The sequence below is a fragment of the Rhyacophila brunnea genome, unplaced genomic scaffold (assembly GCF_057557595.1).
Source record: "Rhyacophila brunnea isolate RB1 unplaced genomic scaffold, BYU_Rbru_1.0 scaffold_13, whole genome shotgun sequence".
Lineage (NCBI taxonomy): Eukaryota > Metazoa > Arthropoda > Insecta > Trichoptera > Rhyacophilidae > Rhyacophila > Rhyacophila brunnea.
Window position 1 is genome coordinate 27,168,132 of NW_028232785.1, and position 288,358 is coordinate 27,456,489.

Below are 288,358 nucleotides of genomic sequence, written 5' to 3' on the forward strand. Positions count from 1 at the left end.
AGATTAACTAGACTATCATTCGCACCTTCCAAGACAGAAGCCATTGTCCTTAAAGGACCGAGACGACTTAGCTGTTCGAGACTACCCACAGTCCGATTCGGTGACACGAGAGTGAAAGTGTCGAAGATCGTCACCTATCTAGGCGTCAAAATGGACACAATGTTAAATTTCCTACACCATGCCGAAACCCAAGTCCACAAGGCTGGGGTGGCCTTCCAGAGGATCGGCCGCATGGCTGGTGAAGGATGGGGCTTAAAAATAAGGGCGCTCAAGATCGCCTACGGCGCCATTTTTATGGGAATCGCGGCTTATGCCGCCAGTGCTTGGTGCCCGCGCATTCCCAAAAGTGTCAAACTTAGAATCTCTCTTTTAAGAGGACAGCGCATCGCGCTTCTGTCCATTACCAAGGCCTACCGTACTACCTCAACTGACGCGCTCCCGGTCCTGGCCGGCATTCTCCCACTTGACCTGCATATTCAGGTCAGCGGCGCTTCAATATTGCTCCTCAAGGGCGAGGAGGCCGACGTTGGTGATTTTCACCTCGTCCCTCCCCCTCGGCTAGCTGGCGAAGGAGTAGCATTATTGAGGCGCAGAATTAGACTCATGTCGCTTAACGCGGCCATTACGACCTGGCAGCGAAAGTGGGACGAATCGACCAAGGGCCGGCACACATATACGTTTTTTCCAAACATACAGTGGCGAATGGAGATAACCAAATATCTGACTCCAGACCATTACACCAGTCAATTTGTGACTGGTCATGGTGGATTCGCTGGCAAGCTCTTCGAGCTTGGACTTGTAAGCCGTCCGACATGTCCATGCGGAGGGGAAATACAGGATGCCAACCACATCCTATGGGAGTGTCTGAGTATGTGCTCCGAACGGGAGGAAATGCTCAGGTCGGTCCAACCAGCTGTTGGACCCATCGGCCCGTCCGACCTGGTTGCTACTAAGGCCAATTATCTTGCTTTCAAAAAATTTGCGGCGTCTTACTACGGGCGTGAAGATCTCTTCACATAAATTTTGCTGCCTGTATGATTAGCTTCGTTCTTTAATTTAATAAACAAGTAGGTTCATTTTCTTTTTAGTAATTTCCATGTGCTTTTTCTCTCCCTGGCACTTTGCATTAGAGTAAACTCAGTAAACTCAGTCAGAGCTCACTTTGAGCGTAGCAATCTAAGTCTTGGGCATCTTCTCCCAGGACACTCCCAGGCCAATTCTTAGATGCTTCACATCACCAATTGATGGGTCCCGTGATACTCTCGATTAAGACCGAGGGTGGTACGGGGCGGGTTTGGTGGAGGGACTTTAACTTCAATATAGTCTTAATGCACATAACATGACAGATACTGGTGAAAAACCTTATAAATGTAATAGATGTTCATATAGATGCTCGCAACTAAGCAGTCTTAAGGCACATAAAATGACACATACTGGCGAAAAACCATATAATTGCAATGTATGTTCATATAGATGCGCGCAACTAAGCAGTCTTAAGGCACATAAGATGACACATACTGGCGAAAAACCATATAATTGCAATGTATGTTCATATATATGCACGTCACTTAGTAATCTTAAACGCCATAAAATTACACATTCTGGTGAAAAACCTTATAAATGTAACAGTTGTTCATATAAATGCTCGAATATTAGCAGTCTTAAAAGGCATATAATGACACATACTGGTGAAAAACCATATAAATGCAATATGTGCACACATAGATTCTCGGTACTAAGCAGTCTTAATGCACATAACATGACACATACTGGTGAAAAACCTTATAAATGTAATGAATGTTCATATAAATGCTCGCAACTAAGCAGTCATAAGGCACATAAAATGACACATACTGGCGAAAAACCATATAAATGCAATGTGTGTTCATATAGATGCTCGGCACTTGTCAATCTTAATAGACATAAAATGACACATACTGGTGAAAAACCTTATAAATGCAAGATATGTTCATACAGTTTCACCCGATTTGGTAGTCTTAAAAAACATGAAAATAATTGTGAATAACCTTCTAAATACAATATATATTCATATAATGCTGGTGATAGTTTCGCATTCCTGAATAGTATCATCAAAAGTAACTTCCTTTTGTGTCCTGAGCGTCAATTGTTTAACCCATGTGTGCTACTAATGCTCATATATGTATCTGAACAAGAACTCATAATGTTATTGTAAATATAAAATTTTGAAAACCACAACTTGGCATATCAACGTGCATGTTGTGCACAAGAGACAAGGAAGACATGAGTACGCGATGTGATTGAAGTTGCTAAGCAAATGAAATAGCAAAACGCTGGAAATATTTCTTAGTGAGTGGAAGACCGCTGGACGAATGCCGTCCAGTGGTACTCGAAGAGCACTTAATCCCCACAGGGATGCCCTGCTACACCCACTTGATAGATAACCTAATGTTTTGTGGATGCACGTGGCAGCAAAGAACTTGGGACTGAAAAAGTTGGAGGGAGCTTAACCGAGCTTCAAGAATAAATGTTTGCGTCGGATACTGGATGTGCGGCGGTATGAGTAACGAGGAGTTAAGAGTACCAACCGTGCCTGAAGAGTCTCGACCACGTGTTGTAGATGCTAGCAGTGAACTTCAACCATGCTTGCCTGTTCTTCAAGCCAAATGGATTCTCGCTTCGTGGAATGCCCCTTAATACTACCTATCTATAGACTATAAAGCAGACCTACGAGATGTTTTGTAATAACTTGGAATGATGCAAGAAAACATGCGAGCGACATGTATTCTTGAGGGCGCTGTATGTTGTCTGGCAAAGAAGGTAATACAAATCATTTTTTTTTTAAATGGAATTATGATATTAATTAAAAAATATAGGATTATTATATGTTTAAAAATATTATAAAGTAGATGGTACTCGGTGATTTTTTGATGTTGACGATGGACGGCTTCGAGCTGCTGAGTGGCGAATAGATGTGGTCTGTCGATCGTTGGTAGCAAAAGAGACCAGCAGCTTATTTATGTTATATCTTGTATATGGGAAGAATCCAATCTCTTTGTCAAAACCTGTTTGAAAAAATTAATAAACCGCCATTTCGACCATCTTTGCTTAAACAGAATATGACTGTACAACTATGTTCGTTAAAAATAATAATTTATTACAAATCAAAAGCAAAACATAGCCTATTTAATGGTTTGACTGAAAAGTGATATTGGCTTTTGTGGTGAAACACATTGATTAATTATTATTGTCTTCAATAATTATAAACCGCTAATAAATAAATTGACATGGGATATACGACAAATATTATCCTCAACTGTAAAAATATATATTTTTGTGTATGACGTTGACACTAGATGAAGGTATTCCTAGGGATACCACCGATAAACAGCTTATTTCGGTTCATCGGTTTTCCCAAAGAAAAACCACAGCCTGCCGCAGCCTATTTCCACTTATTCCAAGGTAACCACAACAGCCTACGACTATCCTTCGCTGCTCTCGCAACCTTCAGATAAGCCAAGCCTACCTCTACCCTAATCATAGCCTACTTCAGCCTTGCCATAATAACCATAAAGTAATAATCAATATCATTGAAATTTCATTTATAACACATTGCCAATTAAGTAAATGTAAATGCGTTCGCCTTGCCGTACTATCGTAGTCTCATTAGACATTTCGTAGTCGCCTCTTTATTCTGATTGAACTGGTTATTTCGAAAACTCCATAAAAACTGAAACGTAACTACCTCGCTAAATAGATATAAATAATTCGTTTAAACATCCGGATCTAGCTCAATACAAAACAATAAAGGCGGTACAACATGAGGATTCCATCCCTGTAGGATTACAATACCTACATAATAGTAGGTCGTGGATTTCCACGTGGTCTTTTGGTTATAGATCTTCCAGGTTCCAGCACTTCGGATTAAGAAAATAATAAATTAATTATAGTATAAGAGGGCGCCATCTTGCCTGACTCCTCTCCTGGCATATTTCTATATACGGGACAAACCAGGACAAGAAAAATAATAAGATCATTTAAGAATGTTCCAAAATGGACACTAAAGCAAGTTTATTGAAACCAGTAAAACAACAAGGGTACACGCGGACACAGCCGGAGTTACATTATGAAATTTACAAAATTAGTTTCAAACCAAATGCCAGAATACCTATCAACACAACCAGAGTAACCGGGGGGAGGTTATTACAAATGTTAAGATTAAGGAATCTAGTCCTTCAAACAAATGATACAATAAATACCGTGGATCAACGACGCCATCTTGCCTGGCCTGCCCGTTCAACGTCCTTCCTTGCCCGCGATCCACACTCGACTAACTTCACGGCAACGCGCACTTCTGTAGTCCAATCCGCAGGGAAGACGCCAACTTAAAAATTGTTTCCGCGCAATCCTGCCAATCCGACGATGTAACACAATCTTCAACGAAGTTGCCAGTGTTTGAAAACGTATATTATTCACAAGACCGGGAATAATAACGTTACAAAACCCCATGACACAAGATGGCGAAATGCTTTTATTGCAGATAATTGTTTATTGACGGTAGACCTATCATTCTCTTCGAAAACAACGCAATTGTTAATATGCAAAACGATTTTATTTCAAGTCAGTTCGAAAACAACATAAATGCGGTTGTTGTGTTGTTTTTGCACAGTGATTATCCTTAGTTACCATACATCAACTGTATGCAAAATCTTTCACTTCCGAATATTCCTGTGCATGATTTTTTTGTTTATCGCCAGCTATGGGTAAACTCTTTTTTTATACACAAACCTAAGTCAAATGAGGCAGGATTTTATTTACTACTTCGAAGGACTAGCAAAAAAGGCCCAATGCAGTGTGCACATTTTTGAAGGACTACATATATCGATTTTTACCCTCGCAATTTACAGAACTGTACGATTTTTTCTTACTTTGACTCACTCAAAAAGATTTCATAATATTGTTCATGTTGTACCAATGCGGGGTCACTTATTTCTTCCCTGTGATAGGGTTTTCGGTACTGCAAAACGCTTAATCCGGCGTCAAGATAGGATCAATACTCCATATGAGTATTCTTCTTTCATTGAAAGATCCAGTACAACAAAAATTAAATGACTTAAAAAAAACTTCGGCAGTATATTTCTGAAAATATATCCCTTTTTATGAAACAATTTCCCAAGGGCAAACACCACAAAAACTGAAAATGACGATTGATGATTTTTTTTTTGAAAACTTATTATCTGAAATACTAAATTTGCTGTAATTGTGTTGTTTTCGAAATAAACATGTGAAATACTGTTATAATTGATTAATTTCATTGCAATATAATTAAAAAAATATATGGATGAGGATTTAGGTATGTATAGTTGTATTATATATATATATATATATATATATATATATTCTAATGGATTCAAGCTCTGTACTATTCCATTTAAGTCGTTTTTTGCGACCCGGGTTTCGCCTTTTCGCCTTGAACGATCAACTTAGCTTTCCTAGTAGCCCTTTGTTATATCCTATATGATGTATTACATATGAGACTATATATTATGGTCAATTGTATTGACACAAAATTTATATATGATTGTATGAGAGTCTATCGATGAGAATTTAGGTATGTATATTTATATAATATATATATTATATTAGGTGAGTTATATATTATATTAAGCGAGTTTATATGTATAATTTTGTTTTTGTTAAAAAATAATGTTTTAAAAGTGGGTAGGTACCTTTTAAGAGTATTATTAAAGACTAATATCTCATTAGTTAACTCGATTAATTATTTTTTCTTAGAATTGACGATTTACACCTCCTGAGTGTAGTATTTTTATTTTTATAAAGAATTTTGACCTATTATTAGGTTTGACGATTTATTATAATAATATGCTGTCCAGTGTATTGTTATTAATAATAGAGGGTTTTTACTAATTAGGTTTTTTACTGACACTTCAACTATTCATAATTTGTTTATTGTATTTTTTGTTGTAACCTCTGACTAAATACGTAGGTAATGGAGTTTTTACCTACTTTATTGTATTGATTTACCATATAAGGTAGAGTTAAAGGTGTTCGTTGTCAGTGTGTATTTGCCTTTGGTGAGTGTACACGACGCCTGAAGATGCCGAAAGGCAAAACCCGGGTCGCAAAAAACGACTTAAATGGAATAGTACAGAGCTTGAATCCATTATAATTTAAATTCAAATTCCATCAAGTACCTTCGGTCGAAAGTATTAATATTATATTTATATATTAAATTAGGTGAGTTATATATTATATTATATTAAGCGAGTTTATATGTATAATTTTGTTTTTGTTAAAAAATATTGTTATAAAAGTAGGTACCTTGTAAGAGTATTATTAAAGACTAATATCTCATTATTTAACTCGATTAATTATTTTTCTTAGAATTGACAATTTACGCCTCTTGAGTGTAATATTTTTATTGTTATAAAGAATTGACCTATTATTAGGTTTGATGATTTATTACAATAATGTGCTGTCCAGTGTATTGTTATTAATAAGATAGGGTTTTTACTAATTAGGTTTTTTACTGACACTTCAACTATTCATAATTTGTTTATTGTATTTTTTGTTGTAACCTCTGACTAAATAGGTAGGTAATGGAGTTTTTACCTACTTTTTTGTATTGATTTACTATATAAGGTAGAGTTAAGGGTGTTCGTTGTCAGTGTGTGTTTGCCTTTGGTGTGTGTACACGACGCCTGAAGATGCCGAAAGGCAAAACCCGGGTCGCAAAAAACGACTTAAATGGAATAGTACAGAGCTTGAATCCATTATAATTTAAATTCAAATTCCATCAAGTACCTTCGGTCGAAAGTATTAATATTATATTTATATATATATATTAAATTAGGTGAGTTATATATTATATTATATTAAGCGATTTTATATGTATAATTTTGTATTTGTTAAAAAATATTGTTATAAAAGTAGGTACCTTGTAAGAGTATTATTAAAGACTAATATCTCATTATTTAACTCGTATAATTATTTTTCTTAGAATTGACAATTTACGCCTCTTGAGTGTAATATTTTTATTGTTATAAAGAATTGACCTATTATTAGGTTTGATGATTTATTACAATAATGTGCTGTCCAGTGTATTGTTATTAATAAGATAGGGTTTTTACTAATTAGGTTTTTTACTGACACTTCAACTATTCATAATTTGTTTATTGTATTTTTTGTTGTAACCTCTGACTAAATAGGTAGGTAATGGAGTTTTTACCTACTTTTTTGTATTGATTTACTATATAAGGTAGAGTTAAGGGTGTTCGTTGTCAGTGTGTGTTTGCCTTTGGTGTGTGTACACGACGCCTGAAGATGCCGAAAGGCGAAACCCGGGTCGCAAAAAACGACTTAAATGGAATAGTACAGAGCTTGAATTCATTAGAATTTAAAATCAAATTCCATCAAGTACATTCGGTTGAAAGAATTAATAATATTCATTCAATTACAGCTTAGCAGCATAAGAGAAAAAATTTTCATCCGAAATCGCAAAAAGGTTCAATCTATCCAATACAATAATTTCCAGAGTTATACACGAAACTTTTGGGCTGTCAAAGTCAAGCACAAGATGTTTGTCACGAATGCCACAGCAAAAAAGTTACTGTGTGGTATGTTCTAAGTAGTTTTTAAAGCAGATTGTAGAAGCCAAGAGGAAATTATCAACAAAATTGTTATAGGAGATGAAACGTGGGTTCACCATTATTATCATACAGTAGCATTAAAAGGGTGGTTCAGACCCCAAGAAGTTCAAGGTCGTACCATCGGCTGGGGAGGTGATGGCACCAGTGTTTTGGTATTCACAAGGAATCCTGTTAATAGATTATAAACCAAAATGCTCCAACATCATAACGTCTGTGTTCTGGCAGAACACCCTAACTGGAGAATACTAGTTTTGAGTAATTTGACTTTGAAGTTGTTAAAATGTTTGTAATGGTCTATCATGTGAGTTTATTAAGTAATCGTAAAAAGGATGACTTTAAAATAAAGACTGTTTATTAATTAAGAAGGTTTCCAGGCGGTAAAGTTTGAAATAAGAAACGTTTTGGTATAACTAACTCAATATGTCATTTTTTTCAAATTAGTGTCTTCTACCAGAACAGTGACGATAAGCAGTACTACCTACGCTAATATTCTAAGTCGCTTAAAAAATCTATTAAAGTAAAAAGGAGGGGAAAATTAACACAAATTCACAAGGCTCAAATTGCAATGGGTGTTATGAGAAAATGCAGCTTCCAGGAATTGCCTCACCCACCTTACAGTCCTGATCCAGACTGGCACCTAGTGATTATTATTTGTTTCCAAATTTGAGAAAAGACTTACATGGAAAACATTTCGATGATGATAAGTCTCTATAGTCAGCCGTAGACGAGCATTTTGAAGGCAAATCGTAAAATTATTTTTATGAAGGTTTAGAAAAATTAATCGATACATCTAAGAAGTGTATTCATCTCCAAGATTATATTGAAAAATAAAAATATAAAACATATAAATATTCTTTTCTTTCTGTCCCATTCTGCAAACTTATGGAAGCCCCCTCGTGTATGATCCATATGATTTGCAAATTTTGAATATTTTAGTTTTCGACAGTTTTTATTGAGAACGAAATAATTAATGTAAGCGAGTACAATTATATCGAATATATAATGACAGGCAGTGAATGCACAACGTGTAATCAGAACTGCAGCCCGATTTCCTAACTATCGTCTCGTGTGGCACCAGACGATAGTTAGGAAATCGGGCCCCTGTTTTTGATTCAGGTGGACGTTTCAACCATGGAGAAGAGTTAGAGCAACAGTAAGCGTTAGAGGTACCAAATAAAACTTTATTAAAATTTGAATCCATATTAATTTATAGGTTTACTCAACCAATCAAATTTAAATCGAGAAATCCTTTCAAATTTTCTTTCAACACAACTTCAAGCATGTTTTATAAATGGGGTGTCTTCAAAATTCTCTTGCTTTGGATTTTAAATCGTTACTATTGAGTAATGAAGTATTGGAATAGAGCAATAATTAATATAATTGAATGCTGGTCATTACGAGAGTACACATTGCTGGCATTCAAAGGTATTAATTGTTTACAAATAATGACGTATATTATGTCATTTCAGAAGGAAATACAAGGATAGTAGTTTTTTTTACATTTGATTCTATAAATCTTTCTTGAAACCTGGCATCAGGCATATTTCATAAAATGGGTGTCTGAAATAATTGTCTTGTATTCTCTGGATTTCCATTCGTTACTTGATAGCAATGAAATGATAGAAGCGGGCAATAAATATAATTAAATGATAGTCATTATGAGAGTATTTGTGCGTTTTTTCACACACAATGACGACTATATTATTTTATTTCAGAAGGAGGTAACGAGGATAATGGTAGAAGCACAGCGCACATGGGAGGCACGTAAGTTTTTTTTTTTTAAATTTAATTCTATAAATCATTTAAAACTTTTCCTGACTCATATTTATTAAATCAATGTCGCTTTAATCTTTCATACGTATATTATATCATTTCAGATGCAGGTTTGAGAATGCGGACCGGCAGTGTCAAGTTAATAGAGCTCGATATATGAGTATAATTATGTAGTATGATACGATAGAGTAGTATGTCACATAGGCTAATATACTTTTAGCCAATCAACGTCCGACGTGTGAAGTCAATGCGAAATAGCAAAACTCTGCATACCGACAGCCGATATTTTTTAAATTTAACCGTCATATATGGCATTTGTCACCCCTCCATCAGGAGGGACCGCCAAGGGTTGATAGTACACCGTATAAAATTGTCTTTATTGGTATACCGCCCTGACGTCGCACCTACGGTGACAACGTCTAAAGTGAGAGGGCGATCAACGATGGCGGACCCTGATATTCGACTAGCTCAATATCGTGAGGGATTCTATCCAGTGAGGGATTGGAGTAGGTGGTGGATGCACTCGTCAATGGTGCTCCACTATAGGCACTTTGTTGATAAAAAAAACTAGCTTTTAAAATATTTGTATTTTATTGTTTATAGCACAATCCTCTATCAGAGTCCAAGGTCAAAGAGAAATATTTATTGTATAAAATTAATAAAGTTTATATTTAAAGTATCTTTTTAAGAACTAACTTGTTTAAAATAAGTAATTGTTTTTTTTTGTAAATATAGTCTTTTGGTTGCGTATTCAGTTTACAGATTAAAATTAGGAACTTAGTATTTATTTATTTAATTATTTATTAAAAAATCTTAGATTAGGCACATAGTTATACTTTTATAAAATGGTTTTATATTTAGTTATTATTAAAATTAAAACTTAGTAACACTATTTTAATTCGAGAGGTAGGTATTTAATTAAGTTCGAAAGTTGTACTCGTATATATTGTACGTTCATATAGAACAGTTTATAAAATAAGTACAGGTTTCGCAATCCTGTAGCGTGATGTCACTTATGTGTGACGTCAGGTTAACGCGGCGGGAAGTCCGCTGAAGATTATTCGCGGCGTATCTGGCCGGTAACTATTTACGAAGAATGCGTAGTAGACCGAGAGGTCTTGCACGTGCTCCGGAGAATATCGCTGGGACGGAACTGATTTGTTCGAAGAGATTATCCTCTTTTATAATAGAGGTCCAGAGGGACATTCGAAGGGAGTTTCGCCAGAGAGGGAAAACCCTCCCGCCTCTTTTTACAAGAAAGAAAATACGTGGTTATCGGCAAATATGCAATGTTTTGCTCGAAAAAAATATGCATAAGATAGAATTGATTGATATATAGTAAATTGGATACTTTTGAGAAAGCTAGAATAATCGGAAATAGGATATTTTGACATTCTTAATTCTTCATACAACTTATCTAGTGAGGCGCGGACCAAACAGATCCGACTAGAAGGAGTGAAGAGATAAGTTGCATGGATTAACATCTTACCTCTCAAACTATTACAATTTGTTAGCAAAGTTTACAAGAAGACTTAATTATTATATTCTACCAATATATTCAATGTTCATTTTACATTTAAACTTATACAAATCAATAATCGCATGACAAAAGATTGACATGAAAAGATTTTTCTTTTGATTAATTCTGTATTTCTGAATTAAGAAACTGTCTCGCTCACACATACGAGATTTGACTATAGAGAATTTGTCTTAGAGTGTTCTCTTTCTCACTAAGTTTTATTTGCGCTGTCTTTTTCTTACACAAATGGTTATATAATATTTACTAGAGAACGAAGATGCGCGACATCATTCGTGTGAATTTACTTGCTAATAACAATTCTATGAAAGGTATGGCTTTTGCATGATTCTATATATTGGATATAGCATTTTAAATTTGATCTGCGATTTAAATTGATAACATTATAAAATAATTCAAATACATATTGACTCGCAGTGTATGCGAGTAAGATCTACAAAATTACAAAAATCACATTTACTTTTACTTTTATAAAACTTACTCATAATTTATTCTTGAGTTTTTAGATCGATTTCTATCATCCACAGCTCACTCTGAGTAGTCGGTGGACTGATCAGGGTGAACTGCGGGACTTAGTATGGGGATTTTGTATCGGTTTTGTTGTGGGAAGTTAACGTCATTTCAAACTACGAAAGGATTGCCTACAAGGCTGAAATATGCAGTTATGTCGTTACGATTCTACTTCTACAAACACCAACTAGAAATCAACGTATTTGTGTTGGTGTCACAGTCTATGTCTATAGATAGGTGGTATTTAGTGGTCTTCCACGAAACCGATATTCATTCGGCTTGAACTGGCGAAACACAATGCGTATTCTTGTCTGCTTCATTATCCATTAGTTTTTTTGTGATCTTTAACCGTTGTACCTAACATGCATTTTTCCATGTCATGTTGTGCAATTATGGTTTTTTTTACTTGCATTAAGAGTTCATGTTTCAGTTACATACGTCAGTGTTAGCAGCACACATGGGTGGATCACTTAATGCTTAGGACACAATGGGAGGTCACATTTGAATATTATTACACTATTCAGGAATGCGAAAAGTATGACTAGCACTGTACGAATATATATTGCATTTAAATAGTTATTTACGAACATCTATCATTTCATGTTTTTAAAGACTACTTAGTCGCGAAAATGTATATGAAAATTCATTACAATTATAAGGTTTTTAACCAGAATGTGTCATTTCATGTGCATTAAGACGGCTTATTTGCAAACATCTATATGGAAAATAATTGCATTTATAAGGTTTTACACAGAATGTGTCATTTGATGTATTTTAAGACTATCAAGTTGCGAACATCTATATGAACATTCAGTGCATTTATGAGGTTTTTCACCAGTATGCGTCATTTTATGTTTTATAAGATATCTTAGTTGCGAGCCTCTATATGAACACACATTGCATTTAAAGGGTTTTTCACTCGTATGTATCATTTTATGTGAATTAAGACTGCTTTTTTGCGAGAATCTACATGGACATTCATTGCATTTATATGGTTTTTCACCAGTATGTGTCATTTCATGTGCTTTAAAATAGCTTTTTCGCGAGCATCTATATGAACATTCAGTACATTTATAAGGCTTTTCACCAGTATGTGTCATTTTATGTGCTTTAAGATTGCTTCTTCGCGAGTATCTATATGAACATTCGTTACATTTATAAGGTTTTTCACCAGAATGTGCCATTTTATGTCTTTTAAGCGTACTAAATCGCGAGCATCTATATGAACACAGCTTGCATTTATAAGATTTTTCACCAGTATGTGTCAATGTATGTGATTTAAGATTGCTAATTTTTGAGCAACTATATGAACATTGAATGCATTTATAAGGTTTTTTACCAGTATGTGTCATTTTATGTGCTTTGAGATGACTAAGTTGCGATAGTACATTGTCTTGACTTTGAACAACTATCATTTCTGTGTGAACCATTTTATGACTTTTCAGAGCACTTCCGCAACTAAAAACTGCGTTGCAAATATTGCAAATCAAATAACGTGAGCAATGTATGACTCTTCTCAGAATAAGTCGTAGTTCCTTCGGAGAATCTCGTTCTAAGATTTCTTGTTTAATGTTTTTTTCGTATATCGTCACTTCTGAATACTGTATCATTCTATCCTGGATTCCATCATCTGAAGATTGTTCACTCTCATGATGTGTCGTGTCGTGATGCTTTGTGAAAAATCCTTCGGTAGAAACCTAGAAAAACCATAATAATCGAAATCAATATTATCAACTATGGGTTTATAATATTCCATTCGCTATTTTTTTCGGCGCTTTTGCTCTTCATCGTCTTTAGACTTTAATAAATAACGAAGTGAGAGTAAAATGACGTAAAAATGTTAGGCACTGTTGACTGTCAGATGAATAAAAGAAATAGTTAATTATATAAATTATATAAATGATAAACCGGATCTATTAATAGGAAACTGAAATCATCTTTCTTAGATTGCCAGGGGACTGTTATAGCATTGAGTAACTTCACCATTGCTCCTTCATCCTCCTATCATCTGGGTTAAATCATGTTGAGGAAATGAGTCATGTTTTTGGAGTATTTCAATTTTATCAAACCTATGTCTTTCTCATACCTGAGGCAGCGATTTTTCTCCAAGCAACATTTTTAGGAACTGTATTCATTTTTCGCTTTGCCAGTTGATTGGAAAGACGGCTTGAATAATTGTAAATCTCATCCAGAGACATACATGTCTTTAACAATAAAATATTGTATGCACTTTAGGCACTGTTCTTACAAACTGATAACAATAATGGGAAATATTAATTTTTATGTTTCATAGTAGTTTTCTTGGATTTTTCAATACGAGAATGATCAGAGGCACATTCAAGACGCGTAAGACATGGAAGCACATATTTATGAACCATAACCTGGACAGTAAAGTTCGTGATGTACTTGTAATGTAAAATAGAGCTGCAGTTATAATGTTATTTTGATTTTGTCCCGGACAAAGATTAGAGAATGCAATAACACTTTGAACAGTTGGAGTTAAGGTATTCAGATTATGGACTTATCACACAAGATGCTATTTCGTTAGCTACCCTTGCAGCTATTCCCTCGTACCAAATATAACATGAGGTTTAGTTCGATGCGCAATTTTTCACGATTAAATTAAATATGAATAATTGCCTTTTACAGTAAACTATACTTGAGTTAAGAGAAGGCGTTGGCAAACACGGCTGTTTTTTTTAAATCAATTATTCTCTTATCGTTTTTAGACGTTATACTTCTTTTGGCGCGTTTAGTAGGCAATCAAATTGAGAGCTAGAGAGTGCGCGATCATGAAGTTAGCTGCGTGATCGGGGTATCTGTCATCAGTCAGCTGTCACAACGGCCGACTACGCCGCCAACTTCACACCAGTCACGATGTAAAAACAACGCCGTTAGAAATGTCTTCCCACGTTCGTGTATTTAACTTAAACGAGGACAAAATTATTAAAACAATTAAATAAGGTTTATGTACTGGAAACTATTACACATACTCAAAATATATTTGTGATAAAATATGACATCCTTTACGTATGGCATTCTGCAGAAAAACCAACATTGTTTGTGCTATTTGTGATATACGACCACCAGGGCTCGAAAAAGTGTCCTAAAACCGGACGTCCAGAATGCGCCTCATCAAGAACTCCGCGGTGGCCATTTGCCACAAAACATTTTGAAATGTTAGGCACTTTCGACTGTGTGACAGTACATGCTACGTACCTATGTTCATTAGTTTTGAAACTCAAAAACTCTGCCAATCGCTATAACTGCAAGCGAGGATGTTATACATGATTAAAATTTCAAGTAATTTAGGATTATTAAGTCGCTGATCAGCAATCACGTCCGTGTGAATCATTTTGTGACTTCTTAGGGCACTTCCGCATTCAAAAAGCGCAAATGCTGCAAATGAAATATGTTAGAAATATATTACCCTTGTCAGAATAAGTCGAAACTCTTTCGGAGTATTTGATTTTAAGATTTCTTCTTTGATATTTTGTTCATCTATCGTCACTTCTGAATACTGCATCATTTGATCTTCGATTCCACCAGGCGAGGATTGTTGGCTCTTATCTCCATCGTGATGCTTTGTGAAAAATTCCTTAGTAGAAACCTAGAAAGCTAAAATTATCGTTATTATAAATTCTAAATTATGTTTTATACTATTCCGTTTAAGATAGTTTTTTCAAAAATTTTCCTTTCAGCATCTAGTAGACATTAAGTAAAGAAATAAGTGTAAACATGACGATAGGAAATGATAATAGTATGAGATGACTGACGCGCACTATAAAGCATTTGGCGAGCTAACCATGTACCCTGGTCTCATAGTCAAGTGGGACAACAACTTACTGTATGCGCCGATCTCTTAACTAGCTGAGATGAAAATTTCCAGATGAAAGTTCCACGGCTTACACTGGTAAATCTGTCAGGAAACCGTGGAAGAATAATGAAAGTAGGCGATAAGGGCTATGAAAGGATAGGTAATAATTAGCTATAAGATATAATATAATGTGTAAAATTGTAATATCAATATGTTAGAACGTATGAAATACATAAAATTATATAATTTTGTCCGGTAAATAACGGACTCTGTGCAATAAATTATTTTATACTTTTACAAATTATAGTGTGATAGCAAGTTTTATAGTAATAATTTTAATTTTGTTCGTAAGGAAAAGAGTCACCCTCAACGAGTCCCCGAATAGAAATTTTAATCCGGAACTTCAAATAACTGTCTCGATTCATGAGACGTATAAATGTGCAAGTTTTTTATAGATATATATATATATATTATATATACATGTGTAAAGTTTTTCTTAATTTTTTTATTATTATATTATACAACTCAGTCCCCGGATGGAATTTTTAACTGGTATCTTCATGGAACGTTACATTTTACAATGCGTATTGTTACCAGACAAAAAAAAGACCCCGGCGCGAGAAATTCAAATTCTAAATCCACAATTTAATCAAAGTCAGGTGGGCCCCGGCCAAAGATTTGAATTCTCTACTTCTAAGACTTCTAAGAAGGGCCTATTCACACCCAAAATTTACAGTTCAAAGCTGCGACAAACAACCCGCCCGCACCCCTCGGATATCGCGCCTTCAGGGCGTGAAAGCACCCCTCGCCATTAACATTTTTTAGATATTTTTTGAAAGTCAGCAACAGTTCCGATTCGGCAGTGAAGCTGACAAAAACATTCCCCCGTCCGCCCGCGGTGCGGCGGACACCCGTAAGACATGTTTCAGTTAGGATCCTCGCGTTAAAAATAATCAATCAAAAGTTATCATATCTTAGAAAAAGTGACACCCCTTGTCGTTGCCGTGTAAATAATAATCTATATAGTCACCCTAAAAGCAAACCGCGAACCCAATAAAGCGAGCCAGTGTTAGTGCGCGGGATGACAATAATAAATCGACTGCAAATATAACGCCAGTGTCGCGTTTAATTTAAGACCCTTGTTGTAGCCTATATTGTAAAATTATCGATGTTTGTCTATGTGTTAGCTTAAATAAATTGCTGTCCTGCGCAGGATTATAAATCTAGAATCCGTGTTATAATTTACCCTGTCCGTAATTATGTCACACATCCCTCAATCAAAGTAATGCTGAAGAAGGTTCTACCACCTACACACATGTGAGTTCATTCTTCTCGGTATTAGTATATATGTGTAACTAAAAATAGTCTGATCGCGGAAATATTTTGCAATTACTTCTTTCACCAGGTTTCACAAGTGTGATGAAGGACGATTTTTGCGTAACAAATGTTGCAATTCATATTACGTAAGAAATGTATTACCCTTGTGAGAATAAGTCGAAGCTCCTTCGGAGTATTTGGTGGTAAGATTTCTTCTTTGATATTTTGTTCATGAATCGCCACTTCTGAATGCTGCATCATTCGATCTTGGATTCCATCAGGCGAGGATTGTTGACAAATATCTGTATCGTGATGGTTTGTGATAAATCGCTCAGTAGAAACCTAGAAACCCAATGTTATCGTTATTATAGATTCTAAATTAGGTATGTTTTACACTATTTCGTTTAAGTTATTTTTTTTCAACGTTTTTGGTTTTCAGCATATTCAGACATTAGGTAAAGAAATGAGAGTAAAAATGACGACAAAAAATGTTAATAGTACCTACACTAACAAGGTAGATACGAAATCAATATTGTTACGGAATAATCCATAAAAAGTTAAAACAAAATATGGAACTCTACATGTAACATTCAAAGGGAAATACATAAAACAGAATATGATACAATTATTGTGGTACAATAATTATGTGTAATTTATTTTGTACAAAATTAATATAGTTTCGAATGCAAATTCAAACATTGGAAAAGTAATTGACTGATGTCAATCAAACAGAATCACTCTGCAACTGTGCTATGTTTATTCCATATATTTCTTGATAAAATATTTTATGATCACCACAATAACGTTACGATGGACGAGCAGCTTACGCATCGGCTTACAATGTCGTGGGTCCCGATGTCGAATCCTGGGTCTGACAAATACACATATTGACTTTCATTGTGTGTGTGTGTGCGTGTAGTCAGAATATGGACATAATAGGTTGTCTTGGCCTAGGATATTGTAAGTTACCGGACCACGAGCAATGATTTTTTTGGTATTGAAAATATGGACGACAATGATACAAACGAGAACAGGATGGCAGTACGTGCCGTAAACGACAACTATCAACTTATTGAAATCCAACTTTGAGAAACACTTCACTTGCGTGACTATTAGTTCATTTCAGCGTAATTAGGTAAGGTAGTTCAAGTGGAAAACCATATTGGCCAGAATCCTATGTTCGATTGGCGTCCGGCACCATACTTTTTAAAAGTTTTTTACCAATATGAATGTTTCTGATGTATTTTCTATAAAAATGTCAGTTTTTATTATTTTGGTACATAGCGCCTAAATTAATACACGTATTCATATTATTACAATACAATTATAAGTGATGTACCCACCTGTGAATCATCATTTATCAGCGACCCAGTCAAGCAAACTCCGAATTCGTCAAACGGATGACAGCTCTCACCGACGTCAGGTTTGATATCAACCTACAAACAAACCAACACGTATGTATAGGTACCATTTCAATAAAGCGTTTCGAAGACTGACAATGAGTGTTATAAGCATTGTCTAATGCTAATGCAATAGATAGAAATAAATTTTAAACATTATCAAAATTACATGAACTGTGTTGTCGTCAACAGGTTCTGGCGATGATCGATGACCTTCCGGACAAAGCGAATTCATATTTGGCATAATATTATATTCTATAACTGACTCAACGTCTACCGGTTCGTTTTTAATGTCCATTTTACAATATTATAAATTATACCACAAGAATGAGACACGTGTCAGAATAGGTTATAAAAAACTATCAATTGCTTTAATAGCTGTTTTTACGTTATCATTAACACAGCAATTAGCGATCACTATTATATTAAAATATAAATATTAACAATCATCAATGTGTTTTAATTAGAATTTTTCAGGACGAGAATACATCGTTATATTCTAGCACACGATGTAACAAAATGCGTCGCATAATTGAGACATAAAATGTTGCCAAGACATGAACTGTCATAGACTCAATATATTATTTGTTTACACATCGTCTGGATTAAAGTTACCCCTTCTTTCAAAAATTGCCAAGTAGGTTTTATTATACGGAAGGATGTATAGTTTAGGACTTAAATAATAATTATTATACAAAAGGGAATTTAAAATTTAAAAAAAAACATCATAGTTTGCAGAGTGCGAGATGCGTTTTATTAACCATCTACCTACCCATATTTATATCTACATCGACAGTATAATTTATTTTAGCTAAAATTTAGCGAGCACATCGTATCTTGCATATTGTATCGTAACAGAGATAGGACGTAATTGTAAATAATATGCCCTCTTCGTATTGTTGTTGTTTGTAAAGAAGTTTCTTTTGTAAAACGAAGATTTTTAAGTTTATTTTTCTACTGGATTGAATGCTATTAGGTTGCTCTATATATTATTATTATAAAAATACTATCTTTTAAATGTTTGTATTCATAACAAATTTACTCATTTTTGTCAAGAGGTGGAATTAGTTTATTTTATAAATACACCCTCTATTGAGCTATGAGATTCAATTTTCAAATTTAAGTACCTAGGTAGATAATAATATGTAGGTAGGTACCGTTGTTTAGTATATTTAATTATTGAAGGTCAATTTTGTTAGGTGAAAACAACTTTATTGTTGGGTCCCCCAGATTAGATGGCCTTTTCTTTAATCACAGCAAAGAGGCACCGACCAATCTTTTGGATCACAGTAATATTGTGAGTAGGTATTTCGCAAGTAAGCTATTGATAATATTATTATGTACTGCATTATAGCAGTGTTTATTTCGAGAGATAGATACTGCTTAATAATTCAATAGGTTTATGTCAATATTAACATTCTTCTTCCACGAAACATCGTTTAGTTGATATGAATGATATTTCTAGTGAAGTAAATAATAGAAAATCTCAAGTGAACATGAGGGGTACTAGATATCTATATTGCAGACCGAGTCAACTGGTTGGGTACGCAGACGACCTCAACATGATGAGCAGATCCACAGATTGTGAAGAAAGAATTTGACCACCTCCAAAGGGCCGTACTAGAGATTGGCTTAAGAGTAAATGAAAACAAAACTAAAGTCATGGTACAAAGCTGCCAAACTCAGAGTAGGTAGGCTTGTCGAAAGTCCAGTTTTGGAAACCATCAATTTGAGGTTGTCAACCGGTTCACATGCTTACCTTCGTTCCAATATTACAAAAGAGAACGAGGAACTGGAAGAAATAAAAGCCCGAATAACTGCTGCAAATAAATCGTTCTACTTCGCATTGTTGTCCATATTTAAATCCAGAATGTCCACAGAAAAACTAAGGCCCGGCTCTATAAAACCGTCATACGCACGCTCGTTACATACGGTTGCGAGTCATGGACACTACATTATGAAAGCAGCTGAAATGGTGGATTGCTTTGAGAGAAAGATTCTAAGGCTGACAGACGGACCCATGAATGATGGTGGGAAGTGGAGAATTAGGTACCTTAAACACTCTCAAAACTCTCCACCTTCATAAAACTTCAGAGGCTAAACTGGGCAGGCCATGTCCAGCGCATGCGTCACGGATACCGAAGAAGATCCTCGAAGGAAACCCAGGGGGGAAAAGTCCTGCGGAAAACCCACGCACATGATAGGGGGATTGTGATGTTACAAAAGATGCTAACCAGCTGCTAAAAATCAGGAACAGGAAAAGACGTGCGGAGGACCGTACCGGCTGGAGGACGGCGGTGGAGGAGGCCAGCGCTCGACTTGAGCTATAGCGCCATCGAAGAAGATGAAATTAGAAAATCTACTAGACAATTTTTATTACAGGTTTATGCAATTTCTATAGTCATATTTATGTTCTTTTTGTTAGTATTTTTTACCTACTATTTTTAAATGCAATACTAGAATGGTATAATTATTAAACAAACGAACTGTTTATCGAATAGGTAGTTAAAACTGCTTAAGAATATTGAATTTCAAATAATATTGTAAATAATAAAATTGTGGTTGATCTCCTGATGTCTATGGTAGATTGGTAGAAGCCATTTTAGTCTATGCCATTGTGTAAGATACAACGCACGCGGCCGTGAAGTTATTATTTACTGATTTTGATATCAAATACCGCATAAAATGGAAGTGAAAACCGAAACAATTGAAGAATTAATATTGGCGGACGAAACGGCGGAAGTTTTCAGTGACGGTGCATACCAATGTATTGAAATAAACCATTTTAAGAACGAGGTTCGATTTGACGTGGCTGTCAAGCAGGAAAATGTCGAGAACGACAGCAATAGTAGCGAGGTAAGATAATTCATAATATTTTGTTTTGTGAGAGGGTAGGTATTCATAATTGTGTTGACAAATGCGCAGTCAATTTCTAAGCGGAATTAAGCACAATTATTTTTCAAAATTAACTCAGTTGAGTAGGTTTTATTTTGTTCATCAACATAGAAATTGGTTTTTGGGACGCTGTCTGTATTTTTTTTTGTTATTTAGTTGTTATTAAGTTGCGATTGCAAGATATTTTACTGCCGCAGTATTCGGCGACGATCGTTGTGAGTTCGCTCTATTTTATGTATTCGAATCTGTGAGTATTCTCGTAAAACGCCAATGACAGATTGTGTAGGTAGTCACTCGAGCTAAGAGCTATTGTCATTGAGCACTTTTATGCCAATCTAGCTGTTTATCAGTAATGTCAAAAGCGTTACGGTGTCAATATATTTTCTTACATACCTACTGAGAACCCCTAACCTTTCCGTCATTTAAAAAAAACATGCATATCATTGTGATAAGTATAATATTCATTCGAAACTCCGCAGCGCATTGTGACGCACAAACCAGGTATGAGAATGATAATCGGCAAGTTGACTTCAACCGAGAGTTTGTTGATATACCATATTATGCCTAATGCGTCAATTACATTGGCTACTTTACGAGCTGTTTGTTGGCAAATTTAAAAGTGGGCAATTCAGCTACTGCGATTGTGATGATTACACACAAGACTTTCCACTCGTTGAGAAGCCACGAGCCAGCGACTATTTTGACAGAACGTAGTTCGTTTTTTTACCGGGAGGTTGCTACTGCGCAGACGCAGTAGGCCCACACGCCAGCGTGTAGCGTGTAAAGTTGGCCGGCTTTCAACTTTCTCGGTAGATTGTTTACAATCTGCTTGTTAGCTTGTCAATGATGACTGGGCACTTTACAGGCACATTGTAAATTCGCCAACAAACAGCTCGTAAAGTAGCTAAATGTAATTGACGCATAAGAAACGCTTTTAGCTAAATTTGGTTGAGTTTGGTGCGTACAAAATTTCAGCCAGTTTGTAAGGCATTCGCAGCCGTTCATTGGTCGGCATATTGGTAGTAGGCGGTAGGCAGCCAATTGGTGTTTGCTGATTCGTATGGAACGGTTTTCAGCCAACGAGATTTTATATCGTATGATGATGATTTTTGTTTGGAATAGCGTCTTTCTAATATATTTTGATTGATTTATGTTTGTGTTTTATTTCTTGGCAGACCCCGTTGGTATACCGCGACATGGATTCTACAACACCTCGTAATATCATTGAGAGACAATCGGCACAGTCATTTGGTGAAATTGAAGTTCACGGACAGGACATCCGTCCGATAATGAACAGAGCTTCATTATATCATAGAAGTTTTCTTTGTAACGTGTGTTATATGTCATTTTCAGCTGGGAACATTTTGAATTACCATAAAAGTATGCACGATGTCTCGTTGACTTTGGACGAAGTGGCTCTTCTACGCGCACAAGCCGTCGACGAAAGCCGTCACTTATTTGAAAAGTTCAGCGAATGTGACAGTGTGGCGTGCGACAGTGATTCACAGGTACCCACCCCATATAATCTTACATTATCATTATTTGATCGTTGCTGCTATTATAATATATCGTATATTGCCGTCTTCTGATATAAGTAGGTATATGACTTTGTTTGTAATTTACACTATCATTTTCATGGCTAGTACAGACACGAAGACCTAGTGTGCCTATGTGAATAGATTGAACATGTAGTGACCGCTCTAGGCAGAGTACCGCCTTTAGACACACTGAAATGACGTCTCAGATAGGTATTGCCGCAGATAAGTCTACACTAAATTATATTTTCTAAATCCCTGGTCTTTAAGCTTTCCTAAGTTTGTGAAAGGTTGTTGGACCAACGTAATAAATCACTTTTGCTAAACTGACCCGAGCTCCAGCCTCATTATTGAAGAAATAATGTCCGATGATGCCACCGGCGTGTAACTCGCACCAAACAGTGAATTTTTTGGTCTTCGGTCTCTCTATAATATATATGCGTTATTTTTGCTGACTAACAAACCTATTGAGTCAAGAATGACCTTAATCGCTGAACGCAATTTTGCGTTTATACAAAGGGTCAGTTTCCAAAGTTTTGAAGACTGATTTTCATAGTAAATTAGAATAGTTATGTAGCGTTCGAGCGTGGGAATGGGACAACTGGACGCCATTACAATTGGACGCTGCACTGTCGTAGACACGTACACAGAACGTAGACGAGGAATTTTAATCAGTTTCTATCTACTACTTAGTAGTTTTAATTCATTTTACTGTTAAGGCGATACATTAGTGAAACGGCAAATAATTTTCAACTATAGGCGCGACGAAATTCTGGACATGCTCATTACTCGATGGCATTTTGAGAGAGAATGTCGAGCTGGGCACACGTCAATTTGTTTTGTGCTGGCGACGGGCGTATTAATTCTTTCATCTTGTAAAGATGACTAAAAACGTTACCCATTTACTTTAAAAAGAAAACATGTCAATGAATATATTATTACTGTTACTAATAGAACAACAAAAAGAACATTAAATGGATGCATGTTGGATTTATATGACAAATTATATTTCGTTTGGCATGCGTCATTTACACCCGCGACCCGCAATCCGCGCATCGCCTAGCCACGATCTTTTTAGACCGCGCCTCAACTGAGGTATAGCCTTAACATAATGTTTTTTTTATTGCGGATTGAGAATTACCATGCCTAAGGTTTCAAATAAAATAAAAAACACTTTTTTCGTTGGAACTTAAACATATGCACGATGAAATCATTATTTAAGTGGTCATAAATGTCAAAAACTGCTTTTTTTAAAAAATTATTTTTAATTTAATTAAATTTCAAAACAGTGATCGCTATTTGCTTGTTCAATGAGTAAGTAATGTAAAAACTGCTATCAAATCAATACTTGAAGCGATTGACAGTCTTTTACGAGTATAACCTTCTGTGACACGACTTGTCTCACTATCGTATTATTTATTATTATTGTAAAAATTTACATTAAAAGTGAACTGTTGAGTCAGATAGCGCAATACTGCACAGTGTTATAGATTTTAATAGCCATTCGCTTTGTCTGGAAGGTCATCGATCATCACCAGAACTTGTTGACGATACCACAATTAAGGTTATTTTCGTAATGTTTAATTATTAATACCTATTACATTAGAAAATGTATTTTACACTATTATTCTGTCTTTGAAACGTTCTGTTGAAAATGTATACCCACTAATTATTGGTTTGTTTGTAGGTTGATGTCAAACCAGACGTCGATGAAAACTGTCATCCGTTTGAAGAATTCGGTGATTGCTCGACTGGGCCGCTGTTAAATGATGATTCACAGGTGGGTACCTCACTTTTTAATTATTATATTGTAATAATATTATAATGCGTGACATTTTTTTTTCTTTCGACCATGTCCGATCCTCCGGGCCTCCACAGAGTAGAGGTTTGTATTAACAGTTTTTTTTACGAGAAATGGATGTCAGCCACTTGCTTAACCTATTAGGTCCATACCCTGACTCTCACGCAAATTCAAAAACAGTATGTGTACTTGCCAGACCCAGGATGGGACCCACGGCGTGATAGTCCAACGCTTAAGCCGTGCTGCTACCGTGGGTGTCATAGGGGCGTCATTTTTAAGACACAATGAATCGCCGAATACAGTTTCGTTTAACTAATTTAGTTTACTGATGTCAATGATCCGTAGCCAAGGAAATGTTGAGATAATACCAAATCCTTAGATAACGGATATACAATAACGATTCATTTTTTTGCTCAGTAGCAATTACTATTCTGGTAAGCAACAGACTAAGAAAACAATGTATTACTGAATCACTGCTATAGAAAAGACTCAAAAATATTATTATTACCTTAATAATCATCATTTATCTAGTCTATCTAGTAAAAATAAATATAGCGGCCGATTTCGGCTTTTAACGATTGCTACTCATGCATCAATTACATTGAGCTACTTTACGAGCTGCTTGCTGGGAAATTTATAATCTGCCTGTAAAGTCACCGAGTGTCATCATTGAACAAGCTAACAAGCAGATTGTAAGCAATCTACCGAGAAAAGTTGAAAACTGGTCAACTTTTATTGGTAGAGTGTTTACAACCTGCTTATTAGCTTATTCGATGATTACACTGGGCGTCTTTACAGGCAGATTGTAAATTCGCCAATAAACAGCTCGTAAAGAACCTCAATGTAATTGAGGCTTTACTAACTTACGTAGGTAATCAGTCACCTTCATCTGCCATTTATTAAGGCTATACCTGAGTTGAGGCATGGTCTAAAAAAAAGATCGTGGCTAGACGATGTGCGGATTGTGCAAATGACGCATGCCGAACGAAATATAATTTGTCATATAAATCCAACATGCGTCCATTAAATGTTCTGTTTATTGTTCTATCAGTAACAATAATAATATATTCATTGACATGTTTTCTTTTTCAAGTAAATGGGTAACGCTTTTTATCGTCATCTTTATACGATGTAAGAATTAGTACCCCCCGTCGCCATCACGAAACAAATTCACGTGTTCACAGCTCATCGTTCGCTCTCCGAATGCCAGCGAGTCCAAAATTTCGTCGCACCTATAGTTGAAAATTATTGCCGTTTCACTGAAGTACTGTCTTAAACTATTGTTGTATAATCTAATAAAACGCATTTTTTTGTTGTACTTATTCCATTTTAAATCAATAAATTTGGACCGGTTTCGTCCGCATCAGAGAGACATTTTCAACTGAAAACATTTTTTTAATAAACAATATTTATCAAATAAAATCCAAAGCGACAAAAATACTATAACAATAGGTACATAAATTACCCGTCCAATAATACCTTCCCAATAGCAAATTAATTTTAAATTAATGATGAATGATAACATTAATATTTCATACTACATTAGAGGCACTAAACAAATTATTTAAAAATATTTACAAATGGGTAATGGCAATGTAAATAATTGGCAATGGGTAGTCCCGTATCACCTATTTTGGCAGATTTCTTCATGGATATAGTCGAATCTAAGATTAGTAATTTAAATTAATTTAGGAATAACATATCTAAATAATTGTATTCAGTTGAAAATGTCAATAAACATAAACAATATTATCAATTGAAATGAGATCGAATACAAAAACAAATACAACCAAAAAAATATGTGTCAAAATTAAATAAAAATTAAAATAATAAATAATGTACAATATATAAAGTTATGTTATAACAATCCCAAATATTAAATAGTAAAATATTAATTAGTTGAAAATGTCCCTCTGAGGCGGACGAAACCGGTCCCAATTTATTGTATAAAAGTGGAATATGTGCTTCAAAAAAATGCGTTTTATTAAATTAAACAACAATACAATGCAGTTCCACCATGAATTGACAGTTAACAAAATAAAAGTCTTGAAAAGTATGCAAAAGTAGGTGGTTTATGCTATACTTAGGTACTACATGGTGCTAGCACATAGAAAAATAGTATTCGAGGGTCCATACCAAATTGTTATCAGAGCAAAGGGGTTATATAATAATTTAATTTTCAATATAATAACAATCTCCGATAGTAACCACTAACCATGTGCTGCAGACTGCATTTCGCATCCTGTTTGTATGATACGCCTGCACTTGACTATTTGCTTTTAAGTTCAGAAAGTCAACCATTAGGCGGTGCCATTAACTTCCGGTTTTATCCCGCTAATGCTCTTCGTCGATTCCACCATGTCCTCTTTACTTTCTTGGGTACATTCCCTATGCGCGGACATTCCGTATTATATTTATTCCTAGTTTTACTGTGAATACCTACTTAACTAGGAGCTATAGCTACTGGCAGGATGCTTATCCATAGGTCACATACTGTGCAGGGCTCGAAATGGAGCGGAAAAAGATCGAGCGCTCCACTTCGTTGAATTTTGCATTTTGAGTGCAGTTTACAGTGACGTCCCATGGAAGAAGGCGGGTAACGCTTCGTTTAGGGTCGGCTAAAATACTGGCTGACAATTTTATTTCACATTATAATGTATAATAATATTATATGAATGCTTTGACTACAAATTACATATTAAGTAACACCAATATCCCATGTGAAATTAAGCTTTCGTTGATTTCAATTAAGTAATAAAAAGTAAATAAGTATTTAAATACTTATAGGTATTAATACCGCGAAGAAGGACTCACATGTATCTTGGTAGACCCTTCATCCAGCATCACTTCAAGTTGGGGGAAATGTGTGACATCATAGGACATAATTATAACACAGAAACTTTAGACTCAAAACCTCCGCGCGGAGATGTTTAATTATACTAAATTATACAAACATCGGTTTTAATTACATTAGGATAAACATTGATAATTTTACAATATAGGTTTCAACGAAGATCGTAGATTAGGCACATTTTTAATTAGATACATTGTGGTATTCACTTTTGGTTAAATTTCACGGGCACCTGTTATGTATTACAATATTTATTGATAATTAAAAATTGATTTAAAAATTGGCTAGGGGCACGATTGATTACGTGATTGTGCGGCTCGCGCCACGCGGGCGCGACACTTTTTTGTGTTATTTCTTCATCGTAGGTAGGTTTGAACTGTCCATAAAACTATTTTGCAAAGGGGGCTTCACCCCTCGCGCCGCGGCGTGGGAGGAAGTTACTTGACAAACTTTCGAACAAATTATGGTAATTTCTACGTCGGAGTGAGCGACCATAAATGCCCTTGGGTGCAGGCAGGTACTTTCCTTTGTCACCGTTAGTCAATGACATTAATATGGACGAATCATCTGGGAAAAAAATGACACTCACTTTATTGTCGGGTCTGCCGAATGGCATAATCTGTTCTAACGCCATTACAATAAAGGTGATATTGCTATAAATTCCTGATGCTTTTTGTTGGGTCTACGAATGGTTCGGTTCGAACGGGTTCGCTCAAATGAACATTGACATTTGAAACACTGCTCTAACGCCATTACAATAAAGGTCATATTGCTATAAATTCCCGATGCGTGATATCGCATAATGGAAATTGCGTAACGTTTTGTTTTACTAAATCAAAGTAGATACCTATTACTTCAATTTCTAACCGACGCTTAGACTTTCAACCTCATACATCCACCAGATCTTCATTATTGAAATCAATAGTGATTTGGAGGAGCGGCGGATGGTCTAACATCATACAAGTGCACCGCACTGCTTACATTGCTATAAACATCGTAAATCATATTTTTTCTTCTTCTTTCGTTTTTAATAATATCGCTCACCTAATGTAATGCAAACCATAAACCGATGTGCCCATATTGCCAATAGGCGATAATACAGGCACTGTGCAACGTATACGTCATCTTCACTCAAATCATTTGCGCCCCGGCAATATATTTAGTTTAGGTACTTAAAATGAACCCAAAGCTTAGTTTAGTAGGTATGAACTAATGCTTTAAAAATACCAGCGCTCCATTGGCGAGCCAAAAGTTTGAGGACAATAAGTCGTCCGATTTATCTATGCTCTGCTACTGATCAACGAACGAATAAAAAAGTCGACCTGTTAAAAGTCAAAATTTGCGATTATCGTAATGTCTTTTGATAATCCTATAATTTTGTGTTATTTAAATGTAGGCTTGCATAAAATAATATAGTAGTGAAAACAACACAAGTTTTACATTTTCTGTTATGAATTTCATAAATACAAATAAAAAAATAATTGATTAATCTCCCATTTTCTAATGTTTAATTGAACAAATTAATCAATGAAAATGTTTTAAACAATTGGGATTTTTTCGGTCTGAATGATAGCGTATTAATATCAAATCGAAATGGCATACTGATCGACGGACGAAGTCTGACAAATCGAAGTAAAATATCAAACATGTTTGAAATCCAACGAGCCTGGTCTGCAGATTAAAAAGTCCGCAGATCTGGGGTGCTCCTCGCAAAAAAAAAGTCCGAAGACCTGTAAATTGTCTGACTTGCGTGCCAATGGAGCGACGGCATAAAACAACTTTAACCGTGTTAATCGTTTTCACCATGCGTAAGTTCCAGAATATCGAAGGTACGACCGGGTAAAATGACATCATATTGGTTTGAGTAGAAAGCAATTACAGATTTCAATTATGGTTCGTTATTATAGACGCTGCAGCTTACTGTTCACTCCTTTAATTATATGTTTAGTATCATATTATTTAGAAATTTCGTATGTATGCCTGTAATTTTCTAAATTTAAAATGGGAATAAGAAATATAATACAATGTAGGTAAGATATTTTGATTTATGACGTGTACTCCAATTTAAGTCAGTGAGATAAAATAATTTTGCTACCTACCGCATTTCTGGAAAATTAATATTTCATTATCGTGGGTGTTGACTAAACGCGAAATGATATCGGTTATTTATAATATAGAAAATTATTAACTGATTTCTAGTGATAAGCTAATAAATCTTAATACTATTTGACAAAGTGCAGTTTCATAATAATCATTATTCATACAGCGTACAAATTGCTAAAGATAATGTCCTTTTATAGAATAAGATGGCTTCCGTTCATAGTAAGAGGTATTTATCTACTATAAGATATACAATAGTTTTTTTTTAAAACTAATACAATAAAGATTTAAGTAACTCGCAACATGTTTTATTGGTATTATATAATATACAGGTAATTTCCTAAATGTCAATAACGTTTTGCCGAATTGATTTTATTAGGTCGTATTCTTATTTGTCTAGTGGTTGTTTATCCGGTACAAATCTTACAATCGATTTTTTACTAACTTCCTGACTAGCTAGATATTTGAAACTTTTAGAATATATTATTAGAACACGATGTCAATGGATTTTTACTTAGTGACTTTGTAGATGATTCTAACATTTAAATTGTGTTTACTAGTGTTAATTAATTTTGTGTTTATGTTAAAATATGTGATTAAACCTAAAATATGTAATAATCGAAAAATATTGAAAAATAGGGCTTACATATTTCAAAATTGTCTGAAACAGATAGATATTTTTGATATTTTGTTGTGGGGCCACTCAATTTAATTTTTTTAAATAACTAAGAATCCTAAGCCTAATGATTACAATATGAAATACTTACAGTTATCGCTTGAACCTAAATTAAAATTTTTGAATATGTATTAAAATTATATCTAGTGACACTCTCCTCTAAAAGTATTCTAATATATAATTTACACACATGTGCATTGTCTTAATACAGGATGTTCGCCGGGAAGGTTTACTACTTTGTTTGGACGCCATTTTGGTGAACATGAATTTTGACAGTTCAAACTTAGGAGTTGTGAAGTATGGACGTACCTAGCAAATTTATTCAATACACCTGGGCCACAACGTACGAGAAGATCAGCTGAAAATATTTCAGCTATCATCGAAAGAGTTCAAACCAACATCACCCTCAATTCGACACCGTGTCCAAGGAATTGGACTTAAAACAACTTTGTGGGAAATTATGGATAAAACTTGGCATTTGTATTTATTTAAAATTCAGTTGACACAAGAGCTTCTTCCGTAAGACCGTTTTCTACGCCGTACATAAATGCCAATAAGTTGGTCCAGCTTGCTCATGATAACCCTGATATTCAAGAAAAAATCATTATGAGTGATGAAACCCGTTCCTGGGCATTACAAAATCCTCAAATTATTGATCAGTCACATTTACATCATACAGTTCCAACAAAATTGTGCAACGTAGCATAAAGCTAATGTTACAATGGCATTACTGAAAGATGTTTCCACAAGAAATTATATAACATGGTGATGGCGATTACCCTGGTCCCACGGTTGCCAGATTTAACAGCCCCTGACTTCTTTTTTTGGGGATATCTAAAGGCAAGGTGCCTAAGGTCCCAAAAAACCTGAAACATTTAAGCAACACAAAAACACATTTGTAACAAAATTATTGAAATACCGAATTAAAATGTTTGAAATATGTTGTAAAAAGAGACCGAAACTACAAGGCTAACAGAGGCGGACATTTAGCTGACGTTGTCTTCCATACGTAATCCCAATATTCAATAAAACATTTATTAGCATGAAACCATTTTGTTTTCATATTCCATAATTATACAAAAATTAAGCAAACCTTCCCGGCGTACATCCTGTATTATTTATTTAATTTTTTTATTTGGCCAATGCGCCATATTACAATTATACATTAATACAATTTATAAAAAATTATAAAAATGACTTAATTACAAAATGATAACCAGTATAACCAGAAAGTTGAAAATACAGTATATGCTTATGTAAATATTTGAGTAAAATGCTAAATACAATTATAAATCTAACCTATTTAACAAGTCCACAAACATGACATAGTTAAAAAAAATTAATCAACCTTAATGGTGCCATCAAATAAGTTAATCGCACGATACACAGCAACATGAAACATCACACCTGTTCTGCGACGAGGTATCATGAAGACCGTGGTGTTACGAGTAATATTGGTGGGAACATGAAAAGTAATATTTGCCAGTATATACGGATTGTAAATGAACCCACGAATAAATAAAAAGAAATGCTTTAAAAGAGCAATCACTCTTCGGGTGGACTGGGCCTACATTGATAGCATACCCAGAAGAACACGAGTCGGAAAATTTATTTTATTATCTTTATCATAAGGAAAGAATCCGAAAGATTATGTAAAGAATTGTCTTATAAAATTACTATTATAAAAATCTTATTCTAACATCGAGTATATTATTCTTCATATCGCCCTTTTGCATAGCACAGTCAATAAGTACATTTTTATTCTTCATTCTAACAAATTTTTAAAAACAATCTTTATACAATCCTATTTTCAATTATTTACATGTTATTTATAGTCTTCTGATCTTATTTATACAAATTTACACTCAATCAATCGCATTCATCATCTTTCATTCCACATTACTTGGTTTTTCATCCACGTCTTACACAAATAGTTTCGAAAGCATAAGTCGTGGGACTTATTCCCGAAAATAATTAATTTAACCAATGAAGGAATTTGGGCATACGGTTAGTTTATCAAGTGAGTAAAGGAATCAGATTGAGATCAGAGAGAGCCACCTCCCAAGGGGCACACTGGGAGGTAACTATTCAAGAATGCGAAAAGTATCACCAGCATATTATTATTATATATTGTATTTAAAAGGTTATTTACCAGCATGTCTCATTTCATGTATTTTAAGACTACTAGGTCGGGCGCATCTATATGAACACACCTTGCATTTATAAGGTTTTTCACCAGTGTGTGTCATTTTATGTCTCTTAAGATGAATAGTTTGCGTGCATTTATATGAGCATACATTGCATTTATAAGGTTTTTCACCAGTGTGTGTCATTTTATGTGCTTTGAGAGTACTCGACAGCGAGCATATATATGAACACAAATTGCATTTATAAGGTTTTTCACCAGTATGTGTCCTTTTATGCTTCTTAAGATAACTTGGCTGCAAGCATTTATATGAGCATTCATTTCATTTATGCAGTTTCTCACCAGTATGCGTCATTTTATGTTTTTTAAGATAACCAGACTCCGAGGCTCTATATGCGCAAATATTGCATTCATAAGGTTTTTCGCCAGTATGTGTCATTGTATGTCTTTTAAGATTAGCAAGTTGCGAGCATCTATATGTGCAAACCTTGCATTTATAAGGTTGTTCACGAGTATGTGTCATTTTATGAGTTTTAAGATGGCTAAGTCGCGAGCATCTATATGAACACACATCGCATTTAAAAGGTTTTTCACCAGTATGTGTCATCGTATGTCTTTTAAGATTACTAGTTTCCGAGCATCTATATGAACATACATTGCATTTATAAGGTTTTTCACCAGTGTGTGTCATTTTATGTTTATTAAGATCCCCAAGATACAAGGATTTATATGTACATTCAATGCATTTATAAGGTTTTTTACCGGTTTGTTTCAGTTTACGTGCTTTGAGATAACCAAGTCGCGAGAATACATTGTCTTGACTGTGATCAATCATTATTTCTGTATGAACCATTTTATGACTTTTCAGAGCACTTCCGCAGCCAAAAACTGCGTTACAAATACTGCAAATCCAATTACGTGACAAATGTTTTGTTCTTCTCAGAATAAGTCGAAGTTCCTTAGGAGTATTTAGTCCTAACATTTCTTGTTTAACGTTTTGCACATCTATCGTCACTTCTGAATACTGTATCGTTCCCTCATGGATTCCATCACGTGAAGATTGTTGACTTCTATCCGTAACGTTATGCTTCGTGAAAAGTTCCTTAGTAGAGACCTAGAAAAACCATTACAGCATCTTCAGACATTGTTGAATAATGAAGTAAGAGTGAATTGATATTAAGAAACGACAATGGAAGGAAAGGTATTAAATACATAAACAATAAGTAATCTTGTGATGGAGACGGGTATCTTTCCCGAATTGTGGAAGAAGTCAAAGGTTACTCCAATCCATAAGAGTGGTACCGAGTCATCAGTGGAGGACTACAGGCCGGTGGCTGTTCTCTCGGCACCCGCAAAAGTTCTTGAGATGATCATGCATAACATGATTTATCCAAAAATTGAGAATGAGCAGCATGGATTTAGAGTTGGCCGATTAACGGAAACTAACCTGATGGTGTTTGTAGATTATGTGTCGTCAGCACTAGATAGAGGCCATCAGGTTGACTGTTCCTACAATGACTTCTCAAAAGCGTGTGACAGAGTCGATCACGACATCCTGTTGGCAAAACTCCAACTAATTCGATTGTCCGATCGTTTTCTGAAGTTATTCGGGAGCTATTTTAGGAATCGTCAACAATACGTATCATATGGCATCTATCAGTCACAGACGTTAAATACATTTTCTGGTGTCCCTCAGGGCTCAAACTTGGGTCTAAAACTATTTACGATTTTTATAAATGACATAGCAATGGTCATTAAAAATGCTGTTTTTGTTGTTCGCTGATGAGCTGAAACTCTTCATGGAAGTTGTGACCTTGGACGATTGTCGTCAACTCCAACTTGATATAGATAATAGTATATTAGATTGGTGCAGGCGTAACACACTGGACTTTAATATTGAAAAATGCTTTATTTAATCATTTACCAGAGGCTCGCGAGTATTATTTTTTCAATATTCGATGCATGGCAAAGTTCTTTCGCGAATACCATCTGTAAGGGATCTTGGCATCACGTTCGACAGTAAGTTGTCATTTAGCTATCATTTCTAAAAAGGCGCTACAAATGTTGGGCTTCGTCTTGCGTACTTCCCGGGTCTTTTCAGATGTTACTGTATTAAAATTCTTTATAATTCCTTAGTGAGAAGCTGGCTTTAGAGTGGGTCGATTGTTTGGGCTCCGCATCAGTTGAAATATGACCTTATGGTGGAGCGAATTCAAAAGAAACTTTTGAGACTTCTTTATTTGAGGTTATATGAATATTATCCGTGGCTTTATCCAACTGACTTTCTCTTAGGTATGCTTACATACCAATATATTTCAATATTTGGCCAGGTATTTTTTTCGACTTATACGTGGTGTGAATGAGAACTCTGCCATTCTTAGTAGTATTGACTTGTTGTCCCCGATAATTATCTTAGAAATCGGGAGCATAAGATGTTTGTTCTCCCGAGGAGCAGAACTGTGATGCCAATTGGGAGTGCAATAACTCTGTTCAACCAAATCGCTTCGGATGTTGATATATTCCATCTACGTGAGGATGAGTATAGGTGGACGTTATTTTACAAATTCCTAAAATATGGTCTGCTTAACTCATCCGGTGTATATCCTTGTACCTATTGTTATCAAACGAAACCCCTAGCACGAAAAGGTTTCAAATTCCAAATCAGTAATGTAACCAAAAATATCGACACACCCCTAACGAAAGGTTTGAAAAGCCCTGCCTTACAAAATAATATTATCGCAAAACGCACTTCGTCAGCTGGATGACGCGTAGTCGAGAGCAGGGAATTATACCTGAAGCGGTTGATAGCGAGGCCATTTAAAAACCCTAAGTCAAAGTCCCGTTAGCTAGCCAAACCCTCCCTTTGCCTCGCATTGCATGTTTCGCCATCCATTAGAAGGGATGCATTTTTCAAAAATAAGATAATCGGACAGTACCAATTCTCCCGCAAAAGTAGAACGAGGGCCGGACCACGTGGCCGTCGCGGTTCGGCCGACTGTTCTCAACGCGAAATGCATAGCCTCGATTGTCTCAATATTATAGTAAATCAGTGGAGCCCTATATGTAATTGTGTTAATAATAATCCATATAACCACCCTAAAAGCGAACCGCAGATCTGACAAAGCGTTTCGGTGTTAATCCCGGTAATGTGCCCAAATAAATTAATTAACCCCCAGTGTCGGCGCCGAATAAATTAAAAGTGATACGACAATGGACACGTAATAATAATGTGTGTTCTCTGTTGTAATTAATGATGTTATATTATCAATGTTTGCCTATGCTTTAGTGTAAATAAATCTAGTTCCGCGCGGGCTGTCAAATCAAAAACCTGTGTTAATCCTCTTTATACTTTATATATATATATATATATATATTTTATATGTATTTACACATTTCTTCTGTAGAATAAGTCGATACTGATATATCTCTTTTTTATGTACTTAATACTGTTTTAATAATATTTCTTTGTTTCTAAATGTCATGCTGTGAACGTCTTGAAACTTATAATTTGTAATGTCCACAATATGTAAAATAAATAAATTGAAAATGTTACGGAATGATCCATAAGTAGGTAAAAAATGCACCTACAGACCTCCAAACTTATCTAAAGAATTAATAGAGGAGCCACAGTCGAAAATTACTCAATCAAGACTCGCTACTGGACAGAATCTGTCATTCGACGTTTTCAAAATGGCGTCCATATAGTAGTTCGTAGTACCATTTTTGACTGTTATTTAGATAAGCTTGGAGGACTGTGCATGTAGCATCCAAAAGTAAATGCACAAGACTATGATACAATTGTGGTAAAATACTAGGTACCTACATATATTATTATTGTTCCGAATGGTAAACTCGATATTGGGTAAAGTAATGGACTGTTTTGAACAGTATAGGTTTACTCTGCAACTGTGCTAACTTTATTTCTAATATATTTTCTTTATGGTAGGTACGGTGAAGCAGTTTTGCACAGTTTTCGAGGAAAAATTTGATTTTCATATAGTTACTAACTATATTCCGTTTTAATGTGTCGTTGAAGAGTGTGCGGAGCAGGCGCTAAAATGCTGAAGGGCGAAATCAAGGTCACAAAAACATAAAAGAATTTATATTCAAATTTATTTAAACAACCTCGATCAGTACCTAATATATATTAATATTTTTAATGTAGAATACTTCTGAATTTCACATGATTTAATAAAGTACTAACGACCCGGTAGAGTGTGGGTTGTTAGCACGTGTCCTTAAAATAAAATAAATACACGCTGCATGCTAGGAGAAGTGCACAAAGATCATCTTATTTTAAAGATAAAATTTTTACCACTGCACGTAACTACACTCGTTAAAAATGAAGAAGATATTTGCGACTGTATTTTATGGCAGGTGAAATATTATAAATAGGTAGAACATCAAATCGCTGATTTCGTAACATCTGACTCGATTCGCATAAAATACCATTACCTTTCTTAGGTACCTATATTGTTTGCTTAGATAAAACTTACGGAACGGTTAACTGTCAATCTAAACGGTGAAACTGCACATACTTTTTGATATTTATGATCAGTATTTAGACAGGAAATCACGAATAGAGTGACGATCGAACAGCGATTCAAAATTATCCAAATAATCTTTTACTCGTGCGAAGACTCTCATTTTGGGCTAAACGGGTTTGTTAATAAACAAAATTGGCGCACATGGAGTTAAATCTTGAAGAAACCCTACAGAGTCAATTACATCAAAAAAAATGAACTGGCTTGGGCGGTTTAGATGCTGATGCCATCATCGAAACTTATTTATTTAAAACATGAGGCCGGAGCTCGCGCTACGGTCAATGAAGATCATTAGGCGCTGGACAATGATCAATGATATTTGTTGCTGTTGCAAATATGGATGGCATTGATCCGGACAAGATGTGGTATCAACAGGATGAAACTACGTATCATACTACGACCGCAACCACCGAATTATTGAAATAGGTTTAATTCATGATATGAACCTGTTAATTTGCTTCTAAAGTCGAACGATCTGACAAATATGGAATATTTTCTGTGTAGCTAGGTAAAGTCGCTGGTATACGTTGATAAGCCATACATAATAATTGACGCCATTGAAACAAACACTGTTCGTGGTATTTGTGATAGGTATACGACCAGCAGAGCTCGAAAAAGTGGCCAAAACCGGACGTACAGAAGGGGCTTCATCAAGAACATCTGCGGTAGCTATTTGCCACAAATCATTTTGAATTGTTAGGCACTGTTGACTGTCTGACAGTACATGTTAGGTAGGTAGGTATTGTCACCAAATATACCCCCCCCCCCCCAAAGAATGTCTCAAATCACACATCAGAATTCTATATCAAATCATAAATGAACAGCCCTGCAAATGTTCGCAACCTCTGTAAATACTAAATAATATTATAAAATAAATTAACATCAAGCAAAACATTCCACGCTTCGACAGCGTCACCTCACACAAAGGATGTACCTGACCGCTTTAGCGGAAGGGTTTTCCGGCCTGGAATACACTTAACGAAATCTACAGTAAAGTAACTCGCCTCCTAAGCCTGCCCCCTCGAATCAAATGTAATAAAATCAATGTTTGTATAGTTTGAAAATCTACCCAGCTCTGCGCGGAGCGCCATCAAATTAAATTACTGTGTTGTAGTAATTGTGCCCGTTATGGCGTCCATCACTCCCCAAACATCAAAAATGCCCGAAGGAAGGACTCTACAACACACACGTGAGTTCCTAAAGGTATTAGTAACTACCTGTGTACATTAGTTTTAAAACTTAAAAACGCTGCCAATAGCTATAACTGCAAGCGAGGATGTTAAACATAATTAAAAATTCAAATAATTTAGGATTACTAAGTCCCTGATCAGCAATTGCGTCCGTGTGAATTATTTTGTGACTTTTTAGAGCACTTCTGCATCGAAAACTACGCTACAAATGCTGCAAATCAAATACGTGAGAAATGTATTACCCTTGTCAGAATCAGTCGAAGTTCCTTAGGAGTTTTTGGTTTTAAGATTTCTTCTTTAATGTTCGGTTTATCTATCGTCACTTCTGAGTACTGCATCGTCCTCTTTTGGATTTCATCAGGCGAAGATTGTTGACTCTCATCTGTCTCGAGATGCCTTGTAAAAAATCCCTTGGTAGAAACCTAGAAAACCAAAATTATCGTTGCTATAAATTATAAATTATGTGTAATACTATTCCGTTTGAGATATATTTTTTAACGTTTTTGATTTTCACCATCTTCAGACATTAAGTAAAGAAATGAGAGTAAAAATGACGATAGAAATGATAATGGTATCACACGACCCCAGGCGTCAGCCTTACGCTGACGCTCACTATAAAGCATTTGGCAGCCTAACCATATACCCTGGTCTCAGTCAACTAGGACAACAACTTTACTGTATGCACCGATCTCTTGACTAGCTGAGATGAAAATTTCAAATGTCACTGGCCATTGCCAACTGAAGAGGAAAGCCGATACATTTCACGACTGGTCCTACCTTTCCGCCCCTCCCGTTTTCTATGGATGACCTGACATTGTATATAGAGTGATCATACTGACTCGTCTGTCGTGTTCACTTGTCGGAGTATTCTTAGTTTCAGACTTCTTTCAGATTATTTTAATGTATCTTGGAAACCTTGGAATTCATCTGATTTAGTGGTTCTGTGTTATTTATAATTGGAAGTGACGATCAACGTAAGTAAACTTCATCTGTGTATGATCATATCATAATACACTAGGACGTTTGTCAATGTGACAGTCGATTCTAAACAAAAATAACTAATAACTTATTTATACTCTTCAGTCATTATAGAATATCAAACTCTGCTTGCTACTTTTTTTTATTCATACATAGTATGGAAGTGGACCACTTGTTCCTTGTGCAAAAAGTTATGATCAGGCGAATCGATCAGGAAACCGTGGACGAAACGAAAGTCGGCAATAAAGGCTATGAAAAGTATGGTAATAATAACCTATAAAATATCATATTATAATGTGTAAAATTGTAAAATCAATATGTTAGAACGTAAGAAATACATATAATTTTGTCCGGACACGAAAGTAAGCGAGAGAAAAGATGACAAGTATATGAGAGAGAAAAAGACAAAGAAAAAAACATATATATTTCAAATTTGTGCAATAAATTATTTAGGAAATTGAGGAATGGAGCCAACATGAAACGATGTGTACTGCCTCTAACGTTATTTTTACTAAACCAAATCTAATTATTAATAATATGCAGGTACCTAGATATTTTCTAGTCTGTTCGATTACAGTGATCCAGTAATATATTGTTTTTTAGTCTATTTATTGGAATAGTATTTAATACTGAGCAAAAAATGGACTCATAATTGAATAATTATGTAACATAATATAATTATTTGGGAATGTCTCTCAATATTCACTTTGGCAACAGGATCATTGACGACAGTAAACTGAATGTATAACATAAAAATGTATACAGCAATTCATTATTTCTTGAAAATGCCGCCCCTGTGCCACGCGTTATAATATGAACACGTGTATTAAATAAGGCTCTAAGTACCAAAAAGTAGTATTGCTTGTAGTTACAAAATACCGAGTCATTGCAGTAAAATTTCATGAAGCAGACCTTTTGAAAAAGGTAGTTTTACAGTGTGAAGCAATCACGGCAGCTTCTATAATTTTAGGTATTAAGAACTCATGTCAACACACCGTCATCAGCTATTTATATTGAATGCCGTTGTCCACTGCAGTGCTGCTTACACCATTATAAATAAAACACGCCAACGGACTTACAACGTCGACAGGTTTAATTATTTTGCTGTATTTTTTTGACTTGCTTGAGGCACTTAAGGCCATATTCCATTGGCAGACGCACAGACCCAACCCGATCCAACGATCGACGCCAACCGTCGTCGCTAGCTATTTGCAATTACACGCAACGATTCAATCTCGTTGGTCCTTGATTTGATTGGTAAAATAATACTAGTGTTGCTATTATTAAAAATATAGGTTGAGTGAAAACTAGATATTTCTTAGATTGGTGGCTACACTGAACGCATTCCCGCGCAATTTTACGTCAACAAAACTGAGCTGTCAGCTGTCAAACCTAGCGAGCATCAGATCTGTTAAAATTTATGCGGCCGTTTGACATTTATAGAAAGTTTGTATACTTATTGTTAATTTACATCATGAATAACTGGGCGAGCTTGAATCTCCAAACCAATTGAGTAATTCGAATATTGAAAGCGAATAATCCAAAGACTAATTTATTGTAGCGAGTATGGCTATATTTCAACTGGCTCAGGCGGTCAGGACTCGCCGTAAACGAAAACACTGGGTCAAAAGTTGGCTAACTGAAGAACAGCGTGATCGCCATTGAATATGGCGGATTTTTTTACGTTCCACACTATATCTTTGGCGTGTATTTATTCGGCGAGGACTGTGTCCTCGGTGATACTCCATATATATTTTTTAAGTTTTCGCCATCTTGTAGTTGTTCAGTTGAAATCGACCAGTAGAATGAAATGAACGACCGTTTGCATGACTCAGGCGCATATTCGGCTATTTTCGTACGCTTTCGGCAATCTTCGCTTGATAATGAAAGGATCGCACGACGGATAATAGAAAATTTTCCACTTTCGACCCGATCGCTCACGATCCTTGAAAACCATAGAGAATAGAGTTTGACAGTCGTGGCAGACGATCGGGCCAGACGCAATCTGCCAATGGAATATGGGCTTTAGACTATAGTTGAAGTTATTGGCGTTGGTATGTAGAACATTTTTCTATAAAAATGTCAGTTTTTATTATTTTGGTACATAGCGCCTAAATTAATACACGTATTCATATTATTACAATACAATTAATAAGTGAGGTACCCACCTGTGAATCATCATTTATCAGCGGCCCAGTCAAGCAAACTCCGAATTCGTCAAACGGATGACAGCTCTCACCGACGTCAGGTTTGATATCAACCTACAAACAAACCAATACGTATGTATAGGTACCATTTCAATAAAGCGTTTCGAAGACTGACAATGAGTGTTATAAGCATTGTCTAATGCTAATGCAATAGATAGAAATAAATTTTAAACATTATCAAAATTACATGAACTGTGTTGTCGTCAACAGGTTCTGGCGATGATCGATGACCTTCCGGACAAAGCGAATTCATATTTGGCATAATATTATATTCTATAACTGACTCAACGTCTACCGGTTCGTTTTTAATGTCCATTTTACAATATTATAAATTATACCACAAGAATGAGACACGTGTCAGAATAGGTTATAAAAAACTATCAATTGCTTTAATAGCTGTTTTTACGTTATCATTAACACAGCAATTAGCGATCACTATTATATTAAAATATAAATATTAACAATCATCAATGTGTTTTAATTAGACTTTTTCAGGACGAGAATACATCGTTATGTTGTAGCACACGATGTAACAAAATGCGTCGCATAATTGAGACATAAAATGTTGCCAAGACATGAACTGTCATAGACACAATAATATATTATTTGTTTACACATCGTCTGGATTAAAGTTACCCCTTCTTTCAAAAATTGCCAAGAAGGTTTTATTATACAGAAGGATGTATAGTTTAGGACTTAAATAATAATTATTATACAAAAGGGAATTTAAAAATTAAAAAAAAACATCATAGTTTGCAGAGTGCGAGATGCGTTTTATTAACCATCTACCTACCCATATTTATATCTACATCGACAGTATAATTTATTTTAGCTAAAATTTAGCGAGCACATCGTATCTTGAATTTTGTATCGTAACAGAGATAGGACGTAATTGTAAATAATATGCCCTCTTCGTATTGGTCATTCAATAAAAATCCCCGTTTTCAAAAATCAGTAAAGCATAAAAGAGTTTGCCAATGCATTTCATAAAATTAAAATAAATATAATGTTACCTTTGACACGAAGACACTCGTGCTTAATCCTTCGTAGAAATACGCTCTAAACCTGCTAAAATAAGGAACATTGTTCAAAATAATTCAAAATAATAATTATAGATAACAATAATTATAAGTTTATCCTCTTGCGTCCTGAGGTACACATGTGGACGTTATTTAAATATTTTTTAGTTATAATTTGAATGGATACTTGAACCGCATTTGACTACAGTGGTATAGATAGTATATATTTTTCTACCACTAGAGCAAAACACTAGCCTATGTAGTTTTAAAACAAATTGTTATTTTGACTTTGAAGTTATGGATATTTGCACAAGACAAAAATGACGGCTAAAAAGTCAACTCTGATAAGTAAGTACTTTTAATTAAATTGTTATGTGCCATTCAAATTTGTAAGAGTTAGTGAGTCAGCCAGTGGATTTGACTGGCTGAAACAATGAGTTCATTATTATTTTTACATGTTAAATCTTGTTCATTTCTTAAGTTTATTGCATCATCCTTATTGTTCCTTCTACTACGTATTCCAGTATATAAAACACTCTTCAGTCGGACTTCTAACAAGAAACACCTATTTTACTTAGTAATATTCAACCTTATAGCGCGGGGTCTCCGAATACTTTCTTGCTCGCACATCGGTCGTCACCTACAGTCAACGCGGGTGACCCCACCACAGCGCGTTCCCACTATCGGGCGTTCCCCACCGAAGCGCACCGGCCTTATAAGCTGGACGGCGAGGAAGGGGTCGCCTAGTTGGCAATTTAAGGCGATACACGACCTTGAACAAATCAGTTAACCTTGAGCCAGCTTGGCCTGACTCAGTTTAGCATAGTAGTCTTGCTTGGTCTGACAACGGTATACACGGCTTTCCGTGACTCTATTAGTGTACAGTGAGCTATTGTGGTGAGCCAGGCACGAGCTCAGGTTTTGCCATAGTTCCACTTTTAACAACACAACGAACCCTTAAGAATTTATTAAGGAAGTACCTACTTTTACTCTTATAACCTTATATTAGTATACCATTAATAATATGTTATGTGATTTTGTGTTATAACGTGGAAATAAAGGACAACATTAAATATAATTAATAATATCTTTTAATAAGTCCAACCCATAACAAAATATTAATATTTATTTATATTAAGAACCAATGGTGTATTTAGTTTCACAATTAATCACAGTAATATTCCGTATACTTTAAATTATTTTTACACTTTTGTTAAATGTTATAATCATAGTTTCAAAATAAATTCGGTACACACATGTGTAACTCTGGTCTAGAGTGATATATTTTGACATTAGTATACTTATCTGATTTATTGAGGTTATGTTTTTTGTTTACATTTAGACGAATCCTTGAATGGCCAGCATATTGGTGATATTTTGTATGATAATGATGTCGATATTGATGGAGGATATAACCCTGACGATAGTAATAATGTTCACATTCATCCTCTGGGGTCAGATGATGACTTTATCCTAGAAAACCAGTGAACTTCACTCACTGCTAGAAGCTGAGATAGATACATCCTCCAAAATCACAATCCAGGATCCTATCCTGGCTTATGAAACCATAAGGTATCAATGCTCATATTATATTACTTTATCAGTTAGTCATAAATATCAAACTTATCATTTTATTAGGCAAGTGCATGCACTGCTAAAAATCAATTAAGTACCATTTTAATTTATACAGTGATTTTAATAATATTTATTGAACAGAAAAATGCATAAATATTTTTTCTCATGACTGGTTCTATCTACTATCTCGAGTCTCAAGAAAATAAAATTTAGACGTGGTAACTAAACGATATTGTTATTTTTTCAGATAATTCCGACTCAAATTTAATCACAAAAATAAGAAATACGAGTGAAAATAGCTTGGATGGCTATTATTTACTCTTATAATAGTGTAAAAGATTTTTTCATTTTGTCCATATTATCTACGCTTATAATAGCTTATAAATATTTTGCCATATAATAGCGGTTTTTCCATGATTGTCTATGGTCAAAAAGTTTTGCTTAGATGCTTTCAAGTATTGAAGTAAGAAATCTGACGTTTAACCAGGGTAAGCTGTCTTAATATAGAGCCGACAAATGTATTCCGGCCTCGTGGAAGGCGTCTAAATATTATCTATTTATAGAGTATACAAGGTAGACCTACGGGATGTTGGGATGACTTGGAATGATGCAAGAAGACTTGCGGGAGACATTATATTCTTGAAGGCGCTGTGTGGTGTACAGCTAACAAGGTAATACAAAAAATAATATCAGTAGATGTATCAATCATTCTTCCTACACTGTATGATTGCAACATTATCTAAGAATAGATTCCAAAAATAATATACTGGTATAAATCATTAAATGCACAGAAAATGCGTTTTATTTACAAGTACTCACTGTGGATATTCGGGAATGTTTTAGCGCTATCTCAGAATAATGGATATTTGGGACAAATTTGGACGTTCGGGATTTAAGACCGTAGCGTATTGCGGCACGGCCCACAGATTACTGAGTGGTCAAAAAATATGCGCCTCAAGTTTTATATTTATTTATACGATAATTGTTAATAACTACCTCTACTATTTAAATACTTAATGATCGTAATTACCTAAGTTCGTATGTAATAATAACATGCGGCAATCGCTTTTTCGGTTTTTTTCGGATTAAGTAATAAAATAGTTTTTAAATAATTAACTTTTTTTTTATTGAACGAATAATTTACAAGATTTAAGAATGTACCATTCTAATAATTGAACATACTAACATAATTTTTTTAAATCACTCAATCAAAAATATATTATAACCAATAGAAAAAATCTTTTTGAAAAAAGAAAGACACCCGGCAAGAATCGACCCTGCATCTCCTGGGTTTACGCCCCAGTCCACTAATTATCCACTATGCTACGAGGTGACATACTTATGATGACAAACTTTAACTATTGGCCTTTTAATACCTGCTCATCAGCATTCTTCAAAATCAAGCGACTATCGGCGATCGGTTTTTGTTTATTAAATAAAAGTAGGTATCTACTACTTCAATTACTAACCGACGTCACGGATTTCTCCAATATTTTATGATGGTACTTACTCGTACTTGCTAACAATTTTATATTAATACTTTTTCCAAAAAAAAAAAAAATCTATTTATATATATCTGTAAGTATATTATTATATCTAAGTATATATTTCTATAATTAACAATTTAACTTATTACAAACCACCAAATAAATATTATATATTTACTATTGTAAGGAATAACAACACACAATAATAGCATGTGTACATTAATTACCATTGGCTGCTAATATTAGGTAGGTACCAATATCCTTAGTATTTAATATCCACCAAATAAATAGTTACTAACATACATATTAATTAAATTAACTATCAGCGCATTCAAAAATAAATAATAGCATCGCCTTTATTTTCATAGAAATACCTAGATTAAAAGTAAAATAAAGATAAACAATGTTTGATTAATAATAATTTGAAATATTAATTATTTTTTACGTCATAGTAGTTGCCGGGTCATAATGTAGAATTCATATAACCGTTGGGATTTTGTGTCATTTATCAAAACGAAATGCAGTTATTTTAGGTTAAAATACTCACTTCCACAACTCTAATGTAAGTTCAGGACGAACTGGTGATGTATCAGCTATGAATGATCTCTTCAAATTTGATGAATTCACTATTAAAACAATAGTAACGTTAAAAACAATATCAATAAGACGAAATTTGAAACAACACCCCGGACGGCCGAAAAATATGAAAGTGGGCGTGATTGTTTAAGAGCTAGACAGCGTAAATGTGGGAGCGAGATGCACGACGTGAGCGCAGTTTGATTGGCTAAAGTCATATTCGGGAAATAAACACTCAGCCAGAGATCTATTTCGACCGAAATTAACTTGGATATTAAGGTACGAAGAGTTGAATATTCGGGAGAATAACACGGAGTAATTGTAACTTAACATGGCGTATTCGGGTTTTTTTTAAAAAATGTCTCTGTTCCTAGATAAAAATATATTGTTTTTATAAATGATGTCGGTAGAGTTCGATAAAAGAAATTGAACTGCATAAAAATGTCGATTTCGACAAAAACGGATATTCGGGAAACAAATCTATAGCGACGATATGTTAGCCATATACACTAATTATTAAAGTGTAGTATCAAAAAAAATGTTTTAAGGCGTAAAACAATTATTGACATAACACTTTATTTCAAAAAAAAAAAACTTATATAGAGGTAACGTAGTCCCTCAAAGTTTTATTTTTACTACAATAACTTTAATACGAATAAAATATGATTATACATAATACTAGTGTAAAGTATTGCAGATTTATATGAATAATAATTTCACTTCTAAAACAATATATTGACTTTACCCGTAAAATCTGAATTACAGAAATGTAGAACCCTCTTTTTGAAATTCTCCTCGGCTCCTTGATGCTAAAAATGGTGTCATTCAATTCATGCATCATTTTATCCTTTTGGCTATGCTATTTCCCGCGCTTCAATGACTTCTACATTGCACTTTGTCCTTCGAATAGTCAGGATACTCTCGAGATCTTGGATTTCTTCTATTATTATCCTTCCATTTATTTATAAATACCCATTAATATAAAAATAATAACATAATTTCGTTGGTGCCCTTTCATTGATTTTAATATTAATTTATATTTAGTGTTGGATAAAGATTACGCACGTACATATCTAAACAAACTAATAATTAAATTAAATTGATCATTTTCTTTGCCATTTGCGCTCCGTAAGTTCATCATCACACAACACCGCATCTTGCAGCATCACGTGGCACCATGAAGACAACGAGCTCTGTAAACTGTAAGTTGATAACGATTTGTTTACTAATGAAGTCTGTTAGGGATGAAATCTTCCTCTTTCCTTTCCTCTTATTTTTAATCATAAGTGGTGGGTTGATCGAAGTGTAGAAGGTTGATTTTATCTTATTCAGTAACAGGATAATAATTTGATACTGATTTTAAATTTGATTTGATACCTTGTAACTCACATACGCTAAATTTAGTGGTAAATGATGCTGCAAAATGCAATTTAGATGCGATATCATTTTTTTGGGTTAATCCAAAAAAAATATGTTTTTTTCTCGGCATCTACTGATAGATGGAATATACTTTTAAAATTTTTACCGTCATTAACATTAAAGGCAGTTTCTGATACGCGATGGGAGCCCCGAATCGAAGCAATCAGGCCTATTAGATACCAATTGGTAGAAATTTACGAGAAACATGCCAATTCACACACTGAAAATAGTTTGCAGACTAAAAATGATGCCATCGCATTATCAAAAAATATATGCAACTTTAAATTTATAAATTGTCTCATAGTTTGGTATGATATTTTGAGTTCTATAAATCCAGACAGTAAACAGTTGCAAATGATAGAATTTAATATAACCAGCGCGCTTGATTCCATTGAAGCTGTTTTAAAGTTTTTGCGTAATTATAGAAAAAATGGCTTAGTACAAATGAAAATAATTGCACACAAATTAGCAGAAGCCCTTGAAATACCTGCAGAATTTCCCAAAGAAACAGATTGCAGAAGACGAAGAGTACCGACACATTTCGAGTATGAGAGCTGTGATGAAACGCCTCTACATAACCCTGAAAAAAAAATTTGAAGTCGAGTTCTTCAATCAGGTAGAAGATAAGGCTATAAATTCAACTGAAGATCGATTTGAGGAATTAAAATATCACGGAAGATTTTTCAAATGTATGTATAATATTAGCCTCTTAACAAACATGACTCCTGAAAAATTATTGGAAGATTGTCAAAATTTAGAAATTAAACTCACTGCAAACGGCACATCTGATGCCGATGCAGTGGAGATTTGTGAGGAGTTAAAATTACTGTGTAGACTTGTGACTGAAAAGTCTTCGCCACATGACGTATTAAAATTTATTTATGATAATAATTTGAAAGAAATCTATCCAAATACGGTCACTTCAATTAGGATAATATTGACAATGCCAATAACGGTGGCTAGCGCAGAGAGGAGTTTTTCAAAACTGAAAATTATTAAAAATTATCTCCGATCTAGGATGACCGAAGAAAGGCTAAATGGACTTGCAATATTGTCTATTGAAGCAGAGATAGCATATAAATTAGATTTGGATGACTTAGTTACGGACTTTGCTGCAAAAAAGGCCAGGAAAGTTTGTTTATTGTAACGGTTGAGTGTTGAGACAATTAATTAATAGCGTATTTGTGATTAAAAGTATGTTCATATTAAATGAATGATAAGGAAAATGATTTTGTTTACATGTTGTACAATAATAGCATAGAAAATAGTGTGAAAATAATACATCTGCGTGTTATTACTAAATGGTATCTGCAAACCAAATTTGTCAGACATATCAACAAATAGAATCTCAGACTCTGGTGATTTGGGTAAGTGTCTAACTAATATTATATTTATTCGCTTTTAATATCTAAATTTAATTTTGTATGTTTTAGTGGTATATATTTTGTTATTAATGCATCGATACAACACATTTCTTAGATATAAAAAAATGGGGCGGCATTTTGACGCTGCCTAGGGGCGGCATTTTGTCTAGGGACGTCTCTGTGTAATAGAGTTTATTAAAAGCCTTTAATGGAGATGGGCTGGATACATATCTCGTAGAACAGACAATCGTAGGACATATCGACTACCCCATGGAATAACACACCAATTTAAAATAGTGTTTTATATTTTTTGAGCTATTATAAATCTAGTCATCCAGTGGTATCCAAGAAGTACAAAACATCAGTAAGGTAGACCTAGAGGTCGCTAGATCGATGAAATGATAAAGTTCTGCGGAAATACGTGGCAACGCAATGCACAGAACCGAGAGAAGTGGTAGTAGCTTAAAGAGGACTTCATCCAGCAGTGGATAGATTCAGGCTGATGATTATGATCCGTTTTCAGAGTGAAAGTTAGACTACTGTAGTGGACTAGGTGAATTAGATCAGCTGCTATCAAACTGGTAGGTATTAAAATAAAATAAATTTTAAATATAGAATTCTGAATGGGTGACTTATTAGCAACTTTGATAAATACAAGAGTCGATTTGTAAACTAACGCAGCGGTCGCGAACCGAAATGCATTGGCGTACCACAAAAGAGGTAATTCACAGTACTGGACACTCGGCGTGCCACTAAAATAAAACGAAAATCTATTATTAGACATTTTTATTTTCCATTAAACACGCTACATAAAAATTACAATATTTAAACATTAGTGACTCCATTTTCGTTCAATTTTGGAAGTTAAGACCTCAATATTTGGATCATAGTTTGAAGTTTTTAATTTTATGCACATTTCCGAATTTTCTTCAGTTAAACGATTTCGATACAGCTTTATAATATATTTCATAATTGAGAACGTTTGCTCACAGTAGTACGTAGGTAGTACCGAAAACATTTAGAGCGAATGAGATTTTTTGTCATACAATGAAATCTGTCTGGGAGTTCATTTTACCTTTTGGTTATCATTCAAGATATTTGTCTTTGTTTTTCATAATTTTACCTTCGGCAGTTTTGAAATTTAAATCCCAAATTTCATAATTGCCAAATCGTCATTTTCGAGGCGTGCTATCAAAAATCCTATCGCGTCCTACTTTGTGGCACCCGTAGCACATGTTTCCAGGCGCTGTACTAGCGTATTCGTTTATATTATTCACTTCCCTCAGGCTACTTTGGCAATCGGTTTTTGTTTTATTAAATCAAAGTAGATACCTATTTCTTCAATAACTAACCGACGTTTAGACTTTAGAAGAATGCTAATGAGTAGGTATTAAAAAGGCCAACAGTTAAAATTTTTCGCAATTGGTACGTCGCCTTGTAGCATAGAGGTAAATGCAACGGACGGGGCGTAAACCCAGGAGAAAAATGTTGTATTGTTTAGGAATATTTTGCACTATATGTGTTGTACGTGACCTTTTTGCATTCCAAAAAAACGAGACATAAAGTAGGTAAACGAACGATCATACATTTTTTGAATCAAGGATCACGGAGGAATAATTATACTCGTGACAATGTCATTATTTAATAATATATTAAGACAAGTGTACACATCAATGACAAATAATTAAAATTGTGAATTTTGTAAAAATCGTGAATTAGGAATTTGGCAAAAAAAGAACCGCACGCAATACCCAAAGAGCCACATGTGGCTCGCGAGCCGCGGTTTGCCGACCTTTGGTCTATCCGAATGGCTCACACCTAAAATTTCAAATTCATTCGCTGGTACAATTAACCCCCCTTGACGCGTGTCATCTATTAGGGGAAATCGTAAAAATTAGTGCTCTGATTATTATAACAACCTCATACATCCACCAGATCTTCATTATTGAAATCAATAGTGATTTGGAGAAGCGGCGGCTGGTCTAAGATCATACAAGTGCACTGCACTGCTTACATTGCTATGAAACATCGTAAATCATATTTTTTCTTGATAGGTTTTAATATTATCGCTCAGCTATTGTAATGCAAACCATATACCGATGTGCTCATATTGCCAATACGCGATAATACAGGCACTATACAGTATACACCGTATACGTCATCTTCACTCAAATCATTTACAATATATTTAGTTTACTTAAAATGAACCCAAAGCTTATTTTAGTAGGTTTGAACTAAAGCCATTAAAATACCAGCGCTCCATTGGTTAGCCAAAAGTTTGAAGACAATAAATCGTCCGATTTGTCTATGCTCTGGTACTGATCAACGAACGAATAAAAAAGTCGACCTGTCAAAAGTCAAAATTTGCGATTGCGATGATAATCCTATAATTTTGTGTTATTGAAATGTAGGCTTGCATAAAATAATATAGTAGTGAAAACAACACAAGTTTTACGTTTTCTGTTATGAATTTCATAAATACAAATAAAAAGTAATTGATAAATCTCTCATTTTCTAATGTGTAATTTAACAATTTAATCAATGAAAATGTGTAAAATATGTAATTATCCAAAATCATTTGAAAATAGGGCTTAAATGTTTCAAAATTGTCTGAAACAGATAGATATTTTTTTGTGGGGCCAATCAATTTAATTTTTTTAAAAAACTAAGAATCCTAAGCATAATGATTACAATATGAATTACTTACAGTTAACGCTTGAACTTAAATTAAAAATCTTGAATAGGTATTAAAATTATATCTAGCGACGCTCTCCTCTAAATGTAATATTATATTATATCGAGTGCTTAAAGTCAGACAACGTTATCTACAAAAAAGGCTACATGATAGTCAAACAACATTATGTCAATCTTTTCTAGTTTCTTATTAAATCGTCAGTAAAGTTTAACGCTAACTACATAAGTTACCATTGTTTTCATATTGTTTACAAACTATCCCTATAAATTTTAACATCATCATAAGCAAGATAAATGTACAATACACAATAAATTATAAAATATTAACATTAGGTTTTAAATAAACATTTCCCTTGTTGAATTACAAGAATCTAAAATAACGATTTTTGGCTCTCCTGTAAAGTTGCACTTTTGTAGATAGTATTGTTTGACACTAAGATCTCGATATATAATACACACATGTGCATTGTTTTAATACAGGATGTTCGCCGGGAAGGTTTGTACTACTTTGGACGCCATTTTGGTGCACATGAATTTTGACAGTTCATACTTACAAGTTGTGATGTATAAACGTACCTAGCATATTTATTATGGTAAAATATTCAATACGAGAAGATAAGCTGAAAATATTTCAGCTATCATCGAAAGAGTTCAAACCAACATCACCCTCAATTCGACACCGTGTCCATTGGATTTAAGACAACTTTGTCGGAAACTATGGATAAAACTTGGCATTTGTATCTATTTAAAATTCAATTGACACAAGTGCTTCTTCCGTAAGACTTTCTTCGTCGCCGTACATAAATGCCAATAAGTTGGTACAGCTTGCTCATGATAACCCTGATTTTCAAGAAAAAATCATTATGAGTGATGAAACCCGTTTACATGTATACATTAATAAACAAAACATTTGGTTCTGGGTATTACAAAAGCCTCAAAGTATTGATCAGTCACATTAACATCCATTAAAAGTAACTGTGTGGTCTGGAAGAACCATTCGACTTACTTTTTGAAGATGAACGTGACGTTACGGTAACTGTCAATGGAAAACGTTTTATTAACACGATTGATATCTTATTAACACCAGAATTGGATGCTTAGGGCTTGGTTGACATATGCTTCCAACAAAATGGTGCAACTTTACATACAGCCAATTTTACAATGGCAATACTGAGAGATGTGTCCACAACAAATTATCTCATGAAATGGTGATGTCGATTAGCCTGGCCCCACGGTCGCCGGATTTAACAGCCCCTGACTTCTTTTTTTGGGTTATCTAAAGGCAAGGTTTATCCCAAAAAACCTGAAACACTTAAGCAACACAAAAACACATTTGTGACAAAATTAATGAAATACCGATTAAAATGTTGTAAAAAGAGCCCGAAACTAAGAGGCCAACAGAGGCGGACATTTAGCTGACGTTGTCTTCCATACGTAATCCCAATATTCAAAAAAACATGTATTAGCATTAAACTATTTTATTTATTTATTTATAAAAAGAGTATTACGGCATTACAGCTATTGGCCAATGCGCCATAATACATAATAAATACAAATATATAAAAATATCTTAATTACAAATAACAACTAATATAACAAGCATGTGTAAATATTAAAGAAATAAGATAATATATACAATATAAACTTAACCTATTTAATACGTCCACAAACATTATATAGTTAATAAAAAACAAATCAACTTTTATGGTGCAATCAAATAAGCTAATTGCACGATACACAGCATCGTGAAACATAACATCTGTCCTGCGACGAGGTATCTTGAAGACCGTGGAGCTACGAGTGATATTGGTGGGAACATGAAAATAATATTTGCCAGTATATACGGATTGTAAATGAACCCACGAAGAAGTAAAAATTTTGTTTTCATTTTCCATAGTAATACAAAACTAAGTAAACCTTCGCGGCGAAATTCCTGTATTACGTCTTATAAAAATCTTATTCTAACATCGAGTATATTATTATAATATTCTTCATCTCGCCCTTTTGCACAGCACAGTCAATCTTACATCTCATTCATACGCACTATAGAATAATTATACAATCTTAAGAAATAAGTACATTTTAATTCTTCATTCTAACACATTTTTAATTATATTCTTTTTACATTACTATTTACATATTATTTATAGACTTCTGTTCTAATTTATACAAATTTACACTAAGCTCAATTGCATTCATCATCTTTCATACCACATTACATGGTTTTTTTTATCCACGTCCTACACAAACAGCTTCGAAAGCATGAGACGTGAGACTTATTCCCAAAAAATAATTAATTTAACTTATCAAGGAATTTGGGCACACCGTTTTGTTTATCCAAGTGAGTAAAGGGGTAACGTTGGATGTTAAGGCTTTTCAAATGCTCCCAGATGGACGTCAGTAGAGGACCAACGTCCAAGGGGGCACACTGGGAGGTAACTATTCAAGAATGCGAAAAGTATCACCAGCATATAATTAATACATATTGTATTTAAAAGGTTATTCACCAACATGTCTCATTTCATGTATTTTAAGACTACTAGGTCGCGCGCATCTATATGAACACACCTTACATTTATAAGGTTTTTCACCAGTGTGTGTCATTTTATGTCTCTTAAGATGAATACTTTGCGTGCATTTATATGAGCATACATTGCATTTATAAGGTTTTTCACCAGTGTGTGTCATTTTATGTGCTTTGAGAGTACTCGACAGCGAGCATATATATGAACACAAATTGCATTTATAAGGTTTTTCACCAGTATGTGTCCTTTTATGCTTCTTAAGATAACTTGGCTGCAAGCATTTATATGAGCATTCATTGCATTTATGCAGTTTCTCACCAGTATGCGTCATTTTATGTTTTTTAAGATTACCAGACTCCGAAGCTCTATATGCGCAAATATTGCATTTATAAGGTTTTTCACCAGAATGTGTTTTTTTATGTTTTCTAAGATAACTACGGTGCGAGCATCTAAATGAACATATATTGCATGTGTAAGGTTTTTCACCAGTATGTGTCGATTTATGTCTTTTAAGACTATCAGATGCCGTGCATCTATATGAACACACATTGCATTTATAGGGTTTTTCACCAGTATGTATCATTTTATGAAATTTAAGATCGCTTCGTCGCAAACATCTATAGGAACATATATTGCATTGATAAGGTTTTTCACCACTATGTGTCATTTTATGTGATTTAAGATTACCAATTTTCGAGCACATATATGAACATTCAGTGCATTTATAAGGTTTTTCACCAGTATGTTTCATATTATGTTTGTTAAGATCACTGAGTTGCGAGCATTTATATGAGCACACATTGCATTCATAAGGTTTCTCACCAGTATGTGTCATTTTATGTCTTTTAAGATTAACAAGTTGCGAGCATCTATATGGGCAAACCTTGCATTTATGAGGTTGTTCACGAGTATGTGTCATCATATGATCTTTAAGATGGCTAAGTCGCGAGCATCTATGTGAACACACATTGCATTTAAAAGGTTTTTCACCAGTATGTGTCCTTTCATGCATTTTAAGATTAGCCAGTTTTGAGCATCGATATGAGCAAACATTGCATTTATGAGGTTTCTCACCAGTATGTGTCATTTTATGTTTTTTAAGATTACCAGGCTCCGAGGATCTATATGAGCATTCATTGCATTTGTAAGGTTTTTCACCAGTATGTGCCATTTTATGTTTTTTAAGACTACTAAGAGTCGAAGATCTAAATGAACAAACTTCGCATTTAAAAGGTTTTTCACCAGTATGTGTCCTTTCATGCATTTTAAGATTAGCCAGTTTTGAGCATCGATATGAGCAAACATTGCATTTATGAGGTTTCTCACCAGTATGTGTCATTTTATGTTTTTTAAGATTACCAGGCTCCGAGGATCTATATGAGCATTCATTGCATTTGTAAGGTTTTTCACCAGTATGTGTCATTTTATGTTTTTTAAGACTACTAAGAGTCGAAGATCTAAATGAACAAACTTCGCATTTAAAAGGTTTTTCACCAGTATGCGTCATGTTATGTCTTTTAAGATTACCAAGAAGCGAAGATCTATAAGAGCATTCATTGCATTTATAAGGTTTTTCACTACTACGCGTCATTTTATGTGCTTTTAGATCACTAAGTAGCGGGCATTCCCTGTGTTTATTAAATGCTTGACTTTGATTATCAATCACGTCAGTGTGAACCATTTTATGACTTCTTAAAGCACTTCCGCATCCGAACACTGCGTTACAAATGCAGCAAATCAAATTACGTGAGAAATGGATTACTCTTCTGAGAATTAGGCGAAGTTCCTTTGGAGTACCCCGTTCTAAGATTTCTTCCTGAATGTTTTTCTCATTTACCGTCACTTCTGAAGATTGTATCATACTGTTCTGGATTCCATCACCTGAGGATTGATGACTCTCATCTGTATCGGGATGCTTTGTGAAAAAACCTTCGGTAGATACCTAGAACAACCATAATAATCGAATTCAGTATTATCAAATAAATATAAAGGTATGGTTATAATTATCTATAAGATATCAGATAATATGTAAAATTGTGAAATCAATATGATAGAACGTTAGAAATACATATAATAATATATTTTGTGCGGACACGAAAGTAAGCGAGAAAAAAGATGACAAGTAATATGACAGAAAAAGACAAAGAAAAAAACATATAGATTTCGATTCTAATGGATTCAAGCTCTGTACTATTCCATTTAAGTCATTTTTTGCGACCCGGGTTTCGCCTTTCGGCATATTCAGGCGTCGTGTACACTCGTTATTGTACGAATAATGATGTAATATTAGGTTTTGACAATTTATTATAATATGCTATCGAGTGTATTGTTATTAATAAGATAGGGTTTTTACTAATTAGATTTTTTACTGACACTTCAACTATTCATAATTTGTTTATTGAATTTTTTTGTGACCTTTGACTTGCTAGGTAGGTAATGGAGTTTTTACCTACTTTATTGTATTGATTTATTATATAGGCTAGAGTTGAGAGTGTTCGCTGTCGGTGTGTGTGTACCCTTGGTGAGTGTACACGACGGCTGAAGATGCCGAAAGGCGAAATCCGGGTCGCAAAAAACGACTTAAATAAAATAGTACAGAGCTTGAATCCATTAGATTTTAATTTCAAATTCCATCAAGTACCTTCAGTCGATAGTATTAATATTAATAATAATATAGATTTCGAATTTGTGCAATAAATTATTTAATACTTTTACAAATTATAGTATGATACCCGTAGTAAGTTTTATTGTAATAATTTTAATATTGTTTGTGAGTAAAGGAGTCAACATGAAACGCTGTTTAAAAAAAATACTTTTTATTCTTAAATGCTATTGCCTGCTCCCAGAAAGGAATTTTTAATCGGGAACTTGAAATAACTGCTTCGATCCATAAGACGTAGGTATGTCACGTGTAAGTTTTTTCTAGATATATATGTTACGCCGAATGTGCGAAATTGACTATTACATGAAATGGGCAAAATTTTCCCTAAATCATGAAAAATGCAAGCCCGTTGCCTTATTCACGAATTAGGCAAAATATCTGCCAAGTGCGTGAATTCAGCAGTAATTATTCTGCCTAGTTCATGCATTGGGAAAATTAGATAGTAGCGCTACGGTGGTGTTTTTTGCAACTAAACCAAAAGTGTCAAATGCTCATGCATTGGTCAAAATAAATGGTCGCGCTCCGGTGGCGTTTTTTGCAACAAATCAAACTAACCAAATGTGTCAGACGTCATTTATTATATAAAAATATACCAATCAATAACTACAATGACGTTCATATCCATTTAATATGCCCAAAAAAAATCTAGAACTGTATGAACGATTTGATTCGTGCTTGGGTATCAATCGTGCAATGGTCGATGGTTTGTTGTGATAGTATGATTTGATAGTTTGTTGACACTTATTAGCTAACCTCAAAATGAACATTCAGATGAATTCAGAATTACAAAACCTAACCTAACCTAATAATATTGTATTATGTCCAATTATTATAACTAATAAAACCATCCGTATTAAATATACTTTTTCTACTGTCATGTTGACAGTTTAAGAATTCCATACCCTGGAGAATTCACGCACTCGGCATATAATTTACCTAATTCATGAATACGGCAACGGGCTTGACTATTACATGCATTAGGCAAAATTTAGCCCATTTCATGTAATAGTCAATTTCGCACATTCGGCGTAACATATATAATATAATATATACTTACATGTAAAGTTTTTTTTTACTTTTTTATTGTTATTCTATAACTCAGTCGCCGAATGGAATTTTTAACTGGGATCTTCATGGAAATGTTACATTATACACGGCATACTTGTAACTTTTCTACGATATATAAATATGTAATTTTGCTTAAAAATTGTCTGATCGTGGACATATTTTGCAATTACTTCCTTCACCACGTTTCACAACTGTGATGAAGGACGATTTCTGTGTAACAAATGCTGAAAATCTTATTACGTAAGAAATGTTTTACCTTTGTCAAAATAAGTCGAAGTTCCTTCGGAGGATTTGGTATTAAGATTAATTCTTCTTTAATGTTTTGTTTATCTATCGTTACTTCTGAATACCGCATCATTTGATCTTGGATTCCATTAGATGAGGATTGTTGACTTCTATCTGTATCGTGATACTTTGTGATAAATCCCTCAGTAGAAACCTAGAAAAACATGATTATCGTTATTATACATTCTAAATTATGTTTTATACTATTCTGTTTAAGTTATTTTTTCAACGTTTTTGATTTTCAGCATCTTTAGACATTAAGTCTCTCGGGGGAGTCTGTAACCCCTAGAGAGCGCGTCTCCAGGTGGCGGATAGGAGAATGCCCTAATCAAGGGTAGGAGAAAAATAAAATATCTCCCGCGGACCAACAGACCTGGCCCTCCAGGTTGGGGGTTGGGCAGAGGGTTAACCACTCTCTCCCGTGAAATCACCAAAGGTTACTAATACTACACAATGCCTCGGACATATGGCAACCGCTTCTAGACGACCCGGACCGAAAAATGGACTACGAATAGGATTTTGGAACGTACTCAGCCTATACCGAGCTGGCGCAGCTCAAAACCTAGTGGAAGAACTGTCAAAATATAAGGTCCAAATTACCGCCATCCAGGAAACCCGTTGGCCGGATAGCGGAGAACTTATAGTCGGACAGCATGTTATCTACTATAGCGGAAACACAGAGGGGAAACATGTTTTCGGAACAGGTTTTGTGGTCGCTAGAGAAGTAGCAGATGCTATACTTTCTTTTGAACCCGTAAACGAGCGCATATGTGTGCTCAGAATCAAAGGAAGATGGTTTAATATATCACTTGTGAATGTACATGCCCCGACAGAGACTTCAGAAGAGGCCGAAAAGGATAATTTCTATGATCTCCTTGAAGCGACTTTTGACAGGCTACCGGGACATGATATCAAATGTGTGCTAGGAGACTTCAATGCGAAAATAGGGAAGGAAGCTGTATTCAGACCCTTTATTGGAAAAGAGAGCCTACATGATCATTCTAACGAAAATGGTAAAAAAGTGGCTCTCTTCTGCAGCGCCAAAAACTTAATCGCCTGAAGTACCACTTTCCCTCGTAAAAATATACATAAAGTGACTTGGAATTCAAGGGACAGGAAGACCTTTAACCAGATTGACCATTTTCTAATTGATAGACGACACCATAAAGCTATTGAAAACATTCGAAGCTACAGAGGCGCTGACTGTGATACGGACCACAACTTATCGATAGCAACCTTTAGGGAAAAACTTAAAAAGACAGCCCACGCAAATGCGAAGACGAGAGTGAAGTACCATATAGAAAAGCTGACAACTCCAAACGGAAGAGATAGCTACAGAAAAGAGTTAAAAAACCAAATCGGAAAACTCACCGAAGGAGAAGCCTGGAGTATCGATGAGAGGTGGAAGAGACTAAAAGAAGGAATGGTAAAAGCTGCGGAAGTCTCGATAGGACTGGCACCCAAGAAAGTAAAGTGCCCTTGGTACGACGACACTTGCCGACAAATGGTGGAGGAGAGAAGAGCAGAAAGAGCGCTCTATCTGCAAAATACGCAGAGCGAAGAAGCACAGAAACGATATAGCGAGACGTGCAAAAATGTCCGAAAGCATCTGAGAAAGTGCAAACGAAGCTTCATCAAAAGTAATTTTGAGCAGATGGAAGAAGAAGCAAAACGAAATAAAACTCGATCATTCTTCTCGAAAGTGAGCTTTGAAAAAAGAGGCTTTCAACCTAGCACGCTACAAATCAAAGATCAACAGGGTCAGATAGTGGCAAACAAAGAGCAAGTGCTAAACATATGGAAGTCCCATTTTGAAAACTTACTTCAACGCTCTGTACCAGATGAACCTTTGGAATCGCCAGAAATCGCGACAGCAGAACCTCTTATACCGCCACCAAATAAGGCAGAGTTGATGGGAGCACTAAGTTATTTAAAGAATAACAAATCGGCAGGAAACGATAATATTCCATCGGAGCTTCTCAAGCATGGAGGAGAAACCTTTCTTAGTGCCATGCTTGAGCTACTGCAACAAATATGGGAGGAAGAAAAGATCCCTGAAGCATGGAAAGAATCACTGGTCTGTCCTATCTTCAAGAAAGGGGACAAACTCAACTGTGCAAACTACCGTGGCATCTCTCTTCTTCCTACTGCATACAAAGTTCTGTCGAACATTATTCTCGAAAGAATTCTACCATATGCCGAAAACATTCTTGGTGACTACCAATGCGGCTTTAGACGAAACCGCAGTACTACCGATCAAATCTTTACACTGCGCCAAATCTTTGAAAAGAAATGGGAATACGCCCAAGATGTACACTGTCTCTTTGTAGATTTTAAAACCGCATATGACTCTATTGATAGAGAAGCTCTCTGGAATATATTGAAAGAATTTGAAATACCGTCAAAACTTATAAATATAATAAAAGTATGCATGGACGGATCCAGAAGTAGAATTCATATGCAAGGTAGTATATCAGAATCTTTTAAGGTGACAGCAGGACTAAAACAAGGCGACTCCTTATCACCAATGCTGTTCAACTTAGCTTTAGAGAAAGCCGTTAGAGAAGCTCTGAAAGCAGAAGGTGGAGTTACCCTGAATGGGTCCCATAAAATATTGGGCTACGCAGATGATTTGGTGGTGCTCGGAGAATCTGAAGAAGAAGTCAGAGATATTTTCACTCCTCTGGAGGACACAGCGAAAAGGTTGAATCTACGAGTAAATGTGGGAAAGACCAAGTATTTGAAAATGACAAGAGGCATTGAACCCTCTGGAAACATTGGAATAAGAAACTCCTCGTTCGAGAGAACCTCTCTCTTCAAGTACTTGGGCTCCAACATTACCTCTAAAAATGAAATGTCCCTAGAGCTCTCTGACCGACTGAGAAGTGGAAATGCAGCGTACTTCGCGCTGAGTCGTCTGTTCAGGTCCAAAATGCTGTCCATCAAAACGAAATTCCGGGTGTATAACGTGGTCATCAAGCCAATCGTCATGTATGGATGTGAAACGTGGGGTTTAACAGAAAAACAAGAAAAGGCGCTCCAAGTGTTTGAAAACAGAATCCTCCGGAGAATACTTGGACCCGTCAATGAGAACCACCGGTGGCGCATCCGCACAAACGCTGAGCTCTTCGACCGATACCAACCTAGAATCACTAATATTCTGAGGTCAAGAAGGCTCAGATGGGCGGGCCACGTTGTACGATCTGAACGATCTAGAACTCTCTATAGGATTTACAAAGGCACACCAGCTGGCACTCGACCTCTTGGCCGCCCTCGACGGAGATGGGCGGACAACATTCAAAGGGATGCGGAAAGGCTGGGGATAGTCAACTGGGAAGAGAGAGCGCTGGACAGAGATACCTGGAAAAACGTTGTGCAGTCGGCCATGGACCTGAACGGCCCCTAGCGCCAGTTTAATAATTTAGACATTAAGTAAAGAAATCCGAGTTAAAATGATGACAAGAAATGATAATAGTATCTAGCCTAGTAGCTTACGCGACGGGTTACAATGTCTTAGGTCCCAGAGTCGAATCCTGGGTCTGGCAAATACACATAACTGATTTTCAATGCGTGTGTGTTTGTAGTCAAAGTATGGACCTAATCATTGCCGACTCAAGAGAAAGCCGAAACATTCACGACCGGTCCTACCTTTTCCGCCCCTCCCGTTGTCTATGGATGACCTGTCATTGTTCTATAGAGTGCTCATACTGACGCGTCTGTCGTGTTTACTTGTCGGAGTATTCTTAGTTTCAGATTTCTTTCAGATTATTTTAATGTATCTTGGAGACCTTGTAGTTCATCTGATTTAGTGGGTATGTGTTATTAAGGCTATACCTCAGGTAAGGCATGGTCTAAAAAGATCGTGGCTAGGCTATGCACGGATTGCGGGTCGCGGGTGCAAATGACGCATGCCTACCGAAATATAATTTGTCATATAAATACAACATGCGTCCATTTAATGTTCTGTTTATTGTTCTATTAGCTACTTCAGCAATAGGGAGATAACCTACGACTCCGGCCCCAACCTGATTCACAGGAGGACCACCACGGGGTGTCCCCAGGGCTCCGTCCTGGGTCCCCTTTTGTGGAACATACTGTTTGACGACGTTCTGTCCCTGCCACTGCCTCCGGGCTGCACGCTCGTTGCGTACGCCGACGACTTGCTCCTGCTTGTTGGGGCGACGAGCCGACCGGCACTTGAGCGTGCAGCCACGGACGCCTTGGGCAGAATCCTTAATTGGGGGTTGCTGAACAAGCTGACCTTTGCCCCGAGCAAGACGGAAGCTGTCCTCCTCAGGGGTAGTTCTCGGGTCAACATTACTCGACGGCCACCCACGGTTCGTTTTGGCCAGACCTCAGTGCGTTTCTCCGAAAGGGTTACGTATCTGGGAGTAATTCTTGATGACAAGCTGTCTTTCGTTCACCATGCCAAGACGGCCGTCTCTAAGGCCAATTCGGCCTATCAGAGAATGGCCCGAATGGCAGGCAGCAATTGGGGACTTAAGCCTAGAGCCCTTAAGGTTGCATACGGCGCAATTTTCATGGGAATTGCCGGTTACGCCTCCAGCATTTGGCATTCCCGAGTAAACTCCTTAACTTTCGTGAGACGCGCACTACTAAGCGGGCAGCGACTTGCGCTGATCTCGCTTACCAATGCCTACCGCACAACTTCTACTGACGCGCTTGCCGTACTCGCGGGGGTACTACCCCTCGATCTGCACGTCCAAGTCAGAGGATCGATCACCCGCCTCTTGAGGGGGATCAGCACAACACTCGCCGGTGTCCATCTGACACCACCGCAGAGATCCGAGGACGTTCCTTACAGGAAGACTGTAAGTGACATTGTGTACAAGACCGCATTTGCGGCATGGCAGGCGAGGTGGACCGCCTCCCCCAAGGGGCGGCACACTTACCGTTTTTTTCCAGACGTATTCTGCAGGCACCAAACTAGAAGACTCCAACCTTCGCACTGGATTAGCCAGTTCCTCACCGGCCATGGCAACTTCGCCGCCAGACTCCACGAGTTTGGCTTGATAGTAGATGGGCCGGGTTGTACCTGCGGGCATGACCACCAAGATGTTGAACACATCCTCTGGGATTGCCCGCTTATGGAATTCGAACGAGCGGAGCTGTTTGCCAGGGTCCGTCCTCACAAGGGCCCAATTGGTCATGGAGATCTGGTAGCAACCGAGGCCAACTTTGCGGCATTTAAGAAATTTGCAGTGTCGTATGGGGAGCGGGATAGTCCCGACTCTTCTGTAGACTCATCCAATTCAATTCGTGACACTCAGTATGCGGGTACACAAAGCGCTTAACGTCAGCGGACAGCAGAGCCAGTCCAAAAAACAAAAAAAATTTTCTTTCTTAACTTTCTTCTTTAAGCACTACGGTGCATGGTTGCAGCATCAGTCCCGTGCGGCTCCGTCTCGGGACGGAATGAGCACTTAAAATCACTTCTTTCAGACACGTTTAAAGCGTAATAGAAAGCGGCCGTGCATATCCACGGTTGTGCATATATGACGGGTGGTGGTGGGCACTTTAAACTGTTCTATTAGTAACAATAATAATATATTCATTGACATGTTTTCTTTTTAAAGTAAATGGGTAACGTTTTTAGTCATCTTTACACGATTTAAGAATTAATACTCCCGTCGCCATCACGAAACAAATTGACGTGTTCACACCTCGACGTTTGCTCTCAGACTGCTTGCGAGTCCAAAATCACGCCTATAGTTGAAAATTATTTGCCGTTTCACTGAACTATCGCCTTAATAATTCGAAGTGACGATCACTTAAGTAAACTTCTTCTTAATATCATAATACACTAGGACGCTTGTCAATGTGATAGTCGATTCAAAACGACAATAACTAATAACTTATTTATACTCTTTAGTCATTATAGATTACCAAACTCTGCTTGCAAGTACGTTATCAATAAATAGTATGTCAAACAGAATGGATAATATTGTTTACAAGTTAATATTTTGTTATACTTAAATACAAACAAATAAAAACAAAAATCAAAATGATAAACCATGTCACGCAGATTTGATTGTCAAACATTCGGACAACAAAATACGGACGACCAGTCACAAGCACCCAAAAATGTATTCGGCGATTCATTATTTCTTGAAAATGCCGCCCCTATGTCACGCAATATATTATTAATAAAATACAACTAATTGGTTAGGTACACACCTGCGAATTATCATTTAACAGCGGCCCAGTCGAGCAAACACCGAATTCTTCAAACGGTTGACAGCTTGCTCCGACGTTAGGTTTGATATCAACCTACAAACAAATCAATAAGTATGTAAGTATACAGTTTCAAAAGAACGTTTCGAAGACAGAGAATGTGTGTAAAAAATTGTCCAATGCAATGACATTAATATGGACGAAGCATCTAGAAAAAAAATGACACTCACTTTTTTGTCGGGTCTGCCGAATGGCATAATCTGTTCTAACGCAATTACAATAAAGGTGATATTGCTATAAATTCCCAATGCTTTTTGTCGGTCTGCCGAATGGTTCGGTTCGAACGGGTTAACTCAAATGAACATTGACACTAGAAACACTGTTCTAACGCCATTACAATAAAGGTAATATTGCTTTAAATTCCCGATGCGTGATACCGCATAATGGGAATTACGTGACGTCTACCTATGCATTGCGAATGTCGCTATGCGCGAATTTACTTGCTAGCTACTGTATTGAGTGCGTTGTCCGTTAATAATGTCAATGGTCCAATGCCATAGGTAGAAATAAAATGAAGCATTATCAAAATAACCTGAATTGTGTTGTCGTCAACAAGTTCTGGTGATGATCGATGACCTTCCGGACAAAGCGAATGGTAATTTGGTACAACATTATATTCTATAACTGGCTTAACGTCCAACGGTTCACTTGTAATGTCCATTTTAACAACAATCTAACACGAGTTAGAGACACGTGGCAGAAGAGGTTATAAAAGACTGGCAATAGATGCTAGAAGTACTGCTAGCGAACAGTGATCACTCGTATATTAAAATATAATGATTAACACTGATCAAAACACCATTTTAACAAAACAAGGATACACTATATGTGGCGAATGGGTCTATCAAACGGTAACAAATGAAAAACACAACACACTATTGAAAATAAGAAACCAAATGGCGTCGCATCTTTTGCAGTGCTGCCAATACGTTGACGGTCATAGACACAATAATAATGTTTTTTTCACAAATATTAAAAAATACCTATAGAAATATAATATAATATATATTTTTAAATAAATATATAGATAGGTAGGAGCGTTTCAAGATACAAATTATTGTTTTACCAATTCGCTATTTTTACCATGTGAAATAAAAATAATAGACTCTATGACGAACGGTCATTTTTTAAATGCCGAAAAAGCCATTTGTTATGTTAGCGTCCTGTGTCACAGGGTGTCACAGAGTGTAAATACAATGTCATAGCTGTCATATGTATGTATAATAATATGTTGGAATGGCATAGATTGAAGCGCCTAGTTTCAAAAGCCCCTAAAACGGTTTTTAAAATTTTTTGAGCTAGATACCTATGTATTTAGTCCGTTTTAAAAAAAAATCGGTTAGCTACATGTTCAAACACGCGCGTTAACATCATTTTACTCTCTACTTCAATAATTAAAGTTTGTCAATTTATGGCTACGGCCGTATGTTGTAGCTTAACCACTGGTGAATCCCAAAAGAATTGGCGAATTAAAAAAAAAACTACCTTATTCTTACTTCAATAATTATTATAAAGCAATCATTATTCGTAGGATGTTTAAATCACACTTGAAGGGTCAAAAACAAAGCTTATAATTAGTGTTTTTAGAGTTATCTTAAAATGTGTTAATCTTGCCCATTTTTTTTGAATATTAAAATGCCTACTTCTTGTCAAATTTGGGATCACAGAGATTATCAATATAATTTTTATCGTAAATATTTCACTATAATAATGTCGATATAAATTATACTGATGGTTTTATAAATGCGTTTAAAAATTAATAAATGTAAAAAATCTTAACACCACTACACATTTATGTACTGAAATATGACTATATTCTAAAACATTAGAGCGAGAGGTTTAAAAGAATATTAATTTATGTAATAAAAATACTTTATGCAGTTATTAAATGTTTAAAATTATGTAACGGATAATATGGCTTCAAAATTATATAAATGGATTATCTACAACGTTTAAGGAATGTCCAGGATCATGCTTTGAAAATAGAAAAAAGCTCTATTTTGACCCACGCTGAGCACGTCCGCCATTAAGCGTCCATCTACAAGAGTACTTACTTTTCAAACCTACAAACAGGTGCAATTCCATACCTGCAGAAAGTTAATGTGTAGAACTTGCTTCAATAATAATAATAATATTGCTATATCACTAATGATTATCAAAAAAAGTTTTTGAGCCATAGGTGGTGGAGCCACTTGCACCACCTTGTACCATCCTGCCGGCGCCCATGTAGCCGATAATAGGTAGGTACTGGATTATTTGTTAGATCAGGTAAGGTTTCATTCTTGAACTATTAATTATCCATGAATTTTGCCAAAATCGGCTATATAAATTGAATTAATATTCATAATAAATCTAATAAAATTAAGACCGTACAGTAAACGGTCATTTTTTCCGATAGAAAGTTCACGGCGAACTGTGCTACGGTGAATTAATGTTTTACATGCAATCTACATGTAACCCGAAACGAGTACATATTAATTATTACGCATTTTTCGATAAAAATAAAAAAAAATGATACCGGACACGGACATTGACCTCATAAAAGACGACTTGTCCGGGTAAGAGGACCCTGGGAATTCTAGTCTGTGGTGATTTGTGATAAACCACCATTGCAATATTATGACGTGTTACAATGGGAATATTATGTATTACAATACCTACAATAGTTACGATGTCAGGGTGTTCATGCTTTGATTATTTTTTTTAAACTAAAATGTCAATTCTTTCTAATGAAGCGACTGCGTCGTCTATTTCCCTGAATACCGCAAATGCTGCCAAAAGTTATAATGTTAATTATATTCACTCCTTCATTCTACACACTTTATAATAACTACTATGCAACGCATGGTATTCCTAGCCCCACGTGGCGTCACCGGCACAGTTGCCTGATATAATATAATAATTTTATACAAATTCAATTTATCTGTTGCGTAATGATTATAATATAATATATGGCAATACTATCAGGATGTTTTGTCTATAGTAATGCGCGTCAAAGTGTGCCATTGTCAGAACTGTCAAAAGGACACCCTGCATGTTTTTAGTCTGCTACAATAATCCAACGTACGCGTTCGAATCGAAAGATGGACGTGAAACGCGAATTCGAATTTGATGCAGAATGGCAGGTGCCCTTAAACCATCGAATTCACCCTGTGACCAATAATTATATAAAGCAAGAGTTCGGTTCCAGCATTGCTTTTGAGGTTAGTTTTATAAAGTTTACGTCTTTTATAGCGTCTGTACATGTCCATGGATGTACTTGCAGCAATAGTGGGTATTTTAAATGCTGACTGTCTCCCCAATCTCATTTTTTAAGTATAAGCGAGACGCGATGTTGTCATTGTATGGTACTATTAGTCATAAAAATCGGTTGTCATTAAAATGAGGAGTCGCTGCGTGGTGTATTCTGTTTTTTTGCCGGCAGGTTCGCAACTATCGTTTTACTGCGCAGACGCAGATATCGAACAAATCCAAATGTCGCGTGAACATTCAGAAGCTTCCGAATATTTTTAATTCATGCATGCAATCTTGCAACTGCATTATAGTACAACATGTTTACACGTACATTTTATTGTTATGGCCGCGATAATACGTTAGCAGTAAATCCATACTCGTGTGAACGGGATAGGTAGGTATTCATTGGTGTTTGCGGATGGGCCTTATGTTATAACTTGTGACATGAAGTCACCCGACGACATGACGTAATTGTGACGTAACCTTAATATACGCATCGAGGCGAGCCGCCCAAGCACACGGCTCACCATAGATATTATTATGCTGAAACACCTATTTGTGTATGGGGACAATGAATAACGCCAGTATTTGAGTAGCGTTAATTTCTCGAATGCTATTATCACTCCAGTAGTACATCACAATGATGTCATATGACGTCATGTCGACCGGGCGACTTCAACTCGCAAGTTACAACATAGGCCCATTGTCAATAATTTCGTAGACGTATTTATTTCTTTGTAAGCATTGGAAAATTACGCACACCTAAGTTATCTATATTAAACGTATCCAAATCCGTAAATAAATCCACTGTGTACCTCATGGAATTACAAATAATTGGCTTGTGAATTTTTTTTTTCTATATAAGAAGCTCCAATCGTTAATAATACTATTTTGACATTGATTGAAATATTTTTTTATCCTAATATTTCAGTTCTTATTATTTGAATTTTTATAATAGCCGATATAGGTACTGGGTTATTTACTGGTTACTGGTTTACTGGTTAGGTATATGTAAAGCGTCAATTACATTGAGCTTATTTACGAGCTGTTTGTTGGCGAATTATAAAGCGGGCGATTCAGCTACTGCGATTTGATGATTACACACAAAACTTTCCATTTGCTCAGAAGCCACAAGCCAGCGACTATTTTGACAGAACGTAGTTCGTTTTTTTACCGGGAGGTTGCTCTACTGTGCAGACGCAGTAGGCCCACACGCCGGCGTGTAGCGTGTAAAGTTGACCGGCTTTCAACTTTTCTCGGTAGAGTGTATACAACCTGCTTGTTAGCTTGTTCAATGATTACACTGGGCGACTGTACAGGCAGATTGTTAATTCGCCAACAAAAAGCTCGTAAAGAAGCTCAATGTAATTGACGCTTAAATGATAATATATATATATCGATCGCGCGAAGACAGAGATACTGCACTGATCCAATTCATCTGAATGCAGTAACCGATTTAATTGACAGTTTCCAATCATTTGCTCAAGGCGGCTCTTGTCGCTGGTCTTCCATTCGGGAGCTCTGGGTTCGATCGCGGTGAGGACACTATATATTTTTGTGATTTTCTCAAAGCCTGGATGTTTGTGATTGTTCAAAATTACTTACAACTACCTTGTACGAAAAAGCAAGAACATTGTTAAATTACAAAAAAACCATTCGGTCAGCATTATTTGGAGTTTTAAGATAACAGGGTCCGAAATAACATAGTTTTGAGATCAACGCAAATATTGATTTTACTACCATGTAACTTATTAAATAAAGCACACTTTTCTCGACTTTATCTTGTAAACAGATCTACCTATGTACAGTATCGAGCTTTATTTATAATAACGGCATTATCGAAACCGGGTCTAAATCAAAACATGCATTTTTGTAGTTAGTCGCCTGTGATTAGGTTCATGGGTCAATGAGAATTGGGACCAGTCTCAGGAAATAAAAACTAGAATTGAGATCGTAAAGAGCGCCTTTCTCAAAATGAGACGCCTCCTTAGCAATCGAGATCTTAACCTAAGTCTGAGACTGCGTATGGTACGTTGTTATGTGCTCTCAATTCTTTTCTATGGTATGGAAGTATGGACGCTAAACCAAGAGATGTCACGGAGACTTGAAGCTTTCGAGATGTGGCTGTATAGACGCATCCTCAAAACTCCTTGGACTGACCAAGTGACAAATGTTGAAGTTCTCAATCGAATAAGGAAGGACCGAAAAGTTCTACGTAGTATCAAAACCAGGAAACTACAATCCCTCGGCCACATTATGAGAGGACAAAAATACAGCATTCCCCAACTTGTCATTCAAGGAAAGATCAATTCAATGGGAAGCGTAGCAGAGAACGGCGCCACATTTAAGAACGCTTAAGAACCTTCGTGATTGGTACGAGTGCAGTTCCACTGAACTGTTCTGGGTAGCAGACGACAAAGATAAGATCGCCTTGATGGTGGGGATGGTACAATAAGAAGAAGAAGATCACAAGAAACCGTATTGCAGCTGGGAAATAATGCTTCCCCGATGAATATACTAATTATTATAAATCATATAAAAGTGAGTGATATTCCATAAAGTAAGCTTGATTTAATGAAATAATAATAAGTATATTGTTTTTTTCAGAACCTTCAAACAAGAGACATGGTAAATATAAAATCGGAACCCGAATTTCAGCGAGTGGACTTAAAGAAAGAGTTTATTGAAGTTACAATGCCCCCATTTAATTATAAAGATCCTCAACCAAGTTGTTCCTATTCGGAATATAGCCCAGTAAAACAGGTACTACTTTTATTCGAACTGTGTATGTACTTTACAATATAGGTATTAACACGAAGATATTGTGTTTCTTTCTCGTATCTAGTCTATAAAAATGATCATGACAATAAAACAAATAAATAGTGGATGATATTATGTAGTGACATGATAATATTATTATGCATGCAGGGGCAGCTCTACCTTAAGGGTTCATAGGAACCATCCCTACATCGTTATCATATTGTGTAGAATGCGTAAAAAATATGTCATAATATACCTACTTAATTAAATGAATTATTTAATTTATTTCATCTATCTAAACCCTTCGCGAATTTAGAGAGATATTTATTATTATTATACTAGTAAATAAAGCAATAATTGTAAATTATGTAATAACATAATGATTACGCCGTATTAAAATATGCATGTTGGGTAAATACACAGATACAAGTTTAGGTACCTACCCACTTACCTACTTAACTGTTCCTACCCATGTAGGGTCGTATGCATGAGATACGTTTGTATGCATGAGTACAAACGTAATTCGTTGCCTAATGTGACGTCATCATGTGTCATGGTGTCCGTATAATGGCAATCTTATAAAATTTTATTCCCCGATCAATAATTCAAAATTTTGAAATTGTAAATGTGTCTGAAAGTGTGCAAACGGTACCATATAAACTTAATAATTATAAATGAATAATTATTATGAACTTTAAATAATTTATCAGTTATTTTATCACATTTATTTTATAATTCTACTGTACGAAAAGATAAAGTATTGCCAGTAAATATTTCCATTTGGTGGCAATACTGAATACATACATATTGTTATGACTAACTTAACTTCAATTATGAGATGTCAAAACAGAATAAGAATAAATGACAGAAAAGCAAATGGATTTATATAATATGTAATGATCTCTGTATAATATTATCATTTATAACAATCACCGTATGACACTATTGATGTTTCCAGTGTATTTGTGAGTTGTGTCTTGTTTATTACAGTTATCTTGCAATAATTAACTAGGTAGGTAGGTACCATAATATTTTGAAGAATGCAGAATGCTTCCAATTGCATATTTTAATGCCAGATACAGCAGTAGGTACAAATTTTTGCGCTGATTTAGCGGAGATATTTTATCGTAATCTTACGTAAGTCCATCTTATCTCTCCGTGAGAAATATTGCAAGCGAAATAGGTACGAGGCATTGTATCAGTTACCTACTATCTAGATTATAGACTAGGGATCAAAATTATACGTATTTTGTAAACGGCACGACTAGGAACTGTTTTTAAAGTTCGCAAATATTTTATAGAGTCTACAAAATGAACAAGGATCTCAAGCAAACGTTTGTTATAATGAATGCATTATTAAAATGACATTTGGAAGTGACCGATGAAGCAGCCATTTTGAATGGCGTGTGATGTCAGATTGCTTACGTCACAAACAGTGCTATACGCTATATGATGGAAAATCGGTTAAATAGCTTATAAAGAATTTGTCAATCTCATACATACGGCCCTTAGTGCAGTCAAAGTTAACCGATATTATTTGACAGTTTCAAATCATTTTGTCAGTAATTGCAGCTGGGAAGGAATGGTTCCGCGGTGAAAAGTATAATATGTGTGTGGCAATTAATAGCCCATGCGCCCATAATATGAGGCACCAAGGGCAAATGGCATTTTATCCTAGCCTTTGTAGTATTCGCGTGTTTATACCTATTAAGGAAGAGCTCGTAGACTTTTGTCAAGTTTCTGAGAGAAGAAAGAAAGAAAATCAGGGTTATACAGTGATTTTTCCTACGAATTGACGGAATCAGCACAACAAAATATTTTATTTTTTTATATCTATGCAGACGGAGAGATAACTAAATGGCCTATCTTTCATCTCTTACTCATTATTTTTGTTAGGCACCGTGCTTCTCTCTCCCATGAGCAAATCGTTGTGACCTCAGTCTTAGGTATCGGATCCTGAGACATTCCCAGGCTTAAAAAATACTGATACTTCATATCCAGACGTAGAGCCCCTTGATACGCTCGATTATGACAGTGTGTGACATAATTTGACAATAATAAAGACATAATTTTACTTTATTTGTCCGCTGTTGGCGTTTCAGTTAACAATCTGCAGAGTTGTTGGCGGTGAGGTGTTGTGAGAGATAAGGTGAATATTGTTCACTGTAAGACATTTTGAATTGATTGCTAAAATGTGTGTTGTTACTAGTGAATAATTCAATGCTTTGGGCAGGGGTAGCTCTGAGTTTCTCAATGAGGCCTCACGGGGTTAAAACTTTTGGAGTAATTGGGAGAGGTTGCCTTATTGGTGAAGTGAATTGGCGAATTGGGTAAATATGGCCGCTGTATTAGTGTTCTGCGATTAGTGGCGATGACTCTTTATAAAGGTTTATAGCAAGTTGAGGCGTTTTCGGACAACCTTTGTAATTCGCAGGATGTGGACGCTCACAGTTGGTCCAACGGCTGATTCCATATCTGGGGACTTTTTGCAAACTAAGGTAATTGAGCGTAGTTATACACAAAGCAGTCAAGCCACAATTTTGAAAAAAATTAGTTATTGTGATTTCCATAATCTCACACGTTTGTTTTACGTTCTGCACAAATCAGCCAAGCTGCTGTCATACAAACATCTCATATAAATACGTATTAATGATTTTGCAAATCGCAGAATATAACATTTTCGATTTGCATAAAGCAAACAAGCTGCTGCCATACAAAAATGTCATATAAATGCGTTCTAAAATATGCCATATTCGTTCTGCAAAAAGCAGCCACGTGGTAATATTATGTACTTACCTAATTATTAAAATCCTGACTGTAAGGTGTGTTTTTCTACATTCGATTAATAAACATTATTTTTTCGTCTACATTATATGTTTAAAATTTTATTATATATAATATAATATAAGTACAGATTTTTCATATAAAAATTAGTGCCAGACAGCTAAATATTAATGTATAATTGCATACTACTTGAATAACTTAGAAGGTTTTTTAAGAAAATAGATGCAAAAATAACGATTTTTCTTACAAAAATAAGAGTTGGCTGCATTCAAGAATGAATATTCTAAATAACCCGTTTTGCACAAAACAGCCTGGACTGCTAAAACACCAAAATTTCATAAATTTTATGCTTTTATCTCTTTAAAAGTTACACAAAATCATATATATATATAATATCTATCATTCAAAAGGTATAAACAGTATACAGAGGTTTTGTGGATTTAAAGAAACATACTTTACATAAAAGTGCTTCTATCTCTGTTTGAGGTTTGTGTGGTTTGGGTGCTTTGCGTATAACTACGCTCAATTAGGAATGTATCATCAAGTACATAAAAACTCGATCTTAATAAGCATTTTCCGTGTCCCAAAATTAACGTGCGCTTCGGTTCATAGACTTTTCTATACCGAACACTGCCTCCGTGCGTTTTAGCCGGGAACTCATCAAAATGAATATATTTATTTTTCTGTTATAAATACGATCTATCTTCTTTTTTTTGTAGGTTAACACCACTAGCACTGTTATGGCTAAATCGAACTTGCGTTTGTCACAAGCAGATGAAATGTACTCCGGCATACACATCGATGAAATTGACATTAAAAAAGAACTCGAAGAATACACCGATGGGTTTAAAAAAACACGTGGCACTATTAAACGAAATGTCTCTAAATCATTCCCCGAATTAGTGGCTGTTATAGAGTTGGAAAAAAAATATTTTCATGTTAATAATTTTGTGTGCGGTATATGTTATAATTTTTTTTCATCGTTAGACTTGCTCGAGTTTCACAAAGTGTTGCATAAAAATATATTCCACAAAATCACTAATATGGATGTGAAACAATGTAAACGTAGTAAAAGCAATTGTCAAACGCCATTTAAAAGCGATGAATCTAATTATTCTAGTGACGCGAAAAAACTTAAACTGACACATACCGGAGAAAAGCTATTTAAATGTTTCCAATGTGATTATTCTTGTAAAAGATCTGGTCTATTGAAATTACATATAATGACACATACTGGTATAAAGCCATGTAAATGTGATCAATGTGATTACTCATGCATCAGCTCTGGTAACATGAAACGACACAAAATGACACATTCTGGTATAAAGCCATTTAAATGTGATCAGTGTAATTACTCATGTATAACATCAGGTAACATGAAATCACACAAGATGAGACATTCCGATGTAAAGCCATTTAAATGTGATCATTGTGATTACTCGTGTACAACACCTGGTAACATAAAAGTACACAAAATGACTCATTCTCCTGAAAAACCTTTTAAATGTCATAATTGTGATTATTCTTGTAAAACATCTAGTTACATGAAATTACATATAATGACGCATACTGGTATAAAGCCATTTAAATGTCATCAATGTGAATACTCTTCTATAACATCCCGTGATCTGAAAGTACACAAAATGACACATTCTGGTGAAAAGCCATTTAAATGTGGTCAATGTAATTACTCTTGTAAAACATCTGGTAACATGAAATTACATATAATCACACACACTGGTTCGAAGTCGATTAAATGTCATCAGTGTGATTACTCTTGTATAACATCCCACGATCTAAAAGTACACAAAATGAAACATTCTGGTGAAAACCCGTTTAAATGTGGTCAATGTAATTACTCTTGTAAAACATCTGGTAACATGAAAGTACATATAATGACACACACTGGTTTGAAGCCATTTAAATGTGATCTATGTGATTATTCTTGTAAAACATCTGGTTATTTTAAATTACATATAATGACACATACTGGTATAAAGCCATTTAAATGTAATCACTGTGATTACTCGTGTATAACAGCTGGTAACATGAAAAAACACAAAATGACTCATTCTCGAGAAAAGCCCTTTAAATGTGAGCAATGTGATTATAATTGTAAATTATCTGGTCAGATGAAGTTACACAAAATGACTCATTCTCCAGAATAACCGTTTAAATGTCGTCATTGTAATTATTCTTGTAAAACATCTAGTCATATGAAATTACATATAGTGACGCATACATGTATAAAGCCTTTTAAATGTGATCATTGTGATTACTCTTGTATAACATCCCGTGATTTGAAAGTACACAAAGTGATACATTCCGATGAAAAGCCATTTAAATCTGATCAATGTAATTACTCTTGTAAAAGATCTGGTGACATGAAATTACATATAATGACACACACTGGTATGGAGGCATTTAAATGTGATCTATGTGATTATTCATGTAAAAATCTAGTCATTTGAAACGACATAAACTTACACAAACTGGTATAGAGCCATTTAAATGTCATCAATGTGATTATTCGTGCATAACATCTGGAAGAATGAACCTATTCTGAACCCTTGCTGAACCTATGTCCATGTCCATGCTCTGGATCCAAACACATATTGAAAAAAGATCATGTAACACGTTACCACTTACCACTCATGCGGGTACATAATATAAATAATTTTATTAATATTAATTTTATTGTTGTAGACCTAAATATAATATTGTTAAGACATAATAAAGTTTTGAATGATTTGAAGTGAGTATTATTTTGACATTTGATATTGATAGCATTTTTGTGCCTAAAACTTCTAAATGGGTGGAACTCTAATAATAATTTAGACAATAATTTGACAGTGATTGCCCAAAAGAAGACCATTTTCATGATGGGATGATAAAATACACGATGTGTTGCAGAAGTTACAGAATGACAAAGGTGAGTGTGGTAGCTCACTGCATTCTGATACTAGATCGGTGTTGCCATATTTTTCTATGCTGATTATAGTACAAAGGCGTAAAAATTATAGTATTTCTAAAAAAATATATAGTACAGGAACATTTTTCGTCTTGAATCCTTTAAAATTATAGTATTTTGGTATATTTGGCGTAAAATTATAGTATTTTACATTTTTCGCGAAATCAAAATTATAGTATTGTACTATAATTGAACGTAGTTATGCAGAATGCAGCCAGTCCACAATAATGTCGAGCTGAGATAATGGCACTTGAGTAACAACATGATTGTTAAAAATGTACTGTGTAAAATGTCATATTTTAAATTGTATCTTATTTCAAGAACATTTTTTTTGCAGCTCTGCTATTTTCAGCAGAATGTAAAGAAAACCTTCTCGCATCTGATCTATATCAAATCTCATTTTTTATTTTTTGTCGACTGGCTACTTTCTGCATAACTATGTCCAATTATAGTACGGTTATCCTCACTGTACTAGATAGTGGATAGTTGATCACAGCCTACTTCAAATTGGACATGCCTGGTATATGGTAAATTAGGTCGTTTTAAACAATGCCTACTAATTTTTGTTCATCTTTTTAAATTGTTTGGCATTTTAATAATCAATAATTCACAGTAAGTCAGCAATTAATACTTGAAACAATAAATTAATTATTAACAAGCGGCTCTCGTGCGTAAGACGCTTGCCTTTCACCCGAGAGTTCTGGGTTCGATACCTGGCCAGGACACAATATTAAATTGTGTTTTTCTCAAAGCATAAGCGTTTGTGATTGTTTAAAATTACTAACAACCACCTTGTACGAAAAAGAAAAAAACATGGTTATTAATAATTTAAAAAAAAGGGTAAGTAGGTACTTACTATGACTTTAGTCATTATTGTCAAGTTTGTACCTGTCATTTTTAATACCTATGATAATAATTTTGTACTTTCTTGATAGATACAAAACATATTTTTTTTTATTTTATTTTATTTATTAGGGAAAACAAACAGTTACATATTGATTAATAATAAAAATAATAAAATTAAAATATAAAAAGTTATTGTAACCAGCAAAGTTTCAAAGAAATTACTTAAGAAAAATGAGGAAGAATAATGAATAATTAAATGATATACAAAAGAAGAATAAAAAAAGTAAGATAAAATAAATAATAAAAGAATGTAATATATATGTACTTATAAGTAAATACATTATATATCTATTTATACAAAATTTTGGAGATAACATGTTTAAATGAAACAGGTGAATTATTAAAAGGATCAACGGTGGAGAAATACATATTATAATTTTAACAAGAGCGCCGAATAAAGAAGTTTTGTACATAATTAGAACCGCTACGACTGATATGGTAGAAAGTTGATTAGTAGGTAATGATTTTAATTTTTTTAAACACTTGTAGGTATACTAGGTACCACAGAACAGACAATAAATTGAATACCGATTGGCTATATTCAATACACCGCTCATTGAAGCAGGGTTTTTGAATGTGTGAGTGTCCTACGAAAATGAAACACGCATTATGCACGTGCAATAGTGTGTCTAATATACCAACATTAAATGAGCGTACATGCATAAACCGAGAGCATTTTTCAGTATTAGACGTACAACGTATTGTTGACACGTGTGTAAGTTTAATTCGGATTCTTCCTTACTCGAGACGGTAACCTGCCATCGCCTTACCCGTTGGGTATTTCAGTTCCCATTATTTCTGAGTTCCCTGATAGGTACCTACTAATTTGTTTAAAAACATATTATCACTTAAATATAAAGTGGTTAATAATTTAACCAGTTAACCGCGTGAAATTATCCGGTAATCGGTTAGATTAGAAACACGCGGTTACCTTGGAAGCTCTAGTCAAGACACTTCAAGCACGGCCGCTTAAAATTTTAATCAGAACTAGGGCTGAAAAACTCTACGAAGATATTCTTTAGCAAAATCCAGAAAACATCTACTGGAATATCGGCGAAGTTTAATTTTAGCGTCCTGTTGTTCCTCAATCCAAAAAATTCCTCTCAAGTTTGTAGGGAAAGTGCTTTTATAGGATTTTCGGCATTGGTTGCAAAAGGATTTCGAATCTAATCGTATTACTTCGAATTGATTGTCTGAAAGTCGTGATCAAATTTCTTTTGCACCAAAGTTATATATATTTTTGTGCCAGATTAGTGGGTGTACCATGGAATCTCACCATAGTGTATAATAGTTATGATAATCTATTTGGTACCGAATAACGTATGCTACTTTGTAAATTAGTTGATAAGAAAGGCGTGTTAGGTAGGTACATCATTCATACAATCTAGTTTGACAGCACGTACCAGATGTCAGTCAACCTGACTCAGCTATTTGCCTGTCACCAATTGCATAATAACACAATGCTTTCTTGATAAAAAAAGTTCTTCGTAATACTCGCTCAGCAACTTTGTATTGAGGAATGTCTTGATTAATTATTTTATATTATTGTAAAAGGCAATCAGGAAATGCTGATGGATCACATTTGCGTGAACTCAGTGCAGGTCATGCAGTAAACAGTGACATGTAACCTCAGGTCATCGCTCCCGAGCTGTTGCGGATTTCCTTTGTTACAAATGCATATAAAAGCTCGGGGCGTGACAAATCTGTTATTATACTTCGTAAAATCTTTCCAACCTACGGTCGAATCTCTGATCGTCGAATCAGTAAACTTTTCTCATAAACACGCCATCGTAATTTAAATTGTCAAATAATATTCAATCATAAATATACCTACTGTCTGTAATAATTTGTATCAAATATTGTTGAAGGGAATATATTTTATAATTACTCAAAAACGCATCCATCTTCGATTCATTGAAGTCCACCTACCTACCATATCCATCAACCTCCTCTTCCCCTCACAATAGATCCAAATTAATTGCTTCTTTTCAATCGTGATACGGTAGATCATTTGGTACATTTGTTGAGATCATTGTCTTAACTCTTCCTGCCAAAGTTCGAGTTTATTTTTGAATCCTTATACGAATTTTATCGGAGCATATCAATATATTTTCATTCCTACCGTGCATTTTTTATTAGGTAAGTACCTAAGTTCATTCATGTGCTCAAACATATCAGCCTTATACACAACTTTGGTCACCTCGGTGGCGAAACAAACTAGCTAAAACTTTGCCTCAGGATAGCCAACGTACTAGCGTAAAACAATAAGGATTCATATTCCGATCCCATTTCTGCTCAGACAAATTTAGATGTCTTGGTTGATTACAGTGGCGCACCCAGGGAGGGGGGGGCAAGGGGCCATGGCACCCCCAAAAATGAAAATTATCAAAATGATTTTAAACATTGAAATTGCCTTTGGGCTTAGAGAAATAAAGACACGGCAAAAAATGATTTGTAATAATTCTCCAGCACCCTTTTTAGAAAAAATTCTTAGATTTTAATTTCTAAGACAAAAATTTCGAAACACTAATGTCAGGTTTTTTTAGAAACCCAATCCCTAATGGAACTGTCAAAAAAATCTCGGTGTCCACCCGAATTCCGGAGTAATGTAGGTCATGGCTGGGGAGGGCTGACAGGGCTCTAGCCTGGGGGCCCGGGCTGTCGGGTTGACCAAATAAGTGAGATAAACACACATCATAAATTAGCTTTAATAGTAAAAAAAGTCGCCTGCGGCGCTAGAAGTAAAATCGCCAATAATTCACAGTATAAGTACCCTTAATTTGAACTAAAACACAATTTGAAAAACGTTAATGTAGTATTTCACACTGCCTTTAATCTTAGTGGTAGGTAGGGGGCCCGCCAAATATCGTAGCCTGAGGGCCCGTTTCAGGATGTGGGGGGCATGGTATAGTTACACCGAGTGCAATAGACAGAAGACCGATAAACGAGAAATTAGGCTGTGAAGAAGAAAAAGATCCTATGGGACTAATTTACATTCTCGTCCTTGCCCCCCCCCATATTAAATCCTGGGTGCGCCATTGGTTGATTATAAATATTACCTATAATGATTATGATGGTGATGCATTCGCTCATCGTTTGTAATAGCTGTTCCTCTTGCAAGTTTTTGACTGTCAATACTTCGCGATGTAGGTACCTATGCCGTAATGTGTAATTTTTATTGTCGGATTTGCTTCTTTAACATAAGAGACAAAACCTTTTTTATTGCCCATCATTGCTGCAACGCCATCTGTGCAAACACTTACTAGTGCATTTACTGCATTGAATATCATAACTTTAGAAGAATTCATCCATGTAGTTCGCTCTGGAAGCTCCTTGCATAAGAAATATCTAATGTTCTTTTTTGGAGTCCTCGCCAACAAAACGTATAGGTAGGTATTTTATAAATAGATTATCTACAAAGTTTAAGGATTGTCCAGGATCATGCTCTTAAATTACCATAAAACCTCATTTTGACCTACGCGGCGCACGTGGCCTTTAAAATAAGATAATAATATGCACCCTATCATTGCTAATAAAATGCACATTGTGATAAGTCTGATGTCTGGTCAAATATGAGATCATTTTATTAAATACCTACCTTATTTGATATAACATCCATGTTCCACACATCCTGAAGCGGGCCCCCTGGCTAGGATCTTTAGCGGTCCCCACTACCTATCGCTAAGGATAAAGGCAGTGTGACGTTCTACAGTAGCGTTATCCAAATGGTGTACGCGATAAAATTAATGTGTATATTTAGTGTTTTATTTTTATATTTTTAATACATTCATTTGAATTATGAAGTTGTCGAGTATTGATACACAATTCAAAATTGTATCGTACAACCATGTAATTTTAAATAAAAATATTATTGAAGAAAATAGCAACTTTTTTTTACTATTGAAGCAAATTATTTGTGATGTGTGTTTATCTCACTTATCTAGTCGACTCGCTTCGCCGGGCCCCTAGGCTAGAACCCTGTCAGCCCCTCCCCCTTATGGGGGCCATGATAACATCTACCTACAATAATATGTTTACTTGGATAGTGTTATGTTCAAAATGAACATAACTAACTTTCATACCGCTGGCAACCCCAACGATTATCTATGGTCACGTAGATGGAGCGTACGCGATTTGACAGATGTCGCTGATGGAATTTCCGGCCGCAACGGACGTCGCGAGGTGTGGAACAAGCAACTTGGTTTTTTGATTCTGACTGTCGTCTAGTATAGTCGTGCTCCGCTTGAGTTTTACCCAACATTTATAATGGACGGCACTTAACGGAGCACGATTGCAGCCGCAGTGTTTGAAGCCTCTGATCGTTCCAGTTTGGTATTTTAAATCTATTATTTGATTCACTATTCTTCCAATGTTTCTTTTCAACCTTAGCTGCTTGCATTTATTTTAGTATTTCCAAATTTCAATATCGAGCCGCTTATTAATAACCTTTTAATGTTTTTCTAATTTCTTGCTTTTGCTATAATATAGTTTCTGTCAAGTATATAAATTGCTCTTTTATTTCCTAGCTTCCTAGCTGATTGTTGTCTCCGGATCAGTGGTGGCCGGTGGTTTTCAAAATTGCTTTCATAGGGAGTGCACTAAAAACTTTCTTACCTTATTTAAAAAGAAGATCAATTCGGCGTTGTTTCTACTTAGTGAACAACTCAATCACTTTCTCATTAAAGTCTGGATTTGATTGTACAAGATTTTTCTCGATGCTTAACACAGACAGATAATTATTAGGTCTGTCATGGTTCATTCTTAAAATCGATTTAATTCTTTTAAGGGTTGAAAAACACCTTTCACTTTCCACAGATGTCATCGGAATGTACAAATGATTTTTAAAAATTAAGTACATTGAGAAAATGATGTCATTAAATCATTATCACAAATCGATGAAATCATCACACTTTTTTAAAACGGTGACCCTCTAAGCTGCGACAATTACTGAGGCATTACGCTACTCAGTGTTCCGGGAAAGATTTTGGCAAACATCATTTTGATGAGAATAAGAGACCCAATAATGCACGTCCTCAGGAAAAACCAAGCCTGGTTTCTACTTGGTTGAGCGTGTGCAGACCAAATCCACAACCTTCGATGTCTTCTCCAGCAGAGCCACGAGCTGAACAGTCCGATGGCTTGCTGCTTTGTGGATTATGAGAAGGCTTTCGACAGTCCGCACCGCCCCTCCCTCTGAATGATACTGGGAGCATACGGGATCCCTCCCAAGATCATTGCCATAATCAAAAGCCTGCACGAGAATAGCGAATGCTGTGTCAGAATTGGAGACACTGTCACGGAATGGTTCGGGGTCACACATGGAGTCAGACAGGGTTGTGTCCTTGCACCGTTTCTCTTTATCATTATCTTTGACTTAATACTACGGAAATCAATACCACCCGACAGAGGCATACCTGTTACCCCTACGGTGAAGCTATGCGACCTGGAATACGCCGATGGCGCTGTCCAATTCGACAACTCAATCGAGGGCATTCAAGAGATAATCGACAGGTTGCATAACAACCCTCTCGCGTTGGTTTGAAAATCAACGCGAAGAAAACCAAACGTCTTGTGCAATAACACCTGTCCTGATCCAGATTTCCCTCTGATTAACGATGGACAAAACATCGCGAGCGTCGACAGCTTCGAGTACCTGGGGGTACACATCACGGGAGATGGCATTTTGTAGAAAGAGCTCGCTATCCGAATGGGAATGGCTGGAGCAACATTCAACTCGATGCGAAATGTCTGGGACTCACGATTGTACTTGGTCAAAACCAAATGCCGCCTATTTGACGCTTGCATTCTGACAGTGCTGCTTTACGGTAGCGAATCATGGCACCTTACGAAGGCTCAGAGCAACCGTATACTGAGCTTCGAAAACAGATGTTTGCGACGAATACTGGGTGTGCGATGGTATGACTTTAGGAGCAACGAGGAGATAAGAGAACGCACAAAGCAGCCTTTCATCACGACCTGGCTCGGCCACGTGCTGCGGATGCCAGAAGAGAACTTTAACCTGGCTTGCCTGTTCTTCAAGCTGACCGGATTCCGGCGACCTGGAAGGCCGCTAAATACAATCTACAGAGTGTATACGGCGGAGCTACGGGATGCTGGTTTGACCTGGAACGAAGCAAGAAGACTGGCGAGCGACAGGGATTCTTGGAGGCGCAGCGTGGTGTCCATATGCTCCAGCTAAGGGGCGGATATGGCCAAAGAAAAGAAGAAATCATTATTATAAAACAATTTTAAAATAGCTATAAATAGCACAATCGCGTTTTTAAAATCGTCCCTATTGTAAATAACTGATAGTTCGTATTTATGTTTAATTTATCCAAAAAGTCATGTAATTCCAGGATCATTTTAAAATCATTCTCAGGAAAATTAGTCCTTTATTCAAATAAAAAAAAGATCGTTTTTAATCAATCTTGTTAAATCTCAGTTAAGGGGGGACATGCTCAGCGTAGGTCAAAATGGAGCTTTTGTTCTATTTTCAAAGCATGATCCTTTTAAAATTCGGTTAGGTACATGTTTAAACACGCGCGTTAACTTAATTTTATTCCCTACTTCAATTATAGTTTGTCAAATTATGGCTACGGCCGTATGTTGTAGCTTAACTACTGGGGAATGCCAAAAGAAATGGCGTATTTCAAAAAAACACTACCTTATTCATAGTACAATAATTATTATAAATCAATCATTATTCGTAGGATGTTTATCACACTTAAATGGTCAAAGACATTGCTTATAATAAGTATCTTCAGAATTATCTTAAAATGTGTGAATCTTGCCCATTTTTTGAAAAATATAATACCTAATTCTTGTCAAATTTGGGATCACAGAGATTATCAATATAATTTTTTATCCTAAATATTTCACTATAATAATGTCAATATAAATTATACTGATGGTTTTATAAATGAGTTTAAAAATTAATAAACGTAAAAAATCTTAACACCACTGCACATTTATGTACTGAAATATAACTATATTCTAAAACATTAGAGCGAGAGGTTTAAAAGAATACTATTTTATGTAATAAAAACACTTTATGCAGTCATTAAATGTTTAAAATAAATATAACGGATAATAAGGCTTCACAATTATATAAATAGATTATCTAGAACGTTTAAGGTATGTCCAGAATCATGCTTTGAAAATAGAAAAAAGCTCAATTTCGACCCACGCTGAGCACGTCCGCCATTAAGTACTACATTTTTCCGCGTATACTGTTTTTATGTCGAATTTTGTGAACGCTAAAAGAGTTCGTGCTGCGTCCCAAATGTCCACAAATTTTTGTGTGTTGCCTACGTTGTACCTTGTTTATGCGTTTCACGATTTGGCTTGAGCTGTTATTACACAATGTATATTATTATCGATATTAGGGCACTGACCAAGAGCGCCCGTTGTTGATGACTGTTCAGTGGGTTAATGCTTTAGGTACAAATTTACATGGATTAAATTGCGATAAACGAGTGACGACTTATGAATAGCAATGATGCACGTTGAGTGATGTTTAGGAAAATGGAAAGAGTGCAGCACCCATGCATGGTGTTAGACATAATAATAAAACCTAATAATATTAATTTATTATAAACTTTGATGATTTAAGTGGGTACAATAGCGCTTTCGAATATAGTTACAATGCTTTATTTGTCAATTTAGAAGGTCACACATAAAAAAGGCATGTTTAAATAATTTCAAGTTTATTATTAAAATAATTACAAATGTAAACACAAAAATATCACTAGATTTCTTGAAGTTCAAAAATAAAATCAAAATTTAATTAGGTATACAAAAACATCAGTAAATAGATTTACTGAAATCTAATGCCATAGTTAAATGTCGCCAGAGCAAAAATTGATTTCAAGAAAGATCCAAAGACAATTGGATCTTTTATACAAAAATGTTTTATATCGGACTCAAGACCAACTAATACTGGACGCTTTCTGCAAAATAAAAAAAAATATGTTTTGCATTACGGCATTATTGTAGAAATGAATTGACGTGAAAGGATTAATTTTATGGGCTGTATCTTTTTCGCACATATATAATAATATATCTACACAGTTTTTCATAGCACTTAGTGACACATTTGGTTTAAATGATTAAAATGTACGTAAAACGGGAACAATCTGAATTCGTTGCAGCAATGGTGTGATGTGCCAATATTGCAACCAAACAGTCCGGGTACCAATATTTCTAGTAAGCAAAAGAATGCTGACGATGCCACTTTTGAGTTTTAATGAGTCATTTTGTGTATTATCATTCTACTAGATCAGGGATGGCGAACATTTTTACATACGCGTGCCAAAGTTTCCCAAATATTATTTTTCGACTGTCTGAAACGTGCCGAGCAGTTTTTCATAGTTTGAAAGTTGGAAAATTACAATTAAATTCTTGAGATTCTATCTTTCGCCGTGTTTCTAGCCTTTTTATATCTTTCATTCTTTGAATAATTTTTTCCACGTTCAAAGAGATCGTGTAAGCATTTAAGCATGCTTCCTTCATATTATATTCTTCCATTTTTAGCGATAATCTTTGAGTCAAAATAGCAATCAGCTGTTTGTATTTGAACGAATGTCGATAAATTTCATCAGGTTTGTTGAGTGAATATTTTCATTTTTAATTGCCTAATTGGTCTCAAGCATTGCACATCGATCAAAATCAGAAATTCACGAGACGGCTTCTTCCTCCGCCTGATGAGGTCAGTGCGATAATATTATGTGTGACGCCTAAGGACCAACCTATAAAATTATATATTTACATTAATTTTACAAACGTAATGCTTATTCTTGAAATTTGTAGTATTTGCATGATATTTTTTATACAATGCGATCTGTCATTTACGCATTTCGTTGTTTCCGTTTGCACATCGATAGGTACTTATTATTCGTAAATATAATATTAAAAATGGAAGAAATACGCATGGCTATGTCGTCATTATTTTTAAATTTATTTGTAAAACTCTTTTGTATTTTTTTAATAGGTCATTTTTTTCTCTTCAAAATAAAACATTGACGTGCCATGCAAAATCATGTCGCGTGCCACTGGTGGCGAGTGTGCCATAGGTTCGCCATCCCTGTACTAGATGTTATACAAGAGTAATTACACTGGTCGCATTTAAATGGCTTTTCACCAGATGAGTCATTTTGTGCGTTTTTATCGTACAAGATTTAATACAGGAATAATCACATAGATCACATTTATATTGCTTTACACCAGAATAAGTCATTTTGTGTATTTTCATATCACTAGATGATTTAGATGACTAATTGCACTGGTCACATTACAATGGTTTTTCACCAGAATGTCTCATTTTATGTATTTTCAACTTAGTACATGATTTACAAGAAAATTTACATTGATCACATTTAAATGGCTTTTCAGCAGAGTGAGTCATTTTATGAGTTTTCATATTACCAGATCTTATACATGAGTAATTACATTGGTTACATTTAAATGGCTTTTCACCAGAATGAGTCATTTTGTGTATTTTTATATTATATAATGTTGTACTTGAAAAACCACATTGATCACATTTAAATGGCTTTTCACCTGAATGAGATAATTTGTGTGATTTCATCGCACCGAATTGAATACAAGAGTAATCACACTGGTCACATTTAAACGGCTTTTCACCAGAATGGGTCATTTTGTGCGTTTTCATCGTGCTGGATTTAATACAGGAGTAATCACATTGATCACATTTATATTGCTTTTCACCAGAATGAGTCATTTTGTGTAATTTCAACGAATGATTTGATTGAAAGGAGTAATTGCACTGTTCACATTTAAATGGCTTTTGACCAGAATCATTCTTCATGTTTAGATTTTTGAAATCAGAACGAATGCTTTTGAAGTTTTTTGTTTTATCCGCGATTATTTTTTTATGACACGCTTTGTGAAGTTTCAACAGAGATAACGATGCAAAAAAATCTAAACAAAAACTGCACGCAAAATTTTTTTTGTTAAACTTTTTTTTTTCTAACTTTATTACGGCTACTAATAATTTTGGATCTGTGACGTAAGATTGTGTTTGCTTACGTTTAGCAGTGTGACTGACTATATTAGTATTGGTTTCATATAGCCTCAATTCTTTTTTATTGTCTTGATAGTCAATCTGTATTTCATCGTATGGCTCCTGTACTTCTGAGACCCTCTCCGGCAATCCAAGACTTTTGGAATATGTCATGGCAGTGGTTGCAGGAATCAACTGAAAGGATGTGGTGTATATTGCATTAACAAGAATACAAACAGGTATCCGAAATAATAATATTAAAAAACTTAAACACCTTAAATAAATGTAATAATCATGACATGTAGGGAGTTATAGAAAGAAATGGTGTGTTGGTAAGTGTGTTTATTTAGAATAAATACGCATGGATTCTGGATATATAATTTCAGACGAATACTTATGTTCCCTATACGACATATTATCTGCTTCGTATTTCTAAGTTATACGTAAGACGTAAAGATATCACTTATACGGAATCTAGCTACATGTATTTACTTGACTTGTAGCAGATGTAGCAGCAGACTAGCATTTCTTCCTGAGTGCAAGTCGTACTAACTATATTGTAGGTCCATTTACCTGGATCGCCCAATTTTAAAACTCAAATTTTTTAGGGTGCGTTTGTTTGTGCATCGTTAGTGCACGTTTGTGCACGATTTCTTTTCGTTTGTGCACCGATAATAACAAAAAAAAACCAATTTCAAATTCTGTGTTCCAGCTAAACGTTGGGTCACCCAATGTTGAAATTTAAAGTTTTTTGAGTGCGTTCGTTTGTGCACGCACATTAAGGGGTTATTCGAATTTCAATTTGGGTGACCCAGCTAAATGCTGGATACTTGTGTCACTAAAGTTGGGTTTTTTCTTAAATTTAAATTGTGAACACTTGTGCGTTGGTAGTAAATTTAAGAAAAAAATAAAGTTCAGTGACACAAGTATCCAGCATTTAGCTAACGATACACAAACAAACGCACCCAAAAAAAGTTGTAGTTTTAACATTGGGTGATCCAGCTAAATGGATTTCTATATTGTTTAGAATTTAAAGAATATTGTGTAATTAATTGCTTTAATGGTAGACATTATAAATAAGTGCAACCGGATTGAGGATTCTAATGTTTGCTTCGGGATTAGAATACGATTTAATATTGAAAGTCTTGTGGGAATAACAATGAGTTATATAGGTATATAGCTTTAAAATATATATGTTAAATATGTATATATTAGGTCGTCCAACGATTGTCTGTTCTTCTAGCAATGTGTCCAGCCCATCTCCATTTGAGGCTCTTATTGAATTCTATCACATCACAAATGCTTGTCTGCTTCCTTCCACTCATTTTTCTTTTTGTCCTTTCGCGTTATGCCCAGGATGCACCTCTTTATACCGCGTTGTGCTACTCTAAGTTTTTGGATCTCTCTTTTAAAAGGTCCATGTTTCATACGCATATGTGATTACGGGAAGCACACATTTGTTGAACACTTTGCGCTTTAGGCACAGTGGAAGGTCACTTTTGAAGACATTATTCAGGCGGCAAAAGCACTTCAGCCTAGCTTTACTCTACGAACAAATTAATCAAATATACATCTATTTATAGACATTCGTCCCAGATAAATGTAGTTTTTTATCTGTTCGAGCTGTGCCATTGATGAGGATCTCTTTTTGGCCCGCAAAGCATCATGTGCAAGCCTTTATTTCGCCTGCAGCCACCGCATGAAGACACATACGTTAAGTGAAAGTGGGTACTGAATGTTGCATGGAAAGGGTATCAACTGAGCGGTGGGTACTTCCAGTGTACATGGGATTCAGAATGGCCAGAACCATGGCGGTTAAAAAACATAGCAAACAAAATATTTACGTACTGAGACATTCAGTGGTGGCCAAGCTGTTCGTTTTGTTTTTATTAATAAAACATCGGCTCTCTTTTATCCACAGTGTAGAATCAAGACAGTAAAGTTGATAAATCAATGCGATATACAACGGGTGGACTTGAGCAGTTTATCTACTATTTAAACTCAGTGACGTCCCGTGGGGTAGGCAGATTGAGCGTTACTTGGGGGCGGCAGTTACTCGAAGGGCGTCAAATCGAGGAGTAGCATTTGGTATATATAGAAATAGCTACCTAAACTTAGTAATAAAGAAAATATCTTTCCATGAAAACAATCAGTTTTCGGTAAGCATTGTGCCATCGCATTCAACTGTTGCAAGTTTTCAATGGGAGGGAACGAGATAGATGCTGAAGCGGGGGGGGGGACCGGCACGCCAGCTTATAGAAGACAGACTCTTCTAGTCTGTGTATCGAAGCGTCGCTCCATGATTGTATCGTTTATCGATTTAATAATGCTTAAACCTTAAAGCTTTGCGGTCGCAGGCTAAAAATATTATTACAAAAATGTTGCCACATTTGAGGTAAAATTTAATTTTAGTGGTACTATTTCACATTACATATTTCTTATCAATTTGCAGTCTTGAAAAGATAATAAAAATACTGTATAAAACATAGGTCGGCATTTCGGCGCTGCCTAGGGGTGGCATTTTGTCTAGGGACGTCACTGCTTAAACTGAGGCACATCATGATCCTATTAGGACCAGACATGGTCGAAAAAAAGAAATTAGAATTCTAAGATTTTGTCGTCACTGGCAGTACTGATTATTCATGTACCTATTCGAGTGTTGTCAGTTCATTCCATCTCTCTCTTACAGTTTTTACGCAATCACTATTTCTGTCAATATTTAAAATAAAAGTACCTACCAGATTCACTCGCTCCGAATACGAACAACCCTGTTGCTGATCATCATAATTTAATGGGGATTTTACGTCTTTAACAGGCTCAGTCTTAATGTCAATTAGCTGAGTATCTCTTTTCAATGTTATTGATGTTGGTTCTGAAACAATATTCTGAAAAACAAAATATTTTGTTATAAAATCAAGAATATTTTTAAGATCGACAAACCACACACTTGAGGGATTTCAGCTCTTATACTCTGTAATGAGGACATTGTGTCTGTCGATATTTAATTAGAATGAGTATTTTTAAATATAATGACAACAAGCATATTGCAAACAATAGGTACAAATCTACGACAATACTTGAATTGTCAACGTCAATTATTCATAACTAGTATAAATTAGTTTGAAATAAAACAAAATAATGTGATTAATATAATAGGAGGAAACTTCGACTTTGACAATTCAATTGCTATTAAACGTGGTGGCCAAACCGTGGCGCATTGGATGATTAGAAGTGGCGCATTGCATCTTTGCGCTACTAATTCTTTTGAAGTTGACGCCATGAATGAAACCATCTTCAAGATATTATTAAAATCAAGATATTGCAACGGTCATTTGAAAGTTGTTTTCATGATTTTGCTAAAGAAGAAAACTGCATGCTCGCATTTATAAACTGATTTTCACTTAGTGAATAAAATTTAATGCAGATGCCTAGTAACATACAGATAAAACTGATTGATTTAAAAACAAATTCATTATTGAAAATTAAATTTGATGAGCTGTTTCCAAATCAAAGTGCTTCTGACATAATGAATTTCTGGCGTTCATTACCCTCTGAACATTTTTCAGAGCTAAGAAATTTTCTAAAAAGTTATAGAATATGTCACTTTGGATCGAAATACAAATGTGAACAAGCATTTTTATCCATGAAATTGATTAAAAGCAAAACAAGGTCACGAAACACCGATTCAAATTTGAAGAATTCTGTGCTGCTCTCAGTAACAAATTTCACATCAAACATTGAAAGACTAGCGAAATCCAAACGCTCAAAAGCTCTGAGTGCTCCATCCCGCTCAGAGCTCTTTCTCTCTCTCATCACATCCAACAACTGTGGTCCAAAGTTATTTCACCAAACGATCACCCTCGTCCAAGAGATCATTTCTGACTCTTGTAGAGTGGTGCTCCAATAAACGTGTGTTTTCTGAAATGGCATAAATAAATTGATTTAATTGCGTGATTGAGTTATTCCTTTTCCTCTCCTAAGCAAAGCAGATCCTACCCCTATCGCTATTTTCCAACCCCAACGGTGAACGTAAGAAGGTAGAAAAGGTGCTTGAGTTGAATGGCGCACTTGAACTCGTCTGTGAGAAGTCTAGAATCTACTCAATGTTAATTCAAGAAGAAATGATCGGACGATTTATTTCGTCGTTTGTATTATTAGTGTTTGTGACAACGGACCCTCAATAAAGAAATGAATCCAGTTTCAAAATCGCCGCCAATAATAAAGCTTTTATTATCATTTGCTGCACTGCCGAGAACAGGAATGTATTTGTTTTAGTTTCGTTTATCGGAGTCCCATGTGAGTAAATGCCCTGTTTGTGGGCAAGTTATACCTTTTTAAGCGCGTTTGGAAAATCTAGATCAGAGTGTATTTTTGGCGTGTGACACAATATAATTTACTTTTTCACACAGAAATAAACGCATTCGATTAGATTCGAACCACCGATTGTTCGGTTATAAGCCGAACGCACTACCATTACCCCACGGTATGATACTACTATCGTGACGATTATACAGTATAATATTATAGTTTAAAATAAATTGTTCTGTTGCCTAGGCAGCGAATTTATTATTGTCGGCCATCTGCAATTTCTTTCGTAAACAAACTATTTAACGTCATAGTGGCAGTTGTTACTTAAAAAAAACAACGATACATAATTATATAATTAAGCAATATAAGTTTAAGTGTATCTAAATAAAACAACGGCGTTCCAATAAGCGGTCCTTTTTCTTGAGTGTGTAATTTAACAACATAATTAAGAGCTAGTCGAAGAATCTAGGTTATCACAAGTTTTGTTTTTGTTTTGTTACACCAAAGAAGTATAACTCTAACGCGCGTACATAGGTAAACACACCGATTTGTAAGAAAACTCATAGTTAAAAGTACAGTACAGAGACAGAGTTAGCAGCAAAATTAACTGGGTTTATTAACTGGGAACTGTGTTGCATTTGCACGGGGTTTTTATTACACAAAATACATACACTTTTAATTAGGCCTGACGACACAGGTCTTAAAACAAACAATACTACGACGTACAACAATCCCGTTATGAAAAACTAACCTCAAAACTGTATCCGGCCTCGTCGGTGTCTTCTTGCTTTATGTAGGTAAGCAGCTGGCTTTTTGGATCATGATTCTCAGGAACCTCAAACCATTGCTTCCCTTCTGCAACAGGTTCGGAGTTTTCTTGTTCGCGCTTAATATCCATTTTATGCGTACAAATATTGGTCATCGAGTTCGTGGCACACAAAACGTAACAGTCGCGACGTGCGTTGACATTTAGCCATAGACAAAAATAGTGTTGCCACTTTTGAATATTATAAAAATAATACAAAACTAAACTTCCTTAGGTACATCTCTACATGCACCATCCCGTTATAATCTTCTTGGTCCACTAATGTGCAAACCAAAGCATTTTGTAGTGATGCGATTCGATCATCTCAAGTTGTACCCACGCTAAATTTGATCATTGACACAGGCTCGGTGTCAGTGAAATTCATACGGATTTGGACATTTTACACGAGTTTTTTGCTCGTTGATTGATTTATGTACCTACCTACCTACCTAGTGAATTAATACTTATTCATCTGTTCACCTAGTGAGCAGCTGAACGCAATCATATTATCCAATAGTTGACGTTTGATCATTCTGATTAACAATAAATTAAGTAGGTACCTACCAACCTAAATATGACTAAAGTTATTCACAACATAGTAAACCAAGTCCATTCTGGTTATTTTTGAGTAAGCTAGGTTCAAATAAGTAATAAAGTGTTTGAGTAAGTGCTTATTTCTAATTGTAAGGGAAGGGTATGATTGAAATTATTCTAGTGATATTTTGAATACATTTAACACATTGTCTGCTGACTAGATAATTAATTTTTAATAATCACATTTAAATTGCATGCTAAATTCACCGGTTTGATTAGGTTGGGTTGGGTTAGGTTAGGTGGAAATAATTGAATTCGCTGATTAGCATTTTTCGGTCGTAAGAGGTGTTTAAATAAAGCATGGCATCGAAATTGTTCGAATTCACCGTTATGTTTATGTAATAAACAAAAAACTTACATTTTCAACACGTCCTATAATTTTTGCCATATTATAACACTATCATTTCTTCGACCGCACAGGTAGGTACTATAATTCGATGACAAAAAGATAGCAGCTGGCTTCCAAAATGGCGACTGACAGCTAAAGACGGCGGAGGACCAGTCACAACCACCAAAAAGTATCTTGAAAGATAATGAAAGGAGTTTTACCTACCATTAAAACTCTTATTATTCTTGTTGACTCTGAAGTCCCTTGAGATGTTGATCGTATTTTTGCCTTGTGTTCTTCTGCGCTGGCCCCTTTTTACCCCCTTTTCTTCTCGATTATTTACCTCTCTGGTTGTTCATCTTGTTTTTTACCGGCTGGCAGGACTGACGCTTGTATAGCGGCGTGCTTTGTCTTTGGTATTCAATTTGATATGTCTCAAGGAAACCAGGTAGGTGTTCTCTGGACTTCAGAGTCAACAAGAATAATAAGAGTTTTAATGGTAGGTAAAACTCCTTTCATTATTCGCTATTGACTCTGAAGTCCCTTGAGATATCTGTTTGTTATCACCTGGTAAAGCAAGATAGATCCTGCAAGATAAGGTGGATGAACCTAACATGAGAATTAGGTATAACATCTCCTTGCTTTTAGGCTCAGTGTACCGGGCTGAATAGAGAGGTCAACATATTTTGTTCCCCCGCTGTAGAAGTCTGTGTGTCTATCGGTCTCTGGTAAAATGTCTTAAAAGTAGCTTCTTGGCGCCAATTACCTCTCTGCAGGATGTCATCTATGGGGTAGTTCTCTAACCAATTTAGAGAGGCGACTGCTGATCGAGTACTGCCTGGTGATTCCTGTACCCCTGCATCAGCGAGTACTGACTTCACCCAATTTCCAATGACTGCTCGAGTCGCAGGTGTTGGGGGGCCTCTTGACGAGATAAATAATGCCGGAATATTACCACCCTCTTCTCTTCTCTCATTGGAAACGCAGATAAGTTTTCGTAGCCAAAAAATTGGATCGATGTTTTGGCAACTGGAAGCGCTTAATTTCCATCCAGATTGGCGGTGCCTTGATGTGTCCGTCTTGGAACCAAACACTGGCCATAGAATTATATGGTCGCCATTATCGACTAGGCCATTATCCGCTATACTGAGTAGGGTAAGGTCATGAACCCGTCGTCCCGATGCGAGTAATAATAGTATAGCTGTTCTGCGTGAAACCTCATATAGGTTGTATACTAGTGGTGTTGTTTTCTTGAGGTAGTCCACGATTATTCTAGGATCCCAAATCGGTGGTTTTGTAGGTCTAGTCTTGCGGGTGGATATGGCTTTTAACATATGACGCACTACTATGTTACTGCTGATGTCTTTACTGATCATAGGTTTGCAAAAGGTAGCTATGGCTGACTTATGTACAAGAATAGTGTTATATGAAAGACCTTCCTTATTGTATAAGTGACCCAGGTATCTAGCCACTTCAATCGGCTCGGGGGTATTATAGCTTATCGTGTTGGCCATGCACCATGTCTTCCATTTGTCCCATGCCGGTCTATAAGTCTTCAAAGTGGATGGTCGCCAGCCAGAAGTGAGAAGTGATCTGTCCTCTACCGACCAGCTAGAAACTAACTCTGCCCACCCAAAATTATCCATAACTGGAGTGATAGGTCCCGGACTTGTGGAGGTGGATGGTTTGTCACCGTATCCACTAGAAATGACTCCAAGTGCGGGATCGGGTAGGGGGGTTCCAGTGATCTCTGCTGTAGGTCTGCGCTCCAAAAACACTTCTTCCACCATGGGGCCACTAGTAAATATTTTCCCCTTGCCATGTTCAGGTGTGCCAATACTTGTGGAATTAGATTCGGTGGCGGGAATATCCAGGCTAGTTTGAAGTCCCACTGTCGACTGAAGGCATCGTGGAACAGTGCAAGAGCATCGTTCGGATTTCGTGAGACATAGGTTGCGACAACATGGGCTGTGTTGGATGCGAACAGGTCTACGTCTGGGAGTCCCCATCTTTGAAATAGGGGAGCTGTAGCCGCCATAACTAGGTGCCATTCTGGGATAATTTTGCTGCGTGAGAGATGGTCTGCCACGCAGTTGTATTTTCCTGGAAGGTATTGTGCAGTCAATGATATACTGGCCTGGTTGGCGATTTCCAGGATCTGTCGGCAAAGACTTAGTAGGCTTGCGGACTTTGTGCCCCCTTCGTTGTTGATGTAGGCCACCACTGTTTTGTTGTCGGTTTGTAGGAGTAAATTTGATCCCCTGAGCGTTTGTTCCCGGAGTTGTATGGCTGAAAGAACCGCAAACAGCTCTTTTCGGCTGGAGTGCCACGTGGATTGGCGTTTTGTCCATGTACCTGATAGGTGGTACTCGTCTAACTGCGCTCCCCAGCCTGAATCGGCTGCGTCTGTGGTGAGGAAGTGATTGTAGGCTGCCCTGTGAATCTTTCCTGAGGAGCCCACCGCTCGAATCCACCACATGATGTCCTCTCGAGCTTGTGGAGGAATCGATGTTGATTTGTGAGGGTGGCTCCTCGATAATTGAGCGCTCGTACATTGTAGACGTCGGCAATGCAACCTCCCCTGTGGAGTGACGAAGGTTGCAAAGTTGAGTCGCCCGAGGAGGCGTTGGGCCTGCCTGAGCGACCAACTGCCTTTTTGGATCTGCAATTGCAGGTGGTGACGAAGTGATGTGCACTTCTCTGTTGATAGATATTTCCGATTGTTGTGAGTATCCCACGTGATACCCAAGAACTCCCGCTGTTGGCTTGGAATCAGACAAGATTTTTTCTTGTTGATTATCCAGCCTAGAGCTTGCATGAAATCTATCATATAAGTCAGTTGCGACAGGAGAATCTCTCTGGACTGATTTGCTATCAGAAAGTCGTCTAAGTAAGTGACGATTCTCATACCCTTTCCCCGGAGGTGTTCGGCCACAGTCCGAATGGAAGGCACGTGAATTGAAGGAGTTCTCCTTGGTAAACTAGCCGAAGAAATCGGCGATGTTGTATAGCTATAGGTACATGTAGGTACGCTTGGCTTAGGTCTATTTTTACTAACCAGTCTTCCCTTTGCAGGAATGTTGGGACCTTGAAGTGGTGGAACAGTTTGAACGGCCTTGGTTGTAGGAAACCGTTTAGGCGTTTTAGGTTGAAGACGGGTCGTTGACTGCCGTCTTGCTTCCTTACTAGGAACAGGGTTGAGAGGAAGCTTGGAGATGGTTCTGCCAATTCCAATACTCCCGATTCCTTCAGTTCCGCGATTTGTGAAGTGATCTCCGGCGATTGTCGCGTTTGGAAATCCTTCTGGAATTGCACGGAAGGCATTATTAGAGGGGGTTTCTTTATAAACGGAATACGGGTTCCCGTTATTATTTTTAATAATGGTGGTGGTGCACCCTTGGCCTGCCAGATTTCCTGGAAATGCTGGAGGCGTCCCCCTTTGAACGTGGTGAGGGAGACCCGGTCACCTGCGTCTTGGGTAAGTGCCCCTTGCACCACCTCGGTTATCTCTGGGAAAACCTCGGTTGGATGGGCGTGGGCCTCTCGGCAGGCCACCCCTAACCTGGTCTGGTATCCTCCTCGTATATCCCTGCCTCCGAAAGGTGTCCTTGCGTCCACCTGACGAAGTGCTAGGTTGACTCTCCCTGACCTGGTCAACCACTTTGGTGGTCTGATCGAAGACCTTCTCCCGACCCCCACCTCTCTCTAGGAATACCGCCAGTTTATCTTTATTGAAGATGTGTTCGGCGCTAGGTGGGATCTTGTTAAGAGCCTCTCGGGTGAAGGTGTCTCTTATACCGGAGAGGATTTTCTTCCGTCTCGTCTGAACTAACTCTGCCCGCTTTCCACAAAGGATTCGGGTGACGTCCTCAGACACTTTGTTGAGTGCTGAAGAGGGCCCGAACTCCTTTACGACCATCTCAAAAAGAGCCGTACCGATGGTGTGGTCGCTGACAGAGTCGACCACTCGCTGCAACGCGTCCCGAATACACTCTTTTTGAGCGAGCATTGCATTTTGGAGGCCGGCAATCGTACGCTCCATTAAATGTATTGTTTGCGATGAATGGTCGTAGGGGCGTAACTCATCGTTGAGTCCCAACTCAACGAAAGACGGGGCCGCCAAATATTGTTTTTGGGTTTCAGCGTAGCGAACCCCCGCCCAATTATCTGTGTCGAACAGTTGGAGCCTGGTAAGTTCCGCTACCTGGGGCTCTATGTTAGAACTTGCGAGTGCAAGCTTCCCGGTCGAGATGACGTCATATGACATCATTATGACGTACTACCGGAGTGATAATAGCATTCGAGAAAATAGCGAGTGGTCAGACAGCGGCGCTATTCATTGTCACCATACACATATAGGTGTATCATAATAAAATTTTCTATGGTTATTCTGTGCGCGGTCGGCATGCCTCGAGCGTGACGTCACAATTACGTCATCTCGTCTGGTGCCACACGAGACGAGAGTTAGGAAATCGCGGTGCTGAGCTTTGTCTGGCGTCGGAAAAGCAGGCTCCTGAACTATGACGCTAAATACAGGCAACGGAATCCTGTTGGGTTTTTCCGCTGTCTCAGGCCTTGCGGGCGGCCGTAAAAAACTTACCGGAGAGTCGATGTTTACCATCGGCTTCTGCGGAGTAGGCACCACTGCAGGGAGACCCTGTTGGGTCAAGATTGAAAAAATTTGTGATACCTTGTTGTCCAGGGATCTAACTGTTTCCCTTAGCTCACCCACTGGATCTTCCAACAGCAATTCCGATTCATTCGAGTCGGTCTCCATCGCTAGTCCCTCCGCGACGTTACTGGCTTCATTACGCTCCATTATTGCACAATTTTCACAATTTAACTGCACTGACAAAAATTTTTCGCTTTCGAACAAAGCAATACAATCAAACAATTGAATACCAAAGACAAAGCACGCCGCTATACAAGCGTCAGTCCTGCCAGCCGGTAAAAAACAAGATGAACAACCAGAGAGGTAAATAATCGAGAAGAAAAGGGGTTAAAAAGAGGCCAGCGCAGAAGAACACAAATACGATCAACATCTCAAGGGACTTCAGAGTCAATAGCGAATAATAAATTATTATCACCTCATGATATTCATCTTTTTTATTAAGTAGTTATTCAAAACAAAATTACCATGAGAATTTTATTATTATTTGTATTAAATGTAGTCAGCGCTTTGTGAAAACAGTACCTATATTGAATTGTGCGAATATAATAAATATTACCTACTGATTATTGGTATTTAAAAAGATTATATTGTTGGCTAAATAAATACTATCATTATGGCAATAAAATTAGGTACGTTGTCTATGGCCGAAGCAATCTCCGTCTATCACGGCTGTCAAATACTGGTCGGTCAAGATGCTAATTAATGTGACACGATAATCTTTTAAAACGAACGCTTTCAATGCATAAAATGGACGTAAAACGCGATTCGGGTCACTTCGAGCCTGATGCAGACGAGCAACATTGGTTCGATGTGTCCTTAGAAGGAAAAAATCCAGACTTAAATACTTGCATCAAACAAGAGTATGCTGAAGATCCCAGCCACGCTGTCGAGGTTAGTTTTTTATAGGTTATTTATTACTTTCTTAGGATAAACATTCTCTATGGAGTCAACAAATAATGATGCCGACGATATAAATAAACGGGAATAAAGTATATTTCCTAAAGAATTATATAGGTAGATATTTTGGAAATCGAATTGGAAATGTTTCAATGACCCTGGAATGAAACTGTTTAACACTTTCAACCATTATAATTACTTTAAATGAGACGCCAGCGATGGTTAAGCCGATTGATTTAGATACCTAATGTCAATTACATTGCGCTACTTTACGAGCTGCTTGTTGGTGAATTTACAATCTGCCTGTAAAGTCGCCCAGTGTCATCATCGAACAAGCTAACAAGCAGATTGTAAACAATCTACCGATAAAAGTTGAAAGCCGGTCAACTTGACACGCTACACGCCGGCGTGTGGGCCTACTGCGTCTGCGCAGTAACAACGTCCCGGTAAAAAAACGAACTACGTTCTGTCAAAATAGTCGCTGGCTTGTGGCTTCTCAGTGAATGGAAAGTTTTCTGTGTCATCATCACAATCGCAGTAGCTGTATCGCCCGCTATTAAATTCGCCAACAAACAGCTGGTAAAGTAGCTCAATGTAATTGACGCTTAAGGTAACGTTGGTACGTTCGCTTTTAATTAACATTACATATTCTTATTATAGGGCTAATCATTGCCGACTCAAGTAGAAAGCCGATACATTCACAATGACTGGTCCTACTTTTTCCGCCCCTTCCGTTGTTGTCTAAGGATGACCTGTTATTGCCTGTGATTTTTTTATAGATTGCTCATACTGACGCGTCTGTCGTGTTCACATAGGGAATGGTTTGATTTGAATAGATAAGTTACAATATGATAAATAATACACTAGCATTAACATACCGTCTACAAATTTAATGTAATGCATGGATCAATGCAACCTATTTTTTGAAAATCGATATTACCACCGGTTTTTGTGTTAAGGACTATTCTGACATTGACAGCTGATGAATAACAGGAATGTATACTATTTATAAATAATACTTATAGTTAATATATTTGATTTGAAATTTTTTTATAATTCAATTTGAAACGAGATAGGGCGAATCAATATGTCAAGCAATCTGGGATCTGATTTTGACAGCTGAACAGTGGACTACTCGTTGGTTGTGCAAAAACATATGTTCGGGATTTATTAATATAAAGATGGTGCTGGGCTACAATATCGCAATTGAATTGGACGAAATTATCGAGTATCGGGTAGTTTTCCCTACTTAAGGGGTGACATGCTCAGCGTACATCAAAATGAAGATTTATGCTATTTTCAGAGCACAATCCTGGACATTCCTTAAGCGTTGTAGATAATCTATTTATATAACTTTGAAGCCTTATTATCCTTTATATATATTTTAAACATTTGATGACTGCATAAAGTATTTCTTATAATCAGTATCTTTAGAATTATTTTCAAATGTGTAAATTTTGCCCATTTATTGAATAAAAAAATGCCTAATTCTTGTCAAATTTGGGATCACAGAGATTATCAATATAATTTTTTATCGTAAATATTTCACTATAATAATGTCGACATAAATTTTACTAATGGTTTTATAAATGCTTTTAAAAGTTAATAGATATAAAAAATCTTAACACCACTTCACACGGACGTACTGAAATATGACTATATTCTAAAACATTAGAGCGAGAGGTTTAAAAAAATACTACTTATGTTTTGTAATAAAATTACTTTATGCAGTCATCAAATGTATAAAATATATATAAAGGATAATAAGGCTTCAAAATTATATAAATAGATTATCTACATCGTTTAAGGAATGTCCAGGGTTGTGCTCTGAAAATAGCGTAACATTTTCATTTTGACGTACGCTGAGCATGTGGGCAGTTAAAGGACGTCCTTATAACGCCAGTATCTGCTTAATTATATTATTCATAATATTATTTGGTTTTATATTAAATTAATTTATAATACGCATGAACTGACATTGACATTTCAATTAATTTCGTAGATTAGTACCTATTGTTTGCAATATGCTTGTTGTCATTATATTTTAAAATAGGTAGATACTCTATTATTAGATAACGACAGACACCATGTAAGGCCCGTTTCAGATGGGACACCGGTGTCGCGCTCGATATAATATAGGAGGTCTTTGTATTATGTTTATGAACGCCCCAGAGCTAATAAGTCAACGCGTGTCCTGTACACTTTTCCGTTGGCCGCTACATTCTCAAGCCGCAGATAGACTTGTTTTTATTACCGCAGCCAGTTTTATGTTCTAATTTATTACGCGAAATTATGCGTTGAGTCATTAGCTCTGAAGCGTTCATAAACATAATACAAAGGCCCCTTTATTCGAATACAAAGGCCTCATATATTATATCGAGCGCGATACCAGTGTACCGTCTGAAACGGCTCTTATGTTCTAATTTATAACGCGAAATTATGTGTTGACTCATTTGCTCTGGAGCGTTTATAAACATAATACATAGGCCCCTTTATTCAAATACAAAGCCTTCTATATTATATCGAGCGCGACACCGGTATCCCGTCTGAAACGGGCCTAAGAGCTGAGACCCTTCAAGTGTGCGGTCGAGCTTCACACGTATTATCGTTATTTTTTTTTTTTTAAATAATCTTGATTTTCTCACAGCTTATTTTGTTTTTCAGAATATTGTTTCAGACCCGACAGTAAAATTGAAGACAGATGCTCAGCTAATTGACATAAAGACTGAACTTATTGAAGACACAATTCCCTCATTCAATTATGAAGATCAGCAACAGAGTTGTTCCTATTCGGAACAAGTGAATGGGGTAATTACTTTTATTTTAATTAAGAGCATACATCATTGAAACGGCAAATAATTTTCAACAGAAGGTGCGACGAAATTTCGCACACGTCGCCAATCGGAGACCAACAGTCGAGGTGGTGAGCACGTCAATTTGTCATGGCGTCGGAGGAATATATTTATTTATTTATTTATTTAGAAAAGGAGTATTATGGCATTACAGCGATTGGCCAATGCGCCATAATACATAATAAATACAAAATTATAAAAACTATCTTTCTTACAAATAACAACTAATATAACAAGAATGTAGAAAAGACAGCATGTGTTTATGTAAATATTAAAGAAACATGTTAATATATACAATTATAAATTTAACCTATTTAACACTTCCACAAACATTGTATAGTTAATAAAAAATAAATCAACCTTTATGGTGCCACCAAATAAGTTAAACGCACGATATACAGCATCATGAAACATAACATCTGTCCTGCGACGAGGTATCTTGAAGAACGTAGAGTTACGAGTGATATTGGTGGGAACATGAAAATTAATATTTACCAGTATATACGGATTGTAAATGAACCCACGAAGAAGTAGAAAGAAATGCTTTAAAAGAGCATCACTCTTCGGGTGATCAGGGATTGCATTGATAGCATACCCAGAAGAAAACGATATTCTTAAATCATGTAAAGATGACTAAAAAATTTTACTAATGTAGGTACTCGAAAATGAAAACATGTCAATTAATATACTAATATAATAATAAACATAACATTAAGTAGACGCATGTTGAATTATTATGACAAATTATATTTTTTGGGCACGCGTCATTTTCACAATCCGCGCATCGCCTAGCCACGATCTTTTTATGCGTCAATGACATTATACTACTTTATAAACTGTTTGTTGGCTAATATAAAAGCGGGCGTTTCAGCTACTGCGATTGTGATGATGACTCACAAAACTTTCCATTCGCTGAGAAGCCAACAAGCTAGCAACTATTTTGACAGAACGTAGTTAGTTTTTTTACCGGGAGGTCGCTACTACGCTCTACTGAGCAGACTCAGTAGGCCCACACGCCGGCGTGTAGCGTGTAAAGTTGACCGGCTCTCAACTTTTCTCGGTAGATTGTTTACAGTCTATTTGTTAGCTTGTTCGATGATGACATTGAGCGACTTTACAGGTAGATTGTAAATTCGCCAACAAGCAGCTCGTAAAGTAGCTCAATGTCGTTCTCAACGCTCTCAACGCTCAACTCAACGCTTTCGACCATGCCTCAACTGAAGTATAGGTAGTCTTAATAGAACAATCTCCTATCAGATTTGCCAATACCGATAGTATGGTGCACCCTTATCAAATACCTAACCGATTTGTTTTATTTAAAATATATTTATTAATTATTTGTTTTTTCAGATGCCTTCAATACAACTGCCCAGTATAAAATCGGATACCAATTTTCAGCGAGTTGATTTTAAAGTGGAGTACGTTGAAGACACATCAAGTCAAAGCATTCATGAGGAACAAAAACCCGGTTGCTCTTACTCGGAATGGAAACCAGCATATTATGAAGTAAGTTCACAATATTCTATGAAACTTGAACAGTGTATGTACGTACCGATATGGTGAGGTCTGTTTTGATTTAAACACCCAATGACATTATTAATAGACAACGCACTGAGTACAGTACCTAGCAAGTAAATTCGCGCATAGGGACATTCGCACATGCATGGCCCCCACATCTTAAAGCAGGTCCCCAGGCTAGAATCTTCGGCGGGCCAACCTACCTATCGCTAAGGTTAAAGTCAGTCTAACGATCTACAATTGTGTATTACAAATAATAGTGTTCAAGGTAAAATTTAGGGTATTTTATAGTGATTTTTTGTATTTTTAATACACCCACTTGAATTGTGGAGTTGTCGAATATCGACAAACAATAATCGAACATTGCATTGCACAACTATATATTTTGAAATGTTAGTGTGCTTGAAGTGAAATAGCACCATTTTCCCACAGGCGCCATTTTTTGACTGTTAGCGCAAATGTGTGTGTTATCTTACTTGGCTGGTCAACCCGCCATGCCGGCCCCCCAGGCTAGAGCCCTGTCAGCCCACCTCCCTTGTGGGGGCCATGCGTACATGTATAGGTACTCGTCACGTGACAAAATTTCGCAATTTCCATTATGCGATATCACGCATCGGGAATTTATAGCAATATCACCTTTATTGTAATGGCGTTAGAACAGTGTTTCTATTATCAATGTTCATTTGGGCGTTATGATATTAAAATATGAATCATGCCATTCGGTAGACCCGACAAAAAGCATCGGGAATTTATAGCAATATCACCTTTATTGTAATGGCCTTAGAACAGTGTTTCTAGTGTCAATGTTCATTTGAGCCAAGGATATTGATATTAAAATATGAATTATGCCATTAGGCGGACCCGACAAGAAGCACCGGGAATGTATAGCAATATCACCTTTATTGTAATGGCGTTAGAACAGTGTTTCTAGTGTCAATGTTCATTTGAGCTAACGATATTTATATTAAAATATTAATTATGCCATTCGGCAGACCCGTCAAGAAGCATCGGGAATTTATAGCAATATCACCTTTATTGTAATGGCGTTAGAACAGTGTTTCTAGTGTCAATGTTCATTTGAGCGAACGATATTGATATTAAAATATGAATTATGCCATTCGGCAGACCCGACAAAAAAGTGAGTGACAGTTTTTCGTCCATATTAATGTCATTGTAAACACCACACATTCGGGGCACGTGAAGTAAAGATATTTTTTTTCCATTTTCACATGAAAGTATCAAAACATTATCTGAAAGTTTATATAATATGTTTATTGTCGTAATGTCACTAATTCTTTGACATTACCAGGGATTAAACACTGCTTCTTTTAAATTCTAATGCATTTAAGTTTTGTACTATTCCATTTAAATCATTTTTCGCGACCCGGGTTTCGCCTTTCGGCATCTTCAGGCACTTTGTATACTCACTGAAAGGCAAACACCCTCTGACTACGAACACTCTTAACTCTAAAGTATATAATAAATCGACAAAGGGATCCCAATAAATGGAGAATACCTGAGTCATCTGCGCTTTGCCGGTGACATATTAGTAATTTTCTCGCAGGACCCAGAAGACCTCCAAAGCAGACTGCAGGAACTCGCTGAAGTAAGCAACAAAGACGAAAGTCATGTTTTGTTACTTAATACAAATTTTAATATTCCCTCTACGCGTTTATCTCTCCCATGGGCACCTTAACTTAAAGTCAAGTAAATTCAGTCAAAGCACATTTGAGTGCATCGCGACCTTAGTCTTGTGTAACTGCTCTTGAAAAATTCCCAGTCTTAAAAAAAATTATGCTTCCCACCAAGCGTAGAATCCCGTGACATCCCCGACGAAGACCGGGTGTGGTACGGGGCGGGTGGGGTTTCGTGGGGCAATTATCTTCAATGTGTAAAAAAATAAATAATTGCTCGTTCCCGCACATCGAGTCTTTATTAAGTAACATCATTTTTATAGGAAGAAATAGAACGTACTATTACATATTTACAAGTAAAAAACATCAATATTGGCTTGAATGAGATTCTATTCAACCGGTTTGTATATCTAAAATATTATTTAGAGAACAATAACATCAATCAAAACTGTGAAGCATCTATGACATTATAGTCTATGACACACTTCAAACAACTCATCACTACGAGGTCACGTAAACGGGTGAAATCTAGGGGCGGTAGGTTATATGAAAGTATGGTGAAAAAGTATGGTGTGGCGGGCTGGTAATCAATTTGCGGCAACATTTCCATGTTAACATTATATTATATGGGTACGTTATAATGACCGAAGTAAATCTTCCATGATGCTCTGCATTTTTTTTTCATCGCTTCGCTATATCTCATAAGTTGTCGGCTATTGTTGGCCTGCTTCATTCAGTTGTATGGGAAAGCCTTGCCCCTCTCGGCTTAGGGCGTAAACCTGGGAGATACGGGGCTCGATTCCCCGTCGGGTTGGCTTACTTTTTTTTCAAAAAAGATTTTTTCTATTGGTTATAATATATTCTCTCAGAAAGTGTTTTTCAAAATTATATATGTTCAAAAATCAGAATGATATATTCTTAAATCTTGTGAATTATTCGTTGAATAAAAGAAATAAAATAATACAACTTATCGACATAACTACCCCTTTTCCTCTAAATTCTATCCTCCCTGCATGTCGAGATTCCTAAAAATCTTTAAGATGTTAGATTTTTTAAAATATTATTCTCTCATATTGATACCTAAGTATGTCGTTTGCTCACATGTTAATGTAATACTTCACACCTTATTTTAGTTGATTCCTGCAACCACTAATCTCGGATTTTCACAGACAATCATGGAAGTAAAAGAGCCATATAATGAAATCGAAGATCAATGCATCAAAAAAGAATTGGGGGTATATGAATCCATTACAAATATAGCCAACCATACTGCTAAACGTAAGCATATACAATCTAAAGTCACTGATCCCGAATCATTAGTAGCCGTTATAAAGTTAGAAAAAAAATCGTTTACTAACGAAAATTTTGTGTGCAATTTTTGTTTTGATATTTTTGCATCGCTATCTCTATTACAGCTTCACAAAGCTTGCCATAAAACAATAATGGCGGAAGAGACAGTTGATTACTTTCGCAGTCGATCTAATTCATTGAAACTACCTAAAAAGAATCATTCTGGTGAAAGGCAATTTCAATGTGATCAATGTAATTATTCATCCATTAGATTTGATTTGATGAAACACCATAAAATGATTCACTCTAATGAAAAGCCATTTATATGTGATCAATGTGATTACTCATGTATTACATCCTCTACGATGAAGTTGCACAAAATGACTCATTCTGGTGAAAAGCCATTTAAATGTGACCAATGTAATTACTGTTCTATAACATCTAGTAAGTTAAAATCACATAAATTGTCTCATTCTGGTGAAAAACCATTTAAATGTGACCAATGTAATTACTGTTGCATAACATCTACTAAGTTGAAAACACATAAAATGTCTCATTCTGGTGATAGGCCATTTAAATGTGACCAATGTAATTACTCATGTATGCAATCTTGTATTTTGAAAAAACACAAAATTATTCACTCTGGTGAAAAGCCGTTTAAATGTGACCAATGTGATTACTCTTGTATACAGTCTGGTGATTTGAAAATACACAAAAGGAGACATTCTGGTGAAAAACCTTTCAAATGTGATCATTGTAATTACTCATGTATTAGATCTGATACGATGAAATTGCATAAAATGATACATTCTGGTGAAAAGCCATATAAATGTGACGAATGTGATTACTATTCTACAACATCTGCTAGAATTAAATTACATAAAATGTCTCATTCTGGTGAATATCCATTTAAATGTGACGAATGTAATTACACTTGTATACGGTCTGGTGGTATGAAAATACACAAAATGATTCATTCTGGTGAAAAGCCATTTAAATGTAATCAATGTGATTATTCTTGTATACAATCTGGTGATATGAAAACACACAAAATGATTCATTCTGGTGAAAAACCTTTTAAATGTGATCAATGTAATTACTCTTGTGTTAGATCTGATACGATGAAATTGCACAAAATGGTACACTCTGGCGAAAAGCCATTTACATGTGACCAATGTGATTACTGTTCTACAACATCTGGTAAGATTAAATTACATAAAATGTCTCATTCTGGGAAAAAGCCATTTAAATGTGATTTATGTAATTACTCTTGTATACGGGCGAGTTATATGATAAAACACAAAATGTCTCATTCAGCTGAAAATCATGTAAGTGTTGCCAGTGTAATAAAACATCTATAAAATCTGATTCGAAGAAAAAACACAGAATAACTAATTCTGGTGTAAAAGTTATATTTCGATGTTGTCAAAGTGTTATTCATATTGTGCACGTTCGAAATACATGACACTATACAAAATGACTCGTTCTGGTGAAAAGCTATTTAAGTGTGTTCATAGCGAACTGAAAAAATATAGAATTATCAAAATTTACATTTAATATCAGTCGTCGATTCGTGCAATTGCGAGTACGCGATATCACTTTTTAGAAAAATCGTGTAATGCGATTGCTCTCATTTTCACGTAAAGGGTTTGCCAATTGCCGCATTTGGAGTTAGAACAATCCAAAAGAGACCCTATCAACTATTGTGTCAACTATTTTTTACATAAGATCTTTTTTGGAGATGAAAAATTTTCTGCGATCTCCTTTTAAGAAACTAAAGACATATAATAATGTTTTGTTTTAACCCATTCGTTTTCAAAAGATTTGAGAATGTAATATTCCATATGAGGCGTCTAATTACAAAAAGCGACAAGTCCACAATTCAATATTTGCGGGAAAAAACGTTTTTATGTTTCAAGCTTCAATTATTTATTTTAACGTGAGATAATTTTTCCGTTGTATTCTATGTCGAAATAAGAACCAAATGGCAATTTTGTTTCAGCCGATAAACTCTTAAATGTAATAAATATTGGCAAAATAAAATTGGACATAGCGCTATTTGTAGCTCACTTTTTAATTTACTCCAGATAAGGCACATATTTCCGTGGCACTGTCATGAGTTTACCAGTTGCTATAGCATGGGAGACGCCCTTTTCAATATTAAACGTTCCCTTATTCGCTGACTTAAACACGCGCAAAATTAACCAAGCTTTTAATAATATGTAACACGGACATGGCGCTTTTTGTAATAAATCGAGACTTAACATATTTTTTTTTCGTAGGATTATGTCGCGTTTCGAAATTTATAGATCAATACATATTGTGTAAAATTATACAAAGAATACGTGTGTATTTTTTCTCGATTTTGACCAAATGTGGACATTTGACGCCTCATATAATATGTATTGTTTTAAACCATTTGTTTTCAAAAGATTTGAGAACGTAATATTCCATATATTGAATATACAAACTTCGAAAACACCTTTCAAATGACAAATATGTAGGTTGTAGATTTATAATTAAGTGTAAACCACTATGTACGTACTGTGCGAAATAATATATACACGCTTCATTAAGATATTAAAACAATGTAAATAATAGCAAAAATGTATTTCATATAAAATACACCAATTCAAGTACGCAATTTTAGTTTTTTGCGTATTTTACAACGTTTTTCTTAGGTCGTATCCTTATTTGTCCAGTGGTTGTTTGTAGGGTACAAATCTTGCAATCGATTTTTAACTAACTTGCCGACTAGCTAGACATTTGAAACTTTTAGAATATATCAGAACACAATGCCAGTGCATTTTTTTAATACTTATAGCCATCTTTAAGTAGAATTGAATTCATTTTTAGTTAATTCTGTTTTGTATGAAAAGTTATTTCGGAAGAGATCCGTAATCCAATCCACTATTATTGGTTGCTAAGTGGGTGGTCCTAGCAACTAAATTAATAATATATACGTGCGTTACTATGGAAATCAAAATGACATTTCAGTATTCTATATTTGTTTGTTTGTTTATTATTTACTTCATATCAAGTATAAGTTTGAGCATATTGAGCATAATAATTGAACAGGAAACTTAAAAACGTTGTATATAAAAAGTTATTTTTATCTTGTAATTATTTTAATTTTAATACTATTGGATTGGAATAAGAAAGTGAATAAAAGACGTTGTAATGACAAGACTCAGATAGAATAGGGTGTGATTTAGAAATACCCTTTTATTTATAAATTCTATTTACAAATATTATGACACTATAATAAGTAATAATCGAATAGATCTGATAAAAAAAAAACTAAATATGATCTCAGTTATATAAGATAAGGTGTGGGGAGCAATGTTCCCTGTAAGGTGTGCGCGCGCACACGTACCAGAATGTGTCCGCACAAATGTTTTCATCCCCTGCACAGTTCTCACAAAATATTGTAAAAGAAAGTTTCCTTTGCAAAATTTCAGTTTTGCTCACATGCACAATTCTTCGATCCATTTCTCGGAAGGCGAAGGTCGAGTGCGAGTAACGAGAACACGCAAGTGAAATGTTACGTCTTGCAGGATCACTATATCTATCTCGTTCTATCGTGTGCCAAAGTATACGAAAAGCAGACACGTATTTTAGTGTTTATCAATGACCACCAATGTGTTAGTGATATATTTGTTTATCCGCAGCAAATATCCAAGGAGAATTCACGTCTGGAATTAAGTGGATAGTGGATTGATTGAAAAATTGTATGTATGTGGGGGGGGGGGGGGGTTGTAAATTTACCGCGCCGGGTGACGGCGATCGGCACACACAATAGAAATATTAGAGGGAACGTTGGTGGGGATTTTATCTATGCTTCTCTCAAGAGTTGCTGTTTTTGATAGAATATCTACTTCGTTCTCTATCGTTCTCCAGAAGTCCAATATGTAAAGAAAATAGGTAGCTAAAAAAATAAGGACTGACAAAAGAAAAAATGTACTTTCTAATAGATTACAGTTCTGAAACCAAATCATGTTGTACTATTACAATGCTCAATAAGGAAACAATTATAACAATCAATCCCTGTAGCGGTTAGGTTAGAATTTAATTCTGAGGGGAAGAAATTATTTGAAGTTGTCATACATGTTAAAAATTGAAAGTACACTTGTCATTGTTTTTTTTTTTATATATAGATATAGAATAGATGCACCCGTTTCGACAACTTTGGCACACCGTAAACCCTATCTCCCTAAAGCAACAGGTTCGAGAGAAAGATTCAATTTAAAGTACAACCTAAGCACTGAAAGATACTCGCCCTAGATGCCCGAAAACCATCTGACGATGGTAATTCAAATATTTTGTACTTAGCCAATAAGGTGCCCTCTTTGCCCTCGGCCAAAGAGTATAAAGGCAGTTATTCTCTGACTCGCGGAATGTGGGTGGCGCTTAGTAGTCCAATCAAATAGCGCTTCTTTGCGGCCATCTTGAATTCAAACGTAAACCAACCACAGCTGCCACCTGTCAAACTGACAATAGTAATAGTATACTTATAATACTATAAGAATAGTTTAATATTAATTAAGTTAATAAATATTAGTGAACATTATAATACACCAGCGGCTCTCAACATACGCACTTATATAAAAATTTTAAAATAAGTAAACATAAAAAATAAGAAATTAATATTAAGTGTTCTTCAATATGAAAATAAATAAATAGAATACAATAATTAAAATATACTTAACAAACCAGTGGCTCTCAACAAAGGCCCTATTGTGAAGTAGGTAATTAATATTAAGTGTTCTTCAATGTTAAAATAAATATAGAAAATACAATAAGAAATTATAATAAACCAGTGGCTTTCGAATGAGTTCCGATTGTTTATGACGATACTAAGTGTAATAATTATTTTGAAAGATAATAAAGAAAAAGTTTACCTTTCAATGAAGTTTATTCATTAAATATTTGGACCCGACCTATCACACCAACTACTAAGTAATTAATTTTAATTTTTGTTCTATCTGTGTTCTGAACAATACCACCCAAGCTAGCCTAGAACACCGAGATGTCACTTACTACTTTGATTTAAAATACAAAAGGCGATTGCCAATAGTAACTCAATTTAGAAAGCCCTTCAGAGTATTTGTAAGTGCCATTAGTTAAAATTCGTCGCAATTAGATAAGATGCCCATAGCAATGTACCTACGCGGGCGCGCAAATCCCGAGAGACTCTGGTTTGATTTCTGCTGGGTGTCGTATTTTTTTTTTTTTAAAAGATTTCTTTTATTGGTTATTATTATATTTTTTAGAAGTGTTTTTAAATTATGTACGAAATATAATTAATTCGAAGACTGTTTGGGTTGTGAATTTACACATTCAACAACATACATCAGCATTTTAAACAAGGAGAGTAGCAGTCTTCATTATTTAAAAAAATACAATCAATATAATATAGACTCGTGCTACGATTTAAAGGACTAAGGAATATGGGCATTACAATAAAAACAATAGTATATTACTAAAGAAATACAATTTATTTAAATAATTAAAAACTGGCATGATGGATATTGTTATTCATTTCTTTATCTTTGTTGTCACAATAAGAACTGGAAGGTGACGCCCCTGATAACTGTCCTGAACTGAAGGATCGCAGGTTTACTGCCAATGATGGTACATGTGGATACTCACATATTTCTCAAATATCGGAGCCGAATCTGACTGAATGTCAAGTTCTCACCGCAGTCACCGCTGAGCTATGCCATAATATGGCTTTGGCTATCAAAATTTTATCTTACTCTATAAATACTATGGACAAGAGTTTATATCTTTGAATAATTATTTTATTTAACAGTACAGCTCGTGATACGCTCGATTAAGACCGAGTGTGGTGCGGGGCGGGTTGGTTTGGAGGGAACTATTAGGATGCAGACACACGGAACTGCAGTCAAGATGTGTCGACGCAGGGTCGTATTTGATCCCAAGGGCATCCGATTAGAAACACCAATTAGATTTGTTTTAGCAAATAGTATCGGATGCAATAATTGGAATCAAATAAGACCTGTGTTGACGCACGTATACGAACGTTATTTTCAATGTCGTGTCTCTGCGCCTTTATGTAGCCCATATCTCAATGTTTAAGCGCTACAGAGCATACCATTCTATTTTTGACCTATTCAGTTGGGGTTGTGGTATTTTGGAGTTTAAAAATAACACATATTTAACAATCACAAATAACTTCGAAATATTATTAAAATCACGTTTCTTTTCATACTTATTCACATTTACAATACTTAACTGATTGGAAAGCAGAAATATTAATAAAATTTGTACGTAAAATTACATTATTTAAATTATCTGTAACCATTGCCGACTCAAGTTGAAAGCCGATACATTCACAATGACTGGTCCTACTTTTTCCGCCCCTCCCGTTGTTGTCTATGGATGACCTGTCATTGTTCTATAGAGTGCTCATACTTACGCGCCTGTCGTGTTCACACAGGGAATGGTTTGATTTGGATAGATGAGTTACATGATAAATAATACACTAGCATTAACACATCTTCTACAAATGTAATCATAGATCAATGCTACATATTTTTTGGAAATCGACATTACCACCGGTTTTTGTGTGAAGGACTAGTCTGACTTTGACAGCTGATTAATAACAGGAGTATAATATATTATTTATAATTTATTAATATATTTGATTTGAGAATTTTTATAAATCAATTTGAAGCGAGAAAGGGCGAATCAATATGTCAAGCAATCTGGGATCTGATTTTTTGACAGCTGATCAGTAGACCACTCGTTGCTTGTGCAAAAAGATATGCTCAGGTTTTATAAATCTAAAGATGGCGCTGCTGTAACACATGATAGAAAACATGAAAATGTGTGGGAGGGCGAGACAAGAGAATACATCGTCACTGTTCTGGCAGAAGACACTAATTCGAACAAATGACATATTATTTGTTAGTTATACCAAAATGTTCCTTATTTCAAACTTACCGTCTGGAAACCTTCTTAATAAATAAACAGCCTTTATTTTAAAGTCATCCTTTTTAAGATTTCTTAATAAACTCACATGATAGACCATTTTAAACATTTTAAAAACTTCAAAGTCAAATTACTCAAAACTAGTATACTCCAGTTAGTGTGTTCTGACAGAACAGAGACGAAATTATATTAAGCGCACACGTAGAAACGTCAATTCAAAATTTGGAAAACCGACTGCAGCTTACAGACAAATGACCGACAAAGCTAAGCGGCAATACGTGGGGAGGTCAATCACATATAGGTACACAGGGGCACAGCACTTGCACTATGCAACTCGGTGGCCGAGTAAGCCTGTCCAGTATGGCACAAGTCTGCGCACACGAGACACGTGGACACTGCGCTTAACAAAACCTACCGGATCATGACGGGGTGCTTGAAATCCACGCCTGTCACCAAAGTTCGCGTGCTTTTAGGAATTACCCCCTCCCCCCCAATCCGAAAGTTGAAAAGACAGCACAAGATAGGGTCCCGCGACACGTCATGCATGGGTATTAAAGGTGCAAAACAAGGCTAAAATCCAGAAGAAGCTTTATGGCAACAACCCAATGACATTATTAATGGACAACGCACTCAATACAGTAGCTAGCAAGTAAATGTGCGCATAGCGACATTTGCTCATGTATAGGTAGACGTTACGCAATTTCCATTAAGCGATATCACGCATCGGGAATTTATAGCAATATTACCTTTATTGTAATGGCGTTACGTGAGCGAACCGAATCATTCGGCAGACCCGACAAAAAGCATTGGGAATTTATAGCAATATCACCTTTATTGTAATGGCGATAGAATAGATTATGCCATTCGGCAGACCCGACAAAAAAGTGTCATTTTGTTGTCCAGATGCTTCGTCCATATTAATGTCATTGCAACAACCATACCTTTGACCGTCCCTCCCGAAGAAGATAGACTATCCGCATAGGAGGCGAACCTAGCTTCTGAGGCTCTCGAAGATTAGGTAAAGCCAGCAGAGCATCTCCCACCCAGAACCAGTCTCGGGTACCGTACACAGAAAGCCCTAAACAGACTGTGAACCATGGTAGGGCGCACTCGAGACAGCATGGTAAAGTGGTAGTTCTCCGATGACCGTGCCGTGAAATGCAAAGCATGGAGCACCTTTTATCACGTTAGGCTTGCCCAGTAAGTTGCAATTTCGACGAGATCTTACAAGCCGAGGAAAATGGTGTTGCCTTCGCCAACTTCCGGAACGACACAATGTAGCTATTGAAGACCCGACACGACAAAGAAGACAAATGACCGAGTCTGAAACACCAGAACACCGACAGTAAAACATAACATACAACACGTAAACGTGCGAGAGAGAAACAGGGACATGATGATTGTATACGAAGTTATATTGTAAGTATTAATTAAACATACGTTTAATTGACAGAACACCATTATATTGGTTTTAAAAAAGAATAAACAAAAATAACTTGGTGTTTTCAAAACGTTGAACTTTTTACTTCCAGTAAATGTAAGCTTATGTAAAAGAAATGAAAATATAATTAATATTAAATTCTACAGGTTTTTTAAAATGGTTTGTCGATAGCTATTTCGGTTGTAACACCATTATTAAGACTATTCAGATAGGCAGTTTGCCTTTGCTTAAATACTATACGCATAGATAGAGACAGAATACATTTTCTTATTCGTTCAAACAATATTATGACTTTGTATACTTATTGTTAATTGTAATATTATTAACGGCCCACGTGCTCGTCGTAGGTCAAAATTGAGTTTTTATTGTATTTTCAAACCATGATCCTGGACACTCCTTAAACGTTGTAGATAATCTATTTATATAATTTTGAAGCCTTATTATCCTTTATAGTTATTTTAAACATTTGATGACTGCATAAAGTATTTTTGTTACATAAAATAGAATTCTTAAATTAATAAATGTAAAAAATCTTAACACCACTGCACAGTTATGTACCGAAATATGACTATATTCTAAAACATTAGAGCGAGAGGTTTAAAAGAATACTATTTTATGTAACAAAAATACTTTATGCAGTCGTCAAAAGTTTAAAATAACTATAAAGGATAATAAGGTTTCAAAATTATATAAATCAATTATCTACAACGTTTAAGGAGTGTCCAGGATCATGGTTTGAAAATACAATAAAAACTCAATTTTGACCTTCGACGAGCATGTCCCCCCTTAAGGGTTTTTTAATGGATATCAAAATTTACCAAATTTATCGAAAGTACAGTGTTCGAGAGCTTTGGTTATTTCTTGGCATTATTAATCAATTAAAATATTATTAGTATAATTTTGTTAATCATGTGCTTAAATTATATTTAATAGTGGCGACGATTAACAATAAGTATACAAAGTCATAATATTGTTTGAACAAAAAAGAAAATGTATTCTGTCTCTATATATGCGTATAGTATTTAAGCAAAGGCAAACGGCCTATCTGAATAGTCTTGATAATGGTGTTACAACCGAAATAGCTATCGACAAACCTTTTTAAAAAACCTGTAGAATTTAATATCAATTATATTTTCATTTCTTTTAAAATGGAATCCTACCAAGTAAATGCTAACTCAATTAGTAAGCTTATGTGTTGATCATTTACTCATATGGCGGTGTATTGTTGTTGATACGATAGATATTCGAATAAAACCACTGCCAGTCCGTCATAATTACACAATTAAATTGCAATGACATCAATATAGAGGTACGCATATAGAGGAGGCAAAGCAACCGCTGCGTCAACGCATACGGCGCTGCATTAATGTGAACAAAGTTTTTCTCGGATTTGCCATGTGTATATTTCGGCGATCTAACCCGCGTTTTTATCAGTATGTTGTGTAATTCACAGTTTAGTAGAACGATCGTATTTACGCAGTTGAAAGTATAGTTGTGGCACAGCGCGGACGTCTGAAACGAATTAATTAGCGCCTTAAGCATTATAAAACTTATTAAGGCTACACCTCAGGGGCCTTATGTAGTAACTTGCGAGTTTAAGTCACCCGGTCGACATGACGTCATATGACATCATTGTGACGTACTACCGGAGTGAGTCAATACCATTCGAGAAATTAACGCTACTATAATACAGGCGTTATCCATTGTCCCCATACACAAATAGGTGTTTCAGCATAATAATATCTATGGTGAGCCGTGCGCATTGTCGATGCGTGTATTGAACTTACGTCACAATTACGTCATGTCGTCGGGTGACTTCATGTCACAAGTTATAACATAGGGCACCAGCTGAGGCATGGTCTAAAAAGATTGTAACTATGCGATGCGCGGATTGTGCTAATGACGCGTGCCGAACGGAACATAATTTGTCATAAAAAATCAACATGCGTCCATTTAGTATTGTGTTTATTGTTAAATTAGTAATATTTATAATATATTCATTGACATGTTTTCTTTTTTGAGTACAGGCATAATGTTTTTTAATCATCTTTATATGATATAAGAATATATTCTTACGACGCCATCACAAAAAAAAAATCGACGTGCTTCCACCTCGAATGCCGCTCGGCGATTGGCGACTAATGCGAAATTTCGTCCCTCCTATTATAGTTGAAAATTATTTGCCGTTTCACTTATGTATGCTCTTAAGTGACACGAAATTGGCAATCAAAATGGAGCCGGAGATATTAAGTAGTGGGTGACCCTGCAGGTCTATAAATAGTCAATCAAATTTTAAAATCATTAATAGTCGCAAATTTTAGATAAATAATTTCCTATCAACTGCTACTAATTACTCGTACATTATTTTCCTAATTATTTAAAATTCATATATACACATAAACATAATGTTGATTTCACTGAATCTACTTTAAAAGTTATATGATTTGTATTTCATTTAGAATTTGCTGTCTTCATGCAACGCTTGATCTCCTAGGGTCACGTGACATCACTGCAGTTTTATCCCAGTTTACATCAGCTGATGTTTATATAATCTTTCTGAACTTATTTTTGAAACCAGTTGCAAAGATAAGGTAATTGCTCTTCAAAAACTTTTTTATATTATGAGAAAGTATTGGTAATTTAAGTTATGTGCCCTCCACCAACCCCGCCCCGTACCACCTTCGGTCTTAATCGAGAGTATCACGAGACCCATCAATTGGTGATGTGAATCATCTAAAAATTGGCCTGGGAGTGTCCTGGGAGAAAATGCCCAAGACTAAGGTCGCTACGCTCAAAGTGAGCTCTGACTGAGTTTACTCTAATGCAATGTGCTAGGGAGAGAAAAGCACTTGGAAATTACTAAAAAGAAAATGAAGTTACTTGTTTATTAAATCAAAAGAACGAAGCTAATCATACAGGCAGCAAAATTTATGTGAAGAGATCTTCACGCCCGTAGTAAGACGCCGCAAATTTTTTGAAAGCAAGATAATTGGCCTTAGTAGCAACCAGTCGGATGGGTCCAACAGCTGGTTGGACCGACCTGAGCAATTTCTCCCGTTCAAAGTACATACTCAGACACTCCCACAGGATGTGATTGGCATCCTGTACTTCCCCTCCGCATGGACATGTCGGACGGCTTGCAAGTCCAAGCTCAAAGAGCCTGCCAGCGAAGCCACCATGACCAGTCACAAATTGACTGGTGCAATGGTCTGGAGTCAGGTACTTGGTTATCTCCATTCGCCACTGTATGTCTGGAAAAAACGTATATGTGTGCCGGCCCTTGGTCGATTCGTCATTGGTAAGTCACACATCTATGTATCCATTATCTTGATTTTTTAACAGCTTGGGTATCCGTGGATAATATTCGTGCCACACAGTTTAAATACTGCTAATGTATTATAATGAATCATTATATTTTTGTGCTTTTACGATTTTTCAGCAGTGTGTGTCATACGATGTCTTTTAAGATTATTTAACTGCGAGCATGTATATGGGCAATCGTCACATTTATAAGGCTTTTCACCAGTATGTATCATCATATGCCTCTTTAAGTTTTGAGGTGTTTTGCATGTAAATAAACAGGCTTCGCATTGAAATGGTTCTTCACCAGTATGTGACATTATGTGCAGTTTCAGGCTTTTCAAACGCGTGCTTGTATATGAGCACTCATTGCATTTATGTGGTTTTTCACCTGTGTGCGTCATCTTGTGTATTTTCAGGCTATAGACGTGTGAAAACAATAATGAACAATCATCGCATTTATACGGTTTTTCACCCGTATGTGTCTGTTGATGTATTTTTAGGCTATGAGCGTACGAACATGTATATGAGCAATCATTACATTTAAATGGTTTTTCGCCAGTATGTGTCATCATATGTCTATTCAAATATCTAACATGCGAGCATGTGTATGAGCATTCATTACATTGAAAAGGCTTTTCACCAGTATGCATCATTTTATGTACTTTAAGGTTAACCAAACGCGCGCTTGTATAAGAACACATATCGCATTTAAATGGTTTTTCACCAGTATGTGTCATTTCATGTCGTTTTAAATTGTGTTGCATTTTGGTTGTATAAGAACATACATTGCAACTGTATGTTTTTTTAACAGTAAGGGACTTTTTTAATAGTAATTTCGGATTCGTTGGATTTTTTTGATCAATATTTAGAAACGTTTTTTTTTTACCAGGAATTTCATCATCGTGGCCAAGTTTGTGCCTCTTTAAAGAACTCAAGGATCCAAAGTCATCGTCGCAAATATTGCAGATAAAATTTCGTGGGGCTGCGTTCTTACCAACCGGTGACTTATCTTCCATATTACGACGTCTAGTGGAATATCGCCGCGTTGAAATCTACAAAAAGATTATAATCACTGGATATATTATTCATGGATATACTTACATATTATTTTTAATTAAAATGAAGATTAATTACCATATAAACTAGAGTTAATTTAATAAATATTATGTTTTTTTTAAGGCTTTTCAATACTAAATCACACCAAAAGGCCCAGTTACACGATAAAGGTTGATTTATTTTTTACAACGTATTCTTATTTGTCCGGTACAAATCTTACAATCGATTTTTACCTAACTTCCCGACTAACTAGACATTTGAAACTTTTAGAATATATCAGAGCCACTGCATTTTTTTTAAATACTTTTAGCCATCTTTAAGTAGAATTGAATTCAGTTTCAGTTAATTCTGTTTTGTATGAAAAGTTATTTCGACACCATTATTGGTTGCTAGAGGTCTGGGGTCCTAGCAACTAAATTATTAACATACACGTGCATTACTATGGAAATCAATATGACATTTCAGTATTATTTCTATCATGTACAATTTTTTTTGATCGTTTAAGCTAGTCAAGTCAAGTTTATATGATTCAACAGAAAATTTAAAAACGTTGTATATAAAAAGTTATTTTTATATTGTAATTATTATTAATTATATCATGTTTGTGGACGTGTTAAATTTATATTTTTTTATCATTTTACTTTAATATCTACATAAGCACATACTTTCTTTTCTACTTTCTTGTTATTTGAAATTAAGCCATTTCTATAATTTGTATTTATTATATATTATGGCGCCTAGGCCAAACACTGTAATGCCATACTACCCTTTTTCTAAATAAATAAATAAAACGTGCCAAAGCATGTGGATAAATTCTCGCAAGGCATCCATAACTAAACAAGGCGAAATGGAGTTTGTATATACTACCTTCTTACCTACCATCTACCGGTGCTCTAGTTTGTCAAGTGATCTCAGTAGAAATTAGCTTAAGCTGACAATGCTATCAAGATGAGGTTACACTATGGTCGAAAGACATTGTGGCGCAGTCAAAGCCTTAGAAAGAGCCGAGCCACACCGGGCGACTCTGGTCTCCTCGGGCGATTTACTCGGGCGACTTGACGGCGACCAGAGAGGCAGCCAATAATAAAAATAATAATGAATGTACACGCAAGTATGCAAAAAATACGTTCTGCCGGCGAGAGGCAGTCAATAAATAATAATAATGAATGTACGTATCTACGCAATTATGCAAAAAAAAAACGTTCCCTCCGCGGCGTGGTTCTCGCGACTGATCGCCTAGTGTGGCAGCACTCAATACATAGCTATATGTTTTCATACATCGCTACCGGTCGCCCGACCAGAGAGACCGCGAGACCAGACCAAGCGCAAGAACGAGATTTTACTGATCGCCCGACTTTATTGCTTGCGCGACTACTGGGCGACCAGGTGTGGTATGGTCCATATAACTGCATGCATCGGTCTGGTTTCGAGACCAGAGTCACCCGGTGTGGCTCGGCTCTATCGAGGAAATCGGGGTATTTTGGACTGTAAAGTGAAAATAGGTTCTTCACATAAGGTTACTTGCCTGACATTAATATTTTTCAAAATTGATTTAATTGCAATATATATTTAAAAAAAAAAAAAAAAAAAGTATTATTTTTATTAGACGAATAACACACACGGTGGCCGCGCGGTTTAAGCGTTGGACTATTAAGCTGCAGGTACCAGTTTCGAATCCTGGGTCTGGCAAGTACACGTATTGTTTTTCAATTTGTGTCTGTCAGGGTATGGACCTTATAGGTTGAGCAAGTGGCTGACATCTATTTCTCGTAAAAAACAAAATCTGTTAATATAAACCTCTACTCCGTGGAGGCCCATATGATCCTATTAGGATAGGACATGGTCGAAAGAAAAGAAGAATTATTTTTATTCAACGAATTAATTGAACATAGATAATTAAAAAAAACACATCTGAGAAAATATATTATAAACAATAAAAAAAATCTTTTTGAAAAAAGTAAGACAGGTTATAAGAGAAGAAAGTAAGAAGGTTTTAATATATTTTTTCAGAAGGGTATTTAAAAGTATGTATGTTCAATAATTAGAATGTTACATTCTTAAATCTTGTGAATTATTCGTTGAATAAAAAAATGATTAATTATAAATTATTAACAAGTAACAACAAAAAATCTTGGGGTGAGCCGTGACGTCGGTTAGTAATTAAAGTATAACCTACTTTGATTTAAAATACAAAAGCCGATCGCCAATAATACCTCAATTTGGAAAGCGCTACAGTTTGTATTAAAAACCATTAGGTAAAATTTGTCGCAATTCAATATGACTCCTTTAGAAAAGCGGTCTATGTCCGTGGGCGCGATACCTGAGAGATGCAGGTTCGATTCCTGCGTTTTTAGTTTTTTCAAAAAGATTTTTTCTATTGGTTGTAAATATATTTTCTCAGAAGTGTTTTCAAAACTATGTATCTTATGTTTTTGATAATTTTAAAAATTTTAAGTTTCCTATCCTACTAAGACCATCCAGACAGAGTTGTGGTTTGTATTAACAGATCTTGTTTTTACGAGAAATGGATTTCAGCCACTTGCTCAACTTATTAGGTCCATACTCTGACTCATACACAAATTTAAAAACAATATGTGTACTTGCCAGACGAAAGATTCGAACCAGGGACCAACGACGTTATGGATTGACGCTCAAACCGCGCGACCATCGTCGGTGTATAGTTTAGAATGTAATTATTAAATCAATTACCTCTGAATCATTCTCAAAAACCAGGGCAGTCGAGCATTCGCCAACTGAGCGACCACTTTCATCGACGGCTTGCGTGCAAAGAGGATCGACTTCTGATACTACTTCCACGTCAGGTTTGATGTCAACCTATTCAAAAAAAGATTCAATACTAAACAATATGTATAAATATAGTAAAATAGTATTTCTAGCATGACGGCATTTTCCCAAGCGTTCAAATGTGGGACCAAGCTTATTTGTATTCAGTGGAAAACAAGGAAAAAATAGTCAAAAAAACCTTTGTCCTTAGATATTTCGAGGTCACCTGGCGATTCTGGCTACAATCGCCAATAATGAGAAATGTTTTATTGGCATAATTTCAGATATTTCATAGATAAATGTGTATTATTTTTTTACTATTATCTGCTATGTGTTGAATTACGCAAGGTTTAATTATTGATTTTTAAAAACTTATAAATATTATCTACATATTGTAATTTTGGTTCACTGAAAACAAATACGTTTGACTGATAAAGTTTAGTGTGCACTATTTATGACGGATCTAAACAACCTAACTCCACCCATCACCACTGCTAGACTTCGTCATCGGGATGAAATCGCATCTGCTTTAAATATTTAATCACAAGTAAAATAATGATTTTGGGATGTCATATCTTCTACAAGTAAATGCAGAAATATCACACTTGTATGGTGTTTACCAGATTGCGTGTTTATAATAAGCAATGTACATTAGTCGCCATTTTTCAAAATTCATCTTGTCCAGGTTTGACCAAATATTAACTTAATATGCAGTTATTCAAAGGGGCACATACATATTCTATAAAAATTTCCAATAGTAGTCTTTTGCAGCCAGTATAAAGGTTGAAATAGACTATATGACGATCGGGCACATTTATGCTAAGAGCGATTTAGTGTCTATGATCATATCTATGCCATTCCGACATATTATTATACATACATATTGTATGACAGCTATGACATCGTATTTACACTCTGTGACACCCTGTGACACAGGACGCCAACATAAGAAACGGGTTTTTCGGCATTTATATGACCGATAGTCATATAGTAGGTATATTTGAGCCATAACTGTTGAAAAACAGCTTCCAATTTCAAAATGCGTCATGTCCATAAAACTGTGTCAAAAGTCATCTTGTCCATGACAAATTTTTAAATATTTCAAAAACTGTGTATGATATTTTAGAAAACGATGTGTTTTTATATATATTTATTTCAATTTGATTAAAAAAAGAGAAATCTATTTTATTCATGTAAAGGTTCCATACACGATTTTCGTGAATATATTCTCTAAACCAAACAAAATGGACAATGGAAATGGTCGCCTCACGTGTACATGGACATTTATCACGTTTAAAATATTTTTAAATAATAAATGTTTTATCTGGCCAAATTAAATTCTGATTATATTAGCATAAAATAGTTATTGTATTTTAACATGTTTTATGTTTTGATCGACTTTTTAAGAACGGGGTGGGGTCTGTGCATTAATAAAATATACTTGAATGTAAATTTAATTGTAGATTTACAATGATACAATGATACACCAATACAGTGACGTCCCGTGGGGGTAGGCAGATTGAGCGTCGCCTGGGTGCGGCAGTTACTTGAAGGGCGACAAATCGAGAAGTATTATTTGATATATATATATATATATATAGAAATAGCTACCTAAAGTTAGTATTAATGAAAATATTTTTACAATAAAAATTTAGCTTACTGGTTGGGAACGAAATGTATTAATAATTAATATAAAAGGTTTAACAGGGCAGTAGTTTTTTTTGTCGGGTTCGCGATGTCTAGTTTACTTCCGTTGACCTTCGATGCCCATGGTGACCAGAAACGACACGTGCACGGATGATAAAAAATACTGTATACAAAAAATGGGGCGGCATATTGCCACAGAGGGCAACTCATAAAACCTTGTTCCAAGATAATGGATAATTTTTTGAAGTAATTCTCATTTTAATTTTAAAGCCTTGATTTCGATGAAAGTGTATGTTTTTTTATATTTAATTTAGTGGAATTCATCAATGCACAATGAAATTGTATATTTTAATAAGGAATTAACCAATAAATTAGATTATAATATAATGGAATTACTGATTAATCTCAGAAAGGGTTATTCGATTTTATGACACATTGAAGAAATTTTTGACTATTTTTTTTTGCTGAATTATATAGAGAAGACCTATCTACATCGAATGGCATTCTTAACTCAAAACTTTTAATTTTGAGTTGTTCCCCTATTGAACTGTGGTATCGATGTATATTATACTGCTGTTCTTAATTTATGTTTTCTATAATATGCATTTATATTTTTCCCAAGTTTTTAGGTACGGACGTATGCATAGGTTCGCCACAGCTGATCTAAGATATGAAACTAATGGACCACGATACCTGATCTACTGCTGTCGGATTAACATATGAACATCCAGCTATAGGGACTTCATATTTAAACTGACTCATTCGATCTTCGTCGGTGTCATCTTTGTTGTCGTCCAGCTGCCAATGAGGTTCTGACTTTATTTTAATGACATCTGTTGTTAAATGCTGGAAAAAGAAAGACCTCATCAATATTTCACTTGAAAGTTGGTCAATAAAAACATGTATCAGTTTGATGTAAGTGTCAATAAGTCAGTCTAATCTTATCCTCGCGGTTTTTTTGTTGTTGTCTCGTTTTAATAATATGTTCAAGCTCTATTTCTAAGTAGAAAAGTTTTATTCAATACATCTTTGATGGAAACAAATAGGTAATATTGATGTCGACTGAGTTTTATATAACGAGAATACTGACCATCATAATTTCAAAATAATTTTGCGATCAATATTGAATTAAGTATAAGAATTTACACAAATTGTATTCATTGCTTATTTTAGATAAACTCTCACTTTCTTCGCGTTATATAAATTCTTTAGTTCAAGAAAAAAAATATAATACTACTTTTTAAAACAAAAAAAAAACGGTGTGTGTGTACTTATATACGCGCGTTAGAAGTTATACTTCTTTGGCGTAATAAAACAAAAACAAAACTTGTGATAAACTAGATTCTTTGACTAGCTCTTAATTATCTTGTTAAATTACATACTCAAGAAAAAGGACCGCTTATTGGAACGCCGTTGGTTTATTTCTATACACTTTAACTTATATTACAAAATTATATAATGATTTATCGTTGTTTTTATTTAAGTACCAACTGTCACTCTGACGTTTAATCGTTTGTTGACGTAAGGAATTGCAAATGGCCGACAATAATAAATTCGCTGTCTAGGCAACGGAACAATTCTAAACTATAATAATAGTATACTGTATAATAATCACGATTGGAGTACCTATCATACTATGGCGTAATGGCAGTGCGTTCGGCTGGTAACCGAAAAATCGGTGGTTCGAATCCAATCGAGTGCGTTTATTTTTGTGTGAAAAAATAAATTATGTGTTACATGACGTCACACGCCAAAAATACACTCTGATCTGATTTTCCAAACGCACCAAAAGAAGTATAACTTCGATACAAACGATCACCTCCACTGAACAACCGATACTTATTATATTATAATATAGGCACTTCTAACATAACGCCATTCCTGTATAATTTTGTAATATCCTATAAATGATCATATAAATTATGCAATAATTCAAAGCAGATTGACTTAAATGTGTTGTGACTTAGTAGGTAATGTTATACAAAACGAACGTAGTGACATAGTAACAGCGGAACAATTCTAAACTATAATATTATACTGTATAATCGTCACGATTGCAGTATCATACTGTGGCGTAAAGGTAGTGCGTTCGGCTGACAACCGAATAATCGATGGTTCGAATCCAATCGAGTGTGTTTTTTCGTGGAAAAATAAATTATGTGTTACATGTCACACGCCAAAAATACAGTCTGATCTGATTTCCCAAACGCACCAAAAGAAGTATAACTTCGATACAAACGATCACCTCCACTGAACAACCGATACTTATTATATTATAATATAGGCACTTCTAACATAATGCCATTCCTGTATAATTTTGTAATATCCTATTAATAATCATATAAATTATGCAATAATTCTAAGCAGATTGACTTAAATGTGTTGTGACTTAATAGGTAATGTTATACAAAACGAACGTAGTGCAATAGCAAGCGGTCTTAAAACAAAACTAACCTCAAAATTGTGTACACGTTCATTTTTATGGTTGTCCGGGCTGTTTGACGACTTAATTGGAACATCGAACCTTTTCCCGTCGTTGTCCTCATGTGCTCGATCAAATTCGTCCATATCCGGTTTCCGTGTCGTGTCCATTTTACGCGTAACGTCGATTTATATAAACCAGTATTGGACAAACACTCTTTCTTCAGTGCTGCCATCAATTCAGTATTGCCATATTTTCAAAGTGGAATTATAGTTAGTAGGTATCGAGCCTCCAAAAATATAGTATTTCGGCAAAAAAATATACCTAGTACGCGTTGAATGACCTATAGTTTTCTGCATTTTCCAAAAATTACGCGTAAAATAATTAACGTGTCATTTTTTTAGGCAATAATTCAAATTGAAAGTGATTAACGTCCCGTTTTTTAAAACAAAAGTTCAAAACTTAGGTAGGTTCCTATGTATTTTAGTTGTCCCGAAAAGCTTTAGCGCTATTTTTTATCCATTTCATACCTTTTTTTTGGATTTTCAAAATTAAAGTATTTTGGGTGTACTATATCTGTTATATCGTACATAGTACGCAGACAAAAATTATAGTACATGTAATACGGCTGGCAACACTGCGTCAATTTGTCACAATGATACACAGTGCCGGAAAATTATAAAGTTATTTTAACATAAATTAATAGGTAAGTACGTTATTGTCTTCGTTGGCGGTCTTACTGCGGAACGATTGGCAGGTCCTAAACAAAAAAATGGAAATTGTCATCTCTACCATTATTCTCGTGACAAGACACAACGGAAATACTATCAAGGCCAGCGAGCACCTGACCGATTAAAAAAAAAAATGATTTTACCGAGGTTTTGACTGCGACTCGCTGTCATATCGCCTCTTCTCTTCTGGAGGGATACACCGATCAGATCCTCACTGCAATATTCTGTTAAAGAACTTTACAATTTTGCCAAACTCTGCCATATTACCCACTGCCAGGGCACCTTTCAATTCGTCGATATTCTCAAAGATATCCGCAATTCGCATCACTTTCATCGCAGAGCTGCGAATCGTTTCTTCCCATGAGGACATCAAATCTTTTACCCATTGTGTGCCTTATTTTTAGCCTCAGTAGGTACCTATCACCTTAAGTGAGCGATTTTACAAATTAAGGGATGATACAAACCGAATGCCGATGAATAGAAAAGCCAATAAAACGGCCATAAACATTAGAATTTTTAAAAGGCGTGATTTTCCCCCGCGAATAGCGATGAGCCACAAATCGTCACTGTTCTGGTAGAAGACACTAATTATTCGAAAAAATTACATATTGAGTTAGTTATACCAAAATGTTCCTTATTTCAAACTTTACCGTCTGGAAACCTTCTTAATAAATAAACAGCCTTTATTTTAAAGTCATCCTTTTTACGATTACTTAATAAACTCACATGATAGACCATTTCAAACATTTTAACAACTTCTAAGTCAAATAACTCAAAACTAGTATTCTCCAGTTAGTGTGTTCTGCCAGAACAGAGACGAAATAATGGTTCACACTGGCCCCACACAGCATCCAAACGGGAGAACCCCGCCCGGGCCCCGGAATCTGTAATGACGACCGACCTCGATGAACTCAAGCGTGTGAGCCGAATCGATCAGGAAATCAACTCTGAAACCCAAGAAATCCTGATTGCACCAACAGTGACGTCCCTAGACAAAATGCCGCCGCTGGCGCTGGGCAGCACCATAATGCCGCCCCATTTTATTTCATAAAAAAATATATATCATCCGTTCTGGTGTCGTTTCTGGTCACCAATGACGTCGAAGGGCAACGGAAATAAACTAGACATCGTGAAACCGACAAAAAATTACAATACCTACTGTTAAACCTTTTATGTTAATTAATACATTTTGTTTTTAACCACTGAGCTGATTTTTTAAAGGAAAGATATTTTCGTTATTAGGTACGCAGTTTAGGTAGCTATTTCAAAAAGATTCTCCTCGATTTGCCGCCCTTCTAGTAACTGCCGCCCCTAAGCGACGCTCAATCTGCCTACCCCCACGGGACGTCACTGTGCACCAATAATTATGAGGGTATTCGGGAAGCCACCGTCCAGCCAGCTCACATTGCCCTCTATCGTCAAAAACACAACACCATGTACCTACCACCTACTTTTGTTTTAGTTTCAATAATAATACATTTTACATTAAAACTTTTCACTAAATAGGTACCTACTTTATTTTTATAAGAGATTGTTTTGATTAATTGAGTTAGGTAGGTATTCTTTTTTTTCCTAGATGCCTTTAAGGATACCTTGCATTTACTAGGTATCGAGGTTTCATTCTGGACTTTGGCACGCAAACTACGCCACTTGATGCTAGTCAAATGAAAATTGTGCCGGCTGAGAAATAATATGCCTTATTGGAAACTTTACTATTCTTCTACCCGGATTGGGTATTGCTAATTTGAATTCGGCCAGGGCCTATGAAAAACTCTCTTTGTAGCGCAAGGCGGTGGTGATTCTGATGAACATTTTGTCGTATTCATTGGGAACTGAGAACTGCAATTTATAGAAGAGTTTTTCCCGTTGTAAAAGAAAAGTCGCATAGGACTGATATTCTGAGCATATACATCCTATCTTATATGACTGCAATCACTGGTCTGAAAGGCATGGCATTGAATAATCATTCCGTGTCCCAACATTTATTGAGAATAACATTTATGTTAAAAGTATGACTTTCGTATGATTCTATACATTGGAAATAACATCTTAAATTTGATCAGCCATTTAAATTGATAACATTACGAAATAATTCAAATACAATATATTGACTCGCAGTATGCGAGTGACACCTACGAAGCTACATAAATCACACTTATGTGATACCTTTTATATTACTTACTTATAATTTGTTCTTGACCTTTTCGGGTCGACTTTTATCATCCACAGCTCACTCTGAGTAGTCGATAGACTGATCAGCGTGAACTGTGGGACTTAGTATGGGGATTTTGTATCGGTTTTGTTGTGGGAAGTTAACGCCATTTCAAACTATGAAAGGATTGACTACAAGGCTAAAATATGCAGTTGTGTCGTTACGATTCTACTACTACAAACTTCTTCTTCTTCCACGGCGCTACATCTCGGGATGGGATTTGGCCTCCTCCACAACCGCTCTCCACTCACTCCGGCCTCTCGCCAGACTTCTCCAGTTACCGGGTCTTCCTATATGAAGCCAGTCCACTTCTACGGCGTCAGCCCATCTCCTTTTTGGACGGCCTCTGGGTCTCTTCCGTTGGGGTAGCCACTTTGTCATGATCCATGGCGCTCTAACTTCAGGCATTATCTCCACATGTCCCCTACATCGTAGTCTTTGGGACTTACAGTACTTTATGATTGTTTGCTGTTCAATCATCTCTTCCAATTCGTGGTTCATTTTTATTCTGTAGTTCCCATTTTCCAAAGTGGGTCCAAAGATTTTGCGGAGTATTTTGCGCTCGAAGACAGCCAATTTGTTTTCCTCGTTTTAATTAAAGCACCAAGTCTCACAGCCGTAAGTGACCACTGGCCTTATAATTGTTTTATAAATTAGAAGTTTACTTCTTCGGCCTAGAATTTTCGACCCCACCAGTCGCTTGCAAGCATGCCAGCATTTATACCCGGAGATAAGGCGGATTTTTATCTCCTCTGCTGTTTTATTTTGGGTATTTAGGCAGGATCCGAGATACGTGAACTACTAGGTACTACAAACACCAACTAGAAATAGTATTTGTGTTGGTGTTAACGTCCTGGGGCCTTATGTTAGAACTTGCGAGTTGTAGTCACCCGGTCGACATGACGTCATATGACATCATTGTGACGTACTACCGGAGTGATAATAGCATTCGAGAAAATAACGCTAGTCAAATACTGGCGTTATTCATTGTCCCCATACACAAATAGATGTTTCAGTATAATAATATCTACGGTGAGCAGTGTGAGTTGGGCGTCTTGCCTCAAGCGTGTATTGGCTTACGTCACAATTACGTCATGTCGTCGGGTGACTTTATATCACCAGTTATAACATAGGCCTGCTGGTCGCTTCCGTCGTCGCATGGGCATTTTCCGTCAGAAGGTATTCCAAAAATAGAGTATTACTTAAAAAATCTACTATATACCTATTAAAACCACCAGAGCACTATTTTTTAATAATTAGCTTAGGTAGGTAGAAGAGATTGGACGGTGACTGCGACAATAGGTACTATAAGAAAATATCGATAATTATTATGATTAGGTGCTGATTTATCTTGTTTTTATACGTTTCGGGAATGATAGCTAAATTTTATTTTGAATGTAGGTACCTACCTACCTACCTAGCACAAAAGTAAATACTTAATTGAGACCTGACACTTCAAAGAATAGGTAGGTACCTAACTGAAACTAAATGGCCACTGCGAACAACGATGTTGCCGTCGACATTCTTGGGAATACGAACTGAGTTCCTTGCTTTCTTAGCAAACTAAGATAAAACCAGAATAGTGTTGCAAGTACAACTAAGCATACCTACCTTTGGCATAGTAATTTTTCTACACAATATAAATAGGTAGGTAAGTACCTAATAATTGTTTCATAATTTATTTGATAGATTGCTTAGGTACTTAAACAATGCTGCGACAGTACCTACTACTTTTACAGTACCTTTGTCATGTTCTGTTTTGTCATGGAACATGTTTAAAACATACCTATTCATCATGGACCAGGTTGAAATTCATGTCATTGAATTCTATGTCACACTTACCCCAACCAACCTTATCTGTTTGTGATCACGTGGTGCAGCAGAGTAGATTAACATGTATTCCTACTGGAGTTAGGTATAATAAGGTTGAATTTGAATAAACGGGTAGAAAAAAATCTGGTAACACTTTGTCTATTATAGAACATAACAATAAATTTATCTATTATGAAACATTCAATTTAAAAAACACGTGACGAACACGTTTCTATACTTTCCATGACAATATGGTTCTTCTCTTCTAGTCTTGTTGGTATTTGATTGTGTCTCTGATGATTATCGAATCGAAGGCAGCCATTGTTTGTTCACCCAAGGTGCAAAACTAACCTACCATTGGTAATGCCAATTGGGAGGCCAATAACTCTTTTCAACCAAATTACTTTATATATTGATATATTCCACCTGCGTGAGCACGAGTATAGGTGGGCATTGTTATATATATTATTGAAATAGGGTCTGCTTAGCTCATTCGGTGTACTTCCTTGTATTTATTTATTTTTTGTACTTACACTTTTCTACTGTTTAATGCTGATATATTTGTTTTTTTTTTACACAATTTTGTTTTATTAAAATTTTTTTGCTTTTAAATGTCATTTTGTGAATGTCTTAAATTATAAATTTAATGTTCACTATATGTAAAAAAAGGAAATAAAATTTTAATGATTCTTCTTTTGAGAAGATTTCTTTTGTACGTACGTAATTTGCATCATCATCATCATCAGGGGCACGACAACCCGGTGTGAGTCTTGACCTCCTCCAACAGCTCCCTCCACCTGTCCACCACCAATTCGGTACCCCCAGAATACGGCAGTCACTGGCAGCTCCATCCAACCAGCGAATCTTTGGCCTCCCTCTTCTTCTACGTCCTATTGGATTACTGGACATCACACTCTTTGCCGGTTCATTGTCATTCATACGGTGCACATGACCTAGCCATCGCAGTCCCTCAATCTTAAATGATTGAACTGCGCTGCCATCTAATTTGCATTGACAATGTATTTCCGAAGATAGTTCAGTCAAATAAATAATTATTTGTTGTTTTTTTTTATTAAATTACTTATTATAACACAGCCATCATAACAGAAGCTTAAAATTAAATCTATATTAAATTGTTTTAAATTTTTTAGTAGTAATAAAATAATATACATAATATTTCAATAATTATTATGAATAAATAATTAAACGAACCAAGTCACACAGCTTAAGTTTTAACTCTTATTAAAATAATATTTACACAGTTTTTACTATCAAACAAGGCCTGAACAAAAACAAACCATAAAGAAGCATTCGGCACGCTTATATTCTCCGCAACATGCGTTAGAGTACGATAGAATTTATATAGCTGAAATAAATATCGTTTGTACAAGCGGACGATAAATGTTTTTAAATAAATTAGGTTGGATCAAAACTTTAAATACCAAAAAAATTAATAAAGAAAAAACAAATTATGATAATATTTCGGGAATACTAATTAATAATATTATTACATACAGGATTAAGGCGATGCCTTTACCTACAAGGGGCCCTAAGCGGAAAAATACGAAGCTTGCAATTTGAGACTATTTTTTGATAATTTACAATTTCAACTGCATTAATTAATAAATACATATCTGAAAACATTGTAAGGAAAAATATTTTTTATTTTAAGTCAAAGATAAACTTACAATTATTGTAAAATAATGTTATAAAACGTGAATTTGTCACAGGACGCTATCTCATTTTATTTTATATTTTATGATCATAGTTATTATTAAAATTTAGTTTATTAAGTTTTCTATGCTGGCCCCAAGAGAATTTTTTACTAATTCATAGTGTATAACCTGAAATGCTTTTTATTTAAATGAAATCTTATTTGGGTATAGTCCCAATATTGAAGATCGAGTTTATCTTTGACTTAATATAAAAAATATTTTTCTTTTTAATGTTTTCAGGTACATATTATTTATTAATACAGTAAATTATCAAAAACATGACTCAAATTGCAAGCTTCGTATTTCGTCTCTGTTCTGGCAAAACACACTAACTGGAGAATACTAGTTTTGAGTAATTTGACTTTGAAGTTGTTAAAATGTTTGAAATGGTCTATCATTTGAGTTTATTATGAATCGTAAAAAGGATGACTTTAAAATAAAGACTGTTTATTTATTAAGGTTTCCAGACGGTAAAGTTTGAAATAAGGAACATTTTGGTATAACTAACTCTATATTTCATTTTTTCGAATTAGTGTCTTCTGCCAGAACAGTGATGTCTTCTCTGGTAGGTAAAGACCCTTAACGCTTTGTTATAAATAGCTAGTAGTTGCATTAGGATAATTATAAAAAAATCGAAGAATATTTTGAAAAAGCAAGAGTGACCTAGTTGTTTCTAGTTGCGATCGTCTTTTCTCGCCACTCTTCTACGCTTAATGTGAGATTTTACGTATTTCTATGACGTAAAACTACGTATTAGAATTGATATCAACCAACACGTGTCATGATTATCCACTCGAATTTTTCGATTTAAGCGTATTAAGATAACAGAGCTGCATACAACACTTACAAAACCATTCGTCGCAATGGTATTTAATTTCACAGAATGTGTCATTTAATGTTATAGAAATAACATCATATTCAAAAGAATCTTATCACGAGTATGTGTCATTTTAGAATACAATATAAATGTGGTTCATCACCAGTAAGTGTCATTCTGTGTGATTTGAGATTACTATTTCGCAGAAAATTTTGAAACCACACCTCGCATTGATGTAGTTCTTTGACCAGAGTGTGTCATTTTATGTATTTTAAGACTGCCAATTCGCAGAAACTATATAAACCAAGTCACGTTGATGTGGTATTTCACCAGTATGTATCATTTTATGTACTTTGAATGAACCGATATGCTAAAATTCTTTAAAACAAACATCGCCGCATTTATGTGGGTTTTCACTAGTATGTGTCTTCTTATGTCTTTTAAGATGGCTAATATCTAGAAATTTTCTAAATCAGACGTCGCATTGATGTGGTCTTTCACCAGTATGTGTCTTTTTGTTTTTTCAGATTACTAATTTCCATAAATTTTATAAACCGATTCACATTGATGTGGTATTTCACCAGTATGTGTCATTTTGTGACTTTTGAGATGATGGATTAGCAGAAATTTTTTAAAACATACATCGCATTGATGTCGCTTTTCACCAGTATGTATCATTTTATGTGTTTTGAAATTACTGATATGCTGAAATTTTTTATAACACACATCGCATTGATATAGGTTTTCACCAGTATGTCTCATTTTATGTACTTTAAATGAACCGATATGCTTAAATTTTTTTAAACACACGTCGCATTTATGTGGTTTTTCACTATAATGTGTCTCTTTATGTCTTTTAAGATGGCTAATATCCACAAATTTTCTAAAACAAACGTTGCATTGATGTGGTCGTTCACCTGTATGTGTATTTTTATGCTTTTTCAGATTACCAATTTCCCGAAAGTTTTTAAAACACACATTACATTGATGTGGTTTTTCACCAGTATGTATCTTTTTATGACTTTTGAGATGATGGATTAGCAGAAATTTTTTAAAACACACATCGCATTGATGTCGCTTTTCACCAGTATGTGTCATTATATGTGTTTTGAAATTACTGATATGCAGGAATTTTTTAAAACACATATCGCATTGATATAGTTTTTCACCAGTATGCGTCGTGTATGACTTAAGATGCTGAGATCTCGTGCATGAAATGTAGTGACTATTTAGATGATTTACAGATTCAAACACTCCACAACAATCATTGCAAATAAAGTTACGTGGAAAATATGTAACTCTTCTCAAATTAATTCGAACCACCTTTGGCAAGTATAAATTCTGAACTTCTTTTTTTAAGATCTGTTCGTCGATAATTATTTCCGAATGCTGTGCCATACTATTGTTTTTATTGGTTGCATGTGCTATTTTGTTGTTGGCCATATTATTGTCATATGATTCTTTTCTAACGTTGTCCAGTGGTTTACTTTGATGTACTGCGAAGCATTGCTGGGTAGAAATCTACAAAAAAAATAGGGTTCATATTATATGAAATTCTATACCTAATATTAAAATAAAAGGAATGTGATTATTTTGACCGTTAATTATTATAAAATATTTAAATTGAAGCAGTATGTACGTTTTTGCTGAATGTAATAGTAACAATAATTATTGAACAACACTGCTAGTAAATAGTGTTTTAAAACTATATTTACATTATATTAGTATAGAATGTAGGTTATTACATCCTCATCATCACAATCATAAAATGTCATCAAAATAATGATAAAATATGGCTACAATTTTAGGATTCTTCTTAATTTTTGTGCTTTGAATGCTACTCTACCACCTTTTGTCAATAAACTACAGCAATTTTCAATTAACAAGCCATGAACTAAACGTAAATGAATTTATTTGTTAATCTAAATACTGAATGTAAAAAATGATATTTACGTAAGTTAAAGGCCAAGTTAAAATATGTACTTAGATAAAAAATAAAGTCATATTATCATATCATTATGAGAAAGTAACGGAGACCTGCGTATATCAGTGGCGAATAGGGATACCAATCCCGGGATCCCGAGCTATTTTCGATACCTATGAATCCCGGGATTGATAAACATGATCCAGAAACTTTCGGGATTGATTTTTTTATCAATTTTTATGGAAAATAAAATAAAAACGAAAATATAACAGAAAAAATACTTTTAATAATAATTAACATTAGAAATGAACTGAGTTTGAATGAAATTTGATTTATACCCATGTTTAAGTTGCCGATTCATTTTATTTTTTCACATAACTTGATTGTGAAGATTGGAAAAAAACAATGCTTTGCACTATTAACAAAGAAATTCCACCTTGATCTCATACGTTTTACGGCAGTTTCATATTTGGCTGACTAATTAGATTTATTAAGCGGAAAGGCTATAAGTAACCATAATTGCCTTTACTATTTTAAATCTAGCTAACCCGTTCATAAAGTCTTTACTATCAGAAACAGCAATCTCATATTAAATTCACATTATTTATACCTATAACAATATTATTTACTCCATTAAACTTATGTATTTCTAAGATTGAACGTATACAATATTAACAATTAATGTCTAAAATAGTATAAATTATACTAGATTTATTTTTGACCGATTTTATCAATGTTATTTGTAAATATAAAAAATTTATATTAAGAATGGAAAAAAATGCCTATCGCGGGATTGTCAAATTGTTAGCCCGAAATCCCGGGATCAGAATTTTTGCTCGGGATTGGATTCCCTAGTGGCGAACGATGGAAGAAGGCTGTTAAGATCTGACATAAATAGTGCACACTAAGGTGTGTCAGTTAAACAAACACAATGTTAATTATTACGTCCAGCAGTAAGACATAATATGTCTTACTGCATACATATCAAAAAAAACTAGCCAACACAACCTATTATATCGACACCTCCTACGTAAAGTATTGTAACTTCAAAATCGCAACTTTACAGGAGAGCGGTTTAAAGATACAAAAGCTTGGTGTAAGTCGACCTTTTGAATGTTTTGGACCAAATTTGGGATGTCAATTGTAAATTATAAATAATTTTGTTTTGCATTACAGGATATCTAATATTTTCTGTGGTTAATCAGAAAATGCAGTTACAACATTATAGTGCGGAAAAAATTTTGTTCAAAATATTGTATAAACCACATACAATAGTTTACGGCGGAACCTCTTACATGCATTTAGTTGTATGTGATACTTATCATAATTTACGTCGTCATGGTTTTGGTGAAATATATTGTATATGTTAGATACAATCCTTCACCCAGGATTTTTTGCATATTTGAAATCATAATTCGGTAGTAACAATAATTAAAAGTTATTGTATGGGTCGTTAGATAGGTAGGTTGGAAAAAATACTCTATATAAAATTGCTTTTATTGTCATTTAATAAAACATTACATACATTTAAGACTTTCATGACATGATAAAAATTAAACATACAGAAAAAAACAGAGAAGAAATAATTTCAATCAAAAATCCAATTCAAGAAAGTATGTAAATATTGAAATAAAATTAAAAGCAAAAAAAAAAAATACAATCACTTTAAACCAACGTTTTTGGTTAAATAATATATCAAATATCAAAGGAAAATCAGACAAGAGAATAACAATGGGTGATTAAGTGGAAGGGTGCACTTCAGGTTAAAATATAAGTGAAACTGAAAAAGAAATCATTCTGCAACTATTTGGAATTAATTTTCAATTATATGATGCGAAAAAAGAAGCATGCACAATTTAAAACATACAACCGAAAAGAGATTTTTTACACTGACATATTAATTATTAAGCTGATTCCTTAGAAACTGCTGGTGGAATTTCAGTGGTAGGTATTAACAGGTATAAAATTACTGAAAAACTCAAGATAACGCTCAGGAATGATTCCATTGCTGCACATATGCAGTAAATCATCTGTTTAAGCTTTTGGAATTGGCAATATTTGTGAATAAAGAACCTTTACCGAAAATGAAGTTTCTCGTTGAGTGTGCTATGTGTTACTTTTCACGACCATGGTCGAGTAGACAGTGCTGGACAAGTCGCACTTGTAATTAATCTTAAACGGATCATTGTGATTTATATTAATTTGTATTAGTCCATATATGATAATTTAATAGAGCTCTGAAATCAAACATGCTATGTGATTGATTTCTACCACATCCTCAGGTTTTCCTTCTTGTTTTTTCCATCCAACTAAACAGTACCATTCTGGAGGTGCAAAAATTTGTTTGTTTGTCGAATATCTTTCAATCAGGGCTTGAACGCAGTCCTCTTCATTTTGCATACGTCCCCTTTCCAAAAATGTGTGCTTTACATTAACATTGTATTTATGGACCAAATACAGTCATGTTAAAGTCATAAACAATGCGATTTCTGTTCTGGCCTATATTGTTAGAGCAAAACCTGAATTCTTTTGCTTATAGACCACAATAAGTAAGCAACTTGAGTCCTCATTTGCACCTCGTTTGCCTTCAGCTTCCTGCTATATGTATCATGTAGCTACCTTTTGTGTAAATTGAAAAACTGTGAAATTTCAAACTGATAATTTACGTTTATAATAAAATGTACTTACTCAAATTTCTGTGAAGGGCATTCAAAATTTTTTGGAAGTCAAAATTCGCAGATACAATTTTGCCGTGTAATGATTGAACATCATGTTTATCAAATAATCTTAACTGACGACCAAGGTTCTTGCCATAAACTGGGAGTTGCTCGTGGATGCTACTCGGACTTATAAGTTTTTGAAAATGTGACATTGGTCACACTGGTCCTTTTTAGGGACATAGTGACACAACACATTTTAAAATTTTCATTGATTATAAATAATAATTGATACTGCCTTTCTGTTTGAGCTTTATGTGTGTATATTATGGGTTCATACCATTCATTATATAGTTTAAATAAATGAATAAAATCCAGGTCGCTATCTAAGTAAAGTTTGCTTGATCGCTGTCGAACATAATCTGATTCGACCGGTTGGATGGACTTAACATGGTCGGAAACACTGGTATTCATATCATCAGTTAATACAACATTGCAATTTTTGTGTCGACTTCGTTGATCAGGTGTTAAAACGGCAGTTTCATTATCCACCTTGTCCAAAGCTGTGAATACGAATTGGTCACAAATAGAGAATGTAGCTAGAAACTTTTTTTGCAGACCTTAACCAGCTCCATGTTATTTTCATTTTGATATTTCGTCAGATGATATTTGATGGTAAAATTTCGCCACGACTGAGTTTCAGTAAAAACTCTGCGTTGCTTTTCATTTATCGCTAATTTTGCAACATATTACCACTTTTATTTCGATCACCCGAAACCTTAGCCATTATAATTGAGGTTTTAAAAAAAATTGATTATATAGCATTATAAATCTCATAGTTTGTGATAACAGTACCTCTTGAGGTGATTTTTCACAAAACTAGCTCTATATTTTATAATATATATCCAATTACTTTTACTGTTAATCTTTTCGAGAGAATGTAGTCTGTTTGTATCAGCAACGCTGGCACTAGTCTCATCATCATCACAAATAATGTCTAAAAGTTCCATTATCATATTTTAATCAGCACTTGAAGGCAGTGATGACTCTGTAAAAAGCAAAACAACTAAATAAAAATGAATTTATAAAAGTTATCACGCGTATAATGTTGCAACTAAAATTGTATGTCGCCGTATAATACTACATACAATATATTTTACTAAAATAAGCACGACGTAAATTATTATAAGTGATAGATACAATATTTTCTTTCAGTTTTTTCCGACGTAAAATATGGTAAATATTACATACAATAATAGTTACACGCAAAGAAACGACGTAGACAATGGTAAGTATAACTTACGATACTTTTTGTTGTCGTTCGAGAAAAAGATTACAAATAATAACTTACCTTGAATCCTAAAGTCACAGTTTCCCTGGGTAGAATTTATTTCATCCATTGTTGTTTTACTATTATTACCGTTTCCATAATATTATACGCTGTACTATTAATTGTCCCATCTGGCCTAATCACACATTTTTGTGCACGCATAGATTTTCTATCAATTTTTGTATTCTTGACATTAAAGTCCTGTAGGGGCGGATATATTGCGTAATATTTGTTGACATTGTCTAGATCTCTTCATTATGGTATTTAATATTTACCAAACCATACAAAAATACAATATAACCGAAAGTTCACAGTGGTAGCGGTGTGTCACCTCCCGTCCGAAGTGAAGTATTGTAATTAGCACTAACAATACACCCGCGCGGCAAGATCTCCGCGCGTTTCCCGCTATTGCTAAATTGCTAAATACGTTACCATACTTCACGTCGGAAAAATTTCAAGAAATTTGAGATACAATAATATGCAATGCTTGAAAATCGCACTTATAATACGAATTATGAAATTCTGTAAATGGCATCATATGTAATACATACTATGGATACGAGAAATGAAAAAAAGTGAAAAACGTCATTTTGTTAGTTACAATATTATACGTAGGAGGTGTCGATATGTAGCATACCTAAACTATTATGGTTTAGTTTAGGCAGGGTTTGATTAAATTTTAAAAACTAACCAGCACAATTTGCAAATTGTATCATTTGTTCAATGAAAATAAATACCGAAGTATGACTCACAAAAGTTAGTGTGCGTTACTTATGTCGAATCTTAACAACTAACCTCCACCCTTCGTCACTGAGAAGAAGATTCATAATGTATATAATTTAAAATACCTACCTCATGTACGGGCCTGTCACCTGAATACGAGCATCTAGGTTTAGATTCTTCATCACAGAATGGGTGGACTGTGTCTTCAAAAAATTCGACCTTGACGTCAACCAGCTGAAGGTTAGGCTCAGATTTTATATCAATGACGCCCCTTGCAGGATGCTGAAAGAAACATTATAAGTAGTAATACCAAATACAACCCCTTGCAAAGAGACGTCTCCAGTTCCATATCAGAAACCTAATCTAAAATCACAACATGCGACCCCGCTAATTTACAAGCTTTGCCATACAAATAAATTCTTTGCAAATATCATCACAAAAAGCATTTCACATGAGGCGCATTTTGAGTGAGCGACAAAAAACTACCTGCTAACAAGGTCGAGCCGCCCCAGCCCCGAGTACTCGTCTGCAGTTTATATTTTTGTCTATATAAGGATGTATCCAAAATTTTATTTTGTCTCCTGTATCTGTAATAGTGGTATAGAACCAAAGCTTCGTCATCACTTGACCCGCTCGAAGACATTATTTATTAAATATTCGATGGACAGGATAATAAACTAAAGAGAGTGATGTATTCTAGTAATTGCGTCAGCGTGCGTGTTGTCGGATTTTTGGTACGATTTGCAACACCGGCATCGTGTACAAAACAGCTGATGGCCTAGTTTGAGGTTATGGTAAGTCTGTATCATTCAACGTGAATCAAACAAACGAAATTGAACCGTTTGGTCTGTGACCGTTTGGTAAATGTCCACGGAAACGCTTTTCTGACGACTAATTAGTGTTGCCAGTACTTAAAAATAATTCATAACATATTAAATCTCTAAAACAGAAACATATTTATTGAAACGTCATCTTGTTATGAAATTCTAACCTGCTATCGTTGACTACAATAATACAAATTCGTATTCATTCATTTTAAATGTACAAAATAATATAAAGAATGCTTCGTGAATAGGTAGCCATTTCGTTAATTTATAAGATTTATAGGTATGACAAGTTTTTAAAAATTACTTTTGATAAGAGCTTTTTATAATTGACCACTTGTTCATGTCGACAGTATGATTTTGTGACTTAGACGACAATCGAACATATTAAATTGATAAAATTCGTTAGGTAGGTAATATAAAGATCATTCCGGGTTGATTTAACACAGATTGTAGTTTAGAATCTCCGTTACAAAATAAAATGAAAATAAATTCTGGTTCTGACATAATAATTATAGTAATGATATTAAATCGAACTCTTTGCATAGAAAATATGGTTGGATATTGAGATAATAAGACCAAAAGCGGCCTCTTGTTCGCGTATGGTTACTTATGAATAGTAGGTATTGATTATTAATCTATAATATACATAATTCAAGTAAACTTATATGGTATAAATGTCTAACATATTAATATGAACACCTCACGATATATAAATGCCGAATAATGCTTATCAACACTTTGACAGATTGCCATTAGTCTATGGATCGTCCGAATCGGTTTGACGTTTCATGTCAAACCATTTCTGATGGTCCGAGAATGGTTTGATTTTCAATGATACACTGAACCAAACGTCAAATCTCAAACCATTTCCGGTCAACTTTCTACTCATACAATTTGTATGTATATGGTCTATGGTTTAATTTGATTTGTTTCGTTCAGGTTGAAAGAAACGAACCTATTAGAGTTTCAGTAGCGCTGTGTACGAAGCACCAGTCACAGGCCAGTTTATGAGTTCCATCACAAGCCAGTTTGCAGGATTTCAGTTGCTGCGTCGGCGGAGGGCCTTACATCCGTTCACAAATTGATTGCGCATTTGCCAACATTATAAATTAATACACTCGACGTAATAAACAAGGTATACAATTATTCTACTTACTTCTTTTGGGGGTATACTATTCCTGTTGTCCTCGATATTTTCGTGTTTGACTGACACGTCAAATCGATCCTTGCTCTTGAAGTGATTTACGGCAATCCATTGGTATGCACCATTGCCGATTACCCCCACCGTTTCGTCAGGCACTATTTCATCCTTAATTTCATTTTTCATTTCCATTTTATACGGTATTGATGTCAAAATCTGTCGGCTTTACGACCTCAAGCGTCATATTTGATCGGCTACTAAAATGGCTTCTACCATAGACATTTTAAGAGTTCTACAGTGTTCACATCTTTTTGTCATCGAATAGTAAGCGGTCGAAATTATAGTATTCATTCCTCAAAAATTATCGTACGCGTTGTGATCTTCTGTAGAAAATATACAGGTTCTTTGTTTCTCAACAAAAAATAACAGAGAATTTGAGATCTCAATTTTTTACCAGCGAATTCAACAAATTTCATTTGAAATTACAGTCAAGTGTTATTTCTTATCTTTTTCGAATAACTTTTATTCTCGGCTTGCCAAAATATTTCCTATTACGAAATTACTTATGGTACTTTCAACTTATATAATAATTATAGAAACGTCGAAAGTTGGTAGGTACTTTTAGCATATTTTTTTAATATTGGAATTAAATCTTTAAGATAAAAATACAATTTTACCGATATTCTAAATATTCTAAATTACAGTACCTAGGTATTTAGTGCTTACTACCTACCTATAGCTTTTATTTTACCTATAGCGTATATAACATACGTAATAATTATCCCTTTATAGGGCAAGACCTTTTATTGTTCATGTTTAATGAAAACTTGATCAAATTCAATTAATATTGGTCTATTGAGGTAGGATAAAATATTTAAAAAATCTTTATTTCTTGGAATGGGTCCCAAAGGCCACATATTGCTTAAGAAAAGAGTGAAATACCTATATTATGATTGCACGGTGGCAAATATATTGACCAATTCATTTTATTTTTCAAATAAATATTACATTAGGTATAATAATATAAAACTGTTTTTTTTTTCAATTTTTAAAAAAGAAATAAATACATAATATTATAAAATATAAATCATTTTGGATGAAAATAAGTAAGTATATAAAATGACATTTTTGTTTGAATTGGTATTTATATTTGCCACTAACCTATAAAGGGTTTTAAAGTACTTACATACGGTTATAATTTCAGCAAATTTTGTGATTGCTGTCAGCTGTATGCTTATCAATATTCCTGGTGTTAACTAAGCTACCTATTCTAAACCAATATTTTTTTATCCATGAATGGAAACTTGATTATGTTGCACATATTATTTTTTGCCAATCCAAAACATTCGTTTTTTATTACACCTACCATTCCAGTTTGGCATCAAACTGGAATAAAATATTTTGTAATAACAAAAATAACATAAACTTGATAATAATAAAAATAGTATAAGTAGGTATGTATGTATTGACTAATATACTTTCAGCTATCTCTTGCGGCCGGGAAGTATAAGTCAGCGGTAGGTGGCGAGCCTTTTTATTTTAGCGCGCCAACATTTCTCCTGTATTTTTTTTCTCAACTGTCAAAATTTTTTTAGAGAATATGGGATCAAAATCTCGAAAAAGGAAAAAAGTTCTTGATTTCAAATTTGTCGGTAAGCGTTTTTGGACGGAAAAGGTAGATAAATCTAGGATTAGATTTAGGTCTAGGATTTCTCAAATTGTTCGTTATTGCACTCCAGCATTAACAGATAAGAAATGCACGTTTAAATCTGCATACTTAAAAAAAAACGCTAAAATGTGACTTCCGTACTTTGAGCGCTAAGGTACACATATTATTTTCAACACATGTAACGCGGACTGACAGTCCTACAAACTTGTCTAATGAACGGTCAAAAATGGAGCTACGAACTACCATATGGACGCCGCTTAGAAACCGTCATTCGAATATCAGATTCTTTGCAGTTGCGAGTTGGGTAGTTCTCGATAGTGGTTTCCCTATCCATTATTTAGATAAGTTTGTAGGTCTGTTCTGAGAATTCGGTGACATAAAGATGGCAGCAATGCGCAGCGAGCCAGTCATGATCGCAGCGGGCAGCGTTTGTGCTAGAACACAGTGCTCGAGCTGGCGACGTACTCAACTCAAAACCATAACCGTGTGAAATGTTCTTAATGTCTTTTTTTAAGCATTCAGTGTCCTCGGTTTCAGTTGTGGAGATTTTGAAACTGAGAGTTTCCGGTCTCGTCGTCAGCGAGCCGCCATTGAAATACATTAGCTAGATACTGGAGTTTCAGTCTCGTCTTTTTTGTGTATTCACGCGGGAGGAGGGCCTTATACGATTGAGTTTCACGCGACGCTGCCTCCGCGTTCACTCTGGCCAAGCACTTGCGAATGTACAAATCGATATACACACCTATGGGTCTATTCTATGCTTATCGACCGCTAAAGTGATAAAGTGAAAAATATTATCAAACTTAGGGTAGGTTTGTATCAAAATATTAGCACTTATTGTAACAATTACACGAAGCCGGTTTTTATTGTTGCAATAAGTGCTATATTTTAACAGCACCTATCTTGCTGCTGTTAAAATATCGCACTTATAGCAACAATAAAAACCGGCTTCGTGCAATTGTTACAATAAGTGCTAATATTTTGATACAAACCTACCCTAAGTTTGATACTATTTATCAATTTAGTGTTCGATAAGTATAGAATAGACCCACTAGAGTTATTTATGTGAAGTGTAACAAAACGTGAGCGAGCATGTTTATTTGTACGACATTTTCCACGAATTATATAAACATGTGATGAAAAAGGCGGAAATCTGGAAAAAATGAATATTACAAATACCAAAGTACCGTTTTTATTTCTTTATACTTCACAAATTATTCCAAGTAGGTATATTTTTTTATATAGGTACTTAAATAAGTTATATCATATTCCTATATTGTAGTGACATTGCTTTATTTACAAAGTGTAAGTAGAGTTATGCTTTATAACTTTGCACTTTTTGTAAAGAAAAATAATTATAGAATATAATATTACCTATATCATTTTCATCCTAGAGCCGGTGTGCAAAGTTATGAAGTGGTAACTCTACTTACTCACAATTTTATTTTCAAATTGCTAATCTATTTATTTAAGTCAGAAATAGTTTCAAAGTACCTATGGCAGTAGGTAGGCAGAATGTTTCGTAGTTATCTACTGTTGAAATAACCATCAAACTTTTCACGGACTCGAATTGGACATAGTTATGCAGAAAGTAGCCAGTCCACAAAAAATAACAAAATGAATTGATATAGATCAGATGCGAGAAGGTTTTCTCTACTTTCTGCTGAAAATAGCCAAGCCGCAAATAAATTAGTCTTGAAATAAAATACTATTTATAATTTTACATAAATTTTTAATATCATGTTGTTGCTAAAGTGCCATTATCTCAGCTCGACATTATTGTGGACTGGCTACATTCTGCATAGCTACGTTCAATTATAGTACAATACTATAACTTTGATTTCGCGAAAAATGTAAAATACTATAATTTTACGCCAAATATACCAAAATACTATAATTTTAAAGGATTCAAGACGAAAAATGTTCTGTTGTGAGCCTTCGATTGGTCAAACATATTGCTGGCAATGCATTACCTAATTGGATCTATGCTTCTTCACTTTCATCGGCTGTACGTTCGCCGGCACTGTTTTTCATTAAAATGTTATTGTGTAAATAGCAAGCTGTCTTTACTATACAATCTGCAGTCTCAACATCTGTTTCTATAACTCTCAAGAATACACACCATTTCATCAGTACCTACATGACGTGCTCGTCTAAGCTGTGCATTGAATTTTTTTCTGGCACCGATAATTATTTCAATTTTTGGGTACGACCTTAAGCCTCGATGATATTGAGATACTTTACATGTTGCTCGTTGGCGAATTTAAAAGCGGGCGAGTCAGCTAGTGCGATTGTGATAATTACACACAAAACTTCCCACTCGCTCGGAAGCCAGAACCTAGCGACTATTTTGACAGGACGTAGTTTGTTTTTTTACTGGGTGGTCGCCACTATCGCTCTATTGCACAGAATATCTGCCCACACGCCAGCGTGTAGCGTATAAAATATACCGGCTTTCAAGTTCTCTTGGTAGATTGTTTACAATCTGCTTGTTCGATGATGATTTGGGTGAGTTTACAAGCAGATTGTAAATTCGCCAACACGCAGCTTGTAAAGTAACTCAATGTCATCGACCCATTATTGGATAAGTTTGAAGGACAAAGCCTTCATACCCTACGAAAACATGAGGGACAAGGGTTCGCGGTATAGCACTGCCACTGTAATGTCCATAATTTCCCATATCAACTACGACCATAAAGTTGTAGTGTGGGTCAACTATCGTTAGAGGTTTACCTCCTATTAGGGCACTTTAGTTTGACGTGAAACCCCCAAAGTTCTGAAAATCCTTCCTTAGCTTTCTTCCACACCTGTTTCGTGGGAAAGGGCAAATAATTTGAATGCAAAACATTCCAAATTTCTTGACGGACATGTTTTACAATTTTCAAGTGTCGCATTTTAAACTTAAAATTTTAAACGTAATGTTTAAATTAGTTTGGATTAAAACTTTATATATCAAAAAATCGAATATAGTAAAAACAAATTTGGATAATATTTCAGGCATACTAATTAATAATATTACTACATATAGAACTAAGGCGATGCCTTTACCTACCAGTACTTAGCGGGAAAATACGAAGCTTGCAATATGAGATAGTCTTCGATAATTTACAATTCCAACTGTATTCATTTATAAATATAATATATCTGGAAACATTAAAAAGAAAATTATTTTTTATTTAACTTACAATTATTGTAAAAAAAAATGTTATATATGAATATGTCACAGGACTCCATATTATTATTACGTTACATTTTATGATATGACATTTATTATTAAAATTTAGTTTATTAAGTTTTCTATGCTGAACATAGAAATTTTGACTTTTGAAAATACACCTCGCATTGACGAAGTTTTTTGACGAGAGTGTGTTATTTTATGTATTTTAAGACTGCGAATTAACTGAATTTTTATAAACCACGTCACTTTAATGTGGTATTTCACCAGTATTTGTCATTTTATGACTTTTGAGGTGGTAATGAATTAGCAGAATTAATGAAAATCACATCGCATTGTTGTGCTTTTTCACCAGTATGTGTCACTTTATGTATTTTGAATGAACCAATATGCTTAAATTTTTTTAAACACACGTCGCATTGATGTGGTTTTTCACTAGTATGTGTGTTTTTATGTCTTCTAAGATGACTAATTTCTAGAAATTTTCTAAAACAGACGTCGCATTGATGTGGCTTTTCACCAGTATGTGTCTTTTTATGTTTTTTAAGATTACTAATTTCCAGAAAGTTTTTAAAACACACATCGCATTGATGTGGTTTTTCACCAGTGTGTATCTTTTTATGTGATTTGAGATGAGTAATTCTAATAAATGTTTTAAAACATACATCGCACTGATGTGGTTTTTCACCAGTATGTGTCATTATATGATTTTTGAGAGAATTAATTTGCTGAAATCTTTTAAAACACACGTCGCACTGATATGGTTCTTCACCAGTATGTGTCGTTTTATGTGCTTTGAGGCTACCAATTCGCAGAAAATTTTGAAAACACACATCGCATTGATGTGGTTTTTCACCAATATGTGTCATTTTATGACTTTTAAGATGATGAAGTAGCAGAAATTTTTTTAAACACACATCGCATTGATGTCGCTTTTCACCAGAATGTATCATTTTATGTGTATTGAGATTACTGATATGCAGAAATTTTTTAAAACACACATCGCATTGATTTGAGTTTTCACCAATATGTGTCTTTTTATGTGTTTTGAGATTATCAATATGCAGAAATTTTTCAAAACACACATCGCACTGATGTGGGTTTTCATTATTCTCGTGCCTACCACGCTGCGAGATTTTATATGAGCTGACATTGCATTCATATAGTATTTCACCAGTATGAGTCTTATGCTGAGACCTCATGCATGAAATTGAGTGACTATTTAGATGATTTACAGATGCAAACACTCCACAACAAACATTGCAAATAAAGTTACGTGGAAAATATGTAACTCTTCTCAACTTAATTTGAACCTCTTTTGGCAAGTATAATGATTGATATTCTTGTTTGACATTCTGCTTATCGATAATTATTTGCGAATGCTGTGCCATACTATTGTTTTTATTAGTTGCATGTGTTATTTTGTTGTTGGCCAAATTATTGTCATATGTATCTTTTCTAACGTTGTCCAGTGGTTTACTTTGATGTACTGCGAAGCATTGCTGGGTAGAAATCTACAAAAAGAATAGGGTTCTTATATTCAATTTAATACCGAATATGAAAATAAAAAAAAATATGATTGTTTTGACAGTTAATTATTATAAATAAGGAGCAATTGGCATGTATAATTATACCTACGTTTTTTGCTGAATGTTCCAGTAACTGTAATATAACAATACTGCTAGAAAATAGTCTATTAAAACTATATTTACATTATATTAGTATAGAATCTAGGTTGATATAGTCTCATCATCACAATCATACAATGTCATCGAAATAATGATAAAATATCGCTACAATAAAATTTTAAGATTCTTCTTAATTTTTGTGCCTTGAATGCAATGACATTAATACGAACAAAGCATCTGGCAAAAAATGACACTCACTTTTTGTCGGGTCTGCCGAACGGCATAATTTGTTCTAACGCCATTACAATAAAGGTGATATTGTTATAAATTCCCCATGCTTTTTGTCGGGTCTGCCGAATGGCATAATTCATATTTTAAAATCAATATCGTTTGCTCAAATGAACATTGACACTAGAAACACTGTTCTAACGCCGTTAAAATAAAGGTGATATTGCTATAAATTCCCGATGCGTGATATCGCATTATACATGTGCGAATGTCGCTATGCGCATATTTACTTGCTAGCTACTGTACCGAGTGAGTTGTCCATTAATAATGTCATTGGTTGAATGCTATTCCACCACCTTTTGACAATAAAATTACAGCTATTATCAATTAATATGGCATAAACTAAACGTATATGAGTTTATTGGATAAGCAAAATAACGAATGTAAAAAATGATACGTAATATAATGGTCAAGTTAAAATATATAGATAAGAATAAAGTCATATTATCATATCACTATGGAAAAAGTATCGGAGAACTGGTTATATCAGTGGCGAAGGATGGAGGTAGGCTATTGATCCAACATAAATAGTGCACACTAAAGTGTGTCAGTCAAATGTATTTGTTTTCGTTGAATTAAGACAACAATGTGTAGATAGTGTTTGTTAGTTTTTAAAATACTATTAACTATGCCCAATCTAAGCCACTGCATCATACAGAATTTAAGATATTCAATAGATAGAAGAATAATTTTCGTATACATATTATGGTTTGGTTCAGGCAGGGCTTAAGGAGTTTTAACAGTATCTGTAATATGTATTGCTCATTTAACGAAAACAAAAAAGTATGATTGAAAAAGTGTTCACTATTATTGTCGGATCGCCCATATCATACGATGTTATGATATGTTATATATTACGCCCATATGTTACGATGCACACGACGACATTACTGGTAAGTTTAGGTGGGGGTTAATTAAATTTTAAAAACTATACCAGCACAATTTGCAAATTTTATTCTTTGTTCAATGAAAACAAATAAGTATGACTGACAAAAGTTAAAGTGCACTATTTATGTAGAATCCTAATAGTCCACCCTTTGCCACAGAAAAGAAGATACATAATGTATAGAATTTAAAGTACCTACCTCATGTACTGGCCTATCTTCTGAATATGAGCATCCAGGAATAGTATCTTCGTCAGAGGTATGGTGCACTGTGTCTTCAACGAACTCGACCTTGACGTCAACCAGCTGAAACTTAGGCTCAGATTTTATATCAATGATGCCCCTTGCAGGATGCTGAAAGAAACATCATCAATAGGTAGGCACTATGCAATCCGATGATAAATGCCGGAGTTCAAATGTAAATATAATACCTACAGTCATTTGATTATCTAGCTTTCATGCTGCTGTCCATGCTTTCGTATACCGACTAAAGACATATCTACTTACATAAATGTGTTAAGGTGAAGCCTTTACTGAGCCGTTTTTAAAGAGGCACCTAGCGGGAAAATACGAAGCTTTCAATTTGAGATTTTTTTTTGATAATTTACAATTTCAACTGTATTGTAAATAACATTAAATTTTAATGTTTTCAGATACATATTTATTAATTAATACAGTTGAAATTGTAAATTATCAAAAAAAAATCGCAATTTGCAAGCTTCGTATTTTCCCGCTAGGTGCCTCTTTAAAAACGGCTCAGTAGTATCAAAAGTAGAACTGTCGCAAATATATCGAAAATTAACTAAGTATGCCAAATTATTCCTCTGACCATAATGTACGACTAGCAATATAATATTCAAATCAAAATCATATTTATGTCGTATAAAATTGTGATGGAAAATAGGGCTTGGTATCAGAATTATAACTGTTCAATACTTTGGAAACAAAAGTAGAACTGTTGAATTTGAATTGAATTTTTAATTTCTAAATGTAGAAACATATTTCATGTTATTATAATACTAAATTACCCAACCAAACGTTTTTCGTCATTTTCTAGAGATAGGTATTTCTTTTAAATTTGCTCTCCGTTGAATTAGTTGGCCATTTTAATTTCTCAATTTTTACAAACTGAATATTTATTTATAAACTATTTTGTAAATAATTCACGGTTTGAAGAAGTCTGACCGCATAGAATCGCAAATAGGTTTATGTTTACTGTATTGCACAACACACACAAGAACCATTTTATGGTTGAGTTTTTAAGTGGACTGTAATTATTTTTAGGGAAGATGAGGAGGTCGGATCTGGGGGTGGGGGCGATAGAACAGAATGCTAGACACCGACCTTTGTGATGATTTTTGATGGCTCCGTGGTCTGGTTTCAACTTTCGCTCGTGCGGTGTTGTTGTTTTGGGTCACCTGGTTCGTACACTCACGCACTTTGTGTCACAGTTGAGGGTGTATGAATGATGATGATAGATTCTGAATGAGTCTGTATCTATTGAGTCAATCACTTAAGCGACGGAAAGCTATTAGAAGCCCGCTCACTTCGCTATCGAGATGCAACTGAATGTTCTTTGTATCACCGTCTCTCATGACCCGTAATTGCGTATTGATTGTCTGGTGACAATAACACTGGGGATTTGGAGGTGGGTGAGAAGATAAGGAGTGGAATGGGAATATAAATAGCCCAATCACTTATAAAGGAATAAAAAACCCGTTATCCATATTATTCTTTGCTATATTCTTTATCCTTTTAATTTTTTTTTTTTTTATTTTGATTTGTAATTGTGTTTGGATGCAATTATAATAAGTAACAGTACTTACCTCATGTACTGGCCTATCACCTGAATATGAGCATCCAGGTTTAGGATCTTCATTACAGAATGGGTGCCCTGTATCTTCAGCGAACTCGACCTTGACGTCAACCAGTTGAAGGTTAGGCTCAGATTTTATATCAATGACGCCCGGTGCACGATGCTGAAAGAAACATCATTACAGGTACTACCTACATAAATGTGTTAAGGGCTGCAAGTTTATAAAATGTATTAATATTAGGTAATGGTTTAAGCAAAGTTTAATGAATTTAAATAAAAAAACCCAAGAATACCTATAATAATAATATGTATTATAAATTTAACGAAAACAAAAAAATATGACTGAAAAGATGTACACTATGATAATTGTCGGTCGCACATAGCATACATAAACTATTATGGTTTATAATATTAACACTATCGACCGATGGTACTTGATGGAAATCTAATTTTAATTCTAATGGATTTAAATTTGGTACTATTCCATTTGAGTCGTTTTTAGCGACCCTGGTTTCGCCTTTCGGCATCATCAGGCATTGTGTACCTCACCAAAAGGCAAATAAACACTAACCACTAATACTATTAACTCTAACTTATATAACCAATCAATACAATAGAGTAGGTAAAAACTCCATTACCTAAGTCAAGGGTCAAAAATAAAATAACATCAAATTATGAATAGTTGAAGTGTTGATAAATCGTCAAAACCCAATAATAGATCATTAGTACTTATAAACAATAAAAATATTCCACTCAAGAGGTGTAAAATCGTCTATTCCAGGAACAATGGTAACGTATTGGAAATTAATGGAGTTAACTAATGAAACATTATATCTATGATTATCTCAACTTATTAATTCAACAATTAATATTTTTACAAGATATCTACTTTTACTTTTTATAATATTATTTTTTTAAATGTAACAAACCCATAAATAAACGCATCTGATATATATAAATAAAAACTAACCAACACCATCTGTAAATTGTTGTAGCTTAAAAAACAAATATTTATGACTAACAAAGTTTAATGTGCACTATTAATGTCAGATCGTAACAGCCTACCTCCACCCTTCGCCACTTATACCTATTCTAAATATATTTTTTTAGATATATTATCTATTTAATTTTATCTCCCTACAATTAGTGCAAGTGAATATCATTTTGATCTAATTTAAGCGAGGTAATCAGGCAAAAAGACGTTTCAGTGTAGTAAAAAGTGCAAAGTTATAAAATATAAAATAGGTACACTACGAGAATACTAGCAGTTTCAAATACATACGAAGCGAACTCGCAACGCATTTTATTAACGATGGGTATATTTTAATACGACAATGAGATATATTTATGTAACATCCGTAGATGAAGTTCCAAATTTGTATTTTTTATGGTTGTCCACAATATACTGTTTTTTTTGGCTTAGAACCAATGAAAGATATAAAAATGTAATAACCCAATACAACCCGAAAACTTTTAAAGGTCATTCAACAACTGGTGATAATATTATAATAAACATACTTATTTAAATCATCATCATCAACAGCCTAAATAAATCTATTGCTAAATAAGACTCCTTACACTGATAAATGCCTCCCCCATTTAACTCTTTCTGGACTTATTGTTATATATTTTTAACAGTAATAATAATAATAATATTAATAACGCCCACGATGGCCGCGCGGCTTAAGCGTTGGACTATCACGACGCGGGTCTCAGGTTCGAATCCTGGGTCTGGCAAGTACTTATATTGTTTTCAATTTGTGTGTGAGTCAGGGTATGGACCTAATAGGTTGGGCAAGTGGCTGACATCCTTTCTCGTAAAAAACAAAATCTGTTAATACAAACCTCTACTCTGTTGAGGCCCATAATGATCCTATTAAGATCGGACATGGTCGAAAAAAAATAATAATAATTAATAAATATTTGTTTATATCATCATTAACATCATCAGCGTGAAATTGTCTACTGCTGGATCAAGGCCTCGCTAATCTTAATTTCGTTAGTAATTATTAATAGCAATTATTGCGGGAACCCACCGAAGAAAATTTTTGAATATATATTGTAGTGAATTCAGTTTCGCACCTTTGACAACAATTTTCTTTCCCCAATTGAGAAATGTTGTGATACTACTTACGAAACTACCTATTTATGAATATATAAAGTGAACACAAGATGATTTATTCAGTGGGTGCATGATGGTGCCGCAGATGACCGCATGACCTTTTATAAGTTTCTTTTTAGACCAAACTTAACCTAACATTAGTGTGTGATAATGATGCATCGAAATGTATGAATATATCAACATTTAAATTAACAATTAATTATTGGATCGAAAAGCATCTCCGCAGACTGAAAAATGTATTTAATATATTTGCCTACATGGGAAAGACTGTTTCCGCCAAAAAAACTAAATGAAAATGGCTTAATATTCGTATAAATATATAATATTGTATACCTAGTTAAATTCATTCATGAGATGACCGTTATGCAAATATGCTAGTGAATCCACCAAAGCAATTAGTTTAAAATAAACTAAATTACTATTTCATCCAAACAGAGCATTTCAAAGCACACAGGAAAGTTTTCATATAATCTTTTAAGATAAAAAAATAGCAAGCTATTTGTCAAACTGTCAAGTGGAAACAAATATAAATGTACGGCGCGGTCAACGCATATAAATATTATTAGGTTTACTTCACAATTTTAATAAAATCCATCACCATGTCATTAGGATGCCAAGCTGTCTGCAAGACCTAGCGAGACAGCTGGCTATGCTAGGTACTGATAATAAAACGTTATTTTTTTAAGTTATACTTCTTTAGGCACGATTGGAAAATCAGAACAGAGTTTATTTTTGGCGTGTGACATATAACACGTAAATTATATTTTCACACGAAAAAAATCGCACTCGATTGGATTCGAGCCACGATTGTTCGGTTATCAGCCGAACGCACTACCTTTACGCCACAGTATGATAATTCAATCGTGACGATTATACAGTCAAATATTATAGTATAGAATTGTTCCGTTGCCTAGGCAGCGAATTTATTATTGTCGGCCATTTGCAATTACTTACGTAAACAAACTATTAAACGTCATATTTGCAGTTGTTACTTTAAAAATAAAAACAACGATACATAATTATATAATTTAGTAATATAAGTTAAAGTGTATAGAAATAAACCAACGGCGTTCCAATAAGCGGTATTCTTTCTTGAGTGTGTAATTTAACAAGATAATTAAGAGCTAGTCGAAGAATCCAGGTTATCACAAGTTTTGTTACGCCAAAGTAATATAACTTCTAACGCGCGTACATAAGTACACACACCGATTTTTTATGAAAAGACATGCCTACATCCGTTCATAAATTGAATGCGCATTTATCAACATAATTATAAATACTCTTGCCATAATAAATAAGGTATAATATTCTACTTACTTCTTTCAAAAGGATACTTTTGCAGTCGTCCTTGATATTTTCCTGTTTGACTGACACGTCATGACATGACATGTCAAATTGGCCATTGCTCTTGAAGTCGTTTATGTCAATCCATTGGTATTCACCGTCGCCCATTAATTCTTCCGTTTTTTCATGCAATATTTCATCGTCTATTTCGGTTTTTACTTCCATTTTATGCGGATTTTATATAAAAATCTGTGAATAACTTCACGACCGTCGTGATTGATCGGCTAATAATTATAAGGCTTGTACCATAGATATTTTAGGAGTTCGACCACAAATTCTAATTGTCTATGCTCTCTGTATGCTCCGAAATAAATAATATTTCTAGACTATTTTTACTACAATACCTAGGTACCCTATTTTAAATAATATTATTTGAATCATGAATGGAAACATGGTTAGGAATATTGTACATATTAGACAAACTAAAACTTTCGTTTTTCATACTGAAACCATTCCAGTGTGACATCAAGTAGATAGGATTGAGCGTCGCTTGCGGGCGGTAGTTACTCGAAGGGCGGCAAATCGAGGAGAATCATTTAGTATATAGAAATAGCTCCCTAAGCTGAATAGGTACTTACCTCATAACGAAGATATCATTCCTTTAAAAAAATCAACTCACTGATTGGATTTTTTTAATTACTTAACACAAACGGTTTAACAGGACTGTACTTTTTGTCGGGTTCGTAATGTCTAGTTTACTTCCGTTGCAATTCGACGTCCTTGATGACCAGAAACGACACGAGCACGGATGATACAAAATATTGTATAAAAAATTGGGCGGCATTTCGTCTAGGGACGTTACGGTAACAAGCTTGATAAACTTGAGAACATAAACTTGATTATAATAACAATAGTATTTTAGGTACCTATGTATGTATGGAAGACGTGTTTACTTTCAGCTACTTATCTCTTGTGACAGGGAAATGAAAGTATACGCCAGTTATATTATGGCAAGGCTTTTTATTTTCCCTTCCCAACATTTCCCGATAAATTCATGTTCGATTGTCTGAGGTGCTGAGCAGTTTTCCATGGGGGGAAAATGAAAACAATAGTTAGGTAGGTACCTAATAAGTTCTTGAGATTCTATCTGTCATGATGTTTTTAACCGAAAGCACATCATTTGAAGCGTCTAGTTTCAAAAACCCCTAAAACGGATTTTGAACAGTAATGTATTTAGATGGATATTTTTGTTACCTATATGATGGCCAAAGATTGAACTTTAAAAAACGTCAAAAACCGTCAATACATATGATCAAAAATTAGGATAAATTTCAAAACCTGCTAAAATGGTTGGGTGTGCTTTTCAAATACCCCCAAAATGGAAAGCAAAAATAATCATTAGAATGTAACGAATTAAAAAATAAATAAGTACATAAAAGTTTAATGTAAATATAATTGCATAGGTCGGTTCTTAGGCTTCATGCGTCACATATAATATTATCGCACTAACCTCATCTAATTTTGATCGATTTACAAGCATGTCAATTTGTGCGTAAAGAATTTACAGAACAAAAAATTTGATGTCTACCCACAAAAAATGGCTGCACCAAATAAGAAACAAAAACTCGGTGTATCTAGTAGTAGTAATTCTGGCTGACAGTTTCAAAATTGGTGGACCGAAATGTATGACGTAATTAAAAACAGTTACAAAGCTATATATATATATATATATATATATATATAATATGTGCTATCTTCTGAAATCCGTCAATGAGATTGAGCTACTTTACACGCTGCTTGTTGGCGAATTTAAAATCTCCTCGTAAGCTCGCCCAGTGTCATCATCGAACAAGCTAACAAGCAGATTATAAACAATTTACCGATAAAAGTTAAAAGCCGGTAAACTTTACGCGCTACACGCTGGCGTGTGGGCCTACTGCGTCTGCCCAGTAGAGCGATGGTAGCGACCTCCCGGTAAAAAAACGAACTACTCAATACGTCCTGTCAAATTAGTACCAACGATGACGGTTTCAACTCGCTAGCTTGTTGGCTTCTGAGCGAGTGGAAAGTTTTGTGTGTCATCATCACAATCGCTATAGCTGACTCGCCCGCTTTTAAATTCTCCAACAAGCAGCTTGTGAAGTAGCTCAATGAAATTGACGCTTAAGTGGTGGTATTTAGAACATCATCATTTAAAAAAAAAACTATTTTTTTCCTCAAACATAAAAAACCGTCACAGTCGAAAAATAATATTTTGGAAATTTTGGCACGCGTAGGTACGTAAAAAGGTTCGCCACCCGCAGTAACGTCCCTAGACAAAATGCCGTCCCATTTTTCATACAGTTTTTTTTATCATCCTTTCATGACTCTAATATCTAAGAAATATGATCTACTGTAACGATATGTATAGTTTGAGATCGCAAAGTCTTAACATTATTAAATCGATAATCGATGACGGCGTGACACTTCGATACAGACTAAAATCGTGGACCCGGAGTGGTAGGTGGGACGCTCTGTAAGAGGAGGCTGCGTCTTTAATATCGACGACCAACGCAACTTCCATGCGTACTGGTTAATAACTCAGACTGTGATTATTCGCAAATTTGCACGTGTCGTTTCTGATCACCAAGGACGTCGAAGGGCAACGGAAGTATACTAGACATCGCGAAACCGACAAAACCAGGGAGCTGATTAAAAAAAATATTAATAGTTATTTATATAATATATTCCAAAGGATTCTCTTTGATTTGCCGCCTCCCAAGCGACACTCAATCTGTCTACCCCCACGGGATGTCACTGGCCACCCGTGAACTGTTCCCAGTGTTCCATTTAGACACTTTTTGCGGTGTAAGGTAATTAGAAAAAAGTAAATAGGTACTCATAAAATATTTCTGTATCTAAGTCACAAGTTTCTTTCTCTTCGAAAACGGGACATTTTGGCGTCCCGAAGCTGTGCTTGGGGACAACGGGACAAGGCTACCTAAAAACGGAAAGTATGGTCACTTTAGTCATACATGAAATGCTTATCAAATTATAGCGTTATTATTGACTGTCAGTTTTTGTGTATTAAATCAAGGAATGTTGATTATTACCTTAATTACTAACCGACGCCCGGCTCTCGCCAAATATTTTAGTTTATATAGGTAATATTATAACGTCTACTTGAACTTAGTAACAATTTTTAATAAACCATTTCTTTTATTTAAAAAATTACAAGATTTTAAGGATGTAACATAGGTACCATATTATATTGAACATACATAACTTGAAAACCGATAGTCAATAATAACGCAATTTGATAAGCATTCAAATTTCATGTAAGTATGACCAACTAGTTTAAATTGTCGTAATTAGATCGGAGGCTCGTAGCATAATTGGTTAATGCACAGTTTGACGCGACACCATATGGGGTCAAATCCCGCCGAGTTACGTATTTTTTTCAAATGTGATTTTCTCTAGTGGCTATATAATATCTGGATTGTTTTCAAGTTATGTATGTTTAATATAATGGAATGTTACATTCTCAAAAGCTTGTGAATTATTCATTGACTAAAAGAAAGGGTTTATTAATATTATAGACGCTCTAGGAATTCTTACCTATTTCAAATAATAGCTCACCTGTATTTTGCGTTTTTGTATATGTCCGAGTTTATGTAGTGACCGTCAATATATTAAGCCATAGTTAGGTACCTATTTTGATTATCGACAAAGTTCACATACTAATTAGTGCCGACAGGCCAACCAGAGTAAACTATGTTAATCCTTTTTTACAATTCGGAACAACACGAATGTACCTAATTATTTTTCAGTTTGTGGACAATGGAGGCCCAGGATAGAGGTGAAGGAGGAAGGTCTTGCAGGCATCTAGGACAATAGAGGGTTGCCATGAGTACTAGTGGCTATACTTGTCCTTGTCTCTTGTAAGAGAAATGTAAAAAATTCCGTGTATTCATAAGATTCTTTTAATACTACTTTTAGCGATCAACATAATATCGTCTTTGTTCTGGCAGAACACACTAACTGGAGAATACTAGTTTTGAGTAATTTGACTTTGAAGTTGTTAAAATGTTTGAAATGATGGTCTATCATTGTGAGTTTATTAAATAATCGTAAAAAGGATGACTTTAAAATAAAGACTGTTTATTTATTAAGAAGGCTTCCAGACGGTAAAGTTTGAAATATGGAACATTTTGTTACCAACTCAATATGCCATTTTTTCGAATTAGTGTCTTCTGCCAGAACAGTGACGATATTATATTTGCTATGGCATACTTTATACAAACCAAAATTCTTATCGTAAAATAGTAATATATGGATGAAGTAGTAATGGATAAATCAGAAATTAATTTAAATGTATAGACACATATAATATGTAAAAATAATTACAAGATAAAAAGAACTTTTTATATAAGTACAACGTTTTAAAATTTTCTGTTGAATCATATAAACTTGACTTGACTAGCTTAAACGATCAAAAAAATTTGTAGGTACTTGATAGAAATAATACTGAAATGTCATTTTGACATGTCATATTGATTTCCATAGTAACGCACGTATATATTAATAATTTAGTTGCTAGGACCCCAGACCCTTAGCAACCAATAATGGTGTCGAAATAACCTTTCATACAAAACAGAATTAACTGAAAATGAATTCAATTCTATTTAAAGATGGCTTAAAAAATTGCATTGGTATCGTGTTCTGATATATTTTAAAAGTTTCAAATGTCTAGCTAGTCGGGAAGTTAGCTAAAAATCAATTGGACGATTTGTACCGGACAAATAAGAATACGAGCTAAGAAAAATGTAATAATAAAACAAATTTGAAAAATATGAAATTATATTACAAAATAAAACATCATTAATAATGACTGGTTAGGCTAATTGTGGTCGCCTTCATCCCAATATTTTTCTTCTACCTCTAATCGACATTATTGTTGTGATCCAGCCGACCAACAGTAGTTACGAGTCATCTTTCGACAGTGATTGATAAACAGTAAGTTACATCAAGCCCAGAATCGCGCCAGGACTTCTTACAGTGTTACCGTTGTCATTAGTACCGTTGTGAAAAGTAATTCAATTCACGGGTCGCATCACATGAACTCTATACAGGGCGACTCAGAAGTGACGGTTTAACTGTGTGGAATAAAGACCACCACGCGTCAATATAAATTCATTACCCACTAAGTGTCTTCAACCATATAAAGAATGTTCCGATTGATTCATGTGAAAGTGATAGAGCTATACATAACCATCAGCAAGAAGAGCGCCACAAGAGCCAGCAGGCCGGAGCAGCTCAACATCAATGGTGACCTGGATCATGGCCCTCACATCCAGAAGCGGGTCCTCAGGCCAGGATCATTGGCAGACCCCCCTACCTATCGCTAAGGTTAAAGGAAGTCTGACGCTCTACAGTGGCATTTTCCAAATGGTGTTCTCAGGGCTCGTAATGGACCGGAGCGCCGTTCCTGTTCATAAAATCCCCATAACTATCGCTCCGTCTCGTGGAACAATTTATTCAACCGTCTGAGCTAGATAGGCTATATAACAGAAAATCGAGCAAACTTATTTTTATAAAAAACATATAAAATTAATAACTATGTTCAACATGCAACGACCAACTATTGTATCGCACAACCATATATTTTAAAATGGTAAGAACCCCGAATTGAAATAGCGTCGCAGGCAACTTTTTTATTATTAGAGAAAATTTAAGATGTGTGTTTATCCTGGGTCCCTGGGCTAGAGCCCTGTGAACCCCCCTGTGTGGGGGCCATGGCCTGGATACACCCCTGCTTTTGTTGTCCCTCACCAACATCCAATTTCTGAACCCACAAAAGCGCATTAACAAAAAAAAATCTTATTGCATAATCGTTGTACGGTTTAATTTTATGTTACAACTACGGGTATCAACCGCTATCAAAACTAACAAGACGTTGTTGAGCAAACAGACATGAATAATTTCTCACCAGAATCTGTCGTGATGTGTTCTTCATATTATAAGGGTGTACACTTATTATAAGGGGATGATCTGTCGTTCAAATTATTACGAAAAAGAAGGATTATCATTCTTACTAAATAACCGATGATTTAAATTATAAAATAAGTTTGTTATATATCGCACCCCCAGACCTAGACTGACGTAAAAAGAGTAAAAAAGAGCCATTTTCCAGGAAAGCCGAAACAAACTTTTTGAACCATGTTTATGGTATTTGATTTAATGTCCATTTTTTTTTTAAAGAATTGGAAAAAATATATCTTTCTAGTGGCATTCATTTGTATGAATTACTGGAGTGTTCTTCTCGATATTTCACTTAATTTATTTAAAATAACACTGGAGTTAGGAGTATATCTCGTTAAATATTTTTTTACAGATACGCTAGTGTTCTCCTGAGATAGAGAAACATAAATATAATTGAACTGCTAACTCAAAGCAGCAAAAATTCAGACTTACGTCAGTGTAGGTCTGAGGGTGCGAGATGTATAAGCACCTACATAAAAATACAGTGGCGTAATAATGATTAATGTCTTTGCATATGCACACAATAGAACTAATAATGAGTTAAGGTTTCATTCAATGCGGTTTAACAGTCGTGTATATTTTAACCTCATCACTATATAGAGATGAATCACTGCTGTATCTAGGACTCCACTAGCTCAATAACTCTTTCCGGTCGCTAATTCAGCGTTATGAACATCCGTCGAAATCGGTGAGTAAGTCGATCCAGAAGGTTTTAAGGCAGCCGTTTAATGTTTCTTGAGTAGCAAATTATGAATGCAACTAGCAGTTATCCAATCGTGTACTCTTGTCTTGTCATGTTTATATAGCACTCATTGTTTTAATTCCAGACTTTTATGTGTCAGGTAGTGTCTTTTTAAGTGTTGAAATTGTCTGCTGGAATATGGACAATTGGTACATTTATATGGTTTTTCACCAGTGTGGGTCATTTTATGTGTTTTTAGGCTACTTAACTTTGAGCATGAATATTCACATTCACTGCAAATGTACGGTTTTTCGCCAGTATGGATCATGTTATGCGTTTTAAGATCATTTATTCGTCTGCATTTATATGAGCATACATTGCATGCATATGTTATTTCGCCAGTGTGTGTAATTTTGTGATTTTTTAGTTTACCGAGCTGGGTGCATTTAAACGGGCAAAGATCGCATTGAAATGCGTCTTCACCAGTATGAACCATTTTATGTGTTTTTAGATCACTGACTCGCGCGCATCTATATGAGCATACATCGCACTGATGTGGTTTTTCACCAGTATGCGTCATTTTATGTGCCTTAAGATGATTAGATTGCGAAAACTTAGATGAACACACGTCGCAATGATATGGCTTTTCACCAGTGTGTGTCATTTTATGTCTTTTGAGATTTCTAGGCTGAGAACTTTTGAAATCACATACATCGCATCGATATGGTTTTTCACCAGTATGTGTAATTTTATGTTTCTGTAGATTACTGTGGTGCGAACATTTAAATGAACACACATCGCAATGGTATGGTTTTTCCCCTGTATGTTTTCTTTTATGTATTTTAAGACTGCCAATCTTCTTGCATTTAAAGGAGCATATATCACATTGATATTGTTTTGTAATAGTATGTTTAATTTGATGTATTTTGAGATTACCAAGTCTCAAAAATTTACGAGGGCATATATCACATTGATATGATTTTTCAGCAGTATGTATCATTTTATGCTTCTTGAGTACACCGAGTCGAGAGAATTTAGAAGCGCATATATCGCATTGAAACGGTTTTTCACCTGAATGTATCATTTTATGTGTTTTGAGGTGACTGCGTCTTAAAAATTTAGATGAACAAACGTCACATTGGTATGGTCTTTCAACAATATCTGTCACTTTCTGTATTTCAAATAGTTTTGTATCAATATTAATATTTTGTATTTTTTGATTCGGAGACGTAACGCATGAAATTTTGTGAATGTTTAAATCATTCAGGCAACAAAATATTCCGGAACAAACAAGGCAAATAAAATTACGTGGAAAATGTAGAATTCTTCTCAATACAATTCGAACAACTTTTGGTAAATACGTAATCTGCATCTCTTGTTTGATGCTTTCTTCGTGGATACTAATTATCGAGGATTGTTGTATATTTTGGATTTCTCTAGGTGGAGATTCTACGGGTAGCATGATATTATTTTCCTCTTTAATACAATTATTGAACGTAATGGCGGATGGTGGACCCTCATTCTGACACTCTTTGCGTTCCGTCCATCGCTGGGTTTCCTAAAAAAATTAAGGTAATTGTATTAGAATCAACCAGACAGTGACTTCCCTAGATAAAATGCCGCCCCTAGGCTACGCCAAAATGCCGCTCATTTTTTTATCATCCTTGCATGAGTCCAATATCTAAGAAATGTGTTGTAAGGACTAAGGATACATTACCAACAGAATATTCGCAACTAACGACTAATTATTCGCAAATCTGAACGTGTCGTTTCTGGTCACCAAGGACGTCGGAGGGGAACGGAAGTGAACTAGATATCGCGAACTTGATAAAACCAGTGAGCTAATTTTTAAATGGAAAGATAATTATTTTCATTATTACTAAGTTTAGGTAGCTATTTCTATATATTCCGAAAGATTTTCTTCGATTTGCCGCCCTTCAAGTAACTGCCGCCCCCAAGCGACGCTCAATCTGCCTACCCCCACGGGACATCACTGCAACCAGCAAAGGAGCTCTACTACTATCAGACAATTAAACTTTGACTGACAATAATAATTTATTACTGCGGTATTCAGGTAACCAACTCAAGGGTGGGAGGGATAATTTTGGATCCTAACCCCCCCTCCAGAAATAGAAAGAATACAAAATATTAATTTAATTTATTAAAACGAAAATTTTATTATTACTTTTTTTACTTTTTATAATTAAATCAGGACCGGTTTCGCCTCTCTTGTGATATCGAGCAAAACCGACTCTTAATAGAAAACCACAACAGCCTTCAAAAGTTGCAATGATAGTATTTATTGCTAAATTTATCGCCCGTAAGCAATTCATGGCCCACCTTTCCCCACAAGATAGATGGATTTACTGGAATTCGGTCGCCAATCTTTGATAGCAGAAGGCACCACGAAATGAAAATACGTATTACATAATGTATTATTAGATGTACCTGATCTACTGGTCTGTAATCTGAATATGAGCATCCAGGTTGAGGATCTGCATCATATAATGGATGGTTTGCCTCTTCGACAAACTCACACTTGACATTCCCTAGGTGATAGTCAGTCTCAGGTTTTATGTCAGGGATACCTGTTGCAGGATGCTGAAAGAAACATCATCTAACACGTTAGCCGGCTCTCACATCAAAACTCGTCCGTGTGCCGCATAGCCATAAAGCAAACCTTTCGAGAACTGAGATCCAGTGTTCCTTGTGAAGAACACGCACACCTACTTAGCGACAGTCGCGCATAGCCTTCGAAACGTATATATATTTGAATGCGGTGATCGGTGAGCCGGAATAGGAATGACCAATAATTCGTAGGTGTTTGTATATTGTGACTTCGACTCTTCGACTTGGAGCCCGAGAAGCATGCAATTTGTCGATTGCAATAGCAGATGTTTTTTTCAAACGAAACAGTCGCATTCGACCAATCTGCGGAGCTCCATTTGGCAACGTGTGTTTTGGGAATAACGATGACGTCACATCAACGTATTCGACACGTTTTAGGCGGACGAGTTTTGATGCGAGATCCAGCTTAAAGTATTGTATTTATGCATACAGACTGACAATATCAAATACACAGAACAGATAAAAAAATATAATTCCAACAGGCTATACACCAATACACTACATTTTGAAGCAAGGTTTTGAATGCGAGACCTACAAAAATGAACCACATATTATAGATGCCACGCAATCCACTAATATTAAATGAACGTCAGTGCATAAACTGAGAGCAGTTGTCAGAACATAGGACAAGCATATTTTTGATACGTGTTTAAGTTTATCTCATATTATTATACACTCGAGATCGGCTGCCTTTTACTCCACACCCGTTAGGTACCTATTTTAGTTGCCATTATTTGCCTCATAATAATTACTTTTATTTTGTTAACAGTCAAATGCATTCTTTGTACTGCGGAAATGCATTGTATTCAGCATCATCATCAGCCTAAATCTATCCACTGCTGGATAAAGGCCTCTTCAAGCTGCTGCCACTTCTCTCGGTCCTGTGCGTTGCGTTGCCTTCATTAATTGTTATTGACAAAGTATTATTGGATGAATAATGCAAAGTATTCCCAGATTATTTTGTTTTAATTTATTTATTTACTTTTGAATTTGTTTTGATAAAGATTATACAGTTTAAAATGTGAAAAAGTAAAAAAGTGGAAAAGGTACTAAAAACAATTTGAGGTTAATTAAATTAAATTAATAATCAAAATAATTAAATCATAGATAATTTGACAATAGCAAACAAGATCTATGCTTTTATAATGTTTCTTAAGCGTCAATTACATTGAGCTACTTTACGAACTGTTTGTTGGCGAATTTAAAAGCGGGCGATTCAACTACTGCGATTGTGATGATGACACACAAAACTTTCCATTCGCTGAGAAGCCACAAGCCAGCTACTATTTTGACAGAACGTGGTTCGTTTTTGTACCGTGAGGTCTCTACTGCGCAGACGCAGTAGGCCACACGCCGGCGTGTAGCGTGTAAAGTTGACCGGCTTTCAACTTTTCTCAGTAGAGTGGTTACAATCTGCTTGTTAGCTTGTTCGATAATGACACTGGGCGACATTACAGGCAGATTGTAAATTCGCAGACAAGCAACTCGTAAAGTAGCTCAATGCAATTGACGCTTTACTGTCGGTGAAATTTGTTCATTTTGACATAACTTAGAAGCGGATTATGATACCAGCGGGTCTATTCTATACACGAGGCCACTAAAGTGATAAAGTGATAGTATTTATTACATACATTATGTATTGAGGTATTATAATAATTGATACAATTAGTAAGCCGCCTCATCACAGTCAAAACTGTATCTCTCTCGCTCTAAATTTTATCGGAGCCAAGAGACGAACTGTTAAAATATAGCACTTATTGCAACAATACCAACCAACTTATTGTAATTGTTACAATAAGACGTACTAATAACTGCATACAAACCTACCCTAGTTAGCCATAAATAGTATCCCTTTATCACTTTAGCGGCCTTGCATATTGAATAGATCCCCAGAAGAAGGAATCAAAACACGGCGACACTAAGCACTGGTACAAAATCAATGGGAGAAACATGCAATGACATTATTAATGGACAACGCACTCAGTACAGTAGCTAGCAAGTAAATTCGCACATAGCGACATTCGCATATGTATAGGTAGACGTCACATGACAAAATTTCTCAATTTCCATTATGCGATATCACGCATCGGGAATTTATAGCAAAATAACCTTTATTGTAATGGCGTTAGAACAGTGTTTCTAGTGTCGATGTTCATTTGAGCGAACGATATTGATATTAAAATATGAATTATGCCATTCGGCAGCCCGACAAAAAGCATCGGGAATTTATAGCAATATCGCCTTTATTGTAATGGCGTTAGAACAGATTATGCCATTCGGCAGACCCGACACAAAAGTGATTGTCATTTTTTTCCAGATGCTTCGTCCATATTAATGTCACTGGAAACATGCTATTAATACAGTAGGGCAATTTGAGGCAATTTACTTTTTTAACAATGGTAACATTAGCACAGTGGCCAAACTTTTAAAACAAAATTTACGTCAAATCTGTTGAAATTTAGTTACTAGCAAGTTCCAAAACTAAATAAAGGCATTGATTAAACGCATCGTAAACATTACACATAAACAAGTTATGAAAACTAACCTCAAAATCACTGGAGTCGTCAATATACTCTTGCTTTACATAAGTGAGGGCTTCCAAGGTTTCTGGATGCTTAATTATCGGTACATTAAACCAATTCTGGTCTTCTTCATTCAATTTATCTGCGTTGGGTTCGCGTTTCACATCCATGTTAACGTATTTATAAGGCAAGGCTGTCAGGTGAAGGAGAATCCATGCAGGCTTTCTTTCGTATTGACAAGTGTTGCCGCAATATGGAAAATATTATACCGTGAATCCGTGGTGAAAAATTAAAATTGAGTAATGTTTGAAATTCAATAAACATTTTGTCACTGTCAGTTCTGTTGTGAAAGTTATTCATGGGAAAATAATAAATACCGACTTGTAGAAAATGGTGTACTTACCTCCCTTTTGACATTATAATATTATGCAACATTTGTCGGGAATGGGACAACTGGATGCCAGGACAATTGGACGCCCCACTGTCGTAGACACGAAACAGAACGTAGACAATGAATTTTAATCATTTTCTATCTACCACTTAGTAATTATAATTCATTTTACTCGTAAGCTAATGTTTTTTTATTGCGGATTGAGAATTACCATGCCTAAGTCTATAAAAATAAAAAAAACTATTTTTTCGTTGAAACTTAAACATAATAATTATGCACAATCATTATATACGTGTGCATATTTAAATTCCCACGAGCTATTAAATCTTAATATAGGTACCTACCTAATAATTTATAATTTATATATAAATAATAATTGGTATTTTTTTTAAAAAGTACGTCTATTTAATTTTGAATTGCGTGGCGTCCAGTTGTCCCGGTGCCAAATCGTCCTAGATCCCATTTTTCACTGACGTTTTAAATTTAAATTGAGTTTTAAGTGAACTTTTTTACCGGAAAAAAGAATGATAACCGTATGCTATACGTTCTCCAATTTTATTAGATTCAACATGAACATTTTCAACTTTCTTAAGTTAATTTTGCTAATTTAGCTAATTTTGGGAAAATTCATGAATTTCAAGAATGAATACCTACCTAACATAACCTAACAAGTAATCCGGTATATTGGCTATTTTCAAAATTTGTTTGCTGCTGGCTTCCTGTATAGCATCGATGGGCACATAGCCCCATTTTGTGGACGTCATCGAGTATAATAGTGGAGGGATTTTCCAATATGCTGTCTTCAAATTATTATTATACCTACCTACCAACAATTTGTTTAAAAAATAAGGGGTCAATCGGGTGACCCAAAAATATACTCATTACCTAAGCAAAAATGATTCATTGATATACCTACTAGAAATTAGATAATACTCGCACTATGTCATTTATGCGGCTTGAGGGGGCGGGGTTAACATACTTGAATACCGTTGAGTTGAAAGGTGCAAAGTACCAAAAATACAAAAAAAACATATTTTACGTGGAATGGATGCCAAGTACAATCATACGTTAAATTGCAAAAGAGCTGTGGCTCCAGAATTATATAGACAACATTTTTTGATCGATCAACAAAAATGGCAGTGCACCATTTTTAATTTCATTTTTCGTTATTTTTTTTTTATATCTATGATTATTATATTGATATGTTAAGTATTGTAACCTATGAAAGGTAATATCGGAGCTGCATTGTAAGTTTACTGAAAAAAATGAATAAATGTTTTCCTTCATTTCCCACACTTTTGATTTTTGGCACATAGCACCTTTCTACTCAACCGTATTTAATTTGGCAAATACCACTCACATCCACCTTACCTTGCTCACTCATATAAGTACGTTCTTGTTAGTTACACCACGCACCCGTTATTTTTTAGTTACATTTCCCATACCCAAGCGCCACGTACCGAGTCCAGCGATAAACAACTCGCCTGGAAATCTAAAGACAATTACTTGAGAGTAATAATTTTATTGTGAGCCATAATATTATATTAAGAGCATACGTAATTTTCAACAGTAGGTGGGACGAAATTTTAAACTCGTCGCCAATCGGAGACGGACAGTCCAGGTGTAAGCATGTCAATTTATTTTGTGATGGCGTCGGAGGAATATATTCATAAATCGTGTAAAGATGACTAAAAAACGTTACCCATTTACTTGAAAAAAAAAAACATGTCAATCAATATACTATTATTATTACTAATATAACAATAACATAACATTAAATGGACGCATGTTGAATTTTTATGACAAATTATATTTCGTTCGGCTCGCGTCATTTACGCAATCAGCGCATCGCCTAGTCACGATCTTTTTAGACCAACCTCAATTGAAGTAGTATAGCCTTAAACTTTGGAATCACAGGTCTTCCAGTGGCTATATGCCTTGCGTGATGTATGATACTGAGTGGAATGGGACTAACTTGTCTTGTTGATTAGGCTGCTCGAAGTCATCTGGGTCACGATCCTTAGGCATGAGGCACTGACTTAAAGTTACATTTCATTCAGATTTCATTAATTTGGGTAATTTGTATTGTTTTCGTCTCTGGGGATATTCATGTAAGAAATTCAGAGACTATTCTTATTACAGTTATCCATAAAACTGTATGTAGGTATCTATATTATAAGAAATAAATCGAACACCTTTATTTTTGATTTTTCGCAGTGGCCCTTCAATGTTAGGGTTCTATTATCGGTAGGTTAAAAGGAAAAGGCCTACTTTCTACCACTTACACATTGAAATATACTATTGCCGACTCAAGTAGAGAGCCGATACATTTACAACGACTGGTCCTACCTACCTTTTCCGCCCCTCCCGTTGTTGTCCATGGATGACCTGTCATTGTTCTATAGAGTGCTCATACTGACACGTCTGTCGTGTTCACACAGGGGATGGTTTGATTTGGATAGAGGAGTTACATGATAAATAATACAGTAGCATTAACACAACTACAAATGTAATGCATAGATCAATGCTACATATTTTTTTTGAAATCGATATTACTACCGGTTTTTGTGTGAAAGACTAGTGTGACGTTGACAGCTGATGAATAATAGGAATGTATATTATTTATAAATAACACTGATAGTTAATATTTATTTCATTTTAGATTTTTTTTATAATTCAATTTGAAACGAGAAAAGGCGAATCAATATATCAAGCAATCTGGGATCTGATTTTGACAGCTGAACAGTGGACCACTTGGTGCTTGTCCAAAAAGATATGCCCAGGCTTTATTAATCTAAAGATTGCGCTGGATATACGCATAAAAATAATGACCACAGTTTTGAGGGGTTCTAGGAACATTAGGTATATATTTTTATTACATTACCTATATTAATAGTGTAAGAAAACATTTGAAGTCCTATTGTACTATTGATTATTAATAATATCAAATTACCTCCAACTCACCTACCCTTTTGCTACCACACGGTGGTGTAGAGCACGAGACTTGCTTTCTCAGGTAATGAGTAGGTACGTGCTCTGGTCAGTGCAGTGGAACACTCACCTGGAACTAATCTCCATGGTGTGGGCTCCCAGACTCTATATGAGTCCGGAATGAGCACTTGCATGAATTATTGACTCCTGTGGCTACCAGTGAGTTTTTCATTAACGTGGAAACAACTGCAAAAGCCCGACAACAGAAATTGGAATATTTTACGGGATGAATAAAAAGATTTAGATTAAATGAACTCACTGTATTGAAGAACAAAGAAAGCATAAATTAAATACAGTGATATCACATTATGCTAACACAGGGGAAATATTGTAAGACTAACCTTAGCACATTATAATGCTACAATCCTAACAATAATGACACTTAGCCATAGACATCATTCTCTTGTTCACGCATTTCGTGACAATAGATTCTACTAACCACTGATTAAATTAAAAATATTATAATTATCTTGTCGGATGTGAACATTGCAAAGAGTGTTGTCATGTCAAAATATAACACTTAAAAGAACCTACGTACCTAAGCCGGCTCGCACATCACAACTCGCCTCGTGTGCCTTACCGCCATAAATCAAATTTTCCGAGAACAGGCGGCCAGTGTTGCATGACACAACCTCGCACATCTAGCTAGCGAGTCGCGCGTAGCCTTCGAAACGTATTGATATTTCAATGCGGCGATCGGCGAGCCGGTATAGGAATGACCAATTCGTATGTGTTTCTTTGTGACTTCGACCCTCAGACTCGGAGCCCGAGAAGGATGCAACATGTCGAATGCAACAGCCAGATGTTTTTTTCAGACGAAACAGTTGCATTCGGTCGATCTGCGAAGCTCCATTTGGCAACACGTGTCATGTTGTTTCGTTAAATAACGATGACGTCACATCGACGTATTCGACACGTTTTTAGGCGAGACGAGTTCCAATGTGCGAGCCGACTTATAAAACTTTCGTAATACAAGCGACAGAGGAAAATAGGTAGGTAGGTAGATTATACATGCAATCATAAAGAATTTCTTTATATATGTACCTAGTTTCAACATTAAAATCGGTATTTATAACAAATAAAGACATCTCATAAGATTAATATAATATAATAATAATAAATAAATAATATATATAAAATATACTCAAAGGTGAAATGTTCAACGAACAACTCGTCTTTTGATTAAATGCTATAATACCAGTGGTCTCCAAACTCAATAAGGATGTGAGCTACTTTCAGAATTGAAATTAATTGTTTGGTGAGCTACTTATACATATTCTTTTATATTTTTTTATCATCGTCCTATATCGTACCATACATAATATTAGGTATAATATTACTTAAAATAAATTAGGACATCGGATTTCTAATAAAACATAAAATACGTTTTTTAACTGTTTATTTATAAACAAAACATTAATTGAAAAATATCTAGCAATAAGTGTGAGTAACTGTAAAAATAATTATTTAGTGAAAAGAATGGCATTTACATTCCTCCACAATTTAGTTCTCGGTGAGTACCTTGTCTCTGCCATTTGCGTGCAATTATCAAGATGTTTTTATGTGAGTCTGTTTCTATATTTACTTTTAACCACCTTCATAGTGGAAAACGTTGATTCACATAAGTAGGTAGAACAAAACAATGCCTTTATTTTGAGTGCAATTATAACTAAAATTTATAATTGCATTTCGGAGTCCAATAATAAAATTTGAGATTTATTAATATAACAATGTGATAAAGGAACGGCTCTCGACAATTTCTGAGAATTCTGCAGTATTTTGGACATATTGTCAGGCGTGGACCGGAAAACCTGTAGACTGGTAGTTTTGGGTGGCGTCCAAGGAAGGCGAAGCAGAGGAAGAGCGCCTGCGTGCTGGAGCGACCAAGTGAAAGAGCTGACTGGGCATCATCTATTCTGCCCTGAGTGAAGCGGAAGATCGAGAAGGATGGGAAGTCTCGGTCGCTCAAAGGATGGCGAAATTCAAATGTGGTCACGATCCTCAGCCATGAGTGCGCGACTAAGAAATATGATAAAAAATATCCTACGCGATTGACCGAAAATACCGCCGCGAGCGACCGCTTGGAGATCACTGTACTATACGAATACATGTTCCAAGGACTACAGCTCACGAAGAAGTATCCTACGACCAATTGTATACGTGCAAATTACCAGACATGGCTCCTTCCCAGCAGGCTGTTGATGTTGAAGCAAGATGCTAACTACGGTATTGGTGGATTGGACCACAACTTATTGGAGATAATAATATAAGTATTCAGCAATGTACCTAGCGTACTTTTTCTCGACCTCAGCGAAGGGTTATTGCCAGATCAACTGTAAACAGGAGATGACTGGCTTACTCGGATATCGACTGGTCATTTGTATACTAACAATAACGTGCTATATAACATAGCTACACTTAAAAATATATTTTTTTTTAGAAACCAAAATAAACCTTCTTATACTGTTGTACCAAACCGTCTTTCAATTTTAGTATTCTCCGCAAACCTGTGGGAATACTTGCGAATATCAAAGATTCCACAAGACACAATATAATATTAAGAGTCCCTATATATAATTTTAACATGGAACATGTTGTCATGTTCGACGCAAAAGCGTTCCGAAAAATAGACGTAAAATAACTAAAGACGCGCAGCCCGCCCGCGGCCCACGCCCCGATTATTTTCATTGTACGTTCAGTAGCCTACATCCTGTGCGACGTATTGTTCGTCAGTTATTATTACTACTTTAGTTTTATTATTGTACCAAATTACATAATTTCAGAAAAGTAAAATTGTTTGAATCCTTTCGATTCTGTTATTTTGACAAATAAATTTTCTTTCGAACTTGGACAACCAGAATCATAGAATCAGTAGGCAAAGCATGTTCCATGCTTAATATTTTTAGCCGCCAGGGCTTAACTAACTATCATCTGAGGGGCCCAGGGGGGCGGTTTTTTTCCCTACAATATTGGTCCAAATTATTTTTGATTTTCGGTTTACAACGTACTACTTATCTGTAATATAGCAAATATTCCATTTTATATTAAATTTGGTCGTCAACATTACTGGAAAATTTATTTGAGAAAATATTGCACTACTACTATTTTAATTACACCCTAGATGACCGCCCGGCTTATAGCATCGTGGGCCTCAGGTTCGAATCCTGGATATGGCGTATACACATATTGTTTTTTTCGAATGAGTCCTTCCCTTCGGACCCCCATTCCTTCTTCTTCAGCAACCGCAATCGGGACCCATTGAGTCACACGGATATCGAACTTCCCTCGAGTATAAACTAAATAACAAAAGATGGTGGCCAGTCTGACTCTTTGACTCAGTTCGAGCCTTAGACCCACCCACTATAGGTATTAAAAAATAATAAATACCAAACCATTTAGATCAAGGGTTTTGCAAGAAAGATGAATTGCTACTCGAGGGAACTGCATCAATCATCGAAGCGCCGAGATCCTAAAAACCGCAAGAAGACAACATATGCTGCACAAACCCTCAAACAGACCTCCCACGACTCAGAAGTAAACATCACTAATCCTGATGACTACCGCTGGGAAAAGAAAAACTAAGAAGACGATGACCTGGACGAGGAGGCAGATGAAGACTGCAGAGCCGGAAGCCTAGAGGAAGTACAAGAGCACGACGTGACCTGAACCGACGGACACCCTTGTTTTAGACGCAAGAAAAAACTTACTAGAGATAAATACATACAGACCTCCAAACTGGCCTCGGTCGGTCGCGAAACCACCGAGGCCAGCTTTCACTCAAATGACATAAAAAATCATGCAACTCTCCAGATAGTAACTACATAATTATGAAGGGGATACAGGCCTATGCTTGCCTAGGCGCCCCATAAATGTACATATCCTAAGTAAGTTCGAATGAGTCTGAGTATGGACCTAATAGGTTGAGCTAAGTAGCTGATATCCATTTTTAGTAAAAACAAAAACTCTTAATACAAACCTCCGGTCTGTTGATGCCTATATGATATTATTAGGATCGGACACGGTCGAAAGAATTATTTTAAACTAGTATGTTTATTGCTATGTGCCGTTAAGTCAGCTTTCTTAATGCACGTATAAGAACAAATACTGCACTTATAAGGTTTTTCACCAGTATGTTTCATTTTGTGTTGTTTAAGATTGCTGCTTTTAGAAGTTTCGTATGAGCAAACATCGCATTTATGCTGTTTATTACCAGTATGTTGGTTTTTTATGTGTACGTTCAACCAAACCAAATACGAACTTGTATAAGGGCATTGAGTGCACTTAAAAGGTTTATCTGCAGAATGTTTAAACATATGAGTTTTTAGGTATTCAGCCGTCTTGCTTGCATACGAACAAGCATTGCAGTGAAATGTTTTTTCATCAGTATGTGACATTTTATGTACTTTTAAGGCTCGACACGTCTTTGTTGTATAAGAACATACGTTGCATTTGTATGGTTTTTCCTCAATATGCATCTCCTTTTTATGTAACATAAAGTTATTGTATGATAAACTTGTAAACGGACAAATATTGCAAGGATATGATTTACCACCAACATGCGTTATTTTATGTCGGTTAAGCTTAACCAATTCGGAGCTTTCATATGAGCAAACATCGCATTTATATGGCTTTTGACCATTATGTGTCATTATATGTAAATTAAATTTCTTTTTTTCTGAACTTATATAAGAACATAACTTGCATTTATACGGTTTATCAAGAGCATGCATTCGCATGTAATGTCTTTTTAAATAATAAGACGTTCTACCTGCATAAGAACACACTTCGCATTTGAATGATTTTTCATCAGAATGACGTCTCTTTTTATGTTCTTTTAACATTTGATGGGCTCTAGTTTTAAAAGGACATATATTGCATTTATATGGCTTTTCACCAGTATGTGTCATAATATGTGTTTTTAAACGACGACTCTCCCAGGTTGTATAGGAACAATCATTGCACTTATAAGGTTTTTCATCGGAATGAATCCACTTATGCATGCTCAGGGTTCGAGCTGTTTTGGCTGCATAAGAGCACACATCGCACTTGAATGGTCTCTCAAAACTCTCAGTATTCTTTTCGGTTAACTCCTCCTGATTAATTGGGCTTGTTTTGTCACTTAATATTTTACATTTATCAACAATCACGTCAATGTGAATAGTTTTGTGTTTATTTAAAGCACTTAAAGACCCAAACACTGTATTACATATAACGCAAATAAAATTTCGTGCGAAATATGTTACTTTTTTTAATTCAATTCGAACCTCCTTTGGCAAATAAACTGATAAAACTTCCCTTTTGATATTTTGTTCATCTATAACTATTCCAGAATACTGCATCCCCTCATCTCCAACAGAGGTTTTGGATTGTGAGTGTCTCGTAACTGCATTTCGATTATTATTTTTATTTAAACTCACACGATCCAGTGGCTTATTTTGTTTGTCATCCGTATCTTGAGGCCCAGTGTAACATGTCTGCGGAGAAACCTACAAAAACAATACAACTATTACAATTATATAATATTCATTCGCATAGTAAAGCTGGGCTGGAGTGCTTTTGACCGCCTGAATAATTTCTTAAAAATGACCTCCCACTGTGCCTAAGCGCAAAGTTTTCTCCAGTGTATGCTTCCTGTAATTAAATATGCGTGTGAAAGCAGAGTGTCAAAGCGTCGAATGGAGAGGTGCATGCTGGGCATAACGTGAAATGACAAAACGCGGAATGATGGGATAAGAAAATAGACAAGGGTATTGACCAAAAAAAGTGGAGGGAACTAGGGGAGGCTTTCATCCAGCAGTGGATCGAGCCCAGCCTATGATGATATATATTATGTATATATAAGAATACATCTATGTATTGTGTACTAGTATGTACCTACCAGTGGCGAAGGGTAGAGGTAGGCTCTTAAGATCCTCTATAAATAGTGCACACTAAACTATGTCTGTATGCACTGCTATGGACGTAAGTATATACAAGGAAAATATATAATTATAAAAAAAACTTAAATAAGATAGAGGAAGACGACGTTGACAGTTCCGAAGAAGGGTTTATAGCCCGAAAGAGCTGCCTTCGTAACTGCCGCAAAGAAATAGAATAAACAAAAATAACTTTGTTTAAAAACCATTATAATGGATTTCTACTACATAAACGCAAGTTTATTTAATAAAACAATTAAAAATTGTCTTCTGTATACGTTTACTTTGAGCGCCGTTGGACAAAGGAGGTCAAAATTGTATGAGTCAGATGCAAGGGAGGCTAGTAAAATATTGTAACAGATACCTGTGAATTACGATGAACTATTGACTCCTTCGAGCATTCGCCAAATTCTTGAAACGTGTGATAGCTTTCGTCAACATCTTTCGTCCGTAGTGGGTCGACTTCGCATATTTCTTTCACGACAGGTTTGATGTCAACCTACAAAAAAAACAACTTAGGTAGGTTCATTACATTACTTATCACTGAACACTAACGGTAGGTAGTTCAGACTAAACGCGCTATGCAGCTGAGCCTCACGTTTAATGTGTCGGTCTCTAGCAGGCTAACGCAAACATGGACCCATCCATCCATACCAAACCATCCCTCACCATACTCGGTCTAAATCGAGCGTATGACGATAGCATACGTTTGTAAGTGTAGCATGTCAAGCAATACGGAGACACAAAACTATGTGAAGAGGGTTACTTGTAAGTTGTACGTAAAACATTTCACCGTGGCATAGTTCACCGTGAGCTTTCTTAACGGAAAGAGATGACTGTAATACAATACGGTCGCCAATTTTATTACAGCCAACATGAACAATAATTCAATTTTCATAGCTAATTTTGTCAATGAAAACCTAACCTAACGGTCTTTAATATACGGCCTTATATTTCCGATACAACATTCACGGTGAAGTGTAATACGGCGAACTGCATACGTACAAGTTTCCGGGCAAGAGACTCTAGACATAAAAAAAACTCGAAGTCGGTTATGGGGAAGCCAGCGGCAAACACATTTTGAAAATAGCAGATATAATGGATTAATTGTCAGGTTTTCATTCTTGAATTCATGAATTTTGCCCACAATCGGCTATGACAATTAGCGCGGTCCCGCCTGGCTTCACCATAACCGACTTGTACCTACCAAAAACTCTTGATACTTAAGAAACATTATCACAGTTGTCACATAATATATAATTTTGTAATAAATATTCTAAAACCCAGTGTCACGTATGTTTTAAAATCAAATAAAAGTTTAAATTGTACGTACCTATAGTCAATATTACACGGAATCTGGTGAAAACTAACCTTAACATCACTGCAATCGTCGATATTATACTCTTGTTTTATATTAATGTCGGCTCCCGGAATATCTGGATCCTTAATTATAGGCACATCAAACCAATGATGACCTTCTTCATCCAATTGATCAGCTTCAGGTTCACGTTTTACATCCATGCTGTGATTTATTAAAAGGCAAGTGTGAAGTATGACAATATGAGTGACAGATGATTTTCTTTTGTTTTGGTGAAGTGTTGCCAATATATAGAAAATAATGTTCCGAATAAAGAGCAATCCATTTTATTTTATTGTCAGTGTCATTATTGCGGTTTGGAAATAAACTGGGAGCCAGTGACGTAACGTGGGGGTAGGCAGATTGAGCGTCGCTTGGGGGCGGCAGTTATTTGAAGGGTCGCAAATCGAGGAGAATTATTAGGTATATGTAGAAATAGCCACCTAAACTTAATAACAACGGAAATGTCTTTCCATTAAAAAATTTAGCTCACTGGTTGGAAACAAATAATTAACATAAAAGGTTTAACAGGACTGTATTTTTTTGTCGGATTCGCGATGTCTAGTTTACTTCCGCTGTCTTTGGACGTCAAGTTCTCGATGACCAATACTGACACGTGCAGATATACTAATTATATGTAGGTACATACTTATCTAATTTAAAATTTATCCAAAATTATTTTTGCATGTCACTCGTGAGTTTTGGAAGTTGTCATGTGTATTTTTAAATATATCTGAAACCGTGGACTCGCAGTATTGCCGATTCATTGAAGTAGATAATATAGCATTTAAATATAATTAGATTTAGTGGTAATTATATTTTGTTGGTAATGTATCCATACATCACAGTTCTTAAATATTGGAGTAATGGAAGAATGATAAAAATACCTGATCTTTAAAAAAAATGGGACGGCATTTTGTTTAGGGACGTCACTGCAGGGAGAGCAGATTTAATGGGAACTGAAATACTTAACGGGTGTGGAGTAACAGGAAGAAGGCAGAAGAATGGCTATGAAAATAATTGCTGCTGTTTCCGCTAGGTAAGTATATTGTATAGAAAGATTTTGATTTTATAAGATGGAATTGTAAATTATTGAAAAAGACGAGAAATAATTACAATGAAAAACCAACGAAATAATGCGGTGTGCAGGTTGGACTTTAACCTCAAGCCGATTATTATATCACTCTAGGTTTTGTACCTTTATGATTTATCATTGCCTACTCAAGTAGAACGTTCACTTCACAACGATTGGTCCTACCTTTTCCGCCTCTCCCGTTGTTGCCTATGGATGACCTGTCATTGTTCTATATAGTGCTCATACGGACGCGTCTGTCGTGTTCACACAGGGAATGATTTGATTTAGATAGAGGAGTAGCATTAACACACCTTCTACAAATGTAATAGGTATATAGATCAATGCTACATATTTTTTGGAAATCGATATTACCACCGGTTTTTGTGTGAAGGACTAGTCGGAGTTTGACAGCTGATGAATAACAGGAATGTATAGTATTTATAAATAACACTGTTAGTTGTTAATATATTTGATTTGAGATTTTTTTATAATTCAATTTGAAACGAGAAAGGGCGAATCAATATATCAAGCAATCAGGGATCTGATTTTGACAGCTGAAAAGTGGACCACTCGTTGCTTGTGCAAAAATATATGCTCAGGCTTTATTAATCTAAAGATGGCACTGGATTCATCGAAAGAAAAACCACTGATTAGCCCCTATTCTCCCCCTTTTTGTAAAGTTATATCCTGCGGAAGTGTGTGGCAATACAATGCACAACACCGATTGAACTGGAATCAACTCTGTAGTGCCCTTCATTTTTGGCAGTAGATAGAATCAGGAGAATGATTTCATATGAGTAGTACAAGGGAGAAATCATTTTTTTTTAAGTTTGGATAATCAGTGATTGGAGATATTTAGGGATCAACATATTTCCAAAATAATATTGTGAACATGGAACACAAAATTAATATTGTTGTTTGATTTACAAAACGCATTTTTTTGTAGTACTTATTCCACTTTTAATCAGTAAATTAGGACCGGTTTCGTACGCCTCAGAGGGACATTTTTAACTGAGGCCGACGATACCGGTACTAATTTATTGATTAAAAGTGGAAAAAGTACTACAAAAAAATTGCGTTTTATTAAATTAAACAAAAATACGATGCAGTTCCACCATGAATTGACAGTTAACAAAATAAATAAAAAAACAAAATTAATAGCTATCGAGTGTGGAAAAATAAGGGATAGACTGAAACACGTGTTAAATAATGTTATTTTTAATATTGACCTCTGTATGGTAATAATAAACATAATATCGTCTCTGTTCTGGCAAAACACACTAACTGGAGAATACTAGTTTTGAGTAATTTGACTTTGAAGTTGTTAAAATGTTTGAAATGGTCTATCTTGTGAGTTTATTAAGTAATCGTAAAAAGGATGACTTTAAAATAAAGACTGTTTATTTATTAAGAAGGTTTCCAGACGGTAATGTTTGAAATGAGAAACATTTTGGTATAACTAACTTAATATGTCATTTTTTCGAATTAGTGTCTTCTGCCAGAACAGTGACGATATGCATTAAATATTGCTATGTAAATGTAACATGCGTTCAATATTGATGGCCGCTGGTACCCACCAATGCTTTGTTATTCTTGTGTTTTGTGACCTGACTGTCATAAAAGTACCCTGCTCCATAGCCTCGGTTCATGGCGATAGCTTTTATATATATTTATTAATCCGTTTTGATTGTGAAATTGACGTCTTCTAAGGAAAGTTTTTCTCATGTTACTTCATAATGGAGATGGAAAAAGTAGTAAACATTCGTCGCCTGGCCTGCGATTTCCTAACTATCGACTCGTGTGTCACTCGACAACATGACGTAATTGTGACGTAAGCCAATACACGCTCGAGGCAAGCCGCCCAACGCACACGGCTCACCATATATATTATTATGCTGAAACACCTATTTGTGTATGGGGACAATGGATAACGCCAGTATTTGAGTAGCGTTAATTTCTCGAATGCTATTATCACTCCGGTAGTACATCACAATGATGTCATGTGACGTCATGTCGACCGGGCGACTTCAACTCGCAAGTTATAACTTAAGACCCTGGGATCTAATGAATGCAATTAAGAGAAGAATTATATTACGGACCATAATTAATTTGTACTGAATACCAGTTCAAATTCCCTAAACAAGCCTTGAACAAAACATCGTTAAATGCCTCTTCGACAAAAATAACATTTGCTGAGTACCTATCTAGAGTCATGAGTTTTTCTCCCCAAACTTTCCCTAAGGTTGGTCCATCATTTTGTGGCTCCATAGATTTTTCCGAATATTTACAGGCCTGTGATATAATGTCATTTTCGTTGGCAAGCGGATCGCATACTCGTTGTTTCTTTACAGGGGGTGGTAGTGAATTAATGGAATATCGAGTTCGTGCTGGATGCTGTGGCTTGGGAGATTGATCATCAAAATCAGGTCCTCCATCAAGTGCGATCTGGAAAAAAAATCACAAATTAAGGACGCATCCTTGACGCATCAGAATGTCAGATTTGGAATTGAAGTAGAATTTCTTCATCCGCTAAGCAGACTGTATAGATGCCATATTATAATAGATGCTATAATTATAATAGATCATAGTAAAAAAATACTAGTCTATCTATAAAATAGGTATCTAAAATTAAGCAATTAAATCATACATAATTTTATAGATGGAATAATATTTTTTATATACCTATTATAGTTCGGTTTAGACAAGGCTTAATGAATTAAATAAAATGAACAAAGAACGTGTGTAATAATTAATATGCATTCTTAATCTAACGAAGACAAATAAGTGCGAATGAAAAAGTGTGCATAATTTTCTCGTATCGATCATAGCATACATAAACTATTATGGTTTGGTTTAGGTGGGGTTTAATTGATTTTTAAAAACTACCGACACAATCCGTAAATTGTAGTCCTAGTTCAATAAAAACAAATACATATGTATGACTGACAAAATTGATTGAGTCCTATTATTTATGGTGGATCTTAACAGCTTTCCTCCACTCTTCGCTACTGCTGTATACGTATACCTAGCAGCGCTCGAAATATTTGCTAATACAAAATCAGTCCTTTGCTTTCTTAAGAATTTTACAGTACATTGGGACAGGTCCCAAGACTCCCAACATAACACCAGAATACCTTTGACAAAGTAAATTTTCTAAGCAAAATATATAGATGTTTTTAACAAATTATTGGATAGATTACTTACTTAAACAATGCTGCGACAGTAGGTACTACATACGAAAATATCGATAAGAATTATGCTTACCTTGTTATACGAACCAACGTTTTGGAAATGATGGCTTAACCTTTACTTATGAAGCACAACAGTTAATAATTGAGACTTGACGATTCAAAGATTAACCGAAACTAAAATGGCTTGGTGAACAAAGAACATAAATGCTAACATAATGTGTAATTTCTACTGTCGCAGTATAATGTGTGATGTTCTAGAGGAAGTGTCCCAATGTAAAACTGTCCTAAGGTAGAACCCTTTCCCCATACGTATTTTTAAGTGGGTATTTAATTTAGACACGCATTTGAGATTTAAGAAATCTTATAATTTTGTGTAGGTAACTAATATTATTAACTAATACCAACCTCATTAAATTGTGCGTTTTCGTTATCTGATTGCTCACTGTTGTGAAGGAAATTCAATGCTTCGAGTACCCATGACGTTGGCTGGTAAACTTCACTCCCTGACCTCTTCGAGGATATTATTTTTCTCAACTCTTTTTCGATAGTTTGATCTGAGAGTATTTTCTTTTTCTTACATCATCATAATTGGCTCCTGGTTTAATTTTACTAAAAATGTCCAACAGCTTATCCAGAGCTAAGTTTCTTTTTGATTTATTCTTGTTAAAAGGGTGTGAAGAATTCCACAGTTCCGGCAGAAGACTTTCGTAGGTTCAGAAGAACTTCATTGTTTGTGATATAGAGTGATCGTCGTTCAAGCGATACTTCTGAATATCTGCCAAGCCGTGATACCGCCTCTCTTCATATCACCAATCATCATCATTCATCTACCTCATATATCATTCATAAACAGTGTACCGTCAAGTGCTACGCACCGGGTAACCCAAACAAACAATACCGCGCGAGTGACAGTGCAACCAGACCATGGAGTCATCATAAATCATCATAAACGTCAGTATCTGGCATTCTGTTAAATCCCCCCCAACCCTAGATCCGGAGTCCACACCATCCTTAAAATTATCGTCCACTTGCGAAAAGTACCACCAGTATGTTTAGACCCATAACATGGATTATAGAATAAGTTGATACGATTTATTATCATTGATATCACTCCTTCACTCCTTCAAAAACTATTTCCACGCTGAACGATCGTAAGGCTGTCCTGGTCTTCATTTACTGTTATGGGATGTGTATATAGCCTGCCTTGCTAGTACTTCTTCTGGGATTCTATACGCATGTCCGATCTTGCCCCAAGTTCCAATTCTCCATTTAATACGCCGGTTAAAATCCACACTGTCTATATTTTAAATATAACATTAATTCTAGCTTGTATTATTAAGTTGGGAGAAATATATTTACGGTTTTTCACTGGTATGCGTGGTTTTATGTCTTTTAAGATTATGCCACTGCGCACATGCATAAGAGCAAACATCGCATTTATAAGGTTTTTCACCAGTGTGTGTCATTTTATGTTTTTTTAAGTTCTGAGGCGTCCTGCACGTAAAAGAACACTCATTGCATTCAAACGGTTTCCCACCAGAATGCGTCATTAGATGTCGTTTCAGATTAGATATTTGGGCACATGAAAATGAGCATTCATTACATTTATGTGGCTTTTCGCCAGTGTGCGTCATCTGATGTGTCTTAAGGCAATTGATATGCGAGCATGTATATGAGCATACATTGCATTTATATCGCTTCTCGTCAGTATGTGAGATTTTATGATTTTTCAAGTTTTGAGCTGTTTTGCATTTAAACTTACATATATCGCATTTAAATGGTTTTTCCTGAGAATGTGTAATTTGATGTGTTTTAAGACCACCAATCTGTGCACATGAATATGAGCAAATACTGCATTTATAAGGTTTTTCACCAGTATGTGTCATATTGTGCTGTTTTAAATTTTGAAATGTCTTACACGTGAAAGGACATGTATCACATTTAAACGGTCTTTCATCGGTATGTATCATTTGATGTCTTTTAAGATTATTGAACTGCGAGGTTGTATATGAACAATCATTGCATTTAAATGGTTTTTCTACAGCATGTGTAATCAGATGTATTTTAAGACCACCGATTTGCGCGCTTGCATATGGGCAAACATTGCATTTATAAGGTTTTTCACCAGTATGGGTCCTTATATGCTTTTTTAAATTTTGTGCAAGTCTGCATGTAAAATGACATATGATACATTTAAATGGTTTTTCATCTGAATGTGTCTTTCGATGGTTTTGAAGATTAATTAGCTGCTTGGCTCTATACGAACAATCATTGCATTTAAATGGTTTTGCCAATACGACGTCTTGTTTGACAGTGCGTTCATCTATGGTTATCTCAGAATACGGCATCATCCCATCTTGGACATTATCAGCTGTTGACTGTAGACTTTCATCTAAATTTTGATCTTCTGTGAAATATGGGTTTGTGGAAACCTATAAATAAATATACACAAAACTTCTTATTTCATACCTGAGTATTTTAATAAATTAAACATTTGTAAAGTACTTTTTACTGTGAACTAATGATTTATATATAATTTTAAAATAGACGGCAGGAACTCAAGAGTTGATATATCATTACAAGGATGGTATGCGGTAAAAATATGATTTTTTTTTTTTAAATAACTTTTAAGATTTACTAAAATTAGCATAATACTTTTATTTACATCACAAAAAACCTTAATGCTTTGCAATACAATAAAACTGTCGGTGTTAAAATTTATCAATATTTGTCCCGCAGACGAAAGAGTGAAAAATGCATTTAGAAAGATGTCTTAGGTATATGGTCAATGGCAATGACATTAGTATGGACGAATCAATTGGGAATAAAAATGACACTTATAAGGGTATAAGTAGGTACTTCCTTAATAAATAAATTCGTAAGGGTTCGTTGTGTTGATGAAGGCGAAACTATGGCGAAACCTGAGCTCGTACCTACCTCACCACAATAGCTCACTATACACTGATAGAGTCACGGAAAGCCGTGTGTACCGTTGTCAGTATAAGCAAGACTATTATGTTGAGATGAGTTTGCAAGAGTAGCTCACTGTACACTGATAGAGTCACGGAAAGCCGTGTGTACCGTTGTCAGTGTAAGCAAGTCTACTATGCTAAGTCAGGGCCAAGCCGTCCCAAGGTTAACTGATTTGTTTGGGACTGCGTAGCGCCTTATATTCTCATCCGGGCGACCCTCTCCTTGCTGTTCAGCCGAGACGCCGGCGCGCGCAGGTAGGGAACGCCTCGATGGGAGGCGCCCGCGTGGACTGTAGGCGACGGCCGCGGTGAGAGGGAGAAAGTATTCGGTGCGAGTGAGTGGTCCCGCGCTACACACTCACTTTTTTGTCAGGTCGGCCGAATGGCATAATCTGTTCTAACGCCATTACAATAAAGGTGATATTGCTATAAATTCCCGATGCGTGATATCGCATTATGGAAATTGCGTGACGTCTACCTATACATGTGCGAATGTCGCTATGCGTGAATTAATTTACTAGCTACTGTATTGAGTGCGTTGTCCATTAATAATGTCATTGGTAAATGGTCATAGGGTGCTTGTCGTCGCAGGCCAATCCATCCCTGCGCGGCATTGTCAAACCCGATTTTAACTTTACAAGTTAGTGGTAATATGGTTATGGTTAACTATTTTGTGTTTAAATTTGATAGCCATGCTGAAAAGCAACACGATGGTATAACGTTTCATAGTTAAGTTAAGAATAATAAAATTGAGAATCTGTACGTTATGCGCAAGAAACACGGCATCATTTTGCCGAACACTACCGAATCTCTTTAAATTATTACTCCGAGATATTACCTGATTTTCTGGCTTGTATTCAGAATATGAACATCCAGCTACAGGAGAATCATAATTATATTGACGCATTGCATCTTCGACTGAATCTCCAATGCGGTTGTCCGAATGACTAATTGTTTCAGAATTTATATTGGCATCGAGAATTGTGTTATTCTGAAAAAAAAAACACTACATTAATTAATATTACCACACATTAAAATGAATACAATCATAAATTTCCTGTTTTTTTAAAAACGATAGACATTGCTAATATTCTCGTGGTACACTTAAGGCATCAAACATACTGAAAATTATGTAGAATGTAGTCTTATAATAATTGAGTTGTCTAGAGTCACGTGGTATCATTTTCAATCCCGATATTCTAGAAAATTTAAATTTTTACGCACCCGTCAATTACATGCGTGGTCGCAGCCATGACCTATTTTAGGTGAAAGCTGTTTCCTTATGTCAGGCTCACCAGGCACCAATAGCGAGGGCTGTGCAGTTGGTCAATGCACTCCCTAAAGATGTAGATATTTTTGGCGATTCATTATATATTCTGTTTTTTAAATTCTATTTTATTGTTAAATTTGTACTTTTTGAATCATTGTAGTTTTTTGAATTTTATTTCTTTTGTATAAAACTATTTTTGCTCTCTTTTTTTCCTCCACTTTGTTTTTTCTGAATTTCCGAACTGATTACTTGTAATTTTTATTCTAAATGTCATGTTGTGAACATCCTGAATTAAAATTTGTTATGTACTCAACGTGTCTTTCAAATAAATAAATAAATAATTCACAAAGGTATTCCAAAAATCGGATTTTGAGATAATCGCAAAAAACCATCAGCACTTTTTGTAATTAGAAAAAAATAATTTAACTCCCTAGAACAGTGGTGAACAAACCGAGGCGCATGGGCCAAATGTGGCGCATTTGATGATTACATTATGTACGCATTGCATCTTTGCGCCTATTTATTATTTTGAAGTATGCGCCATAACCGAATTTATCTTTATATTTTCAACACCTGAGTGCTCTTAGTTAAAGTCATACAGCCAGAAAATTTGCAAAAAGTTATATATGACGCTTTGGATCGACATACAGATGTGAACAAGCATTTTCATCCATGAAATTGATTAAAAGCAAAACAAGGTTGCGAATAACTGATACAAATTTAAAGAATTCTCTGCTGCTTTCAGTAACAAATTTAACACCAAACATTGAAAAACTAGCGAAATCAAAACGCTCAAAAGCTTTCAGTACTATATCCCGCACAAAGCTCTCTCTCTCTCTCTCTGTCATCACATCCAACAATAAATTGTGGTCCAGACTTATCTTCACCAAACGAGACTCTCCGGCAGCGATCACCCTCTTGTCCAAGAGATCATTTCCGACTATTGTAGATTGGTGCTCCACTAAATGTTTGTTTTGTTGATCTGGCATAAATTAATTAATTTAATTGCGTGATTGAGTTATTACTTTACATAAGTGATCACCAATTATTATTTTTTGTATAGATTATTGCATTTAGAATTACTTGGTATATTTAACTAAAATAATACAAAATTGCAAAATGTGGGTTATGACTCTACGAGACTCAATTGTTTGAAGAATATTTCTTAACCTGAAATTGTATTCTTTTATGATCGCTGCGATAAATTATCATTTTATCGTTATCAGACGCTGACAGACATATACAAGAAACATATACATAAGACAAGTTAAGTAGGTATTATTACCAAATACTCAGTCTCGAATACCGCATCAGGCATTTAGCATCGATATTAAAATGCCCCTGAAAAAGTTAAACAGCCCTGCACTACAAACACAAAATTTAAACATTTTTTGCAAAACAAAGGCGACCCCTCGGCATCCCTTCCGAACCGAGACCAGGGTACCTGCGCGTCCCAAGATAACAAATAACGTTCAAACTTGAGATGGCCCCAAACGCATCGCTTTAAAAACCCCTCGAGTAACCCGCACCCCTCGGCGATTAACATTTTTGAGATAGTTTTTAAAGTGAGTAGTCAGTTCCGATCTGGCAGTGAAGCTGGCAAAAACATTCCCCCGCCCGTTCGCGGCGCGGCGGATACCTTTAACACGTGTTTCAGTTAGGATCCTCGCGTTAAAAATAATCAATCAAAAGCTATCATATCTTAGAAAGAGTGACACCCCTTATCGTTGTCGTGTGAATAATAATCTATATAGTTGCCATTAAAGCAAACCAGTGTTCGAGTGTTCGTGCGCGGAATGACAATAATAAACCAACCCCAAATATAACGCCAGTGTCGTGTTTAATGTAAGACCCTTGTTGTAGCCTATATAGTAAAATTATCGATGTTTGCCTATGTTTTAACTTAAATAAATTGCTGTCCTGCGCAGGATTATATATCTAGAATCCGTGTTATGATTTACCCTGTCCGTAATGATGTCACACATTATCTACGACCCGAAGCGATACCGGATCAGGACATCTACCCCGAAGACATGTGAGTCCATCTTCCCCCCCGGTATTAGTATGTACATGTATTTGTAAATTCCATCAAATTCGAAGTATTGCAGTCGGACGAGTTTGGATGTGTGACCCGGCTAATGGTACGCAGTAATTCCCAACCAGGGTTCCGTAAGCATTGCGCTAACATCTTCATATTGTGCCATCCTCTATCGGAGGTCGGGTACCATCAAGGCGATCTTATCTTTGTCGTCTGCTACCCGGAACAGTTCAGTGAAGCTGGACTTGTACCAATCACGGAGGTTCTTAAGCCACGAAATGCGGTCATCTGCTACGCTTACCGTTGATCTTTCTTTGAATGATAAGTTGGGGAACGCTGTACTTTTGTCCCCTCATAATGTGGCTGTAGTTGCCTGGTTTTGATACTACATAAAACTTCTCGGTCCTTCCCCATTCGATTGAAAACTTCAACATTTGTCGACAAGGAATTTTGAGGATGCGTCTATACAGCCACATCTCGAAAGCTTCAAGTCTCCATGACATCTCTTGGTTTAGCGTCCATATTTTCATACCATAGAAAACAATTGAGAGAACATAACAACGTACCATACGCAGTCTCAGACCTAGGTTAAGGTCTCGATTGCTAAGGAGGCGTCTCATTTTGAGAAAGGCGCTCCTTGCGATCTCAATAAACCGACAGCCATAACATAAAAGCATTATTAATTTACCTTTAGATCGTCATGGGATAAAGACGCTTGGCAGCTTTCGTCAACAATACCTAAATGATTGTTTTCAGGTGTCATTAATATTTCTGGTTTGATATCAATCTATAAACAAAAAAAACCAGATTAAAGTACTTACCAATGCGGTGATATAATTATTTTGAAAACAGACAAAAAAATAAAACCATCATGGATAATCCAAAAGTTGATTAAAATACAATTATTAAAAAAAAACAGAGAAATACAGTTGATTTTTCGTATAATTATGTCGTCATCGTCGCAGTACTCGAAATGGAAAATTTTACAAACCGGAGCGCTTGTTAATTTTATGAAAATATTAACATAGTTATATAATTTTATAAAAATTAACGTGTTAAAATATTTTGGTACATGGCCATTCAAGCTCAAACGGTAAACATATTTTTTCCACGAGACGGAACGAAAATGTTGCAGATTTTACAAACCGGAACGGCGCTCCAGAGCGCTCCGGTCCATTTCGAGCCCTGCATCGGGGTCGCTGGATGGACGAACTCATACAGTTCGGTAGATGTACGTGGTAGCGAAGAGCTAAGACTGGAGAAGTGTGGAGAGAGTGGTCTAGGTAGGTTTCAATTGAATTTAAAAAAAATAACCAACACTATCTCCAATTTGTATTCAAAATTTTGTAAAACAAATACGTATCGTATGACGGTGTACACAGTGACGTCCTGTGGGGGTAGGCAGATTGATCGTCGCTTGGGGGCGGCAGTTACTCGAAGGTCGGCAAATCGAGGAGAATCATTTGGAATATATAGAAATAGCTACATTAACTCATTTAGTGCTGACAACGCCACTGGCGCGTTTGCATTAGTTGGCTATTAGATATAATTAACATGACATTTTAAATGTGGTATATAATTAGTAATTATCTTGTCAGCAGTAAATGTGTTTTAACTTAGTAATAACAAAAATTTCTTTTCAATAACAAATTCAGCTCTGGTTTTTCGGGTTCACGATATCTAGTTTACTGCCGTTGCCCTTCGACGTCCTTGATGACCAGAAACGACACTGGCAGATTTGCGAATAATTAGTCTGATATTTTGTTAGTAATGGATCCATACAGCACATATCTTATATACTGCACTCATGAAAGGATGATAAAAATACTGTATAAAAAATGGGGTGGTATTTTCGCGCTGCCTAGGGGCGGCATTTTTCTAGGGACGTCACTGGGTGTACACTCCAACACTCTACCTTTCACCACTGGTCTGCTGTTTTGTATCGCGCTGCGTTACAGACAGATAAATTAAGACAACTATATAAATTACTGTATCATTACAAAAGGAATGTTAATTTACCTTTGAACCGCTATGGGACAATTCCGAATGGCAGATTTCGTTGTCGGAGTGATAAATTGGAAAATCGACTTCGGATTTGATTATAACTTCAGATGTGATGCCAACCTAATGAATAAGATTACAAGTTAAAAAGAACTTTTTATACACAACGTTTTTAAATTTTCTGTTGAATCATATAAACTGGACTTGACTAGCACGATCAAAAAAATGTACTTGATAGAAATAATACTGAAATGTCATTTTGACATTTAATATTTTTTTTTTTTTTTGAAATATTAATAACCATGTCCTTGCTTTTTCGTACAAGGTGGTTGTTAGTAATTTTGAACAATCACAAACACCCAGGCTTTGAGACAAACACATAAATATTGTGTGTCCTGACCGGGAATCGAACCCAGGAACTCTCGGGTGGAAGGCAAGCGCCTTACGCACTGCACCACGAGAGCCGCCTTGATAGTAATGCATGTATATATTAATAATTTAGTTGCTAGGACCCCAGACCCCTAGCAACCAATAATAATGGATTGGATTACGGATTTCTTCCGAAATAACTTTTCATACAAAACAGAATTAACTGAAAGTGAATTCAATTCTACTTAAAGATGGCTAAAAGTATTAAAAAATGCATTGGCGTCGTGTTTTGATATATTCTTAAAGTTTAAAATGTCTAGCTAGTCGGGAAGTTAGTTAAAAATCGATTGCAAGATTTGTACCGGATAAACAACCACCGGACAAATAAGAATACGACCTACTAAAAAGGTTGTAAAATACGTAAGTTACCAAGAAAAACTGGATATAAGCCCATACTAACCGCAGTGCATCACTGGCTTAAGTCTTTTAATAAAACTCGACACTATCCTTCAACTAGGTTTTCATTATACATGGCCCAAGTATAGAACAACACGTTCTTATTATATTGTTCGATTTTTTTTTTAATATGTATGGAATGGTTAAGTAACTAGGTACGTAAGGTTAGGTGTTGCTTACAGCCACTTAAAAATGACAATGAAATATTTGACTTAACAAACTATTTCTTTTATTCAACGATTTTCAGAATGTAACATTCTATATACATAATTTGAAAACATCTAATGCATGTAATATACACTAGAATAATTAATAATTTTGTAGAAAAAAATACGACACCCGACAGGACTTGAGCCTGTATTTGCCTGTTTTGTATGCCAGTATGCATTTCCAATTATGCTACGGGAATCTTATTGAATCACGTCAATTTAAACTAGTACTAATTGTTACATGAAATGCTTATCGAATTGCATTATAATCTTGGTTATCGGTTTTAGTAAGTAAGTATATTAAATTGAAGTAGGTATCAATTAATTTCTTAGTCACTAACCGACGTCGCGAATCACTCCATTTATTTAGTTTTTAATATATATTATTTTGTTTATATTTTTTTATATATAATATTACTACATTATATTATATTAGGGTTCCAATATTTACCGATGATAAAAAGAGAACATATTTCATAACCAGCAGCCCCCTATAATCCAATGCCTCGTGGGGTCTGCGGGTTCGATGCCTATGGATCTCACTCTCACACACATTGTGATTTTCTCAATTATGACATGTGTTCTGTGATATATTATTTTGCCACTTTAATTGTACTCGTGACATGCCAATGATTGCTAGATCTATCGATAGATTACAATCATCTAAAATTCAATTCATTCAAAAGAGCAAAATGATGTATTCATTTACTATATCAAACAAGATATTTTCAAACACAAATACTTCACAGTAATAATTTTACAAAATAGGAGCATAAAATTTTCAAAACGGAAAAGAGCATATTACGCATTGTTCGATAAAAATGAAAAAAGATAACGAACAAGGACATTACCCTAAAAAATAGAGGACTTATCCGGATAAAAAAGGACGTCTAAACACTAACTATAGTGGAATATCATAGTAGAAGTGTTAAGGCTATACTTCAGCTGGGGCACGGTCTAAAACGATCGTGACTACGCGACGTGAAGATTGTGCAAAAGACGCATGCAGAACAAAACATAACTTGTCATAAGAAGTCAACATACGTCCATTTAATGTTATGTTTATTGTTCAATTACTAATAATAATAATATATTCATTGACATGTTTTCTTTTTCAAGTAAATGGGTAACGTTTTTAGTCATCTTTACAGGATTTAAGAATTAATTCCCCCGTCGCCGTCACAAAACAAATCGACGTGTTCACAGCTCGACTTTCGCTCTCCGATTGCCAGTCAGTTCAAAATTTCGTCGCACCTATAGTTGAAAATTATTTGGCGTTTCACTGAAGTACCGTCTTAAGTTTTCTTTAAATGAACCTGCATTGCTAACTCACATGTACCTAGCTAACTCAATCAGTAGATCGGAGGTAAATTTTTTGGTTCAGTTTAATGCAATTAGACTCCATTTCTACAGAAGGTTTTTCAACAATTGACGAATGATTAACACAATCACTGCTAACCTGTTAATTAATATTTAATTACCACATTTAAATATCATGTTAATAATTATATCTAATGGCCGACAAATGCAATCGCGCCAGTCGCGGTGTGAGTTAAAATACGCTTTTTGTACCTAATATCATTGCCGATTCAAATAGAAAACCGATACATTCACAACGACTGGTCCTACTTTTTCGGCCCCTCCCATTGTTGTCTAAGGATGACCTGTCATTGCCTGTAATTTTTCTACAGCGTGCTCATACTAACGCGTCTGTCGTGTTCACACAGGGAATGGTTTGATTTGAATAAATAATACACTAGCATTAACACACCTTCTACAATAATGTAATGCATAGATCAATGCTACATATTTTTTGGAAATCGATATTACCACCGGTTTTTGTGTGAAGGACTAGTCTGACTTTGACAGCTGATGTGTATCAGGAACGTATATTATTTACAATTTTTATTAATATATTTGATTTGAGATTTTTTTATAATTCAATTTGAAACGAGAAAGGGCGAATCTATATGTCAAGCAATCTGGGATCTTTAATTTGACAGTTGAACAGTGGACCACTCGTTGCTTGTGCAAAAAGATATGCTCAGGCTTTATTAATCTATAGATGGCGCCGCTAATATACAATATTCATATCATATTTATTATACCTACCTATGTTAACAGGCAAACATAATATTCATATTGAAACTGCATTGTCTGACGTGTGACATTATTAAAATCAAATTGTTGTTACCTATCATAAACTAACCTCAAAGCAAAAATGGTCGTCGTTTGCATGTTGATTTTGACAGCTTTCTTGGTTGCTTGTCCGCATCATCGGAACATCAACCCAAGTATCTTCGCATGCGCCATCTTTCAGATCGAATTCCTTTTCCTCCGGTTCACGTTTAATATCCATGTTACGTGTTATATCGATTCACATCACATGATATCATTGACACAAGACATAGTTTGACACATCGACGTCTGCATTGGCAATGTTGACGTTTTGCTGTTACAGATAGTGTTGCTATGTTTACCATAAGTGACATGCATACAAGGAGATTTTATGAGAAACCGGATTATTTACTTAATATCAAAAGAAAATTATTTAAAAATCACTAAAAAACAGTTGAATTTTGAACTAAGTTATGGCATTATATTGATTCGTGTGGTAAAAATAATTATATTGTCATAATCAAATCAAATTTATTTATTTTATATTGAACATAAATTATAAATTCAAAGCGTTCACGACATGACATAAAATAAGTGTTAATAATTTTTAAAAATAAAAATACAGAGAAGTGTGAGTTAATAATACAATAAGTAATAAAATAAGAAATAAAATAAAATAACAAACATATCAAAATAATAAAATAAAAGTAGATGGAATGGAAGCACACAGAGTGAAATTTGATAGACCCTATCTTAAAAAATTATAAAACAACGTCCACCTAAATTCACCTCACGTAAGTGGAATATATCAATATCCGAAGCGATTTCATTAAATATGGTTATTGCCCTCCCAATTGGCAATTCTAATAGCAGGTTAGTTCTGCACCGTGGGAGAACAAACCACGGATGCCCTCGATCCCTAAGGTACTAATTATCAGAGACACACAAGCCAACACTACCAAGAATGGTAGAGTTCACATTTACACCGCGTATAAGTCTGAAAGAATATGTGGCTAAATAAAGATCCCTTATAAATTTTAAGTTACAGTAATTATGTAAGCATCCCTAAAAGAAAATCAGTCGGATAGAGCCACGGATAATATCCATACAGCCGAAAGTAAAGGGGTCTCAAAAATTTCTATTGGACTCTCTCCACCATAAGGCCGTACTTCAACTGATGTGGAGCCCAAACGATAGACCCACTCTCAAATCTGCTTCTAACTAAGGAGTTATAGAGAATTTTTAGTACTGTAACATCCGAAAAGACCCGAGAAGTACGCAAAACAAAGCCCAACATCTAATCATCAGATCATCATAATCATTGCCCGGAATCGATCCTTAGTTGGATGAACACCTCGCTAGGTTAATCATCTACTGAGGCGCCTAGAGTCATAACATAAATATATAGGTACCTACTTACCAAGTAAGAGTGATTCTATAATGCCATATAAAAAATTGGTTAAAGTTATACTTCTTTGGCGTAACAAAACAAAAACAAAACTTGTGATAAAAATACTAGTTTCTTTGACTAGCTCTTAATTATCTTGTTAAACTACACACTCAAGAAAAAGGACCGCTTATTGGAACGCCGTTGGTTTATTTCTATACACTTTAACGTATGGTACTAAATAATTATATAAGTACTTTATGGTTTCTCCATGTTCTTAATTTTAAAGTAACAACTGTCACTGTGCGTGTAATAGTTTGTTTACGTAAGGAAATGCAAATGGCCGACAATGATAAATTCACTGCCTAGGCAACGGAAAAATTCTAAACTATAATATTATACAGAATAATCGTAACGATATTATCACAGCCAAGAGAGGTGCTGTTATTATAATAGCACTTATTGCAACAATAACATCCAACTTATTGTAATTTTATTGTTGCAATAAGTGCCAATACTTTGATACAAAACTACTCTAAGTTTGATAATATTTATCACTTTAACACTTTAGCGGGCGATAAGTCAGTATAGAATAGACCCACAGATCCGGAAGAGGTAAAAAATGGCACGGAAAATATTCCTCAAATTTCCCAGTCAGTTTTTTGTTATAAACAAAATACTTATAACTCCATTTTCATGCAGGTACGATAATTTTTGAGAAATTCTTTGTGACAAAAGATGACAAAACTAGACAGTCTTATAAAATGGCAACATTGCTGGTTAAACAAGCCAGCAGTGTTGCCAACCGTTCTATAATTATAGTATTTGTACTATAATTTTGGTCCGCGTACTATGTACGATGTAAAACAGGTATAGTACGCCCAAAATACCTACTATAATTTTGAATATCGGAAAAAATATGTAAAAAGTACTAAAATTTCGATAGTTTCATTCGATAAATTGGTGGAAAGTACTATAATTCCGCAATATAAGAAGATTTGGAGAACTTAGAAAAAAAATGCTCGAAAAACGTAAAAAAATACCCTTGACTTTGGTTTAAAATGAAATTTCTTGAATTCTTCGGTAAGCATTTCTGGTCGGAAGAGGTACCTAAATAAAAAGGGGTCTCGGAGTTTCTCAAATTCTCCGCTATTTTTTTTTCTCAGAAACAAAAATCCTATGCATTTTCAACAGATGACAACGCGTACTATACTTTTACCCTAAATACTATAATTTTGGAGGCTCTGTACTATAATTCCACTTTTAAAAGATGGCAACACTGCAAGCCAGGCACTAGTAGTTGAAGTATCAAATAAATGGTGTCGAATGTAAGGCTGCATCAAACACGTAAAATGGATATCAAACGTGAACCACTCGATGACGAATTCGAAAATAAAGAAGCAGTTTACAAGGAAGATTGGTTTGCAGCGGATACCGCAGTGAAACAGGCTGACAGCCCGGACGACAATCAAAAACTTGACAGCGATGACCACTTTCGTTTTGAGGTTAGTTTTTCTATAGGTATCAATTATTAACGGTCATAATTTGTGTTGGTTTGTTAAGATTAAACGAATACAAGTGGCATATAATTTTAAAATGATTATAGTTTTCACATAACCATATTGTATTTGTGCATATTTGTAATTTTAATAATATAAAACTAGAAGTAGTGACCTAACTTTTTAATTGTGCACTGCATAGCAAGATTTCATTCATAAATAATTTTAATTGATTGTATTCGTGTGTGAGTAGAGACAGACTGCTTCTCTCTGGACTGAGTAAAGGCGTGTCCGGAAACTTGTACGTACGCAGTTCGCCGTACCACACCTCACCATGAAATGTTGTATCGGAAATATAAATGACCGTATATTAAAGACCGTCCAACCTCTTTGGTTCGTATATTAACTGACATAAAATTATTCATGTCAAATAAAACATGGTCCGCGGATGTAAAAAGGTTAAGAAACATCCGTATAGAATACGTTCATCTCTTTCAGATAAGAAAGCTCACGGCAAACTGTGCTACGGTGAAATGTTTTACGTTCAATTTACATGTAACCGAGTAAATGATACCCCCCTGTAAGCTCCTTCACACGGTCACTCCAGCGCGCTGATTCTCTTCCTCTGCGTCGCCTTCCCTGGAAGCTGCTGAAAATCACCAGTCTCTCCCAGTTATCTAGACCTCGCCGAACCATATCTTCAGAACAACTTCAGAATGTGCCTCAACAGCTCCATCTTTAGATTAATTAAGCATCAGCATATCTTTTTGCACAAGCAACGAGTGTTCCACTGTTCAGCTGTTAAAATCAGATCACAGATTGCTTGACATATTGATTCGTCCTTTCTCGTTTCAAGTTAAATTATAAAAAAATCTCAAATCAAATATATTAACTATCAGTATTATTGTACATTCCTGTTATTCATCAGCTGTCAAATTCAGACTAGCCCATCACATAAAAACCGGTGGTAATATCGATTTCCAAAAAATATCAAATCAAATTCAAATCAAATTTATTTATTTTCATATAATGAACATAACAAATTATAAATTTAATGCGTTCACGACATGACATAAAATAAGTGTCAAAATAAAAGTAGATGGAAGCACACAGAGTGAACTTTGCCCTATCTTAAAAACTTATAAAACAACGTCCACCTAAATTCACCCTCACGTAAGTGGAATATATAAATATCATTTAACTTCATTAAACATGGTTACTGCCCTCCCAATTGGCATTACTAATGGCAGGTTAGTTCTGCACCGTGGGAGAACAAAGAACGGATGCCCTCGATTCCTAAGGTAATTATCAGAGACACACAAGCCAACACCACCAAGAATGGCAGAGTTTTAGCATTGATCTATGCATTACATTATTGTAGAAGGTGTGTTAAGGCTACTGTATTATTTATCATGTAACTCATCTATCTAAATCAAACCTTCTCCTGTGTGAACACGACAGACGCGTCAGTATGAGCACTCTATAGAACAATGACACTCTATAGAACAAGGAAAAAGTAGGACCAGTCGTTGTGAATATATCGGCTTTCTACTTGAATCGGCAATGGTCTCAAACATATTGTCGAGAGCCGTTTATTTATCTGTAGTCTCTGGATGGTTAACTCATTTATCGTGTACTCTGCCCAAGTAATACGAAGAATTTGGTGCCAACACCACATTACAAACATAAATTTTAGCTGATTTCTTCACAGATTCTATAAAGATTTTATTTCGAATTGACTAACGTCACCAAAAAAAATTAACATATTCTGTTTTATTTGCAGGTAAACATCGTACCTGAAGTGGTAATTAAATCTGAAGTCGATCCTCTCTATAGCCAACCCCACAACGAAAGCTGCCATGCGTCACAGGTACTGTAACCATCCATTATGAATGCTACTTTCATCGTCCATTATGTACGTATAACTTTATCTTCGTCGTCATATTATGACTGAGGATCGTGACTCAGTGTTTTGGCTATCTGTCAACCTTTCGACGGTTTTGCTTTATCCCTTTCGGCATTTCAGCACCATGCAGGACTTTTGTCAATGTAAAACGTGTGGCACTCTTGATTTGGTCTATACATGTTGAGGAAACTCTTTCTCGTCGTCTCCGACCTTCAACCTTACCCAATATTAGAAGCTTTTTCATGTTCTTTAAATTTGGCGAAGAAAGTCGATGAAAGTATATTCCGAATTTGAATTTTGCTGACTATGGGGTCGTTGGCACGTTTGGCCATCCTCGAGATTCTCGGCATCCACTTCCAGCATCACATTCAAAAGAGTCCAGCTTCTGCAATTCCCTTACCAATACCGTCCAATTCTCAGACCCTAGATAAATATATTCGCTGACCATCCTAATATCTTTCAGCAGCAGACTGTTTTGGATGGTTGTTTCTGAGGTTTTCCAAAGCAATGTATTTTATATAATAAAGAATCAACTATTATTAAATCTTCTTCTTCTTCTGTATTCAAAATACTATAAAAAATAGCTTATTAATACGAACATAACTTTTCCACTAACATATTAATATTATAATGGTTCATTAGGTAGAAAATCACTGACCGATTGATTGATATCCCACTTAAACATGAACTGACACCAATTTTATCCTTATGTTTATTTTTCAGGATAGCACGACAAATATCACCAACATCAAAGGTGAAACAATTTGCAAGTCTGATAATTATGATGGAGATTTCGGCGAAGTTCCAAAGCGTCCATATAAGTACGATGATCAAGGAGCCGGGTGTTCATATGCCCAGTATAAGCCAATAAATCAGGTATTATTGTAATATGTTTTATTTTTACGTTGTTAAATCTATAATCTGTTGAAAGAAGTTTTTCTCTATTCAATTTAGAATAGATACAAATTATTATCTATTACTAGAAGTACATTGAAATGATGAATTATTAAATCCAACAGTACAGGCTACAAGCCGTGTAGGTTTCATCAATATAAGTGATCAAAAGCAGGGCCGGATATACCATGGGGCTAAAAAGGCCAAGTCCCCCATTCCGTAGGGTTCCCAGATCCCAAAAAATAATTTAAGGACCTCAATAATTTTAACTACAATAACGCTCAAAATAGTTTAAGAATTTCTTTTAGTCTACGTTCAACTAATTGTGAATTGCCAAGGTTGTTAAAAATTATTTGCGCTTCACTATTAATTACCAAAATGGACTGAACTAACTGGTTTTAATATGAACATAGCCCGAATTACTAAATATAATAGATGTTAGTGCTGCGAACATATTTATTCTAATGAGTAGTTTATCGAAACTTAAGAGAAAGAAAATGTGGTGAGTGCAGAACTACTTAAAAAGAACTACTTAAGAAATTTTTAAGACACCTTTACTTTCGGCTGTATGGATATTATCCGTGGTTCTATCCGACTGATTTTCTCTTAGGGATGCTAACATACTGTAGCTTAAAATTTAGAAGGGATCTTTATTTAGCTACATATTTTTTCAGACTTATACGCGGCGTAAATGTGAACTCTGCCATTCTTGGTGATGTTGGCTTGTGTGTCTCTGATAATTACCTTAGGAATCGAGGGCATCCGTTGTTTGTTCTCCCATGGTGCAGAACTAACCTGCCATTAGTAATGCCAATTGGGAGGACAGTAACCATGTTTAATAAAATCGCCGCGGCTATTGATATATTCCACTTACGTGAGGTGAATTTAGGTGGACGTTGTTTTATAAGTTTTTAAGATAGGGTCTATCAAAGTTCACTCTGTGTGCTTCCATCTACTTTTATTTTATTACTTATTCTCTGTATTTTTATTTTTAAAAAATATTAACATTTATTTTATGTCATGTCGTGAACGCTTTGAATTTATAATTTGTTATGTTCATTATATGTAAAATAAATAAATTTGTTTTGATTTGATTTAAGCCGCGTTGACACGGTCCAAGTACGATCCAAGTACGCTTGGACCGAGTGCCGTCCAAGCGCACTCGTATGAGATAGCTTCATACAAATTACTCCTATCCAAGCTAACTTGGATGAGTAGGACGCGGTCCGAGTGGCTTGGATAGGAATAATTAGTATGAAGCTGTATCATACGAGTGCCCTTGGATGGCACTCGGTCCAAGTGTACTTGGATTGTGTCAACGCGGCTTTACTACAAAGAGAAATAAAAGTAGATATTTGAGTCACATCTTTCACACCCGACTACACTCGCCAACATCTGACGCGAGACACACGCGCGGCCTATGTGCTCGCTTGCGAAGCGACAACATGGCCCGCGTCACGTAGAAATGCCGCACTATGTTGCGTGCAACTTAGAGAGACAGCGCGCAACGTTGCATCGTCACGTAAACTATATGATGCGCGTCATGTTGAGAGAAATTTTGTCTCCCAATGAATACTGGGCTTTGGCATTTTTTATATTCGTAAGATATATGATAGCTTGTTGATATTTCAAACAAATCCGAAGTAACATTCTATCTTTTTCATGAAAAGATTTAAGCTGTTAGCTGCTGTATCAAAAACACTAGATTTAACGTCGTACGTGTAAGGAATGGCGGAAGAGATACTATCAACGTGGGTCATGTATAGAACTCCCAATAACAAGAGAAGTCCCGGACATCCAAAACTGAGATGGCTGGACTGCGCCACAGGAGACTTAAAGATGCTTAGTCAAAGCAACTGGAGAGTGTTGACGTTGAATCGTCTGGGATTGAGAAAGTTTTTGAAAGAGGCTAAAACCTGCCAAGGTTGTATTGCCATAAACAATGATTATGATTACCTATAAGTTCAAGTAAAATATATTAAAATGTTTAGTATGTACTAATTTATTAGTTTTGTTATTCTATTATTCTAGATGTCTTCATTGCGATGTTTAACTGGACATCAGACCATTGGTAATAGTCCACCGGATGACGTGAAATCAGATGAATCTGGTAATCTGAACCGTTTAACGAAACCTTTACAATCCACAACCACTGAAGTCAAAGGCAAGATGATGTGTTATTCAGAAATAAGCATAGACAAACAAAACATCAAACGTGAAGTCTTGTATAATTCTACAAAGGAGGTTCTTATTAAATTAAAAAGGGTGACATATTTTCCACGTAATTATGTTTGCAATGTGTGTTATGCTGTCTTTGAGTATAGAAGTGCTTTAGTAATTCACAGAATTGTGCATAAAAATGTGATTGCTGATAAAAATCAAAAAACATACCAAATTACTAAAAAAATCGAAAAACCATTTAAATGTAACGTGTGTTCTTATGCAGGCAGAACGTTTAGAAACTTAAAGAAACACAAATTGACACATTCCGAATCTAAACCTTTTAAATGTGATGATTGCTCTTACACCTGCTTGCATTTCAGTAGCTTGACTAGGCACCGAATGAAACATACTGGCGAAAAACCATTCACATGTGATTTATGTTCGTATACAAGCACGCGTATCGATAACCTAAAACAACATAGAATGACGCATACTGGTGAAAAACCATATAAATGCAATGAATGCTCATATACGTGCACATCGCCTCACATTCTTCAAAGACATAACGCAATACACACTGCTAAAAAACCATATAATTGCAATATTTGTTCTTATGCGTGTTGCAGACGTCAAAACCTAAAATTACACATTATGACACACACTGGAGAAAAACCATTTAGTTGCGATGTTTGTCCTTATACAACTAAAACGTCTGCAACTCTAAAAATACACATGATGACGCATGCAGTTGATAGACCGTATAAATGCGATATATGTGCATTTTCAAGCAGAAGGCCTCAAAACTTAAGAGTACACAAAATGACGCATACACGCGAGAAAACTCTTAAGTGCGATGAATGTTCATATACAACCAGGCTGCGTCACCACCTAAAAATACATAAATTGACACATACTACTGAAAAAACTTTTAAATGCAGTGATTGTTCTTTTACGTGCGTACAATATTCTGACTTCAAAATGCATAATATGATTCATAAACAGGAAAAAATGTTTAATTGTGATTTTTGTTCGTATAAATGCACGCCACTCAGTCGTCTTAAAATACATAAAATGACACATACCGGTGAAAAACCATATAAATGTAATGTATGCTCGTATACATGCACGCAGCATGGTAATATGAAAAGGCATAAAAAAAGTCATTCTTCTTCTACTCAGGCGCTACAGCCCGAGGTGAACGTTGACTGCCTTAAGCCGAATCCTCCTGTCTCCCCAGATCTACCCTCACATTCTCCAGTTAACCATTCCTAGAACTATCAAATCTTTTTATTGGATATAAAGCCACCAAGTTGTGATCTATCCACGTTTTTCTTTAATCAGATCAACCAAACGCGAGACGCTTGGTCAGTAGGTATGTCACAATGAAATGCTTAAAAGCATTGTTCAAAAATAAATACTTATGACACTACCATCGCCATTGTTATAATACATGTTCTATTATTATGTTTTGTATATTATATGTACTAATACCGGGAGGAATGAAGAACTAACGTGTAGGTAGATGTGTGGATCCGATATTAATTCAGGTTGCAGGTTATGTGTGACGTCGGGACAAACAGGATAAATCATAACACAGAAACTTTTGATTTGACAGATTCTCCGTACGGAGACATTTAATTTCACTAAATTATACGGACATCGGTTGGTATTACATTATTGGTTACATTGTAGGTTACAACAGAGAAGAAACATTAATATTACGGGCCATTGTCGTAACACTTTTAATTTATTCGGCGCTGACACTAGGGCGAATTAATTTATTTGGGCACATTGCCGGGATTAACAGCGAAACACTCTGTCGGACACGCGATTCGTTTTAAGGGTAGTTATATGAATTATTATTAACACGGTAAAAGGGATTCACTGATTTGTAATCTAGAAACAAGCGCGGCCTTGCATTTTTGCGTTGAGAAACGCCGCGTGGCCTCGCCGACCGCGTGGTACGAGGTACCTTCCACTTTCGCCAGAGAATTTACACTGTCCGGCAATTATCTACAACGAATCTATGGGTGATGAGACAGCCGAGAGGACCAAAGGGATGGTTTTTGGCTGACTGTCCTTTTATGCTCAAGGTCGGATGCAGGTACCTGCAGTGTGCGCTTGAAAGGAACGTTGTGTAGAAATGCGTTCGTAATAAAAACGTTTGAAACATTCCGTTTGTACTGCAGTGCCGTTTAACTTTTTCAGGGGCATTTTAAAATTGGTGTTAAATTCCTGATACGGCATTCGAGAACTTTTTATGGAGAAGGGTTGTATTTGGTAATAGTATTATATTATCACATTATGACGTGTGATACCTTACGGTTAACAGCATTAAACTCTTTATGATTTCAATTCGAGAAAGGGGTATGCAATCGATAATAGTTACTTTATTTATAGTTAGAACCGATCAAACACATATCGTCGTTGCGCCTGCAAAATCCGACAAACATTTTTGTTGCGTTTTTACATTTTTACGCTATGTGATAGAACGAGACGCGACGGACGGGCCTGTAAAACCCGTTTTCTAATATCAACGCTAGTTTAGAAAAATGCAAAATAAGCTATGTATTTTCACTTAAAAATGGCTTGCAAAATACGCTATAAATATTCCGGTCACATATCGCATTTTAAAGTTTAAAAAAGTTACTATTAATTGCGCCTGTTAATGACACATGACGGAGTTTGCACTGACCTTTGCCTCAGAATGCGCCTTTTACTACCAGCGCTAGTGCACATAGCGGATTATTTACATTTGTCGACAAATAATATTTAAGCAATAAAAAAGTGTAAAACTACATTACATTGCACAATCATTTGTGTTTACTTAAAGAAGTTATACAACTGTTTATTATAATCTAATGTAACTTTCTTGATGTGCTATAATAAAATTGTTTAATTATTTATCCATCCTACTCTGGATATTTTTATTTCCCCTTCACTCGATAATTATTACTTATTTATGTTTCAAATTTTGGCTGGGAAGATAAGGGTTTGATGGATACAGACTATTGGCTTGGTTGAAGATGTTTTACGCATATAATTAATATCATTAAATTATGCAATTATCATTTTTTACCCGGGGCAAAATCCGCTATGTCTAAAATACGCGTTAATTTAAATCCGCTATGTGCTGCCTCGAGTATCTCTTCCCTCTCTGAGCACATTCTCGAACATTCCTAGAGGATGTGATGTGCATCATGTAGTTCTCCCCCACTTCGACATGTTGGCTGAGTAACTAGTTCAACCTCGCAGAGCTTGGCAGCGAATCCATGTCCGTGTCATTCGAAAAAAATGGAGTGGTAAATTTAATGACAAACAATAAAATTCATATTATACTGAAGGTTAAACATGAACATAAAATCTCATAAAACAATAATATTAGTAGGTATAGGGACAAACCAAAAGGATGTGATCGGTATCCTGGATTTCAACACAATTAATAGTATATCAGTCAGAGAATCTATTATGCCAAGTAGACAGAGCTCCTAAAACGTGGTTATTATTTTAATTTGATTGACAGGAGGTACTCTGCCTGATTTCCAAGTTGTTCTATGTCAGTTTCAGTAAAATTCTCAGGAGAGCAATACTTTGATAGATCGCGTCATTGAAATAATTGCCATTGACGTCCCGTGGTGGTAGGCAGATTGAGCGTCGCTTGGGGGCGGCAAATCGAGGAGAATCATTAGATACATATATATAGGAGAATGTACCTAAACTTAATAATAACGGAAATATCTTTACATTAAAAAAATCAGCTCACTTGTTGGAAACAAATTGTATTAATTCACATGAAAGGTTTAACAGGACTGGAATTTTTGTCCGGTTGACGATGTCTAGTTTACTTCTGTTGTCCATGGACGTCATGTCGTTGATGACCAGCCATGACACGTGCAGATTTGCGAATTATAATTATATATAGGTACCTACATAAGTACTTACAATAATTAATTTATACAAATATTTTTGCCAGTATGTTTTCAAATGTAAGTATCTGAAACTGAGGATTCGCTATATTTTCTATTGCAGTAGAGATAGCATTTAATTTTTTTTTTTTGTATTTATTTTGTTAGTAATTTTTCCATAAAACACAATTCTTGGATATTGGAGTCATGAAAGAATGATAAAAAAATACTGTTTAAAAATAAGGTGGCATTTTGGCGCTGCCTAGGGGCGGCATTTTGTTTAGAGACGTTGCTGTTGCACAACCAACATTATAATAATATTAAAAACTGTGTTTTTCATATGAAAGAATTATTATTACCCATTGTCGACATTATCGACAAATTCGTTCATATTTTTTTGTATTCTGACTAAAAGGTTAAACAGAAGGTTCTGGAAATAAATTGAAATGGCATTTAAAAAGTCATATTGTTAAAAAAAATGTAATATAACGTCTTTGTTCTGGCAGAACACACTAACTGGAGATTACTAGTATTGACTAATTTGACTTTGAAGTTGTTAAAATGTTTGAAATGGTCTGTCATGTGAGTTTTTGGTATAAGTAACTCAACATGTCATTTTTTCGAATTAGTGTCTTCTGCCAGAACAGTGACGAAAGTAGAACAACTTGGAAATCAGACAGCGAGTACCTACCTGTAAAGAGTCTCTGTGGATGTATTCAATACACAAGTCGGCCATATTGTATCGTAGTTATGTATCGAGACAGTTAAAAATAATAATTGTTACAATAAGTTACCTAACCGTTTAAACAAACTGTTAAAAGATAGGTACCTACTATGTTTTAACACCCCCTCCATGACTGTGTAATTTTTAAAGCATGATAGACAGTTTAGACGGCTAACTTATTGTAAGTAACAATAATAATTATTATTCGCTATTGACTCTGAAATCTCTTGAGATGTTGATCGTATTTTTTGCCTTGTGTTCTTCTGCTCCGGCCATTTTTATCCTATTTACTTCTTGATTATTAATTTATCTCTCTAGTTGCTCATCTTGTTTAGCAGGCTGGCAAGACTGATGCTTCCGTTGGTGGCGTCCTTTTTGTCTCTGCTATTCATAGTTGATAAATTTTTTCCTTTGTTCGCAAGCGGAAAAATTGAGTCTTTCGAAATTACAGTAAAATTTCAAAATTATGCATTAAAATGAAGTGTAATGAAGACAGCAACGTCGCGGAAGGATTAGCGATGGAAACTGAAATGAAAACTCGAATGAGTCGGAATTACTGATGGAGGACCTCGTGAGTGAACTGAGGGCGTCTGTAATGTTGCTGGACAATTAGGTATCGCAGATCTTTTCAATATTGACCCAACAGGGTCTGCCTGCAGTGGTACCTACTCCGCAGAAGCATCAGTCCTACCAGCCTGATAAACAAGATGAGCAACCAGAGAGATAAAGAATCAAGGAGAAAATGGGGTAAAAAGGGCCAGCACAGAATAACACAATGCAAAAAAAACGATCAACATCTCAAGGGACTTTAGAGTCAACAAGAATTATAAGAGTTTTAATGGTATGTAAAACTCCTTTCATTTTAATGCTTAATTACATAAAATATGTATAACTACCGTCAATAACCGCATTGTGTATGGAATATACCCACTGATGGGCTATAAAAAAATTAAATTTGACAGATCTTATACCGGTCTAAGTATCAAATATCATTATTTGTTATCTATGGTGCGTCCTCCCGGATTTCGTCTCCGTCACATGGCAGCACTTGCTTTGTAAGCGTTTCGACATTAATGTCAAGTGGTTGGTAAATTGTCTAAAATGACACAAAATAAACCTAAAAAGTTGATAATAAACGGCCAGTGTCGTGAATTTATTATAAAACTACGTGATTACTTTGAAAGGGAGAGAGATAATGGAGGGCCTATTCTTTCCGTCGCCAATGTGTGTGATAGGGTGGCTGATGCCCTAGGGGTGAGCGTAAGAACCGTTGTGCGAATTTCAAAGGAGAAATATGGAAGTAAATCTTCAGGAAATAGCGAATTAACAACACCAGGACTGACAAGGAAACGGCGCAAGAATATAACAGCTGATGAAGATAACTGTGAGTCCGATGCTATCGGTTCACCGAGCCCGGAAAGCCAACTGTCACAGTCGGCCGAACAAACCCAAATTGACGTTCCTACTTTGAAGGTCAGTTTTTAATTGTTTGTAATACCTATTCAAAATAAATGGCTATAGACAAGGCGTATTCACGTTTCTACTTTGGAGGTTAGTTTAAATACTTTATTTTGATTGTATTACATGAATGAAACGTGTGAAACTGCTATAACATCATATTACGTACTGTCTTTTTTATATTAACCATCATCATCAGCCAGGGTCCGTCCACTGTTAGATGAAGGCCTCCCCTAGCTCCCCCAATTATTTTCGGTATTTAGTTCCATGCCGTTACGTCCATCCAGCAGGTTTTAGGGCCCCTAGGGCAGTGATCCCCGACCCCTGGTCCGTGGATCGAATGGTACCTGACCGGAAGGAAGAAGATTGCCACCGCAGCACTTAAATCTTATTAAATCAAAACAATCTAAAATATAAACAATCAACGTCCCTCCCTCAGTGGGTCGCGGTAAAATTATCAAACGTTGACCGGTTCACGGCGATAAAAAGGTTGGGGACCACTGCCCTAGGGTACCACTGTATGACGGCATTTATCCAGCGGATTCCACTCGCCGAGCGACGTGTCAAGCCCATTGCCATTTAACTTAGCGACCTATTATATCACGCTGCATACTCTGGTATACTTCCTTATCCACTGGTTTCTTTTGTGATCTTTCCGTATTATACCAACATGCACCTTTCCATGCCACGTTGCGCTACTTTTTTGATTTCTATTACATTAAGAGTCCGTGTTTTTCACGCATACGTGAGTGTTGGTAGCACACATTGGTTGAACACTTCACGCTTAAGACCCAATGAGAGGTCACTTTTGGAGAGACTGTCCATGTGCCCAAATGCACTCAATGTCAGTTTGGTTCTGCGAGGAATTTCTTCATACATACCACCTTTAATAGACAGTTGTTATTAAGGCTATACCTTAGCTGAAGTATGGTCTAAAAAGATCGTGACTAGGCGATGCGCGGATTGTGCAAATGACGCGAGCCGAAGGAAATATAATTTGTCATAAAAATCCGTCCACAACATGCGTCCATTTAATGTTATGTTTATGGTTATATTACTAATAATATTAGCATATTCATTGACATGTTTTCTTTGTCAAGTACATGCGGAACGTTTTTTAGTCATCTTTACACGATTTAAGAATATATTCCTCCGACGCCATCACAAAACAAATTGACGTGCTCACAAGTCGACTATCGCTCTCCGACTAGAAAAAATTGATGACAATACGTCCGTGAGATGAGATTTTAAGTTGTCAGTTATCTAGTAAAGAGATGGTGCGGGGGAACTGCTAATGCTGCAGCTTTTGCACTTCCATTTTCTTCCACGTCTTTACCCGGATCTATCTGTTTTCCTTCTTGCATTTCGCTGGTTAACCTGTGCATCTGACCGGACTATAACATATTATTTAGTCCCCTTTTTAATTTGTAGACTAAGTTAAATATTTTTTTTAGGTTAACATCCCAACTGACGCAGAAGTGAATCCTCGAGTCAATTCTCAAAGCCAACCGGTACAGTCGTATATAAAAGAAGAGCATATTGACACCTCTACCCCGGTGGTTAGTTTTATTTGATTATTATATTTTAATTAACTATTTTTTATGCAACTAATAATTCACAGGATTTAAGAATGTAACATTGGATATAGGTAGTGTTACACCCATGATTAGTGGGCCTCTCCCGATAGTCTAAATTACGTAGTTATTAAGTGTAACCTTGTCACCTGACCTCCTAGTCAACAATGAGCGCATGTACATCCAAAATTCCTTGATTAACTGTCAAAATGTTCAACATGTACTTAGCACGTAAGAATTGTATCTCATTATAATAATAGTATGTCAGAGAAGAATGTGATTTGCCGAATAAAAGAGACGAAAGCCAAAGGAATAATGAGGAGTATGTAAGGGAAGGATAGCAACACTGCTCAATATAAAAAAGTCAGTCTAGGGTCGCCGTTTAAAGAGTGAACATCGGCCCCACAACTCGGGAGTAAAAAAAATAGTAATCGAGCATGGAAGTGAAAAATGGGATACGGAGTGAAAGGCCATAGATTAAAAGTTATTAACGATAATAATTATTAATAACGAAACTAAAATTAAGAGCATAAAACATTTGGAAGTGTAAATAATATGAGAAATCTAAGAATATAAATCGACCAAAATAAAACGGGTTTAGTTATTTAATCCTACCAGAAACAGATTCCAATTTAGTTTATTTTTTGTGAATCCCGGGTTCCACCAACACCCTGAGCTAGCACAGAACCCGAGATATCTCAGTAGGTCCATAATTTTGAAAACACTTCAGAGAAAATATATTATAACCAATAGAAAAAATATTTTTGAAAAAAGTGGTGGGACGCACGTCGTGTTTTATCGGTGTCAATGAAGATTGAGATTGAGAGAGATTGGATGAGTCAACGACATACTACTATATATTATTAGATAATAAAAATGATTTGATGTTTTTTTTATTAATTGTTACGTTATCATAATATATATTATATTAATTTGTTTGTAATCCCATGTTGTTAAAAATATCAAGTTTATTGCTACCGGCTCTTGAAGCTTTCGAGATGTAGCTGTATGGACGCATTCTCAAAATTCTTTGGACTGACTGGGTAACAAATTTAATGTTGAAGTTCTCAATCGAATGGGGAAGGACCGAGAAGTTCTACGTAGTATCAAAACCAGGAAACTACAGTACCTTGGCCACATTATGAGAGGACAAAAATACAGCATTCCCCAACTTGTCATTCAAGGAAATATCAACGGTACCTGAACGTAGCAGAGGACGGCGTCGCATTTCGTGGCGTAAGAACCTCCGTGATTGGTACGAGTGCAGCTCCACTGAACTGTTTCGGGTAGCAGACGACAAAGATAAAATCGCCTTGATGGTGGCCGACCTCCGCTAGGGGATGGCACAATAAGAAGAAGATCATCCCTTGAACCACCGCCATCTTTAGATTATCAAAGCCTGAGCATAACTTTTTGCAGAAGCAATGAGTGGTCCACTTTTCAGCTGTCAAAATCAGATCCTAGATTGCTTGACATATTGATTCCCCCTTTCTCGTTTCAAATTGAATTATAAAAAATTTTCAGATCAAATTTATTAACTATCGGTGTTATTTATAAATAATATACATTCCTGTTTATTCATCAGCACTGTCAAAGTCAGACGACTAGTCATTCACACAAAAACCGGTGGTTATATCGATTTCCAAAAAATATGTAGGATTGATCTCTGCATTACATTTGTCGAAGGTGTGTTAATGCTAGTGTATTATTTATCATGTAACTTATCTATCCAAATCAAACCATTCCCTGTGTGAATTTGACAGACGCTTCAGTATGAGCACTCTATAGAATAATGACATGTCATCCATAGACAACAACGAGAGGGGTGGAAAAAGTAAGACCAGTCGTTGTGAATGCATCGGCTTTCTACTTGAGTCGACAATGCTTGAACCCATATCGAAGGTAAAACCGTCACTGGTTGCAATAAAATTTAGTCGATAACCCGGAAGAGTTCAAGATGGAACTTAATACTGCATTAAATAACAATGAATAATATTTTTTTTAGGATCAGGAAGTGCCAATCAATGAAGGCAATGCTGTAATCAAAATGGAACAAAGACCACTTAAGACAGAGCAATGTGACAATACTGCAGAGAGGGTTGTCAATTTTTCTGTAGCGGTCAAAGGAAATTATTTGACAATTTCGCCAATTATAAGGAATAAAAATGTCCTGCCTTCAATGACACAACCAGTTGATCGAGCTAATGACGTAAGTTTATAATATATATGCCCAAATATATATGATAATTACGATATCCTACATGAAATAATTCTCTAAAAACGAATGAATCTATTTCGATGATTGGTAACTGGAATAAATGAGACCCTAAATTTCAAGACGACTACAAAAATAATTACAAGATAAAAAGAACTTTTTAAATATTCTGTTGAATCATATAAACTTGACTTAACAAGAATAAACGAATAAACGAAAAAGAATACTGAAATGTCATTTTGACATTTCATATTGATTTCCATAGTAACGCACATATATACGAGGGTGGGTCAATAATTCCTTTGAAAAAAGCATTAAAACAGTTTTTATTTTTGTATTTTTTTTATTTCTCAACATAATCTCCTTGGAGCTCAATACACTTGGTTAGACGTTTCTCAATTTTTTTTAAACCGTCAGAAAAATAAGTTTTCGGATGGTCCTCAAAATAAGCATTTGTCCGATCGATGACTTCTTCATTTGAAAAAAAACGTTGTCCACTTAGCCATTTTTGTATGTTTGGGAAAAGGAAAAAGTCACTGGGGGCTAAATCTGGCGAATACGGTGGGTGGTCGACCAATTCGAACTTCAATTCTTCAATTTTAGCCATTGATCGTAAACATGTGTGAACACGGGCATTGTCCTGATGAAAGAGGATTTTTTTCCTGTTTAAATGAGGCCGTTTTTCTTCAATTTTGTTTTTTAGCTGGTCCAATAAAGATGCATAATAATCCCCTGTTATTGTTTTTCCTTTTTCCAAATAGTCAACGAAAATAATTCCACGTGCATCCCAAAATACAGTAGCCATAACCTTACCAGCTGATTTTACGGTTTTCGCCTTCTTTGGACATGGTTCGCCTTTCACAATCCACTGCTTTGACTGTTCTTTCGTCTCGGGAGTATAGTGGTGTATCCATATTTCATCTACAGTCACAAAGCGACGAAACAATTCATCCGGATTGCGTTGCATGAGCGACAACAGGGCTTTAGAGGCCACCACCCTATTGCGTTTATTGTCGACTGTGAGCAAACGCGGCACCCATCTTGCAGAAATTTTTTTCATGCCCAATTTGTCATGTAAAATAGAAATGACGCTACCTTTTGAGATCCCTGTAACCTCAATTATCTCACTCAACTTTAATCTTCGGTCACTTAACACCATATCGTGGATTTTATTGATCATTTCTGGTGTAGTCACCTCTACAGGACGTCCTGAGCGTGGTTCATCCTTTGTTGATGTACGACCACGTTTAAATTCATTTAACCAGTTATAAATAGTTGCAAGTGAAGGAGCAGATGTGCCGTGAACTAAATCCAACTCATTTTTTATTTCCTTTGCTGTGAACCCTTTTATATTAAAATGTTTAATAACAGCTCTAAACTCAATTTTCTCCATTTTTGTAAACAAGCAAATTTTTTTTTAAATGTACGAGAAACACACAACAACCCGACCAATCTGATTGAAACTTCGCAGCATACTGAATCGGTAGTGCCGCTGCATGAAAACAAACCGCTTACAGTACTAGTCGCGCCACCTGTCGGCTTTTCTAAGGACTTATTGACCCACCCTCGTATTAATACTTTTGTTGCTAGGACCCCAGACCCCTAGCAACCAATAATAGTGGATTGGATGACGGATTTCTTCCGAAATAGCTTTTAAAACAAAACAGAATTAAATGAAAATGAATTCAATTCTGATAATGATGGCTAAAAGTATTAAAAGAATGCATTGTCATCGTGTTCTGATATATTCTAAAAATTTCAAATGTCTAGCTAGTCGGGAAGTTAGTTAAAAATCGATTGCAAGATTTGTACTCGACAAACAACCACCGGACAAACAAGAATGCGAGCTAATAAAAACTTAATAAAATTAATTTATTACCTACAATTAGTTTAAAATAGGGTGAATTTTGTTTAAGGTAAATGCTTCACCTTATTATTACTATTCGATCATGTCTAATCCTAATAAAATCATATATGCTTCCATAGAGTGGAGTTTTGTATTGACAGATTTTTGTTTTTACGAGAAATGGAAGACAGCCACTTGCTCAATGTATTAGGTTCACACTCTGACTCATACACAAATTGAAAAACAATATGTGTACTTGGTAGATCCAGGATTCGAATCTGGGACCCATGACGTCATAAGTCGATGCTTAAGCCGTGCGGCCATCATGCAACAACAATGTTGGCGGTAAAGCATTTTGAGACAGATTTTTATACTAAAGCGTTTTAATTAATTAAATATAATGTGTCGATCTTTATTCAATTTAGGGGTTCACCAATTTGTAGTTGTTAGGTTATAAGTTTACGTTTTTGAGATATGTACAAAATTACTGTTTTCAATGTTTGTTGATTGACGTCTGCGACACGACTGAATTAGAATGTGATCTCATTAAGTATTTTCTGAAGAGTGCTGCATAATCGATTACATTTCATTCATAAGTTTTGATTATATTCAGATACACGTCGCGTACTATAATGTGACGTCACAGTAAGCTGACGCTAAAAAAGTGTGTAATGTCGATTTCTTGGTCTCAAAAATGTTATCTGACTGATGCTCCGATCCCGCAGCACATTTTGAACCTTTATATTACATTATATATATACACATTGTCAGTTAGCAAAATCTTCCGAAATCACCAGAACAATAATGAGGTCACCTCATGTTGTACCGCAGTGCATCGACACTTGCATGACTCAATGAACGTTTTTTTATCATTTTCTACATGACTACACATTTTCGACTTATGTCATAATCGCGTGTTTTTTGTCTTTAGCCTTTGGAGTATGTATTTTCTATTATATATGGTCTGCAGGTCTGGTTCTGTTCAAAATATTATCTATGGATATAATATCGCAAGTAATTTGAACGTATGCCCACGTAGAAACTGTTAAAATTAATTGAAATTAGCCTGAATAATGATAATTATAATACATTAGAGTTGGCGCTCTCTGTCATTGAATTTACAGAGGTGGTGATCGTTCAAAATATTCTGCAAACTGACGAAACCATAGAATAAATTGGTCGCCGTGACAGCGTGACAGTACGCGACGTGCATCTCAAATATAATCACAACTTTAAGAAGTTTTTAAAGAATTCTATATAATACTTTTTTTTTCAGAACAACAGAAGTTTGAAGAAATATCGAAACGCAGGTAGCAACTGCCCGACCGGGAACAGTTCAAATACGGTTGACAATAAAATAAGTTCTAGTGATGAAATTAAGGTTGAGTTGTGTGAACATTCACATTCAAAGGCTTCTGACACCGGTCAACTTGAAACGGAGGAATATTCAGAGATCACCATTGATGAACAGACTGTCAAACAAGAAGTGTACGACATTAACATTGAAGACTCCGCCGGCCCAAGCAGTGACATATCCGTAAGGAAGCCAGCAGAAGGATTCAATTGCGACATTTGTCACCTTAAATGTACTTCTTTGGATAATCTCACAGAACATAACAAGATACATATTGATGAAAAACCTCATAAATGTGATGTATTTGAACTTGCTAATGAAAATGCCTGTGAACAATCATTAATTTGCAATGATTGTTCTTACAAATGCAAGTCAGATCTCCACTTGCTATATCATAAAAAGAATTATCATTCTGGGGTAAAATCTTTTGAATGTAACAAATGCCAACTTAAATTTACAGATTATAGTAAATTTAGATTACACAAAATAACTCATAATGCTAAAAAACCATTTGAGTGTGACGTGTGTCATATAATATTTACGGATTATCTTAAATTGCGATCACACAAACCAATACATAATGCTAAGAAGACTTATGAATGTGACGTATGTCATCTTAAATTTACAGACTATAATAATTATCGATCACATAAACCGACGCATTATGATAAAAATCGTTTCAAATGCGATATATGTAGTTGTGAATGTCAAACTAGCTATAAGCTCGCGAGACATATGCAGTGTCATACTGGTAAAAAATCATATCAATGCGAGTTTTGCTCTGATAAATTCAAATCATCCAATAATCTCACCATGCACTTGAGAAAACACACAGGGGATAAACCATATAAATGCAATGTGTGTTCTTTTAAATGTAGCAGACCTGGATCTATCAAGGCCCACAAAATGACACACACAGGTGAGACACCGTTTGAGTGTGATGCTTGTTCTTTTAAGTGCGCCTCGAAGGGCGGCATAAGAAAACATGTAATGACACATACTGGACAAAAACCATTCAAATGTGATATATGTTCATACGTGTGTGCGCGGAATGACAATCTTAAAAAGCACAAATTGATCCATCGCACGAAATGAAATTCAGCAAGGCATTAGGAAAAATGAAAAAAAAAATCATTAGGTAATCACTTAGAGCGGAATGCACAATCTAAGATTTCGACCCTAAGGATAAGTCGCCGAAAAGCATGACTTAACTATAGACAATCCTGAGTATAGAGTTAAGAAATCCTTAACCATAGACTACTTTTGTTATGAACACGCCCCCTTCTGTATTACCATTTACCACTGACAGCTGCTGTCAAAATAAATTCGCATAACTATAAAACAGTCCATACACTCAAATTCATTTAACAATGTATCTCAATATGGATATTGATAGTGTTAATTCGTTTGGCGTGTACTTGCAGAATATTATTTTACTTTTATACGCCAGCCCGCAGAAATACAAGATGCCAGATGATAAAATGACACTTGACGCTAGTGTTACCATGTTAAAAAATATCTTGCGGTGCCTGTGGAATCACGTATAATGACTTATAACGGAAACATAAGAGTATTATAATTAAATATTAATATGTATTTATAGTTATTGCATTTTTAAAATGCAGTTGTCATATTTTTATCATCGTTTAACAATTATAAAATAATTTACCTAAACTATAGGAAAGAGAATTTTTAAATATGGTATTATTTTCAATAGAAATGATCTTAACTAAGGACAATGTTTCTGCATAGTGTTTTCGGCTAAGTAAATTTTAGTTATGACAAATGTTTCTGCATTTCGCTCTTAACTCTAGTTTAAAATATACATAAATCATGTATAGTGAAACATCCTCTTAGCTAAATCCTGTGGGAAGTTGCTCGGGAGTCATACATTATGGGATTTGAGTGGACGGAGGCTTTGTGTATAGATAAATTGCTTAGGTAGTTATTTTGCAGTAAAGTATACCTGCACAGTTTTATATGTATTAAATACATATATTTAATATTCCACTTATTGAGTCGCCAAAGTCACAACTCACATTTTGCAATTTTGTCATATTTTAGTTAAGGCTACATACACTTCAGCTGGGGCACGGTCTAAAACGATCGTGACTACGCGACGCAAAGATTGTGCAACGACGCCTGCAGATCAAAACATAATATGTCATAAAAATTCAACATGCATCCATTTAATGTTCTATTAGTAACAATAATAATATATTCATTGACATGTGTTCGTTTTCAAGTAAATAGGTAACTTTTTTAGTCATCTTTATACAATTTAAGTATTAATACCCCCGTCGCCATTACGAAACAAATTGACGTAGTCCCAGCTCGACTTTCGCTCTCCGATTGCCAGCAAGTCCAAAATTTTGTCGCGCCTATAGTTGAAAATTATTTGCCGTTTCACTGAAGTGGTACCAGTAGGTAATAATTAGAATATAATTGATATTAAGGTATAGTTAATTAAGGAACTATAGTAACAATAATAATAATTATGTCACTGTTTAACATAAGTTTATTATGTATAAATAACCATTAAAAAATATACAAAGCCACGTGCTCACCAAAAGAAAAACTTTTCATTTATTATTTAATTTTGTGAATCCTGAGATCAACCAACATCTTGAGCTAACCACAGAACTCGGGATATCTTAGTAGTATGCCGAAACTTGAGTATGCAAACTGGTGACAGTATTTCTAACTCACCTCCTCTTCTTCTTCGTTGGCGCTACAGCTTAAGTCGAGCCCTGGCATCCTCCACCGCCGTCCTCCAGCCGGAACGGTCCTCCGCAGGTCTTTTACTTTTAGCAGCTGATTGGAATCTTTTGTAATGTTATCACCTCATCGTGTGCGTGGCTTTCCCACTGGCCTTTTCCCCCCTGGGTTTATTTCGAGGATCTTCTTCGGTATCCACGACTCAGGCATGCGTTGGACATGGCCTGCCCAGTTTAACCTCTGGAGATTCATGAAGGTGGAGAGTTTTAAATCTTGGTATATGCGGTATAGTTCCGTGTTGTACCTAATTCTCCACTCCACACCATCATTCATGGGTCCATATATCCGCCTCAGGATCTTTCTCTCAAAGCAGTCCACAATTTTAGCTGTTCACTAACTGCTAACTAAGCTAGAATTGACCTAATAGGTTGGGCAAGTGGCTAACATCCATTTATCGTAAAAACAAAATCTATTAATACATATTTCTACTCTTTGGAAGCCCATATGAACTTATAAGGATCTGATATTGACACCCCGGAAGTCCGGGTAGGGAGAGGAGTCGGGGCCGCACAGCCCGTTCCGACCTCCGCACTCAGCTCTCCGGTCGACCTGGCGTTAATGTCGTCGTTGGTAGCGGTCGGTTGATACGTGTAAGTTACACGACCAGCTTCCACCCTTCGACTAGCTCAGTGATGGTAAGTTGTTCAGGGCGGTCAATCGAAGCTGGGTTTGGTGTTGGTAGAAAAACTTAAATTATTTCTTTGGAGTCTCGATTATTAATACTAATCTCGCGTGACCAACTTTTATCTCACCTATCTAGTAATTTGTGCATTTTTTAGTTAATAAATAAAAGTACAAAGCATTTTATTTGATCGAGCGGCGATATACGGACATTTGGCTTAGCGGACTATAAGAAACATGAATGTGGCATCCATACTTTCACTCGCACTTTACCTTAAAGGGGTTTTCCATATACGTAAAAACGTGGAGGTATCAATATTATGTATTTACACAAATGCCTACAAATAACAACAAATGTATACAAGAAACAGACATTTAATTGAATCAGAATTTGTACGTCATACCTATTTCCATTACAACAAAATAATGCAAGAACTACGACAGTGAGACATTAACATACATATATATTAGAGTGAGGTCCCTAGGAAAATTACTTGTGTTTTCACCAGTATGTGTCATTCGTAAGAATAAATCGGTGTTCATATCGACTGTGGAAAGGCAAAAGGATTTAACCCTCACTTTTTGCAAAATAGGTTTTATTGAATAATAGCATTGCACACAACTAAATACACGTTCTGCCTAAAGGATGTAAGCTGCAAAATGCCAAATTGTTATCAAATTTTAGCTTTTAATTTTTAAAAAAGGGCGTTTGATATTTGCGTCCAGGTAAAAGGGTTTATTCCACACCAATGACATTATTAGTCGTTCAAGTAATCTTTTACAGAAAGGAAAAAGGCGTTATGCATCTTACGTTGCAAATGTATGAAAATAATGGTAGTTTTACTAAACTCTGCCGGCCGACCGGGTAAGTTATGAACCAGAAGGAAGACTTAAGCCACGTACATTTCTCGGTCGGTCGTTTGACAGTTAACACGGATTTCGACAGTCTTTTCATAAAAAATCATTTAAAGTTTAAACATTGAGTGAAAATGGCAACAGAACGAAGCAAAATGATTCTTGAAAAGTGTGGTGTTAATATGGACGCAAAAAATAATCCCGACAAGAACTGTTAGTGTTTAAAATTACATCTTGAAGTTTTTATATCACACACGAGAAGAGCTATTGTAAATTCTATCTATATCGGTATGAAACGGCCTGTTACAACTTGTATTGTGTTTTAATTGTCGATTATCGACTAATTGATTTGATGATTTCATAATATCTGAGAAAAGTAATACAATATTTGCTAATTCACTTAAAACACCGCCATGCGATTTATAGGTTATGTGATGTGTCAAAAATACTTCGCAATTGAAATTGTTTTCAATTCGATTTAATTTACGATTAATATCATTGTAATAGACTAATATCATTATTATGCACTGTTATATGTTAATATATTATAGTAATAACATAAATCGCAAGTAAAATGTACGTGTCTAACTCCAAATATGTTAATACCTACCTAATTTTTTGTCAGGTAAAATGACTTAACCCTCATTTTTATTAGGTTTTCTTCAATAACTTCATTATTTAATTATAGATTGGGAAAAAAAACACCAAATTATTAATCATCAAGCACTTCAAGTTTGTGTCTATTTTATATTTAGACTTTGGCCCAAAATCATTATCAAAACGTTTTTTGTGCCTCCTGTGAAATTTGATTAGTGTGGATTAACTCCTTTGCCTTTCCACAGTCGATATGGCAGAAGGGACCATCTGCAAGATTTTCTGTTTTTAACTTTTGTTCTACAAAAACTTTGAAATGCATTAATTTTCAATGTGACAAAAGGACACATCTGCAAGTGCACTACAAACACTAAAAATGCAAAAAGAGCCATCTTAAAATGTAAAAAAATAACGTACTAGATGCCAGTTGGCACTTCTAACATAGAAACATCTGAGGATTTTTACAGATGGCACGTTTTACATCACATGCGGACCATCAAAATAAATTAATATGACTTTATTAACAATATTTAGTATAGTTTGGAATTAAATATAGCGTGTCCTCTGGTGGACTTCTGCAGCTACTGTGGCCGCATATGAGAACCACTGATACAGATATATTGTACAACCTAAAAAATATCGATTTAAATACAGAATAATGGAAAAATTTTATCTTTTTACTACCATTTTGAACAAGACAAAATCAGACATCTTTGCAATAACATTTTCATGGCAAAAGGGTCCATTTGCATTATATTGTCAAATATCTCGGTTGAAACGAATATGATTATTTTTGTCCTAAAACTAAACAAATAACACCCCAACAGGTTAAACTAATCATACTCAACCTTTTTTTTCTTCGGGCCAAATACATATATTTGTAAAGTAACGTGGGCCGTGTGACGAAAAATTCATGAAACTCCCCTTTTTTACAAAACATTTTTGAGATTTAAAAAATAATGCGTGTTTTTTAAATTAATCGTGTGCAATAGCAACTCTCTTATACCAGATCTGATGTGGACCATAATGACAATCCTCTTGAGTGTCGAAAAAGTCGAAACGAATCTCAAGATATACGAAATTCCAGATAATAAATGTATTTCGGGGCGCACATAAAAGCTTAAAGGCCCGCATGTGACCCGCGGGCCGTAGGTTGAGTATCGCTGGGTTAAAAAATACTAAAATTGTATGTGCAGCACTTCGTACCCCTGTGGCACAGCTTCAAGGGTTCCGTCGCCGTGGCCGGCCCTCCCTCACCCTGCAGCGATGCTACAAAAGCGACCTGCGTGCTGCGGGTCTGACATGGCGGGAGGCGCAGGAGTTGGCGATGGACCGAGGGAAGTGGCGCCAACTTGTGCTTGCCCTATGCCCCAATGTTGGGACGTGACAGGGTGGAAGAAGAAAATTGTATCACTCAATTATTTTGTTTACTAGAGTAAATTGAAATCTTATTTTTGCTCTCCTGAACACTCTCGAAAATGACAAATGGTACCTTCTGCCATATGAAAGCAGAAATATCGCATTTAACTCGTGTCCGGAAACATATAAAAAAACATCGCGATGTAATTTTTGACTAGAATGTGTTTTTCTTTGTCTCTTCAGGATACCATTCTTCTTCTTGTTGTGCCATCCCCTAGCGGAGGTCGGCCACCATCAAGGCGATCTTATCTTTGTCGTCTGCTACCCGGAATATTTCAGTGGAGCTGCACTCGTACCAATCACGGAGGTTCTTAAGCCACGAAATGCGTCGCCGTCCTCTGCTACGCTTTCCATTGATCTTTCCTTGAATGACAAGTTGAGGAATGCTGTATTTTTGTCCTCTCATAATGTGGCCGAGGTATTGTAGTTTCCTGGTTTTGATACTACGTAGAACTTCTCGGTCCTTCCCCATTCGATTGAGAACTTCAACATTTGTCACCCAAGTCAGTCCAAGGAATTTTGAGGATGCGTCTATACAGCCACATCTCGAAAGCTTCAAGTCTCCGTGACATCTCTTGGTTTAGCGTCCATACTTTCATACCATAGAAAAGAATTGAGAGCACATAACAACGCACCATACGCAGTCTCAGACCTAGGTTAAGATCTCGATTGCTAAGGAGGCGTCTCATTATCATTAACAAGATTTTAAATGAGCAAACAGTACCTACATTACTGTATATTTCCAGCAGTATGTTGCCTTTTATGTTTTTTGAGATTATCCACACGCGAAAAATTAAATAAACAAACATCGCACTGATACGTTTTTTTATTACCAGCATGTGTTATTTTATGTCTTTTAAGATGGCTGAACCGCCTGAATTTATATAAACACACATTGCATTGGTATGACTTTTCTTCAGTGTGAGTCATTTTATGTGTCTTAATATAACTGGGCGACGAACACTTATATGAGCAAACATCACAATGAAATGGTTTTTCATCAGAATGCGTTATTTCATGTCTTTTTAGACTATCATGGTCCGGGAATTTTTTAGAGCAAACACTGCATTGGAATTGTTTTTCAATAATATGTGTCTTTTTATGTCTTTTGAGATTACCGATTAACGAAGACTTAAATGAGCAGACATTGCATTGAAATGGTTTTTCACCATTATGTCTGATTTTGTGCTTTTTGAGATTACCGGCTAATGAGCATTTAAATGAGCAAACATCGCATTGATACGGTTTTTCACCTGTATGTGTCATTTTATGCATTACGAGACGACCAATCCACGTACACTTAAATGTACAAACATCGCAGTGATATGGCTTATCACTGTTATGTTTATCTTTATTAATTTTGATTTCACTGCTATGGATCACTTCATCTGCTTTGAAAGCTGTAGACACTATGCATGATAGATTGTGACTTTTTAGCATATTTAATGATCCAAATATTGAATAACAATGTCTGCAAACAAAATTTCGTGCAAAATGTACAACTCTTTTCAACTTAATTATCACCACCTTTGGCACATATACTTTCTGCAGTTCTTGTTTGATGTTGTATTCATTTATGGTTATTTCAGGATGCTGTATTATCTTTTCGGGCACATCTTTTGACGGAAGTTCTGAGTCATATATATGTTGTCTTTTAATAACGGGATTTAAATTCATAATGGGCAGTGGCTTCTCATATTTTATGTGGCTCCCTGGGAACGATCGCTGACCAGTATTCTACAAAAAAAAAATACAGTTATATTATTATATCTCAACAAAAAAAGATCTACAGTTTATACATAATATATTAACATATAAACGTGCGAATGACAAAATCAGAGCGTTAGGATATTTATCTTAACATTCAGTTGAGTCATTGCTGACTGAAGAGGAAGCCGATACATTCACGACTGATCCTACCTTTCCGCCCCTCCCGTTGTCTATGGATGACCTGTCATTGCTTGTCATTGTCTATAGAGTGCTCATACTGACCCGTCTCTAGTGTTCACTTATAGATGAGTTAAATAATACATTAGCATTAATACACCTTCTACAAATATAATGCATAGATCAATGCTACATATTTTTTGGAAATCGATATTACCACCGGTTTTTGTGTGAAGGACTAGTCTGACTTTGAAAGCTTATGAATAACAGGAATGTATATTAATTATACATAATACTGATAGTAAAGTTAATATATTTTATGTGAGAATTTTTTATAATTCAATTTAAAACGAGAAAGGCTGAATCATTATGTCAAGCAATCTGGAATCTGATTTTAACAGCCAAAACGTGGTCCACTCGTTGCTTGTGCAAAAAGATATGCTCAGGCTTTATTAATCTAAAGATGGCGCTGGTTGAGTGCATCTCTGAGATTCACACTAACGGCATTCAAAGCATTATAAATCTCTTAAAACAAACAAAAAAAACACACTTATACTACGTAGCGTAACATTCATGTTAAAATACTTTAAAAAATACACAAAATATATTTTTTTTAAATTATATTTACTGACTGCATTTAATTTAAGTTTTGTACTGTTTAATCGGGTTGATTGTACGACCCAGCTTTCGCCTTTCGGCATCATTGGACACTTTGCGTACTCACCAATGGGTAATGCACACTGGCGACGAATACAGGGAATTGTCGGGCAGAAATCACATTGCGTCAACACCCGCGAGGGCCATCGCAATGCTTTGTTTTAATTAGACAGTCGGATTCCCCTTGTCCGTGCCAGTTCTGAGTTGACCGAGCGCGCGCGAACACTCGTTAATAATCATTAAAAGGTTTATTACATATATGTAAAGATTCTGAATAAAAAGAGTATTAAATTTCGAATATGTGTAAAAACTCGTACCATATGGACACTCACTGTGGTTATATTATGTGGGATCTTTAAATTGTCATTACTCGATAACAATAAAACTAGTTGACGTTTTATAAATTTTAAAGAATTAGCAATAATTAAAAAGTTATTTCAACATAGTATTGAGTTGGACATACCTGATGTGCTAACTTGTAATCTGAATATGAGCACCCAGGTAGAGCATCTTCATTCATATATATTTGAGGCAATGTGTCCACGACAAACTCGTTCTTAACGTGAACTAGCTGAAGATCAGCCTCCGGTTTTACTTCAGTGATACCAGTTGCAGGACACTAAAAGGCAAAACATGGTAAGTTGTCTGCAATTCTTAATAGGTAATAAAAAAAACCCACAAGACACCCGCGGCGGCCGCGCGGATTAAGCATTGGACCATCACGCCGTGGCTCTCAGGTTCGAATCCTGGGTCTGGCATAGTACACATATTGTTTTTCAATGTGTGTGTGTGAGTCAGGGTATGGACCTAATAGGTTGAGCAAGTGGCTGACATCCATTTTTCGTAAAAAACAAAAATCTAATACAAACATATTATAATCTGTGGAGGCCCTTATGATCCTATTAGGATCGGATATGGTCGAAAAACAAAATAATGATTTGTCACAAGAAATGATAATTAGCCAATACCTAAATAATAACGAACACTAAGTGGGAGTGAGAAAGCATTCAGCACGCAAATATCTCCGCAATAAGCGTTAGAGTAAGATATAATTTCAACGGCTGAATAAACTTTTCTTTTCAAATTTTAATATTTTTTTTTTTAGATATAGTAAACATTACAAATTATTAATTCAAGACGTTCACATGATATTAAGAAACAAATATATATTATTTAAATAGTATTAAGTATATCCCTAGTAATCATCATGGCTGGAAAATCAAATTGCATGGCCCTCAGTCCCCGGCAGGCCTTAAATGATCAGAATGTGCTAAGAATCCCCGGGCCGGCTATGAAGATTGCGACCTGGAATGTGCGATCTATGTTTAAAAGTGGAAAATTGCAAAACGTTATAATGGCAATGAATCGGTTAAAATTAGACATCCTTGGTATCAGCGAAGTGAAGTGGAAGGGAAACGGCAGATTTAAAACTGACAACGGCACCTTGTATTACTCGGGAAATGATGATAACCACCATCAAAATGGAGTGGGTATCATAGGGACCGATAAAATTAACAGATCGGTCAATAGTTTTGTTCCCTACTCTGACAGAGTAATGCTATTACAACTCAAATCATGGATGGGTAATGTTAATATAATACAGGTGTACGCTCCAACTGCCGACAAAGATGACGATGTTATAGAAGAATTATATCAACAGATAAATGAAATTCTAAAATCGACGAAAGATAATGAAGTTACCTTAATTATAGGAGATCTCAACGCAAAGATTGGTAAAGGTAAAAGTGGAGAGTTAGTAGGAGAATTTGGTCTAGGACAAAGAAATGATCGAGGAGAAAGATTACTACAATTTTGCCAGGAAGAGAGTATGGTTGTTTGTAACACATTATTCAAACTTCCAGCAAGGCGATTGTATACATGGAAATCCCCACAAGATAATGGCAATAACATTCATTGTAAGAAATCAAATAGACTATATATTAATTCGCAATCGTTACAGAAATAGCGTAACATCTACTAAAACTTATCCAGGTACTGACATCTCATCTGACCACAATCCTGTTGTAGCTACAGTAAAAATTAGATTAAAAAGATTACTGAGGGTACCACGCGCAACCCAACGTATTCGACATTAATCAACTGAAGGATCCCGAAGTCAAACGACAAGTAAAAAGCGCACTGAACACATTATGAGAGGACAAAAGTCCGGGTTCCCCAACGTATCATTTAAAGAAAGATCAACGATAAGAGCCGAGCCACACTGGGCGACTCTGGTCTTAAGACCAGTCGCCGAGACCAGACCGATGTATGCAGTTATATGGACCATGCCACACCTGGTCGCCCAGTAGTCGCGCAAGCAAGCATACATCGGTCTGGTCTCGGCGACTGGTCTCGAGACCAGAGTCACCCGGTGTGGCGGCTCGACTCAAAGCGTAGCAGAAGACGGCGCCGCATTTCGTGGCTTAAGAACCTCCGTGATTGGTACGAGTGCGGCTCCACCGAACTGTTCCGGGTTGCAGACGACAAAAATAAGATCGCCTTGATGGTGGCTGACCTCTGCTAGGGGATGGCACAATGAGAAGAAGAAGTATATAAAACTTATTAAACAGTAGAAAAGTGTAAATACAAAAAAATATATACTTTTATATACATAGTAATATATAATTAAATTAGATACAAGGGAGAACACCGAATGAGCTAAGCAGACCCTTTTTAAAAAAAATATATAAAACAATGCCCACCTTACCTATACTCATCCTCACGCAGGTGGAATATGTCAATATTATCCGAAATGTTTGGTTGAACTAAATTATTCCCCCCCCCCCCCCAATTGGCATTATTAATAGCAGGTTAGTTTTGCACATTGGGTGAACAAACAACTAATGTCGTCGGTAAAATATTGATTTTGGATAAGTACTGTAATTTAAGAACTGCGAGCACGTGTTGCTGAAATTTATTGTTTATGTGTTAAATAAAAAAGTAAGTGATAATTACTTTTTTTCATGTATTAAAAAATATCTTTAATTATGTTGTGTTTAATTTTGGTAGCCGTACTGAGAGGGAACATGTTGGTATACCTTTTCATAGGTTAATAATAATAACATTAAGGTTCTACTGTGCATTATACGCAAGAAACACGGTTTAATTTTGCCGAACAATACCAACTCTCTTTATATTATTACTCTAAGTAATTAGCCAATATAGGTAGGTACTTATATTATTATCTAATTTAGTGTTTTTAGCTTGCGTACAAGTATGTAAATATATTTAGTTGTTAAGATATTATATTGTATTCAAATGTTACACATGTAAGTTTATGTGCACTGTTTATTGATGTATTGCTTTTAATTTAGCATCGTTATTGACTATAGAGTGCTTATACTGACCCGTCTCTCGTGTTCACTTATTATGAACGTTAAATGATAAATAATAAACTAGCATTAATACACCTTCTACAAATGTAATGCATGGATCAATGCTACATATTTTTTAGAAATCGATATAACCACCGGTTTTTGTGTGAAGGACTAGTCTGACTTTGACAGCTTATGAATAACCGGAATGTATATTAATTATAAATAACACTGATGGTAAAGTTAATATATTTGATGTGAGAATTTTTTATACTTCGAAGACGAGAAAGCGCGAATCAATATGTCAAGCAATCTGGGATCTGATTTTGACATCTGAAAAGTGGACTACTCCTTGCTTGTGCAAAAGTTATGCTCAGGCTTTATAAATCTAAAGATGACGGTGAGGCGCTCCAATGACGAGCCAACAATAGGTCATCCGAATTTTCTATGCTCTTCAACCGACCAACGGACGATTAAAAAGGAAAGCTTTGACAGTCGCGATAGATAAACATATCGTAATGTCTTCGGGTAATTCTGGCATATTATGATACTTACATAAAATAAAACATGAGTGAAAATAACACAAATTTAACAAATAAAAAAATGATAAATCTCCTTTTTCTAAACAATATGTAGGTATATGTTTAGAAAAATTTCAGGTATTTTTCGGTAGGTACGAATAATTATTATTGCGTACCTATTAATGCCAAATCGAACTTACGTCGTGGTTGACATACATAATATTATTTAAAATCTAACGAACATTGTTTGCGGAATTTAAAATCTGCAGATTTAGGGGTGCTCCAAGTGAAAAAAAAAACCGAAAACCGTAAAAACATAATGACTTTTTTACCAATGAAACACCAGCGTAGCGTGGCGTTTTACGTGGGCGAAGTCGGCAAAGCTTTGCACGCGCCGCTCATGCAAGTAGTGTAAGACAAAATTACTTATAATACTTATTTTTATTGTGGTAACATTGATAAAAATAAATCAGCTAATTTGTATCAATAAATATTTTGAACCCCAATGATCTTAATATACTACATTGTTAATAGTCTAAACTAAAGAAAAACTTATTGGCATGTGGTTTCGCAGTTAATTAGTTTTAAAAACTAACCTTAAATTTGCAACTAGGATCGTCAGCATTCTCTTGCTTCACATGAGTGAGGTCTTCCGGTCTATAAGTATGATCAATTATTGGTACGTCAAACCAAGGCTGCCCTGTACCCTCAGGTTGATCTTGAAACTCTTGTTTCATATCCATGTTTCAGATGGAGTATTGGAGTACCTAGTGTGACAGTTGCGCTCGGTTATCGTGAGATGTTGTCGCTATAAGGAAAATAATATTCCCTGAAAGTGTTTCCATCTCTGTGTCACCGCGCAGTCTCAAAATTCATATAATTTTTTCAAAAATTGTACATTCCAAAAACAGTAGATGTTGTACCTACAGTCTTCAATCTTTTTTTGTCAAAAGACGTAAAAAAACAAGTCAACTTTGATTTAAAATGGACTTTTCGAAAATACGCAGTTCTTCATTTCTGATCGGAAGAGCTACCTACCTACCTACCTGACTATATACAAAAGGCTTCTTTATTGTTATAAAATAAAAATCCTTACAGCTTCAACAAAAATGATAAATCCCTACGTTCTTTATTTTATCTGAAATACTATTAGTTTCTTTCGCGTACTATAATAATTATTATTCGTTCGCAAAAATGGCAACACTCACTTCAAAGTGTGCACGCCATTTTTGACGCCATTCTCTGTGTGAATACGATGTGTAATAAATAATATGCTGTCATTTTCAGAAACCTGGATCAAGTCAAACCAATAATATGAACTCAGAGATTATCAGTGAAGGTGTCGACATAAAAAGTGAGATTGTTGAATTTAAGTTGGAAGACCCTCAACCTGGGTGCTCTGGTCAGGTGCGTTCGACTTTATTTGGTTACCTAGGTACCTACGTTATTATCTAGGAACGGAAAAAATTGTCTTAAGCGTCAATTACATTGAGCTTCTTTACGAGCTGTTTGTTGGCGAATTTAAAAACGGGCGATTCAGCTACTGCGATTTGATGATTACACACAAAACTTTCCATTCGCTGAGAAGCCACAAGCAAGCGACTATTTTGACAGAACGTAGTTCATGTTTTTACCGGGAGGTTGCTACTGCGCAGACGCAGTAGGCCCACACGCCGGCGTGTAGCGTGTAAAGTTGACCGGCTTTCAACTTTTCTCGGTTGAGTGTTTACAACCTGCTTGTTAGCTTGTTCGATGATTACACTGGGCGACTTTACAGGCAGATTATAAATTCTCCAACAAACAACTCGTAAAGAAGCTCAATGTAATTGACGCTTTATGATGTATCTTAGGTAGGTATAAAACTTTGTTTCGTGTTCAATTCAGTGCTACTTTCGGTTATAACAGCGCTCGAGCGCCTTTCGCTTGTACAAATTAAACGTATAGGAGGCACAGTAAAAATTACCTACACACCAATACAATAACAATTGTACATTTCCATACGTTTCTTCTTCCACGGCGCTACATCCCGGGGTGGGATTTAGCCTTCTCCACAACCGCTCTCCACTCACTCTGGTCTCTCGCCATACTTCTCCAGTTACTGGGTCTTCCTAGATGAAATCAGTCCTCTTCTACGGCGTCAGCCCATCGCGTTCTTGCTCGGCCTCTGGGTTTCTTCCGTTGGGGTAGCCACTTCGTCATAATCCTTGGCGCTCTAACTTCAGGCATTTTCTCCACATGTCCCGCCCATCGTAGTCTTTGGGACTTACAGTATCCTATGATTGTTTGTTGTTCAATCGGCTCTTCCAACTCGTAGTTCATTTTTATTCTGTAGTTCCCGTATTCCAACGTGGGTCCAAAGATTTTTCGGAGTATTTTGCGCTCGAGTTGATTTATTTTCCTCGTTTTGAGTTAAGCACCAAGACTTACAGCCATAAGTGACCACCGGCCTTATAATTGTTTTATATACTCGTAACAGAAGTTTACTTCTTCGGCCTAGAATTTTCGATCCTACCAGTGGCTTGCAGGCATGCCAGCATTTATTTCCGGAGATAAGGCCGATTTTTATCTCTGCTGTCTTTTTTTGGGTATTTAGGCTGGATCTGAGATACGTGAACTTGTCCACCCCTTCATATGCATGCTGTCCTATGTCTATATTCTGCAGCGGAACCTGATCTACTAAACCAGCGAACCAATACAATAACAGTATTACATTTCCGTACGTTTATTTCGAATAAATTATACAATTTATCGCAATGTCTCCGTTGTAGATAACAGTCTAAACACTCTCATACTATCATGATAACAATTATTTCACCCGGCAATTTTATAATTCATCCGGGTAGTTTTTTAATATATTTATTTTATTAATTTAAATATTTAAATTTAAATTAATTAATACAATAAAAATTTAAATTATAAATTTAAATATGAAAAATAAATTAAATTTAAAATGGAATAGTAATTTAGAATTTATAAAATTTAGTTTGATTATTTCGGTATTTCCAGGTTGCTATCAAGGGATTTTTCAGAAGGCATCACGATACAGATATTAGTCAACAAGTTTCATCTGCAGGAATCCAAGATGGAATGCAATATTCAGAAGTGACGATAGATGAGCAGAATATTAAGCAAGAGATCGTGCAGCAAAATACTCCGAAGGAACTTCGACTTATTCTGAGAAGAGTAATACATTTTCCACGTAATTTGATTTGCAGCATTTGTAACGCTGTATTCGGATTCAGAAGTGCTTTAAAAAATCACAAAATGGTACACACCGACGTTATTGCTGATCAAAGTCTTGACAATGTATTCTCGGAACTCCATTTAAAAAAACAGGAAATTACGCGCACTGGTCCAAAACGTTATAAATGCATTGTATGCTCGTATAAATGCTCGCGACTAAGTCTGTTTAAAGCACATAAAATGACACATACTGTTGAAAAACCGTATAAATGCAAATTATGTTAATATAGATGCTCCAAACTTGGCAATTTTAATGCACATAAAATGACACATACTGGCAAAAAATCGTATAAGTGCAATGCGTGCCCATATAGTTCCTCGCGACTTTATAGTCTTAAAACACATAAGATGACACACACTGGTGAAAAACCTTTTAAATGCGAGGTATGTCCATATAGATGCTCGCGAATTCGTAGTCTTAAAGTACATGGAATGACATACACTGGTGAAAAACCTTATAAATGCAATGAATGTTCATATAGATGCGCGCGACTTGATAGCCTTAAAACACATAATATTACACACACAAGTGAAAAACCTTATAAATGCAAGGAATGTCCGTATAGATGCTCGCAAATTCGTAGTCTTAAAACACATGGAATGACACACACTGGTGAAAAACCTTATAAATGCAGTGAATGTTCATATAGATGCGCGCGATTTGATAGCCTTAAAGCACATATAATGACACATACTGGTGAAAAACCTTATACATGCAATGACTGCTCATTTAAATGCTCGTCAGCCAGTAATCTCAATGTACATAAAATGACACATACTGAAGATAAACCTTATAAATGCGATGTATGTTCATATAGATCCTCGCGACGTGATAGACTTAAAAAACATAAGATGACACACACTGGTGAAAAACCTTATAAACGCAAGGTGTGATCAATTCAGGGGTGGCCACACTTCTTTCTGTAGGATTGACGAGTTGATAAAATAAATTTTGGTGGCCCACTGATATCGCTTGTAATTTTATAATATGCTAGAATATAAAAAAACCTCATTTTCTTAATTTAAACATCGACGGGACCCAGAAAAACTGCTATAAGTCTGAAATCACAAATCATGTTCAGTAGAGAAAAAACTAAAATTTTCAGTTTTTAATTCATTTTATAAAACGAGTTAGTTTTTTCCCATATGATTTGAATTAATTGAAGAGATAATAATATGATTATAGTCCATATTTTCATCAAAATTTATAAATGATTAATTATTAATTAATTGATAATGTAAATTAAATTAATTGATAATGTCCAAAAATCGTTTTTATTTGGAATAATATTACGCACTTAATGTATCGAGTCGATTCAACATGCTTTTTCGAGAACGAAATAGATTGCTGACTCCGCATAACAGACTCATATTCTGAGATAGAACCTTATTTTACGTCGTATTTTTATTACTCTATACGATGTCCATTAGATAAAATTAGCATGTTATTTAAATGTCGTAATTAAATATTAATTATAAGGTCCGCAGTGAATGGTTAATTACAACTATATTTATTACGCTCTTTTACGGAAAACCGTCATTGCGCAATAATATTTAACTCGAAATAGTACAGCGGGTCTATAAAATCTTAACAAAGAATATGGGGACATATTGACACACAGTTTTGTTGTACGAAGTTTTAATTTTAAAAAAAGTATCTAAATATGTATGACTTTTTTTTTGATCGGAATCATTTTTGTTATTTATATAAGTAAATCGAAGACAAATATTGTAATTATTTGGATAAAGAATTATAAAGTATTTAGGAAATATTTAATAATGAAAGGATAGAAAAGTTATGTGAAAAATAACTACATTACACAAGTAAGCACGAACTGGAAAAAATGTTATATTTTACATTAAATTGAATAAGAATAATATTAAACATAGAATTGTATTAATAACTTTTAGCAAAATATTATAATACATTTATTATATCACTGTAAATTGGTTTATATAAAACATAATCTGGGTACTTACCATGAATGAAAATTAATCAAATAAACAATTAATATTAACAAGCGTTTCCAATCAATTGGACGTATTTTTGCAAACAAGATCCAACCTTCATTAGTACCATTATGAGATAATTCAATATTTGTGAAAATATTGATTTAAAAAGTATGAGTGAGTATTTAATTTTTCAAAAGTATTCCATCTGATGAAAACATATGGGTGGTTTTGTGGCTGCCCATCGTGAATCTCAAATATCCCTAATTTATTAAAAGTAATACCTACATAGCATTCAGTTGAACTTACAATGTAAACTTTCGCTGATGAACACGTACGCCAGCAGTCACCTTTCTCGACATCCAGACAACGTGACCTTTTGTTTAGACGCAAGCCCGCAATATTTTTTATCAAATGCTTAATTCGCGAGTTCTTGTTACAAAGTAATACGGAACAAATCAAATTGCACATTTTGTAAGCGAATTCTTTTGGAAGAAAAGACGCAAACAAACGCGAGACAAATGATTTCTAAACAAGCACGTTCAAAAAAGTGCTGACCTCAGCCCTTTCTTAACGCCCTTCCATTGTATTCAAACAATATAAAAGGGAGGTATTTTTACCTACCCAAATACATTAAATTTAAATCTCTTGCAACGCAATAACGTCCGTCGAGCCGTCATTTATCTCAGACACGATTTTCGTAATTATCAAATATTATTATAATTTAGAATCAGTAACATTAAATACTAATCATCCTGTAAAATTTGTAATCAATTTTAATAATAGGATGTAAATAAAGTCAGGGGATTGTATTTCACATGCCAATCTGTTTATTCATTGTAGTCAAGCAACCATACCTCTCCTCACACTCTCCCAGCTATAGTTAAACATATTACTCAACGATGTGATAAAAAGAAGAATTAATACATATATCGGAAGTGAGATGGAATAAGGAATAGGCAGGGTAGGTTGACTCCAGAATGAATAACTCAGAATTTGGTGCGTGAATAAAATGAACCCTGGTTGTATTATCTCCTTCCAAATAAATAATAATTTAATTATTACAGGTACGTTTACAGATTATAATTTAGATGCGTGAAATTACGAGTGTGCGTTCTGATGAATTGCGAAAGTCGACCGGGCGAAACCAAACGATAACCTTACGGAAAAATCTTTGATAACTGACTGACTGAATTGCTTTCTCCTACTGAGTGTTTTATACAGATTCGATAAAATAAAAAATGCTGCTATCAACTAGGTACTTGCATATTTTGATATACATCCTTATTAGGTTTATTGTATAATGCATGGCTCTTTTGTAAATTATAAATAATTGATTTTAATTTGAACAATTATGCAGTTTTTAATAAATAAGCAAGATTGATTTTATACGAATAACTTTTGTGCATATCATAGCAAACTTAAATAGCAATATTTACTAATTTGATATATTATTGATTAATTGAATTAATTAATTATTTTTGCTAAATTAGCTTTCTGTTGAATATTGATTGACTCACATAAATCGCTTGTTTTGTAATTTTAACAATATTATGTTGCAAGATACATTGTTGTTATGAATTGATGGTTTCCTGCCAAGTCATGCGGATGGTAGGGTATTCACCCTACAGATATTTTACAAATTTTGGACCCTGGATCTTTTTAACAAAATACACCTATTGTGGGTTGGATTTTTACATGAAGGAGGATAGAGGCAGTAATAAAAGTAAAATACAAATACATCTCTGATTATAACATGTTTATTTTATTGTTTCCTTTAAATTAATACATGCATACTAATAATAAATTAAATTAAAATCTTAAATATACCTATTAGTATGAAAGTATTACTTAGGAATAGTGTGTTCTCATAAAATTAAAACTAAATTATTTTTTACACTAAGACTCTCCTCGATCAATATGTCCGCTTGTATTTTCTTCATCAGGGGTACGTGAAAATCCATATACATCATCTTCAATTGAGTTATTGCCAAGTACGTCCCGTGGGGGTAGGTAGATTGAGCATCGCTTGGGGGCGGCAGATACTCGAAGGGCGGCAAATCGAGAAGAATCATTTCATATAATATACAGAAAGATCAACCCAAACTTGTTAATAACGAAAATATTTTTCCATTAAAAAATCAGCTCACTGGTTGGAAACAAAATGTATTAATTAACACCAGTATCGCACCCAGGATTTAATATTGGGGAGGGCCCAAGGAGGAGAATGTAAATTAGTCCCATAGGCTCTTTTTCTTCTTCACAGCTTAATTTCTCGTTTATCGGTCTTTTGTCTATTTCACTCGGTGTACCTATACTATGGTCCCCACATCCTGAAACGGGCCCTCAGGCTAGGATATTTGGCGGGCCCCCTACCTACCGCTAAGATTAAATGCAGTGTGAAACATTACATTAACGTTTTTCAAATTGTGTTTTAGTTCAAATTAAGGGTACTTTTACAGTGAATTATTGGCGATTTTCAATACATCTACTTTAATAATGGAGCTGTCGAGTATCGACACATAATAATCAAAAAATATATTGCACAATTATATAAGTAATTGAAAATGTTCATGGCCAAGAAGTGTAAAAGCACCGCAGGCGACTTTTTTACTAATAAAGCTAATTTATGATGTGTGTTTATCTCACATATCTGGTCAACTCGACACGCCGGGCCCCCCACAGGCTGGGCCCCCAGGCTAGAGCCCTGTCAACCCTCCCCAGCCATGACCTACACCACTCTGGAATTCAGGAAGACTTTGACAGTTCCCTTAGGTATTGGGTTTCTAAAAAACCCTGACATAAGTGTTTCGAAATTTTTCTAAAAAGCGTGCTGGAGAATTATTACAAATCATTTTTTTGCCGTGTTTTTATTTGTCTAAGCCCAAAGGTATAGTTTATTGGCCTTTTTTAATGTCAATGTTTAAAATCATTCTGATAATTTTCATGTTTGTGGGGTGCCAGGGCCCCTTGCCCTCCCCATGGGTGCGCCACTGGTGTACACCACTCCGAAATTCGGGTGGACACCGAGAATTTTTTTACATTTCTATTAGAGATTGAGTTTCTAAAAAAACCCGACATTAGTGTTTCGAAATTTTTGTGTTAGAAATTAAAATCTAAGAAATTTTTCTAAAGAGGGTGCTGGAGAATTTCAAATCACTTTTTGCCGTGTTTTTATTTGTCTAATCTATTGGCTTTCAGTTTCAATGTTTTTGGGGAGGGGGGCAAGGCCCCTTGCCCCCGAATCAGTTTTAATTCATCAAAAACAGTTTTTATTCATATGAATACACCATGCATTTAGCTCATAAAAGTGAATGTTAACATGGAATAGGAAAATTGATAGACTTAATCAAAACCTTATAACTATCCTCTAACCTCTCACTATCAGATAAGGTTTTGGCATACTCTTTAATTTTCTAATCAATTAAATAGTGTCTTCGAGCCATGGTGATCTAAAAGTGCCAGAAAGTGTTCGCACAAAATATATGACTATGTGGTAAATGTTACCCCTTAATGCATGGTGTATTAGAAAGAATACACATGAAAATATCACTATTTCTTCAAAATTAAAATAAACACCTGAAATATTTTATATTACTTTACTTGTCTTACCTTTTGTGAATGTAAAATGAATTTTTTTAGACGTAAAGTTGTATTTTTTTCATAGAAAAGGCACTGTGAATATGGAGAAACTGCACGATTCAACAAACTGTCAGATTGGTTTGGTAAATTAGTAATATAAAATAAAATATAGTCGTCTCAAACATTAAATTAAAGGGATGCATGGTTATTGATTATGAATTAAAAGTTTTAATCGACACTAAAATTTGTAAGATTCAGACAAGGGATGTTATATTGTACTGTGTATTCGTATGAATACACCATGCATTTAAGGGTTAAAGATGGGCGAACCGATTTTTATTTAAAAATAATTTATGTTGTGGGCGTTGAGAAATACTTCTGCCTGTATAATTGCAGGCTGCTAGAATATTACGGAAAATGCTTAGTATGAAGTAGGATGACAATGGGTTTGACAGTTTGAGGCTTTGAGATTATTAGGTTTCAGTAGGTAGGTAGCGCCGTGTGCAAAGCATCAGTCAATGGCCAGTTTATGATTTCCATCACCAACTAGTTCATCAGATTTTAGTTGCTGCCTGAGCTGGCTTTAATTGTAGAAGATGACGTATTTAGGAAAAAAATCGATGTGTGTACTTATGTACGGGCGTTTGAAGTTATACTTCTTTGGCGTAACAAAACAAAAACAAAACTTGTGGTAACCTAGATTCTTCGACTAGCTGTTAATTATCTTGTTAAATTACACACTCAAGAAAAAGGACCGCTGAAGCAACACGCTTGGTTTATTTCTATACACTTTAACTAATATAATTATTTATCGTTGTTTTTATTTTTAAAGTAACAACTGCCACTATGACGTTTAACAGTTTGTTAACGTAAGGAACTGCAAATGGCCGACAATAATAAATTCGCTGTCTAGGCAACGGAACAATTCTAAAATATAATAATATTATACTGTATAATAATCACGATTGGAGTACCTATCATACTATGGCGTAATGGCAGTGCGTTCGGCTGGTAACCGAAAAATCGGTGATTCGAATCCAATCGAGTGCGTTTATTTTTGTGTGAAAAAATAAATTATGTGTTACATGACGTCACACGCCAAAAATACACTCTGATCTGATTTTCCAAACGCGCCTAAAGAAGTATACTTCATAAATACTTTTTCACAATATTCAAAATGATAGTATTTTGGGCGTTATTGTTATATTATTTCTCTTACTTTGTGATAAAACAAAAACCTAGGTAGGTATTCATTTTCCACCCGCACACAAAAAGATGGCAGCACTGATTGGGTGGCAAAAACTGACAACACCGACCGATCTGCGCCCTGCGAACACTTTTTCCTTGTCTATGGTGAACACAGCCAAAGTGACAAGCAAATCTGTAGCATTAATTTTTTGACACGTTTAGTCCTAAAACAAACATGGATATTGTAAAACACGAATGTGATGCGGTCAAATCTGACATAGAGGGACAGCCTCCGTTTGATGTACCAATTATTAATCATCCTAACAGCCCAGCCGTACGCAATTATGTAAACGTAAAGCAAGAGACGTCTGATGATTCCGGTTTCAATTTTGAGGTTAGTTTTTCTAAATAGTTTCCTGCATCTGCATTGGCTTGCCGATACAAACAATTGTTAGTATAATATTTAAGTTTTATTTAATTTATAAAACGATATGCGACAATCTCGAATGTGCTTTAGAAAATTGACGTTCTTTGTCAATTTTACAGCTAAATACCTAATAGCTTCCCTTGAATATTGTCATACAGCCCACGATAGCCGAGCTGCTTACGCGTTGGTATATCATATCGTAGATCCTAGGTTCGAATCCTGGGTTTATTAGTTTTTTTTTAATTTTATTAAGGCTTTCCTACCTAAACCATAATCGATAAAAGTTATTTTTATATCTATAAAATATCTAAAATGATGTATGATTTAATGGCATAATTATAAATATGTTATAGATAAACAGAAATTTTTTTACTATTATCTACAATGGCTTGAATTAAGCAGGATTTAATTGAATTTTAAAATCTAACAAACACTGTCTACACATTATAGTTTAAGTTTCATTAAAACAAATCCTTTTTATTCACAAAGTTTAGTATGCACTATTCGTGTTGATCTTACCCTACTCTTCACCACTGCCATATACCTACTGATATTATCATAATAATAAACTTCCAGCCTTTAACACATTTATGAAGGTAGGTATATATTATGTCATTAGTCGGTAAAATAAAGCATGCACAATATCATTACAGGTTAATAATGAAACGACTAGATATATTCTTTTAACATCCACGCGCGGCTTAAGCGTTGGACTATCACGCCGTGGGTCCAAGGTTCGAATCCTGGGTTTGGCAAGTACACATATTGTTTTTAAAATTGTGTGTGAGTCAGGGTATGGACCTAATAGGTTGAGCAAGTGGCTGATATCCATTTCTCGTAAAAAACAAAATCTGTTAATACAAACCTCTACTCTGTGGAGGCCCATATGACCTATTAGGATCGGACATGGTTATAAAAAAAAAATATATATAATATATATTGCTTAGATTTTATCTCTGGCAGTTATCATCTGATTGTATAGGTAGGTAGTAAATACAATGAAGTTTTCTTTCAGCATCCTGCAACGGGTGTCATTGATATAAAATCTGAGCCGAACCTTCAGCTGGTTGACGTGAAGGTCGAGTTCGTTGAAGACACAGTGCACCCATCGTCTGATGAAGACACTAAACCTGGATGCTCATATTCAGGAGACAGGCCAGTACATATTCAGGTAAGAACATAAAATGCTATACATATTTATGTATCTTCTCAGTGGAGAAAGGTAGAGGTATGCTGTTAAGATTCGACATTATTAGTGCACACTAGACTTTGACAGTCATACTTATTTATTTTCATTGAACTAAGAATACAGTTTGCAGAAGGTGCTGGTCAGTTTTAAAATTCAATTAAACCCTGCATAACACAACCTATAATGGTTTAGGTATGCTATGAGAATTCGAGGAAAATAGTGCACACTTTTTCAGTTATAGGTACTCGTTGAAATAATTATTATACATAACATATGGTGTTAGTTAGTTTTTTTTTTTAATTGATTAAGCCTTTTCTAAACCAAACGTTAATCAATAAAAAATATTCTTCTATCTATAGAATATCAAAAACTATGTAAGTATTGTGTCATGGTATAATTTTAGTCATTTTTCGATAAACGAATATGTTTTGATTATGCAAGGTTTAATTGAATTTTAAAAACTATGTACAAAATGTAGTCTTATTTCAATATAATATAAACAAATAGGTTGTTATTTGGAAAATGCTTCAGAGGGTATTTAAAGACAAATCAGTCGCAATTACTAAATATGACGCCTTTATCATTGTGGTATATGTGCATGGGCGCGATACCCGAGAGATTTTTTCTATTCATTATAATATATTTTCTCAGGAGTGTTTTCAAAATTATGTATTTTAGAAAACAAAATTCGTTTGACTGACATAGTGTAGTGTGCACTATTTATGGCAGATCTTAACAGCCTTCCTCCATCCTTCACCACTGCCTCATGGGAACGTCTTCAAAAGGTTACCTAAACCTAGTATTTTGCTCTGATAATGAAGGGTCGGCGTAAAACATTTAGATCTTCAACTTCATTAAATTCACGTCACAAAAGATACGATTAAATTTTCTCAACCATGGTGCTATTTTGAGGAGTAAAGAGTGGAGAGGTAGGTTTGGTTGACTCTAAAAATGAGAAAGCTTGGTTGCGTGATTACAAATTATAACCCCATTTATTAATCGCCAACGATAAATTTACAGACAGTGCTACAAGTACATTTCAATGTTATTTCTAGGAAGTTACTAGACCGATCGGAAAGTGTAGAGCGGTTACCCGATGGTCGTGGCTACGTTGATTGACTGTGAGTGCTGAGTGATAAAGTAGGTAGAAATACCTCATTTATATATTAATCGAATGCAATGGCATGTATCGAGGCGACACTGTTGTCAGCAAATTCTTTTTGTCGCCCGGAACCAACTTGTCAGAGGTCGGAGTCTAGACAGCCTCTTCATATTGCTTCCGAAAGAATTTGTTTACGAGGTGATATTTGATTTGTTCAATTGTTTCAAATTCAGATTTGTTTCAAAAATACATCGTAATAGGAAGTCGCGAATTAAGCGATTTGATAAAAAATGTGCAAGCGTGCGTCTAGTGGCAAAGGTCACTTTGTCTAGATGACGACAAAGATGACTTCTGGCGTATGTGTTCAAATATGATTTGATGAAAGGTACATAAATGAAATAGTTTACATTGTAAGTTAAAGAACATTGCTATGTAGGTATTACCTAAATAAATTAGGCATGTTTGAGATTCACGATGGGCAGCCACAGTGCTATATGGGTAGGTATTAATAATATCATACATTGAGTTTTGTCGAAATTGTTGTAAATATTAATACGTTGGATAGGAATAAAACAATCCTAGGGCCGTATATATGAGATTACCAAATTCTTTATAAGCTATTTAACCGATTTTCCACCATATATAGCGTATAGTACCTACTGTTTGTAACGTAAGCAACTGACGTCACACGTCATTCAAAATGGCTGCTTCATCTGTTACTTTCAAATGTCATTTTAATAATGCATGCATTACAATAAACGTTTGCTTGAGACCCTCGTTCATTTTGTAGGCTCTGTAAAATATTTGCGAACTTTAAAAACGGTTCCTAGTCGTGCTGTTTACAAAGTAGGTACGTATGATTTTGATCCATAGTCTATAATCTAGATAGTAGGTAACTGATATAATGCTCTTGTATTTCGCTTACAATTACATTTGCACTCATGCATACAAATGAGCAGCATTTGGGTATCTCATGCGTACGACCCCTAATGTTTTTGTATTTTTTCTCCTCAGAAATATTTTAAAGGACGTGACAACTTGTGTGAAAGTCTTCAAAGGACGGTGTACGCTAATCCCATCAAACCCCTGGATTCGACATCCAATGCTTTACAGCAATTGAGGAAATCATATATGACTGTAGATGATGAAGACATTAAACCAGGTGTTCTCAAAATACTCAACTTTCCCAAGGTGGTTAAAATTAATCTGAGAAGAGTAATATATTTTCCACGTAATTTCATTTGCAGTGATTGTTACGCAGTGTTCGAATCCCCTAGTATACTAAAATTACATAATAATTCATGCACTAAGTCTGATAACTTGAAGACAAATAAGGTGACGGATAATAATGAGAAACCATTTCAATGCGATGTATGCAAATTTAAATGCTCGCGTCTTGGTAATCTAAAAACACACAAAATTAAACACACTGGTGAAAAACCATATCTATGCGACGTTTGCTCATTTAAATGTTCGAGTCGCGGTGATTTAAAGATACACAAAATGAGACATAGTGGGGAAAAACCACATCAATGCGATGTTTGCACATTTAAATGCTTGAGGCTAGCTGATCTCAAAAGACACAAAATGAAACATACTGGGGAAAAACCACATCAATGTGATGTTTGCCCTTTTAAATGCTCGAGACAGGCTGATCTTAAAACACACCAATTAAAACATACTGGTGAAAAACCACATCAGTGTAGTGTGTGCTTAAAAAAATTTTTCCAATACGGTACTCTTAAACACCATCAAATGATTCATACCGGTGAAAAGCCATATCAATGCGATTTTTGTTCATTTAAATGCTCGCGACTTGGCGATCTCAAATTACATAAAAATACGCATACTCGTGAAAAACGATTTGAATGTGATATTTGCTTCATCAAGTGCTCGCGGCTTAGTGCCCTTAAAAACCACAAATTTATACATACTGGTGAAAAACCATATCAGTGCGATGTGTGCCCTTCTAAATTTACGAGACTCCGTAACCTCAAAAGTCATAAAATTACACATATTGGTGCAAAAACTTTTCAGTGTGGTGCTTGCTCCTATAAATGCTTGCGACGTGGACAACTTACAGTACATGCCAGGACACACTCTGGAGAAAAACCTTTCCAATGCAATGCATGTCCAAAAACATTCTCGGAGCACGTTACTCTCCAAAGGCATAAAGTGACACATAGTGACGAAAAGCCATATGAGTGTGACTATTGCTCATATAAATGCGCGCGGCTTGGTGATTTAAAAAAACATAGCAATACACATACTGGCGAAAAGAGATTTGAATGCGTTATTTGTTCACTTAAATTCTCCCGTCTCAGTACACTTAAAGTACACACAATGACACACACTGGTGAAAAGCCGTATCAGTGCGATGTTTGCCCGCGAAAATTTACTAAACGCGGAAATCTCAAAAGCCATTACATGACACACACGGGTGAAAAACCATACTCATGCAACATTTGCTCGTATACATGCTCACAGCACAATCATCTTAAAATGCATAAACTGAAACATTGAATAAATAATCGTGTATTGTCAGACAAGTCCACTTTAGTGCATGTCGAGCCCGATGAATGCCAACATAATATTAGACCGCCAAGGCTGCCAGAAAAATTTTGGGTTTGTTGGAGCAGTTTGTGAATTGAACATTTTTTGTCTTTCGGTGAAAATTAGACAATGGTGTGTCGTAACGATTATGAGTTGTTATGTTTAAATAAACATAACCATCGAGGAAACATAACCCGAACCTGTCGGTGCGATGGCAATACCATTTCGGACAGACCGGCAGTAAAAACGTAGCGACGAAGGAGGATAAACGTCAAAACAATAAAGTTGTAGCTGACAGGTTCCGCCGATTAAGGATATGTTATAAAAAGATAATACGGCAGGATTACGAGGCTTTTTGATTTTGTCTGCCGCCCAGTACAGTCGTGCTCCGTTTGGGTTTACCCAATATTAATCATGGACGTCACTTAACGGAGCACGATGCAGCCGTCGTGTCAGAAATCACTGATCGTTCCAATTTGGGTATTTTAAAACTATTATTTGTTTCACCATTCTTCCTATGTTTCTTTTCAAACTTGTGCTGCTTAATAACTTTTTAATGTATTTCTAAATTCTTGCTTTTGCGATAATATAGTTTCTGTCAAGTATAAATCGCTCTTTTATTTATTGTTTCCAATTCTATATTACACACTGTTTAAATATTTATTATCTTTCACGGTCGTGAGATCGTGTGGCGTCCAGAAATTTATTATGTATATCCTAAACCCTAGATTGCACGCGCCTTCAGCCATGTAATTCCTTTTTTTTTAATTCAAATTACAGCTATCAGCTGTGAGATTTCTGAAGGAATGCACAGTTTGGCTTGAAAAAGATCAGGTAACTTTACGGCCCTTGTCTCGTGCATATGCTTTAACTATTAATTACTTTACTTTATCTATACTTATTTTATTAGAAACCCTTTTATTTTGTAATTGTGACGTCAAAGATCACAGTTACAACGTCTTTTTACAACAGAGTGCTTCAAGAAGTGGACTTACAGGATAACCCATGCCTTAAAACTGTCAAGGTGATAAATATTTCCTGCAACAAATTAAATAAAACAAAACACAAAATACTCCATAAGTATACATACACATAATCGTAAATTTGACACACTTATTATAATTAAGTTTTGCATTTAACAGATTAATTTATTCTAGAAAACTTTAATAAAAATTGACGAAATAATTGAATGTACAATTTTTGCAATATATTGGATGATAATCAATATTGAGCGCTACCCTTCGTTATGCGTCAATAACATTGAGCTACTTTACGAGCTGCTTGTTGGCGAATTTACAATCTGCCTGTAAAGTCGCCCAGTGTCATCATCGAACAAGCTAACAAGCAGATTGTAAACAATCTACCGAGAATAGTTAAAAGCCGGTCAACTTTACACTCTACACGCCGGCGTGTGTGCCTATTGCGTCTGCGCAGTAGAGCGTAGTTGCGACTTCCCGGAAAAAATGAATTACGTTCTGTCAAAATAGTCACTAGCTTGCTGGCTTCTCAGCGAATGGAAAGTTTTGTGTGTCATCATCACAATCGCAGTAGCTGAATCGCCCACTTTTAAATTCGCCAATAAACAGCTCGTAAAGTAGCTCAATGTAATTGACGCATAACTCGTAATTCAGTGCCACGGTCTGAATATAGTTGAACTAGACTACTTACTTATGAATGTATGGTAGATTTATGTATTTAAATAAAGTAATAATTATTTTTCATATTCACCTTCTAACTCCCTTAAAATTTTTCTGGTAGAAACTGCATCATGAGTTATTTTAGTATTAAAATTTCATTGAATTTTAATAGTTTAAGGGGGACATGCTCGTCGAAGGTCAAAATTGAGTTTTTATTGTATTTTCAAACCATGATCCTGGACACTCCTTAAACGTTGTAGATAATCTATTTATATAATTTTGAAGCCTTATTATCTTTTATATTTATTTTAAACATTTGATGACTGCATAAAGTATTTTTGTTACATAACATAGTATTCTTTCAAACCTCTCGCTCTAATGTTTTAGAATATAGTCATATTTCGGTACATAACTGTGCAGTGGTGTTAAGATTTTTTACGTTTATTAATTTTTAAACGCATTTATGAAACCATTAGTATAATTTATTACGAGATAATTTTTGTAAAATATTCACGATAAAAAAATATATTGATAATCTCTGTGATCCCAAATTTGACAAAAATTAGGCATTTTGTTATTCAAAAAATCGGCAAGATTAACACATTTGAAGCTGATTCTAAAGATACTTATTATAAGCTATGTCTTTGACCATTCAAGTGTGATAAACATCTTATGAATAATGATTGCTTTATAATAATTATTGACCTAAGAATAAGGTAGTGTTTTTTTGAAATACGCCATTTCTTTTGTCATTCCCTAGTGGTAAAGCTACAACATACGGCCGTAGCCATAAATTGACAAACTATAATCGTAGTTGCGTTAAATGCCCCGATCAGTCTGTTTTCTGTTCACTTTTATCATATAGAAAATCGTTTGTTTTCAATTAATATTTTATAATAAAGAAATCCCGAATCCCGAGAAAAGATTCTTGAGATTCGGAATTTCCCGAAATTTAAAAATTTAAATTCTCGAGATTCGGGATTGAAAATCTCGAAAATTTCTCGAGAATTCCTTCCGGGAAATTCCCGAAACCCGACTCTAGCTGCACTGCACCGCAAGTGATTTGTGACTGCACGGACAAATCAACTGGAGAGTGTCGGCGTTTAATCGTCCAGGAGGGAGGAATTTTTCTGAAGAAAACCATACTTGTAATAGTAGTACCACAATAATTATTGATGATGACGATTATGATAATATATTACAGTTATATGCCATATTATGATAATATGACAAAAATAAAAAAGTTCTGCTTGATGGAGTAAGTACAGCTTGGAATTTGATTTAGAATTTTAAAAATTATAGCTTTTCTTCTACAACGGGGTCAAACATGAAGTCCTCAAGCCTTTATGTCTACGGCGTATAGTGTGGGTACTAAAATATCTGAGGTCTAAATAAATGAATTTTGTGTCAGGGCAATGCAGTACGTAAGCAGTATCATGATTATTATTTTCAACTGCAAAATATACATCAATTTCTAATGGCTAAAATAGACTCTGTGACGATCGGCCATATAAATGCCGAAAAACCTGTTTCTTATGTTGGCGTCCTGTGTCACAGGTTGTCAGAGTGTAAATACGATGTCATAGCTGTCATACAATATTATGTATGTATACAATTATGTCGAAATGGCATAGATATGATCATAGAAACTAAAACGCTTTTGGCATATATGTGCCCAATCGTCATATAGTCTATTTGAACCATAACCTAAAGGAGAAGTCTGTTTAAATTTGTAGGTATACCTTTTTTAATGTAGCTTTAGTTTATATATTTTAAACTATTCTACTAGGTTTAAAAAAATCATTACAAAAGACACAATCTTACCAATAAATTAATTGGAAATACAAGCAACTAAGATCATCATTTATTTAGTTGAAATTTCCAACAATAACATTATTGTTAAAATTTTAATATATTTTATAAATTTATGCTTTTAAGATTATCTTTTAATAAATTTAATAAATCTACTTTTTGTCTATATATTATATTTTTTTACTAAACTGATATTATTGTTAACATGGTTAATGCAATATTACTCTGTATTATGTAATAAAGTTATATTAGTATTTTTTTGTTTTTATTTTACTTTCATAGAAGAACAACGAGCTCCGCCCCCCTGCCCCCCTCAGATGGTAGTTACTTAAACCCTGACGGCTAAAATTATTTAACATGGAACATGATTTGCCTACTGATTCTCTGAATTCTGGTTTGTCTAAATTTCAAAGAAAATTTATTTGTCAAAGTAACCGAATCCAAAGGATTAAAACAATTTAACTTTCCTGAAAATTTTGTAATTACAATAATAAAACTAAAGAAGTAATAATAACATATGAACAATAGATCGCACAGAATGTAGGCTACTGAAAGTAAAATGAAAATAATCGGTGCGGGGCGCGGGTCGCTGGCTGGCTGCGCGTCTATAATAGGTAGTTATTCTACGTGCTCAGCCGTAGTGGCTTGGCGGGCGCGGCGCGACAACGTTTTGCGAATCTCAAATGTATAACCGTGTGTGAAATGAAAGACCTTTGTCTCTTTGTTTCTTAGTGTCTTTTTTGGGGCATAATACACACGGTTATACGTTTGAGTTTTGCAAGGCGCCGCCGCGCCGTGCCCGCCAAACCACTGCGGCCGAGCACTACGTCTATTTTTCGTAACGCTTTTGCGTCGGAGATCATGAGTAAAACATGTTCTATTTTGTGTCCTTTTATTTTGTTAACTGTCAATGATTCATGGTGGAACTGCATTGTATTGTTGTTTGATTATTAATAAAACGATTTTTTTTCTAGTCCTTATTTAGTAAATTAAATATAAGTATTATAAATTTAGACGGGTTTCGTCCGCCCCAGAGGAAATGTCCTCAGTTGAAAATGTCCATCTGAGGCGGACGAAACCGGTACAAATTTATTTATTAAAGTGGATAGTACAGAGTATAAGTACTATAAAAAAATGCATTTTATTAAATCAAACAACAATGTTCCATGTTAAAATCGATGCGTGTACTTATGTACGCACGTTAGAAGTTATACTTCTGTGGCGTAACAAATCAAATCAATAGAAAATACGATTAAATAAATACCGTATTGACAATTCACATGTCTCAGTCTTCGGATCTGCATGAAAGGAATACGTGGTAGACGAATTGTTTTCAATAAGGCATCTTTCTCAGCCGGCACAATTTTCATTTGACTACCTAGCATCAAGTAGAGTAGTTTGCGTTCAAGAAATCTCGATAGTAAAATGCGAGGTATCCATAAAGACATCTAGAAAAAAACCTAAGGAGCGGATATGCTCGAAAAAGAAAAATACTTATTAGGAACGTCCACTTATGAAAATAATTTCGGTAGGAAGGTATAAAAAACTCCTAAAAAACTATGTGGTAGCGATTTTTACATGTACTGATTGTGGGGAATACAATACTACTTAACCATTACCCGATAAAAACTGCCTAATAATAAATTATTGTAAGTGGGCCGGATACTAGTTACCTGCCATGGCTTGATTAAGGTTAATTCTAGTACCTAGATTCATAGTTCATACATAGACTCGGCAATCACCGAACAGCGCTGAAATCTGTCATTTTTATTTATTTTATTTATTTATTTAAGAATAAAAAACATTGTGGACATAACAAATCTAAATTCAAGACGTACACAACATGAGATTTACATTATAAGTCAAACATTACCCTCACAAGAGAGAAGAGAATATAGAAAAAGAAATATATATATAATAACAATAATAATAACAAAAAAAATATATAATCAAAACATACTTAAGTATAATTTAATACAGAAAAATATAATTTTTGAGAACGAAAAATATACAATTTTATACAGAAAAATACAGTTTCAAAAATAAAATGCAAAGTACATCATTGAAAATGTCTATGTCTTTAGGGAGCGCATTTACTAGTCTTGCACCCCTCGCTAATGGTGCCTGATAGGCTTGACGCGAGGAAACGGTTCCAATCCAGAATAAATCATGACTGCGACCACGTAGGTAATTGACAGGCGCATGGAAATTCAAATTCATTAGGACACCGGGATTGGAAACCATCCCTCGCGATAACAGGCAAAAGTGTTTCAACAGCAGAAGAGACCGACGAGATTCAAGAGAGTGAAAAGTAAGCATGCCTTGTAGAAAGGCAGTCGGAAAATAATCATCTGACGAATTATCGAAAGGAAAATAGTTAAATGTTTTAAAATAAAGACATCGAAGAAATTTCTTCTGGACGCGTTCTAAAATAAGCTTATAGGAAACCTCATAAGGACACCAGATAATCGACCCATATTCAAGAATGCTACGCACTAATGAGACGTAGAGTGTACGTAATACATTAGGATTCTTGAATGGTTTGGATTGTCGCATGATGAATCCTAGAAGCTTACTCGCACGTAGAGCCGTGGAAGTTATATGCGAGTGAAAGGATAATGAAGAATCAAAAATTATCCCAAGATCTTTCGCCTCAGATTGACGTTTTAAAGAATTTTTTGACATAATATAATTGTATTTAATCGGAGTTCTTGACCTAGAAAAAGTAATACAAAAGCATTTGTCAGTATTAAATTCTAATTTATTCTTTTTTGACCAACTTTCAATTGAACAGAGATTTCTCTGTAACATGCAACAGTCCAACTCATTCCGAATTGGTGCATATAATTTCAAATCATCCGCAAAAAGTAAAAATTCTACTCCATCCATGGCTTTAACTATATCATTGATAAATATGAGGAACATAATTGGTCCAAGATTAGATCCTTGGGGAACACCTGAAAGAGTTTGAAAGACTTCAGATGCACACCCAGCGTACTCGACATATTGACAACGATGCGAAAAATAAGATTTGAAAAAATTTACAAAATTAATAGATCCGCCTACTGCACTTAGTTTAGTTAAAAGAATATCATGATCAACTCGATCGAAAGCCTTTGACATATCCGTATAAATTGCATCAACTTGACAATGATTGTCTAGTGAACGAGATATGTATTCAGTGTACTCCATGAGGTTGGTAACTGTTGATCGAGTAGATCGAAAACCATGTTGAGCGTCAGTCAGCTGACCATCCACATGTGTATATATATATTTATGTAAAATGGACTCAAATAGTTTGACCGGTGCAGAGAGAACAGCCACTGGTCGGAAGTTAGTTATTTCAGATACCGAGCCATTTTTATACACCGGTCGTATACGAGTTAAGCTCCAACATTCAGGGAAGGTAGATTTACTTAAACATAGATTGAAAATATACAACAAAGGATCGCTTAAAAGTTTTTTGCATCCTTTTAATAGCCATGGAGGAATGCCATCTGGACCTACTGAGGATTTCGGATATAGTCTAGAAAAAGCATATTTCATATCTGACTCATCAAGAGGACCAATATTTAGTATGGGCCAAGAAGACGAAAAGTATTCAGGTTGAGGTTGAAGTTTTGGTGGAATCGTGGAATAAACTGACCTAAAATATTCAGCAAAACCGTCAGCGATGGATTTATCGCCATTCAATACACTACCCCCAAAAGACATAGACGATAGCTGTGCAGAAGAGTTACGTAAGCTCCTAACATACGTCCAAAAAGTTTTCGGGTCTGAGGTTAAATTCAAGGAAATTTTCTCAATGTACGCTTTGTGAGCAGCGTCAATGGCGCGATGAACTCTTCTGCGCATATCAGAGAAAGCACCATAATCATTCAGGCACTTCGAGCGCTTCCATCGTTTATGACAGATGGCTTTTAAGTCAATGGATTTAATAATGCTATGAGTGAACCATTTAGGGTAGCTGCGCGAAGTACCTGAAGACTTCTTAATGGGAAAAGACTTGGAAAATACACTATAAATATTTACATAGAAAACATCAATTGCACTATTAATATCATCGGTACTATATAAAGCATTCCAATCAATACTCTGCATTTCATAATACATTTGTAATAGGTCACCTTTGAAGAAATTCCATTTATTAAAAAAGAAAGTTTCCGAGCTAACAGAATTGAAATTATTGCTATCGCTAAGACGACTATTGGAAAAATTATGATAATTGATTGGCAACTCAACTAATAGAGCAGGATGGTAAGCGTCTTCCTGCACAAGGGGATCAACGCAAGCATTCACCTGTGCATTACAATCTGTATCTGCCAAGACCAAGTCCAATATGCGTGATTTCACATTTTTAATTTGGGAAAACTGTTTAAAGTGCATACAGCTCAGAAAGTGCGCAAATTCCAAATCAACATTGGCGGATGCCGAATAAAGATTGAAGTCACCGATGATTGCAATTGAGCTGCCAATAGACAAATTTTCAAAATATGAGAAAAACATATTATACGTATTACACGATGATCGAGGCGGAAAATAAACACAGCTAATAATAAAAGGCGACCCATTACACAGCAATTTGACAATAATTACATCGATACCAGTAAATATATGGTCAATCACAGATACACTATCTACCCGATCAGAGCGAACGGCAATTAACACACCGCCACCCCTTTGACCAAATGAACGATCACAACGAAATACAATATATCTACTATCGAAAAGTTCACCATCACAAATCGAGTCATTGAGCCAGGTTTCAGTCAAGCATATGACAGAAATGTCACTTGTCAAGAGAGTATTACGCATCTCGATTGTCTTCGTCCTGAGACCACGAACGTTCTGATAATAAACGTCAATGTATTTAGGTGACCGTCACGAGCTTTTGCTTGTAGTATGGGGTGAAGCTGACTTATTCCAACGCCATTCATTGACTATCGAGTCAACCGGCCAAATTTCAGGAACAAGAAAACGGCCAATAGAGGACTCTGGAACTGTTATCCTGAATGAAGAATATTTATTCTTTGTATTTAATTTAATTACTTCAAATTTTATATCACCTACACTCTCCTTCACATAATCAGTTAGGCCGCTTACTGTAGTGTCTGGGTGTAATGACCAAATGTGTAGACTTCTGCGTTTTTCAACGCCAGAACACGATTTGGAACCAGGTTTGGAACCACATATTTTTTTGAGGGTAGAAGTTTGTAGGCTAGGTCGCTTAGATTCATTTCCAGAGGATAAATTACGATGACTCATTGGGCTCCTTTTTTTTACCGTTGACCATTCGCCAATGCTTGTAGATTGTGACTGAATGACGGTAATCTGTTCAGCAAATAGTGGCTCAACTTGTTTGTTTTTATCTTTCACAGCCGTAGATATGGACACCGGTGGTGACGGAGCTACAATAACTTCGTCAGGCAAAACGTCTAAGGGCGAAACCGAAACACTCTGTGCTTGTATGTCCTTGTACTCCTTGCTTGTACTCCTCAGGGTCTCGTTTTCAACCGTTAATTCAGCAACTGCAGCAATCAAATCATTCGAAGCAATAGCCAGTCGCCCTTGCAGTTCTTTTGTGACTTTAGATTTCACTTCAGCCAAAACTTTGAGGATATAGTTTAAAGAGTTTTTGCACGAAATCACTTGTTTGCACGCCATTTTTTATAAAATTATTTAATTCGTGAATGTAAACAAACACAATAATTATAACAGTAAATATCAGTAATCACACGAATTAAATAAATACTTAATGACCGGTAATTACGTTTCAGCCAGCTTGGCAATAGAGTCTAACGGTATAAGTGAAATTAATTAGTGGATTATGATTACTTATTAACAATTAAATACGTCTGATCGCTTTGAATGCAGTAGGTCACGTTAGGTCAGGTTAGTTTACGAAAATATGCCAGCGGTAGGTCGGTACCTAACAGTGTGTTGCCATCTTGCTGATTATAGTACAAAGGCGTAAAAATTATAGTATTTCTGAAAAATATATAGTACAGTAACATTTTTCGTCTTGAATCCTCCAAAATTATAGTATTTTGGTATATTTGGCGTAAAATTATAGTATTTTACATTTTTCTAATAATAATTAATAGAAATTATTGCAAAATCCATCCCCATGGACCAAGGTTTTGAAGCAGGTGACTTTGTGACGGTCAGGTCATAAAACACAAGCGTGACAACTGCCATCAACATTGAATGCGCTATATTTTAATTTATCCCATATTTTTCCAAAACACATCCGATGTGGCTTGTTATATCGTTCGTTAACTTACTGTGAAAAGGATCTAACTGACATTTTGGCCTAAAATGACTTTTGGTTTGAAAAGGTTCCATTAGCCATAGGTATTCTATTATAATACGTTAATTTCAAAGTCATATATTAATTGTCAATTAATATGGGAATTATCAGTATGCCGGAGTTCTATCAACGTGTCTTTTTATATTGAAAATATGAACATACCAAATTTCAAACGCTCATATCTCAAAACATAGTCAAGTGCAATTAGAACCTTTTCAAAGTAAAGTAACGAGTTCCCCTTTCATTCTGTGTTTCCTGTGTCTTTGTTATGAATATGCCACGAAAATATTAAGACCTACAGAAAGCAATATTCCGTGTACCTAACAGAAAACAAGAAAAAAGTGTAGTAAGACGTACAATGAAGTACCTACCATCATACAAGCCCTGTCATTATCACAACATATTATAAGAACAATGGGTAGGTACCTAGGTACATGTTGAGCATTGAAATGAAAATTTATTATTGATTACCTACCGTTGTTTGAAAATCTATTAAGCAGTATGGCGGTGATCTACCTTTTTTTTTACTTTGCTTCAATTTTCTATATTTTTCAATTATGGCATCACTTTGTGATAATATTGTCTATGGTCTGACGACATTTTCTCTGTCACGTTGTACATCTAAAAACAGCAAAATGGACATAACACGAGAAGAAATCAACGATGACGTTAATGAAGATGTAAAAACGACTGGTCCTATTTGGATTGATGTTCCAATGCAATGTTCAACAAGCTCAGACGGCCATATTTTAACTTATGTCAAGCAAGAGATTGACGATGACATTTCAATAGAGGTTAGTTTTGTTTCAAATTTATTAATCATAAGAGCCGTTTCACACGGGACACCAGTGTTTCGAGGTCAAATGCCGTTTCAGACGGGACACCGGCGTGGCGAGCGTCTGCATTTACACATAACGGAATAGGCGCGTTCAGACGTGGATACTCAAGCTTCGCGTTCATTTACCTGTATATTATGTAGTGTCCAGACACCAATGTCAAGGGTGAAATGGCTCATAATACTTATTTCATATAACTTAAGTACCTGAAAAAAAGAATTAATCAGTTAAACAATTACCTAACCAAATCAACATATTGTGCTAAATTATAATGTCCGTTACATTGTTTAGCTATACCTACCAGTGGCGAAGGGTGGAGGTAGGCTGTTAAGATCCGACACATACTAAACTTTGTCATTCAAACGTATTTGTTGCCATTGAACTAGGACTACAATGTGTAGATAGTGTTTGTTAGTTTTTTAAAATTTCAATTAAACCCTGCCTAATCCGAGACATAGTGGATAATATTCGTTTATCTAAAATTATACCATTAAATCTTACATAGTTTTAGATATTTTATCGACTAACTTTTGGTTCAGGCAGGGCTTAATAAATTCAAAAAAATCAACACTTTTTGTAATATAATGTAGTCTTAATTCAACGAAAACAATGACCGAAAACGTGTGCACTACTTTCCTCTGACCACCCTTAATAGCATACCTAAACTATTATGGCTTGGTAGGCAGGGTTTAATTGATTATTAAAAACTAACCAGGACCATATCTGCAATTTGTATTTTTAGTTCAATGAAAACTAATAAGTATGGCTGGCCAATTTTAGTGTGCACTATTTATGTTCGAACAGGCTACCTCCACCCCTCGCCACTGATACCTACCTAACTTACACATTACCATATCATAGATTATATCGAGGGTATACTGACAGAAAGCATTAAGTCATTAAAACAAGTTCTGAGATAATCGCAAAAAGGACTTTTTTTTTCAAAGCGTTCTCCCACGTACATTTTTTTATGATTTAAAAACATTTTTTCTACATTATAAAGACTAACCTTTATGGCAAACACAATATACGACATGTTACAAGTCCTGTATTTTGTATACACAGAACGCATTAGGTCATTATCATGCTTTCTATCAGAATAAAAAAATAACGATATGATTTAATAATGTTTCTATTTTCTCACCATTATATCATATGCCTTTGTGCGTTTTACCAGGACGTAGGGCGTAAAATTGTATACATTTTGGCATTTAAAACAGAAAAACAGCAAAAACTGAGTTAATGCGTTCTGTCAGTATACCCTCGATATAAGCTTTGCTTATATTTTAATATATGTAATTATTTTGATGTATATTGTAATCTAGGGGCGGCAGGTTATATGAAAGTATGGTGAAGCAGGCTGGTATGGTGAAAAAGTATGGTCAGGCGGGCTGGTAATCAAATTGCGGCAAAATTTGAACGTTAACATTATATTATATGGGTACGTTATAATCACCAAAGTAAATCCTCCGTGATGCTTTGAATTTTTTTTGTCGCGTCGCTATTACTCGGAAGTTTTCGGCTATTATTGGCCTGCTTCATTCAGTTGTATGAGATAGCCGATTCATTGCCCCTCTTTTTATTTAATGTCTCTATGATTATAATGATGTTTCTTTTAGCACCCAACAATTGACCTCTCGCCTATAAAATCTGAGACTGACTTTCAGCCAGTTGACGTCAAACATGAGTTTATTGAAGACCCAATCTATGATGAAGATCCTCAACCTGGAAGTTCATATTCATATTACATGCCAGTCAATCAGGTGGGTTTTGATGACAGTTTTGTTTCTATATGCATACGTTTTAAACACTGCGTATTTGCATACAACATATTTTACGATCTATTTTTATACAATGCAAAATTAAATTGATTAATTATTTTATAGTCAACGAGTTTAACTAAGTTTTCAACATGTCGTCGCTATAGGATTGGTTTGTCGAATATCCGTTTTTGTCGAAATCGACCTTTTTATGCAGAATGATTTTTTTATATCTAAATGGACCAGAACCATCCTTTTCTTTATATTACTTTGTAATGAATATGAATGCTGTACAAAACAACAATTTAAATACCTCCATGTATTTAAATATATGATTGTCTCCGTCTTTCGCCTCCAGAACATTTGACATTTGGTCTATTCGACAAACCAATCTTACAGCGACGATGTAGTTAGAATGACAGCATATAAATTGTTTATATTAAAATTACTTAATTAATCTTACATACTAAATCTCTTGTACTTACATTTTACTTAAGGCTATAGCTCAGTTGAGGCATGGTCTAAAAAGATCGTGGCTAGGCGATGCGCGAATTGCGGGTCGTGGGTGCAAATAACGCATGCCGAACGAAATATATTTTGTCATATAAATCCAACATGCGTCCATTTAATGTTCTGTTTATTGTTCTATTAGTAACAATAATAATATATTCATTGACATGTTTTCTTTTTCAAGTAAATGCGTAACGTTTTTAGTCCTCTTTACACGATTTAAGAATTAATACCCCTGTCGCCATCACGAAACAAATTGACGTATTTACACCTCCATCCACGTCCATACACGTCCATATTTTAGTGGAGGAATTGACTACAAAGGCCAGAAAAAAATAGTTGTGTCGTTAGAATAGTACTACAAATATAATACCGACTGAGGGCCATCATTTTGGGGCCATGTCACTCGACAGCTTTAGCAAGCCTACGCGCTCGGCGGCTTTGGAGTAACTCCATCTTATTTGCATCAAGGTCTCTCATGATTCATGACCTGTGACTGTCGGTCACTTGGACTTATGACAGTAATACTGGGATTTAAAGGAGGTGGGAAGTAAGGATTATTGTAAATATAAATGGCCCAGACATCGATGTTTTCTTGGTCTTTGATGTATAGTGATAGTTTATTCAGAAGTTTTGGCATTTACAAGAACGCACTGGTTAACTCGATCATGGCCTGACGCGTCATAAATTCTTTGACGAGTTCACTTGGCTCTGCCAGTGATCAAGTTAACTATATTATAGTTACCCACTGTCTGAAATTATACCATTATTTTGTTCATATTTTCAGAACTCAGCATCTGGCTTTACCAATATCAAATCTGAGATTAATCATGAGGAAGTTGACGTAAAAAATGAATTTTTTCAAGAAGAAAGTGAGCAATTCAAATGTGAAGACCCTCTGGCTGATAGCTCTAATTCAACATACAGGACAGTGGATAAGGTTTGTTTAATAATTATATAACATTTATAACCCGTCTTTGTGGGTTACTATAACTTTGTGGGTTAATTACTGATCGGGGTTTATTTTAGATTTATATGGGTAGAAGATGAATCCATTAGATTTCGTCATATTGATAAGCACCATTGGCATCGGGAGTGGAGGCTACTCACATCTCCAAAGTTTTCGACACATAAATAGTTTAATTATACTCAGTGACGTTCCGTGGGGGTAGGCAGATTGAGCGTCGCATGGGGGCGGCAGTTACACCAAGGGCGGCAAATTGAGGAGAATTATTTGGAATATATAGAGATTTCTACCTAAACTGAGTACTTAATAAAGAAAATATCTTTCCTTTAAATAAATCATCTCACTGGTTGGAAACAAAATGCATTAATCAACATAAAAGATTTAACAGTACTGTATTTTTTTTGTCGGGTTTGCGATGTCTAGTTTACTTCCGTTGCCCTTCGACGTCCTTGGTGACTAGAAATGACACGAACACGGATGATAAAAAATATTGTAAACAAAAATGGGGTGGCATTAAGGAACTGCCCAGGGGTGGCATTTTGTCTAGGGACGTCACTGATTATACTATCATACCATGCTATGCGTATTGAAAATTATCTATATTCCTAGGAACATCAATCAACTATTCGCACCCCCAGACCTACACTGACGTAAGTCAAAATTAGCAATTTTCTAGGAGAGCCGAAACAAACTTTTTGAATCATGTTTACGGTACTTTATTTAATGTCAAATGGCTTTACAATGTCCATTTTTTTGTAGAATTGGAAAAAAAATATCTTTCTAGTGCCATTCATTTAAGAATATCAGAGTTACTGGAGTGTTCTTCTCGATATTTGACTCAATATATTTAAAATAACACTGGAGTTAGGGGTATATCTTGTTAACAATTTTTTTAGAGATACGCCAGTTTTCTTCCGAGATAGAGAAAAATAAATGTAATTGAACTGCATTCATAACTGAAAACAGAAAAATCCAGACTTACGTCAGTGTAGGTCTGGGTGTGCGTATTATGTACACAGTATTGTATAGTAGAGGAAAGAGTTGTAACTAGGGACATTTTTCATTTTTTATATTATCGTACAGCCATCTTTTGTTTGAGTGAGGAAACCTTTTAGACCTGCATATGCAGTAGGTAACTGTAAGTATCTTTTATCTAACAATCATTATTTATTCTATCATCAATGCATATGTGCGAAATTGACTATTACATGAAATGGGCAAAATTTTGGCTAATTAATGTAATAGTCAAGCCTGTTGCCTTATTCATGAATTAGGTAAATTTTCTGCTGAGTACATGAATTCGCCAGGGTATGGAATTCTTGAACTGTCAACATGACAGTAGAAAAAGTAAATTTAGTACGGATGGTTTTATTAGTTATAATTGGATATAATATAATATTATTATTATTAGTTTAAGTTAGGATAGGTTAGGTTTTTTTAATTCTGAATTAAATTATTCAACTGAATGTCCATTTTGAGGTTAGCTAACAAGTGTCAACAAACTATCACAAACATACAATCGACCATTGCACGATCGATACCCAAGCACGAATCAAATCGCGAAAATACCTTTCAATAAAATTCTTCCGTTATCATATTATAGTTCTAGATTTTTTTTGCGCATAGTAAATGGATATGAACGTCATTGTAGTTATTGATTGGTATATTTTTATATTATAATCAATTACATTTGACACATTTGGTTAGTTTGATTAGTTGCAAAAAACACCACCGGAGCGCGATCATCTATTTTGACCATAGATAATATATGTACATTTTGACCAATGCATGAGCATTTGACACAATTAGTTTAGTTGCAAAAAATACCACCGTAGCGCTACTATCTAATTTGTCCAATGCATGAACTAGGCAGAAAAATTACTGCCGAATTCACGCACTCGCCAGATATTTTGTCTAATTCATGAATAAGGCAACGGGCTTGCATTTTTCATGATTTAGGCAAAAATTTTCCCATTTCATGTAATACTCAATTTCGCACATTCGGCGTAACACATACATCACTACCTATCGTTGTACCAGTTTTTTTTTTTTTTTGTACCTTGAGACATAGTGGTATATATGAACAGTGTGTCAATCTAATCTTATGGTCTCGTTACTTCACATTTTGTAGTTGGTATTGTATAGATTTTGAAGGCTCCTCTGTCACCGTGAATGTCAGAATTGCACAGAACTAAAACTATGCATGGATCGCCTCAAAACGACTTCCAACATGCACGGACTGTTTTAAAATCCGCTCATTATTTTTATTCATACCTAGGCCGATAAGTTAACAAATTTAATATCGAACATACCAACTTGAAAACACCTCAGATAATAATATACCCACCAAAGAAAATCATATTTGAAAAAAGTATAATGTTCGACGGCATCGACTGGTATCGTGCCAATGTGCTTTAATCAATTAAGCTCCGGGCCTCGTACCTTATTACGATAATTTAAACTAGTAGGTCCTACATGAAAATAAATGCTTATCAAATTGCGATATTATTGATTAAGTATCGGTTTTTGTGTTTTAAATTAAAGAATATTAATTACCTAAATTACTAACCGACATACGGCTCTCTCCAAATATTTTGTTTAACGTTTAGCTATAACGTAAATTATCGCAATTAGGTATGATACTCGTAGGGTAATTGGTTAAAGCATATTGGCGCGATACAAGTAGATATATGGGTTCAAGCCCCGTTGAGCATCGTATTTTTTTAAATGTGATTTTTTCTGAGGTGTTTTCAAGTTATTTACGTGTAATATATGGAATGTGACATTCTTAAATCTTGTGAATTATTCATTGAATAAAATAAATGGTTGTTTGACCTTCGTATTAGACAAATTATCCATATTTATGTTTTATCATATTTCATTTAATATAACAACCGTAATCTTTTTGCAGAATGGTACTCAGCGTGTACGTAAACTGGCCACAATACATACAAATACTAAAAGGGATGACTTTGTGATAGACTTAAAATCTGCATCTAAAGGCATCCAAAAAAAGATGGTACAGCATCCCGAGGTCACTACAGATATACAAAACATGAATCGAGAAGTTCGTATTCAGTTGAAAAGATTTATACATTTTCAATGTAATTACGTTTGTAGTGTTTGTTACGCAGTATTTGAATCTCCAGATATACTAAAAAGTCACAATATTACATGTATATCGTCGAAAATGATACCGCATAAAAAGATTCGTCCTGGTCTGAAAATTCACCATTGCAGTGTTTGTTCGTATAAATCCAACCAAATTGGTACTTTCAAAAGACATGTAATGACACATACCGATGAAAGACCTCATCACTGCGATGTTTGCACATATACATGCGCGCAGCGTGGTACGCTTGTGAGGCATAAAAGGATACACACTACTGAAAAACCTTATCATTGTGATGTATGCTCATTTCAAAGTTCGAGCATTGCGAATCTCAAAACGCATAAAAAGAGGCACTCCACCGAAAAACCACACCAATGCGATACTTGCGCATATAAATGCAAGGATATAAATCGTCTCAAAAAGCATAAAAAGACTCATTCTGATGAAAGACCCTATCATTGCGATGTTTGCACATATAAATCCACGCAACTTGGCTGTCTTAATAGCCACAAAAGGATCCATACTGGTGAGAAACCTTATCATTGCAATGTTTGCTCATTTAAATGTTCGAGTTATGGCAATCTCACAACGCATAAAAGAATACACACTGGTGAAAAACCATATGGATGCGATCTTTGCTCGTATAAATGCACGCAGTCAAGTACTCTCAAAAGGCACAAAAGAACACATACTGGGGAAAAACCTTATCATTGCAATGTTTGTCCTTTAAAATTTTTAGACGTAAGTTGTCTTAAAAAGCATCAAAGAACACGTCATAGTGATGAAAGACTATTTCAATAAAATGTTTGTTCATTTGAAGCAAACATATTATTTCATCAATTGTGGCTGAGCTTTTCGCAGTGGACTGTATTTATTTGTGGAAGGTGATGCTGGGAATTCCGGATATAGGGGAAGGGGGTGATGAACCAGAATACGAGGCACTGACCTTTATGATGACTTGAGGGCTGGCGCGTACTGGCACTGTCACGGGTCAGACGTACACGCACTGGTTATTTCGGTTCACCCTGTTTGCGCACTTGTTTCACAGATGTCTATTTGATATAACTTGAGTTATTCCTGAGTTTTCGCTTCATTACTAGCCTCGGTAAGCTGTCAGAAGCTCGCTCGAAGGCGAAGAAGGCCGCATATACAAATTTTGCGAGTTATCTCGCCCGACTTTAAACACAACTTACTAGCCACTGTCGATTGATTTTCATGATCCAAAAAATTAAGCACACAGTGACATCTGTTTGAATAATTATGAAATACTTAGTCACAAATTATCAATATTACAGCGATTGTAGTAAGTGCTTCACTCTATATTCACCGTGTGTCGTCAAAAATCTGCGGCCTGAAAGATACTGCCATAGTAATATCGTAAGGCATAGAAAAGGTTAAGATTAATCATTAGTTCAATTATAAACGGGATTATTATGTGGGTTGATTATTATTGTAAATTTAAGTTTAAACTACGTAGTGGACAACAATCCACAGTGTGGATGTAATAGAATAAGTTTTTTTCATGTGAAGTACTTGTTAGTTATTTCCTGAATCCACTGATACGCAGACAAGGGATAAAACATGGTAATATTGCCAGAAGCGAGAAAACGTTCAGGTACGCGTGTCTCGCCACGTTTTACGCGCGATTACCAAATATGTGCTGCGCCCATATAACGCTATTCATAAGCGCGAATGCGAGAAGAAAGACTTACAACTCAATCATGAATTCATGAGTTTTAATTCTTTTTTTTATTTTTTTTACATATACTTAATGAACATTACAAATTATTAATTTAAGACGTTTACAACGTGACATTTAGAAATAAAAAAATATTATTAATACAGTATTATACAAAAATTATTAAACAGTAGAAAAGTTTAATTACAATAAAAAATATAAATTAGATACAAGGAAGTACACCGAATGAGCTAAGCAGACCCTATTTTAAGAATTTATAAAACAATGCCCATCTATACTCATCCTCAAACAGATGGAATATATTTGGTTGAACAGAGTTATTGCCCTCCCAATTGGCATTATTAATGGCAGGTTAGTTCTGCACCTTGGGAGAAAAGACAAGTGATGCTCCCGATTTCACGATATACTGGCAAGATATATTCTTCGCAGTGTACAGCTTAAGTAAAGTAATTCATTTTTAATACAATAAACGCTGCCTGCAGTGGCGAAGCGAAAGACATCAAAGACTTCTCGAGAGGTGACGAGTATATATGGACGGCTCAATAAGGTCACCAGTATCTCGAAAGCGCGCGAGTTAATTCGCGCAAACTGGGAGAGCTCTTAGAAATAGGCACTACATTATAATATGGTGTGTGCCATATTATGATGAAAAACAGTTAAAATGCAATATTGTTTCATAAAAAATTCTCGCACGTGAGTTTTCATAAAAATTAGCAATCCATTCCAACGCTCGTTCAATATACTATTCTGTAGTGTTTTTCTTTACTGCTAAGATGTTTTTTTTGCTATTAAGTAAGCTATATAAGTGTCTATTGTTATGAATTGTTGACGTAGAATATTTAGGTATAAATAAACGTTATATTGTAAGGTGTTTCGTTATTTGATTCTTTCATCCATGCAGTTCCCAATTTGTTTTCTTTCTATAATACTACCACTAAAATAGTAAGCACTAGAATTTCATATTGAAAGATTGAAGAAAAAAATTATTAGGTGCAAATAGATTTTATCATTTTTTAATAAACCATTAATTCTTTTATTCAACGAATTATATTCACAAGATTTTGAGAAGTAACATTCCATATTATAATGAACATACATAGCTTGAAAACACCTCTGAAATATACCCACTAGAAACAATCATAATAACATCAATATTGTTAGCAAGTTCAAGTAGACGTTATAACTAAAATATCTGGCTAAAGCAGGGCGTCGGTTAGTAATTAAGGAATTAATATTCCTTGATTTAATACACATAAACCGATAGTCAATAATAACGCAATTTGATAAGCATTTCATGTAAGACCTACTCGTTTAAATTGATGCGATTAGATGGGAGGCTCGTAGCATAATTGATTAATGCACAGTGGCACGATACGAGTAGTTATAGGGGCTCAAATCCTGTCGAACTTCTTATTTTTCTTCAAATATAATTTTTTCTAGTGGGTGAGGTGTTTTAGTCTTAAGTTTTAGTGCTGAATAAAGGACACCTCCAGCTCCCTCCAATGTCGTCCCATTGTATCTTAAGCGTAAAGCAGCGCTCGAAATGGAAAATTTTACGAACCGGGGCGCTTGATTATTTTACGAAAATATTAACACCGTTACATATCTAATTCTATACATATATGTATTTAAAAAAACGAAATTAATATTTACACGAGACGGAGTGATAATTTTGGGGATTGTATGAACCGGAACGGCGCTACGGTGCGTTTCGGTCCATTTCGAGCCCTGGCGTAAAGTATTCAACCGATGTGTGCTACTAGCGCTCACGTTTGCATGTGAAACATTGACTCTTAATGTAAAAGAAATTCATAAATTACGAGTAGCCCAACGTGGCGTGGAAAGATGCATGTTGGGTATAACCCGTAAAGATCAGAAAAGGTTCTAATAGTCTAATGGGTTATCACTTGATATTAATCAATAGCTGTGTGTCATGAGTCATGTCAGAAGAGTCATGTCTTAGACGGCCATACGAAAAAATGCAACCTTTTCAGTCGTTTTCCTGTCCCGTTCTATCCTTTGTCCTGCCCAATCTCGTGTCTCACAGCGACCGTGCTGGAGATATGCGTCCAGCATGCTAAATCATTGCTCAAATAATATCGTCTGTGCTACCCGCTTGTTTGTGATTAGGGAACTTTATAATATGTTTCGTATGAAATCTTTCAAATGAAAAATAGTCATCAATAATGCGGCTTTGTGCGTGCTGCGAATGTCATTTTTTATGCGCCCACATATTTACTCACACTTCTATAATCCTGCATCACTTTGAAACGTTTGCAGGATAGGGGATCAGAGTTCTATTTATTTTTCTTTTCTGTGTGTGTGATATTATTTTTGTGACACGTGTTTGCCCATTCTATAAACGTTTTCAAGTATGGGCGTTTAAATTTACATATAAGATTGCGAGCTTACCAAACGAACGAAACACTGTAAATCTCTATTTATGAAAAGATAGATCGCTGTTGGCGTCGAAGAAAACAGGTTGTGATAACATGCGCCTTCCGGTTGGAGAGATACCTACATGCATGAAAGCTACCTACCTACTGATTCAATAATAACTGAAACGTCAAGATCAGCGCAGGATCGCAACAGAGAAGGAAAGAACTTTTGTTGGAAACGCTTATAAAATTCACTGGCCACCATCCTCACTAATGCAACACTTCTCGTCTGACACACGTACCGACAACACCTCTCTGCAACCGCTCCGATCTCAGCCTTCACTACTGAATTAATTCTGCAAAGATTATTCTGTACTGTTATCGCCCCGGAATCCAGATACCATCGACTCGCCGCTATCATCGCCAGCCTGAGGATTTCTAGCAGCCATCTACCTGCCGCTGAATAGTCTTTTTAAAGATAATCGCCGACAGCCGACCAACCTAGAATCTTCGCCCGGGCCTTCATAGTGGAGAATCGACCCGTCTTACGTGTCCAGACCTGAATTGCGCCTCTCTCGCCTACCCGCCCACCCAATCACATACCTACCTACTAACCACCGCCCAGTGAAGTGCTTAGCAGCGGGCCACCGCTTTCGTGTTCTCCAAAGTGTTGTGTTTCGTGTGTACCCGTGGAGTGCAACGCTGTCAGTTCCGTGCAGTTCAGTGTTTTTGTCGTGTGCGATCCGAGTATACCTTCATCTCACCAGAGTTGTCGCTATCCCGGATCGCATAAATCGACGGCGGCCCCGTTCAGCTCGGTCCAGCCAGCGCAAGTGCCCCAGGGAGACCACCGGATCACCGCGCCTCAGGAGACGAGGCTGCAGCTAAGCAATCTTTCACCCTGTCTATTCTACTTAATTAAATTTCACTCTTGCCCATACCTATTTTACAATAAATTTATCAGCTCACATAGAATAAATCAAATACCTACTAACGTTAAATTTTTTCGAAACTGCAAAAAGCACAGAGGCTTCACCTACCTGCTCGTATAACAATAGACCCGCTCGGTCCGTCTGACCCTTTTACGCCGCGTACCTTTTTACCTCAGCTCGCCGACGAGACCCTTTCTCACCCCCTTTTTCTCAGCCCCTAAACTAGTACCCAAAAACTTCCACCATACCTACCAACCACCCATCCAACCCTCCCCCCCTACCTACCCCGACCCCCCTACCCACCGTGCAACAACATTGCGCAATACTTTCAAAACTTTCAAATTAATTAATTTTCGCGCCCTTTAATAATTTTTATTTTTTACTTATTGCACTAACTTGGATTGCGCAATATTGACCCTCCCCCCCTACCTACCGTGCATTACCATTGCGCAATATTTTTAAAAATTAATTTTCGCGCCCTTAATAATATAATATTTGTTCTCTACTTATTGCACAAACTCGGATTGCGCAATCAACATCAACCCTCCCCCCCTACCTACTCCGACCTCCCCTACCTACCGCGCTTCCACATTGCGCAATAATTTTAAACTCATTTTCGCGCCATTTATTAGCAAACTAACACAAACATTGCACAAAATTGGATTGCGCAATTTTTTTCAATTTTCAACTTTATTTAATAATTCTTTTTCTTTTCTTTTTTTCATTCTTATTCACTTTATTGAATAATTCTTTTTCCCTAATCCTTCTTTACTTCTTATTTTTTTTTCATTCTTGTTCACTTTTTACTTACTACAAACATTGCACAAATTTGGATTGCGCAATTTTAATTATAAAATTTTCTAAATCTAAAATTTTAATTTTTTAATTCATTTTCTCTTAATTTCTACTAATTTCTAAGTTTTATTTTTCATATTTTTCCCTTTGCATTTACTCAAAATGGCTCCCGCCAAAAAGAATAACCAAAATTCAAAAACCCAACCCTCGTTGATCACTCAATTACTAGCCTTCCTTATGAATGTGCAAGTTTCACCGGCCGAAGCAGAGACCATGGACAAACTAAAAAATTTTATCAAACAATGCACACCCGATGACATCTCTACTTATCCCCCAGGTACACCGACTACAGGACGCCAGACCAGGAGCACCTCCCGCAATAAACAACCCGCCCCCCCCCCAGCTCCCTGACTCCCAAGCAACCATCTCCACTGAAGATTTCCTCAACTCGGACTCCGACGAAGAAACAAGCCAAGATAACTCAGCCAATTCCTCATCCTCCACCCTCCAGAAGACGATCCGCAATGAAATAACCCGCCAAACACCCAAAGGTCTGGAGACTATCATTGAGGACCACGCACCGTCCCCACTAAACCACTCCACTCCTAAGTCCCAGGAACCTTTTATAATGAAGCTTAGCAAAAAGCAGCGCAATAAAAGGAACCACAACCTGAGTAGGAGCATCTCCTCAAACTCTTCAATAAGCTCACCCAAGGCTCTCACGAGCCCTACCTTAGACCCCCCACCACCTCCCAAACTCCCTCAACTACAAACTCCCATTCCGGCCTCTCCGGCCAGATTCTCGAGCGCAAACTCCAGCGCCAGCTCGCAGCCGAACACGCCACCTCCCAACCCTCCCCCGACAACCACCAACAAATCAATCAAGATCCCGCCCATTGTCATTCATGACAAAGCAGTTTACAGGAGATTCCAACACGACCTGTTCCGGTCAGGAATACCCTTAGGAGACGCTGTAGACACCCGAGAGGGCATAAAAATCACCTTCCCAACCATTGAGGCATACCGATACGCCCAAAACAAACTCCAAAACGATAAGACTGCTTACAACTCCTACCAAATGCAGTCCGACAAACCATATAAGATCGTACTCAGAGGACTCGACCCAATTTACACCGAGCAAGAGATTCTAGACGAACTTCTCCTGCTCAACTACCCAGTCCAAAAAGTTCACAGAATGAACAAAGGACAAAATAGGACCCCCATGCCCCTAGTCCTCCTGGACGTCGAGAAGTCAGAAAAAGGAAAGGAAGTCTACAACCTGACCTCACTATGGCAACTCCGCATCCAGGCTGAACCCCTCAGGAGGAAACAATCTGCTGGGCAGTGTCACAACTGCCAAGGCTTCCACCATTCGGCAATGCATTGCCACGCCCCTCCGAGATGTGTCAAATGTGCAGGAAGCCACAAAACTGACACCTGCTCTCACACCCGAGATATGGGCCCGGCCACTTGTGCCAATTGCCATGGCGCACACCCCGCTAATTTCAAGGGCTGCCCTAGACGCCCAGGCAACCAAGGTTTCCCCAGACGCCAGCCCCCGCAGCCCCTGATGAGCCTGCCGACGCAGCGTCCGAACGCCTGGGCCGCAAGAACGGCCTCCCAGCCTAACAACGCCCCCCAATCCCAGGTCCCACCCACAACGACCACCACATTCATCACCCTCCCGCAGGAGCATCCTCAGATTCAGCACCTTTTACAGCTGTCTCAGAGGATAAAGTCCATATCGGAGGATGTCCAATCCACACTACAGACCATCTGCCCAACCCTCTATGGCCGGTAAAATAAAACCGACATCACTACAGACCGCGTTCTGGAACACCCGAGGTTCACTCCTCAACGACAAACACGAAGTCCGACACTTTCTGCGCGAGCACGACATTGACATACTTCTTGTCAATGAAACATGGCTCAAACCTTCGCATCGTATTAACATACCGAATTATACTATACATAGAACCGACAGACCTACTAAAGGTGGCGGAACAGCCATCATCGTAAAATCACATATCGAGCACTGTTCAACACACTTACAGCCAACCGCGCGCGTCGTCCCACGTCCGGCTATAGAATCTACCTCGATATTAGTAACCACTAAGAATTACGGCTTAGTTAAATTCACAGCTATCTACTGTCCTCCGAAGAACAAGATCACCAGGTCAGACTACGACAATTTACTGGATACAAATAACACTCCCACAGTCATAGCCGGAGACTTCAACGCCAAGCATTCCGCTTGGAACAACCGTAAGTCAACAGCTCGTGGAGTGATATTACACGACTTTATCCAAGCTAGCCAATCAGTGATAGTCGCACCTCTGTCGCCCACAAACTTCCCAAACAGAGGCATGCCTAGTATTCTCGACTTTGCCATCATCCGTAACACCAACTACATCCCCATAATTCGTACGGTAGATGAACTCAACTCCGATCATAAACCGGTCCTATTGTTCCTCGGGGATGCATTGGACCCGCTAGTTACGTCACCAGACTCCCAACGATATAAAGTATCATGGGAAGACTTTGCCATTCATCTGGAGGAACACCACACGATTCCATTAGATCTCTCGTCAACACCTAAGATTAATTCCGCAATAAGGGACCTGACAGCTTCTATAAACGAAGCAATCAAATCCGCTTCTTCTTTGATCAGTCAGACTGACACCCACAGACTGGATATGCCAAAATCCACTAGAAGTAAAATCACGGCGAGAAACCGCGCCAGAAAAATCTCCCAAATCTTGGGAGATCAGCCCTCCTTTCGCAAGTTTAAAAAACTAAGGAAAGAGGTTCGCAAATTAAACGCCATACACGCTAGTGAGACCTGGAATTCTAAACTCACAGAGTTACTAAAGGGTAGTGACCCCTTCTGGAAACTCTCTAAAGCCTTGAGGATAAAGAAATGTCCTATCACTCCTCTAAAAGCCCATAATAAAATGGTCTTCACGACTGAGGAGAAACTCGAGGTATTCGCGGACAGCCTCCAAAATCAATTTAGACCCAACGAGACAAACACTTCTAAAAGGTCCACCAGACGACACCTAAAATCAATTGAAGATAGGGCCAGCGCTATAATACACAATAGAATAGTTCCTCCACCCTCTCCGATTACTCCAACCTCCACTCAGGAAGTTGAATATTTAATCTCACGACTTAAAAATCGTTCAGCGCCAGGCAATGACGGAGTGAGCAACCTCTCCCTCAAGAAACTACCAGAGAAAGGCATCCTTGCCTTAACAGGAATCTTCAATGCCTGTTTAGAGCTGCAATACTTCCCAGATGACTGGAAACTTGCGGACATCATCCTCCTGCCAAAACCTGGCAAGGATCACACACTCCCCGAGAGTCACCGGCCGATCAGTCTCCTCCCTACGATGAGCAAACTCTTAGAAAGACTTATAAATGCCAGACTTCAAATCGTTATCCACGAGAAGAAACTCATACCAGACGTACAGCACGGGTTCAGAGCCGGTCACGCAACGAACCACCAACTGCTGCGTGTAACAGAATATATAACAGACGGTTTCAATCATCACAAAACTACAGTTGGCTTGTTCTTAGATATTGCTAAGGCCTTCGATAAAGTTTGGATCGAAGGACTTATAGTTAAACTCTCTGAGGCCGAAATTGAACAACCAATCATTAAAATCTTACACTCGTTCATCACCGACAGACACTTCGCAGTCAAACTGTTCGGAGAAAGATCCACAATCAGACCCGCAAGCGCCGGAGTCCCTCAAGGCTCTGTACTCGCTCCATCTCTGTATAACCTATATACAAGAGACATTCCAATCCCATTAGATACCCCTTCAGATTCGTGCATAATAGCACAATATGCAGACGATACAGCGATCCTATCTCGATCGATGCATCGACACAGAGCTACAGAATTAGTCCAAAAGTCGGCCGATCAGGTCTCCGCCTGGTGCGACAAATGGCGCATAAAAATAAACGCAGACAAAAGTAACGCCATTTGCTTCAAGCGCAACTTTAAAAAGCGACCTAGCGAACGCAAGCGCAATTTTCCACACCTGGTAATGCATAAAACTAAAATCCCTTGGACCAATACGGTCAAATATCTTGGTCTAACGCTAGACACCGCACTCAACTTTTCTAAACACATTAGCGAAAAAAGACGCCAAGCCATCATAGTCTTAGCACAGCTCAAACCCATGATAGGAAATAGGAGCAAGCTTGCCCATCGCAGCAAGCTGCTATTATACACAGCTATCGTTCGCCCCATTATGACCTACGCGTGCCCCGTCTGGGCATATGCCGGCCTAAAATTCATCAACAAACTGCAAATCCTACAGAACAAAACTCTCAGAGCAATCACAAATGCTCCCTGGTTCGTCAGGAACACCACACTCCACAGCGATCTTAACTTGGAAACCCTCCAAACCCACATCCTCAAGCTCACGAAGCAATTCTACAGCTCCATCAACAACCATCCCAACACGACAATCAAAGACTTATTACAATATGACATACACGAGCACTATCAATTCGACCGGCCAAGGAGGGTACTCCTTCAGATACCCCCCTCCCCTAAATAATACTCTGTATTATTATTATTTTTCTATTTCTCTTGTAATTTTCTCTTATGATTACAGATCCCTTGCCACTCAACCTAGACCGATCAACACCCAGGACGTCCGGATGACCCAGGAGGGTACTTCTATTAATTCCCCCCTCCCCTAATAAAATATCCTTTTTCCTCACATAAATTCTCTCTTTGTTTATTCTTTACTTCTTGTACTTCTCCATGATTACAGATCCCATGCCAATCAACCTAGACCGACCACCACCCAAGACGGCCGGATGACCCAGGAGGGTATTTCCAAAAAAATCCCCCCTCCCCTAAATAAATATCCTTTCTCCTACACTTTTACTACTTTTTGTAACCTTATGTCTCCCTACAGATTAAAACCACAGCGGAGGGGTTTTTGGCCGGAGGTGGGCTTGCTCACCTCCGGAGTTTTTCACCCCTCTGCGGCTCAAATTTTGATGAGCAAACGGGCTAAGACCCGAATGTACCATGCGATAAAGATGAGATTATGGATGCCGATTTGCTTGTGGCCTTCTCTCAGTCTTCCTGGGAGCACTCGACTGGATTGGAAGAAGCTGACCCCAACACGGGACTCGGATTGGACCAACACCTAATCCCACGGACTGAACGCTGGACTCCGCAGAACCGGACTGAAGCGAGATGTGGGGTGGAAGGTCGATGGAGGCCTGAGACGGCGGCGGTTCTGTTGTTTTGTTTGCACACGTGAAACACTTTTATCTTTTTACTTACTAGAGATCCCTTCTCCCAGACCTAAAACCTAGCCTCGGTCGGTCGCGAAACCACTGAGGCCGGGTCCTTCTTCAAACCCAATCATGCTTCACTCCCGATAGGCACTTCATATAAAGGGGATAGACGCTAAAAACCGTCTAGGTGGCCCAAATGAATAAGCACATATCCTAAGTAAGTAAGTAGTAAGCCTCACTAATGAGACAAAAGACATGAAGAGGATGGGTAAAATATAATTACAAATTTGTCATGCGTCAGCGTTTATTAGCATTTAAATAGGTAATATTGAAACTATAGAAACAGTATGTAGGTAGGTACATATCTAATGATTCGATGAAAGGACAACAGCGCATTTCTATTCTATACACAAAGCTGCAATCAGCGACTATCGAGAGTAAGTTAGACATCTAAACTGTCATAGTGTCTGTCTGTCTCGCTCTCAAAGTTAACACAGCCAAGAGAGATGCTGTTTAAACAATATATCACTTTTTGATAGTTACGACTGTTAACTTATTTTAACAATTAATAATACCTCAATACATAAATAAATGATAAACTAGGTACCTACCCTTGGTAGCCGCCGATGGCAGCCTTTAGTATAAATGTGGTGTTTTGTTTTAGTATAAGGTACTAAAACAAAACACCAACTACTGTTTGACCATGTCCGATACTAATAGGATCATATGGGCCTCCACAGAGTGGAGGAGAACAGATTTCTATTAACAGATTTTTGTTTTTACGAGAAATGGATGTCCGCCAATTGCTCAACCTATTAGGTCCATACTCTGACTCATACACAAATTGGAAAACAATATATTGTGTACTTGCCAAACCCACGATTCGAACCTGGGACCCACGACGCTATAGGCCGACGCTTAAAATGATACATCAGTGAAACGTCAAATAATTTTCAACTATAGGCGCGACGAAATTTTGGATTCGCTGGCATTCGGAGAGAGAACGTTGAGCTGGGAAAACGTCAATTTGTTTCGTGATGGCGACGGGGGTATTAATTCTTAAATCGTGTAAAGATGACTGAAAACGTTACCCATTAACTTGAAAAACAAAACATGTCAATGAATATAATATTATTATTGTTACTAATAGAACAATAAACAGAACATTAAATGGACGCATGTTGAATTTATATGACAAAATATAATATTTCGTCCGGCATGCGTCATTTGCACCCGCGACCAGCAATCCGCGCATGGCCTAGCCACGGTCTTTTTAGACCGTGCCTCAACTGAGGCTGCGGTCATCCTGGGAGTTATATACATAATATTATTATAATATGCCCATCTGTATTAAAAACTGATTTCTAAAAAATGTTGTCAAAAGATCAATGCATTATATTATTTTCCAATCGATATTTGAATATTCCAACTACGGAATAAGTTAGACGTATATTATTAGAATTGATACGTTATTAACGGTTATTATAACAAAAAACTATTGATAGTTACTAACTGGTATTGTATCTGAAGAAAAGTATCTAAACAAAAGTACTGAAGTATTGCTCGAAAAGGCCAACACTAGTGATCAGGCAGTACTACCTCCGGATGCGTCAGTCGTTTATCCTGTCAATTAAATACGCAAACATGGATGAAAAGTGCAAACGCGGAGACCAACCTGATGAAGAAGGGTTACCTTGGTATGATATACCGATTATCGAGCATCCAGAAGGTCCAGAAGCGCGCGTATACATAAAGCAAGAGTATATCGATGATTCCAGTTGTAATTTTGAGGTTAGTTTTCTAAAGATATCTTAATTATTATTTATTTCATAAACTTTAGTACACACATACGAATATAATGCGACAGTGTGTGATAATGATAGTAATTGTAATATTTGCTTGTATCTTGTGTTGATAATATTATTGTATATTATCAAACTAAAATTGACATAAGGTTTAAAACTCATTTAGTGCTAACACCGCGACCGGCGCGTTTGGAGTCGTTGGTCATTAGATATAATTAACGTGTTATTTAAATGTGGTAATTAAAAGGTTAGCAATGATTGTGTTAATAAGCGAATTGGAAAGCAACTTAACATAATCTGCTACATGACGTTTGTTTGACTTATTAAATCCTATTCTTTTACAATTTTATTTCACTTGATCGGTTTACTTACATTCTAAATTATTACTATTTATTGTGTTTGCCAGTGGCGAAGGGTGGAAGTAGGCTGTTAAGATCTGACGTAAATAGTGCACACTAAACTTCGACAGTCACACGTATTTCTTTTTCATTGAACTGAGTACAATTAAGCGTCGGCCTATAGTGTCGTGGGTCCCAGATTCGACTCCTGGTTCTGGCAAATAAATACACATAATATTGTTTTTTTCAATTTGTGTATGAGTCAGAGTATGGACCTAGCAGGTTGAGCAAGTGGCTGACATCCATTGATACACTACTAAATGAGGAGTTCCCATACAAGTGTAATTTTAAAAAAATACCACAAAAGTAGATATTACGAATATCGTCTTATAATATTTCCTTGTAGGTATAATGCGTTAAGACCGTTAACATCGATTCCCGAATTTCACCCGTATTGCCCTAAGCTACCAAAAATTCATGTCTGAGCGGACAGAGCAAGTCGTCATGCGCTGACTATTAGTTAGAGTAAGATGCAAGCTAGATCGGGCTTACTCATAATTATTGCCAGGTCGTTTTCGAGACAAATATTAAGTGAGCTTATATCGAGTTAAGTCCGCTGATATTAAAACAGTAAGTTTTAACACTGGCCGAGTCGCTGAAAATCGGGCGTCATTTTAAGAAGCATATGATTCATCCAGTAGTATATCAATGCTGACATCCATTTCTCGTAAAAACGAAAGATAATACAAACCTCCACTCTATGGAGGTCTATATTCTGATCCTATTGGAATCAGACACGGTCGGAAGAAAGTGCAATGTGTAGATAGTGTTTGTTTGTTTTTAAAATTAAATTGAACCCTACCTAATCTAAGTGATAGTAGATAATAGTCAAAACATATTAATTATCTATTATAAAATAACTAAAATTATGGCATTCAATCAAAAACTGACTCCACCTGTAACAATATGTATTCTCAATTAAACGAAAACAAAACATAAGTATGACTGAAAATGTGTGCACTATTTTTGTCAGATCGCTCATAGCCAAGTATCTGGAAAAAAAATGACACTCCCTTTTTTGTCGGGTCTGCCGAATGGCATAATCTGTTCTAACGCCATTACAATAAAGGTGATATTGCTATAAATTCCCGATGCTTTTTGTCGGGTTTGCCGAATGGTTCGGCTCGAACGGGTTTGCTGAAATGAACATTGACATTGCAAACACTGTTCTAACGCCATTAAAATAAAGGTGATATTGCTATAAATTCCCTGTGCGTTTTGTCGGGTCTGCCGAATGGTTCGGCTCGAACGGGTTCGTTCAAACGAACATTGACACTAGAAACACTGTTCTAACGCCATTACAATAAAGGTGATATTGCTATAAAGTCCCGATGCGTGATATCGCATAATGGAAATTGCGTGACGTCTACCTATACATGTGCGAATGTCGCAATGCGCGAAGCTAGCTACTGTATTGAGTGCGTTGTCTATTAATAATGTCATTGCTCATAGCATACATAAAACTATATTAGGGTTCGGTTTTTTTCGACCATGTCCGATCCTAATAGGATCATATGGGCCCCCACAGAGTGGAGGTTTGTATTAACAGATTTTATTTTTACGAGAAATGTATGTCAGCCACTTGCTCAACCTATTAGGTCCATACACTGACTCATACACAAATTGAAAAACAATATGTGTACTTGCCAGACCCATGATTCGAACCTGGGACCCTCGACACTATAGACCGGCGCTTAAGCCACGCGGTTATCGTGGGTGTAATGTATCGAGGGTTCGGTTTAGAAGGGATTTAATTGAATTTTAAAAATCAACAGCACGATCTGCAAATTGTATTCTTTGTTCAATGAAAACAAATAAGTATGACTGGCGAAGAGTTGTGTGCACTATTTATGTTGAAGCTTGATAGCCTACCACCACCCTTCGCCATTGGTGTTTGAAAATTATTATGTTTCTTTCAGTACTCTGCATCGGGCCTCAATGATATCAAACCTGAGATTGACATCAAGCGCGAGTTTGTTGTAGAACCAACCGAGCCTTTGTATGATGAATATTCTGAACCCGGATGCTCAAATAGGGCTGTGCCTCAGGTAGGTACTCTTAATTGCATGTCGATGCCCTAATGTCAATATCCCGTAAGCCAGTGGTTTCCAAACTTTACGTTACTACGCCTCCTTTTAAAACTGAATGGTAGCAGTACCTACTTGCATTGGTTTCTTGACAAAGTATTATATTGTTCTTCAGTTCAATTCAAACAAAATAATTGAACAAATGTTTTTGTTTCCATATAGCCATTTTTATTAGTCAGGAAATACACTACAAATAATTATAAAATAAAATTCTACATGTAAATTATTATCAATCACATCAAATTGTATCACAGACACTTAACTGGTCGATCCGCAACGCCGGGCTCCCAGGCTGGAGCCCTGTTAGCCCCCCTCTTATGGGGGCCATGCACAATAGTATAGAAATGAGGTATAATAAAATTAGTCTCCATATTCTTTATACAGTTTGCAAACAACCTAACTTCTATATATGACTGTTTATTTATGTAGTTTATAACTAGCTGCCGTTTTATAAATTTTGCAAACTGCAAACCTGTGGTCACATTATTATGTTAAACTTTTCACGCCTCCCTAGGGAGGCGCGCCCCCCAGTTTGAAAATCGCTGCCGTAAGCAGTGACATCCCTAGACAGAAGGCCGCCCCTAGGCATCGCCAAAATACCGCCTCATTCTTTATACTTACAGTATTTTTTATCATCCTTCCATGACTCTAATATCTAAGAAATGTGTTGTATGGATACATTACTAACAAAATATAGACAGTAATTATTCGCAAATCTGTTTCTGGTCACCAGGGACGCCGAACGGCAACGGAAGTAAACTAGGCATCGCGAACCCAACAAACCACGTTTTAAAATTTTCTGTTGAATCATTATAAACTTGAAAATTCTACGTATTAATAATTTAGGACAAATAAGGCAATTGTCAACAAATCATTTTTTTGCTATTTTGCAACAAACAACAAATATAGAATACTGAAATGTCATTTTGATTTATTAATAATTTAGTTGCTAGGACCACCCTCTTAGCAATCAATAATAATGGATTGGATTACGGTATTTTCAAACAAAACAGAATTAACTGAAAATGAATTCAATTCTATTTAAAGATGGCTAAAAGTATTAAAAAATGCATTGGCATCGTTTTATGATATATTCTAAAAGTTTCAAATGTCTAGCCAGTCGGGAAGTTAGTTAAAAATTGATTGCAAGATTTGTACTGGATAAACAACCACCGGACAAACAAGAATACGAGCTAAGAAAAACGTGGTAAAAATTGCAGTTCTGTTAAAACTTTTAATTTAATACATAATGTTTCTAACCAGTAAGCTGATTTTTTAATGGAAAGATGTTTTCGTTATTACTAAGTTTAGGTAAGCTAAGGTAAGGTAGCCTTTCCTGTTCCTGATATTTTTAACATTAATTATTGTCTCCCTCGCTGATTACTGCTGTCAGCAGTATTGCGTTGGCCTCAGTAGAACAGGACCTATGTTATATGTATATTTTAAAGTATTTAGGATGGAAATGGTGTCGATTAGCTGGCGATGCTGACTTTCCCTAACCAAGATTTTGTTTATTTTTTCTTACCGGAATCTCGGCTTTTAATATTTTATAATTATCGAATGTACATTAAATTTGAAAACACTTATTAAAATATTATATACGTAACCAATAGACAAAATCTCTTTTGGAAGACCCAGCAGAAATCGAACCTGCATACCCTTTGTTTTCGCGCCCATGCACATGGTCCCAAATGCTATTGATACCATACTTAATTGCGACAAATTTTAACGAATGGCCCTTAATACTCTCAGGGTACCTACTCCGGCTTCGATTCATGATTCTCAAAGCCCTGAGTGTTTATAATTGTTTTACTTCCAAATATTACTAGCTACACGCCTGTTTCACTAAACTACATTAATTGGACCTCATGGCCTGTTATAGTAATATAATTGATATTTAATAATATATCAACTTTAGAAAGGAAAAAGGGCGTAATCCACACAAATCAAATTTTACATGAGGCACAAAAACGTTTTTGTTATGGTTTTAGGTCAAAGTTTAACCCTTTACTGCATAGTGTCGCAAATTTGCGACATTTCAAAATATTTCGATATAGCCAATGCTGTCTGTGTAAATTATCAAATAATATCCTTTCTCGATGCCTATAAAACTGTTTTACCATAAACATCCTACTTTACCGATTTTGTTTGGACATTTTAAGAAATAAAGCATTTCTGCATTATAGTCTGCATTTCTGCTTTGACAGTTGACGAATTCGTATGTACGCGAAAATCCGCTTTTGTAAATAAATAAATAAAAATGTACAGAAGATTGAAATTGGTTGAATAAAAATATCTACATATCAAATAAGGTGTGTACATTAGTAATTGTTATCATTTGGTTTTGTATTTTGTCATACTGAAATGTAAGATTTCCTAATGTCGTAAATCTGAGGCACCACACAGTAACATACAAAATTTAATGGAATTTTCAAAAAAAAAAAAATTTTATAATTTTTCCTTCATTCACAAGGCATTTTGAAACCAAGAAAAAATTAAAATTTTCAAAAAAAAATCATGCAGTAAAGAGTTAAATACAAATTCGTCATAACCTTCGTTTTTATAATCCCAATCTGATAATAATTATTGAGTTTATTAGAGAAAAATCAACAAAAATGATGGTTTAGTCGTTTTTCCCACTTCACGTCCTCTTTTTTTTTAATTGATAGCTAAATTTAAATAATAATAAATCGGTATTTGCAGCTTACATCCTTTGAACACAACGTGTATTTAGTCTTATACAGGATTATTATCCAATAAAACCTATTTTGAAAAAAACGTTACGCCCCTTTTCCTTTCTAAAGTCGATATTATGTCTCTTGTTGTAACCATCGAAACAACCAGTTAGTCAATTTTTGTAATTTAATATGGTAAATATTGATTTGAAAATGAATACCGAGTGAGCGATACACGTGTTGTAGGTACAATACATACTCATATATTGTGGTGAATACCAAATGATAACCGAATCTTAAGAGCGTACATAAGTGAAACGGCAAATAATTTTGAACTTGCCTGAACTGAAGGTACTTGCCAATCGGAGACCGATCGTCGAGGTGTGGGCACGTCGATTTGTTTTGTCATGGCGTCGGATAAAAATATTCTTAAATCGTATAAAGATGACTAAAAAACTTTACGTATGTAATTAAAAAAGAAAACATGTCAATGAATGTACTATTATTATTAGTAATATAACAATAAACATAAAATTAAATTGACGCATATTGAATTTTTATGACAAATTATATTTCGTTCGGCTCGCGTCATTTGCACAATCCGCGCATCGCCTAGTCTCGATCTTTTTAGACTATGCCTCAGCTGAGGTATTTATAGCCTTAAGCGCAATCTACATATGTAGTGCACACGGGCAGTCAATACAAGGGACAATTGTGTAACCGCAGGCTACCACTTACATTTATCTCTGCAGCAGCCGTTTGTTTATTTGTCATGATTTTTTCTTTCGCTATAAGTACTAATCTCAGAAAAAATGTGACAACACCGGTGGTAACAGTCTGAATATAAACAAGATTTCAGTTATAAGCATGAGCAATGTCATTTGATTGTATTTTAAGTTGCGAAGATGAACTGCACACCTAGCCTCGAGTAAGTAATAGCTTTTATTAGCGATTACTCGATAACCTATGACTGTGTGCACTCCAAGTATAATATTTGGGTCTGTAAAATCACCCGTAATCTCGCACGTGTAAGACTATTTTACCACCTTTTTCTTAGCTTGTATTCTTGTTTGTCCGGTGGTTGTTTATCCAGTAAAAATCTTGCAATCGATTTTTAACTAACTTCCCGACTATCTAGACATTTGAAACTTTTAGAATATATCAGAACACGATGCCAATGCTTTTAGCCATCTTTAAGTAGAATTGAATTCATTTTCAGTCAATTCTGTTTTGTATGGAAAGTTATTTCAGAAAAATCCGTAAAAAGTAAAAGAATATTATTGGTTGCTAAGGGGGTGGTCCTAGCAACTGAATTATTGATATATACGTGCGTTACTATGGAAATGAAAATAAAAATTCTATATTTGTTTTTTTTTATTAACTTCATATCAAGTACAAGTTTGAGCATATTGAGCATAATAATTCAACAGAAAATTTAAAAACGTTGTATATAAAAAGTTTTTTTGTCTTGTAATTATTTTGTATGTAGATTCTTTATAGTTTAAGGCGGAATTTTGGTTGTACCCTGGTGGCTGTTGTACCCAATATGTTTGTATTAATTACATTTATTATATTTGTATTGGTATTTTCAGAACTTAGTTACCTCCAGCCTGACGAATATAAAATCTGAGATTGATTTTGAAGAAGTGAACATCAAAAGCGAATTGGTTAACGACACATTACGTCAATCCAAATGTGAAGACACAAAATGCTTTGATTCGGTATGCAGTCCAGTAGTTGAGGTAAATTCAAGTATATTTACTTTATTCTGTTTGGAATATAGCAGTATTGTGATGGCAAACGGTTATAACTGCTGTTTACAGAATTTTACAGAATAGCAAAAACAAAGTTTTGAAATCAGTCTCACAAGTTGATTTATAAGATATTTTTAAGTATTTCATATCAAAATAAGCAGAATTAGCTTCCAAATACAAACCTTTAATTATTTATTTTAAAGAAGTGTTATTGTTATTTTGCATTTTAAGCAGATATATATTTTTTCCATATCTTTTAACGTTACTTTATGACAAATAACATTGCTGCTCTAATATTTTGCCACATTAAATAATGTTCAATTTAAAACACATTATGGGGAAAAAAACTGCAGTTATAACTGTCTGCCATCACAGTACTGAGTCAGTAGCTAATAATGAGATTTCTCTATAAATAATAATGGTATTCGAAACATCATCAAGGCCTGAATCATTTGCTACCGCTTATGCAACATTGGTGCACAATCTTTTATTTAATTATTATTAATGGCAATGTTCTGAATTTTATAGATTTCTACTCAGCGAAGTTTAGTGGAACTTCCCGATACTTGTAAAAGTCCACTGACTACAGTGAGTTCCCTTAAACTCAATAAAGTGGATGACCTTATCAAAAAGAGTTCGCAACGTGATTTACTCAAAGTAGATACTACGGATGGAAAACCTTATCAATGCGATGAATGCTCGTTTAAATGTTCGCGTCCTGATCATCTCAAGACACATAAAATGACACATTCTGGTGAAAAACCACACAAATGCGACGCGTGTTCATATAAGTGTACGACAGTAAGTATTCTCAAGAAGCATAAGATGATACATACGGGGGAAAAACCATATCCATGTGATATTTGTTCATTAAAATTCAGACTGCGCAGTCATCTTAAGACGCATAAAATGACACATACTGGCGAAAAACCGTATCATTGCGAGATTTGCTCATTCAAATGCTCGCAGCTTAATAATTTCAATAGGCATAAAATGGGTCACACTGGTGAAAAACCATATCAATGCGATATCTGCTCATTCAGATGCTCACAACTCAATAATTTCAAGAGGCATAAAATGACACATTCCGGTGAAAAACCATTACAATGCGATCTTTGCTCGTATAAATGTCTTGAGCCCGGTAATCTCAAAACTCATAAAATCACGCATACCGGTGAAAAACCATTCCACTGTGACGTTTGCACATATAAATGCTCGCGCTTGGGTCATCTTAAAAGGCATCAGATGATACATACAGATGTAACACCATATGCGTGTAATACTTGCTCATACACGTGCAAGCGAATTGGTGATCTGAAAATCCATAGAACAATCCATTCTACTGAAAAACCATACAAATGCAATGAATGCTCATATTCATGCTCAAGATCGGGTAGCCTGAAGAGACACAAAATGACACACACTGGTGAAAAGCCATATACGTGTAATAGTTGTTCATATACAAGCAGGCAAGCAGAACACTTAAAGAGACATAGCCTCACACATACTGTTGAAAAACCACATACATTATTAATTTAAGATGTAATGCCGTGATTTAACATTAACATATTAAGGGTACAATTGTGGATAGGACCAAAAATAAGAATGCATTTGAAAATGAGTATAATAATAAGTAAAATAATTTATATATTGATTTCTCGCATATTTTGAAATATAATAACGGTGAAAAAAAGTAATGAAAACATATCCTACGTTTTTGTGCAGTTTTATAGACAGTGAGCTATTTTTTGTCCGGAGTATACATTATTCTCTCTTCATTAATGAATCATAAAATCGATTTTGTGTGAATTTTAATGATACCATTCTTGAGGACTTCCTCTGTTGAACAAATTTGGATTTCTTCTTTCGACCATGTCCGATCCTAATAGGATCATATGGGCCTCCACAGAGTGGTGGTTTGTATTGACAGATTTTTGTTTTTACGAGAAATGGATGTCAGCCACTTGCTCAACCGATTAGGTCCATACTCTGACTCATACACAAATTTAAAAACAATATGTGTACTTGTCAGACCCAGGTTCGAACCCGAGACCCACGACGCTTAAGCCACGTGGCCATCGTGGGTGTAAAATTGGGATTTAAATCTCACAAATCAAAAAATGGGTATTTTTGTGCCTAGTATCCTTCGTATTGTTAATTTTTATGTTTTAATAAACAATCCACTCAAATGCGTTGATTATTTTGTCAAGTACGCATTTGTTTTATCAACTTTAGTTATGTAGGAGTGTTAATGACAATTATTATCGTAATATTTGTATACCTACATCTTAATATCTAGGCTTCAGCCGCATAGGTAGGTGCCTTGCTTGGTGGCTACGTTCTAGGTGACATATCCTAGTGAACGAATGCACACTATTCTATCGCAATTTACATACTGCTCGCTACGTGATTATGAGTCACCTCGTGAGTCTCCCGCCGAACAAACGTGATGGTTATTTTTAATGTGTCACATAGTGATTTTGCCATTATCTATGGATTTTGCAATATGGCGGATGTTTCTTCATTATGATAAAGGTCAAACACCATATATTTTGAGGTTATGAAGAATGACGCATGGGATGAATGCATCCAACAAGTTCGAATTTTAAACTTAAATTCTCTGTGAGAAGTAGCTTTCTGGTTAGTTTTGAGAGTGACATATCGTTGTTGACTTGAGCGCTCCCAAATGTGAAATGAATTTGTACCTAAGCACGTAGCGTGCAATGAGGAAGTGGTGTTTTTAGTAGAAAAGCATAGCATCTAGCTCAGGACTAGCGAAGCACCTGCGTATGTGGCCGAAGCCTTATGTTTTAGTAGAAGCAGATAAATTGATAATTTTGTTCCTTTTCTGTACTTTGAATCATACCTTTTTTGGGTGTTTATTGGCACTGGGTATTATGTTAGACTGAACAAGTCCTTTGTACAGTTGTTTTAATTTAATAAAACGCTATTTTTTTTAGTACTTATTCCACTTTTAAGCAATAGATTAGGACCGGTTTCGTCCGCCTCAGAGGGACATTTTTAACTGAGTATATTTTTTGGTCCTTTGTACAATTCCTTCCTTTGTACATTTTGACTGTTAACAATGTGTAGTATGTAGGGAATATAAGAACCAACCGTGAAAGTATCAAGCAACATACATATGATATAGAGACCCAGAAGAGTGAAAGGAACTAAGGAAAGCCTTCCAGCAGTGGGTCCATCCGGGCCGATGATTATGATATAACCTTTAGTATACATAGCTAATTTTTTTTTACACAATTGCGCAATAAATAGCTAGGTACATAATATTATTGTGAAATAGTAATTTAGAGAATATTTCTAGGGATGCTTCTTAGTAGTATGTATATTGTCGTATTTTAATATTTAAGCATATGAGTATCTAGTTGGACATTATCCATTTATAAAATTTTCTAGAAGAATAACAAACATGGGCGTAAATTGTCCGTTTTTCATAATGTCGCTAATTTTCTACAAACACCTATCTCATTTTTTGTCAGTTTTGAGTTGTTTGATGTAATGAATTCAGAATTCGAATACGCACATATTCCACTAACACGTATCTCAAAACATGCTTTACAACGTAATAGATTTAAGCAATAAAAAAAACTCGTATCACAATACAAGACTTTTATAAATATTATAAACTCGTATCTTGAGTTACGTGTTTCTAAGTAAACAGAATTGTGAACTCCGATAGATGATTGTACTGAAGCTCTTTCTCGTAAGTCAAGATACGTGTTTGCTGCAGTAATGTAACGCATTCTCGTATCTTCGACAATATGACTGATCGGTCGAAAGTATAGTGCGATAAATCGAAGAAACAACATTTTTTTCATGGAAATATGTGTAACTATACTAAATGAATATTTCATAGAAGAAAACTTATTTATAAATTAATAACTAAGAGAATAAAGTTGTTATTTGACTCTCCTGAAAAGTTGTATTTTTTGAGATACGTGTTTGCAGAAAATTACAGACGATATCATACTAGACTCAAAAATATAAATGAAAACTACATTTTTTGATACTTTTCGTAGATTTATAGTATAGAGCATCACTTGCACTAAACTATACAATTAAAACATGAATTTAGTGGAAGGTTACATTTGTCCAACTTTTATACCAAGCTACTCATTGTAGCTATAGGATTGGTTTGTCAAATATCCATTTTTGTCGAAATCGACCTTTCAATGCAAAATGATTTTTTGTATTTAAATGGACCAGAACCATCATTTTCTTTAAATTACTTTGTAATGATACAGCATTCATATGCTGTAAAAACGGCAATTTAAATACCTCCATGGATTTTAAATATAGAATGATGAAGTTTGTTTTTCGTCTCCTGAACATTTGACATTTGGTCTATTCGAGAAACCAATCCTACAGCGACGTCATCTTGAAATCGATAAATATCAATTTGATTTTATTCATAAGTTTCATTGGCTAATAATTATCTTATTTTTTATAATACATACATATTTAGGTACTAATAAAAATACTAGATTACTGATTAGTGCTTTTATTTTATCACGTTTTTTTTCAATAAAACCATGATAAAAGTAATAACTCATTTAAACTTAAAAATTATGTTTTTTTTGAAGTTATACTTTTGGCGCGTTTGGGAAATCAGATAAGTGTATTTTTGGCGTGTGACATGTAACACAAAAATTTTTTTAACACGAAAAAAAATGCACTCGATTGGATTTGAACTACCGATTGCTCGTTTTTTTTTTTTTTTTTTTTTTTATAATAACCATACCCTTGCTTTTTCGTACAAGGTGGTTGGGTGGGTTAGTTGCATTGATGTGGGGCTAATTAGGTGCCTCCATTTATATCTTTAATTTTCTTTATGGCCAGGATTAAATATTTTGTGTAGTGTTCTTGTGTTGTTCTATTGCTTAGTGCTTCGTGAGGCTTTTGGAGGTCAATTTCGTGATTATGTTGTCTACATCGAGTCCTGAGAGTCCATCGCTCCCTTTCTAGTATAGGGCAGTCGTTGATGACATGCCACACAGTTTGAGATGTGTTGCCGTCACATGGACAACAGTCGTCATCCCTCAATTTAAATCTTTTTAGATAAGCTCGCACCGATCCGTGGCCTGTTAGTATCTGTGTGAGTTCGTGTGATATTTTTAAGTTCCTGGCAAGAGTGATGGCACAGTTTATGTTTGGAATAAATTTCTGCGTTATTGATCCTGTGGCGGATGTTGTGTATCTGTGGTTCCATAGCTCTATGGTATCTTCGTTTAGTTTTTGTTTTGCGTAACTCAGAGGGAAGTGTGTATAGGTTAAAGGTCTTTTGTCTGTTGTGGCTTGTTTAGCGTATTTATCAGCTTTCTCGTTTTCGGCTATCCCTGTGTGACTTCTTATCCAGAAGAATCTGGGGTTTGTTCCTATCATTCGAAGCTGTGTTGACAGTGTTAAAATGTCTCTTACAAGTGGGTGTGTCGATGATGGGTTTTGGAGAGCTACCAGACTGGATTGGCTATCTGAGAATATGTTTACATAGTCGTGTCTGTGGAACTTTAATCTTTTGAGTGTCCACTCGAGAGATTCTCTGATAGCAAATATTTCTGCTTGGAAAACAGTGCAGTAGCTTTCGAGCTTAAATTTTCGGGGTGTTATTAATGTTCCATTTTCGTAGGCTACAAAAGCTGCCCCTACTTTGTTATCGATTAGACTGCCATCTGTGTAGATCTCCAATCCTGTGATGTGGTATTTTGTTTTAGTGTCTTCGTCAACTGTTCCTATGTGTTCTATATTTTCTAGATGTCTGTTACCAGGATGTGGAAGTTGTGTGTAGTGTATTTTGTTTTCGTATGTTCTGTCTGTAGGTAAGTGTCGGGGAAGTATGTGGCTTGTTTTAACTTGGTATATTCCTGTAAGTTCTTGTATTTTTATATCTATTGGCGCTATTCCTGCCAGGGCTTGTGCTGACGTTAGCGATATTGTGCGATATCCCTTGCAAATTGATATTGCGAAAGGTCTTTGCGCGGAATTCAGTCTTTTTTGGATCGACTTTCTGTGAGTTGCTTTATTCCAGACCGATGCCGCGTAAGTTAAGGTTGGCTCCACAGCTCCATGATATATAATTTTTAAAACTTCAGGAGACGCCCCCCAAGTGGCTCTTGCTGTTTTTAAAAAGAATTTTCCCATTTGAGCTGCTTTCTTACATATGTAGTCGACGTGTTTCGCCCAATTGATGTGCCTGTCTAGTATTATGCCAAGAATTTTAAAGGAATCGACCAACTCTTTCGGTTTTCCTTTCCACTGGATTTCTGGTGTTCGTATTTTCCTTTTGTTGATAAACATTATATTTGTCTTAATATCTGAGAAGGTTAGTTTTACGTCTTCACCCCATGAGTTTACTTTTTGAAGCACGCTATTGGTTTTTATTTCCAGTTCGTCGGTGTCTTTTGCTGCTATCAATATTAACACATCGTCAGCAAAGGCTTGTATGTATGTATTGTGGGGTAAGAGTATTGTTAATAGACTGTCTAAGGCGATATTCCATAGTGTTGGGCCACAAGTTGAGCCTTGGATGCAACCTTGGGTTTGGTCTTGTTTTATTTCTTCGTCTGCATACTTTAGTTTTACTTCCCTATCTTGTAGATAACTGCAAAACAGTTTGTACAAGTTAGGCGGTGTTGACTTGATTGCAAGGGCGTTTTTTATGTGTGGCCACCATGCGTTATCAAATGCACCTTGAATGTCTAGGGAAATTGCTATGAGTGATTCTTTCAATTCGAGATGCGTTGAGATTATGTGTACGGCTTTGTTTAGTGCGTGTTCTGTTGATGTTTGAGGGGTAAAGCCAAACTGTTTAGTGCTCAATTTGTTGTTTTTTGTAAGATGCCAGTGCACTCTCTGAATTGCTAGTTTTTCTAGCACTTTTCCGAAAACGGGAAGGAGGCCGATAGGCCTGTACGATTTTGTGTCCATAGCATCTTTCCCAGGCTTAGGAACGGCCTTAATGATCGCTATTTTCCAGGATTTCGGGAAGTGAACGAGTGTCAGACATTTATTGTATAGTAGTAGAATTTCTTCAGGGAAGTTTTTTGCGAAATTTTGGCAGATATCTAATGTGAGGTTGTCGTGTCCAGGTGCCTTTTTTGGAGTCATATTCTGTAAGGCGGATAGGATCTCAGTAAGTGTGAATTGGATATCATCCTCTCCGCCCGGAATATGGTTGTCTGATGTGTGTCTGATGTAGTGTTGAATCGGTGTATCTGTTGTTGGATCATCGTATGGAAAGAATTTTTCCATTAGGGCTTTTGCAGAGTCTTTTGCGGATGAGTGCTTTACTCCCTCTGTAGTAAGTGTCGATTGAATATTGCTGGCATTAGTTTTTTTTGTTATTTTGTATAGCGAAGACCATGCTGTCATTGGCGTCTGAGATTCATAAAATAATTTAGCGCTTTTAATTTTTGCTTCCTCAATGGCTGTTTTGTATGCTTCTCTTTTGTCGATATAGTCAGTGAGCTTTTGTGGTCGCATGATGTCACTTGAGTTCTGTAATTTCCGTTTTGATCTGAGAGTTATTCTTTTCATTTTTGTTAATTCAGCGTTCCACCAGATTGGATTTTTCCTAAAATCATGTTGCGTTTTTTGTGGGAGTATTTTATGGCATGCGATAGAGATTGCCGAGGTGACCGTTTCCACTGCAGTGTCGAGTTCAGGAGTTGTATGTATGTTTTCAAGGAACTGTTTATCTATGTTAAGCTCGGCCATGTTTTCCCTTGTCAATTCATTTATTTTTCTCCAGTCGGTTTTTTCATTTGTTATAAAAATGCGTGTTGAGTCGGTCATGGGTGAGAGTACGCTAATTGTATTGTTCCAAGTAAAGGTGATTGGGTTGTGGTCTGAGATGGGGTTGTGTTGGTCTTCTACTGTCCAGTTAGCAATTTTGTGTGTTGTGTTTGGTGAAGAGATAGTGATATCGATATGAGATTTTAAATGTTTCCCGTTCCGCCAGGTGCTGTAAGTTGGAACTGATCCTTCATTACATACGTGCCACCCAATGCTGGCTAGGCAACTGATGATCTCATCGCCTCTTTTGTCATTTTTCGGGCTCCCCCACCAGCTGCTTTTTGCATTGAAATCTCCTCCTATTATATATTCGCCTTTATCTTTTCCTAATTTTTCAATTTTTTGGAGTGTTACCAATGTTGAGGATGGTGGTGGTATATAAATTGATCCAATCAAATTGATTGCTCGGTTATCAGCCGAACGCATTATCTTTACGCTTCAGCATAATACTGCAATCGTGACGTTTATACAGTATAATATTATAGTTTAGAATTGTTCCGTTGCCTAGGCAGCGAATTTATTACTGTCGGCCAATTGCAATTCCTTACGTAAACAAACAATATATTTATACGAATCTTTCAGTCTCTGACTATTATTTTGTTCTAATGTAGCCCTATATCTGGTTCAGGTCGGGAATGGGACAACAGGACGCCGCACTGTCGTAGACACATATACAGAACGTAGATGAGGAATTTTAATCAGTTTCTATCTACTACTTAGTAGTTTTAATTCATTTTACTCTTAACATAATGTTTTTTTTTATTACTAAGGCTTACTATAACCTAAAGCTTTATATAAAATAAAAAAAACTATTTTTTCGATAAAACCTAAACATATGCACGATTAAATCATTATTAACGTGTGCATTTATTTAAATTCTCACCAACTATTAAATTTAATCATAATATTATATTTTGAATATAAATAATAATACCTATTAATTATATTTTTTAAAAGTACCTAACCTCTATTTAATTTCGAATTGCGTGGCGTCCAGTTGTCCTGGCGTCAAATCGTCCTAGACCCTTCAGGTCTCATGTTCTCTGGAAAAGATATTATATCGACTCTGTTTAGGCAAAGGGAATAACCATTACAGAACAAATTTTACAGGAGGTACAAAAACGTTATTGTTATGCATGGTTTTCGGTCAAAGTTTAAATACCTATAGGTACATAAACCATAAGCTAGTACACGAGGATAATAATTATATTGGTGTTTTATGTTCCCAATCTGATATTAATAATTTATTAAGGTAATTATTAATGAAAATCCAATAAAAACAATGGCTAAGTAGTTTTTCCTACATCAATTCCCTCTAAAAAAAATATAAGCTGAATAATTATAAGGTATTCTTGTTTTAATTTAATAAAACGTATTTTTTTGTAGTACTTATTCCACTTTTAATCAATAGTTAGGACCGGTTTCGTCCGCCTCAGAGGGACATTTTCAACTGAATACATTTATTTTAAACAATATTTATCAAACAAAATCCAAAGCGACCGAAATAATATAACAATTGGTACATAAATAAATTATCCATCCAATAATACCTTCCCAATAACAAATTAATTTAAAATTAATGAGGTTGGACATTAATATTTCATACTACGTCAGGGGCATTAAACAAATTATTTTAAAATATTAACAAACCACAAAATATGAAACAATCAACACTTACAATAACATTAATATAAACAAATATTTATGAAGTATGAAATATTAATGTTAACCTCATATTGGACGGATAATTCATGTACCTATTGTTATATTATTTCTGTTGCTTTGCAGTGAAGAAAATAAAAGAAATTATTAGGTACTTATTTAGATAATAATTTGGCATTTGCAGCTAATTTCCTTTGGACACAGCATGTATTTCGTCTTAGGTAGGTAGGTACTTAATGTTATTATGCAATAAAACCTATTGTGGATGAATAAACTGATGCTTACTCCCTTTTGCCTAAACAAAATGGATATTATCACCAATGCGATAGGTACGAGCTTTTGGAGGAGTCAGTTTCTATTATTAGTATTGGTAATTTTATAAATTACCTACCTATTGACATACTATACGGAATTCTGAAGTATTATGTGCTGATGAAACTGGATAATATCATTGGAAAGATTATGATTTTTTTTTGAAGTAGGTAGGTACCTACCAATTGAAGAATCGGTTAACCCATCGCGCCCTATCGGTGTTACAGGATGCAGGACATGATGAAAATCAAACAATTTTAATCATAATATATTGATTTTTTTTTAAGTTGAAATTACTTAATAATATATTTAGCTAACATTTTATGATGTTAGTTGTATACAGTCCAATATATTTTTTAAGAAATATTTGATTTATAAAATCTATTTTTATTTAAATTTGTCAAAATAATGATCAGTTCACTAGGTATGAGGGGATGGAGACAGTAATAAACATAAAATGGCCCTCCATCTTCTAAATATCTTGAATAGTATTATATTTAGCTCCAGTTTTATGTAGTATAATCTTCCTTTTATTATTATTTACTTCTATCACGGACTTTTTATCTAAGTCATTTTGTATAAAAAAAGGCTAAAAAACCCAAAAAAACTATATTTGACATGTTTTTTTCATTCTGCTGATACACAAAGTTTACTTAAAATGTAAATACTTAATTACTATTTAAAAGATTTATTTAAATTGAATTAATAATACATGAGTTATATCAATTTTAGTAATCAGTGTGCCTTTTTAAGTGATCCTGAAAAATTAATTCTGTCTGCAGAGTCAATTCATGCAAGGACGTCTCAAAATGATTTTTACCGTAAGTGTTTTTTTTTTCGTAAAAAAGGAAATATTACCCTAGAACCTAGACAGTAACAATAGCGATAGAAAAGTAACGGTCAATGAGTAGGTGATACTTTCTTCAAGTATTGATACTCCGTTGACGGCCCAAGTTCAGGTGCATTCCGTGTTGCCAACCGTACTATATGTACGATATAAAATATGTATAGTACGCCCAAAATACTATT

General features: G+C 35.6%; 14 protein-coding genes, 2 long non-coding RNA genes and 1 pseudogene across 18 annotated transcripts; 6 read left to right on the forward strand and 11 right to left on the reverse strand.

Moving 5' to 3' along the window:
* Positions 1-15,799: 15,799 nt before the first annotated feature.
* LOC147077111 (uncharacterized) lies at positions 15,800-18,529 on the reverse strand. The gene is made up of 3 exons (XR_015069900.1): positions 18,173-18,529; positions 17,947-18,039; positions 15,800-16,945 (listed from the first exon to the last, which is right to left on the reverse strand). It is a non-coding gene; the product is annotated as an uncharacterized LOC147077111 (long non-coding RNA).
* A 6,681-nt stretch (positions 18,530-25,210) lies between these two features.
* LOC147077112 (uncharacterized) lies at positions 25,211-192,316 on the reverse strand. Its single transcript, XM_085940723.1, has 6 exons — positions 192,092-192,316; positions 188,867-188,971; positions 187,536-187,634; positions 184,378-184,530; positions 181,011-182,999; positions 25,211-25,501 (listed from the first exon to the last, which is right to left on the reverse strand). Exons 1-5 carry the CDS (start codon positions 192,239-192,241, stop codon positions 181,923-181,925), a joined length of 1,584 nt encoding a protein of 527 aa, XP_085796849.1. The 5' UTR covers positions 192,242-192,316; the 3' UTR covers positions 25,211-25,501; positions 181,011-181,922.
* On the reverse strand, positions 30,711-41,382 carry LOC147077113 (uncharacterized). Its single transcript, XM_085940994.1, has 5 exons — positions 41,114-41,382; positions 40,888-40,980; positions 37,984-38,163; positions 32,869-33,121; positions 30,711-30,727 (listed from the first exon to the last, which is right to left on the reverse strand). The coding sequence occupies exons 1-5, from the start codon at positions 41,240-41,242 to the stop codon at positions 30,711-30,713; spliced, it is 672 nt and encodes a 223-aa protein (XP_085797120.1). The 5' UTR covers positions 41,243-41,382.
* LOC147077114 (uncharacterized) lies at positions 42,732-64,715 on the reverse strand. Its single transcript, XM_085940995.1, has 5 exons — positions 64,388-64,715; positions 63,799-63,891; positions 57,572-57,754; positions 54,912-55,527; positions 42,732-42,880 (listed from the first exon to the last, which is right to left on the reverse strand). Exons 1-5 carry the CDS (start codon positions 64,514-64,516, stop codon positions 42,732-42,734), a joined length of 1,170 nt encoding a protein of 389 aa, XP_085797121.1. The 5' UTR covers positions 64,517-64,715.
* On the reverse strand, positions 84,410-91,764 carry LOC147077115 (uncharacterized). Its single transcript, XM_085941434.1, has 4 exons — positions 91,591-91,764; positions 89,270-89,416; positions 86,558-86,726; positions 84,410-85,257 (listed from the first exon to the last, which is right to left on the reverse strand). Exons 1-4 carry the CDS (start codon positions 91,759-91,761, stop codon positions 85,178-85,180), a joined length of 567 nt encoding a protein of 188 aa, XP_085797560.1. The 5' UTR covers positions 91,762-91,764; the 3' UTR covers positions 84,410-85,177.
* LOC147077116 (uncharacterized) lies at positions 94,185-95,890 on the reverse strand. The gene is made up of 2 exons (XM_085940996.1): positions 95,625-95,890; positions 94,185-95,331 (listed from the first exon to the last, which is right to left on the reverse strand). Exons 1-2 carry the CDS (start codon positions 95,888-95,890, stop codon positions 94,185-94,187), a joined length of 1,413 nt encoding a protein of 470 aa, XP_085797122.1.
* On the forward strand, positions 97,900-119,270 carry LOC147077117 (uncharacterized). Its single transcript, XM_085940998.1, has 6 exons — positions 97,900-98,129; positions 100,800-100,943; positions 102,338-102,493; positions 105,273-105,417; positions 118,020-118,130; positions 119,173-119,270. Exons 1-6 carry the CDS (start codon positions 97,977-97,979, stop codon positions 119,268-119,270), a joined length of 807 nt encoding a protein of 268 aa, XP_085797124.1. The 5' UTR covers positions 97,900-97,976.
* On the reverse strand, positions 145,966-154,103 carry LOC147077118 (uncharacterized). Of its 2 annotated transcripts, XM_085941435.1 has the most exons (4): positions 153,828-154,103; positions 150,399-150,551; positions 148,774-148,926; positions 145,966-147,286 (listed from the first exon to the last, which is right to left on the reverse strand). In XM_085941435.1, the coding sequence occupies exons 1-4, from the start codon at positions 154,017-154,019 to the stop codon at positions 146,054-146,056; spliced, it is 1,731 nt and encodes a 576-aa protein (XP_085797561.1). In that variant the 5' UTR covers positions 154,020-154,103; the 3' UTR covers positions 145,966-146,053. The 2 variants fall into 2 exon arrangements, with proteins under 2 accessions (XP_085797561.1, XP_085797562.1); XM_085941436.1 differs by lacking the exon at positions 145,966-147,286 and having other exon boundaries at positions 147,602-148,926; positions 153,828-154,101.
* On the reverse strand, positions 160,031-165,881 carry LOC147077119 (uncharacterized). The gene is made up of 3 exons (XM_085941438.1): positions 165,671-165,881; positions 162,946-163,098; positions 160,031-162,055 (listed from the first exon to the last, which is right to left on the reverse strand). Exons 1-3 carry the CDS (start codon positions 165,815-165,817, stop codon positions 160,625-160,627), a joined length of 1,731 nt encoding a protein of 576 aa, XP_085797564.1. The 5' UTR covers positions 165,818-165,881; the 3' UTR covers positions 160,031-160,624.
* On the reverse strand, positions 172,476-176,522 carry LOC147077120 (uncharacterized). The gene is made up of 4 exons (XM_085940999.1): positions 176,316-176,522; positions 175,309-175,443; positions 173,711-174,515; positions 172,476-172,498 (listed from the first exon to the last, which is right to left on the reverse strand). The coding sequence occupies exons 1-4, from the start codon at positions 176,463-176,465 to the stop codon at positions 172,476-172,478; spliced, it is 1,113 nt and encodes a 370-aa protein (XP_085797125.1). The 5' UTR covers positions 176,466-176,522.
* On the reverse strand, positions 179,468-181,271 carry LOC147077121 (uncharacterized; annotated as a pseudogene).
* Positions 192,317-194,681: 2,365 nt separating the features above from the next.
* LOC147077122 (uncharacterized) lies at positions 194,682-201,121 on the forward strand. The gene is made up of 5 exons (XM_085941000.1): positions 194,682-194,892; positions 196,670-196,756; positions 197,516-197,668; positions 199,718-199,930; positions 201,029-201,121. Exons 1-5 carry the CDS (start codon positions 194,704-194,706, stop codon positions 201,119-201,121), a joined length of 735 nt encoding a protein of 244 aa, XP_085797126.1. The 5' UTR covers positions 194,682-194,703.
* Positions 201,122-205,508: 4,387 nt separating this feature from the next.
* Positions 205,509-214,039, forward strand: LOC147077123 (uncharacterized). 2 transcript variants are annotated; one of them, XR_015069766.1, is made up of 4 exons: positions 205,509-205,951; positions 207,391-207,495; positions 209,516-209,719; positions 212,848-214,039. XR_015069766.1 is itself a non-coding variant. In XM_085941439.1 (4 exons), exons 1-4 carry the CDS (start codon positions 205,580-205,582, stop codon positions 212,883-212,885), a joined length of 711 nt encoding a protein of 236 aa, XP_085797565.1. In that variant the 5' UTR covers positions 205,509-205,579; the 3' UTR covers positions 212,886-214,039. The 2 variants fall into 2 exon arrangements, 1 of the variants encoding a protein (XP_085797565.1); XM_085941439.1 differs by having other exon boundaries at positions 212,856-214,039.
* A 5,222-nt stretch (positions 214,040-219,261) lies between these two features.
* On the reverse strand, positions 219,262-226,383 carry LOC147077124 (uncharacterized). Its single transcript, XR_015069767.1, has 3 exons — positions 226,168-226,383; positions 222,200-222,355; positions 219,262-220,929 (listed from the first exon to the last, which is right to left on the reverse strand). It is a non-coding gene; the product is annotated as an uncharacterized LOC147077124 (long non-coding RNA).
* Positions 226,384-235,769: 9,386 nt separating this feature from the next.
* Positions 235,770-241,410, forward strand: LOC147077125 (uncharacterized). The gene is made up of 4 exons (XM_085941001.1): positions 235,770-235,868; positions 236,977-237,132; positions 239,267-241,022; positions 241,236-241,410. Exons 1-3 carry the CDS (start codon positions 235,770-235,772, stop codon positions 240,773-240,775), a joined length of 1,764 nt encoding a protein of 587 aa, XP_085797127.1. The 3' UTR covers positions 240,776-241,022; positions 241,236-241,410.
* Positions 241,411-251,151: 9,741 nt separating this feature from the next.
* On the forward strand, positions 251,152-260,174 carry LOC147077126 (uncharacterized). The gene is made up of 4 exons (XM_085941440.1): positions 251,152-251,358; positions 253,020-253,163; positions 254,458-254,610; positions 257,549-260,174. Exons 1-4 carry the CDS (start codon positions 251,200-251,202, stop codon positions 258,548-258,550), a joined length of 1,458 nt encoding a protein of 485 aa, XP_085797566.1. The 5' UTR covers positions 251,152-251,199; the 3' UTR covers positions 258,551-260,174.
* Positions 260,175-270,407: 10,233 nt separating this feature from the next.
* On the forward strand, positions 270,408-279,239 carry LOC147077127 (uncharacterized). Its single transcript, XM_085941441.1, has 4 exons — positions 270,408-270,615; positions 272,947-273,075; positions 277,382-277,531; positions 278,072-279,239. Exons 1-4 carry the CDS (start codon positions 270,430-270,432, stop codon positions 279,080-279,082), a joined length of 1,476 nt encoding a protein of 491 aa, XP_085797567.1. The 5' UTR covers positions 270,408-270,429; the 3' UTR covers positions 279,083-279,239.
* Positions 279,240-288,358: the final 9,119 nt, after the last annotated feature.

Coding starts and splice junctions, on each gene's coding strand:
- LOC147077113 (XM_085940994.1), bottom strand. CDS start 41,242: ATGGACATTAAAAACGAACCGGTAGACGTTGAGTCAGTTATAGAATAT. Junction 38,164..40,887: donor TGATAAATGATGATTCACAG/GTGGGTACCTCA, acceptor TTGGTTTTCTAG/GTTTCTACCAAGGGATTTTT. Junction 33,122..37,983: donor TTCGACTGATTCTGACAAGG/GTAATACATTTC, acceptor TGGTTTTTCTAG/GTCTCTACTAAGGAACTTTT.
- LOC147077114 (XM_085940995.1), bottom strand. CDS start 64,516: ATGGACATTACAAGTGAACCGTTGGACGTTAAGCCAGTTATAGAATAT. Junction 63,892..64,387: donor TTGACGACAACACAATTCAG/GTTATTTTGATA, acceptor ATTTGTTTGTAG/GTTGATATCAAACCTAACGT. Junction 55,528..57,571: donor TTCGACTTATTTTGACAAAG/GTAAAACATTTC, acceptor TGGTTGTTCTAG/GTATCTACCGAAGGTTTTTT.
- LOC147077115 (XM_085941434.1), bottom strand. CDS start 91,761: ATGACCAATATTTGTACGCATAAAATGGATATTAAGCGCGAACAAGAA. Junction 89,417..91,590: donor AGGCCGGATACAGTTTTGAG/GTTAGTTTTTCA, acceptor TTTGTTTTTCAG/AATATTGTTTCAGAACCAAC. Junction 85,258..86,557: donor AGTCAGTCACACTGCTAAAC/GTAAGCAAACAC, acceptor ATAATTTTATAG/GTTGGTCCTTAGGCGTCACA.
- LOC147077116 (XM_085940996.1), bottom strand. CDS start 95,890: ATGCCTTCCGTGCAATTCCAGAAGGATTTCCAAACGCGACAATCGCCG. Junction 95,332..95,624: donor TTCCTGCAAAGGGAAGACTG/GTTAGTAAAAAT, acceptor TCTGATTCCAAG/CCAACAGCGGGAGTTCTTGG.
- LOC147077117 (XM_085940998.1), top strand. CDS start 97,977: ATGCATAAAATGGACGTAAAACGCGATTCGGGTCACTTCGAGCCTGAT. Junction 105,418..118,019: donor AGCCAACCATACTGCTAAAC/GTAAGCATATAC, acceptor TTTTTTTACCAG/GAATTTCATCATCGTGGCCA. Junction 118,131..119,172: donor GGCTGCGTTCTTACCAACCG/GTGACTTATCTT, acceptor ATTGTGGCGCAG/TCAAAGCCTTAGAAAGAGCC.
- LOC147077118 (XM_085941435.1), bottom strand. CDS start 154,019: ATGGAAGTAAAAACCGAAATAGACGATGAAATATTGCATGAAAAAACG. Junction 150,552..153,827: donor AAAGTATCCTTTTGAAAGAA/GTAAGTAGAATA, acceptor TGTTTCTTTCAG/CATCGTGCACCGGGCGTCAT. Junction 148,927..150,398: donor GTGATAGGCCAGTACATGAG/GTAAGTACTGTT, acceptor TGTTTCTTTCAG/CATCCTGCAAGGGGCATCAT.
- LOC147077119 (XM_085941438.1), bottom strand. CDS start 165,817: ATGGATGTGAAACGCGAACCCAACGCAGATAAATTGAATGAAGAAGAC. Junction 163,099..165,670: donor ACGACTCCAGTGATTTTGAG/GTTAGTTTTCAT, acceptor TGTTTCTTTCAG/CATCCTGCAACAGGTATCCC. Junction 162,056..162,945: donor ATTACAGACCAGTAGATCAG/GTACATCTAATA, acceptor TAATTTTTTTAG/GAAACCCAGCGATGGACGGA.
- LOC147077120 (XM_085940999.1), bottom strand. CDS start 176,465: ATGGATGTAAAACGTGAACCTGAAGCTGATCAATTGGATGAAGAAGGT. Junction 175,444..176,315: donor ACGATTGCAGTGATGTTAAG/GTTAGTTTTCAC, acceptor TTTTTTTTGTAG/GTTGACATCAAACCTGTCGT. Junction 172,499..173,710: donor CAAGTTATGTTCTTATATAA/GTTCAGAAAAAA, acceptor TGCGGTTTTTAG/GATCTCGGCGCTTCGATGAT.
- LOC147077112 (XM_085940723.1), bottom strand. CDS start 192,241: ATGGATATTAAACGTGAACCGGAGGAAAAGGAATTCGATCTGAAAGAT. Junction 187,635..188,866: donor TGTCCCATAGCGGTTCAAAG/GTAAATTAACAT, acceptor TTTTGTTTATAG/ATTGATATCAAACCAGAAAT. Junction 184,531..187,535: donor TATCCCATGACGATCTAAAG/GTAAATTAATAA, acceptor TTTTTTTTTCAG/AATAACACAATTCTCGATGC.
- LOC147077122 (XM_085941000.1), top strand. CDS start 194,704: ATGGTGTCGAATGTAAGGCTGCATCAAACACGTAAAATGGATATCAAA. Junction 194,893..196,669: donor ATGACCACTTTCGTTTTGAG/GTTAGTTTTTCT, acceptor TTTTATTTGCAG/GTAAACATCGTACCTGAAGT. Junction 196,757..197,515: donor AAAGCTGCCATGCGTCACAG/GTACTGTAACCA, acceptor TTTATTTTTCAG/GATAGCACGACAAATATCAC.
- LOC147077123 (XM_085941439.1), top strand. CDS start 205,580: ATGACACAAAATAAACCTAAAAAGTTGATAATAAACGGCCAGTGTCGT. Junction 205,952..207,390: donor TTGACGTTCCTACTTTGAAG/GTCAGTTTTTAA, acceptor TATTTTTTTTAG/GTTAACATCCCAACTGACGC. Junction 209,720..212,855: donor CAGTTGATCGAGCTAATGAC/GTAAGTTTATAA, acceptor TCAGAACAACAG/AAGTTTGAAGAAATATCGAA.
- LOC147077125 (XM_085941001.1), top strand. CDS start 235,770: ATGGATATTGTAAAACACGAATGTGATGCGGTCAAATCTGACATAGAG. Junction 235,869..236,976: donor ATCATCCTAACAGCCCAGCC/GTACGCAATTAT, acceptor GTTTTCTTTCAG/CATCCTGCAACGGGTGTCAT. Junction 237,133..239,266: donor ACAGGCCAGTACATATTCAG/GTAAGAACATAA, acceptor TTTTCTCCTCAG/AAATATTTTAAAGGACGTGA.
- LOC147077126 (XM_085941440.1), top strand. CDS start 251,200: ATGGACATAACACGAGAAGAAATCAACGATGACGTTAATGAAGATGTA. Junction 253,164..254,457: donor ATTACATGCCAGTCAATCAG/GTGGGTTTTGAT, acceptor TCATATTTTCAG/AACTCAGCATCTGGCTTTAC. Junction 254,611..257,548: donor CATACAGGACAGTGGATAAG/GTTTGTTTAATA, acceptor ATCTTTTTGCAG/AATGGTACTCAGCGTGTACG.
- LOC147077127 (XM_085941441.1), top strand. CDS start 270,430: ATGCGTCAGTCGTTTATCCTGTCAATTAAATACGCAAACATGGATGAA. Junction 270,616..272,946: donor ATTCCAGTTGTAATTTTGAG/GTTAGTTTTCTA, acceptor TGTTTCTTTCAG/TACTCTGCATCGGGCCTCAA. Junction 277,532..278,071: donor TATGCAGTCCAGTAGTTGAG/GTAAATTCAAGT, acceptor TGAATTTTATAG/ATTTCTACTCAGCGAAGTTT.